Source organism: Phacochoerus africanus, chromosome 16 (genome assembly GCF_016906955.1).
Source record: "Phacochoerus africanus isolate WHEZ1 chromosome 16, ROS_Pafr_v1, whole genome shotgun sequence".
Taxonomy (NCBI): domain Eukaryota; kingdom Metazoa; phylum Chordata; class Mammalia; order Artiodactyla; family Suidae; genus Phacochoerus; species Phacochoerus africanus.
The window spans coordinates 8,961,425-9,191,990 of NC_062559.1; the positions used below are offsets into that span (position 1 = coordinate 8,961,425).

Consider the following 230,566-nt stretch of genomic DNA (forward strand, 5'->3'; position numbering starts at 1 on the left):
TAGGTTATTGCAATCAGAGATTCTATTTTTTGTTGGCTGGACTAAACCAGGTACGGTGTTTAACTCACTGGACCACATTTTAAGAGGAACAATGAAAAGAGTACACAGAAAGAAGAGACAATGCTTTGAGAGAACTCCCTTCAAATATTTGAAAGCAGTTACACAGAAGAAGAAACAGACTCATCTTGGGTTCACCTATAAGGCAAAACTCAGACCAGAATATAGACGTCATAATGAGGAGGATTTCAATTCAACTTTAGAAAAAAAATAGAGTTGAATGTACAGTCTTAGTGAGATCTCCATCACAAAAGTATTTGGATAGAGTCTAGAATTCCACAGAGGAAATCCCAAGCATCTTGCAGAGGGAAGTTTGTGCTGAATGAACGCTATGATTCTAGTCACACCTAAATAGCTTCTGTGAGTAGCCTTCTATTAAAAAATGCAGGCTGTATTATTCATAAAGATGACCATATTTGTAAAGAAAGTATTGAACTGTGTGATCATATATACAGCACTGAATATGGCTGGAGCTACAGAAGCTTCCTAGAGGCTACTTACCTGTTTCTAGGAGTTGACCATGTTAATGTGGGATCAGACCAGGTTGGGCACGTCTGGCTGATGGGTGAGACTATCCCGTATCCATGAGAATGCAGGATTCGAGATAGAAACACCAGTCGCAAGTAAATTCATCTCCAGGGAAGAGAGGGTCAGACACATCAGCAAGGCCTCTTAACAGTGTCCCAGTCATCAACTGGAGCAGTGATCTGAGTTGTGCTCCTCAGTTACATTTGTTTTCCAGTTTCCTGTGAACACATGCATGTCTTAGGGGAAAAGTGGAATTGTGAGCAAAAGCAAAAAGAACTATGCTGACTAAAACATCTGTAAGACGTTAGAATGAAAGATAATACTGCTTTGATGCCCATATGGCACACTCTAACACAAAAGGGAGGTGTTATTTCTGTTTCGGCTCAATGCAAACTGGCTTGGTTCATTGCAGGCTCCAAGAACACAGCGCCACTGTTTTGTGTAAAGGGTTTCAGCAAATCAACACTGTCTATGGCAGCACTGGGATTTGGGGAGAAATGCCCAAGAGGAGAGAATTAAGCTGCATCCAACAGCCAAGGACCTGCATTTATTTTTGCAGGCAGTGGGGGCCTCAGAAGCTAAAGAAAGAAGGGCTTCTGTATTACCATATTGAGATATGTCTTGGTGATTCTCAGCAATAAAAAGGGGAGCATTTGAGTGTAGCAACCCCTGAAAAGATGAGAGTAAGTAGGCATTTCTACAGAGTAGCTAGTTCATGATTCTGAACATGACCCTTCTGTAAACGAAACGTCTGTAATTCTCTGACACTGTCTCCCCCTGTTCATGAACTTGGGCTGGACTTCGTGACTTCCCAGGATCCCATAAAATGCTGCGGAAGTGAAGTGGTGTGACTTTGGAGGCTAGGTCATGCAATAGACCTTTCACCTTGCTTACCGGAACCCTCAGCTGCCTTGTCATAAGTCCGACTACCCAGAGGTAGCCATGCTATGAGGAACCTCATGCCACATGAAGAGGATATAGTTAGGTATTCTGGTTGACTGCCCTTGCTGCAGACCCAGCTTCAACCACCAGACATCGGGGAAAATAAGCCTGTAAATGATTCCAGTCCCCCACCATTGAGACACCTCCAGGTATTTCAGTCTTCCCAGCTGAGGTCCCAAACATCATGCAGCAGAAATAAGCCATCTTTGCTATGCCTTGTCTGAATTCTGACCAAGAGAGTAACTTTACATTTTGTAAAGGGTAAAACTACAATGTGTGAGGCTTATGATGATACAGATAGGTAGGCTGGATGGACATTATCACTTCCCTTGTTTTATAAACTGAAATAACAACGAACAAGGATTAGTGCTTACCAGGCTTGAGATTATATAACCAAGATGTGGCATGCTGACACTAAAATCCTGATCTTTGGACTCCAAAGTTTATGCTTTCTCTATATTTTCCCATCTGGATCCTCTGGGACTTTAGAACAGCCTAGGGAAATCAAATAAGATATATCCAGAATTTGAAGTTGAGGTCAGAAAATGTTGAATGAATGAAAACTAACAAGAATCAATATTAAATGGATGAGATCAACCATGCTGTGGAGAAAAAAAAATCACATAAAGTATGATCTACACAGATTGTGGCTGATAAAGAAGATGCTAATTTAAAATGGGATGAATGGGGAGAAAAAACTTAGGTGTTTTAATGTTAGGAAGACGTGTTACAATGATGTAATATTTCTAGGGGCTTTTTTTTTTTTTTTTTTTAAATAGGGCCACAGGTGCAGCATATGGAAGTTCCCAAGCTAGGGGTCAAATCCAAGTTGCAGCTGCTGGCCTACACCACAGCCTAAGCAACACAGGATACAAACCACTGGTCATGGCAACACCGAATCCTTAACCCACTGAGCGAAGTCAGGGATGGAACCCGAGTCCTCATGGATACTAGTTGGGTTCATTACCACTGAGCCACCTGGGAACTCCTGTCAAGCCACTTTTTGATTTAAATTCAGTGCCTCAAGGAGACTTCTACTTGGAAGGGAAAGTACAACAGAGCTAACAAAGGCTCCTTCGATAGTTTATATCTTGGATTTTTAAATGTAGGGGAACATTAATATTCTGTTTAATCGAATAACCTCTCACAAAACTCCTTATCTCAGCTCCTGAGCTCATCCATACACAGACATTCTGTTTCAGAAGTCAGTAGGACAGATTTCTATCTCTTGAATCATGGTGAATACAAGAGGGAAGTCACTGGTGACTTCTCCCCATGGGAAGTGCACTTAAAGCTTCTCATGACTTGATGTTGAGGTTGCTTGGTGATTAACTGCACATCATCAGGAGTTCGCAGTAACTTCCACTGTTTCTATTTCTCTCAATTTTTTTCCTCCTGCATATTTCCGTTTCCTTTCAAATAAATGCATTTTTAAAAATAAATTGGGTTTCTTTAACAAATTCCATTCTGTAATTGGACCTCTCAAAGGTAATTTAACTCTCTCCTGTCTTCAGGCATGTTTTGCATAGAGAATGCTTTGCCTTATTCTGTTCACGAACTGCAGGAAAGTACTTAAATATTTTGAATGATTTTCATGATTAAAGTCTGGATGCCTCTGAAATTTAGAAGGCTCCGAGCCTTGTGCAGGCCCTAGCACATGGAAAGTGCTCCGTTGACATCTGTTAAATGTATGAATCTGGTAAACAAAAAAAACACTAAAACAACCTTTTCCTAAACAGAAAAACAAACTTCGACTTAGACTCACTTTAACAGGCCAAATCCTTTAATGTGTCAGGTTCCTCTGCCTAAAGGATACAAGCATCATTCTGATAACTTGGCCTTTTCTGAGTATATTTCTATCAAATTCTGCTTGGCCGTTTCAACCTTGGGGTTTCAAGTCCTATTATTATGACAAAGATACATTCGCCGTAATAGAAATAATAAAAGTCGCATAGGCTTCCCGTCTTCCTCTCTCTAGGATTTCAGCTTCTCCTAAAACACGGCCCTCCTCTTCCAGTAAATCCTACAGAACAGAACAGGTTTAGGACGGAGAAGGGAATTAATCGGAGCCATGGCAACGGCGGAGCAGAGAAAACGTGGGAGCAGGAGGGTGGGCCGATGGGAACAAACCCTCCCGGGCAACGGCGCGAGGGCGCTCCTAGCACCACGTCACGTACCCCGCGTGACGTCACGACCGTGACATGCGGGTGACGCCGTTGCCGCGGCGACTTCCAGTCGTCTCCGCCCCCTGCCCCCGCCCCCTGCCTGGCGTCCTTCCCCCAATCCCCTCAGGCTCGGTTGCGCCGGGGGCCGCAGGCCGGTTCCCGAGGTGGCCCAGGCGTCCACCCGCCGCCGGCGCCGCCCGGGCCGTCCCTCCCCGCCGCCCCCCGCCCTCCGCCTCCGCCTCCCCCCGCCCTCCGCCTCCCTGCCCCCTCCCCGCCCAGCAGCGGTCGCTTGGGCCCGGCTCTCGGTTATAAGATGGCGGCGCTGAGCGGCGGCGGCGGCGGCGGCGGCGGCGCGGAGCAGGGCCAAGCTCTGTTCAACGGGGACATGGAGCCCGAGGCCGGCGCCGCGGCCTCTTCGGCTGCGGACCCTGCCATTCCCGAGGAGGTGAGTGCCGGCGCCCCCTGCACCCCTCCCGACTCGGGGCTCGCCCGGCTGGTGTTTATTTGGGGGAAAGAGGTGGCGGCGGGGGCTACGGTGCCCTCAGCCACCTTCTCCTCCGGGCTCTGCGGGGTGGGAGACGGGCATTCCCCTCCTGTCCCTCTCCGTCACGCGGCTCCTCGCTACGTAAACACACACAATGGCCCGGGGGGTTTCCCTGGCCCGCTCTTGGGGCTGGAGGGATTCGGGCAGCGGCGGTTGAGCAGGAGGCCATCAGTAGGGGGCGAGACTCCGGGCTGGTCCGAGAAGGTCACGGCTGGCTGAAGGTAGCCAGCCTCGCATCGCCTTGATGTTTTCGTTTTAGGGGTGGGGGGCGGGGGAGGCTGGTGGCGGCCTCCAGGTGCAAGATGTAGGTTAGTAGCCGGGGCCCGGCCCCTAGCCCGAGTTCATGCCGTGTGTAATTATTACCTGGTCATGGTGATGATGGGGCTCATCATTCCCTCTGCTCTCCATGACTGTCTCCCTTTTCAGGCCGCTGCTCTCCCTTCCACTTCTCTACTTGGTGGTGGTGGTGGTGGTGGTGGAGGCGGGGGAGGGGGAGGGGGGTTTCTCTTCACCTGTTTTAACCAGCGGATGGTTTTGATTTAGTCTTTACTTTTTCTACCGTAAATGCCACTGTTTCCGTTCTTTTTTCCACCCCGGTCTTGTTCCCCGGTTCCTAATGTTTGTCAGTGCTCTGTCGCCGACTGGTAACCCCCATCCCATTCCCATGTGCCACCCGGCTCCTTTGCCAGTAGTCGGACTGGCCTGCCTTCTAACCTCAGCTTCTACTTAAGACCATTTTTGCACTTCTCTTACCCTGGTCCTCTTGAGGCCTTCCACGTCTTCCCACTGCTCCCTAACATTGTTATTTATTGTTACCGTCACAAATCCTTCTGGACGCTTTGGAGCTACTTACTTTCTGAATCCTGAAGCTGTCAAGATTCCATCAGGTTTCACTTGCACTCCTGCCACTTTTTAGTCTTCCATTTGTGCATTGGCACGTCTTTGTGTCTTCCTACCTGTTTTATACTTTTGAATTCTTGCTGTTGTCCTCCTTTTTGTCCCCCCCCCCTTTTTTTTTTACTTTTTCCTCTTTAGCCCTTGCTTCTCTTAGCCTGCTTTTGCATTATTCACCTCTTATCACCTTGTCAAATTACTTGATTTACATTTTGGTTTTTATTACCGAAAATTTATTACATTTGTGTTGGTATTGTATTACATAAAATAATACCTTTTATTATACTTCACAAATAATGAGATAATACATGGTATAATAACTGTACTTTACAGTTATTGATTAGATAATGTGACTTACTCTGTTGACTTTGCTCAAAGTTCTTTCCTTCCTACTACAGTACTTATATTTTGTTTCCCAATTCTTATAATGTCTCATTCTTTTCTCTTTCCGTGCAGTTCTTTTTCCTGCTTCATCACCTTTACTGTGGAAATTCAGTGTGCTTGCCCTGTTCATTATCACTTTGTTCGCAATAATATTTGTTTTTCATCCTTTTATACCGCCTTCATTTATGGTCAAGATGTGTTCTGTACCATCATTTGATCTCACCTAAATTTCTTATGTTTTTTTTTTTTGACACCACTATCCACTTATTTTGCTGTTTGCGTATCTCAAATCAGTTTCCTCTAATATCTGCTCAGATCAGTTTCCTCTAATATCTGTTCATTTCCCCCAACTTCTTGGATTGTAAGGATAGCGCTCTTCTTTTCTTCTTTTCTAGTTTATTTTGTTTTCCTTGTCCCCAGTTGCCATTCATTCTGCCTTGTTTCCTGGCTTTTGGTACTTAACTTGCTGAAGCTTCCTCTTGTCTTCCCCACACCTCCACATTCCTTCTTATTTATAAACAGCTTTGTTCCGTTGACATGGAAATTTATTTTTAGGATACATTGTTTTTAATGGATAAATACTAGGGGGTCACATCTGCTGTCTATTTTTTCCATGAATCGGATATGCCTTTGTCTTACTGGCACAGGTGCCTCTAGGCTGGCTTTACTTTGGTGCCATGTGTGGTTTTGTTGAATGTATGTAGAAGAAGGGGTAAATTAAAGGGTATGGGTTATGAAATTGTAATTCTCTGATTATAACATTGTTTTCATTGAGAAATTTGTTTCAGAGTTATTAGAACAGTTTGCAGTGATGTAGAGAAGGCTTTTGTTGAGTACACTGTCTGCTATCTAATTTGAAAGGGCCAGATTGAGCTCTACCCCCAATAGAGTCTGATTCAGTAGGTGAGACCTAGGGCCGTCGATTTTGGTATTTGGCACACTTCCTGGGCAGTTCTCATGTGTCAATGCTTGAGAACCTCTAGGCTAGATGAATTCGAATTTAAATTGGCAATATTAGAAAGCATATTAGTATCTCTTGAAACCATAAGGATGCTCTTAACTAATTTCAGTTAGAAGTGTTTCCCACTGCTGCCTCTGTTCAGGTTTTTATGGTTAGTGATGAATAGTAGTTTTTCCTCCATGTTTTCTTATTGGAACTTATAATAAATATATTTGACAGGGGGGAGGGGAGTAAAAGATTAAAAATGAATCTGTTTTGAATATAGATAATCAATGTTATGTATGGTAAATTCCTCCAAGAAGTAATTTTAAATTTGAAGTTGGTATTTGTTAATTCAATGGAAACTGAAATATACTGTGGTCTTTTAATTGAACTGTCTTCTGCATTTGTACTTAAAGAGATATCATTGTAAAGTACGTGGAAAGAAATGAAAAAATGTGCTTGTGTAAAATGACACATTTCAGTCTAAAGAATTACCGTATTTGACAGTAAAATACAGGTTTTAAAAAGTTTCTTAGAGGGAAAGCACATCTGTTACTGAAAAATTAGAAAAGTATAAATACAAAGAGCTTTAGAAAATTATCTGTAATCTTGCCAATAAGATAAAATTACCATAAACATTTTAGTGTATATCCACATACTCTTTTTTTATGCTTGTATAATGCAATGTATGTGGTTTCGTATATTTTTAAACTCATATAGCAAAACATTGTCATATGAGATAAACCATGATTTTGGAGTTTCTGTTGTGGTGTAGCGGAAATGAATCCAAATAGGAACCATGAGGTTGCAGTTTGGATCCCTGGCCTCACTCAGTTGGCCAAGGATCTGGTGCTGCCATGAACTGTGGTGTAGGTCTCAGACACGGCTGGGATCTGGCATTGCTGTGGCTGCGGCAGAGGTCGGCAGCTGTAGCTCTGATTAGACACCTAGCCTGGGAATCTATCTCCATGTGCTGTGGATGTAGCCCTAAAAAAATAAAAAATAAAAAGTGTGATTTTAACTAATCTTTTTATATTAGGTTATTTCAAACTTTTTTATTCTTATCAAACATCTTGAGCATACATGTAGATTTAGTTTTTAAAATTATATTGGAAAGCGAACAAATTTCTTGTCCTGTATTTGTAAGTATTACTTTGGAGATGCTCAAAATAGAATATTCTGGTAAATGGCAGGAGCTTATTAAATATTTATTGAATGAATGTGCTTATGCTTTTGGCATCAAACATTACTTATGACCATTTAAACTTTCTTGATGTTACTTTTTTTGTACCACCTTATGGTATAATAAGGGATAATGTGACCATATGGTATAAAAATACATTTATTTTAAAAAAAGCTTTATGCCAGGGTGTGATATTTATTAACTATTCTTCTTATGCTGTATTTTTGTAGAAGGGAGCCTTTTAGAATTGCATTACAATTGAAATTGTATTGTTTTCAAAATCTTTTATCACCAGCCTTAGTTAAGTTGTGTAATTATAGTAATGCATTGACTAAGTAGTATTCTGGGGTGAAATATCCCTTATAGTGAGGTTCACTGTATTAAAACACATCTTTATGATTCATGCCTGGTTTAGGGTGAACTGCATCATACTTTTAAAAAGTGGTAGGCCCCACTAAGCTTTGTATTTCTGCAGTTAGGGTTTTTGCTGTTAATACTTGTCTAGATATATTTGAAGGCGGACAAAACGCACCTCTTAGGTAAAAACATAAAATAATTGTGTCTTTGGTATTTCTAGCATTCCCTTTCTGTATTCTTTCTCTCATCATTTAATGAACTCCCTCCTTTAGGCATCCACTTAGCTCTTCTTTTATTTAGAAAATTTTCTAGTATTACTCACTTATATATGCTGGCTATTGAAGGAATTGATTGTCAGTAAACAGATAAGAAAGGAACGTTGGGACTGGGTACTTGAATCCTTGAATGTAGTAAAACCTGAGAGCAAAGTTGATTTAATTTTATTTAGATAATAGGCCAGAAAAATTATATTAAGATAACAGGCTAGAGAAGTCTTGATTCCGTTTTTGGCTTTCCTCACTAGAAAGCTGATCAGGTCATAGTAATTGAAAACCGTATTCTGTGTGTGGTAGGGAAGAGAGGGAGGGAGCAGGCCACATTGCTTTTCAGGTATTTTCTAAGCCCTGAATGAGATTGAGGCAACGACGTAGTCTTCTTCCCTTTTCTTCAATCCTAAAGCTGTTTTTCTCCTTCAGAAACGCAAAAGTGGGAGTTCTCTTCATGGCTCTGGGGTTAAACAACCAGCATCCATGAGGATGCAGGTTCAATCCCTGGCCTTGCTCAGTGGGTTAAGGATCTGGTGTTGCCGTGAGCTGTGGTGTAGGTTGCAGGCACGGCTCAGATCTGGCATGGCTGTGGCTATGGTGTAGGCCGGTGGCTACAGCTCCGATTCTACCCCAGCCTGGGAACCTCCACATGCTGGGGGTGCGGCCCTAAAAAGCCAAAAAAAGAAAAAAAGAAAATGCATTCTTTCTTTGATTTCTTAATATTAATTTGGCTGCATACTTAGTGAACATTTTGTGTCATAATCATCTTTTATGAAATCCAGTATGTTACTATGTTTCTTTCTATAGAAATATAGAAATGTATTAAATATAGGAATATATTTCTATCTCAAATTGTCACTAAAATAAGCCTTTATAGTCAGTAGCTCTTACTAGATTTTATCTTCTTCAAAAGTTGCATTAAGTCCTTTAACTCATTCTCCCTGTCTAGTTCAGACCAATGCAGATTGGTTATTCTGTAAAGTCAGGAGCTTTTCTCTTTTATCAGCAGTGCTTTCATAGTCAAAATGTTACTTATACTTTATATAAGAACCAAAAATGTATAGTCTCATTTGTTCCATTCTTTCCTTAAATATTTGGTAGAGACATTGACATATTCTGGGGAGTAGGTTGCTGGGGTTTGTTTTTTGGTTTTTTGTTTGTTTGTTTGTTGGCTCTTTAGGGCCACACCTGCAGCATATGGAAGTTCCCAGGCTAGAGGTCAGAGCTACAGCTGCTGGCCTATGTCACAGCCACAGCAATGCAGAATCTGAGTTTGTGACCTACACCACAGGTCACAACAATGCTGGATCCTTAACCCATTGAGTGAGGCTAGGGATTGAACTTGCCTCCTCATGGATACTAGGCGGGTTCATTACTGCTGAGCCACAATGGGAACTCCCTGGGAGGTAGTTTTTATTTTTCAGTTTTCTTTTGTCTACCAATCTAACTTACTATCATACATAATTAGCATAATAGTCAGAAGAAACTCTTAATACAGCCTCCACCCTAACATTAAGCAATTACTTCTTTTTTCTACCCTCTGAGATTATTTTGGTTTCCATATTTTTTCTTGGGCTTAAAAATTACTATTCTTGTTCTTTCCTATATCAGGGCTATGTGTATAGAGGAAAACTGATGCTCAGTCTTCTGGAAGCTCTGTAACATCAAATGAAACATTTCTTATAATGGAGCTGCAGTTATTGACAGCACTTTGGGGACAAATGTACCGTAGGATGGTGGCTTTCAAATCACTATGGCGCTCTAGCACCATTTAAAAAAAAATTACTACTGTAAGAAATGCAGATTTTGAGTTGCTTTATTTATTTTTTGTTGCTGTACTCATGACGTATGGAAGTTCCTGGGCCAGGAATCAAATCCCAGCCACAGTTGTGACCTAAACTGCAGCTGTGGTGACACCAGATTCCTTAACTCACTGCACCGGGCTGGGGATCAAATCCATGCCTACACAGTGACCCAAGACGCTGCAATTGGATTCTTCTTCTTCTTTTTTTTTTGTCTTTTTGTCTTTTTGTTATTTCTTGGGCCGCTCCCGTGGCATATGGAGGTTCCCAGGCTAGGGGTCGAATCGGAGCTGTAGCCACCGGCCTACACCAGAGCCACAGCAACGCGGGATCCAAGCCGCGTCTGCAACCTACACCCCAGCTCACGGCAACGCCGGATCGTTAACCCACTGAGCAAGGTCAGGGACCGAACCCGCAACCTCATGGTTCCTAGTCGGATTCGTTAACCACTGCGCCACGACGGGAACTCCTGCAACTGGATTCTTAACCCACTGTGCCACAGTGGGAACTTCAGATTTTAAGTTGCTTTAATACCTACATATGCGAAGCAGTTTTCACTTGTTTTCTTTTTTTTCTATTTTTTTATATAAAAAAAATTTTTAGGAGTTCCCTTCAGGAGTTCAGCTGTTAACGAGCCCAACTAGGATACATGAGGATAAGGGCTCAATCCTTGGCTTCACTCAGTGGGTTAGGGATTTGGCATTGCCATGAGCTGTGGTGTAGGTCACAGATGTGGCTTGGATCTGGTGGTTGCTGTAGCTTTCACGTAGGCCAGCTGCTCTAGCTCTGATTTGACCCCTAGCCTGGGAACTTCCATAATGCCTTGGGTGCAGCCCTTAAAAGCAAAAAAAAAAAAAAAAAAATTTTTTTTTTAGGAGTTCCTATCGTGGCTCAGTGGTTACTGAACCCAGCTGATATCTAAGAGGACCTGGGTTTGATCCCTGGCCTTGCTTAGTGGGTTAAGGATCTGGCATTGCTATGAGCTGTGGTGTAGGTTGCAGATGCAACTTAGATTTGGTGTTGCTGTGGCTGTGGTGTAGGCTGGCAGCTACAGCTCCAATTTGACCCCTAGCCTGGGAACCTCCATATGTCCTGGGTACGGTCCTAAAAAGACCAAAAAATTTTTTTTAAAAAACGTATTATTATTGTTAACTTACAGTGTTGTATTAGTTTTAGGTGTATAGCAAAGTGAGTCAGTTACATACATATGCATTCTTTTTCAGATTCTTTCCCCATATAGGTTATTATAGAATATTGAGTAGATTCCCTGTGATACACAGTAGTTCCTTGTTACTTATCTGCTATTATATAGTAGCATGTATAAGCTAATCCAAACCTCCTAACTTATCCCTCTCCCCATGGTGTTTTGTCCATTTCTTATCCTCATCTGGCCCACAGATACTCAGATATTTAGTGAGAGAATTAGTTAATATGTACAAAACCAGAAATGTAGCCAGTCTTCTATAATAACTTTAAATGAAATATAATCTCTAAAATTTTTGAATCACTATGTTGTACACTTGAAACTACTATAATACTGTAAATCAACTATACCTCAGTTAAAATTTTGTTAAAAAGAATTAGTGAATGAAGGAGTTCCCATCATGGCGCAGTGGAACAAATCCGGCTAGGAACCATAAGGTTGCGGGTTCAATCCCTGGCCTCACTCAGTGGGTTAAGGATCCAGCATTGCTGTGAGCTGTGGTGTAGGGTGCAGATGCGGCTTGGATCCTGTCTTGTTGTGGCTGTGGTGTAGGCTGGCAGCTGTAGCTCTGATTCAGCCCTTAGCCTGCCGTGGGTGTGGCCCTAAAAAGCAAAAAAAAAAAAAAAAAAAGTAAAGGAAACCCTGTTAGATATGTTGCACTCTCATTTTCTGTACTATTCAGTTCTCTCTTTTTCCCCCAGCTGCACCTGCAGCATATGGAAGTTCCTGGCCAGGGATCGAATCTGAGCCACAGCTGTGACTTAGGCCACTAAGCCCATCTGGCAATGCCAGATCCTTAACCTACTGTGCCTGGCCAGGGATCAAACCTGTGAAGCTGTGGAGACAACTTCAGATCCTTAACCCTCTGTGCCACAGTGTAAACTCTCCTTGGTTTTCTTTTTTTAAAAAATGTTACTCATAAAATCAGTTTATTAGATTGACAACCAACTGATTTCAACAGGCGATTTGAAAAACCTTGTTTTGAGGATTTCAGGGACCTTCAGAGGTTACCTCAAGGCTCTATTTAGTCCTGCTATACCTTAACCATTTATTTTCTTCATTTATCAGCTTTACTTGTTGATCTCCTTGATTAAAAGGGCTTAGTGGCTATAAAACTTTGTATGGAAGAGAGATTTGTATTGACACAAATCTTCCTAGTGTAATGATCTCTGTAAAAAATTTCAGCAACTTATATCTAAGGTAATGGTTAGCTGACTTTTTGTGTAAAGGGTCAGGAAGTAAATATTTTAGGTATGTGGGTCACAAGGACTGAACAGACTCAGCAACGGTATTGTAGCACAAAAGCAGCTAATAGAGGAGTTCCCATCATGGCTCAGAGGTTAGCAAACCTGAGCATCCATGAGCACACGGGTTTTATCACTGGCCTCACTCAGTGGGTTAAGGATCTGGTGTTGCCATGAGCTGTCATGTAGGCTGCAGACTTGGCTTGGATTTGGAGTTGTTGTGGCCTCTCTCAGTGGGTTAAGGATCTTGCATTGCTGTGAACTATGGTATTGGTTGCAGAAGCAACTTGGAGCCCACGTTGCTGTGGCTGTGGTGTAGACCTGCAGCTGCAGCTCCAATTGGACCCTTAACCTGGAACTTCCATGTGCTGCAGGTGCAGCCCTAAAAAGCAAGAAAAAATATGTGTATGTGGGTGTGTGTGTGTATGTATATATGTGTGTATTTACCATTCTTAAATTGTGAGCTGTACAAAAAAAAAACAGGTGGTTGGCCAGATTTAAGCTCATGGACCAAAGTTTTCAGACTCCTGGTCTAGGGGAGAATTAAGTATATCATATTTGAAGTTCTGAAATTAAGGTGTGGGTTAGAGTTCTATAGAAAGCTCATAATTGCTTTTTAAAATTTATTGTGATATAATTTACACAATTGATAATGTAATATTTTAAATCTACAGTTTAATGAGTGTTTACAAATGTATACAGTCATGTAACTACTGTCACAATCAAGATAGAGAATATTTCCATCTGGAGTTCCCTGGTTACTCTTTGCATTCAGTTTCCTCCCCACCCCACCTCCAGTTCCTGGCGAACACTGGTCTGATTTCTAGCTTTGCCTTTTCCAGAAAGTCATATACATGAAATCATACAGTTTGTGGTTGTATGTATTTGGCTTCTTTCATTTAGTTTGATTTTTTTGAGATTCACCCATGTTGTTGCTTGTATCATTAAGTAGTTTCTGTTTTATTGCTTAGTAGTAGTTTATTGTATGGATAGAGCACAACTCTACACTTACCACTTGATGGGTAGTAAGATTGCTTCTAGTTTTCAACAATTATAAATCAAGTTGTCATAAAATTTGGGCTCAGGTTTTTGTGTTGGATGCTATGGTTTTAACTTCCCTTGAGAACCACCTAGAGGTTGGATTGACAGATGGTATGGTAAGTATGTATTTAACTTTATAAGGAGCTACCAGACTTCTTTTTTTTTTTTTTAAGGCAACAGTATCATTTTACATTGCCACCCACATTGAATGAGCATCCCAAACTCTATCTTTGTCGACACTTGGATTATCAATCTTGTTGGTTTTAGCCATTCTAATTTCTATGCAGTAGTAGTCATCGTGGTTTTAATTTGTATTTTCCTAATAACTGATAATGTTGAACATCTTTCTATATGCTTATTTACTGTTCATATATTTTCTTTGGCGAGGTATCCATTCAGATCTTTTTATTCAGTATTTACTTTCTTACTGTGGAGTTCTAAGAGTGCTTTATACATGTTCTGGATACAAGTTCATTGCACATGCCTCTCAGTCTATGGCTTGTCTTTTTCATTTTCCTCTTCCTTTGAAGAGTAGAAGTTTTATTTTTGATGAAATCCAGTTTCTCATTTTTTGTTTTTTATGTTTCATGCTTTTTGTGTCCTAACCCATAAATCTTTGCCTAACTTAAGGTCCTAAAATTTTCTCCCGTGCTTTTTTCTAGGGTTTTACAGTTTCAGCTTTTACATCTAGGACTGTGATCCATTTGGTTCTTTTTCATGTGGATGTCCAGTTGTTTCATTGTTTCACCACTTTTTTTTTTTTTTTTTTAGGGCTGTACTTGTGATATATGGAAGTTCCCAGAATCAGAGCCATAGCAGCCAGCCATAGCCACAGCCACAGCAACGTGGGATCTGAGCTGCATCTGCGACCTACAGCACAGCTCACAGCAGTGCCGTCCTTAACCCACTGAGCGAGGCTGGGGATCGAACCTGCATCCTCATGGATACTAGTCAGGTTTGTTACTGCTGAGCCACAACAGGAGCTCCTGTTTCACCTTTTTTGAAGAGACTAACCTTTTTCTATTGAATTAATTGCCTTGGCACTTTTATTGAAATCATTTGATTATATATGTGAGTTTTATACTGTTTTATTGTCTCTTCTTGGGCCTGTACCACACTGTCTTAACTATAGCTTTGTAGTTAAGATTTAAAATTAGGTAGACCCAGTTCATAGAAAAAAAAATTTTTTTTTTAAGGGCTACACCCTTGGCCTATGGAAGTTCCCAGGCTAGGGGTTGAATCAGAGCTGCAGCAGCAGGCCTACGCCACAGCCACAGCAATGCCAGATCCAGGCTGCATCTGCAACTTACACTGTAGCCCATGGCAATGCCAGATCTTTAACTCACTGAGTGGGGCCAGGGATAGAACCATGTCCTTGGGGATACTAGTCAGGTTTGTTATCACTAAGCCACAATGGGAACTCCCAAGGATTTTTTTGGTACTTAATATTTTTATTTTTGAATTTCTTTTGCTACTATATTTTTGAAAGGACAGGATTCATAATTTTCTTTCAGCTCTCAAAGGTGTCTTCTGCCCCTCAAAAGCTTAAGACTCACTGTAGTATATAGTTAACACACCCCTAACTTGAATTATTTGGCAGTGACGTTGTGAAAAGTGGTAGGTAAAGCAAACATGTTTCATCCAAAATGAATTTCTTTATAAGAAAGGGAGATATCCCAAAAGAGGGCACCCAAAAGTTAGCAGTGCCCCTCGTTTTTAAACCATATTTCAATCATATTAACTGTCATCAAGATATGTATGGGTGAAAGTGAATATGTTCAGATGTTTATTCACCAAAAAGTCATGGAAAATATCAATTAAGTGGTAGGAGATACTAGTTTATGGTACTAGTTGTGTTATTTTCCATCTTCATTGTGAGTTTTTCCGTTTGAAACCTTTGTCAAGTTCTGTGATGTTCCAGAGTTAGCCCCTTTATTACTCTTAGTGGCGTCATTAAATTATGTTTTTACTAAGGGTAAGCATACGGTGTTTGCTGCTCGTATTTCTCTTTTTCATTGGGACCCAATGGGACCCTTGTCTTTTTTTTTTTTTTTTTGTCTTTTTGCTACTTCTTGGGCCACCCCTGCGGCATATGGAGGTTCCCAGGCTAGGGGTCCAATCGGAGCTGCAGCCACCGGCCTACGCCAGAGCCACAGCAACGCAGGATCCGAGCTGCGCCTGCAGCCTACACCACAGCTCACGGCAACGCCGGATCGTTAACCCACTGAGCAAGGGCAGGGACCGAACCCGCAACCTCATGGTTCCTAGTCGGATTCGTTAACCACTGCGCCACGGCGGGAACTCCAGGACCCTTGTCTTAAAGTACAGTGTTGTTAACTTTTCACTGCTTGACCTGGAGGGCTTCCCTACAGTATAAAATGATATTTCTGGTCATGATTTTCACTTAAGAATTAAAAAATGAGAAGTTAGGAAATGTGTTCATAAGTTTTCTTGTAAAGGAAGAAAGACTTAAGACTTAAATATCAGCATAAGCCTTGAATACCTGACCATTACAGTGCCATGTTATAGTTGGGAGCATAGGTACTCTTCAGGCTTTTGTTCATGTTGTAAGTAGTAATATTCCAATTATATTTTGGCTACCTTGCAGATTTTGAAATGGCACTTACAGGGAGAGAGAAACATAACATTTTGGCAGGCTATTTTCAACTGTTGTGTGTGTGTTTTAAAGCATGCATCTCCTTATTGTAAAAGATGCCTTGTGTGTAAATTGAGAAATACTTTATTTATTTATGGCAACACCAGATCCAAGCCTCATCTGCGAACCACACCACAGCTCCGGGCAACACCAGATCCTTAACCCACTGGGCGAGGCCAGGGATTGAATCTGTGTCCTCATGGGTGCTAGTCAGGTTCGTTTCTGCTGAGCCACGACGGGAACTCATATTTATTTATATATGGCATTCAGTGGCTTGATGTGGGATCTCAATTCCCAGACCAGGGATTGAACCCAGGCCACAGTGGTGAAAGCATCAAGTCCTAACCCCTAGACTACCAGGGAACTCCAAGAAATACTCTACTCTTGTTTTATATTTTTTTCTTTCACTAAATATATCCTTTAAATTAATAACACCAGAAAAATCACACTTTTTATATTCAGAGCAGTATAAGTAAAATTTTAGAATGCTTTGAATTAGTCACTTACCATTGAGTATTTGAAACAGTTTAAAGTACTGCTTGGGGTTGTTCTTCCAATGACCTAGTATTTTTAAACTGTATTTGCTACAATATAGCATTTATTTTGCAAATAATTTCTGTCTTGAGTTTACAGATGTATTTTATTAAAGGAGATTACTAGCTGCAGCAATGCTGTAAATAGTTATTAGAACCTCTTTTTTTTGGCTACCCCGAGGCATATGGAGTTCCTGGGCCAGGGATCAGATCCAAGCCACAGTTGCCACCTACGCCACAGCTGGGGCATCACTGGGTCCTAAAACCAGGGATTGAACCTGTGTCTCAGTGCTCCAGAGATACCACCGATCCTGTTGGCCATAGTGGGAACTACTTTGTTTGCCTTTTTTCCTTTTTATAGCAACACCTGCCACATACGTATGGCTCCTGCCGCATACTCATACTGCCTCTGAGGCTCGGGGTCGATTTGGAGCACAGCTGAGGCCCACACCACAGCCTCAGCAATGCCAGATCTGAGCCGCATCTGTGACCTGCACCACAGCTTGTGGCAGTGCTGGATCCTTAACCCACTGAGCAAGGCCATGGATCAAACCTGCATCCTCACAGAGAAAACATTAGGGTCTTAACCCCACTGAGCTACAATGGGAGCCCCCCTCCTCTTTTTTTGTTACCTTGGGTCTTAATCCTATTTCTTCTGTTTTGAAGTTTATACTCTTCTATTTAGAAATCTCTCTGTAGCTGACAGGGAAAAAATATCCAACACTGACTAATTTAGGAGTTTTTAGTAGGTATGATTATTTTAAAAGGGTTCTTACTAGTTCTGGTAATGTCTTATGAAGGTAATTTAATTCTCATATATTATAAGAACATCCTATCTTTTCTATGAATCCCAAACAATTACTGCTTTTTTTTTACCATAAAAGGTAAAGAATTACTGTTAATTATTCATAAATAACTCAATATTCATTTTTATATATTACTGTATTTCCATGGGAATAGTGTCAGAACTTCAGATAAGGAAGACTTGATTTTGTTTAGTCCTTTTATTCCTATTCTACAACAACTGAAAGCGTTCATTTCATCTTAGTTCTTTACATCCTTGTTACTAAGATTTGAAATATTCTACCCGTATATTCTTCATGCATCTTGTCTTGTATCACCAAAGGCCGTTGTAAGGCCTTTGCCTTGAAGTGAAATGGGTAACAGCACAGAATTTGAGCAGCCAGAGTTGAGTGATGTGATCTGACTTACATCTTAACAGAAATGCTCTGGTTGCCGCGTAGAGACTAAACTGTAAAGGGAGAAGCGTAGAAGCAGGGGAGACAAGGAGGAGCTCTTGCAGTCTTCTAGGGTTTCGACTGGGTTAGTGGCTGTAGAGACATTGAAAAGTGGTCAGAGTTGGGGTGTTTTGAAATTAGAGCCAACAGGATTTGTTGATAGATTGAATATGAGGTGTGCGAGAAAGCAAGGTGTCAAGGGAGAAGGGGAAGGCACTTGAAGAATTCCGTTTTGGGTATGTTAAGTTTGAAATATCTAATGGATGTCCAAAATGTTGAATAAGCAGTTGGGTATATGAGTCTGGAGTTTGGGAATGAGTTCCAGTGGCAGAGACTGTTTACCATATCTTTGTCTTGTTTTCCTTGAGTAGACAGCTAGACATTTCTCTCTTGTAGTTAGGTGTGGCCACGTGATTAAGTTCTGGCTGATGTAATATGAGCACATGTGATGTGCGCTGCTAGTGCTGGATCTAGTGCATACCAACATCTTCCGTCCTGTTTTTCCCTTCTGGCCGGCTGGAACAGGGGGGATCTTTAAGGTAAGTTGGAAGCCATGTGTGTCAATGGTAGATTGTCCATCAGCCTGGGCTCCCGAACACTGCATGGGTAAGGATCACCTTGCCAACCCATTTAACCACCTAGTACTACTGTTAGATCAGTAAGAAATAAACTTACACTGTGTTTGAGTCCTTATATCTTTTGAATGTATTTGTTATAGCAGTCAGCCAGCATTGAATTTGAGCATTTAGGTGGTTTTCAAAGCTGTGGGACTGATGTGGTCATCGATGGGATGAGTATAGTTAGGAAAAAGAAGAGAGCCAAGGTTGGAGAAAAGAGGAGGAACCAGAGAAGGAGCAACCGGTGAGGTAGGAAATCCAGTGAAGAAAGTGTATTAACACAGAGAGTGGTCAGTTGTGTATGCTGATAAGTAAGGTAAAGACTAAGAGTTTATCACTGGAGTATTGATGATTTACACAAGATGCTTAGGGAGATATTCTGATTGAGTGATTTTTAAGAGCTTAGGAGGGAAAGTGAAGATAATGAAGACTTTCCCTATAATAAAGGGAAAAGAGAAATGGTGCCATAGGAGTTCCCACTGTGGCTTAATAGAAACGGACCCAACTAGTATCCATGAGGACTCGGGTTCAGTCCCTGCTCTCGCTCAGTGGATTAAGGATCTGGTGTTGCTGTGACCCTTGGTATAGGTTGCAGACATGGCTTGGATCTGGCATTGCTGTACTGGTGTAGGCTGACAGCTGAAGCTCCAATTTGACCCCTAGCTTAGGAACTTCCATAACTTCCATATGCTGCGGTGCAGCCCTAAAAAGCAAAAACAAAAATCCCCCCCCCCCAAAAAGAGGAAGAAATGGTGCCATAGCTAGTGAAGGAGGTAGGGCCAGGAGGTTTTTGGGTTTTTTTTTTTTTTTTTTGCTATTTTTTGGGCCGCTCCTGCAGCATATGGAGGCTCCCAGGCTAGGGGTCGAATCGGAGCTGTAGCCACAGGCCTACGCCAGAGCCACAGCAACGCGGGATCCGAGCCGTGTCTGCAACCTACACCCCAGCTCACGGCAACGCCGGATCGTTAACCCACTGAGTAAGGGCAGGGATCGAACCCGCAACCTCATGGTTCCTAGTCGGATTCGTTAACCACTGCGCCACGACAGGAACTCCAGGAACTTTTTTTAATGACGAAAAGTTAAGGGCATATAATGTTAAACCATTAGAGAGTAAGACAGCAATTTCAGGAGAGAAAGAGGATTTACTGGAGCAGTGTCTGAAGAAGCTTTGGTGTACAAGGGGAAACACTGGCTCTCACCTGGGGCCTAGACACTTTATCTTTGACAGTGTACTAAGGTAGAGGATGTGGATGCAGATGTTGGTGGGTAGGGAGATGTGATGCTGGGGGTCTGTACGTGTTCTCTTCCAGTCACTGCCTCCCCCCCCCCCCCCAGTGAAGTAAGACTCGAGGTTATCAGCCAGCAGTAAGTCTTGGGGGATATGGTGTTCTAAGGAGAAAGGCGAAAGTGTAAAAAGTATAGGGGAACACGTGAGAGTGAATGGACTAGGAACAAATAGTGAAATTGATAGGCAGTATTAAGTTTTTAACTTAATATTTTACTTGTTTTTGGCCAGAGAGCATTGTGGGCCTCCTAACTTGTCTTCAGATTAAAGCAACTTGCCAAGGCAATTTAATAATTGAAATGTCATTCTCGTATTGACTCACAAACATAGAATCATCGTGAAATAGACCATGAGTTATTACTTCTTCATGAAGTGTCTGCCACCATCTAGCTCTGAATTTAAGCTAGATTTGGAGAGGGCTGATTACTAATTTTCTTTTTAAAAATAATTTTTTCTTTATTGAAATTTTTTGAATATTGTTTTTTTATGTAGAATAAATACCATTGCAATATAATTTTTATACTGTACAGTGAAGCAACTGCTATTTTGTTATTTTCTCTTAAAAACTGTCTAAATTTGACTTGTCTTTGCTCTTGCTTTTCCTGCTACCTGTAATGCAGATTCCCTCCCCTGTCCCCATCCCCCAAGCCTTTCAGACTTAGTTCACTTACTGTAGGTAGCCTTTCTTAACCTCTTTCCAGGGTCTAATTAGATGCTTCTACTTTGTGCTTTTATAACATCCTAAAATATACCTATATCATTTTATTTACTATATTATCATTTTTTGGTTGGTATCCCTTTAGGCCTGCATAGTTCAGTCAGAATATCTGGCATGATGAAAATGTTCTTTGCTGTTCATTATGTCCACATATCGCTGCCATGTATTCAAAATGTGTATAATAAGACTAAGGAACTGGATCGTAATTAATTTAAATAGTCACATTTGGCTAATGCCTACCTTGGTCACTGTAGTTCTAGACCTTTTACAAAACGGAAATAGACTTATAAACATAGAAAACAAACTTAGGGTTATGGGGGGGGCGCGAAGGGAGGGATAATTAGGAGTTTGGGATTAACAGATACACACTACTGTACGTAAAATAGATAAACAACAAGGTCCTGCTCTATCACACAGGGAACAATATTTAGTATCTTGTAGTGACCTGTAATGGAAAAGAATCTGGAAAAGGAATATGTATGTGTGTATATAGTGAAATCACTTTGTTGTACACCTCAAACTAACACAACATTGTAAATCCACTATACTTCAATAAAATAAAAAAAGTTATGTGGGATGCATATTTATGTTCTCATTGCATAGCAGTAGTACTTACTCCTACTTAAATGACTGCAGTCTTTTTTTTTTTTGTCTTTTTGCCTTTTCTTGGGCCGCTCCCATGGCATATGGAGGTTCCCAGGCTAGGGGTCGAATTGGAGCTGGAGCCACAGCAACGCGGGATCCGAGCCGTGTCTGCAACCTACACCCCAGCTCACGGCAACGCCGGATCGTTAACCCACTGAGCAAGGGCAGGGATCGAACCCGCAACCTCATGGTTCCTAGTCGGATTCGTTAACTACTGCGCCACGACGGGAACTTCTGCATTCTTTTTTAGTACTCTTAGTCCAAATAGTTCTCACTCATCTCGAGTAAGACAGTTTTCTTCTCTAGACTTCCATTCTTGACCACAGCTTTCCAGTTTGTCTTCAGAATTATTTTGAAGCACTAAGTTCTTCAGTGCTGTAAAAGTAGGGTTTTTTGTTTTTGTTTTCCTCTTTAGAAATGAAAAACTAGATGCCGTAAGGTTACTTCAAGGGCTTTGTGAGGGGTGGGCAGTGGCAAGGAAGAAACTCAGTGGGCTTGAGCGGGGTTAGGGAGACGATTTCTGCTTCAACTAAAGTAGTTCCATTTCGTAAGTTTATATAGTGGAATTGTGTTTAAGATCTCATTTGGAGAGTAAGAGAAAAGACTTTTAAAAGGTAACATTTTTAATTGAGGAGATGAGGTGTACACATGGCAGTATGTGATTGTCAGAGTGGATGATGGAGAACAATAAATGCTGGAGGAGCTCAGACATAGAACATTACTGTAGGCTAATGAGGTTTTCTTTTTTGGTTTTTTTTTTTACTTTTTGATTTTTTGCTATTTCTTGGGCCACTCCCGTGGCATATGGAGGTTCCCAGGCTAGGGGTCCCATCGGAGCTGTAGCTGCCGGCCTACACCAGAGCCACAGCAACTTGGGATCCGAGCCGCATCTGTGACCTACACCACAGCTCATGGCAATGCCAGATCCTTAACCCACCAATCGAGGCCAGGGATGGAATCTGCAACCTCATGGTTCCCAGTCGGATTCATGGTTCCCACTGAGCCACGACAGGAACTCCAGGCTAATGAGGTCTTGATGGAGGTTAGTATTTAACCTAGGCAGGTAGAAGGAAGGAAAAAAGATGTAATAAACAGTGGGAATAGAGTTTGAAAAGAGTTTGAGGAGTTCCCGTCATGGCACAGTGGTTAACGAATCCAACTAGGAACCATGAGGTTGCGGGTTTTGATCCCTGCCCTTACTCAGTGGGTTGAGGATCCAGCATTGCCATAAGCTGTGGTGTAGGTCGCAGACATGGCTCGGATCCTGAGTTGCTGTGGCTTTGGCGTAGGCCGGTGGCTGCAGCTCCGATTCGACCCCTAGCCTGGGAACCTCCGTATGCCAAGGGAGCGGCCCAAGAAAAGGCAAAAAGACAAAAAAAAGAAAAGAAAAGAAAATGAAAAGAATTTGAGTTGGAAATAGACATGGTAGTATTGTTTAAGGAACCGAACAATCTAAGTATAATTGAGTGAATTGTATGAAATAAAATTTGACTAAATTAGATGGTATATTGTGGAAAATAGTCATAGACTGAAAAAAAAAATACTGTTACAGTGGGATGGAAGTGGAGCTTTAAAGAAAGAGCTGAGTTCATGTCACGGCCCAGCAGTAATGAACCCAACTAGTATCCATGAGAACGTGGGTTCGATCCCTGGCCTCGCTCAGTGGGTGAAGGATCAGGCCTTGCCGTGAGCTGCGGTGTAGGTCGCAGACATGGCTTGGATCCTGCATTTCTGTGGCTGCGGCATAGGTCAGCAGCTGTAGCTCCAATTCGACCCCTAGCCTGGAAACTTCCTTATGCCTCAGGTGTGCCCCTAAAAAAGCAAACAAACAAACAAAAAGAACCAAAACAGAGAGAAGGATAAAAGCCATGTTTTGGGCTGACTGAACTGCTAAGTGTTTGTAGGGTAGATCGAAGTTGGGAAGAGATTAAACAACAAAAATGTGTTTAGAGAGAGACTTGGTAGTCAGATGTTACACTAGGCCACCATTAGAGGTTGGGTGCTTTGAAAGCAGAATCTGCGACATTTTTTGCAGTGCAAAATGTTTATCAGGAAGCAGTACCTGTGAGAGGAAGAGGCAAGTTGCAGGATTGGGCAGAGGGTGAAGTTAACTGGTGATGCAGGCCTCACAATCCCTTGCTCATCAGCATGGAGCTCTAGGGCGAGAGATTGCCTGTCAGGTCCCACGTTGAGCCAAAATGGCTGGACCTTTATAATTCTTGTTTGGTCACTGGATGTGGGCTGCAGTTGAGCCGGACCTTGACAAGGGTGATAGTTGGAGGCTATCTGCTGAGGTGCTCATAACTGGGCAGCAGTTCCTTCTATGCAGGGAGAGCTCGGTGGTGCATCTCGTGGGTCTATGTGTGGGCGAGACTTCCCCAGAGGAAAGGTTTTAAATACTTAAAGATGTTTTGGTTATTACAAAGATGAGACGGCACTTATTAGCATTTACGAGCAAGGACTAGGAAAGTCAGCCATCCCACAGTGTTCAGGGGCAGAATTGCTCGAATAACCACATGACTTAAAATGAGTTGTTGGGCTTTGATATAGGGGAAAAAATGTGATCGTAATGATCTGAGCGTAGAAACTAACTTTGTTTTATGTCTGAGGCATTATTTTCATGGAGTACACTCAAAAGGTTTAGGAATTCATTTATCACATAAATTGGAGTAAAGTTTTCGATCAGAACTTTATCAAGAATTCTTTACCACTTCAGGAAATCACATAATCAGTGGCAGTGCCACTTGTACAACTTTGACAACTCAAATGTTCTTCCCCTCAGGTGTAACTACTGCAGTCACAGTGATTCTGTGTATAGATGCAAACCTCTGATGCCCTCGTTATGTTGTATATTACGTTAATTGCTTTCACATTTTAAAATATTTTGTTATAAATTAATTTCATATGATTGACAGTACAATGAGGCTACTTTGCTTTTAGAATTGTGCTTATGCTGGTTATCTCTGAATTTCAAGAGGTATTACAGAACAGTTGTTATAAAAAGGGGAAGTTGATTTGTTTTCAGTAATGGATTACTTTTATTCAGACAAACCCTTTTAATGGACAACTAAAAATCTTGGAATATTTTAAAAATCTTTTTTTTTTCTTTTTTTTGTCTTTTTGCTATTTCTTTGGGCTGCTCCCGTGGCATATAGAGGTTCCCAGGCTAGGGGTCGAATCGGAGCTGTAGTCACCGGCCTATGCCAGAGTCACAGCAACTAAAAAATCTTAAATAATGCAGAGCTGAAAGGGTGGTAGAGAGCTGTGAGACTAAATTATAGAAAAAAGCAGGGACTCCCCAAAATAAGCAGATGATGAGGTAGCTTTTGCCCTAGGGATAGTTGCAATCTGCTTGAATTTGGGCTTTGGTTTTGGTGGACTTAATGGGGGTGAAGAGGACAGAAGTCCAGGCCTAGAGTTCATCCAGAGTGAGAGTTAGAAAGGAGAACAACTCTATTTAAAGATGATACATTAAGAACAGCATTAGGTTAAGAGAACTGTCTACCCACTCCAGTATCTATGGGACTCTAGGGTTGCTTGGACAGGGCAGGAAAAGGGAAATTAATTAAACCCTTCAAGTTGTGACCGTGGTTTTAGCCTTCACACTGTTTGGCACTGTTTGTCTTGCTTGGGTGGTCCGGGGTTTATTATCATCGTTCCTGTTTCAAACTGGTAGTACTCCCAAGGTCTGGCATAAGGAAAAACAAATCATCTATAGAGAGAGTCTCTCTCATTTGGTGGGAGTTGCCCCTAGTAATTTTCAAGGACAACAGATAGTACTCTGTCACCATAACCAAGCATAGTAAAAAAGCAAGCAAAATTACATGATATATGTATCAAGTAATATAGTTAAGATTTGTGTTATTTATTTAATTGTTGCACCTGCAGCATTTGGAAATTCCCTGGCCAGGGATTGGATCGAACCACTGCTGCAGCATGTGGAAGTTCTTGGGCTAAGGAGTCCAATCTGAGCTGCAGCTGCCAGCCACAGCAAAGCCACATCCTTAACCCACTGAGCAAGGCCAGGGATTGAACCTCCATCCTCACAGACACTATGTCAGGTTTTTAACTCTCTGAGCCACAAGGGGAACTCCTGCAGTTGGATTCTTAAAACATTATGCCACAGTGGGAACTCAAGGTTTGTGTAGTTTTTAAAATTGAGGTATAATTGACCCATGACTGTGATTTTCTTTCTGTACATATACCTCAGTTTTTAAAAAAGAAAATATAGTAACATGTATGGAAATGGCACCATGAATAAGAAATAGCAGAGAGCAGAAATGAATCCACAAAATTTGTATATACAACGAATACCAGATGGAGTTAAAACAGTTACTGTTTGATATGTTGAAGGAATTAAAAAGATTTGAAGACAAACAGGAAAGAAGAGGTTATGGAAAGTTACTAAATGGATTTGAAAAAAAAAACAGAAATTTCAGAAACAAAACTATGCCAAGTACACCTAAGGGAAATATTTAACATTATACCTAGCTGAAGAAAGAATTATTAGTTACCTTGAAGGTAGGGCAGAAGAAACTTTTCCAGAATACATCACTGAGAGTCAAAGATAAGGAAAATATTGCAGAGAGGTTAAGTAATGTGGAAGATAGAATGAGATTTAACATAATTCATCAGAGTTCCAGAAAGAGAGAAAAGAGTGATTGATACAGAGGTAATATTTGAAAAGGTATTTCTGGCTGGAAAATTTCTAGATCTGATGAGAAACCAGTTAATAAATTTAAGAAGCTCAGTGAATTTCTAACAGTATAAATGAAAAGAAATCTACCAGACAAATCACATGGTGAAGCAGCATAAACCCAAATACAAAAAAATCTTGAAAGCAGTCAGAGGAAGAATTTCTTTCAGAGGAGCAACCAAGGACTGACAGCTGACCTCTCAACAGAAAATCATATATACTCACAAAATAACTACCAATTTATACTGATAAATTCTATACTCGGCCAAAATACCCCTTAAGGATGAGAGTAAAATAAACAGTTAAAGTCCATTGGCCCTTTGTAAAGAAAATTATCAATGAGTACATTAGACAGAAAGATTCCATAGAAAGGTCTGAGGTGCAAGATGGAATGAAGAGTAAAGAGAGAAATATGTGGTTGTATTTAAACATTGGTTATATAAAATATTAATAAGGCCTTAATTAAAGCATACAAGTTGGAGTTCCTGCTCTGACACAGTGGCTTAAGAATCCGACTGCAGCTGCTCAGGTGCTGCAGAGGCATGGGGTCAGTCTCAGCCTGGCACAGTGAGTTAAAAGATTTGGCGTTGTCACAGCTACAGGGTAGGTCTCAGCTGTGGCTCAGATTCAAGGATCCTTATTGATTTAATTGGAACAAAATGTGCATGGATTGATAGACTTGATAATTGCATAGATATTAATCTCCCTAGATGGATTTATTTATTTAATACAATTCCAGTAAAACATTAGTAGGGTATTTTGCAGGTTTGTTTGTTTGTTTGTTTTGGTTTTGTTGTTTTGGGGGAACTTTTAAAAGCTTGTTCTAAAATTATATGAAAAATCAAGAAAGGGCCAAAGTAGCCAAGATGTGGAATCTAAAATACAGCACAGGTCAACCTACCTACAGAACAGAAACAAACTCACAGACATGGAGCACAGACTTGTGGTTGCCAAAGGAGGGGGGAAGGAGTGGGATGGACTGGGAGTTTGGATTAGTACATGCAAACTGTTACATTTAGAAGGAATAAGCAATGAGGTCCTGTGGTATAGCACAGGGAACTATATCCAGTCACTTGTAATAGAACATGATAGAAGATAAAATGAGAGGAAGAATGTATGTATATGTATGACTCGGTCACTTTGCTGTACAGAACATTGTATTTTTTTTTTAAAAAGAATGGTATAGTAGGAGTTCCCGCCATGGCACAGTGGGTTAAGAATTCAGTTGCAGCAGCTCAGGACCCTGTGGAGGTGTGGCGTTATATCCCTGGCTTGGTGCAGTGAGTTAAAAGGATCCAGTGTTGGGAGTTCCCTTTGTGGCTCAGCTGTTAACAGACCTGACTACTATCCATGAGGACATGGGTTCGATCCCTGCTGGCCTCACTCAGTGGGTTAAGGATCCGGCATTGCCGTGAGCTGTGGTGTTAGGTTACAGGCACAGCTCAGATCCCGCGTTGCTGTGGCTATGGTATTGGCCAGCAGCTGTAGCTCTGATTCAACCCCTAGCCTGGGCACTTAATAAATAAATGAATGAATGAATGAATGGATCTGGTGTTGCTGCAGCTACAGCCTGGATTCAGTCCCTGGCCCAGGAACTTCCATGTACTGCAGGTATGGCCATAAAAAAATAATTTTAAAAAAAGCAAAACAAAGATCAGTATATACTATGTACAAAGTGTACCCCAGGTGCAGAGGAATCACAGAAGAGGAACATGTAATTCTAAACTGGGTGTGGGGATAGAGGAAAGAAAGATTTCATAGGAAAGGAGATATTTAAACTGAATTTTAAATATTTAAGATGTATGAGACCTTTATAAAGAAGAGTAGTTAAACTTTGTTTAGAGACATAAAGGAAAACCGAAATAAATGGAGTTGCATACCATATGCTGAGGATGGATTGAAAGACTGAGTGGTAAAAATGTCAGTTTTTCTCAAATTGATCAGTACTGAAACCCAAATCTCTGTAGATTTTTCTTTTTTTTAAGCTTGACAACTTGATGAACAGTTTCTGTTGAAGTAAAAAGAGGCAAGAATTGCCAAGATACTTGAAAGTACAGTAAGAAGTCTTCTTTAAACCATTTTTTGCAGTCAACAAATTTTTTTTTTATCACATCTGTAGTTGTACAATGATCATAACAATCTGATTTCACAGGATTTCCATCCCACAGCCCAAGCACATCCCCCACCCCCCAAACTGTCTCCTCTGGAGACCATAAGTTTTTCAACGTCTGTGAGTCAGCATCTGTTCTGCAAAGAAGTTCAGTCTGTCCTTTTTTCAGATGCCACATGTCAGTGAAAGCATTTGATGTTGGTGTCTCATTGTATGGCTGACTTCACTTAGCATGATAGTTTCTAGGTCCACCCATGTTGCAAAAAATGCTGTTATTTCATTCTTTTTAATGGCTGAGTAATATTCCATGTGTATATGTACCACATCTTCTTGATCCACTCCTCTGCTGATGGACATTTAGGTTGCTTCCATGTTTTGGCTGTTGTACATAGTGCTGCAATGAATACTGGAGTACATGTGTCTTTGTGAGTCGTGGTTTTCTCTGGATAGATGCCCAGGAATGGGATTGCTGGATCAAATGGTAGTTCTATGTTTAGTTTTCTGAGGAATCTCCATACTGCTTTCCACAGTGGTTGCACCAATTTACAATCCCACCAACAGTGTACTAGTGTTCCTTTTTCTCCACACCCTCTCCAGCATTTAGTGTTTGTAGACTTTTGGATGCTGGCCATTCTGGCTGGTGTAAGGTGGTACCTCATAGTGGTTTTGATTTGCATTTCGCTAATAATGAGTGATGTTGAACATCCTTTCATGTGTTTCTCTGCCATCTTTGTGTCTTCTTTGGAGAACTGTCTGTTTAGATCTTATGCCCTTTTTTTGATGTGGTTGTTTGTTTTTTTGGTATGGAGCTGCAGAAGTTGTTTATAAATTTTGGAGATGAATCCCTTGTCAGTCGATTCATTTGCAAAGATTTTCTCCCATTCTGTGGGTTGTCTTTTTGTGTTTAGGGTTTCCTTTGCTGTGCAGAAACTTTGAAGTTTGATTAGGTCCCATTTGTTTTTTGTTTTTGTTTTTGTTTTTGTTTTGTCTTTTTGCCATTTCTTGGGCCGCTCCTGCAGCATATGGAGGTTCCCAGGCTAGGGGTCTAATCAGAGCTGTAGCTGCCAGCCTACGCCAGAGCCACAGCAACGTGGGATCCGAGCCACATCTGCGACCTACACCACAGCTCACAGCAATGCCAGATCGTTAACCCACTGAGCAAGGGCAGGGATCGAACCCGCAACCTCATGGTTCCTAGTTGGATTCATTAACCACTGCGCCACGATGGGAACTCCTATTTTTGTTTTTGTTGTCAACACTCTGAAAGGTGGATCTGAGATGTTGCTGTCGTTTATGTCAGAGAGTGTTTGGCCTATGTTTTCCTCTAAGAGTTTTATAGTGTCTGGTCTTATATCTAGGTCTTTAATCCATTTTGAGTTTATTCTTGTGTATGGTGTTAGGGAGTGTTCTAATTTCATTCTTTTCCATGTGGCTGTCCAGTTTTCCCAGCACCACTTATTGAAGGGGCTATCTTTTCTCCATTGTATATTCTTGCTTCCTTTGTCATAGATGAGTTGGCTGTAGGTGTGTGGATTTAATTCTGGGCTTTCTCTCCTGTTCCACTGATCTATATGTCTGTCTTTGTGCCAGTACCATGCGATTTTGATGATTGTTGCTTTGTAGAATAGTCCGAAGTCTGGGAGCCTGATTCTTCCAGCTCCATGTTTCTTTTTCAGGATGTCTTTGGCTATTCTGGGTCTTTTGTGCTTCCAAACAAACTTTAAAATATTTTGTTCGAGTTCTGTGAAAAATGTCCTTGGTAATTTGATAGGGATTGCATTGAATCTGTAGATTGCCTTAGGTAGTATAGTCATTTTGATAATATTAACTCTTCCAATCCACAAGCATGGTATATCTTTCCATCTATTTGTGTCATCTTTGATTTCTTTCATCAGTGCCTTGTAGTTTTCAGAGTATAGGTCTTTTATCTCTTTAGGTAGGTTTACTCATAGGTATTTTATTCTTTTGGATGTGATGGTAAACAGGATTGCTTCCCTAATTTCCTTTTTTGCTCTTTCATTGTTAGTGTATAGAAATGCCATCAATTTCTGTGTATTGATTTTGTATCCTGTGACTTTGCCAAATTCGTGGATGAGCTCTAACAGTTTTCTGGTAGAGTCTTTAGGATTCTCTAGGTATAGTATCATGTCATCTGCAAATAGGGATAATTTTACTTCTTCCTTTCCAATTTGGATTCCTTTTATCTCTTTTACTTCTCTGATTGCTGTGGATAGGACTTCCAGAACTATGTTGAAGAGTAGTGGTGAGAGCAGACATCCTTGTCTTGTTCCTGATCTCAGCGGGAATTCTTTCAGCTTTTCACCATTGAGAATGATGTTTGCTGTGGGTTTGTTGTATACAGACTTTATCATGTTGAGGTAGGTTCCCATTATGCCCACTTTCTGAAGGGCTCTTATCAGAAATGGGTGTTGGATTTTGTCAAAGGCCTTTTCTTTGTCTATTGAGATGATCATATAGTTTTTAGTCTTCAGTTTGTTAATGTGGTGTATCACCCTGATTGATTTGCGGATATTAAAGAACCCTTGCATCCCTGGGATAAATCATGATGTACAATCCTTTTAATGTATTGTTGGATTCAGTTTGCTAGTATTTTGTTGAGGATTTTTGCATTGATGTTCATCAGTGAAATTGGCCTATAGTTTTCTTTTTTTTCTGGAATCTTTGTCTGGTTTTGGTACCAGGGTGATGGTGGCCTCATAGAATGAGTTTGGGAGTATCCCTTCCTCTGCAATTTTTTTGAAATAGTTTCAGAAGGAGAGGTGTTAGCTCTTCTCTAAATGTTTGATAGACTTCGCCTGTGAAGCCATCTGGTCCTGGACTTTTGTTTGTTGGAAGTTTTTTAATCACAGTTTGAATTTCAGTTCTTGGGATTGGTCTTTTCATCTTTTCTATTTCATCTTGGTTTAGTCTTGGAAGATTGTACTTTTCTAAGAATTTGTGCATTTCTTCTAGGTTTTCCATTCTGTTGGCATATAGTTGCATATAGTAGTCTCTTATGAGCCTTTGCATTTCTGTGATGTCTGTTGTTACTTCTCCTTTTTCATTTCTAATTTTATTGATATGAGTCCCCTCTCTTTTTTGCTTGATAAGTCTGGATAGGGGTTTATCAATTTTGTTGATCTTTTCAAAGAATCAGCTTTTTGTTTCATTAATCTTTTCTATGGTTTTCTTTGTTTCTATTTCATTAATTTCTGCTCTGATCTTTATGATTTCTTTCCTTCTACTAACTTTAGATCTTGTCTGTTCTTCTCTCTTGAGCTGCTTTAGATGTAAAGTTAGCTTGTTTATTTGAGCTTTTTCTTGTTTCCTGAGGTGGGCTTGTATTGCTATAAACTTTCCTCTTAAAACGGCTTTTGCTTCATCCCATAGGTTTTGGAGCGTCGTATCTATGTTGTCATTTGCTGCCAGGTATTTTTTAATTTTCTCTTTGATTTCTTCAGTGATCCATTGGTTGTTTAGTAGCATGTTGTTTAGTTTCCACTTGTTTGTGTTTTTTGCTGTTTTTTTCTTGTTGATTTCCAGTTGTATAGCATTGTGGTCAGAAAAGATGCTTGATATGATTTCAGTTTTCTTAAAGTCACTAAGGTTGGATTTGTAGCCCAGGATAGGATCAATCTTAGAGAATGTTCCATGTGCAGTTGAGAAGAATGTGTATTCTGTTGCTTTTGGATGAAATGTCCTATAAATATCTATTAAGTCCATCTGGTTTAATGCATCATTCAGGGCCTGTGTTTCCTTATTGATTTTCTGTCTGGTTGATCTGTCCATTGCTGTAAGTGGGGTGTTGAAGTCCCCCACTATGATTGTGTTATCATCGATACCTCCTTTTAAGGTTGTTAGCAGTTGCCTTATATATGGTGGTGAACCTGTGTTGGGTGTGTAGATATTTAAAATTGTTATATCATCTTCTTGGATTGATCCTTTGATCATTATGTAATGTCCTTCTTTGTCCCTTAAAATATTCTTCATTTTAAAGTCTATTGTGTCTGATATGAGTATTGCTACTCCAACTTTCTTTTTTTCTTTTCTTTTCTTTTCTTTTTTTTTTTTGTCTTTTTGCCATTTCTAGGGCCGCTCCCACAGCATATGGAGATTCCCAGGCTAGGGGTCCAATCAGAGCTGTAGCTGCCAGCCTACGCCAGAGCCACAGCAATGTGGGATCCAAGCCGTGTCTGCAACCTACACCACAGCTCATGGCAATGCCGAATCCTTAACCCACTGAGCAAGGCCAGGGATCAAACCCGCCACCTCATGGTTTCTAGTCGGATTCATTAACCACTGCGACACGACGGGAACTCCTACTCCAGCTTTCTTTTGATCTCCGTTTGCATGAAATATTTTCTTCCATCCTCTCACTTTGAATTTGTATGTGTCCCTAGAAGTGAAGTGGATCTCTCGAAGACAGCATATATATGGGTCTTGTTTTTGTATCTATTCAGCCAGTCTATGTCTTTTGGTTGGGGCGTTTAGTCCATTAACATTTAAGGTAATTATTGATATGTGTTCTTACTGCCATTTTATTAATTACTTTGGATTTGTTTTTGCTGCTCTTTTTTCTTTCCTTCTTCTCTTGTTCTTTTCTACCTATAGAAGTTCCTTTAGTATTTGTGGTAAGGCTGGTTTAGTATTGCTAAATTCTCTCAGTTTTTGCTTATCTGTGTAGGTTTTGATTTCTCCTTCAAATCTGAATGAGAGCCTTGCTGGGTAGAGTAATCTTGGTTGGAGGTTTTTTCCTTTCATCACGTTAAGTATCTCATGCCACTCCCTTCTGGCCTGCAGAGTTTCAGCTGCAAAATCTGCCAATAACCTTACTGGGGTTCTCTTGTATGTTACTTGTTTCTTTTCCCTAGCTGCTTTCAAGATTTTCTCTGTCTTTAATTTTGGTCAGTTTGATTAATATGTGTCTTGGTGTATTCCTCCTTGAGATTATTTTATATGGTACTCGTTGTTCTTCCTGGATTTGAGTGAGTGGTTCCTTTCCCATGTTAGGGAAGTTTTCGGCTATTACCTCTTGGAATGTTTTTCCTGTCCCCTTCTCTCTCTCTTCTCCTTAATGTTGTCCCAGTTCTCTGAGACTCTCTTCATTTGTTTTCAGTCTTTTTTCTCTTTTCTGTTCTGCATCCGTAATTTCCACTAATCTGTCCTCCACCTCGCTTATTCGTTCTTCTGCCTCCTGTATTCTGCAGTTAGCTGCTTCTAGTGAATTTATTTCAGTTATTGTGTTTTGCATCTCTTCTTGTTTAAGTTTTATATCTTGTATCTCTTTGCTCAGTGTTTCCTGTAAGTTATCCATCTTTGCCTCCAGTTTATTTCCAATGTCTTGCATCATCTTCAGCATCAACAGTCTAAAGTCTTTTTCCTGGAGGCTGAGAATCTCCTCATTGCTTAGCTGATTTTCTGGGTTTTTTCCTTTCTCCCTCATCTGAGTTATAGTTCTCTGTCTTTTCATTTTTATAGGTTTTTGGTGTGGTGACCTTTTGCCCCGGGGCTTCTCAGCAGCTGACTGATGGGTGGGGCCAGATTTTCCCAAAATGGCCCCCTCCAGAGAAAGGCAGCTGCTGAATATTCCCGAGAGCTTTGCTTCCAATGTCCTTCCCTCACAACAAGCCACGTTCACTCCTCTTTTCCCAGGATGTCCTCCAAGAACTGCAGTCAGGTTTGACCCCGATCCCTATGGAGACCTTGCTCTGCCCTGGGACCCAGTGCACTTGAAATTCGGTGTGCGCCTTTTGGGAATGGGGTCTCCGTTTCCCCCAGTCCCATGGCTCCTGGGCACAAGCCCCACTGGCCTTCAATGCCAGCTGCTCCAGGGGCTCTTTCTCCCAGTGCCAGGTCCCCGCACGTGAGGGTTTGATGTGGGGCCCAGAACTCTGACTCCTGTAGGTGAGTCTGTGAACCAGTTAGTTTCCAGTCTGTGGGGCTTCCCACCCAGGAGGTATGGGGTTGTTTATATCATGAAATCGCCCCTCCTACCTCTTGATGTGGCCTCCTCTTTTTCTTCTGGAGTAGGATATCTTTTTTAAGGTTTCTGGTCCATTCGGGTGAAGAGTGCTCGATCTTTAGTTGTGAATTTTGTTGTTTTTAAGAGGGAAGTTGAGCTCCAGTCCTTCTAGTCCACCATCTTAATCCCGTCTCCAACGCCAGATCCTTAAACCCACTGAGCAGAGCCAGGGATGGATCAAATCCCTCAACAAATTTGAATATTTGCTATATGTGAAGCTCTTCTGGGCCCTTGTTATTACCTTGGTGAATATGACATAAGATAGCCCCCACCCAAAGATCACATTTAGAATCCCTTCTAGTGATATCTGGGGTTTTTAATAGACCGCTTCCTAGGATTTCCCGTCATGGCTCAGCAGAAATTAATCTGACTAGCATCCATGAGGTCACAGGTTTGATCCCTGGCCTTGCTTAGAGGGTTAAGATTCTGGCATCGCTGTCAGCTGTGGTATAGGTCACAGACTCGGCTCACATCTGGTGTGGCCATGGCTGTGGCTGTAGCGTAGGCTGGCAGCCGCAGCTCCAATTCAACCCCTAGTTCGGGAACCTCCATATGCCACAGGTGCGGCCCTAAAAAAAAAAAAACAAAAAACCAAAAAAAATAAACCACTGTCTAAAATATCAAATGAGTGCCAGGACTACCAACAAACTTATTGCTCTAATTTTATTATCTAATTTTTGTATTTAAAATTTTTCCTGGTTGTATGTGTTTTGTTTATATTTTCTTTTATTAATTTCTTTTAGCAGCGGGAAGCCTAGAAGCAGACAGTTTTTTCTTTAAATAGATCTTTTAAGAATGTCATTTGAATTACAGCCTGTTGGAAAGGTGGGTGAGGGTGGGGATCTGCTTTTTGACTGATATCCAGAGCCGTTACCTGACCCTGAGAAACAGGGAGCGACTTTGAGGGCCCCATAGGCATGAGATTTGAAACCCAACCTGTGGGGTATCTGAGGAATCTACATGGGGGGAAAAAAGGAAGATGAATAACAAGATGACAGATGATACTGTATGGGTAGAGGTTGCTAGTGAATTTTATTTGCTTTTATGGGGGTAGCTGTGTGGATGCAATCTTCATGGCACAGTTGAGAAAGGATACACTTACTTAGAACAATTGCTTACTGTATTAAATAAATGAAGCTAGCCCCTCCCCCACTTCTTGCTATGCATAAAAATTAATTCCTAGTAGATTGAAGATTAAATAGAAAAAAATTTAGAAAGTTTTTTTTAAAAAGGAAGCATACTTCTGTGAGCTTAAGGCAAGGAAGGATTTATTTTTCTTTTTAGAGCTGCATCTGCAGCAAATGGAAGTTCCCAGGGTTGGGGTCAAATTGGAGCTGCAGCTGCCAGCCTATACCACACACAGCCACAGCAACGCCAGATCTGAGCCACATCTATGACCTACACCGGAGCTTGCAGCAATGCCAGATCCTTAACCCACTGAGTAAGGCCAGGGATCCAACCCACATCCTCACAGATACTAGTTGAGTTCTTAACCTGCTGAGCCACAATAGGAACTCTGAGGGAAGGATTTAAGACTGAAAAACACTATATATAAAAAATGGATAAATTTTTATTACATTAAAAGTGGAAACTTTGAGACTCCTTAAGAGGTTAAAAGACCTCTTAAGGTTAAGAGGCCACAGAATAGAAGATGTTTGCAACACAAATGTATTAGCTGCCTATTGCTGTGTAATAAATTATCCCAGAACTTAGCAGCTGAAAACAAATGTTTATCTCACTGTTTCTGTGGGTCAGCAATCTTAGAACAGCTTCACTGGGTGATTCTGATTCAGGGTCTCTCATGAGGCTGCTGTCAGGTTGTTAGCTGTGGGTCTCTAGTTATCTCAAGGCTGTAGGATCTACTTCTGTGTTCCCTCATGTGCATGTGCCAAGCCTCAGAAGATCCACTTCCAAATTCACTCATGTGGGCCTCTTCACAGGGCCACCTTATAGCGTGGCAGCTGCCTTTTCCTAGAATGAAAGATCCAGAGAATGAGAAAGACTTTCTAAGATGGAAGCTACAATCTTTTTTTTTTTTTTTAAGTATGGTTGATTTAAAATATTAATATTAGTTTCAGGTGTACAACATAGTGATTCAGAATTTTTATAGGTTATATTCCATTTAAAGTTGTTATAAAATATTGGTTATTTTCTGTGTGCTGTATAATATATCCTTATAGCTTATTTATTTTATACATAGGAGTTTTAGCCTCTTAATTCCCTACCCTTTTTTTGCCCCTCCCTCTTTCCCTCTTCCCACTGGTAACCACTAGTGAGTTCTCAAATTTCTGTGAGTTTGTTTTGTTCACTCATGTTTATTTCTTAGAGTCTACATTATAAGTGATAAATACAGTATTTTTTTCTTTTTCTTATTAAGCATAATACCCTCTAGGTCTATTTATGTTGTTGCAAATGGCAAGTTTTCTTTGTTTCTGTCTTTTTTTTTTTTGTCTTTTTGCCTTTTCTAGGTCTGCAGCACGTGGAGGTTCCCAGGCCAGGGATCTAATCGGAGCTGTAGCCACTGGCCTGTACCAGAGCCACAGCAACTCGGGATCTGAGCCGCGTCTACGACCTACGCCACAGCTCCTGGCAATGCCAGATCCTCAACCCACTGAGCAAGGCCGGGGATCAAACCCGCAACCTCATGGATCCTAGTCGGATTCATTAACCATTCAGCCACGACGGGAACTCTGTTTCTTTTTTTTTAATGGCTGAGTGTTATTTCATTGTATGTACAAACACCACATCTTTATCCATTTGTCTGTTGTTGGGCACTTAGGTTGATGGTCTTTTTGTAACTTAGAAGTAACAACCCATCTGTTCTGCCATATTCTGTTCAATAGAAGCAAGTCAATACCTTCAGGGGTGGAGGGGGAGGTTGTGCAAGGGCATGAATACCAAGAGGTGTGAGGATCATTGGGGCTGTCTGCCTACCACAGCATACAGTGAATGGACAAATGGTATGAAAAGTTTACATAAGGAACTCTGAATCACTAAGACAACACCAAGTAGAAAGGCAAAAAATCGGAGGAGACGTTTGATGATCAAAGAAATTTAAATGATCAGTTAAACATGAAAAGATCATTATCCTCATTAACAATTAGGGGAATAGAAATTAAAACCACAAGAGACTGTTTTATACAGACTAAATTGACAGCAATAAACACCTGACAGTATCAAGCATTGGTAAGGTCTGGAGCAGTAGGAGCTCTTCCACTACTAATGGGAGTGTGAATTCGAAGAGCCGCTTTGGAAAAGAATAGATTCTACAAGTAGCAACATTGCTCCTAGACAGTTGCTCTAGAGAGGGGTTGTCCTACTTGAGTGTGTATCACAGTCACCTGGAGGACTTGTGAAGCTGAATGGCTGGGCCCACAACCAGAGTTTCTGATTCAGTAGGAGTGGGTTGGAGCCTGGGAATTGTATTTCTCATGGGGTACCAGGTGATGCTGGTGCTGCTGGTCCAGAAATCATGCTTTGAGAATTAGCCTTTGTCCTAGAGTAATGTATCAACATGTGCACTAGGAAGCATATATACGGAAGAATGTTCATAGCACCCTTGTTCCTCTTAACCCCAAAATACCTACACAATTCATATGTCCATCAGTAGTGAATTGGCTAGATAAATCATATTGTATTCATGTATGGAATAAAAACATAATTCAGATAGACTAGGAAAGAAGCACAGACGGCTCCTGCATCAATAGGTATGAATCTCACAAACATAATACTGGTCAAATATTAGAAATCACAAAAGATTACATGCAACACGATTCTGTTCATAAAAAGCTCAAAAACAAGTGGAATTAACCATATTATTCAGGAAACAAATTATAGGTACTAGAAAATCAAGGGAATAATTATCACAAAAGTGAAGAGTGGCAGGGATTACGATTACTCCAGGGATGAAAGAAAGTGGGTATGATTAAGTAAGGATGGATGGAGCCTTTTCAGTTACTGGCAGTGCTCTGTTTCTTAACTTGGGTTATGGTTGTGTAAGGTTTGCTTTAATTTATAGTCATTTTCTAGATCTTACTTTAATTTCCATATCTGATTACTAGTGGGTTGAGTATGTTTTTATAAGTTTATTTGCCTTTGGATTTTTTTCTTCTTGAATTGTTGTGGACATCTTACACCCATTAATGTATTGTGCTTTTTTTTTTTAATTTATTTTTAAGCGTTCTGCTTTATATTATGGATGACATTTTTATCTGTTAAATGTCAAAAATATTTGCTTCCGATCTTTTGTTATAAAAAATTTTATTGTTAATGTTTATGTGGTCAAACTTGTCCATCTTTTCCTTTTTGGAAAATTTCTTGTCTAGGAACTTTTCTGTATTTAGGATTTAAAAGGTTATTCTCTTATTTTGTCTTTAGATAAATTTAAGTTTTAAAAAATTTTGTAGTTATTTAAACAGTCTAGTATTATGTTACGACATGAAGATATTTGGAGGAATATAATTATCCCAACACCATTTGTGTACATATGCAGGGATTTTTTTTTTTTTTCTTCTGTTTTGTAAAGCCTTCTCTAATAGATACTGGCTTCCCACGAGTCTGTTTCTGGGCTCTCTCTTAACTTTGTTGATAATAGCACTGCTACTTGATACTATAGCTTACGTTTTTGGTAATGCCAGCTTTGTTAATTTTGTGCAAACATATGCTCATTTACTCTTCCATGTGACTGTTAGAATCAGGTTGTCAAAAGTCCCACTAGGATTTTGATAGTGATTGCATCAAATATATGTATTAATATAGGAACATATATAGTAGATGTTTACAAATTGATTCTTTCAACTTTTGAACATGGTCTTTCTCTTCATTTATGTAAGTCTTTTATTTCCTTAAATGAATGTGGTTTTCTACATAATGTTCTTATACTTTGGGGGAGCAGCAGGTTAGTTTTCTTCCTGAGAATCTTTTGTACTATTGCAAATAGAATTTAGAAAAATCTTGTTGTTTGGTATGTAGGAAATCTTTTGGTTCTTTTGTACATTGATTTAACTCTTATTGCTTCTCAGATTCATCAGTGGATTGTCCTGGATTTTTCTTTTCTTTTTTTTTTTAGGGCCGTACCTGAGGCACAGGGAAGTTCCCAGGCTAGGGGTCGAATTAGAGCTAAAGCTTCTGGCCTGCACCACAGCCACAGCAATTCAGGATCCAAGCCATGTCTGTGACCTATACCACAGCTCACAGCAACGATGGATCCTTAAACCACTGAGTGAGGCCAGGAATCCAACCTGCATCCTCATGGATATTAGTTGGGTTTGTTACCACTGAGCCATGATGGGAACACCTGTTCTGGATTTTTAAGTAAAATTCATATGTACAAATAATGGCTGTTTTAGTTTTTTCCTTTTCCATGTTTATGTCTTTTTTTTTCCACCTTTGTTCTAACAGAGTTCCTAGGGTCTTCCATACTGTATTTGATAACTGCAGTGATAAAGACATCTTTATATCTCTTGTCTTTAACGGAAATGCTTCTTTATGCTTGGTGATTAAATTTCTAGTTTGTGAGAGATTGGCACGTGTACACTGAGTTATATGGAATGATTGGCCAACAGCGACCTGCTCTGTAGCACAGAGAACTCTGCCTTGTTTTCTGTGATAATCTGTGTGTGGGAAGAGAATCTGAGAATGGCTGTATGTACATGTATAACTGAATCGTTTTGTCATACAGCAGAAATGATCACTATCTTGTAAATGAACTATACCTCAATAAAACTTTTAAAAGGAAAAAATCATAAACGGGTGTTGAAATTTGCCAGGTTTTTCCCTACATCTATGAAGGTGATCACATGTTTTTTCTCCTTCATCTATTTATGTAAGTAATATAATAAGCAGTGTAATAGAATCAGACATCCTAGTTTTGAGCAACTCATGTTGCTGAATACATTTTATCACAGTGTGTATTCTTTTAATTCACTGTTGAATTCTGCTTGCTAATACAGGTTTTTATTTATGGCCTTTGCATCTGTGTTTGTAAATGAGATTAGTCCATAGCGCTCTTGTGCTGTTTCACCCACTTTTGGTATCAGGACTATATTCATGTTGTTAGAAAGAGCTGATTAGTTTTCTAGGATTTTTTTAAGATCTTGAACAGTTTTTATACAAGACCAGAGAAAATATTTATTGAAATAACTTAAAAATAAAATGGATAAGGGTTTATCATTATTTACGGTTCCCCGATTTAACTGACCTTTTCAGTTAACCAGCCATCAAACTTTTCTACAGTGAATAAAGGGGCTTTTTTTTGCTCTCACATCAGTATTATAATTGTGATGGTTTTGTTCGTAGAGTTGATTACAGATTCTCTCAGCGCTCTACTTTTCTGGTCATCAACACTCACAGCTAAATTACTAGACAAAAAACTTTCAAACTTCCTCTATTGGAATGGCCATTTACCCTCTCAGAACCTTAACTTCTTCCTTGCTGTCTTACAGGGTCGCTGTGGGGGTATTAAGTTGATCAGCAGTAGTTGAGACTCTCATTGCTTCTTGCTTATAATTGTAGCATGCTTTCAATGGAACTCTCTGTCTCTAGTGCCTCTCTGGCTTGTTAGTTAATCTAAACATTGCTGCCAGATAAACATCCTAACATAAATGTCTAATCAGACCAGAAGCTATTAATAACAGTAAGAACTACATTTTAAAAATTGCTCTATGTGTTGGCTTAGATGTAGTCTCTGCAATCAGATGTCCATTAAAAAATTATTTTTAGGAGTTACCTGCATGGTACAATGGGTTAATAATCCAACTGCAGTGGCTCGGGTTGCTCTGGAGGTACAAGTTCAATTCCTCGCCCCACACAATGGGTTTTAAGGATCCAGGCTTGCTGCAGCTATGGTGTAGTTTGCAGCTGTGGCTCAGACTCAGTCCCTGGCTGGGGTGCTTCCATATGCCATGGGTTTGTACATTAAAAAAAAAAAAATTATTTAAAAAATGTATACACACACATTCTGAGTGGTGATTATCTGCTGTGAAAGTTTAATGAGTATCAGATACAGATTGGGAGAAGGATAATAAGGAAGGGCCTCCCTCTGGGAGGAAGTGAAATCTAAAGGTCTCTTCTATCTGAAGAACCTGTGCTAGTTTGGAAAAATGCTGAGCAAAGAGTTTTCCAGGAAGAAGGAACAGTGTGTGTGAAGGCTTTGCTGCTCGAATGCCACTGTGATTGAGTTTATTGAGTAAGGGATGGAGAGAACAGTGCCTGATGAAGCAGAAGGTAGGTGGGGCAGTATCATCCAGGATCTTGTATTCTTTGCTAAGAACTTATTCTGAGTCATTGGAAGGCTTTATATCTGACCTCGATCCTAAAGAGTAGTTAGAATTTTATTAAGTATAAGGGCTAAGAGTATTCCAGTCATAGTAAACAATCATCAGTGGCATCAAGGTACAAGGTGTGTTCATGATAACTACTGCAATAGTTTGAATTAGCTACAGCATAGATGAATACGGGTTTAGGAGGAGATAAAGGTAATAAAAGGTAGGCTGAAAAATCTACACTGGAGTTTAGCTTTTATTTTAGAGACCATGGCCAAATGGTCAACAGTTAATGGTTTCAATTTCTTATATGCCCATTTACTAGATGGGCTTGGATAAGTTTATTTCAGATTTTACTTTGCTCATTTTTCGTAAGTTTTTTTGTTTTTTTGTCTGTCTGCTCTTTTTGGGGCTGCACCTGCAGCATGTAGAAGTTCCCAGTCTATGGGTCCAATAGGAGCTGTAGCCACCAGCCTACGCCAGGGCCACAGCAGCGCGGGATCTGAGCCACGTCTGCGACCTGCACCACAGGTCACGGCAACGTGGTATCCTTAACCCAGTGAGCAAGGCCTGGGATTGAACCTGCATCCTCATGGATGCCAGTCAGGCTCGTTAACTGCTGAGCCATGATGAGAACTCCTTTCATAGGGTTATTTTAATAGTTTTGAGACAATGAGACAATCATTTCTTGTGTTACCTTGTTTACTGTCATTGCTCTAGTTTAAACTATTATCCTTTCTCCATGAGCCTCTACTTACAAAGGCAAATTAATTGGTTTCCCCACTTCTTTTGCCCCACTTCCATTCATCTCACATCCATTCTCCACAGAGTGAAATCCCTAAAACACGAATCTGATCACATCATTCTCCTTGCTCAAACTTGTTAATGGCTTTCCAGTGATGCAGAGTAAGTTCTTAGCAAAGAATACAAGACCCTGAATGATTTTGCCCCTGCCTACTGTCTGCTTCATCAGGCACTATTCTCTGCATTCCTCACTCAATAAATTCAACTGCAATGGCATTCAATAATTTTTAAGAATATAAAGGGATCCTGGAGTTTCTGTAGTGTCGCGATGGTTAACGAATCCGACCAGGAACCATGAGGTTACGGGTTCAATCCCTGGCCTTGCTCAGTGGGTTAAGGATCTGGTGTTGGTGTGAGCTGTGGTGTGGGTCACAGACATGGCTCGGATCCTACTTTGCTGTGGCTCTGGTGTAGGCCAGGACTACAGCTCCTGTTAGACCCCTAGCCTGGGAACCTCCATATGCCACGGGAGTGGCTCAAGAAAAGGCAAAGAGACAAAAATATACATATATATATATAAAGGGATCCTGAAACTAGGAAGTTTGTGAACCTCTGTGATGGGGACCTGACTTAAATTGGGGGCTTTGGGAGAAGTAGAAGATACCTTATGCCTCCTTTTAAACTCTTAGTTTTTCTAAAAAGTAGAGTCTGGTTATCTCCATATCTCTAAAGCCTGTAACTGTTGTCACATTTTATTGTCAAGGTCTACTATAGATGGTGATTCTTTCGTGGATTTGTGGTTTGTTTGAAGCCTTTGTTGAAAATACTATCTTGTTTCTGATTACTAAAGGAGATGAATCTGGATTCAAATCCCTCTTGATATGAATTTGGGCAAATTACTTAACCTTGCTGAACCTTACCATTGGTCTGTAAAATAGAGTACTTATTATCTTACCTGTTATAATTATTTAATGAGTTAATGTATGTAACCTGATTAGTGATAGTGACCATTTTATTGTGTGCCTCTGTGCCTGTTTTTATTTCACCTACCCAGCACACACGCTGGGCTTTAGTTCTGCTAGTAGGCAGAAGTCTTTGAATAAATCAGTATATAATTTAAAAAATCACCATTTGAGTACATACAACAGCTTGTCAGGAGGAGAGAAAACCAAAACAATCTATCGTGTGGTTATACACCTTTAGAAAAAGGAATTGAAACAAAATGTGGGCTTAGAATAGTTTAAATAACTCCTTTACCTTGTAAGGATAGGGACAGTGCCTTGCATTTACTGAATCTTTGAACAGTATTAAATAGTTAGAGATACGTGAAAACACACTTTAGACGCCTTGAAAAATATGTCCTGTAGATTAAAGGTCAAGCCTAAGTCTCACCTGGCTGACTGGAAAAGTAAATAAGGGCTCCTCGAGGGAGAAACAGGATTGCCCTGTGAGGATGACGTTAGCTGTTACAGGGTGTGACTAAGTAGGATCTGGTAAGATAAGAGAACATAGGACATCCTGCCAAATTCAGTGGTTAAAATCCTAATTACATTAAAGGTGGACTTCTTAAGGTAGCAGGGCAGAGTGTTTGCTAAGGGGTGACCAGGAAATAGGACAATCAAATGACTGGTCTGTTTTGCTTCTCTCAGCCGAAAACTAGGAAAATTGCCCTTTCTATATAGTCTCTTTCGAAACAGATGGTTCAGTGCATTAAAAAATATATTTTTGTTCCTTATTTGAGATAAAAATTAAAGTTGGCTAAAGTAACGTGGAGGTTTGGACCTAGAGTTTACTTACATATTAAGTAGAAAGGAGTGTAGACATTCTGTTCTTGGTACAACAGCCATAAAGCTTTTTAGGATGTGTGTGTGTGTGTGTTTCTTGGTTGAAGATTTTTCTCTTTGGCCGCATCTGTGGCATACGGAAGTTCCCTAGGCAGGGATCAAATCCAGGCCATAGCTCCAGTAATGCAGGATCCTTAACCTGTTGCACCATAATGGGAACTCCTCTTGTTTGAAGATTTTTGTCAGTTCAGTGTAAATAAACTGAATCAAATAAGATTGTCACTGATTTTTACTATGTATTCGTCCACACAGAGATCTGTGTGAGCTTTGAACTTATAGTCCATTAGGTTGAGATTTTATTTTTTTGTCTTTTTGCTATTTCTTGGGCTGCTCCCAAAGCATATGGAGGTTCCCAGGCTAGGGGTCTAATCAGAGCTGTAGCCGCTGGCCTACACCACAGCCACACCAGATCTAAGCTGCGTCTGCGACCTACACCATAGCTCACGGCAACGCCAGATCCTTAACCCACTGAGCAAGGTCAGGGATCAAACCCGAAACCTCATGGTTCCTAGTCGGATTCGTTAACCACTGCGTCATGACTGGAACTCCTTGAGATGCTTTTTGTATTAAAAGCAAACGAAGGGAGTTCCCTTCATGGCACAGCAGAAATGAATCTGACTGGAAACCCTGAGGTTTGCGGGTTCGATGCCTGTATTTTGGTATAGGGCTTAAGTTTTTTTATTATTATTATTTTTTTATTTTATTTTATTTGTCTTTTGGCCATTTCTTGGGCCGCTCTCGCGGCATATGGAGGTTCCCAGGCTAGGGGTCGAATCGGAGCGGTAGCCACCAGCCTACGCCAGAGCCACAGCAACGCGGGATCTGAGCCGTGTCTGCAGCCTACACTACAGCTCACGGCAACGCCGGATCGTTAACCCACTGAGCAAGGGCAGGGATCGAACCCGCAACCTCATGGTTCCTAGTCGGATTCATTAACCACTGCGCCACGACGGGAACTCCTAGTTTTTTGTTTGATTAATGGTGCTGTGAGTAGAGTTCCATGTTGTTTTTCATGCCTCAACCATATCCATAATGCATTATCCACAAATTCCTGTGTTTTTTTTAATTCTAATCATCTGTGAGTTCAGTGAACAAATCCGTGGAGATTGTAGGGGAGAGATGATGGTAGCGTGGACTGGGGTAATCACAGGGGAAGTAGTAAGAAGTAATCTGATACAGTTGTATTTCAAACATGAAGCGAAGATAACTTTCTCTTTGGACTAATTTCCAAATGTATACTTTCCAGAGACAAACTGGGAAAAAAAAAAAAAGAAACCACTGCTCAGAACCAAATTTGTGTTCTGGAAAATCAAATCTAAAATCCACTCTTCCAGTGAGTTCCATTGGCTCTATCTTTGAAATACTTTTTTTTTTTTTTTTTTAATGGCCGCACACACAGCATATGGAAATTCCTGGGCCAGAGACTGATTCTGTTTCAAACCTGCATCTCCGCAGCAACCCAAGCCTCGGCAGTAGGATTCTTTATCTTTTTTTTTTCTCTTCTTTTTAGGGCCACACTTTTTGTGTATGAAGTTTCCAGGCTAGAGGTCAAATAGAAGCTGCAGCTTGTTGGCCTATGCTACAGCTACAGCAGTGTGGGATCTGAGCCACGTCTGGAACCCATGCTGCAGCCTGTGGCAACACTGGATTCTTCACCCACTGAATGAGGCCAGGGATTGAACCCTCATCCTCACGGGTACTAGTTGGATTCTTAATCCACTGAGCCACAATAGGAACTCCGGCAATTGGATTTTAACCCATTGTGCCATAGCAGGAGCTCCTGAAATACATCTTTAACCTGACTACTACTCACTATTTTCATTGCCCCCTCCTTAGTCCTAGCTTCTGTCATCTAGCCAGTTATTGCAATAACCTTCTAACTGGTCTTGTCCTTTTATTCTCTACTTTCCAGTGGGAGTGATCATTTAAAATGTAATTTATGTTACTCCTTTGCTTAAAAAACTATACTTAAAACTCAAACTTTTTTTTTTTTTTTTGGCTTTTCTAGGGCCGCACCCGAGGCATATGTAGGTTCCCAGGCTAGGAGTCTAACTGGAGCTGTAGCCGCCAGCCTATGCCACAGCAACTCGGGATCCGAGCCGTGTCTTCGACCTACACCACAGCTCACAGCAACGACAGATCCTTAACCCACTGAGCAAGGGCAGGTATCAAACCTGCAACCTCATGGTTCCCAGTAGGATTCTTTAACCACTGAGCCACAACGGGAACTCCTCAAACTTTTTACTATGATTTCAAGGTTTATATAATCTGCCCCCTGCCAGCCTCTGTAACTTCATCTTTTAAACCAGTGATTCTCAAAATGTGGTTTGGGGATAGCTGGAGGTCCCTAGACACCCTTCAGGGGATCCATAAGGCAAAGCTATTTTTATAGTAATACTAAGATGTTATTTACCGTTTCTCTCTCATTCCCACGAATATAAAATGGAGTTTACAGATGCTACATGATGTGTATTATTACTACAGGTTAATATAGAAACAAATAAGAGAATCCGCCTACCTTCTGTTAAATGAGTCATTAAGATAATAGCAAAAATATAAAACAGTGCCACTCTTCTCACTAAATTTTTTGTTTTGGACAGTGGACTTTTTTAAATTAAAAAGTTAATTTGTGTTAACACAATGGATTTATTATTAATATTTTAACAATTTTTCACTCTTATTTTTTAAAATGGCAAATATTATTAGATATAGCCCACATAAACAAACGCTTTTATGATCCTCAGTTTTTAGGTGGATAGGGAGTTTCTGCTGTGGAACAGCAGGATCTGGCATTGTCTCTGCAGTGGTTCAGAGTTGATCCTTAGCCCAGGGCAGTAGGTTAAGGATTGGCTTTACTGCATGGGTCACAGCTACAGCTTGGATTGGATTCCTAATCTGGGAACTTCCATATATCATGGGTGTGGCCAAAACAAATTTTTTTAAAAAAAGAATATAAAGGGATCCTCTTCACTTTCCCCTTCACCACTCTTTCTCTTCTTTTCTCGTTGAATCTGTTTAAGTGAAATCTCTTGAATATATCAAGTTGCAGTGAAATTTACCTCCATGTGTTAAATATTTTGAATGTGCTCTCTCGCTCTCGCTCGCTCGCTCTCTCTCTCTCTCTCTCTCTCTCTCTCTCCTCTCTATATATATATATATATATATATATAGCCACACTTGGAGCATATGGACGCCAGGGGTTGAACCTGTGCCACAGTTGCAGCCTGAGCCACAATAGGATCCTTAACCCTCTGTGCCACCAAGGAAGTTCCTGTTCTTTTTATTTATACTTAATAACTTGATTATGGCTATTTGAATTTATAAGGATTAATGCTGATGAGATTTTAAAAAATTATTAGCACAAGTCATTTCTGTTCTTAACGTATTGAATAGGTCGAGTCATATAGCCTTCTGCATGATCAGAGTAGGAAAATTGAATACCTCTAGCCTATGGATAGTTCTTTCATGTGTATATTTTTCACTGTTACTCGACTTAAGTCTTCTATCTGGGCTTTCCAGCCAACCTCAGAATTCATTACAAAGATTGGATTAGATGAGCATGTTTATAGCCAGACATATTTCTTCCTGGTTTTTGTACCTTCTGTAAGGGACCTGGTGTTCTCCATCCATGGATGCTGAGACCACCTTCTTCTTTTGAATACGTTACTTGGCAAAAATAATGTTGGTCAAAACAGAAAAAACTTGATCCAGTTTAGGCAAAGAAGAGAAATTTATGGGAAGTATACTAGAGTAACTCACAGAATTGAAGGTTGAGCTGGACATTTAGGACTCAGTTAAGGCAGGACATTATGTTGTCAAAACCAGTGGTATCCTACTTTTCATCTTTCTCTACTTGTTTCTAAATGTTTCTACTAGAGATAAGCTTTCCCCATAGTGGGGAGCATGGCTATAAGCAGCCCTAGATTCATGTTTCCCTTACATGACTGCAGACAAATGTATGTGGCTAAGCAACATAGAGTCACACATGTATAGTCAAGAAAGCTATGTTTCAGCAAAGTTCCTGGGAAAGAATTTAATTGTTTATGACTGGAATCATTCACCCGCAATACTCAGTTGCCCCGGCTAGTAGGATGAAGTATGTGATTGGCCTTTCTTGTATAACATGTCCTTTCTGTGGCCTGGCGGCAGTGTCTTATTATCAGAAGTCAGATGTTACAGGATTATTATGAATTGAGGAACACCCTAATTTATAAGTTCTTCTTTATAGATAGCTGTTTTACCTCCTAATTTTCCCTCTTTTATCATTGAAAGAAGAGAAGAAAACACAACATTAAATTTCAAGTCAGGGAGTTCCTGTCATGGTGCAGCAGAAACGAATCTGACTAGGAACCATGAGGTTGCGGGTTTGATCCTTGGCCTTGCTCAGTAGGTTAAGGATCCGGCATTGCTGTGAGCTGTGGTGTAGGTCGCAAATGCTGCTCAGATCCGGTGTGGCTGTGGTGGTGGCTTAGGCCAGCACCTGCAGTTCTGATTCGACCCCTAGCTTGGGAACCTCCATATGCTGTGGGTGTGGCCCTAAAAGGACAAAAGACAAATAAATTAATAAATTTCAAATCCTTCAGTTTCCTGTCCAAATGTTGGAATTAAAAACTATATCCTAGAGTTCCCACCGTAGCACAGTGGATTAAGAATCCAACTGCAGTGGCTTGGGTCACTGCAGAGGAGCGGATTCAGTCCCTGGCTTAGTGCAGTGGGGTGTTAAAGGATCCAGTGATGCTGCAGCTGTGGCGTAGGTCTCAGCGGCAGCTTGCATTCAATTCCTGGCCTGGGAACATCCATATGTGTTGGGTGCAGCCATTAAAATTTAAAAAACAGGAGTTCCCGTCGTGGCGCAGTGGTTAATGAATCCGACTAGGAACCATGAGGTTTCTGGTTCGGTCCCTGCCCTTGCTCAGTGGGTTAATGATCCGGCGTTGCCGTGAGCTGTGGTGTAGGTTGCAGATGTGGCTTGGATCCCGCATTGCTGTGGCTCTGGCGTAGGCCTGTGGCTACAGCTCCGATTCGACCCCTAGCCTGGGAACCTCCATATGCCGCAGGAGTGGCCCAAGAAATAGCAACAACAACAACAACAGACAAAAAAAAAAAAAATTAAAAAACAAAAAACCATATCCCAAATTTATTGTTCATTTCTGTATAAATCTATATAAGTCCAAACTCATCAGTGTGTTTGGACTTACGGTTTTTATTCACATTGAAGACTTTAGGGGGAAAAACCTAGTTCCCTATTTGGCTGTTGTGGAGCTGTGTGGGTCATGGAAGAAAAGGATGTTATGGGCAGCATATTCAAAGACAATTAAAATGTGGGTAGTGTTTAGTAGCTGGAATGCATTTCTTCATTTCTTCCATGGCATCAAGTAGTCATTCTATCTGAGCCAAAGTCTCAGATTGTCTTTCTCTAGTTTTCTTGTACCTCTGGATTTCTATTTTTTTATTTTATTTTATTTATTTTATTTTGTCTTTTTAGGGCCTCCTGCAGCATGTGGAGGTTCCCAGGCTAGGGGTCGAATTGGAGTTGTAGCCACCAGCCTACACCACAGCCATAGCAACACAGGATCTAAGCTACCTCCGTGAGCTACAGCACAGCTCATGGCAACGCCAGATCCTTAACCCACTGAGTGAGGCCAGGGATCAAATTTGTGTCCTCATGGATATGAGTCGGGTTCATTAACCAGTGAGCCACAGCGGGCACTCCTTGTACCTCTGGATTTCTAGAAAACTTATTCTTACCTGGTAGTCATTTGTGTTCTTTACCCATAACTAGTTTTCCTATCCTGATCATACAGAATAGAGTAGTTCTGTTCAATGTGTTATGAACAAAAATGATTTTACCTCATGTCCTATGTCTGCTGTCAGTGTCAGGCCCTCCAGAGCTTTTTTTTTTTTTTTTTTAAATGCAGCCTGGCGATTGGCATTATTAAAAATGGTGACTGCTGCTCTATCAACTTGCATCTCTGAGTGACTACAATAAACAAAGCTTCCTGCCTACCTGAAATTGACATGTAGGATAAATGAAAAATAAATATTTTTGGGTTTTTTATATTGAATATTTAACCCAGGAAAATATTTTTAACATGGAATCGATAACCTTTGTGTTTTAAGGCACAGAGACTAGTGGTTCTTAACAGAGAGTAATGTAGCCTGTCCTGACTGGTACACCTTTCCTGCAAACTGCCCTTTGATGGAACTTCTGTTATAAGCCTTTAAATAGTTAATATAACATCAGTAATTTTATTTTATTTTATTTATTTATTTTTTTTTGTCTTTTTGCTATTTCTTTGGGCCGCTCCTGCGGCATATGGAGGTTCCCAGGCTAGGGGTCCAGTCGGAGCTGTAGCCATTGGCCTACGCCAGAGCCACAGCAACGCGGGATCCGAGCCGCATCTGCAACCTACACCACAGCTCACGGCAATGCCGGATCGTTAACCCACTGAGCAAGGGCAGGGACCGAACCCGAACCTCATGGTTCCTAGTCGGATTCGTTAACCACTGCGCCACGACGGGAACTCCAGTAATTTTATTTTTAATAATGTCTTGAGCAATATGCTCAGTGCTTTATAAATATCTCACTAAATTCTTTCAATTCTCCTATGAGGAAAGAACTGTGATGAGGTAGAAACTTGGCCCTATCTCTTCTTCTCTCTGTCTACTTTCACTGCCCTGGTGATGTGATTCATTTTTGTGGTTTTAAATATCATCCTATCTCATTTTTCACTGACTCTCAGATACTTTTTTTTTTTTTTTATATCTTTTTAGGGTAGCACCCTGGGCATATGGAGGTTCCCAGCCAAGGGGTCAAATTGGAGCTGTAGCTGCCGGCCTACGCCACAGCCACGTTAGATCCAAGCCATGTCTGCAACCTACACCACAGCTCACAGCAATGCCAGATCCTTAACCCACTGAGCAAGGCCAGGCATTGAACCTTTGTCCTCATGGATGCTAGTCACAATCATTTCCACTGAGCCATGATGGGAACTCCTCAGATACTATTGATTGTAAGATGCACTCTTGTTTTATGTGCCACCAAAAAATAGTCAAACTACTTTAGTGCTTATTTTCACTTACCACTTTTATTTCTTATTTACTGATGCAGCTTGCATATAGATTGATTGATTGAAGTATAGTTGATTTACAGTGTTGTGTTAGTTTCAGGTGTCCAGCAAAGTGATATTCTTTTTCAAATTCTTTTCCATTATAGATTATTACACGACACCAAATGTAGTTCCCTGTGCTCTATTGTATGTTCTTGTGGTTTATTTGTCGTTTATTATGGTAGTGTGTATCTGTTAATCCCAAATTCCTAGTTGATCTCCCCACCCACAGTTTCCCCTTTGTTAACCGTAAGTTTTTTTCTATTTGAGTCTGTTTCTGTTTTATAAGTAAGTTCATTTGTGTCATTTTTTTCAGATTCCATATATGTGATATCATATTATATTTGTCTTTGACTGACCTATTTGAATTAGTATGATGATCTCTAGGTCCATCCATGTTGCTGCAAATGGCGTTCTTTCTTTTTTTTTTTTTTGGTCTTTTTGTCTTTTCTAGGGCTGCTCCAGCGGGCATATGGAGGTTCCCAGGCTAGGGGTCAAATCGGAGCTATAGCCACCGGCCTACGCCAGAGCCATAGCGACGTGGGATTCCAGCCGCGTCTGCAACCTACACCACAGCTCACGGCAACACCAAATCCTTAACCCACTGAGCAAGGCCAGGGATCGAACTTGCAACCTCATGGTACCTAGTCAGATTCATTAATCACTGTGCCACGATGGGAACCCCCGTTATTTCTTTTTTATGGCTGAGTAATACTCGTGTGTGTGTGTGTGTGTGTGTGTGTGTACCGAATTTTCTTTACCCATTCATCTGTGAATGGACATTTTGCTTTCTTGGCTATTGTAAATAGTGCCAGTGTTACTATTTACTATATTACTGTTGTAAATAGTGCGTGTATTTTTTTCGATTTAGAGTGTTTGTCTTTTCCGAACATATGTCCAGGAGTGGGATTGCCGGATTGTATGGTAACTATATTTTTAGTTTTTTAAGGAACCTACATACTGTTTACTGTTGCGGCTACACCAGTTTGCACTCCCAACAGCAGTGTAGGAGGGTCCCCCTTTCTCCACACCCACTCTAGCATTTATTATTTGTAGAATTTTTTTTTCTTTTTCAGCTGTGCCTGTGATGTGTAAGTTCCTGGGCCAGGGATCAAATCCAACCTGCAGCTGCAGCCTGTGCCACAGCTGCAGCAATGCTAGATCCTTAACTCACTGCTCTGGGCTGGGGATTGAACCGAGCTGCCTCAGAGATAATGCTGGATCCTTAACCTGGAACTCCTCTATTTGTAGATTTTTTGGGATGGTGGCCATTGTAACCAGAGTGAGTTGATACCTCATTGTAGTTTTGATTTGCATTTCTGTAATTAGTGTTGTTGAGCCTTTTTTCATGTGCCTATTGGCCATCTGTATGTCTTATTTAGAGAAATGTCTATTTAGGTCTTCTGCCCATTTTTTGATTGGGTTGTGTGGGTTTTTTGCTGTTGAGCTATATGAGCTGTTTGTGTATTTTGGAAATTAAGCCCTTGTTGGTCACATAGTTTGCAGATATTTTCTCCCAGGCATAGCTTTTTTAGACTTATTTGCTACATCAATATCAAATTAATGCCATTTGTTTCTATGTCTTTTCTATATACGTAGTAACTTTTGTTTCTATGTGGAATCATGTTATAATCTTTGTGAAGTTATTTTAAAGTGGCAGTTAATCTCAGTATCTGCAGTACCAACAATGCAGATAACTTAGTTGACTGACAGCAGTGTGATTAACCTTTATCTAGCTGCTCAGGCAATGCTAACTATATTATGCCCACCACATGGGCAACAGCAGTTTTAAGATGTCATCAGTTGTAAGGTGCATGCTCATTTGCAAGATGTTATAGTGTTGGGGAGGGGATATCTCTTAAGAATGAGTGAAAAACATGTTATTTCTCAACTTTTAAATTGAGATCTCCAGCCTGGACAGAATTAAATAATTCTAGGTGTGAATATCCATTTCTATTTAATGTCTCCATCTGATTGTGTAATTGATGTGTCAGGATGTAAAAATAAATTTTCTAATCCCACATATTGTGCCCTTTTCTTGCATCTCCATTGTTTCTTCTGCAGTCTTTTTGATTTGGGTTAGGTTTGACTTAGGTTAAAAACTATAATGTCTAAGATGGTTGCCTTCTATCATACCCCACATTCACTTTATCACCAAATCCTATTGACTCCACCTTTATGCTGTATCGAGAATCTGACACATCTTACCACCTCTGCCAGTGTAAAGTTGGTAAAGGCACTATTATCTTTCCTTTGGCAATCACTTCCCATCTGGTTTCTTGGAATAAACTGTTGCTCCCACTATGGTCCATTTACAATACAGCAGCAATTTTAAAAAATCTAAGTGATTATTACTTTCTTAAAAAAAAAAACAACTAATCTTTATTGAGATATAGTTCAGATATTATATGAATCACCCATTTAAAGTGTTATTCAGTGACTTTCTATAGACTTGTACAAAAACCCTCACCAACATCAATTTTAGGATATTTTCATCACTCCGAAAAAGAAATCCACACCTCTTAGCTATCATCCATCTCTCAAATCCTTTATCTTTCCCCAGTGTTAGGAAATCAGTTAACCTAGTTCCTGTCTCTGTGGGTTTCCCTATTCTGGATATTTTATGTAAATGGAATTACATAACTTTTTTTCCTGTGTGATTGGCTTCTTTCATTAGTACAGTATTTTTGAGGTTTGTTCATGTTGTAGCATATATTTTTATTGCCAAATAATGCTCCATTGAATAGATACATACTACATTCTGTTTATTCATCAGTTGATGAACAGTTGGGTTATTTCCTGTTTTTGGTTGTTAGGCATAATCCCACTAAGAATATTCATGTATAGATTTCTGTATGTTCTGTTGTATGTCACTGTTTCTCTAACACCATGTATTATCTGTTGTGTAGCAAGCTACCCCAAAGCTTAGTTCTTAAAACAACCACTTTGAGTCTGAGTAGACTAGACTATGTTTTTGTGACCACTAGTGGTTCTAGGTAGTCTGGCTAGTCTAGGATGTCCTTGAATGGCACTTAGTTCTATTAGGCTGGCCTACACTTGTTCTCCTGGCAAGGCAGAGGTGTAAGAGTAAGCAAGTTCAGTTGTGCAGGAGGGCAAAAAGTACATACTTGCATTTTAAGCCTCTGCTTAGATCATGTTTGCTAATATCCTGCTGTCCAAAGCAAGTCAGTGGGGAAGCCCAGGGTCAGAGTGGAGAAGGGGACTACAAAATTGTGGGGCAGAAAATGTGTCTACAGGGAAGCCGGTAATTGGGGTCATGAATGCAGTCACACACACCACTTTTGCTCCTACCTTAATGTCTTTGCCTTTGTCTCCCCTCTTTGATTTCTTCTATATATCCCTGCATGGCGAGTCTGCTCCCTCACTTTCTCAGGTCTCTGTTTATATATCATCTTATCCTGAGACCTTCAAGTTTGACCACTCTGCAAATTAATAGCCACTCTCCTTCCTCCTGTTCTCAGCTCTGTTTTTTTCTTTAAAACTTTTCATCATCATCTTACATATTATGTCTTCTATTTGCTTATTGCTTATCTTCCTGCAAGTAGAATGTGTCTCTGTGAGGTCCAGAACTTAGGTTTAATAGCACTATGTTCCTTGCCTAGATTCCTGGTATAGTAGATAAGCATTAAATATTTGTTGAGTGAAGGAATGAATCTCATTTTTTCATTGAACCACTTTTACTTAAATTCTAATTTCCTCAGAAGTTCTCACCTGCCTTCTGTTGCAGATTATGTAAAGTGTCAGTTCTTGTTTAGCACACCTAACCATGGAATGTTTCTTCTTCTCACTGACGCATAGGCTGTGCAAAATACGAGTAGTTCTGCCGCTTATTGGTTGTCTGACTTGGGCCAGGTTTTATTTTTCATCTCCTCTCTATTTCCTCATCTATAAATTAAGGATAACAATAGTTCCAACCTCACTGAGTTGTTGGAAGGAGTTAAGTTTAATAAAGTGTGCAAACAATGCCTGGTACAACAATTATTGCATAGTATATCCTGTCCTCCACTTGTTATTAGAATACATGGCACAGGAAAAATGGCATTGGAAGCTGGAGAGATCTTATATTGATGGAGAACTTGTGAGGTCTTTGAAAATTGTGAAAGTGGAATGCTTAGCAAACAAAATAGCCAGGTGACATTTTTTCAGTGGGTGTGTGGTAACATTGTTTCCTTAAAACATTCACAAAATATTATTTGTTATTTCAGGGTGTACAAAAAAATACCTAAAACTAGTGAGTGTCTGTTTTAACTCTGTCTTTCTTGAGTCTTCTAAGTACATTCTCGATACATCAGAGTTCATTACTTACACTGGGTGCCATGGGGCACTAGAACTTAAATCTTTCGTGGAACCCCAGTTGAAAAGAGAAGAAAGTGTCTTGACTAGGCTGGCTCCTACTTCTCTGACCTTATCTCTACCCTATTACTTTTCTGACCTTAGTTGAACCTTCTTGAAGTTTGAACCTTCTTCTGATTTCCTCAGTCTGCTCTGAGCTTACCCAGAATATGGAGTTTTTAATATTTTCATGCAGCCAGCACCTATAAATTACTGACTTCTTGCTAGCATACTTAGGTTCTAGGAATAAAAGTGGTGTGGTATACATCTCAAGTTTCCTAGCTTGCAGCCCTAAAAGGCCATTATGCCCCTGTTACTTATTTGTGTCAGTGTTTTCCATTGAGTCTTGGATTTTACCATTGTAGGATACGGTGCTTTGGAATGTTTCCCATGAATTTAGAAAGCAGAGAGTCACTTAGGATAGGAGGTTATCCTATCCTAAAATTATGACTTAGAGGTTGTATCTAAAGGCAGGAAACATGATATGTTGTTATGATGTGTAAAAGTATTTGCAGCCAAAAGTCCTGAGTCTATATATACTGCATGTGTTTCACATGATAAGGCATCTACATTTTCATTCAGTTTTATTCCTACTCCAAATACAGTTCCACATAATTCAGTTAGATGTATGTGATGAAAATTTGATCTGTTTACCAAAGACTCTTTTGAATAGTAGTTGTAATTGTTTGATTTCTAAGGGTTAAGTAAATTTAATGGACAATTTTATGGACAGTTTAAAATAGTGCATTTATGATACTATTTTCTTTTGGTTTGTTTGTTTTGGTCAGGATCCTTGAAATTTTAGGATTTACTTGCTCTTAATCAGCCAGAAGAAATGTTTTGATCCTCTTATCCCATTTCAGATAATTTTAATTTCCAAGTTTAACTCAAAGTCAGGATATTTTCTGTTTATTTATTTCATGAATACTACATCTCTGTTGTTATTTCTCACTGTCTACTGGCCAAAGTAACTGTGGATCGTGATCAACAAACTCTTAAATCCTTAGCCTTTTTCTTAACCTTAAAAAGTTCCAGACACCTGTCTGGCTAGCCCTTGATTATAGCCCTTCTTTGGCCATCTTAAGTAAAACTGTTTCTTGACAAACCAGACTTTAGGACCAAGATGTTAGTAAGGAATGACTGTAAGAATTAATAATATCCTTCACTCTCTAATCCCTCTCCCCTTTTATGGGCGGGACAGATTACCAGCTGCCCATTGTCTCTCTGCTTGCACTCAGGCAGTTGGATGTACTGCTCTAAATTTGTGCCGTGAACCTCAGCAGGGCTTCACCAGTGTCTGGCAGTGCTATAGCTTCTTCTCTTTTATTCAGATTGTACTTCCACTCATTGCAAACTTGTCACAGCTCCCACTCTCATATGTGGACTTCACCTTAAACTTGATTGAGAAATTAGATGGAGCTGTCATCATCTTTGCTCCACCATGTGTACAAACCTCTCTGCCTTGGTCTTCCTGTTCTCTGTCTTCATTTTGCTTGTTACCAGAGACCTTCCCTGACAGTCTAATTTCTTTCGTGTTTTTGTTTTTTGGTTTTTTTTGGCCCTGCCTGCACTATGTGGGAATTCCTGGGCCAGGGATCAAACATGCACCACAGCAGCAACCCAAGCTGCTGCAGTGAAAATGCCAGGTCCTTAACCCACTGCACTGCAAGAGAACGCCTCTAATTTCTTTCTTGTGACTCAGGTTCCATCTCTTCTTACTGTCTCTAGGGCTTCTTTCCTGCAGTTAGCATCTCTTTTCTACATCATCAATTTTTCTCTGTTGAATTTTCCCTTCAGCCTGCAAACATGCTCTGTTACCTTGGAGCCCTGATACATAGGCAAATGTATGTAAATATGACCAAACATGTACAGATATATAAATTTCATCCTTCCTAGTGTCTTCCATTCACTACTTCTTGTTCCTGTTCTTATCCAGTAGATTATCTTCACTGAATAGTTTTTCTCTGACTTCAGTGTCTGTTTCTTCCCAAACATTTTTTTGGACTCTGTTCTTTACCAATCCTCTAAATTGGTCTTCTTTGCCTGCACTTCTTTGCCTTGGAGATTTGCTTATTAGTGTACTGCGAACACCTAAATGTATCTTCTGCCTCATCTCTTTCCCTGAGTGCTAAAATACATAACCAGCTGCCTCCGTGATCATTTAATTAACCTTTTTGTTGGTGACATAATGCTTGATTTCTTTCCCTCATGATTCCCCCCTTCAGTAAATGGCATCACTGTTCATCCTGTTATATCAAAATTTTGGGGTCACCTTGATTCTTATTTTTCTCTCTCACCCTTCTCCCATGTCTATTAGTGAGTCTCATTTTCTCTATCTCTAAAATATATTCCAGATTAACCAGTTTTTCTCCCTCACCACTGCTTCTACCTTAGTCCTAGCAATCACCTCTTGCTTAGCCTGTAACTATAGTCTCAACTAGTCTTCTCTGCAAACATTCTTGCCCCCTCTATAATCTCTTCTCCACTAGAGTGATATTTAGAGGCGCTGTAATATATACTGCTTTGGATTTACATTACCTAGAATTAAATCCTGACTTCACTGTTTACCAGCTATGTGGCTTTGAGCAAAATATTTAACACCTCTGTGCCACAATATTCTCATCTGTAAAATGGATTGATAATTGTCAATAATAAAATACCAATCAGATCCCCCCCCACACACACACCTCGCCTTTTCAAATTTTTGAATTCTCATTGCACTTAGAATAAAATCAAAGCTACTTAATTACCATGGCCTTCATAAACTGTCCCTTTGCCTAATTGTTCTGATTTTTTTGTTACTTTAACTCTATTTTGAAACATAACTTTTACGAGGTTTTTTTTTTTTTTTGGTGGGGAAAGGAGTGTGTGTGTGTTAATTTTATTCTATGGCCACTTTCGTGGCATACGGAGGTTCCAGGCTAGGGATTGAATTCAAGCCACAGCTGTGATGAATGCTGCAGGTGCAGCAACATGGGATCCTTTAACCCACTGTGAAGGGCCAGGGATGGAATCCACAGTGACCCTAGCTGCTGCAGTTGTATTCTTTTTTGTGTGTGTGTCTTATTAGGGCCGAAGCATATGGAGTTTCTCAGGCTAGGGGTTGAATCAGAGCTGTAACCACTGACCTACACCACAGCCACAGCAACACCAGATCCGAGCTGTGTCTGTGAACCAGAGCTCACAGAAACACTGGATCCTTAACCCGCTGAGCTAGACCAGAGATTGAACCTGTCCTCATGGTTGCTAGTCAGATTCGTTTCTGCTGAGCCACGATGGAAACTCCTGTAGTCATATTCTTGACCTGACAATCAGCGGTAACTCTCTGTATTGTATATAAATATGGTACCAATTTTTTAAAAAAAATCTATTGATTTTTTTTTCCACCTGGTAAATCATTTATCTTTATGAGTAGACCTACTATGTTTTTCCAGTTTTGTGTGAGATTGGTAAAATTCCTAGAAGTGGAATTGCTTGGTCAAAAGATAGGAATGTTTTCAAGCCTATGATTACTATTGAGATAAATAGGAGACCTTATATGTCCAAACAAATTTCATTTAGTCTCATGCTTTTTTTTTTTTTTTTTTGGCTTTTCTTGCAGCATGTGGAAGTTCCTGATCCAGAGATCAAACCTGCATTGAAGCAGTGATTCAGGCTGCTGCAGTGACAGCACCAGAGCTAACCTGCTGTGCCACAAGGGAAATCCTGCCCTTATGCTGGATTGGTAGTTTGCCTGAGGATAAAATTACAGGTTCAGATCATTTTTATTCAGGACAATGAAAACATTACTTCACGTAGTTCCCATTGTGGCTCAGCAGTAACAAACCTGACTAAGTATCCTTGAGGATGCAGTTTTGATCCCTGGCCTCAGTAGGTTAAGAATCTGGCATTGCTGTGAGCTGTGGTGTAGGTCATAGATGCGGCTCAGATCCTACGTGGCTTTGGCTGTGCTGTAAGCCAGAAGCTGCAGCTTGGATTCGACTCCTAACCTGGGAACTTCCATATGCCACACCAGTGGCATATGCCTTAAAAAGGAAAAAAAAAAGGAAGAAAGAAAACATTACTTGTCTTTTCTTTTTAACAGCTTTATTGAGAAATGCTTCATATATCATAGAATGTACCCATTTAAAGGGTACACTTTGGTGGTTTTTAATATTTTCATGGGGTTGTGCAATCAGCATCACAGTCCACTGTAGAACATTTTTATCACCCCAAAAAGAACTCCCCAGACAGTAGTCATTCCCCAGCCCCACTAATCCCACATTCGTAGGCAATAAGTAATCTACTTTCTGTCTCCAGTTGTTGCTGATGAAAAATCTGATATCAGTTCTAGTTATTTGGTAGGAAATGTTTAGCATTTTCTTTTCAACTTTGAATTTCTGAAATTTATCCATGGAAACTATAGTTTATTCAGCCATGAGTCTTGTTTACTCATCTATCTTAGTCATTTCCTTAGGCCAAAATATTTTAAATCTTTTTTTAGAACTCTTATTAAATGAATTTTGAACTTCCCAGATGCATTCTTTTTTTTTTTTTTTTGGTCTTTTTGCCTTTTCTAGCGCCTTCTCTTGGCATATGGAGGTTCCTGGACTAGGGGTCGAATCAGAGCTGTAGCAGCTGGCTGACGCTATAGCCACAGCAACTGGGGATCCGAGCCACGTCTTCGACCTACACCACAGCTCATGGCAACACCGAATCCTTAACCCACTGAGCAAGGTCAGGGATCGAACCCGCAACCTCATGGTTCCTAGTTGAATTCGTTAACCACTGTGCCATGACGGGAACTCCCCCAGATCCATTCTTAATGTCTCAACTTTTTACTTTTTACTATTATCCACCTCTGTGTTTTGTTTTGTTCTGCTTTACTCTACTTTCTGGGAAGTTTCTTTAACTTTATATTACAAATCACTACCATAGTCTTTACTAGTACTCATTCTGTTATTTACCCTTTCCAGAATTTTTTTCTGAGTAATATTTTTATTTTCTCCTCCCTTAGTCTTTCTGTTTGTTCATTGTGATTTTTCTCTTTCTTCCTGTTGGATTTTCATTGTCTTGTGATTCTTTTTTTAATTTGAGATGTAATTGACAAGTATTAGTTTCTGCTATACATGATTTGCTATTCATATATATTGAGTATTTATTACTGCAATAAGTTGGTTAATACCCATCACCGCACAGAATTTTTCCCAGAGTTCCTGTTGTGGCTCAGTGGGTTAAGAATCTGACATAGTTTCTGTGAGGATGTGGGTTCAATCCCTGGCCTCACTCAGTGGGTTAAGGATCTCGAGTTGCCGCAAGTTGCAGCATAGGTTGAAGATGCAACTAGAACCTGGCATTGCTGTGGCATAGGCCGGCAGCTGCAGCTTCAGTTCGACCCCTAGCCCAGGGCATATGCTGCAGGTGCAGCCCTGAAACAAAAAGAAAAAAGAAGAGAATTATTCCTCTCTTAATATAAGATTTTTTTTTTCTTTTTTGGCTGTGCCTACAGTATGTGACCAGCAACTTGGGTGCTGCAGTGAAAACACCAAATCCCTCATCCACTGAGCACCATGGAACTCGAGAAGGAGAATTTTAAGATCTGCTCTATTAGCAATTTGCAAATATACAATACAGTATTATTAACTGCGGTCACCATGTTGTTATATGTCTTGTGATTCTTAGCTGTCTATTTGTATTTATGTATGAAGGACTGAGTTGATTATAGTAGAGAGCTTTGCAGTTACACAGAGCTAGACGTCTAAATGGGAGGTCTGACTGGGTTTTCTGGAAGTCTTTAGTGTCCATTGGCTGGTCTCTCTAAGGTCACAGGGATTGGAGTAAACAGGTTTAGGGCCACCCCAATTACAAAAGGAAGGACAGGAGTTCCCGTTGTGGCTGAGCGGTAACAAACCTGACTAGTATCCACAAAAGGAAGGACAGGTTTAGTGTGGAAGGAGCACACTTATTCATTCAATTTATTTCCTTCCTTCCTTCTTTCTTTCTTCCCTTTTCAAGCATATAGAAAAGTAGAGAGAATAATATAATGACCGCACCCAACTTTGTTGAATCATGTCTTTCATCATATTTGTTTCAGCATTTTTAAACAAATAAAAAAATTATAGACAGATAATAATCACAGAGACCAGATAGATAATCCAAGACAGAGTTTATCTTTGATTCTTTTCCCTGCCCTCTCTTTTTCAGAGGTAGCTATTATGCTGAATTTAGTGTTTATAATACCCATGCATGTTTCTGTGTTTTTGCCAATGATGTGTGTCCATAAACAATGTCATTTGCATGTTTAAAGCTACACATATCCTGGAACATGCTTCTTTCACTCAGTATTGTATTTTTGAGATATATTCATCTTGATATATTTAGCTCTAGTTCTTAATTTTGACTTACAGTATTCTATTTTACAAATAAATCAGAGTTTGCCCATTTTTCTGTTAGGGAATATTTTACTTGGTTCCAATATTTTGCTGTTATAAACATTGCTGCAATGAATATGTCTTGTAAACATGTTAATATGTAATAGCCAGATGGTCACATAATGCCCATCTTCAGCTTTACTAGACATTGCTAATTTACTCTCAGACATTTACATTATACCCACCTGTAGAATAGAAGAGCACTTATTACTGTACATGGTTGCCAGTTCTTGGTATTATTAGACTTAAGTTTTTTGCCAGTCTCATGGGTGTGAAATGGTTTCTCATTTTAATTTTCATTTTTTGGTTACTAATGAGGTAATTTATTTTATTGTGTGTATTGGATATTCTGAATTCTCTTTAGTGAACTAACTATTCATAAATCCTTTGATCTGTTTTCTTTTGGATTGATGTTTTCCAAAAAGATAACCAGTTACCCCAACATTATTTATTTATTTTGGGTTTTTTTTTTGTTGTTTTTTTCCTTTTCTAGGGCTGCTCCCATGGCATATGGAGGTTCCCAGGCTAGGGGTCTAATTGGAGCTGTAGACACCGGCCTACGCCACAGCAACGCCAGATCCGGGCTGTGTCTGCAACCTATACCACAGCTCACGGCAACACCAGATCTTTAACCCACTGAGCAAGGCCAGGGATCGAACCTGCAACCTCATGGTTCCTAGTCAGATTCGTTGACCACTGCCCCACCATGGGAACTCCCCCAACATTATTTATTATATAGTCAGTTTTGTCCCCTCTCGAAATTATAATGGCAATACAAACCATATACTGTGTATATAAACACCCTGCCTCTGTTTCTAAGCCTTCTATTCAGTCCTTTTGCTCTGTTTTTCTATTCCTTCTATACTCTTGCTTTACAAATAATTTTCCTTATTATTAAAAGTTTATCATTTTATAATGCTTCCATTAGAATTTTAGAGTTTGTCAAATTCCATGGGAAAAAAACCTCTTGGGAATTTATTTCATTGAACCTAAATAATTTGGGGAAAATTGTGATCATTATGATATTGAGTCTTCACATAAAAAAATGAAGTATTTGTCAAATGAAGAGGAGGTGCTCAAGCATACACACACACACATACACACATCATATGATGTATTTGTGAAATAAGGGTTAGTAGAGAAAAATAAGTACCAGCATATGCACAATCCCCTGGGCTCCTATATTTCTACATAGATGTATTCTTGGGATAAACATAAATAGAATTGATTCACCATGGAAAGGGCTTCTAGGTAATAACTGGACCTTTGAGATTGATGAAATGGCCTTAATAGAAAGGGCAAAGATCCTGAGCTCTGTAGCTGACCTCAGCCTTTTCTTGCTTTGACTAACTCAAACCAGCTGAGTCAGCTTCTTGATAGGCTATCAAAAGAGGTGGAGAAATTGCCTCCAGAGTCATCTGGGGCTCTCTCTCTTTTTTTCTTTCTTTTTAGCAGCATATGGATGTTCCAAGGCCAGGGTCAAATTGAAGCTGCAGTTGGAGCCTATTCCACAGCCACAGCAACACCAGATCCCAGCTGCATCTGCGACCTATACCAGTTCACAAGAACACCGTATCCTTAATTTACTGAGCAAGGCCGGGGATGGAACCTGCATCCTCATAGACACTAGTTGGGTTCTTAACCCTCTGAACCACAACTGGAACTCCTCAATCTTCTTTTATGCCTTTGCATATTGTTTTGTTTACTCCACCAAGATTCTTTATAGTTGTTGCTATTATGAAGGACTTTTTTAAACTGGCTCTGTCTCATGCATTGGGACACCATGTAGTGTTTGTATCCTTGATTTTATATCTGCCATTGTTGCTCAACTCTTACAGTAGTCTTTTAATTAATAGTTATTAGTCCTGTTAGTGTGTAGACTCACTTGTTTTTTTTCTATACATAGCATGTTTCCTACAAGTAAATTTTAATCTCTGCCATTCCAATTCTTAAACTTCTTTTTATATCTTAGTACCACTGACGATATAACCTATATCATAGCAGTCATATCAGGCACCCTTATCTTATTCCTGACCTTGTACTGGGATATTTTGCTGTAGGTTTCTTCTTTCTTTTTTTTTCTTTTTAGGGCCGCACCTGCGGCATATGAAGGTTCCTAGGCCAGGGGTCAAATCAGAGCTGTAGCTGCCAGCCTACGTTACAGCCACGCAGGATCCAAGCTGCATCTGCAACATATACCACAGTTCATGGTGATGCTGAATCCTTAACCCATTGAGTGAGGTCAGGGATCGAACCTGCATCCTTTTGAATGCTAGTCAGATTCATTTTCCTCTGAGCCATGACGAGAACTCCTTGCTTCAGGTTTCATATAGATATATTTTATTAAGTTAAAAAGATCCCTATTTCTGGAGTTTCCGTCGTGGCGCAGTGGTTAACGAATCGACTGGGAACCATGAGGTTGCGGGTTCGATCCCTGCCCTTGCTCAGTGGGTTAACGATCCAGTGTTGCTGTGAGCTGTGGTGTAGGTCGCAGATGTGGCTCGGATCCTTTGTTGCTATGACTGTGGCATAGGTTGGCAGCTACAGCTCCAATTAGACCCCTAGCCTGGGAACCTCCATATGCCGCGGGAGCGGCCCAAGAAATGACAAAAAAAAAAAAAAAGATCCCTATTTCTAACATTCTAAGATTTTTTTAAATGAGTGTTAAAGTTTTAAAAATACATTTAGATTTTGTCACTGATCTTTTAAATTAGTTGCATGATGGTAAAGAAATATGGTTTGGGAGTTCCCGTCGTGGTGCAGCGGAAATGAATCTGACTAGGAACCATGAGGTATTGCAGGTTCTATCCCTAGCTGTGCTCAGTGAGTTAAGGATCTGGCATTGCCGTGAGCTGTGGTGTAGGTTGTAGACACAGCTGTGATCCCATGTTGCTGTGGCTATGGTATAGGCTGGCAGCCGTAGCTCCGATTAGACCCCTAGCCTGGGCATCTTCATATGCCGTGGATGCAGTCCTAAAAAGACAAAAGAAAAAAAAAAAGAAAAAAAGAAATAAACTTTGTATGATAGTTTTTTGTCTTTATGAAACTTGATTTGTGGCTGCTATAGAGAAGTAAAAGGAAGAAAAACAAAACTTGATCAATTTCATAGAAGTCAAAGAAGCAAGAAAAAGCAGCATGAGCAGAAAGCACTTAATAAGATGATAGAAATAAATCAGTACAAAATATAAATAAACTAAATTCTCTGGTTAAAACACAGCCAGATATGTTTAAAACAAAACAAGCTAACTGGAAAAATCTATTTATAATTCATTTATAGGAGAAACATGACGGTTGAAAGTCAAAGGATGACAGAGGACAGCACCAGGCAAGTAGTGGTAAAATGCCCGTATAGGCAGGTTAATTAGACTTTTAAGAGAAAAAGCATTGTTGAGAAAGAGGGCCGTTACTTAACATTAAAGGATAAAACAATAAAAAATCGGGGGTAAAGTTAAACCTACAGAAAAGTTGAAATAGTAGTACCACGAACTCTTAATATAAATACTACTATGCTATGTAGATTGAGCATTTTGTTAACATTTTGCTTGATTTATACCTCTTAAGAAATTATTTTACCTGCCCGAAATCTAGGAAGATTGTCAGTTTCATAATGTTATGTCTAGTACATGTTCATTTTTTAAAGTTTTTCTGAAGTATAGTTGATTTATAATGTGATAATTTCTGCTCTACAATAAAGTGATTCAGTTATACATGTACACATATCCATTCTCTTTCAGATTCTTTTTCCACATTGATTATCACAGAATATTGGGTAGAGTTCTCTGTGCTATACAACAGGCCATGGCATGATTATTAAGAGACCAGGGGAGTTCCTTGGAGTCAGTGGTTTAAAGATCCAGTATTGTCACTGATGTGGCTCTGGTCACTGCTGTGGTGCAAGTTTGATCCCTGGCCCAGGAACTTCTGCATGCCATGGTCTGGACCAAAACATAAATTTAAAAAAAGATTGTCATAGAAATCAGGACAGTTGACCTGGAACACCCTACATTTTAGATTTGTCTGATTTTCTTAGCTTTGATTTTCAAAGAAAGGTAAATGTTTATAGTATGTCATACATTCCATATTTGATTATTTCATTGTGGTTCTTTTGCATATTTTGCATATTTTGCTTTATCCTTTATATTTCTTCTGAACTAGAAGCTAAGTATAAAGAGTTAGATTCTGTTTAAATGTTTATTACCCATGAAGTATGCTTATACTTCATGAGTGATAAATAGTATGTCATTTATCTTGCATCACCTTAAGAGGTACTTGCTAGGTTGCCCTATCGTTAATGGTTCTAAAGTACATCTCTCCTTTTAACGATGCGTGTTTCCCTTTGTCTTTAATCTGTGGGGAAGTACTTTGGCAATATGTTAGTATCCTGTTCATCAACTTTTCACCTAGTAGCTTTAACATCCTGTCTTTTCCTGAACCAGTTCTTTTGTATTAACGGGCATTCTTTTGTAAAGAAGAGCTTCTCCTATCAAATGGGGATAGCTATGATTTTTCCTAAAATGGAAGAATAAATGTATAATTTCTTTCCATTAATATTTAATTTTCTAAAGCTGTAATAGTCACCTCCAGTGGTGGCAAATGTCCCCCATCAAACACTTTTTTTTTAAGCTCAGTGAATTTTACCATATTTGTAGTTGTAAATGTACCATCATCACAACCTAATTTTATAACATTTCCATCCCAAACCCCCAGTCCATTCCCCCCTCCCCCGTCTCCTTCAGTAACCATAAGATTTTCAAAGTCTGTGAGTCTGTTTCTATTCTGCAAATAAGCTCATTGTATCCTTTTTTTAGATTCCACATATAAGTGATAGCATATGACATTTGTGTCTCACTGTCTAACTTCATTTAGCATGGTAATTTCTAGGTACGTCTATGTTGCTGCCAGTGCCATTATTTCATTCCTTTTTATGGCTGAGTAATAGTCCATTGTGTATATGTACCACATATTCCTTAGTTCACTCCTCTGTCAGTGGACATTTAGGTTGCTTCCATGTCTTGGCTATTGTATATAGTGCTGCAATGAACACTGAGGTGCATGTATCTTTTCAAGTCAGGGTTTTCTCTAGATAGATGCCCAGGAGTGGGATTGCTGGGTCATAGGGTAATTTTTATTTTTATTTTTTTAAGGAATCTCCATACTGTTTTCTGTAGTGGTTGCACCAATTTACATTGCTACCAACAGTGTAAGAGGGTTCCCTTTTCTCCACACTCTCTCCAGCATTTATTGTTTGTAGATTTTTTTATTTTGGCCATTCTGGCTGGTGTAAGGTGGTACCTTATAATAGTTTTGATTTGCATTTCTATAAATATTAGTGCTTTTGAGCATCTTTTCATGTGTTATTTGGCCACCTGTATGTCTTGGGAGAATTATCTGTTTAGATCTTCGGCTCATTTTTTGATGCGGTTTTTTGTTTTTTAGGAATTGAGCTGCAGGAGGTCTTTATATGTTTTGGAAAAGCCCTTGTCAGTAGCTTCGTTGGCACGTATTTTCTCCCATTCTGTGCATTGTCTTTCGGTTTGTTTAGGGTTTCCTTTGCCATGCAAAACCTTTTAAGTGTAATTAGGTTCCATTTGTTTATTTTTGTTTTTATTGGCATTGCTTGAAGAGGTCAATCTGAGAAGATATTGCTGCAGTTTATGTCAGAAAGTGTTCGGCCTATGTTTTCCTCTAGGAGGTTTATAGTATCTAGTCTTATATTTAGGTCCTTAATCCGTTTTGAGTTTATTTTTTTGTATGGTGTTAGGGAGTGTTCTAATTTCATTCTTTTACATGTATCTGTCCAGTTTTCCCAGCACCACTTATTGAAGGGACTCTCTCTTCTCCATTGTGTATTCTTGCCTCCTTTGTCACAGATTACTTGACTGTAGGTGCATGGGTTTAATTCTGGGTCTCTGGAGTTCCCGTCATGGCTCAGTGGTTAACAAATCCAACTAGTAACCATGAGGCTGTGGATTCAATCCCTGGCCTCACTCAGTGGCTTAAGGATCCGGCATTGCTGTGAGCTGTGGTGTAAGTAGCAGACATTGCTCGGATCGTGTGTTGCTGTCGCTGTGGCATAGGCCAGCGGCTACAGCTCCGATTAGACCCCTAGCCTGGGAACCTCCATATGCTGTGGGTGCAGCCCTAGAAAAAGACAAAAAAAATTTAAAAATTTAAAAAAGAAAATTCTGGGCTTTCTGTCCTGTTCCACTGGTCTGTATTTCTGTTTTTGTGCCAGTACCATGTTGTTTTGATGACTGTAGCTTTGTAGCATAGTCTGAAGTCAGGCACCTCCATTTTTCTTTCTCAGGATTGCTTTGACTATTCTGGGTCTTTTGTGCTTCGAAACAAACTTTTTTTTTTTTTTTTTGGCCTTTTTTGCTTTTTAGGGCCGCACCTATGGCATATGGAGGTTTCCAGGCTAGGGGTCTAATCAGAACTACAGCTGCTGGCCTACACCATAGCCACAGCAATTCGGGATCCCAGCCATGTCTGTGACCTACCCCACAGCTCATGGCAGCACCAGATCCTTAACCCATTAAGCGAGGCCAGAGATGGAACCCAAAACCTCATGGTTCCTAGTCGGATTCGTTTCTGCTGCACCACGACGGGAACTTCCCAAACAAACTTTATAAAATATTTTGTTCTAGTGAAAAATGCTTTTGGTAATTTGCTATGAATTGCATTGAATCTGTAGATTGCCTTGGGTAGTGTAGTCATCTTGGTAACATTGATTCTTCCAGTCCAAGGGCATAGTGTATCTTTCCATCTGTTTGTATCATCTTTGATTTCTTTGTTTTGTGTTTTATAGTTTCAAGAGTACAGGTCTTTTGTCTCTTTAGGTAGGTTTATTCCTAGACATTTTTGGCCTTATGGTTAAGTAGGATTGTTTCCCTAATTCCTCTTTCTGATCTTTCATTGTTGTATAGAAATGCAGTTGATTTCTATGTATTAATTTTGTATCCTGCATCTTCATTGATAAGCTCTAATAGTTTTCTGGTAGCATCTTCAGGATTTTCTAAGTATAGTATCATGTCATCTGCAAAGAGTGATAGTTTTACTTTTTCCTTTCCAATTTGGATTCCTCTTATTTCTTTCTTCTCTGATTGCCATGGTTAGGACCTTTCAAAACTATGTTGAATGGCAGTGGTGAGAGCAGACATCCTTGTCTTGTTGCTGATCTTAATGGGAATTCTTTTGGCTTTTCACCATTGAGAATGATGTTATCTGTGGGTTTGTCATATGTGACCTTTATTATGTTGAGGTAGGTTCCCTCTGTGCCCTCTTTATGGAGGGATGTTATCAGAAGTGGGTGTTGGATTTTGTCAAAAGCCTTTTCTGCATCTATTGAGAGGGTGGTATGGTTTTTATTCTTCAATTTGTTAATGTGGTGTATTGCACTGATTGATTAATATATATTTAAAAACCTTGCATCCCTGGGATAAATCCTACCTGATCATGGTATACAGTATTTTTAATGTATTGTTGGATTTGGTTTGCTAGTATTTTGTTGAGGATTTTTGCATGTATGTTCATCAGTGGCATTGGCCTGTAATTTCCTTTTTTGGGGGTATCTTTATCTGATTTTGGTGTCAGGGTGATGGGGGCCTCATAGAATGAGTCTGGGAGTGTTCCTTCCTCTGCAATTTTTTGACATAGTTTCAGAAGGATAGATGTTAGCTCTTCTCTAAATGTTTGATAGAATTTCCCTGTGAAGCCATCTGGTCCTGGACTTTTGTTTGTTGGAAGTTTTTTTTTTTTTCTTTTTTGCTATTTCTTGGGCCGCTCCTGCGGCATATGGAGGTTCCCAGGCTAGGGGTCTAATCGGCGCTGTAGCCACCGGCCTACGCCAGAGCCACAGCAACGCAGGATCCGAGCCGCATCTGCAACCTACACCACAGCTCACGGCAACGCTGGATCATTAACCCTCTGAGCAAGGCCAGGGACCGAACCCGCAACCTCATGGTTCCTAGTCGGATTCGTTAACCACTGCGCCACGACAGGAACTCCCTGTTGGAAGTCTTTTTAATCACAGTTTCAGTTCTTGTGATTGGTCCATTCATCTTTTCTATTTCTTCTTGGTTTAGTTTTTGAAGATTGTACTTTTCTAAGAATTTGTCCATTTTATTGTCATGTAGTTGCTTGTAGTAGTCACTTATGTTCCTTTGTGATGTCCATTGTAAATTCTTTTTCATTTCTAATTGTGTATTATTGTATTTTATTTTTTGTTTCGTTTGTTTGTTTTTTGATCTTTTTAGGGATGCACCCATGGCATATGGAGATTACCAGGCTATGGGTCCAGTTGGAGCTGTAGCCTCCAGCCACAGCAACTCAGGATCTGAGCCACATCTGCATCATACACCACAGTTCCCAGCAACGCCAGATCCTTAACCCAATGAGCGAGGCCAGGGGTCGAACCCTTGTCCTCATAGATGCTAGTTGGGTTTGCTAACTTCTGAGCCACGATGGGAACTCCTTCTAATTTTATTGATTTCAGTCCTCTCTCTTTTTTCTTGATGAATCTGGCTAAGGGTTTATCAGTTTTGTTGATCTTTCCAATGAACCAGCTTTTAGTTTCATTGATCTTATCTATGGGTTTCTTTGTTTCTGTTGCATTGATTTCTGCTCTGATCTGTATGATCTCTTTCCTCTACTAACTTTGGGTTTTGTCTGTTCTTCTTTCTCTAGCTACTTTAGATATAAGGTTAGGGGTTTTTTTGAGCTTTTTCTTGTCTCCTGAGGTAGGCTTGTATTGCTATAAATTTCTTAGAATTGCTTTTGCTTCATTCCATAGGTTTTGGATTGTTGTGTCTTTGTTGTCATTTGCTTCTGGGTATTTTTAAATTTCCTCTTTGATTTCTCCAGTGATCCATTGGTTGTTTAGCGGCATGTATTTTAGTCTCCATGTGTTTGTGGGGTTTTTTGCATTTTTTTCTTGTTGATTTTTGGTCTTATAGCTTTGTGGTCGGAAAAGATGCTTGATATGATTTCAATTTTCTTAAATTTACCAAGGCTTGATATGTTGGCCAGAATGTGACGTATCCTAGAGAATGTTCCTTGTGCAATTGAGAAAAATGTGTATTTTGCTGCTTTTGGATGGAATGTTCTATAAATATCTACTAAGTCCATCTGGTCTAATCTATCAGTTAAGGCCTGTGTTTCCTTGTTGATTTTCTATCTGGATGATCTGTCCATTGCTGTAAGTGGGATGTTAAAGTCCCCTGCTATTACTGTGTTATTCTCTATTTCTCCTTTTAAGGCTGTTAGCAATTTTCTTATATCTTGAGGTGACCCTGTGTTGGGTGCATATATATTTACAATTGTTATATCTTTCTTTTTTTTGTCTTTTCGGGGTCACACTTGTGGCATATGGAAGTTCCCAGATTAGGGGTTAAATCAAAGCTGCAGCTGTTGGCCTTCACCACAGCCATAGCAACTCCAGATCCGAGCCGAACCTGCAACCTACACCACAGCTCACAGCAACGCTGGGTCCTTAACCCACTGAGCAGGACCATGGATCGAACCTCTGGACACTAGTCGGGTTCATTACCACTGAGCCACAAGGGGAACTCCCTGATAACTTTTTATGGAGAGGAGCGAAGTCAGTGGCTGCAGTTTTTCTGCTGTCGCTACTGTTCAGATCCTCCCATAGCAGTTTGTCTGCATTTATATTTTAACATAGGCTTTTTTTAAAAATTCAACTTTTTTTTGGTGAGGGAGTTTTGCCATTTGTGAAGTTGCTAGAAGTGATCACTTGCTGACTAGTGTTGCCTGATTTTAGTTGCTGTGTTCTACTGGAAGAGCAAAACAGAATAGGAAATCCTCTAGTACATTTCCTGAACATTTTTTGTTATTTCTTTTTAAATCTTTTATTTCTCTTTTAGGACTGTTATAGCAGTTTTTCTTTTTTTTCCACGAAGACCTTTTTAAGACCAAAACTATATATATCTCTACTTAGGTTTACCATATCTTATTCTACTTTTTAGATTTTTTTTTCTTTTCTTTTTCCCTTCTCCATTCTTTGCGGAAATGGTTCCTTACCCTAACTGCTCATGAGCTTTATCTGTGGAGCTTGAAAAAAAAAAAAAAAAAGACTAGGTAATAATTTCCTGTGCTGGAAAGAATCACTGAACTAGGATTAATTTTTCTCTTATTCTGTTCTGAAGACAGCTTAAATCTTAGCTCCAGCACTGATTGTATTCATCTTATAACTAAGATGCACCAAGATAAGTAATGAAGGGATAAACGATGAATAAAACTTGTTTCTGATCTCAACAAAGTAGCTTATAGACATGAAAAACAATCAATTTTAGAATATCAAATTCTGACTTCAAAGCAGTTCTGCTTGGGTGGTCAGTGAACTCATCGTAGAGAAAGTTTGTCATTTTCTATGAAGAGATTGTAGAAAAACAAGGTTTGAGGGGTACTGGGAAGAGGTAGATTAGAAGTTAATTTTTCAACATGTTAAGTTTGAGATGCTTATTAGTTATCATAGTAGAGATGTTCAGTAGGTAATTTGACAAAAAAAGAGTCTAGAATTGAGAGGACCAGAGCTGTATTGAAAAATTGGGCCTTTGGAATTCCTGTTGTGGCTCAATGGGTTAAGGACCCAGCTAGTATCCATGAGGATGCAGGTTTGATCCCTGGCCTTGCTCAGTGAGTTAAGGATCCAGCATTGCTGTGAACTGTGTTAAAAGGTCAAAGATAGGGCTGGGATCTGGTGTGGCTGTGGCTGTGGCATAGGCTGGCAGCCATAGCTCATATTTGACTCCTAGCCTGGGAACTTGCAGCTGTGGACCTTAAAAAAAAATTGGGGCTTCATCAGTTCATATTTGGCATTTGAATCCACATGTTTAGATCACATCACCTGGGGAGTAAATCTAGCTAGAGAAAAGAAAACATCTAATACTTTGGGGGATATGAAAAATTAGCCAAGGAAAATAATGTAATATCTGACTATAGAAAAAATTAGAAACATCTACCATATCTTCTCAAATTTCAACATGGGTCATTTTGTTAAAGTTTGGTAGATCTGAGATGAAGCCTGAGATTCTGCTCCTCTGAAACTTCCAGAAGATTATGCAGCTGTTAGTTTGTGGACAGTGCTTTGAGTAGCAAGACTTTCTCTGACAAGAAACATAAAGTAGAAAGAAGAAAAGACTGCCACGTTTGTAGGATAATAAGGATTAATACCCAGAATAAAAGGTGTCTATAAATCAAGAAAAAAATAGAAGAGAGAAATTATATGGATAGGGAATTGTCCAAAAAGAAATTTAAATGATCAGTAGACATGAAAAATGCTCAACTTTCTGGGAAATACAAATTTGAAATAACAAGATCACCTTACTCCTTAAGATTAGGAGTAGTTTAAAAGTAGGAAAATACCCAGTGTTGGTGGGATTGTGGGGCAAAGAGTGGCCTCATACCCTGTGAAAAGGAGAATGGTTTTTCCTCTTAGAAGACCATTTGGCATATTGACTTTTTTATTGTGCATATCCTTTAATCCAGGAGTGCCTCAGTATCTAAAAGGAAAACTTGTACCTTTGCCCAGAAAGGCAGTTCAGAGCTATTCATTCAAACATTATTTGAAGTTGATAAAAGTGAAATAATATAAATGTTTTCTAGTAAGGGAATTATTCAATAAACCAAGGGTCCTGATTCTCTTTGCTCATTTATTCTCCCTTGTACATTTTTTAGTTATCTCACTTTTTTCATTATAACTTGGAGTAGTTTAAAAGTCCATCATTTCTGTTGTATGTATATGTTAAATACATTTTGGGTTACAGCTTAAAATTGCAAGTTTATATCGTTCAGTTTAGCGAGATCTCCCTTATACGGTGGTGTCATTTGCAAAGCACAGTGGTGAGGTTCTCAAACAACTCAGATAAATTGAACTCATTTTTCATTAAGAAAAAAAAAATCTGACTTCGCACTTATCTTAAAATAAACTTATAACATGTGCTTGTACTAACACCACTAAACTTCTAAATTCTCAGCTCACTGGATAAATGGATAAGGCTTGAAGCCTTGCTAAGAACTTGTTTCATTAATAAAATAAGGTCTTGCTCTTAATTTTCCCCGCTTTTTGTCAAGGGATTTTCCCTCTTCTCTTGTTTGTTAGGTGCTTTGAGATTTATACAGCTCAGAACAGTGTACCTTAGTAAGATTTAAGATGGATAAGAACTTTGCCTTTCTTTTATAAAGTGGAGAATTGCAAAGTGGTGATTATTATTATTATTATTATTATTGCCTTTTTGCTTTTTAGGGCTGCACCTGCGACATATGGAAGGTCCCAGGTTAGGGGTCATTGGAGCTACAGCTGCCAGACTGCACCACAGCCACAACAACACAGGATCTGAGCCACATCTGTAAGCTACACCACAGCTCAAAGCAACACTGGCTCCTTAACCCACTGAGTGGGGCCAGGGATCAAACCCGCATCCTCATGGATATTAGTCAGGTTTGTTACCACTGAGCCACAATGGGAACTCCTGCAAAGTGGTGATTTTAAAAGAAGCAAGGTAGAGGAGAACTAGTTCTCAAGCAGATCAATCAGGAAGAGTACAAATAGACACTGACGATCTGGAAACTGATACTCGTGAAATTGTCCATGTCTCCCTAGCCTTAGGTTACCATTGAAGTTTAAAGACCATTGAAATAAGCAGTGTCATAACAATATTATGAAATGAGTGTATCTATCTATACTTAATACAGCCATTTGAAAGGATACTTATACAGCCATTTAAAAGAAGTAAAATATACTGATATGGAAAGAATTCCTATGGCATGTTGTTCAGTGAAAAAAGCAAATGTTAAAAGTATTTACATATATATGTGTTTGTGTATTTTATATGTGTGCTTATGTTTTTTATCTGAACAAAAAGATATTGAAGAATGCATACCAAACTGTAAACAGCATTTACCTTCTGCAGGGGTCCAGGAGTGTGGGGAAGGTGAAAAGAGATTTTCATTGCTTGTTCCAGAGTACTTATGTTATTACTTGAATCTTTTCTAGTTGAGAATACATTGTATTACTAGTATAGGAAAAATTTTTAAATTAGTTTAATAATAAAAGGGGGGAAAACCACTATCCTAAACGATCTCTAGGCTCTAAATTTCAGGGAACACTGGTAGTAACTGCAATATTTTAATAGAATTATTAAAATATTTCTAATGAATGTTCTAAATGATTTTTACTTAAAATTTTCAAAAATATTTTTTAGGTATGGAATATCAAACAAATGATTAAGTTGACACAAGAACATATAGAGGCCCTATTGGACAAATTTGGTGGGGAGCATAATCCACCTTCAATCTATCTGGAGGTAAGCTTTTGAGTGTCATGTCTGTTGTAATTTTGAAAAGAAGAAATGAGCATCTGTGCTGATCAAATTGGTTATTTTAGGGAGTGGGATTAGAAATAGATACGGGAAGAATTAGCTTTGTCTTTATTGTACTTTTTAATCTTGTTTCACTTGTTAAATAATATGGATAATGTCAAAACTAAAGGAGAAGTTGTTAATAAACTTCAAAATGGTACTCTGGTAAGATAAAAATTTTTTAAAGAGAGAGAAGGCATTCTTTGTGGAGGTTAAAACTAGTTACTGTATTAGAAAATGAGGAGAATTTTGTGAAATATCTTTTTTCAGAACAAATTCCCCCCAGATAGATTTGTACTTTCTTATGGGTAAAATTTACAACATTTAAATAGCTCGAAATTGCTTAACATTACTGTTAATAGTGTCTTTTTTTTGTTTTCTGTTTTTGTTTTTTGGTCTTTTTAGGGCTGCAGCCAAGGCATATGAGCTTCCCAGGCAAGGGGTCGAATCCGAGCTGTAGCTGCTGGCCTGCGCCACAGCCACAGCAACACGGGATCTGAGCCATGTCTGCAACCTACACCACAGCTCATGGCTATGCTGGATCCTTTATCCACTTAGGGAGGCCAGGGATTGAACCCACATCCTCATGAATACTAGTCTGGTTCACTAACCACTGAGCCACGGCAGGAACTCCTGTTTAATAGTGTCTTAAAGGATTTCCTGTTGGGTCTCAGGTTAAGAACCCAGCTAGTGTCCCTGAGGATGCAGGTTCCATCTCTGGCTTTGCTCAGTGGGTTGCTACAAGCTGCAGCGTAGGTTGCAGACGCAGCTTGGATCCCACATTGCTGTGGCTGTGTCCCATGTGGCCGTGGCATAGGCTGGCAGCTGCACCTCCGATTTGACCCCTAGCCTGTGAATTTCCATATGCTACCAGTGTGGCCCTGAAAAGAAGGGGGGAAAAATGCCTTAAGGCTTTTGTATCAAGCCTTGAACATTGTAAATTTATAGATTAGTCATTGTTTTTAATCCTATTAGATAGAAGTTGCTATTTATAATCACAGATAAGCTTTCTTGGTATTAGTTTCCTTATGTAAGTCACTCAGGTTCCACAGCAAGGAAGCTGTTACGGAATCTTAGATATTAGATGGTCAGACGCCACAACCCACTCTGCTGCCACCACACACTCTCCTGCCTATCTCTGTAAAAGCTGGCTCCAGCTGTAATCACTAGACATATAGGGAGATAACCCTAAATTAGAACCGGTCAGATTACCACATGCCTTCAAATGCCAGAGATTTTTAGACATGGACTTTTAGACTCCTAAACAAAAATTCTACTTTAGTAATCTAATTATTATTAAAGGGCAAGTTAAATCTTCAGTATTTCAACAGGAAGTAAGTTTGCATTTCTAAAATAAACTTGGAAGTTTGGGAGTTCCCATCATGGCTCAGCGGTAATGAATCCGACTAGTATCCATGAGGACTTGGATTTGATCCTTGACTTCATTCAGTGGTTTAAGGATCCAGCATTGCCATGAGCTGTGGTGTAGGTCGCAGATGTGGCTTGGATCCTGTGTTGCTGTGGCTGTGGTGTAGGCCCACAGCTGCAGCTCTGATTCAATCCCCTGGCCTGGGAACTTACATATGCCATGGGTGTGTGGCCCTAAAGAGACAAAAATAAAAAATAAAAACTTGGGAGTTCCCGTCGTGGCGCAGTGGTTAACGAATCTGACTAGGAACCATGAGGTTGCGGGTTCGATCCCTGCCCTTGCTCAGTGGGTTAACGATCCGGCGTTGCCATGAGCTGTGGTGTAGCTTGCAGACGCGGCTCGGATCCCGCGTTGCTGTGGCTCTGGCGTAGGCCGGTGGCTACAGCTCCGATTGGACCCCTAGCCTGGGAACCTCCATATGCCGCGCGGGAGCGGCCCAAGAAATAGCAACAACAACAACAAAAAAGACAAAAGACAAAAATAAAATAAAATAAAATAAAAATAAAAACTTGGAAGTTTGGAAATAACCACTGATAAACTGTTTTCTTCTACTTCTGGCATATCCCAGAGCACACTGCCAGTTAATGTCAGTGCTAAGTAGAAATCATACCTCTGAATGCTAGATAGTATACTTGCTGACATCCCATACTGTCTTTTTTATTTATATTTGTGAGGAGGATGAGCAGAGGGGTCATAGGAGGCAAATAGTCTTGTTGAAAAGAGTAATTTTTTGTTTATGATAATGAGACAACTTAACCAGCAGTTCTTCTGCCAACCATTTTTGTGTCAGGAAACTTTCCCCATCATGAGATGTAATGTGTTTGCAGCAATAACCATGTTTTATATATATATATATAGCAGGGATGCACTGCCCCCTCCATATACGTATTCTTCAGGCTTTTTACTATTTGAATTACATCAAACCAGGACAGTACATAGCAAACTATAACTCACAGCTATATCATTAGCGTGTAGGTTCTTACTCTCAGGGACTGACATTACACAGTTTCTCTGTAGAAGGCAGTATGATACTGTGGTTAAGATGAGCCATGGAGGCACACAGACCCTGTGTTTGAATTCTAGCTATGCCTTAATTTCTGCAGATAGGTTACCTAAACTTCCTATATCTTACTTCATTGTTAAAATGGAAATAATATCACAGGTGGGAAGAGTGCCTGCTAAACATTTGTACTTTTCTAGACTCTCAGCATATATCAAAAAACAAAACAACCTCCCCTTCTCCACACACACACACACACACACACACACACACACACACACACACACATCTCTGCATTCAAATAGCTTATATTTTGATCAGGGTAGTTGCAGAAAATAAATATATAAATGAGTTAAAACATTGAATTTACTACCATTTGTTATACTATGAAAAGGAGCCTTGGAGTTCCCATCGTGGCTCAGCAGGTTAAGAACCCAACATAGCGTCTGTGAGGATGCAGTTTCGATCCCTGGTTTTACTCAGTGGGTTAAGGAACAGGTGTTGCCACAAGCTGTGGTGTAGGTTGCAGATGCAGTTCCGATCTGGTTTTGCCATGGCTGTGATGTAGGCTAGCAGCTGCAGCTCCAATTTGATCCCTAGCCTGTGAACTTCCCTAAGCTGTAGATATGGCGGGTCCACTGATGACCCACTGAGACCCACCATTCTCCTTTGTAGCTCTGTGAATTTTACTATTCTAGGAACCTCATATAAGTGGAATTATACAGTATTTATGCTTCTGTGACTGGCTTATTTCACTTAGCATGATGTCTTCAATGTTCATCCATATGTAGGCATGGGCCAAAATTTCTTTCCTATTTAAGGCTGAATAGTATTCCATTGTATCTGTATATATCCCATTTTATTTATCCATTTATCTATTGATGGCTACCATCAGTGGTTGGTTGTTTCCACCTTGTGGTTATTGTAAGTAATGCTGATTTTACTTCTTTGGGATATATAACCAGAAGTGAATTAATGAATCATGGTAGTTCTGATTTTAATTTTTCGAAGACTTGCCATACTCTTTGTTGTAAGTAGCTTCCTTTTGCATTCTCACTAAGAACACTTTATATCCTTACCAACACTTAATTTCTGTGTATGGGTATGTGTTTGTACGTGCATGTGTGTATGTGTGTTTAATAATAACCATTCTAATGAGTGTAAAGTGGTGCCTCATTGTGGAAATGCAAATTTCCAACTTTATTCTTCTTTTTCAAGATTGTTTTGGCTCTTTGGGATCCCTTGAATTTCCTCATGAATTTCAGGGTGGGATTTTTTTTTTTTTTATTTCTGCAAACACATTGGGATTTTGGTAGGGTTATATTGAATCTGTAGATGGCTTTGGGTAGTATTGACATCTTAAGAGTCCTTAACTCTTAAATACAAATGGACAGTTAAGAATATCCAGATATTTGAAGAAAGATTTTAACAGGAGAAATAAAGGTAGAAATGGTCAAAAGGAACTCAGTCCATAGAACAGAAGAAAACTTGAAAATAACTATAATTAACATCAGAGATAAGATGTAGTAATCTGTTCTTGTTTCATGATTGTACTAAAGAGCAAAAGTAGAGAATAAGAAAAAGCTCTTGAAATTAAAATAGTAATTTAAAATAGTGTAGCAGACAATTTAAATATGTGTGTGTATATCTGTGTGTGCATGTAAATAAACAAATGAGGAGTTCCCGTCATGGCACAGCGGAAACAAATCCAACTAGGAATCATGAGGTTTTGGGTTTGATCCCTGGCATCGCTCAGTGGGTTAAGGATCCAGCGTTGCCGTGAGCTGTGGTGTAGGTTGCAGATATGACTTGGGTCTGGCATTGCTGTGGCTGTGGTGTAGGCTGGCAGCTGTAGCTCCATTTTGACCCCTAGCCTAGGAACCTCCATATGCCGCAAGTATGGCCCTAAAAATAAAAACAAAACAAAACAAAACAAAAAACAAATGATAAAGAAAGTTAAGGAAATCTTCCAGAAAGTAGAACAAAACAAAGATGGAAAATATTAGAAGAAAGATGAGGAAAATTACAGAATAAATCTAGGAGATCTATAAAAATTATAAATTTTTTATTTGCAAAAACCAAATAACAAGTTGTCCAAACAGGGTTTTATTTTTCCTCCCATAACAAGAAATGGGGGTAAACTATTCCAAGATTAGTTCTATAGTTCAGGAGTTCAAAGTTGTCAGATGCCGGGGTGGACTGCTGTAGTCCTTTTTGGTTTTTTTGTCATGACTGCTGTAGATCTGAGAATCTTATTCTAATACAACACCTCAAATCAGGAAGCAGAGATCACAGATGCTGTCTTGTGTACTGAGTTCTTTGAGGAGGAAGATCTTTCGAAGTGCCCTGAAAGTCTTTACATCTCACCAGGCAGAATGGGGTTACATACACCCCTAGACTTTTGACTTTGCTCACAGTTCCTGCAACAGGAGGCTAAGAAGTAAAATTTTTCCAGTGATCATAGTTTGACTTCAGATTACTTTGTACACTGGCAGATAGAATTTGAGCCATAGTTATTTCATTTCATAGCATTTCAAAAAACCCATTTGATGTTTTCATAGGAACATAAGTCTTTACCTAAACCTCCATTTTTTTCTTATAGCAATCAGTGAAATCAGTTGTATCACCATCAGAAATCCTCATGATTTTCTTTTTTCTATGTACTCATTTGCTTAAAAAACTAGCTTTTAAGTTGTTCTGTATGTTCCCTTGCTGGTGTATGAATAATCATTAACATTCTCTTGATTCCCTTGATGATAACGACAGTGAAATGAGCTATCATACTCTAAAGAATTTCAGATTTGTTTTTTCAACTTCCAATTCCAATCTTTTTTTTTTTTTAACAATCATACAAAAGAAGGAAAGATGAGCTTCCCCTAAAAGTCATGTCCCATAATTTCTTTTTTCTCCCAGTTCTTCTGATTTACTCATCCAACAAATAAGTAGGTTTTTGATGAGAAAGAATGTGGGTAAGATATAATGCTAGGTGCTTTTCTAGTAGTAGATTCTTCTTTCTGGACCTGATGTATTGGATTCTAGAGATGAAAGGATAAAGTTTCTGGAATCACTTTACATATCTAGTGTTAAGATACTGACTCCTCCCGCTACCAGAGAATTTATATGTATGCTAGGGTCCCCCCGCAGACAGATAATGGCATTAAAGCACCTAACATTTATTGAGTGCTTGCTATGTACCAGGCAGTGTTCCAAGCCTATCATAAATAATTTAATCCTCTACCCTCCCTATGATTTATCATCTCATTTCCATTTGATAGATGAAGAAACTCAGATACAGAGGAGTTTGATAATAACATGATCAGAGTCAAACAGCTAGTAAATGGAGTAGCCAGTAGTAAGTTTGAAGCCAGGCATTCTGAACTCAGAGGCGGTGCTTTTTTTTTTTTTTAATGAGTCTTCTATGACTGCTTACCTTTTCCCCACATGTAGGTCTTTTTTTTTTATCAAAGCCTGTGCTCTTAATTGCTATATCATTATTATGATGCTGACAGCCTTTCTGATCTTCAGTCTGTGTAGAACCCAGGATAATGCAGAGACATTTACCAAAAGAAATACTGCAATGAAAATACTGGAAGCTAAATGCTTCCTCCTTTTTCTTTCTTTCTTTCTTTTTAGGGCTGCACCCACAGCATATGGAAGTTCCCAGGCTAAGGGTCCAATCAGAGCTGTAGCTCTCGGCCTACACCACAGCCACAGCCACACAGGACCCGAGCTGCATCTGCAACCTACACCATGGCTCATGGCAACGCCAGGTTCCCAACCAACTGAGTGAATCCAGGGATCACACATGCATCCTCATGGGTACTAGTCAGGTTTGCACCCCACTGAGCTACAATGAGAACTCCTTAGATGCTTCTTATGGAATGCAGAACAGTTCATTAAATACCAGTTGAGGGCAATTTGAAAGATTTCATTGAATCTTGTGAGTTAAGTTCCATAAAAATAAATATAATGAATATTCTAATGATAAAATTTTTTTTATTTCACTGCTTTTTCTCATTACAGTTTAATTAAGTAGGTCCTTAATTTTCTTCTCACTGAATTGAGAAGTAGGAGTTCCTGTTGTGGCTCAGCAGTAGCAAAGCCAACTAGTATCCATGAGGACACTGGTTCAATCCCTGGCCTTGCTCAGTGGGTTAAAAGATCGGGTGTTGCCATGAGCTGTGGTGTAGGTTGCAGACACGGCTCAGATCTGGTGTTTCCGTGGCTGTGGTGTAGGCCAGAGGCTACAGCTCTGATTCGACCCCTAGCCTGGGAACTTCCATATGCCATGGGTTGTGGCCCTAAAATGACAAAAAATAAATAAATAAGTTTAGAAGTAATTCGTATACTCTGAGATTCACTTTTTAAAGTGGTTTATAGTATATAAACAAAACTGTACAATCTTTACCACTCTGTAATTTCAAAACCCTTTACCCGTTAGCAGTCATTTTCTCCAGCCCCTAACAACTACTGGTCTGCTTTCTACTTTTTGTTTTGTTTTTTTGAGTGCATCACAGCATGTGGAAAATCCTAGGCCAGGGATGGAAGCCACACCATAGTTGAAGCCCAAGCCATAGCAGTGACATTACCAGATCCTTAACGTGCTGTGCCGCTAGGGAACTTCCTGCTTTCTAAATCTGTGGATTTGCCTGTTTGGACATTTTGTGTAAATAGAATCATACACAGTATGGCCTTGTGTGACAGGCTCCTTTCACTTTACATAATGTTTTTAAAATTTATGTTGTAGCATGTAGTATTCATTGTAGCATTCATTCCTTTTTCTGGCTAATATTCTATCCTGGATATATTACATTTTGTTTACGCATTTATCAATTAATGGACATTTAGTTTGTTTCCACTTTTTAGCTACAGTGAATAAAGCTACTGTGAACATTCATGTTTAAGTTTTTGTGGTAGATACATGTTTTCAGTTCTTTTGGTATTGTATTGTTTTATATGTGTATCCTTATTCCAGTATCACATGTATTGATTACTGTAGCTTTATAGTAACTTTTGAAATCAGGAAATGTGGATCCTCCAACTCTATTCTTTTCCCAAGATTATTTTGGTTATTCCAGGTACTTTGTACTTCTCTTTGAATTTTAAGATTAACTTGTCCATTTCTGCAGAAACACTGGGAATTTGATAAGGATTTGTTGAATCTGAAGATGAATTTGAGGAGTATTTTCATCTTAATAATATTAAATGTTCTTAAAATCTTTTTTTAAGTTTAAAAATAAACAAACTATACTTCAATTAAAAAAAAGAATCCAAAAAAATTAAAAAATAAAAAAGATCCATTGAAAATAAGTAAATAACATGAGCTGTCCCGTTAACTACTTTACTACTTCAGAGTCATGTCAAAAACTCAGCTGGAGTTCCCGTCATGGCTCAGCTGTTAGTGAACCTGATTAGCATCCATGAGGACTTGGGTTCGATCCCTGGCCTTGCTCAGTGGGTTAAGGATCTGGCATTGCCATGAGTCATAGTGTAGGTTGCAGACTCGGCTCGGATCCCAAGTTGTTGTGGCTGTGACAGGCCACTGGCTTCAGCTCCCATTGGACCCCTAGCCTGGGAACCTCCGTATGCCGTGGATATGGCCCTCAAAAGACAAAAGACAAAAAAAAAAAAAAAAAATTTCAGCTAAGTAATGTAGTAACAGTAATAATGATAATAAGAACTAGTACTGCTTATTACTACTGATAAAAATATTTGTTGGGTTTTTGCTGTGTGGTAGTTTCTGTAATAACTCCTTTTACTAGTATTATTTCACTTAATGCTCACAAAATTTTTTCACAGATGATTTTTTTTTTGAAAAGCCACATATAGGAGTTCCCTTCATGGCTCAGTGGTTAACAAACCCAACTAGGAACCACGAAGATGCGCATTCAATCCTTGGCCTCGTTCAGTGGGTTAAGGATCTGGCATTGCTGTGAGCTGTGGTATAGGTGGCAGATTGAGGCTCAGTTCCCACATTGCTGTGGATGTGGCGTAGGCTGGTAGCTGTAGCTCCAGTTCAGCCCTCAGCCTGGAAACTTCAACATGCCCTATGGTGCAGGCCTTAAAAGAAAAAAGAAAAGAAAAGCCACATATAAAAGAGTGTGGTAATACTCTAAGGGAAGTGAAGAGAAAATACTGATTTTGCATTTTATTAAGCAGAGCTTTGAATTAGGCTTTGAAAAATAGGTAGGTTTTTGATGAGAAAGAATGAGGTTTTATAAAAAACCTGCCTGCTGAGGGAATATCTGGTTTCTGTAACTTGTTGAATCACCAGAGGAATTTTGGTTGATGGTGTCGTGGTGCTTGAGGTGTGTGTTCATGTGGAAGGACTTGCTCACAGTTGCAGGGTAAGAAAACAGAGGAAAGGGCTAGGTTGGAAGATAGAAGAGAAAGTGCAGATAACAGTGAACCAAGAAATACCTCTCTAGAAGAGGTACCACGCCAGCAAAATTGAGAGCAAAAGAAGGGATGGGGAAAGAGGTGGAGAATTGCTTGGACAAGGAAGCTTTTATTTGATACCTTGGATCTTCAGAGAAAATTTGAAGTTAATGCTTTTTTCTGAGTGAATCAGAGTTGAGGATGAAGTTAGAAGCCAGAAAAGCATAGAAATGGTTGGAGTAAGTGTTGTGAGGAATGTTAATATGAATTAAAAATCAGTAAAAATTTTCAGACAGTGGTGTGAAGGACTAATTTTCATGAATTGATAATGGAACTAATTAGCCCAGTTATTGTTCTTCAGCAGTGTTTTGTAACCTGAGAAGAATGGAATAATTGAATGATAGGATTTACCCAAAGTTGGTATTTGACAAGCAAGTTGGTAAAATAATTAACCAGACAGTCCAAGATGTTACCATTGGCATTGTTGAAAAGGTGAGCCAGAAAGTGTAGGAAGTAAAACAGCAAAGAAATCTGAGAAGCTCTAAGGGATTGATACTGGCCATGGACCAGATTAGTGTGGTAGTGAGGTTGAAATTTAAGAAGGTGGAATCAGTGTGTGTGCACAGGGGTGTGGGAGGTTCTAAATTGAGGTCTTGTCATTATTTGGAAATCTTTTGTAAAGAACTGTTTGTATCTTTGGATCTTGGAGGTGAGTGGAAATAAGTGCCTTTATAGAGAAGAGGTTTGGAGAACTTTAAGACAGGAATGATGAAAGAGTAATCACCATGCACACTGAATGCAGCAAGGATAATGGGGTGAAATGAGCCAAGTCAGGTATAGAACAAGGTAGGCAAGTACCATGATAGATTGCAGTTATGAGCATGGAGAGAGGTGGAATAAGTGTTTTGTACTTTAAGACTAGTTATTGGTAAATGCTGTGAAATAAGAGCTTGTAATCCACAATGGAGGGAACAGTATATTTTCAAAAATTAAGGCTAACATTTTGATAAAAAAAAATAACATTCAGAAAATTTGTTTACATATGTATCTTTTCGTAAGCCTTACTTTGTTTTTTGTTTTTGTCTTTTTTCTTTTTTTTTTTTTTAGGGCCACACCCGTGGCATATGGAGGTTCCCAGGCTAGGGTCTAATTGAAGCTGTAGCCACCGGCCTGCGCCACTGCCACAGCAACGCCAGATCTGAGCTGCATCTGCCACCTACACCACAGCTCACGGCAATGCCAGATCCTTAACCCACTGAGCAAGGCCAAGGATCGAACCTGCAACCTCATGGTTCCTAGTCAGATTCATTTCCACTGCGCCATGACGGGAACTCCTTCTAAGCCTTACTTTGTGTACTAAATGTACTTGCCCAGATGATAGTAAATGGGAATATTTGATATATGCAAAGCGGAATTTTTGTCTCCCAGGCTGCATGTATAATAATTACTCTTCAAAGGGTAGGGATTGTATTGGTCTTTCTATCTTTTTTTTTTTTTCTTTCTGTAGTTTGAGCCCCAAACAGTACCAGGCACATGTATGCTCAATATGTATTTATTCAATGATTTAAGGCTCAATAAGAGGGGACCTTATTGGAAGAGATGCCCTTAAGTAATTAGCCTGTGGAGCTGAAAGTTACGTTGAAATACAGCTTAGAAAATTTTGAATTGATTTGGTTACAATGCCCTGAAATGTTTTACTGCATTGGGCAACTGTTAGATTGTAAAGGAGAAAGCATTTTGATGTAGTTTAGGCTCTTTATGTTAGTAGTTTATTTTGGTATTTTCCCTCCCCTACATCCCAGAAATCCTATGGTAAGATCAAGCTTATCAGGTGTGGTGGCTGATATCACAATGAAATTTCCCCTTTATTCTCTGCTTTTGATACTTCTCCCTTGCTTATAGAATGTAGTTCACACTTCATAGCATAGTATATACACTCTCTACAACTGGTCCCTTACCCACTTTTCCGGGCTTATTATTTGTGTTCCTGTTCTTAAATTTCACCAACATCTGTTGATCCCTTGATAGGTATTGTATGATACTCAGCTGTACTACTCCATAGTTTTCCTCAGTCTTGAAATTTCTTAACCTCCTTACTTTGTTACAGAATTTCTCCTGTACTACACAGTACTCTCTTCTCCCCACTTAACTCTATTGAAATGCTAATTTAAGCCCCCTTCTTTCCTTACTCCAGCCTTGCATCAGGAACATTCTTTGTTTAGTTCACAACACGTATGCGAATTAAAATGTATCCATTTGCTTCTTTGCATCCTAGTAATAAACTCCTTGGATGCTGGGAAATGCCATTGTTTTAATCTTTGTTTCTCCTTTATGGTCTTTCATAAATGTAGTATTGCATCTATTTGAGGTAGTAGGGAGAAATGATAATCCACCATTTCTCCCTACTACGCCACAGCCACAGCCATGCTAGATCGAGGCTGCCTCTGCAACCTGTACCACAGCTCATGGCAACGCCAGATCCTTAACCCACTGAGCTAGGCCAGGGATCGAACCCGTAACCTCATGGTTCCTAGTCGGATTTCCTAGCCCGCAACCTTGTGGCTACTAGTCGAATTCATTAACAGCTGCACCACAACGGGAACTTCTCTCTGTTCTTTAGGGAAAGAAAGGTGTAAGACAAAGAGATGCATGAAACTTTATATGTGTACAACTTTTCTGGAAACAAATTAATTTTTAGTAGACGGGGTATTTATCTTTGATGCAGTACTTTATCTCAAGTTAGATATATAGTTTGGAAGAGAAATTGTGGCTTGACCAGAAAATTGCAAATACTTGTTTTTAAAAATTAATATTCATGGCTATTGACATATACGTGTGTGTGTCTGTTTCTAGATGTAGTGTCTTACAACAAAAGATTTACCAGTTTAAAAGTAAAAGTTCTGGAGTTCCTGTTGTGGCTCAGCTGAAGTGAATCTGACCAGCATCCATGAGGATGCAGCTTCAATCCCTGGCCTCGATCATTGGGTTAAGGATCCGGCGTTGCCTTGAGTTGTGGTGTAGGTTGAAGATGCGGCTCCAACCTGGCGTTGCTGTGGCTGTGGTATAGACCAGCAGCTACAGCTCCAGTTTAACCCCTAGCCTGGGAATCTCCATAGGCAGTGGGCGCAGCCCTAAAAAAAAAGATCAAAGAAAAAAAAATAGTTCCTCTTGTGGCTCAGCAGAAATGAATCTGACTAGGAATCATGAGGTTGCTGGTTTGATCCCTGGCTTCATTTGGTGGGTTAAGGATCTGATGTTGCTTTGAGTTGTAGTGTAGGTCGCAGACACGACTCAGATCTGGCGTTGCTGTGGCTCTGGCGTTGGCCTGCAGCAACAGCTCCAATTTGACCCCTAGCCTGGGAACCTCCATATGCCACAGTTGTGGCCCTAAAAAGACAAAAGACAAAAAAACAAACAACAAAAAAATGTAAAAGTACTGATTTACAATACTGCTAACACATTTTTTGGTAACTTGTAACACAAATCCCTGTTAGCTAGATGAGAGAGAGATAATAATCAAAGACTTAAATTTCACATTTCCTTTTGTTGCTGTCAGGAAAAAGTCCAGATTCAATATACGTCTACTTTATTTTATAGGCCTATGAAGAATACACCAGCAAGCTAGATGCCCTCCAACAAAGAGAACAGCAGTTATTGGAATCCCTGGGGAATGGAACTGATTTGTCTGTTTCTAGTTCTGCATCAACGGACACCGTTACATCTTCTTCCTCTTCTAGCCTTTCAGTGATGCCTTCATCTCTTTCAGTTTTTCAAAATCCCACAGATGTATCACGGAGCAACCCTAAGTCACCACAAAAACCTATTGTTAGAGTCTTCCTGCCCAATAAACAGAGGACAGTGGTGAGTCAACTTTTAATAACATCATTGCCTTTTCTTTGTACTTTTCCTTTTCAGAAAGACTTGTTGAAAATGTAGTGTAATACTCGGTGGTCATGTAAGTGGAAACATCCATTTCAAACAACAATGGATAAGGCATAGTTATTTGGTGCCCAAGTCTGTGCTCCTTAGCTGGAACAAACTGCATTGTCATTAGTGTCAGATTTGACATTTAAAGCTGTCTGCTAGACTTGAACCACACTCAAGTCTTAAGTACTAGTTTAGAATCAGTCAGAATCTCAAGACTTCACCTTGTTTGTTGTCTAACATATGTCAGGTAAGATTCATTCTTTGCACTTGAGAAATCCCTATTGGGATTTATTATCAAATGTTGGATTTTTAGTGTGCTTGACATTTTTCCTCTTATTTACGTAACTTTTGATTTTTGGTCATTAGTCTCGTTATTGGAACACAGTACTCTGTAAGTAACATTTAGTGCAGAGAAATCTGTAGGATTATTATAGATGGTCTATAATCCTCAAGTGCAACAAGTAGTACTAGTGGACGTAAGTGAATAATTAATCACTAATATTTTTTATAATATATATGGTTGCTTTTGATACTAATAAAAGAACAGTTGAGGACTTTCCATGCGGCTCACAACATAACTACTCGGCGTTGCTTCTACAGTGGCTGTGACTCGACCCCCAGCCTGGGAACTTCCATATGCTGCAGGTGCGGCCACAAAAAAAAAAACAGTTGATTTCCAAATACGACCAAAGTCAAAGTAATTTTTAAATGTGTGGCCTCAGCATTAGTAGTAATGCTGCTTCTTCATGGAAAAACTTTGCCGACCTGTGCTGTAGTGGCCTTCAGTGAGGTTGGTTTGTCACCCTGTGCAACAAAGGGATGTGAATGTCAGTGTGTGGAAGTACAAGACTAGGCCTCAGCCAGTATCACGGAGGGAGTCGGAGCTCAGATCCTCATGTAAATCTGAGTCGCTGAAGAGCTTTACCTTCAGCAGAATGGCAAATTAGAAGAAAACCTATTCACCGGTACACATAAATTACAGTGAAATTTGTCTGACTTTGCCAGGGCTCCAAATAAAGGGTAGAGATTCCCTTATGAATTCTTAAGTGTAAACCTCTTCTTATCGTAGTGTGATGGTCATGATTATATAACCTGCATTATTGAGGAATTCTCAATCCAAGAAGTTAACATAACTGGTCCTGGAGTAGTAATAGCACTCAGGCACTGGGCAGAAACAAATGTAAAGCTTCCTTTAGCCCATATAGTCTCGTGAAATTCACATGGATAATGCCTCAATGACAAGGTCAAAATATCAAGTTATAATAGGTAAGGAAATCGTCTACCATCAGTGTTTTAGAAGACTTAAAAAACAGCAGAATTAGACTCCCAAGAAAGAAGCAAATAGAATTTCTAGGTGCCCTTAAAATTTAAGACTCATTGGATGGGGAATTCCTGTTGTGTCTCCACTGGGATCCTTGAGGTCGTGGGTTCGATCCCTGGCCTCACTCAGTGGGTTAAGGCTCTGAGTTGCCATGAGCTGTGGTATAGGTCGCAGACACAGCTTGAATCCCGTGTAGCTGTGGCTGTGGTGTAGGCTGGTAGCTACAGTTACAATTCGACCCCTAGCCTGGGAACTTCCATATGCCATGGGTGCAGCCCTAAAAAGACAAAACAAAACAAGATAAAATAAAATACTCAGTGGATGACAGTTATCATCTCTGAAGTATTATTGCTAAAAATGGTTGTGCTAAATGTTAAAACTTCTGGACCTTCCAGTTTATAAGAAGCACAGTGGTTAGAGGAAAAAGTTAAGCACTGTGACGAAGCAATTAGGCAAATTTAGAAGGCAGACCTTCTATAAAACAAACAGCCTGGACTCAAGTCATGGAGGATAAAAAAGTTATTCTACACTAAATAAGACTAAAGAGACAAAACAGCCAAATGCAGAGTTCCCGTCGTGGTGCAGTGGTTAATGAATCCGACTAGGAACCATGAGGTTGCGGGTTCGGTCCCTGCCCTTGCTCAGTGGGTTAAGGGTCCGGCGTTGCCGTGAGCTGTGGTGTAGGTTGCAGACACGGCTCGGATCCCGCGTTGCTGTGGCTCTGGTGTAGGCCAGTGGCTATAGCTCTGATTCCACCCCTAGCCCGGGAACCTCCATATGCCACGGGAGCGGCCCAAGAAATAGCAAAAAAAGACAAAAAAAAACAAAAACAAAAACAAAAAAACAGCCAAATGCAGTGTGTGGTCCTGGTTTGGGACCAGGGTGAAGAAGAGCTATGGAAGTCCTTGAGATGGGAAATGTTGATTGTTGATCGAACATGTTATTATGGAATTATTAGTTTTAAGTATGATAATAGGAATGTTATTATGTAGAATATCTTTATTCTTAGCAAATACATGCTTAAATATTTAGGGGTAGATATTCATGAGGCCTACAATCCCCTTGTCCCTTTTGTTTTTTATTTATTTATTTATTTATTTATTTATTTAGTCTTTTTAGGGCCACAACTGTGGCATGTGGAGCTTCCCAGGCTAGGGGTCAAATCAGAGCTGTAGGCCCTGGCCTACACCACAGCCACAGCAATACCAGATCCGAGCCACATCTGCAACCTACGCCACAGCTCACGGCAACACCAGATCCTTAACCCACTGAGCAAGGCCAGGGATTGAACCCACAACCTCATAGTTCCTCGTTGGATTCATTTCCGCTGAGCCAAGACGGGAACTCTCCTTTTTTGAAATAAAACCTGCATGTGGTGAAGTGTGCAGATCTCAAGTTTACAGCCCGGTGACTTTCTGTACATGTAATTGCCATAAAGATCAAGATACAGAACATTTCTAATGTTTGAGAGTGTTCTCCTGTGCTCCCTCAATTCAGTCCCCACCTTCAAGCATAACCACTATTCTGAATTCTATCTCAGTCAATCCATTTGGAATTTACGTTCAAACTGTACGATGGAAAACAAAATGTTAAAGAGAGAAAACAGATATGAAAATATAATTTTAGAACCCGAGAGAATTTGGATGTTAATTGTACCATTCCTTCTAATTTTTTATGTTTGAAATTTTTTGTAATAGAGTTGGAAAAAATCAAACAAATTAAAACAGAAAGTTAAAAAGAAATAGTTGTCACCAAGGAAGAAAACTAATGAACATATTGATGCTGATTTGAGGAAGTAGCAGAGTAACACTTTAAATAAAATATCAGTGTGTCATGTTGGTTACGGTGTATTACAGAGCAAGTATTAAAATGCTGTGTAAGAATTAAAATATTTAGGAGTTCCCATCGAGGTTCATCGGAAATGAATTTGACTAGTATCCATGAGGACGCAGGTTTGGTCCCTGGCCTCGCTCAGTGGGTTAAGGATCTGGCATTGCTGTGGCTGTGGTGTAGGTCACACATGTGGCTCAGATCTGGCGTGGCTGTGGCTGTGGCATAGTCCAGTGGCTACAGCTCCAGTTCAACTCCTAGCCTGGGAACCTCCAAATTGCCACAGTTGTGGCCCTAAAAAGACAAATAAGTAAATAAATAAATATTTATTTAAAACTCAACAGATGAGGTAAAAAGTAGATGGAATTCAGCTGAAGAGGGAGAATTAATGAACTCTAGGAAGCAGGAAAAGTTACAGAAAATATAAAAGACAAGTTAAGAGACATGAAGGGCGGAATGAACAGTTTAATTTATGCCTCAAAGCAGTTCCAGAAAGTGAGACTAGAAATAAAGGAGAAGAGCAAAATTCAATGAAATGATGGCTTATCTTTTTGAAAGACTGAATCTAAGTATTTGAGAAAAATAAGCTTTAAGTTAAATAAATTTGAATCCATACTTATTAGATAAAGGAAATTGAAAGAATATTGTTTCAGAAGCACTTAGGGAAGTTCCTTGTGGCACAGCAGGTTAAGGATCCGGCATTGTTTGCTGCAGCGGCTTGGGTCTCTGAGGCGCAGGTTTGATCCCTGGCCAGGGAACTTTCAAAACAAAATAAAAATAAAGTAAAAACCCTTAAGAAGAATTACCTTAAGAGAATAGTAATCAAATTATAGAAAAAATTACCTCATAACATCTATAGATATCAGAAGACAATAGAATAATATACTTAAAATGCTGAGCAGTACTGATAAGTTGCTTAGCTAAAGTATGAGTTTAGCCAACCAGGTACACTATGAGTTGGGAGGCACAACAAAGCCCTTTCTAGATGAGTTTACTTTTCTGAGGCTCTGCATGAGGGAACTACCAAAAAATTACTTTAGGAAGAAAACTGAACATAGAAGAAGGAATAAAAAGTAAGAATTAAACCTAAAACTATAAAATTCGTATGTGAAAACAGTTGTGACCTGGAATTTGGCAGTAGTTTCTAAAATATGACATCAAAAGCACAATCCCTATGAACATATTGATAAGTTATACTTTATCAGAATTAAAAATTTATACTCTTCAAAAGACAATATTAAGAGAATAAAACTAACCCACAGACTAATAGATAATCTTTGCAAAACATACCTGATCAAGGACACAAATACAGAATATATAGAGTTCTTAGAACTCAATAATAACAAAACAACTCAAAAAAATGGGCAAAAGATTTGAATAGATAATTTGCCAAAGAAGATATGTGAGTAGCAGATAGTCACATGGGAAGATCCTGGGTCATTAGGGAAGTGCAAAGAAAAGGCACAAGATACCACTACACACTTAATAGAACAGCTAAAATTTCATACCATCTGTTGATGAGGATGTGGAATAATGGAATTTTCTTACACTGCTAGTGGGAATGTATAATGGCACAACCACTTCTGAAAGAAATTCACAGTTTTATTTGCTGTAGTCCCTTTTAAAATCCCAACAGCTTTTTTGCAAAAATAGAGAAATCCATCCTACTATTCACTATGGAATCTCAAGGAGTCCTGAATACCCAGATAATTTTGAAAAAGAACAAAATTGAAGGTCTCACATTTACTGATTTTAAAATTTACTACAGGAGTTTCCCTTTTGGCACATAGCAGAGTTAAGGATCTGGCATTGTCACTGTGGCAGCTCAGGTGGCTCCTTTGGGGCAGGATCAATCCCTGGCCTGGGAACTTCCACGTGCTGCAGGAACAACAAACTTATTGCAAAACTACAGTAATTAAATCATTGTTATACTGATATAGACAGATACATGGACCAATTAAATAGAGTACAGGAAAAAAAGAAAAAAGAACTAAATAGAACACTTTGTCATTATTTCTCTTTTTAATTATAGCTATCTTATTGAGTATGAAGTGGTACTTTATTGTGATTTTGATATGCATTTCTCTCTTGACTGATGATATCAAGCATCTTTTCATGTGCTTGTTGGCTTTTCTATATCTTTTCTGGAGAAGGAATTTGCTTCTGTAGTTTCCTGGCTTGCACAAAATTGAACATTATCCAAATAGTTAAACAAGTTTGGTACATCCACCAAATGAAATACTGCTAGATAAAAAGGAATGCTGTATTACTACACACAACAGCATAGGTGAGTAAAAGTAGCCACACAGAAATGAATATATATTTTTTAATTGCATTTATATAAAAATTTAGAAAATGCAGACTCTTCTGTAGTGATGCAAAGCAGATTAGTATTTGACTAGGGTTAGAGCTAGGGCAGAAGGGGCATTACATAGGAACACAAGGAAATTTTCAGAAGGCAACAGGGTGTATTCATTATCTTGAATGCGATGGTTACATGGATAACATACATAAAATCAAAATGTGTCAAATTATATACTCAAATCATTGCAGTTTATTATATATTTATTCTGCCTTAGTAAATCTTTCTTTCTTTTTTAAACAGGAATGATGAGCCTTTAGTAACCAAAAGATAATTGGTAATGCTGTCTATATGAGATAGACTGAAAGGAGTGAAAAGGTATTCAGGATGAGGAGGGTCATGCTTAAACAGTGTACCAGAAAGGTATAAAAATTCTTACTGGAGTTGTCGTGGTGCAATGGAAACAAATCCAACTAGTAACCATGAGATTGTGGGTTCAATCCCTGGCCTCACTCAGTGGGTTAAGGATCCAGCATTGCTGTGAGCCATGGTGTAGTTCACAGATGCAGCTTGGATCCCACCTTGCTGTGGCTGTGGTGTAGGCAGCTGGCTTCAACTCCGATTGTACCCCTAGCCTGGGAACCTCTTTATGCCGCAGATATGGCCCTAAAAAGCCAAAAAAGGAAAATAATAATAAAGTATATCAGGCATGAGATGCCTTCATTCATGTTTACTTTTCAGTGTGTATATTATACAACAAAAAATGGTTAACCAGGAGTTCTCATTGTGGCACAGCGGAAATGAATCCGACTAGTAACCGTGAGGTTGCGGGTTCAATCCCTGGCCTTGCTTAGTGGGTTAAGGATCCAGCGTTGCTGTGACCTGTGGTGTAGGTCATAGATGTGGCTCGGATCCTATGTTGCTGTGACTGTGGCATAGGTTGGCAGCTGTAGCTCCTATTTGACCCCTAGCCTGGGAACCTTCTTATGCCACAGGTGCTTGTTGGCTTGTTGGCTTGTTGGCGGCCTTAAAAAGCCAAAAAAAAAAAAAAAAACCTTGAACCAAAAAAATACCTCACTACATTCCCCTGGAACGTGGCTTTTCTTCATCTGGCCTTCTCGAATTTGTAATTTAAAAGACATAATTTGCTTTTTCTTTTTTTTTAAACAGATTTACTGAAATATAGTTTACACGTGTACTATTTACCCATTTTAAAGTATACCATCCAGTGATTTTTAGTCTGTTCACAGAGTTATGCAACTGTCACCATAATTAATTTCAGAACATTTTCATCACTCCGGTAGTGCATGAGATACCTGTTTACCATAGCCTCATCACCCAAATATGCTGTCAAAATTTTGGATTTTTGCCAATCTGATAAATGAAAAAGATTTTGGATAGTTTGAGTTTTCTTTTCACCAAGGTTGAGCACCTTTTCATATATTTAAAAGCCATTTAGGAGTTCCCTCTGGGGAGCATTGGTTAAGAATATGACTACAGGGGTTCAGATTGCTGCAGAGACACAGGTTTAATCCCTGGCCTGGCACAGTGGGTTAAAAGATCTGATGTTGTTGCAGCTGCATCGTAGGTTGCAGCTGCAGCTCAGATTCAGTGCCTGGCCTGGAAACTTCTGTATACCATGAATTACAATAGAAGTTCTCATTGTGGTGCAGCGGAAACGAATCTGACTAGGAACCATGAGGTTGAGGGTTCAATCCCTGACCTTGTTCAGTGGGTTAAGGATCTGGCATTGTCATGAACTGCAGTACAGGTTGCAGACATAGTTCAGATCCCACATTGCTGTGGCTGTGGCATAGGCCGGCAGCTAAGCTCCAACTCAGCCCCTGCCTGGGAAACTCCATATGCTGTGGGTATGGCCCTAAAAAAAACAAATAAATAAATAAAAATTTTAAATAAATAAATAAATAAATATTTTAAAATTATTAACAACAGCAACATCAAAATGCCATTTATATTTCTGTTTCTCTGAACTGTCTTTCATGTCCTTTGCCCATTTTTCTATTGTGTTGTTGATCTTGATTTCAGTTTCAACTCTTTATATTATCAGGAAGATAATAGCCCTATTAAGTGAGTTACAGATTTTTTTTCCACTTTGCAGCTGTCTTTTGACTTTGCGTATATAGTCATCTCTCAGTATTTGCAAGGGATTGGTTCCAGAACCCCCAAGGATACCAAAATCTTTGGATGCTCAAGTCCCTTTTATTAAAATGGTGTAATAGTTGGATATAACCTACAGACCTCCTCCTGTATACCTTAAACCATCTCTAGACTACCTATATTAGGCAAAATTGAGTTTTGCTGTTTTGGGACTTTCTGGATTTTTTTTTTTTTCCCACAGCATGTGGGTGTTCTAGGCCTGGGATTGAACCTGCACCACACCAGTAACCAGAACCACAGGAGTTAACAATGCTGAACCACCAGGGAACTCCTGGAATTTTTTTTCCTGAATATTTGATCCTCAGTTGGTTGAATCCACAGATGTGGCACCCAGAGTCATGGAGAACTGACTATAGTGTGTGTGTTGCCATCTGAAAAGTTCTTAGTGGAAGTTTCCATCATGGCTCAGTGGTAATGAGCCCAACCAGTAACCATGAGGACGTATGTTCGATCCCTGGCCTTGATCAGTGGGTTAAGGATCTGGCATTGCTATGGCTGTGGTGTAGGCCTGTAGCTGCAGCTCTGATTCAACCCCTATCCTGGGAACTTACATATGCTGCAGGTGTGGCCCTAAAAAAAAAAAAAGTAAGAATAAAAAAATCAAAAATTCTTAGTTACATGTAGTTGAATATAATGCTTGCCTTTTATGGCTTCCAGACTTTACATTGTAGTTTTAGAGGCCTTCTTCACTTGAGGTTATAAAGGAGCTTACCATGTTTCTTCCAGTTCTTTTATGGTTTGTCCCCTCCTTTCAACATTTAAATCTTTGATCCTTTTGGAGTTTATCCTAGTTTACAGTGTGAAGTATGGATGAACCTTTTTTCCCCTAGATCGGTTCCAGTTATCCTAATATCATTTATTTAAAAGTTCGTCATTCCCCTATTTCAGATGCTGCATTTATATTATTATTATTATTGTTGTTGTTGTTGTTGTTGTTGCTATTTCTTGGGCCGCTCCCGCGGCATATGGAGGTTCCCAGGCTAGGGGTCCAATCGGAGCTGTAGCCACCAGCCTACGCCAGAGCCACAGCAGCGCGGGATCCGAGCCGTGTCTGCAACCTACACCACAGCTCACGGCAACGCCGGATCCTTAACCCACTGAGCAAGGGCAGGGACCGAACCCGCAACCTCATGGTTCCTAGTCGGATTTGTTAACCACTGCGCCACAATGGGAACTCCTGCATTTATGTTATTTTGATTTACTTTATGTGTTGGAATCTGCTCTGGTCTTTCTGCTTTGTTTCATTGGTCTGTCTGTTGAACAGGCAGTATCATGAAGGAGCAAATAAAAATCAGCCTGCAGAAGAGTATCAGTCCTTCTTGATAACTCTCCCTTGGTGATAAGAGCAGAAAACCAAATTTTTTCCTGCTGATGAAATATAAATACACCTTGGAATCAACCTGTTCAGAGAACTATTAAGAGAGCATAGCTGTATTAGAAGATGGCATTACAGGAGTGCATGAGGGAAATCACCAAAGAAACTAAGGGTTAGATAGCCCCAGTTCATTGATGACCTATATGCCATGAATTTTGCCTTATGAATAACTGGAAACTTTTAAGAAGACTAATGAAATATAAGATTATATTTTAGAATGGGATTCTAAATCTGAGTTCAGTGAACTCTTGAGCAATATGTAGATGGGCTTGAAATTTTATGTTTCAGAGAGTATCTAAGGCTTTCGTCAGGTTGGCAGAAGTCTTTTACACACACACACACACACACACACACATACACACACAAAGACATTAAGAATTCCTTCTTTAAAAAGAGTTCTCTGATAACATGGTTGGGGTTTAAAACAAAAGATAGGGTTGCCAGTCAAGAGGTTTTGGCATTAGAGGATGCAGAATATGAGTAGCAGAGGGAAAAGTGAACTTTTCCTTCTGTTCATTATTTCCGGAGGGTATGGCCAGTTCTCAATATTTGCAGTAGTTATGTTCTATAAATTTGCTGCAAACACTGAATAGTGATTACCATTGCTCCTAAGAGAGATACTGTTATAAATGAGCCAAAGCTGGCCTCTGTATGTTGGCCTCTAGATTGTATATTTCTTCAGCTGGCTGGGGTCCATTAGCCTAAAAGTTGCCTGGCATAGGGCATTTGTGTATAGTATGAGAGCTAGGAAAAAAAAAAAAAAAAAGCAGTATCGCCTTATTCAACCTCAGCTGGGAAAACGTTCCGTGAGCAACTCAGATTTTTCAGGGCTTTTGCATGTCTGCAGAAGCGTTGCAAATACTGATAATGAGGGGTTACAAATAAATTTTAAGGAATGGACAGATTTGCAAATACAGAGTTCATGAATAAAGAGGATCAACTACACCAATCCAGTGTCTTGAATACTTCCAGTGATGAGTCTCCTCCCTCATGATAAACTTTTCCCTTGTCGTGGGTAGTTTTAGAGATTATATTAAGTTAGAATCTGCTTCTCACTTTTTCAAATCTTGGGTCCTATTTGTCTTTCTGGATTGTTCCCTTAAATATACTATTTAAAGTCAGCTGTCTCAGGGAGTTCCCATTGTGGCTTCAGGTTACAAACCCGACTGGTATCCCTGAGGATGCTGGTTTGATCCCTAGCCTCGTGCAGTGGGTTAAGGATCTGGTGATGCTATGAGCTGTGGTGTAGGTCGCAGATACAGCTTGGATCCCACGTTGCTGTGGCTGTGGTGAAGGCCTGCAGCTGCAGTTCTGATTTGACCCCTAGCCTGGGAACCTCCATATGCCACAGGTGCAGCCCTAAAAAAAAGAATAAAGTCAGCTGTCTTATATTCACTTTTCCTGTTTTTTCTCCTCTAGTGTCAGATTCCCAATTTCTTTGGAAACTTTTGGTTTGCTAAGTACTTTCGTGATGCCAAGGACTGAAACCTTTAATTTTGTTATTGACCAACACATCTGTCTTCACCTCCTTCCCTCATAGAAACTGACCAACTTGCACTCCCACCCCCTCCTTCACTTTAGTCTGCACCGTTTGTCAGTTCTTTCTCGGTTTTATATTATACAAATTAATAACTGGACAGACGGCTCACAGGCAGAAAAGGCCAGGGCAGCCTCCTTAGGTTAGCTTCATTTTGTAGCCAGGTTTTTCTCAGTGTAGTAGGGAAGATAGCCATTAGGGGCTTCAGATTTCTGTCTTCATGGTATACTTTAACTACTTTCGAAACAGAAACTTCTCTCCACCAGCATCCATCTATCAGTTAAGAACTCTGGTACTGTTTGGGTCAGATATCTAGCCCTGGGTCAGGGATATGGGAAACTGATTAGCCAGCTTATGTCCTATGTAGCCAGAAAAGTAGTAACCCTTGATCGATTGTCTCCCCAGTACCATGTGGTGTTTAGGGGAGGACAGGTTCCCAGAGGAAATAGGGGTGCCAGGCAACTAAACAACAAATACCAATTATACACAATAAGACAAGTAATTTCTTCTGCCATGTTTAGGATCAATAAGACATCTCTTAAGGAACATTGTTATGCTTGAAGGATTACAGTGTTCAGGTTTGAACAATGTTAGATCAAAATTGATTTTGCTTTAAATATTGACACCTATTATTTCTCAGCATCGTGCACATAGGGATCTGTTGTATTTTCTGTTCTTTTATATGTCTAAGGTATTTCACAACTTTAATAAACTAAAAATTAATTTTGCTTTGATTTAAGTTGGTGAGTAATAATAGATACTTGAGCCATAATTTCTCTTTAATATTAAGTTAGCTCTGGAAATAATTCTTCAACATAATAATTCACATGACATTTTAAAGATATTATAAAGGTAAATTATTATTTTTTCAGTGATATGAAAAAAATACATAATTTATTCCCTTTACCTCATATCATATATTTATGATACCACAGGTACCTGCAAGGTGTGGCGTTACAGTCCGGGACAGTCTAAAGAAAGCGCTGATGATGAGAGGTCTAATCCCAGAGTGCTGCGCTGTTTACAGAATTCAGGATGGGTATGGTTTGTATGTGATGTGAAACTTTGTTTAAAAAAGGAAAAAAACCTCAGACATTAAATTTTGGGATTTTCTGTAAGATGTTTACCCAAAACTTCAAGCATTAAAAATTAACTTCAGAAAAAATATTAATAAAGCTTGTAGCCTCTTTGAGAAGTTAACACTAAATAATTTTGTGTGATGATAGTACTAATTACTCTGATCAAGTGACTTTATTTGGAGTTTGAGATTCTAAAGATTTTTGGACCATTTAGAATGTGACTCATTTGAGAACTCCTCCTTTCCCCTGCTTTTAATACCAACTCAGTTACACAGAAGACTTGTAAAAATTAACATTTTATATTGAACCATTTTTCAGAAAGTATCTAAAACTGTGCCAAGTCCCTATCGTCCTCCAATTTTGAATCATGTTTTTTTAAATTACAAAAAAAAAAACACAAAAAAACCCTCCTTTTTGGGGCATGTTGTCCCTTGAGTACTCTTTTCCTTTGAATGGAGAGGTAAATGGTACCTGTTTTTTAGGGGGGTTTTTTTTTGTTTGTTTGTTTTTTGGACCCTAGGAACAATCCATTTTCTGCTGTTGTAGGTCTTTTCTGGAGCTGACTTGAAGAAAAGAGTACATCTCTTTACCCTGCTGTTTGTCCAAGAGTGATACATTTGTTTGGGGTAACTTAAAAATTAATTTATTGCCATTTAAATTTCTAACGATGGAGGACCAGGGAGCCAGAACTCCCTCACCATTACTAGCCCCTCAGTAACCAATTTTCATATCTTCAGCATGAGGCATATGAAGATCTTTAGGTATGCTAACCAAGAAAGGCTATGTCTACACTTTGCAGAGAGAAGAAACCAATTGGCTGGGACACTGATATTTCCTGGCTTACAGGAGAGGAATTGCATGTAGAAGTGTTGGAGAATGTTCCACTTACAACCCACAACTTTGTATGTACCTTTATATTTTTTTGAGATGTCAAAAATGTTCAGGTTCTTGTGAATGAATTTTTATTTAGAGAATATGAAGTATGCATGAGTAATTTGGGGATTGATGTTTTACCTGTGTTGAAAATCAGTAATGTTCCCCCCCAAAAAAACAAACACGTAAAGAGCTTTATTTTAAGCAATATACTTTATTTTTAATTTTAAAAGGTAATAAATATTCATTATTGGAAGAAACTTCTTAAAATCTGAGTGGTACGAAAGCGTGTCAAGTAAAAATGTGAACATGCCCTGCCAGAAGTAAACAGTTACTGAAGATCATTGTGTAGTCTTCCCGCGTCTTTGTGTGTATACACACCTGTGTCCTTACACCTGTGAACCCAAAGTTTTTTCCTTTCTCTTTTTTTTTCTCCCTCCCCTTTCCTTCATTATTTTCCATTTCTTTCCCTTTTTTTTTTAAAACTAAATATAGAGTCTTGTTTTGTGTGATATTCTTCACACACACAGCACACACACACACACACACACACACACACACGAAACTGTGCCATCATGGGCATCATTCCACGTCAGGACACCTCACTTTATAAAGAGTGCATAATAGCCCATCAAGATAAAAATTGGATATATTTAAACCATCCCTCTATTAATAGACATTTAAATTTTTAAAAAATCTTTTCTATACTTGGTAAATAGACTTCTTTCTACATACATCTGGAAACGCTTGTATAAATGTTTCTGAAGGACAGATTAATGGCAGTGGAGTAGCTTTCCTGGAGGACTGAAGAAAGATGTTAAAGCTCTCTTTGAGCACTTCTCCCTTTATCTGGTTTTTCCATTTGCTAGAACCTAACCTAAGCTAAGTGTTACCACCATAAAGTCTGGAACAAGGGGACCTCTACCTCAGAGACAAGGATGCAGTTCCCAGAGCCTGAGAACCTGTCCTCTCAAAGGATAGGCAGGGGAGTTCCCGTCGTGGCGCAGTGGTTAACGAATCCGACTAGGAACCATGAGGTTGCGGGTTCGGTCCCTGCCCTTGCTCAGTGGGTTCACGATCCGGCGTTGCCGTGAGCTGTGGTGTAGGTTGCAGATGCGGCTCGGATCCCGTGTTGCTGTGGCCCTGGCGTAGGCCGGTGGCTACAGCTCCGATTCGACCCCTAGCCTGGGAACCTCCATATGCCGAGGGAGCGGCCCAAGAAATAGCAAAAAGACAAAAATAAAAAATAAAAATAAATAAATAAATTAAAAAAAAGGATAGGCAGGGAGTTCCATTGTGGCTCAGTGGATTAAGTGGGTTAAGCGTCTGGCGTTGCTGCAAGCTTTGGCTTACGTCGAATGTATCTCAGATCCCATGTTGCTGTGGCTGTGGTGTGGGCCAGCAGCTGCAGCTCCAATTCAACCTCTAGCCCAAGAACTTCCATGTGTCAGGGTGCAGTCCTAAAAAGACAATAATTTTAATTTTTTTTAAAAAAGGCATAGGCAGAAGCCAAGATTAGAGTAATCTGTGTCAGAAAGGCATTTCTTACTTTTCTATATATGGCATTTTTAATATAAACTACTGATTCCTGTGAACACATTTTGGTTTTTTCTCTAATTTCCAGAGATTATGTTAGCAATACAAAAAGATAGTTGCTTTGGTAAATAGTAGCCACATAAATGTTAAAGATTTTCTAGTTGCTTGTTTGGCAGTTGTCATGATGGAGCCTCCTTAGCAGAGCTCTGTTTATATGACCCGTATTGTAGGTCATTTTCTCTCTGACTCCGAGTTCTTACATGTTGCCTTTTAAGTTACACATAGAAGGAGGTTCCCATGTACACTCAGGTGTTCTAATCCTCTAACAAACTGACAGTTTGTTAAAAGTAGTTCTTAACATCTTTTAGGTGATTTTCCTGTCCCTGTGCTAAGTCAGTCAGCAAGTTTAGGTAGAGTTCTGATTTTCAGATAATTATAAACCAGTTCTTTTCTTTCATAAATTTTTACACATTTTAATCAAAGTATATTTACATTTTAATCAAATGTATATAGTTTTAAAAATAGTGCAGAGGGGCTTACAATAAAAAATAATCGGTTGCCTCATCCCTTGTTAGCCTCTAATACGCTCTCCAGAGGAGTGGGTTTTTTTTTTTTTTTTTTGTCTCTTTGGGCCCACACTTTTGGCATATGGAGCTTCCGAGGCTAGGGGTCTCACCCGAGCCACAGCTGCTGGCCAAAACCACAGCCACAGCAACGCCAGATCCGAATCACATCTGTGACCTACACCACAGCTCACGGCAATGCCAGATCCAGCACGCAACCTCATGGTTCCTAGTCGGGTTCGTTTCCACTGCACCACAGCGGGAACTCCAGGATTTGTTATCTTAAGAGAGTAAATAAGTTGATTTCTTAAAAGATTCTTACAGGTTTTTGAAAATGCTCTATGATGTTTTGCTTTGCAGGTACGGAAAACTTTTTTCACCTTAGCATTTTGTGACTTCTGTCGAAAGCTGCTTTTCCAGGGGTTCCGCTGTCAAACATGTGGTTATAAATTTCACCAGCGTTGTAGTACAGAGGTTCCACTGATGTGTGTTAATTATGATCAACTTGAGTAAGTAATCAAAAAAATTTTATTTTCTGTCTACCATTTTACATTTAACTTTTCTCAATGTGAAACTAGTATGCCTTAGAATTTGTGGGAGTTTTCTGTTCAGAAGAGTTGTTATAGGGAAGTGTAGCTAGAGGATAATATGTTGTATAGCCAGTACTTCTCTCTCAAATTGTAATTCTGGTTTGCTGTACATTTCATTTATGTTTTATATTCTCTTTTAATTAATGAAGATCCCTGGCCCATAGCTATCACTTTTAAATGGTTTTTGAGAGGCGAACAGGTGTTTCAATTAAGTTAATCATTGCTTTTGGACCACAGATTGGGGGATCTGGTTCTGTTGGCTATTTCGTAAATTAAGTTCTCTCTTTCTAAATTGGTATCTGTCTCTCTGTCTCTTCTCTCACTCCCTCTTTCTCCTTCCTCTGTCTCATCTCTCCACCTCTATCTCTCAGTAGATTGAAGGTATTTTAATCTTTTTTGTATGTTTTGCTGCTACTGTTAAGGTCTTTTTACTTTTTTTTGATCACTTGAGCAAAAGGAATTCAACTCTGTACTTCAAAGTATATCATAATGATGTAATCTAATTTTTAGCAATAGATACATTTTCTTCTGATTCCTTAACCATACAGCATGATTTTGCCCGTCTACTGTGTAGAAATTTGCAGTGTAAAACAGTGTTTTAGATTCTGAGCTTGCCTTTGAAATTACAGTATTACTTTTAAAAATAAGCCTTGGGACAAAAAGATAAATTGAATTTAACAGTCTTGCCCCCCAAACACACACAGACACACACACACACACACAATATCCTTCCTGAAAAAGGAATTTGATCTGAGATATTTTTGTTAATTCTGTAATGTATTCTGGTCTGTGAAGCTTCTGGGTTTTGCACAAGTTAGGTTTGCTTTGTTTTGTTTTTGTTTTTGCCTCACAGTTTGCTGTTTGTCTCCAAGTTCTTTGAACACCACCCAATACCACAGGAGGAGGCCTCCTTAGCAGAGACTGCCCTTACGTCTGGATCATCCCCTTCTGCACCCCCCTCCGATTCCCTTGGGTATGATTTGACTCCTGCTGTTCACTGGCATGCTTTTTGAGCTGATTTCTTTTGGAGCATTTGGTTAATCATAAATCTTTCCAACATTTGGATTGTTAAATTAAGGACTTTTTTTCAGGTGACTTACCACACCAGTCAGATAATTTATATACATTTGGTACAGATACACTGGGTTAAAGTTGACATAGGCTGTTTCAGGACCAGTCTTTAACAAATCAAGCAAGAAGTAATTTAGAATCCCTGCCTTATATCCATCTCTTTATTAGGTAATATCAGATATAGAAGTACATGATTTGCATTTAGAAAAGTAGCATTACATATGAGGTAATGGCAAACAATTTAAAGATAGTATATAATTATAATCTACAATTTATGGCATTATTTTAAATTATGTGATAAATATTACCATGTTTACAGAAGAGAGAATAATGAGAGAGAGTAGTCAACATTTAATCAAGCAAGTGGGATTTGGACCGGACCTTAAAAAATTCTAGTCTTCTGAATGAGCCCAGGAAATAAAAGCTTGGGGAGGGGGACGGGGAGGGAGGGATAGAAACTGCATAAATAAAGGAAATGGGGGTGGTAGATTTGGGAGATAGTATAGTGTAGAAGAATCATGCATAATTCGAAGTTTTTGAGCTGGGGACTAACCTGGTAAAAACGGTTTTAAAGGATCACTTCGGAGTTCCCGTCGTGGCACAGCGGAAACGAACCATGAGGTTGCGGTTTCGATCCCTGGCCTCACTCAGTGGGTCAAGGATCCGGCCTTGCTGTGACCTGTGGTGTAGATTGAAGACGTGGCTCAGATCCTGCGTGGCTGTGGCTGTGGCATAGGCCGGCAGCTGTAGCTCCAATTAGACCCCTAGCCTGGGAACCTCCACATGCCGTGAGTGCGGCTCTAAAAAAAAGAAAGAAAGGAAAAAAAAAGAATCACTTAACATTGATATACGAATAGAGTAATAGAGAAATGTCTAGGGTGAAGCGGGCCAGCTAGGATGTTGCTGGTAGTGAAGATGGTGAGGGGCAAATGAAGGCTTGAACTGGAGTGGTAGCAGCCTGGAGAAGGGGTGGGTAATTCATAAGTGTAATAGTATTATCAATCAGTTGTGGAGGATAAAGGAGAGAATTGACTTTAAAGATGATGCAGGAAGTTACCATGTGGTGCAGCGGGTTAAGGATCCGGCATTGCCGCAGCTGTGGCACAGGTCGCCACTGCGATACGGGTTCCATCCCTGTCCCAGGAAGTTCCACATGCCGAAGGCGCAACCAAAAAAAAAAAAGATAATACAAAGGCATCATAGGAGTTCCTTTAATGGCGCAGTGGAAATGCATCCTAGTAGGAACCATGAGGTTTCGAGTTTGATCCCTGGTCTCTATCAGTGGGTTAAGGATCTGGCATTGCTGTGAGCTGTGGTGTAGGTCACAAATGTGGCTCTGATCTGGTGTTACTGTGGTTGTGGTGTAGGTCAGCAGCTGTAGCTCTGATTTGACCCCTAGCCTGGGAACCTCCATGTGCCACGGGTGCAGCCTTAAAAGGAAAAAAAGGCATCATGTATTCAGGCTTTAGGGTAGGGAGAAAAAGATGATGAGCTTAGTAGATATTAGTTTGCTTTTGGAGCATTTCTTACACAGGTCTGCTTACTTTTTCTCTCTTAGATTTGAGGCAGCATCCATTATACTATCTCTGGAAGCATGTGGTTTAAAAACAAAAACAAAAACCTCCCCATATGGCATTCTGTTTTAGAATATTCCAGAGATAGTTAAGATCAGAAATATTTATTGTCACTTCTTTCCACTCTTCACAATGTAATGTACTGCCGTTACTTATACCTAGAGACTCTACATAAAAACAATAAGTTAACTCTCTTGTCAACCTTTCAAGATCTCAAAGGCTAGAAAATTTAGCAAAAGACTTTTGTAATAAGGAATAGATCTATTTATTTTAGAACACTGGAAAATGGTACCACTCTGTTCTTTTGTCAGGTTGTAAGAGTTAATCCACTCTGGTGGAGTCATTTTATTCTTGCTGTCTCTATAATGTATATTTCTTAGAAGATCAAATCAAAGTGTTGTTATTGTTTGTTCTGATTTTGAATTAAACCTCTGGCTATGACATATATGCCTAGCAAATTCTAATAGACCGTGCTGCCTTTCTAATGGCAGGTCCCAGTTCGGTGGGCAGAGTTACAGGATAGTATAACAAAATTAGCTTAGCGTCTCTTGAACCGCACCGGTGGCATATGGAGGTTCCCAGGCTAGGGGTCGAATCAGAGCTGTAGCTGCCAGCCTGCACCACAGCCACAGCAATGCTAGACCCAAGCCATGTCTGTGAACTACACCACAGCCCATGGCAACGCCTGATCTTAACCCACTCATCGAGGCCAGGGATAGAATCCGCAACCTCATGATTCATAGTTGGATTCGTTTCCACTGGGCCATGACGGGAACTCCAGGACTGTTAATTATTATCAATGTTTTGTTACATGTATATCTGCACATTTATGATATATGTCACGTATAATGGATGTAACCAAGACATATTGGAGAAGTGATACGTTGTCCAGTTTTAAATAAAGAGTTAGATGACATTCCCTTGTGGCACAGCAGGTTAAGGATCCAGCGTTGTCACTGCAGTGGCTTAGGTCTTTGCTGTGGTGCAGGTTCGATTCCTGGCCTGAGAACTTCCACATGGTGGGGGCCCAGCCAAAAAAGAAGTTAGAGGTGCCTCCTTTTCTACTTAAAAAAAAAAAATGCTATGAAATGTATAAATTTATGAAAAGCCAGTATTTTAAACATTTGTATATTGTTGAACGGAAGTAGTCAACATTTAATATTGTAGATTAAATGAGATTTTTAACATTCTAGATTAAAATGAGATCTAAACTAACTGGTAGTTTGCTGAAGGGTGTTAGAGGTAAAATTCTTTTTATTGTTAATTTGGTACTGCTTTGGAGTTCCCGTTGTGGCTCAGTGGTTAATGAATCCAACTAGGAACCATGAGGTTGTGGGTTCAATCCCTGGCCTTGCTCATTGGGTTAAGGATCCAGCGTTGCTGTGAGCTGTGGTGTAGGTTGCAGACTTGGCTCGGATCCCTCGTTGCTGTGGCTGTGGCGTAGGCCAGCAGCTACAGCTCTGATTAGACCCCTGGCCTGGGAACCTCCGTATGCCGTGGAAGCAGCCCTAGAAAAGGCAGAAAGACAAAAAAAAAAAAAAGAAAAAAGAAAATTGGTATTGCTTTAAAGAGGTTGCAGCAAGGATGGTAGAAAGCCAATTTGCTGACTGCCAGTATACTGCACAGGGTATTAATTTCCTAGGTCCACGTAGTTTCCAGCATGGAAAATCAATTTTATCAATTCTCAGAAATGATGAGCTTTACGAATGTACTAGTTTATATTAACCAAAATCAGAAAAGATTAACTCAGAGTACCAGGTAATTCATTTCAGTGAGAAATACCTGTCATGTAGATCAAACTTTGTGTGTTGAATGGACCAGTACCCACTCTGCTTTTGGAAAATGTTTATGAGAAACCAAATTATAATCCAAAGGTTGTTTTTAAAATAGGACATAGTTCAGATGTTTAGTGACATTAGAAGTATTCTCCAAAATTATAGTATATTTGCCTTCAAGGTAATAAATAAACTAACTCTGGAGACCAGTGCATACCAACTGCCAAATACAGTCTTTCTGATTTTTGTGTCATAGGCAAATACACTCTTTTTCTAATACATCCATTTTCTTTAGATTTGATAAGAAAATTTGTTGGATCCAATCCAGGTTTTTGTTTTTCCTACTTGAAGACCAGTGTCCTTTGCATACTTACTTCTGATTTGTTATGTCCTACACATAACTGTCATAGTCTTAATATAGTAAGTTTCAAGAATGACTTGCTGTCACTACACCAGATCAATTATATTAATTAGACTTCCCTATATAGTTGTAGTTAATTCTATAGTTATAGTTAATTCAGGCTTTCCCCACTGTTAAGTCCTAGCATAGAGTATGTTAAATAAGCTGCTAAATAATTTTTTTAAATGTCAGGCACTTTCCAAAACTTCTAAAAAGCTAATATTGTCATTTTTATGTTCTTTTACTTGCTCCCAAAATCCCTTGCCAAAGGCATTTATTGGCTGACTAAAGTAAAAATAAAGACTGCTTTGTCACAAAAAAACCCTCAATAGTCAGAATAAAAAAAGAGTTCCCTTCGTGGCTTAGAGGTTAACGAACCCGACTAGGATCCATGAGGATGCGGGTTCTATCCCTAGCCTCACTCAGTGGGTTAAAGATCCAGTGTTGCGGTGAGCTGTGGTGTGGGTCCCAGATGAGGCTCGGATCCCTCATTGCTGTGGCTGCGGCATAGGCCAGCAGCTGTAGCTCCAATTTGACTCCTTCTAGCCTGGGAACTTCCATATGGTGCAGGTGTGGCACTAAAAAGCCAAAAAAAAAAAAAAAAGAACAAAGACTAGTGGAACATGCTAATTTTCCTACAGGCCAGTTCCACCAGTCTTAACTCTAATTCTCATTGGGTGAAAAGCAGTTTTTTTCAAAATATGTAATATTTTATTATTTTTATTTCATTCCAAGTGGATTCACTTAATTAATATGAACAAAGTCAAAATTTCTTTCCCTACCCTTAATAGTGGCGCTTCGAAGAGGTAAAACTTATAAGCTGATATGGTTCAGATTCTATTAACATATTTTATTCAGAGGCTTTTTGTCATTATTTGACTTCTTTGGCTCTTTTAACCTTCATCTAGTCCTTTTATTCTATATTTTCTTCCCATTCCTCTCTAAACCCTCTCCCCCCTTAAAAATGTCTTTTAATAGAAAACTTATGCTTACCAAAGGGAAGAAGAGTCAGGTGAGAGATAAGTCAGGAGTTTGGGATTAGCAGATTCAAACTACAGTATACAAAAATAGATAAACAACAAGGTCCTACTATATAGTGCAGGAAACTATATTCAATAGCCTGTAGTAAACCATTATGAAAAAAGGTCTTTTTTTGGGGGGGGGGGGTTTGGCTGCTCCAAGGCATTTGGAGTTCCTCGGGGCCAGGGATTAGCTATGAGCCACGGTTGTGACCTACACTGCAGCTGCAGCAAGGCTGGAGTCTTTCTTTTTTTTTTTTTTGTCTTTGTTGTTGTTGTTGTTGTTGCTATTTCTTGGGCCGCTCCCATGGCATATGGAGGTTCCCAGGCTAGGGATCTAATCAACTGGAGCTGTAGTCTCCAGCCAGAGCCACAGAGCCACAGCAACGCAGGATCCGTGCCGCGTCTTCGACCTACACCACAGCTCACTGCAACGCCGGATCGTTAACCCACTGAGCAAGGGCAGGGACCGAACCCGCAACCTCATGGTTCCTAGTCGGATTCGTTAACCACTGCGCCACGACGGGAACTCCTGGAGTCTTTCTTTAACCTACTACACTGGACCAGGGATCAAACTTGGGTCCTGGCACTATAGAGATGCCACAGATCCCATTGCGCCGCAGCAGGGACTTCCAAAAAGAAAGGTCTTTTTATTCCCTCAGCATTCCCTCAGTCCTTGTGGCTGTCTTATTAACGACTAAATAATGCTGATTAGTTACAGAGTTTGTATAAGATGGGGTGGCATGCTAACTAATCTCCGAAGAGAGGCTGTTAGCCTTGAATCATTCCTTGGTCCTGACAGACAGAGCTCACAGAGACAGCAATGCCTCATCCGTCAGGTGATACTCACTTCTCAGCTCCCTCGGATATTCTGAGGGGCCTGACCCCTTGCAGGTGTTTACATTCTATTCTCAAAACTTTAATGTGCTCTGTGAGTGCCAGGTTCATGTGGAGAGCAGTGAAGAGCGTAGACTTTATTTGTCTGCAGTACCAAAATAGATCACTCTGCCACATTCTTTGATGGTTCCATCAAAAAGCAAGTTTTTACAAATATTTGCTTTAAGGCTTCATATATTATTCTTTGTCTGGTATCAGTTACAGGGCATGGTAAACATTTCAAATATGAGAGACTGACACTCTGAGGATCATCTTCTGAATTTGGAAATGCTCTTTTGCTACTATCGTTCAATATTTTAATTCAGTTCTTTTATAAAGCAACAGGTACATCGTTTAGGTCCTGAAATACACGTGTATTTTTAAAAAATATTTATAATTTCCTAATACTTTCCATAAAAATTTCATTTTAGTAATTTCAACTATCAAGAAATGGCAAAGGTAGAAAAAAATGACAGACATTATTCAGTCAGTCTCTACCTAGAGCATTTTTGTGTAATTTTAAAGGACAAGAGTTTCTTCAGCTGATTGACCACAGGTAATTTCTAGCCATTTGTAGATTTCTCTGGAATTTTCTGGATAAGAATCAGTGTTCTTATCATTGATACTCCTGGAGGGTCTGCTTGAGCAAAGCAGTTTTATCAGTGCTAGTTGAGAGAATATATTAGTATTTTAAACCAGTACTTTTAAAGCCATTACTGCTGGGTTTTTAATGCTTTATTTTAAAGAATTTGAGAATATAAAAACAAAAAAACCTTTATATCATCTGTTTTTCTATGTTATTGTATCTGTAAAGTTGCTCTGAATCTTACCTTCCAATTACTTGATTTTTCCAGGCCCCAAATTCTCACCAGTCCGTCTCCTTCAAAATCCATTCCAATCCCACAGCCTTTCCGACCAGCAGATGAAGATCATCGAAATCAGTTTGGACAGAGAGACCGGTCCTCATCAGCTCCAAATGTGCATATAAACACAATAGAACCCGTCAATATTGATGTGAGTATCCGGCAGTGGTAGGACTTAAAAGATTCAAGTGTATTTCTTTATTTTTCAGCTATATTTATTACTTAGATCAGAAAAAAGTGATTTTTTAAAATTTATCGCAGTTATTATGTGATAGACTCTTCATGAATTACAGATCAGAAAGGCCCTGTCATCTCTGATGACATTGAATATTTAACTGGGGCCAAATTATGGAATTATTCTCATTTTTTTCATTATGATACCATCTCTATGAAGGTCTCATCTTCCTTTATTTAATCGATAATCCACTTGGCCATTTTGTGGTAAAGAAAAATTAGAATACACTTGGAGATTCCTACTTAGATGAATTTGAGATTTTTACCTAAATTTCTAAAAGTTCAACTTTGACTGATTTATTAACGCTTAAGAACAAATCATTACTCGATGTACTTCTCATGCACAGCTGCCTTTTCCCTTCTTTGCTTTCTTGAGTATACCACTGTAGTCCATCTCTAGTCACATCTTGAGTTTTGTTATACTCTTAGGTAAAGTTTGCCGTTAAGTTTTGGTCATTCATTTGTTTTGAAATGCATCTTTTCTGGTCCTCAGAAATGGACCATACTCAGGCCTGACCCTCCCCACCCCACTCCCACCGCTGTCCCCAGAGATGGGGCTCTCTAGGCCACAGGTCAAATGGTCACTGCATAGGCGGTCCTAGGGCATAAGGTTTTGCCACCTTGTTGTCGAGTGCTTTCTCATTTCACTTCATTTCAGCTCCATTTTGCCCAAAGGTGGGGAGAAGGGTGGTACTGGCACACCCCCTTTCAAATTCTGCAGTAAAGCAGTATGATGGGAAAAAAAAAGATACATAAAGAAATTTTAAAAATATGTCTTCTCTGGTCTCATCATATATTGTAACTTCACCTCTTTATTTTAGCCTCTTTCTGGCCGGTTGCTCTTGAGTTTTTTACTTTTCTAATTTATCTTACCCAATATAAGTTAAATATGTACATTAGTATCACTTCTTCTAGACAGTAGAAACTATTCTCAATATAGTTCCCTAACATGGGAACTATGTTAGATGTTAATTGGCACCTTAGATAATAGGTCATCAAAAAATATTTGTATTAGTAAAAGAGTTAGAAGACAAAGCAGGGGAAATTTCCCATACTATAGAACAGGGGTCAATAAAGTCTTTTTTAAAGGACGACGCAGTGAATGTTACAGACTTGTGGGTCATATGGTCTCTAATGACAGCTTTTGAACTCTGCCATTGTAGTGTGAAAACAGTCATAGGTAATACATTTTAAACAAATAGCTGTGGCTTTATTCCACTAAATCTTTAATAAAGCACTTGGCCAGCCCACTGTGTTCTGCTGGTCCCCGATATAGACAAAAGAGAAGGAAGATCAGTTCAAGAGCTGTGGTTGGGGTGGGGGTCCTGATCTTGGAATTAGGTATCACTTCTCTCAGAATTTGTACTTTACAATAAAAAGTACAGGGGCTTATCTTTAATCTCTATCATAAGCAACAAAACAGAAGAGCCCCCAAGTTTGTTTGCCTTGGAAATTAATTATATTTAAAAAGAAATTTGACGCTTTCCCCCCTTGTAAGCAGGATACCGAATACTGAGGTGGTCAGGTGTGAGTGACAGGGTGGGGTTGCTTTCATTGTATGGGCATTACTTACGTGAGTCCTCCAGGGTTGAGTAGAGAAGCAAAAATTATCCTAAAGGGAAAGTATACACGAATTAACAGACTTCTTTATGTTAGTCTCCAGGCAGATACCCTCCCCCAGTTAATACCAGTTTACATTCCAGCCCCTTTCCATCAGTAGCCAACATCTCAATGAAAGCATAAGGCAGATTGATTGCAAATCTGACCCCAAAAAAACAAAGATTTTAAGGGTCTTATGAAGCCAGGGTAAACTGACTTTGGAGAACTCAAATTTATAAAGCCATTGAGAAATAAAAGATAACAGCAGAATTAAATTAGTCCAATTAACAGTAAAAGGGAAAATCTATAAGGATGACAATATAATAGGCTCTTCAAATGAAAATGACTTAAATATCAAAGGATTAATGGAGGCCTTTGAGGGAATTGATGAAGTCCTTTAAAATTTTTATTAAAATGATTTATTGCTGTCATAGAAAAGATGAGCGTGAAATTAAGAGTTTAAATTTGCTACCACAAATTTGGTATTATAACCAACAAACTTGATTCTTTCTGTGTTAATTCTAATAATTAGCATACTGTTGAAATTATAACTTAAATTTTGTTGACTGTAAAAGACAAACTTTAAAAATCTTTACTTCATTTTTTAAGATACATTCCCAAATCAAACTTTCTTCCCACCTTTTGCTATGAAATTTTTTCTCTATTTTTATTGGATTCATTTAAAGTAGACTTTTCTAGAGTTCCTGTTGTGCTTAGAGGGTTAAGGACTTGACGTCATGCGGGTTTGATCCCTGGCCTTGCTCAGTGTGTTAAGGATCCAGCATTGCGACACGCTGCAGTTTAGGTTGCAGATGCAACTCGAATCTGGTGCTATTGCTGTGGCTGTGATGTAGGCCGGCAGCTGCAGCTCCAATTTGATCCCTAGCCTGGGAACTTCCATATGCCACAGGTGCAGCCATATAAAGGAAAAAAAAAAGGTAGCCTTTGCCTAATACCAGTTTTTCTCAATGAGTAAGTTTTTCCTCTATTTGACTAGACCTTAAGACAAAGGGAAAAAAAGTAGGAGAGGGAAATTCAGGAATAAGGAGATTGTGAAATAAGAAATCCAATCTTGGAGTTCCCATCCTGGCTCAGTGGTTAACGAATCCGACTAGGATTCAGATTCGATCCCTGGCCTTGCTCAGTGGGTTAAGGATCCGGCATTGCCGTGAGCTGTGGTGTAGGTTGCAGACACGGCTTGGATCCTGCATTGCTGTGGCTGTGGCATAGGCCGGCGGCTACAGCTCCCATTAGACCCCTAGCTTGGGAACCTCCATATGCCTGGGAGCGGCCCTGGAAAAAGGCATAAAAGACAAAGGAAAAAAAAGAAATCATATCTTTTCTAGATTAGATCTGTTGTCAGTATATTCCAGCTTGTGACTTTCATGTTTACTTCCAAAACTGTCATTATTTTGGACTGTTCCCCTTTACGTTTTAGTGTGATTCCTGTTGTACTATTCTCTTAGGATTGAGCATTCGGAGTGTCATCTTGGTATCTTGCCTTTACATCTTCCCCTATAAGCAAATAGTCATAAGGTATCATCTTTCCTTTTGACATGCATCTTAGATTTGTTATTATTACCCCCATTTGGGCCTGTATTTTTTTTCATGTGAACTACTTATTACATTAATTTCTCAAATAGACTTCCTGCCATTGATTTCTCCGTCATTTCCATTCTTTATTGCTATATGTCAGAATTAATTTTTTATAGCACTACTGTCATCAGTTCCCTTCTTCTAAAACTTTTATTTACTTCCCACTTACAAAATAAAATATAAAGCTTTTAGCATTTCATTCAGTTTCAATCATTTCATTCAATTTCAATAATTATTTATCATTTATTATTCTAGTAAACCAGATTTTTGGGTTTTTTTTTTTTTTTTGGTCTTTTCTGGGGCCACTCCCGTGGCATATGGAGGTTCTCAGGCTAGGGGTCAAATCGGAGCTGTAGCCACCGGCCCACACCACAGCCACAGCAACTGGGGATCCAAGCTGCGTCTGCAACCTACACCACAGCTCTCGGCAACACCGGATCCTTAACCCACTGAGCAAGGCCAGGGATCGAACCCCCAACCTCATGGTTCCTAGTCAGATTCGTTAACCACTGAGCCACGACGGGAACTCCTCTAGTAAACTAGATTTAATATTTACTCTGGGATAGGCGCTGTGTCAGAATAGGGAATCAAGATGAATTAGCCTACTGTCTTTGCCCTCAAGGAGGTCATAATCTAATAGATGAATCATATGTACAAATAAATACACACAGATTATACAGTGGTAGTTTATAGAAGGGAATGATAAACTCTGCCTGGTTGAATCTAGTAACATTTAGCAAAGACGACACAAAGTTTAAGACGAATTGTGGAAAGTGAGCATGAATGAATGGGAGTTTATTGCGTACACTAGCTGGGGGTTTTAAGAAGGAAGAGCCTTTGTTAAGGGTATGTGCAGAGGTTTGGAAGTACCTTTATGTGGATTGTAGTTAATAGTCGATATTGTGGGAGTTTAGAGTTTAGGAGGAGGGTGGGTAATGGTAGAAGATGAAACCAAGTAGGTAGAATCCACTCTGAAAGGCATTGTGTATTACTCTGAAGTCTCTGTCATAGTAGTATGGGGTCTGGTAAGCCTTGGAAAAGGAAGTGATGGGCTCTGTATTTTAGAAAAATCTTTTGAATTAAGAGATTTGATAGGCAAGATGATACTGAAAATGGCTGCTACTATTTATGAATGCTTGCTGTGTGCTAGGTATTTTGCTAAGTACTTTACATAAATTTTCTTATTCTATCCTCATAAACACTGATGAGTTAAATACTATTATTATCCTTATTGTGCTGTTAAGAAAATTAGAGGGGTTAAGAAAGTTACCCCAGGTCACACAGGTGATAAATGATTGAAATGGGGTAAAAACCTTGCCCTTTTTTCGTATACGCAGTCACCATTCTGTGTCATAGTAGCAGAGAGAAGTGAGAGAGATGAGAGGTAGAAGATAATGCCTAGATTTCTCTGGCTTAGGTGAACAGATAGTATTTATTCCATTCATTAAGATAGGAAGTACCAAAGGAAGAACAGGGTTTGTGGAGATGAAAATGCTAACTTTTATTTTAGACATACTGACTTTAAAAAGTCTGTGAAACTGTACTGGTTTAGAAGTCCAGGAACAGTTGAAACAAGGACCTTGAGCAGAGATACAGACCTAGGGATAATTAATGTATTTGTGTCATTAGAGCCATGGATATAACTGATATTACTCAAATAATATATGTAAATTGAAGAGGATAGAAAATTCAGTCCTCTTTTGCATTAACATAGGAGGTACAGGCAGAGACTGTCATTTTCTGTCTGTGTTGTAGGCTTCCTAAGTTTAGCTTCAGATAAGTAAGAGGAAGTAGAGTTGCAGAAGCCGAAGGGAGAAAAGGGGACTTAAGAAGGCTGAAGTAGTTGATGGCAGTTGCCATTGAGACTTAAATGAAATAAGGAGTGAAAATGACTGTTGGCAATTGCAGTGTCCTTTTGGCTTCATTGAGAGCTGTTTCAGAGGGCTAGTGGAAGAGTGCAGAAGCAGGTGAAGATGTGGGATTAAAAACCAGTTTTGAGAAGCTTGGCTATAAGGGAATGATGAAAGGGCCGTAGGTTGAAGCAGAGTAATGTGAGAGACTTCAGCATATTTGTGATGTGAAGGGAAGAAGCAAGGGAAGAGAGGTTAAAAATGATAAGGAATAATTGATGTAGTAAAGGTCCTTAAACTTGGAAGCGATGTTCCTCAGAGGAATTAAAGATGAACATAACTAGCTCCATAGCTCTTTGTAGGCAGTGTGCTCTTGGGCAGATGACTTAACCTTGAGGCTCATATGTCTGCCTCTTGTAGTGATACGAAAATGCTTATTATTCTTGACACAAGATAAGAATTTAGAAATTATAGCTAGGAGTTCCCATTGTGGCTCAGCACATTAAGAACCCAACATAGACTCCCTGAGGATATGGGTTTGATCCCTAACTTTGCTCAGTGGGTTAAGAATCTGGCATTCCCCTAAGCTGCGGTATAGATCACAGATGTGGCTTAGATCCAGTGTTGCCATAGGCCTGCAGCCGCAGTTCTGATTCACCCCCTAGCCCTGGAACTTCCATATGCTGCAGGTACAGCCATAATTAAAAAAAAAAAAAAAAAAAAAGGAAGGAGGGAGGGAAGAAAGAAAATATAGCTAGCATTACTGTGGAAATGTTTGTGGACATAGAGGCAGAACAGAATGCTCTCTGATGGCTTCTGTTTACTCTGTCATGCTAAAAGGGAAGAGATGTGAGTAGGAAAAGAACCATAAGAGATTGGGAAAAAGCATGAAACAACAGTTTTGGAAAACTAGATCTTATTTAACCTAGATCAAATAGAAAAAGATTGTCAAAGAGCTTTAAAAACATATTTGAAATTGCAAAATATAAGTTTATGGTGGTATTAGAAGTAGGTTGTCTGAAAGGCTCCCTGCTTTTCTTTTCTGCATTGCTGTCTCTCTCTCAAGCTCCCACCTCTTAGATCATCTTCAAATGTTTCACCAGTGATCAAGTTCTATAATTATGTATTTATCCTTAATGAAAAGCGCTAAGAATCTTTGACCTGCTCTGTTTATTTGGCAGTTAACTAAGCAGCTCTGGCACTTAATAAATTGTTTTTAAAAAGCTCTTATCCTTATATAATTTCTATGAGTGTATATACTTCTCCACTTAGATTATAAGCTCTGAGGCATGCAAAGTCAGGAGTTCCACTGCAGCTGCTTGGGTCAGTGTGGCAGTGCAAGTTTGACCCCTGTCCCGGCACATTGGGTTAAAGGATCTGGCATTGCTGCAGCTGTGGTGTATGTCACAGGTGTAGCTCAGATTCAGTCCCTCACCTGGGAACATCTGTATGCCACAGGTGCAGCCATTAAAAGAAAAAAATAGAAAATTAGTGAGACTACTAGGATTTTATATTCATTGGTAATCACACAACCCAAAACTTAGCACTTTATTTGCAGATGTGAATATTTGTTGATTATTTTGTAAAAAGTGTTAAAGGCTTTATATAATACATTCAGCATGACAGAAATACACTTGTAGAGTTTACTCTTTGTTTTAGCCTGTAAATGAAAAGCTGCCTATTTGCAAAGAGACTTTGAGCTTATTTAGAGACATTTAGGGTCATTCAATTCCTCATATTTAAGTTATGCTGGGTAAACTAAGTTCTGTCTGTCAAGGTCCAGATTGCATCACACTGCCAGTAGACTCTTCCCCCACTGTCCTACCCCACGCTGTCTGCTGTTAATAGCTGTATTTTAATAATAAGGACAAATTTTTGTTTTTTCCCCTCTTAGTATGTCCTTACATGTTTATATTTTTATGATTGTATACATTTAATTTTATATTCTGGTTTTTTATTATACTATAAACATGTTTCATGATTCAAGCTTCATAATTGTTTTAGTAGCTGCATAATATTATTAAATTGATACATCATAATTTACTTAACCATATGTCATTATGCCTAAAATAGAGAAATAGTTATTTCTCATTTTTTAGTATGACAGATAATGCTGCACCGAACGTCTTTGTGCATATCATTTTTTCTTCTGAATTACTTCCTTAGGAAAAATTCCCAGAAGTCGAATTACAGGATCAAAGGGTATGAACATTTTATGGCTCTTAATATGGTGCCAATAGAATTTTTTAAAGAACCAATGAGTACATAGGTTTTGAATGGCCCAAAATGGATTTCGGCATTTGACCATGACTAATAATCCCTTCAGCCCAGGGTTAGGTTGGCCAGTGCTTCAGATTTTTTATTTTATCATGTTCACTAGCTGTCCATATTCTTTCTGTTTTGTGAAGTAATTTATAAGACAAGTATTATTTCAAATTAACCTTTCTATTTATGCTTAGTGGAAAATGCTATTACTTTCTTACCGTATGCTTTGATTAAATATACATTACTATTTATTTGTAGGACTTGATTAGAGACCAAGGGTTTCGTAGTGATGGAGGTAAGTAGTGATTTCAATAAAAAAAAAAAAAAGCCATAGGGAAAAATGCAATTGCTTTGCTGCTTGTCTCCTTTATATTTGCTTCTTTCATGAAACACAGACACAGAGAAAAATGTGTAGAGAAAAACCAAAAATGTTTTGCTTTTCTTTATACTTTACACTTATCTCTAATAAAATTTTAACTGATTTATAACCAGAGAAAAAGAGCAGTCATAAAGGGAGCCTTAAATGTACTACCTACGGGTTTTTAAATTATTATTATCAAGGAAAGATCCTTAATTATTTTATTCACTTTATTCCTAACCATTTCCAAAGCTGGAGGTCCTAAATTGCCTTTGAGAGCTTCTCCTAATACTTCAAGTGTGAGCTTATAATCAGTTCAAACTTGACTTTCTTAAATCATTCTTGGGGGAGAATCCCTGGGATTGCCTGCTACAACTTGTCAGTTTGTCAGCCACTTTCCTTCAGCTTTTCAGAAGGCTTTGGAATACATGTTTTATAACATGGACCCCTAATTGAAAATCCTAGTTGCCCTCTTGCTAGTCCAGTAAATAAAATAAGCAAATGAGAAATTGAATTGAAATTTCTTAGAGAATTTTCGTCACATACTCCAGAACCCAGTGAAAATTGGGGGTATAACAAAACATTACTTTAGAAAATACTTTGTAATAAGATGTTACCCCCAAATAATGTTTCTAAGAGATGATATTTGAAGCTATCTTGAGGCTTTCTTCCAGGTGGTCCTTTATGCTTACATCTTCAACTGTCTTCCTTTTAATAAGGAAGCCCTGCAGTACCTACATACCTTGTTTAGAATTGGTCTCTTCACTGCGACCTACTTTATACTCAAAATATCTAAGCACAGACTCAGAGATACTTTATATTGAATAAATATTATATAAACCATCTTTTAAAAATGATTATGTTTTATATACCTGTAATCCTACCAAAATAATAAGCCTGCATTATACACTCTGGGCTTAATATTTACTATAGCACATAATTATAAAAGTTTTTTTTTCCTGTTTGTTATTCCATGAACCCACCAATTAATGTTGCTGCCAGTTTGACTTTCATATGTCTTAATAACTGTGGCTTTCAATAATTTTGCCCAATACATCCAGCATTTAAATGTTGCCATCATGTTAGCATCACAGAGTTAATATAGTCATAAAAATTGCCTGCTTAGTACCAAAAATCAAGTAGTTATATCTTGTCCTTTTTGTGAGTCACTTTTTAAAAAATCATTGGGATTTTATGAAAGTGAGCAGATTTTTTTTTAAACATCCAGAATAATTTTGTGAAGCAGGCTTCAACTCATCTTATTTATTCCCCGTGACTTCTTTCATTTCTTCTGTGTGTCTGTCTTCCTGTGTTTGCCTGCCCCTCTCTTTCTCTTCTAACAGCCCCTTTGAACCAGCTGATGCGCTGTCTTCGGAAATACCAATCCCGGACTCCCAGTCCCCTCCTACATTCTGTCCCCAGTGAAATAGTGTTTGATTTTGAGCCTGGCCCAGTGTTCAGAGGTAGTTGGGCTCTTCTTTCTTATTTTCACCCAAAGCAAACTAAATATAAACTACAGATACTGTTTGTGCCTCACCCTCACAGTGCGTGTTTGTAAGTGTGAGAGTTTCAGTACTAAATTTCTGCTTGGCCTGGCTGGAATGCTCTGAATGTGCTTCTCACATATACTCACCACCACAAGCTTTCTGTATGCTGTCTGTCATGATTTTTAAAAGCAAGAAAATTCTGAGCTGAGATTTCCATCTTGTTTTTTGTTATATTAATTTTGGTCTTGATAATTTTGTAAACTTAGTGGGTGGCAGTAAATGTGGGGAGGGGTACTTCAAGTTGAATTTCTTTTATTTTAATCCATTTAGGAGACAATCTTGATGATGATTAACATTATCAAATTTTTTTGGTTTTTAAAAAAGTGAAGGTCGGAGTTCCTGCTGTTGCCCAATGGGATCAACAGTATCTCTGCAGCAGCAGGGACACGAGTTTAATCCTTGGCCCAGCATAGTGGGTCAAGGATCCAGCATTGCTGCTGATGTGGCGTAGGTCACAACTCTGGCTTGGATTCAGTCCTTGGCCTGGGAGCTCCATATGCCACAAGGTGGCCAAAAAAGAAAAGAAAAGTGGAAATCCCTATGTTATAAGTTTTTACTAGGCTTTTGGCTTTATTTTTCTGCAGTAGGTGTTTTTTTAAAAAAGAAAAAATGTAGGAAGCGTGTACTGTATGTCAAAGGTAGGGAGCTTTAAAGATTTGTTAGATATTTGGAGTATTGTAGCATACTTCAGAAAATTTGAGGATTGGTATTTTTTAAATCACAGTATAATTACACTCTCCTGTTTTATCTTGCCATACTTTAATTAGTGGTTTAACTTATTTTTAAAAATTTAAGTCAAATTAGACAGATGTCTTACTATGAATAATTTTGAAGAATTATATGTACTGGCTTTTGCTAGTTAGTATCTGTTACTTATTCTGAATGTAGTGGGCTATTTGGTATTTTTGCTTTCTCCACCCAACTATTCCCAGAAAATACATGGATTAGGCTAGAAGTCCTAGAGTACTGAGTAGTGTAATTAAAGCGAGTGATAAAATACAGCACTGAGTTGATCAGAATTGTAAAGCCTGGGTAAGCAGTTAAGGCTTTATGATGTTGAAAATTATCAGTGGAAGGCAGAATACGGATTGTGATCTAGTTCATAGACATTCCAGATACCATTTTCTTTTAGAAAATCACATATGGAATCATGATATACATGATGTAATAATGGTAAAATTTCTCCTTAGTTTTAATATTTAAATGTTGCCATTAATATCCTAATCCTTGTTCTTTGAAGGATGGTGACTTTTTAACTAGAGCATAGTTATCCACGTTAAAAAAAAAATTTGAAGTCTTTTTGTTCTACATATCCATATATTAGCTGACATGTCAGTCCTCCTTAGCTAAATTCAGACCCCACTAGGAGGTCTGATGCAGGTGCTTTCTATACACGAATTAGGATTTTTGCTCAGTCAGCATTTGGAAAAGTATCCACCAGAAAGGTCTGCAGCGCTGCCAACTGAGTCCATTTTCAAAGAGTACACTTCCTTGGACTCATTTAGCTGACAGAGTATTTCCATTTGTAGTTATCTTGGCTGAGAGGTTGTAACACTTACTTTGCTCCTGCTTATAAAGGCAGAGATTTTTCAGAAAGTCGTAAGAAACCTACTTGGCTTTATATATATTGTTAGGCAAGTAAAAGTAATCTTTGGTTAGCAGAATAAGCCTCCAATGAAACTGACCACTATCTCTCACTCGTAAATAGTGTAGTATGTAGTATAAATCTAAATTTTTTAGTGACTAATGTGAAAGAGCCAGACAATGTCAACATTAAAGCCCTTATTAGAATATGTTTCCATTTGGGGAATTTCCATCTTTTTTTATATTGATTGGCTGTTAAAGTAACCTAATTAAAAGTCTTTTTTATATTGGCTTTTAAGTATATTTTACTTTTTGGTTTTTTAATCAAAGAAAAAACTTGGGAGTATTTTTTAGTGTTTACCTCTTGTTTTGGAAAGATTATTTTTCTCCTAGACTCTCTGTCAGTAAACAAAGTGTACATCTGTAATCAGATGTTTTAAAGGTCATTAAATTGACCTGAAAACTAAAATAAGTTTTAGTTTTATATTTATAGCTATTCACCAAACAAGGCCCCTGTTTTGCCTATCCTTTCCAAATGATATTAGAAATACACTGCATTCTTAAAATAAGTCTAAATCTCTTGCCACCCTCTGCCCCTAATAAACCAACATCCTTGAAACCTCTTTAATAGGTATATCTTTCCTTTCACTAACTTAGGATCCACCACAGGTTTGTCTGCCACGCCCCCTGCCTCATTACCTGGCTCACTCACTAATGTGAAAGCATTACAGAAATCTCCAGGACCTCAGCGAGAGAGGAAGTCATCTTCATCCTCAGAAGACAGGAATCGAATGGTAAGAGTGTAAGACATCTTTTTTCTTCTAAGTCCTTTCTTTCTTAGAAGTCATGACCAAATATGAAATGTCACCTTTTGGATGTATGATATGTAGTGACATATGATATACATCCATATATAATAGAATTCCCATAATCAAATAAATTTAGGAGCTGATGTGGTTTTTTTTTGCTTAAAACATATTGGTACAACATTGATTTTTGCTCTCAACTCATAAGGTAAAAGGCAGTTATGGAAGAGTAAGAATAATGTTCTGTTTCTAAACTGTGGAAAGAAAGTATGCTAGTATTTTAGGAAGCATGATTAGGCATATATGTTCTAAAGAGCTGGTCTGAAATTCAAATATCTACAAAGGACATTCTTTCCTATTGAAAAATTAACTTTCTGCTGTATAATAAATTTATATTACAAACTAATCATTTTAGCAACGGTACATTAATAGTGTATGTTGGATAGGTAGGTCTTTTATTATACCCAAGTGATTGTATATGTTGATAAAAATTTTTTTGAGAGGCTGGATCAGATTAAGATATATGAGAAAATTTAGCACTGGCTGGGAGAGAGTAATTAGGTTATCACAGTTATCATAATCTGTCAACTTAAACTTTTGGTCTTTGGAGCCAAAACTAGTCGCAAATACATAGTACTCATCTTGTCCCTAATAGTCTTCCAAATGGTAAAAAGCTGTTTTATTGATTTTATTTTAATAATGTACGTTTCTGCTCATACTCAGTAATTTTTTTTAAATAAATTATTTCCATGCTAATACTGACTTAAGTCTTAAACTTATATAAGGTCTGTATTGTAAGAATCATACTTCTATTTTTCCTGCAGAATATGCAGGGTTTTTTTCTTCAGAGACCTTACTTTCTTCCTAACTTAGGTCCATTTAAGGAATAGGGGAATATACTTAGTGTGAAACATAAGGTTTTCCTTTTTTGTTTGCTTTGGCTTGACTTTTGCAATATTTTTTTTCAAGAAAACACTTGGTAGACGGGATTCAAGTGATGATTGGGAGATTCCTGATGGGCAGATCACAGTGGGACAAAGAATTGGATCCGGGTCATTTGGGACAGTCTACAAGGGAAAGTGGCATGGTATGTATGTGATACAGTGACCTTGTCACAAATTATAATAATAGGAAATTTTAATAATTTTTATTTTAAAAAAAAATCAAAGGGAGTATTCAGTGTTTGCACCATTAAGCTATTTTGATCAGACGCAAGAGTCCTCCAAAAGTTTATAACAAAATTATGGGAAGCAGAAACTGAATTCATGGCTACCAGCAATCCTATCATTGTACTGCAATAATAATTTTTAAATATGATGATCCTCCAGGTGAGCTAGTTCCCCCAGTTTTTTTTTCTTTTCTAAGACTTTCTGCCGGTAATTTTATTTGTATTATTAACCACAAGTGAATGTATAAAAAGAATACTTATCAAAGGAAGAAATGACCAGTAAACATTAAAAATGTTCAGCCTCAGTAGTCATGAAAGAATTGCAAATTCAAAAAATAGAAAACAGGACTTCCGTTGGGACTCAGCAGTTAATGACCTGACTAGCATCCACAAGAACATGGGTTCAATCCCTGGCCTTGCTCAGTGGGTTAAGGATTTGGACGTGAGCTGAGGTGTAGGTCGCAGATGTGGCTCTGATCTCACGTTGCTATGACTGTGGTGTAAGCCAGAGGCTACAGCTCCAATTTGATCCCTAGCCTGGAAACCTCCATATGCTGCGGGTGTGGCCCTAAAAAGACAAAAAAAATCATTATTTGCCTATCACATAGAGAAATATTTTTTAATTCATCATATTTAGAGTTTTGATTGTAATGCTGCTGGTGGGAAGATAAATTGCTACAAATTTTCTGGAGGGCAGTTTGGCATTATGTACCTAGAGCCAACAGTACATAGAACTTTATAATGAGGAAGTAATTGAATAGGAACAAACACATGTATGTTCAAGTATATTTATTAGAGATTTAATATTAATGAAAAATGGAAATGAACTTAATGCCCCTTAATAGAAGATTGGATAAATAGATAACCTCCATGTATAATTATATAGAAATTAACATGGTATGGTAGATCAATTTTTTTTTGTCTTTTGTTGTTGTTGTCGTTGTTGTTGCTATTTCTTGGGCCGCTCCCGCGGCATATTGAGGTTCCCAGGCTAGGGGTTGAATCGGAGCTGTAGCCACCGGCCTACGCCAGAGCCACAGCAACGCAGGATCCGAGCCGTGTCTGCAACCTACACCACAGCTCACGGCAACGCCGGATTGTCAACCCACTGAGCAAGGGCAGGGATCGAACCCACCACCTCATGGTTCCTAGTCGGATTCGTTAACCACTGCGCCACGACGGGAACTCCGTTAGATCAATATTGATATAAAAAGGTGTCCGTGCTATATTGTACAAAGCAGCCTATATGATATTCCATACTATGATGCTACATATAAATATATATAACATTTGTAAATGGCCATCAGTATTTTAGTATACATGTATTTTTTCTGTTGGTTTTTTTTTTTTTCCCTCCCCAGTTTTTCAGGGCCGCACTCGCCACATATGGAGGTTCCCAGGCTAGGGGTTGATTAGATTGGAGCTACAGCTGCCAGCCTATGCCTCAGCCACAGCAATGCGGGATCCGAGCAGAGTCTTGGACCTACACCACAGCTCATGGCAACACCAGATCTTTAACCCACTGAGCAAGGCCAGGGATCCCAAGGATCAAACATGCACCCTCATGGTTCCTAGTCAGATTCGTTTCCGCTGCGCCATGATGGGAACTCCCACAATGGTCATTTCTGAGTGACGTGATTATAGCAGATTTTAATTTTTTTCTTTATGCTTTCAAAATGTTTAATTTCTTTTCTGTCTTTTTAGGGCCTCACCTGCAGCATATGGAGGTTCCCAGGCTAGGGATCAAATTGGAGCTGTAGCTGCCAGCCTACCCCACAGCCACAGCAACACAGGATGCCAGCCTACACCACAGCTCACGGCAATGCTGAATTCTTAACCCACTGAGCGAGACCAGGGGGCGAACTTGTGTCCTCATGGATACTAGTCGGGTTCCTTAACCGCTGAGCCATGACAGGAACTCCAAAATATTTAAGTTTGTAATTTTAAGTTTGATTTTTTTTTTTTTTTACCGTGAGCCCTTTAATATCAGGAAAAATGAATCTTAGTTTAATTATATTGAAATACAGTATACATGCAAAGAACCGTATGTAAGTGTACAAGGAGCTGAAATCTCACAAAGTCAACACCTCTGTTCATTAAGTAGAATACTAGCCACCACATTCTAAAAGTCCTTTCATTCCCTCCACCCCACAAGGGTAACCCCTGAACAGAAATAATACAGTATGTACTCCTTTGTGTCTGGCCCTTTTCACACAAAATTCATCTATATTATTATATAGTTGTAGGTTATTCATTCTCTATGTAGTGTTCATTGTGTCATTATAATATTTCTTTTTCTATCTACTATGTGACAGGCATTTGAATAGTTTTCAATTTGCAGCTATTATGAATGCTGCTGCTATGAATAGTCTGCCTGTCGTTTGGTGAACATGTGTCCATGTGGGTTGGTATATACTAGGGAAGAATTGTGGGGCCAGGAGTAGATACTGCCAACAGTGTTACAAGTGACTGTACCAATTTACCAACCCTTTGGCCTTGTGTGAGAGTACTACCTGTCTCACGTAAAGGTTTTTTTTTTTATAATTTTGATAATTTCCCTAAGGAAAAGAAACAAGTAATCCATGGATTTGAAAAAAAAATGTTAACTACTCTGAAAAAGAAGATCAGGAGTTCCCATCGTGGCGCAGTGGTTAATGAATCCAACTAAGAACCATGAGGTTGCGGGTTCGGTCCCTGCCCTTTCTTAGTGGGTTAAGGATCTGGCGTTGCCGTGAGCTGTGGTGTATGTAGGTCGCAGAAGCGGCTCGGATCCCGCGTTGCTGTGGCTCTGGCGTAGGCCGGTGGCTACAGCTCCGATTCAACCCCTAGCCTGGGAACTTCCATATGCCGCGGGAGCGGCCCAAGAAATAGCAAAAAGACAAGAAAAAAAAAAAAAAGAAAAAGAAGATCATAGCTCTCTATTTCAGCCAAATTCCATGGGGCCTGTCATCTGCAGTTTTTAACATTCAGTTGTGAATGCACCTAATTTAATTTTGTTAAATAACCAGGAAAATATCATGAGTCATTAATTGGTTAAAGCTAAATTCCAGGGGGAAAATGAGATTGACTCTTTTCTTAGATTGGTATTTTTAAATACTGGTATAGGGATATTATTGTTAGTTTAGTTTTTATCTTTAGAAAATTAATGCGGTTTAGGAAGTTAAGGTATAATGTATTTGCAGTTTTATAATGGCATGGATTTAGGCTATGGTAATTAATGAAAATACCTCAGAGCTTTCTATAGTTTTAAATTTTAAAAATTGGGATGACATTTGAAATGGCAATTTCCTTTTAGGTGATGTGGCAGTGAAAATGTTGAATGTGACAGCACCCACACCTCAGCAGTTACAGGCCTTCAAAAATGAAGTAGGAGTACTCAGGTGAGCTTGTATGACTTATATTTTAAAGAGAAGTTATCTTTATCAACTTGTGTTTTCCAGTGATGGTCACTGTTAGCTTCATGGATTTACTAAAAATGGATAAAATAGAGTACATTTTATCTTTATTTCTGTTTAGTATAAACAGAGTATATTTATACTAAAATATGAGTATATTTTATCTTTAACCATATTCTTTTAGCTAGTATGCAATATTATATGGTGTAGCTGATAGAAAAAATTATTTCTTGCATAAATTAATGGAAATAGAATGTTCTGATCACGAGCAGCAATACTTCCATTTATGGAAATAATTTGTTCTATTTCAGAGAGCAGGACAGGGAAGCCAGTGGTGGAAGCTGTAGGAAAATGATTTTTTTCTCAATCTCGCTCCAATTTTTTTTTCTTTTTCTTTTTTGTTAGGGCTGCACCCGTGGCATATGGAGGTTCCCAGGCTAGGGGTCCAGTTGAAGCTACAGCTGCCGGCCTGTGCCACAGCCACAGCAACGCAGGATCCAAGCCGTGTCTGTGACCTACCCCACAGCTCACGACAATGCCAGACCCACTGAGCAAGGCCAAGGATCAAACCCGCAACTTCATGGGTTCCTAGTTGGATTCGTTTCCCCTGTGCCATGACAGGAACTCCTTCCCAAATTTTCTAATAATAGACCCACTTAAAAAAAAAAAAAAGTAGTTCCCACTGTGGCACGGTGGGATCAGTGTTGTCTTTGCAGTGGCTCAGGCAGCTGCAGGGGTGGGAGTTCAATCTCTGGCCTCGCAGAGTGGGTGAAGGATCCAGCATTACCATAGATGTGGTGTGGGTTCCAGCTGCAACTTGGATTGGATCCCTGGCCCGGAGCTTCCATATGCCATGGAGTGGCCAAAAAAAAAAGAGTAATGAAAACAGGCTACAGACTATTTGATGAGAGTCCACATTTTAAGGTATTTAAGTATCCCTAGAGGTGCCTAATATCCCTAGAGGTATATTAAAAAAGATGCTTACGAAAAGGGTAGGATTTATTTATTCTTTTTATTTATTTTTATTTGGTTTGACTTGATTTTTGTCTTTTTAGGGCTGCACCCCGGGCATATGGAAATTTCCAGGCTAGGGGTCAAATCAGAGCTATAGCTGCTGGCCTACACCACAGCCACAGCAACACAAAATCCTAGCTGTATCTGCAACCTATGCCATAACTCACAGCAATGACAGATCCTTAACCCACTGAGCGAAGCCAGGGATCAAACCTACGTCCTCACGGATACTAGTTGTGTTCATTACCACTGAGCCACAGCAGGAACTCCAAAGGGTAGGATTTAGACTGGACAAATTAAATTTTTTTTTCTTCTTACTGCTGCACCTGCAACATATGGAAGTTCGCAGGCCAGGGGTCAAATCGAATGTGCAGCCGCAAGCCTATACAACAGCCACAGTAGCACCAGATCTGCACTGCATCTGTGACCTGTGCTGCACCTTGCAGCAACAGTGGATCCTTAACCCGCTGAGCAAGGCCAGGGATCAAACCTGCATCCTCACAGAAAGAGCATTGGGTCCTTAACCTGCTGGGCCACAGTGGGAAATCCCTTTTGAAAAATATGTTTTTCTGACCACATCTTACTGATAAGTAGACTGCTTTGGCCCCCATTTTTTAAGATTTGCTAAAGTTTATCAATTACTATCACATTTCTTTTTTACAGGAAAACTCGACACGTGAATATCCTACTCTTCATGGGTTATTCAACAAAGCCACAACTGGCTATTGTTACCCAGTGGTGTGAGGGCTCCAGCTTATATCATCATCTCCACATCATTGAGACCAAATTCGAGATGATCAAACTTATAGATATTGCACGGCAGACTGCACAGGGCATGGAGTAAGTGCCATTTTGTTTAATCTCTTATAAATTACTTTTGAAGGCTTGAGGATATTTTAAAGGTTTTAGCTGTTACTTTGAATTGCATTTTCATTTACCATCCAGCTACATGTGGATACTTTTAACTAATGCCTAGCAGTATGCTATTAGAAATAAAATATAGTCTAGTATAGTACAATCTTCAAAACATATATCAAATATTTATTAATAAATGTGTAACTGCAAATTTATGTTGAGCATGCTGTCATTTAGCTAAGCAATAAAGGTTTAAAAGACATATATTGGCCAAAAAAAATAAAACCCCATTAAAAATTCATAAACAGTTATTGAAGTATATAAAATGATTGTTCGTTATCCTTTCAGACTATTTTCTCAATGTGCACATATTTTCTACTGAAAAATAATCGTCTGCATGAAATAAGATGAAATATAAAGTAAAACGAAAATTCTGATCCTTTTTAAGGATTTCAAGGTGACTTGTTCATATCCATTGAATTTTGCTGTGTAATTTAAGAGATAAAGTTACCTTATAAAATTTATCATAAGCCAATAGGAAACCGACTATGAAGAATAAGTTTTGCATGCCAAATACAAATAAATAGGTAAATCAAACGATAAAATTGGGAGCTCTCTTGCGGTACCGTAGGTTAAGGATCTGGTGTTGTCACTGCAGAGGCTTGGGTCAGTGCTGTGGTTTGGATTCAATCCCTGGTCTAGGAACTTCCACATGCCACAAGCATGGCGAAAACAACCAACCAACCAAAAAAACGTAAAATTAAATTAATTGTGAAAGCACTTAGATAAAAAAATTGAGGCGTTCCTGTCCTGGCTCAATGGTTAACGAACCTGACTAGTATCCATGGGTACATGGGTTCAATCCCTGGCCTCGATTAGCAGGTTAAGCGGGTTAAGGATCCGGCATTGCAGTGAGCTCTGGTGTAGGTTGCAGACACGGCTCAGATCTCGTGTTGCTATGGCTATGGTGTAGGCTGGTGGCTACAGCTCCAATTCGACCTCTAGTCTGGGAACTTCTATATGCCGCAGGTGTGGCCCTAAAAAGACAAAAAACAAACAAAAATTTTTAGTAAAATATAAATTTAAAAACTATGGATAGTTTAAAATATGCATGTATCTTATTTCAATATTTTATTGTATACAAATGGCTTTCACATGCTGAGGTCATTATGTCATTTGATCTTTATAATGTCATGAAGTAAATACTTTTTATTTTCTGTTTACAGTCAAGGAAACTGAGGCTTCTAGAAATGACTTGTCTAAGGCTATACATTTAATTAACAGCAACAAAACTGTTTAACTCAGAGTTTTTTACTCCCAAGCCCTTATTCTTTCTCCAAAACTACTATACTACTTTTGCATTACAAAAATTAGAATAAAAAGGTAAAAGAGTATGTATGTACTAATTAATACATAAAACTCTGACTCAAGATATTTTATAGCAAATAAGCTAGAAGCAAGACTCAAAACCAGGTCTAGCTCTCATATCTTTCCATGGTCCCACCCTCTCCGTCTCAAAACTAGGCAATATATCTATAATTTAGATTGTTTATAAGCCTGTGTTCAACCAAAATCCTTATTCCAGGAAATTATTACCTCCTTCAGAAATATTCCCACTCATCCAATAGACTTTAAAACAATTCCACTTTTCATGTAAATTAGAATCTGCTGGCGTTGCCATGAGCTTGGTGTAGGCCAAGAGCTGCAGCTCCTATTTGACTCCTAGCCTGGGAAGCTCCATGTGCTGCAAGTGCAGCCCTAAAAAGCCAAAAAAAAAAAAAAGTTAGAATCTGAATCTGTGCAAATCCAAAGGGTTACATTAAAATCTTGTGAAAAGTAAACCATGGTCCGAATAGTGAACATTGAGAGAGAAAAAAGGTTCTTTCTGTTCCCACCCCTCCAGTTTCTTGCTATTCCTTCTGCAGGCCAAGCGTGTTCTTTGCTCAGGGCCTTTGTACTTTTCTCTTTCTGGGATAAGTACTTTTGCCACAAATATTCATAGAGCTTCTCTCATGTCTCTGTTCATATGTTGCGTTTTTTTGTTTGTTTGTTTTTTTAGGGCCACACCCACGGCATGTGGAGGTTCCCAGGCCTGGGTTCTAATCGGAACTACACCTGCCAGCCTACACCACAGCCACAGCAACGTGGGATCCAAGCAGCGTCTGCGAACTACACCACAGCTCACGGCAACACCGGATCCTTAATCTACTGAGCAAGGCCAGGGATCAAATCCGTAACCTCATGGTTCCTGGTCGGACTTGTTTCTGCTGTGCGACAACAGGAACTCCCACATGTTGCCTTTTAAAGGAAGACTTTTCCAGTCACATTATATAATTAACGTTCCTACCCACTCTGTCCCTCTATACCCCATTCTTGTTTTTAACACCCAACTCCATATGACATGTTTGTTAATTACTGTCTGACATCCCCACTAGAATACAAGCCGTACATGGCAGTGCTCTTGTTTTGTTCATTGTTTTATCTCTGATGCCTAGAGCAAGGCCTGGGCTGAGATAGGTAAGAATTAAAAAATGAAAGAATGAATCCACACAACTGAATATTCTTGATAAGTTTACCTTCCAGAAGAGAGAGCAGCCAAATCCTTCTCATATCAAAACTGAGAAATGTCAAGGAAAGGAAAAATAGTCAAAGGAGTAATTAAAGAATAAGAGAGAGGAAAAGGCTTTTGCTCTACACAGAGGCGGCAGAATTGAATGGTATTAAAAATTGCTTTAGAAACAGTGATGTGGCGTGAAGTGCCAGTGTTGAAACGAGAAGTGGCAGTAGAGAAGACGACTGTCAAACTGGAATGGTTCTGTAGTCTGGGGGTAGTTAGTGAAGAGGCAGTATTTCCCATTGCTTTACAGCTCAGAATCTGTCAGTATAAAACTTTACGTCTCTTTATTTTCTCTTGAAATACTTTGCTTACATTTTTAAGTAAATCTTACTATACGATGAGTGTATCTGGCTGTGAAGGTACATCATCCTACAAGCTTATTCTATATTTTAATGGATGAAAAAGTATTAGTTATACAATTTAGGCCTTCCAACAGATTATTATTATTATTTTTAGGGCCGCACCCTTGGCATATGGAGGTTCCCAGGCTAGGGGTCTAATCAGAGCTACAGCTGCCAGCCTGTGCCAGAGCCACAGCAATGCAGGATCCGAGCTGCATCTGCGACCTACACCACAGCTCATGGCAACGCCGGATCCTTAACCCACTTGAGCAAGCCCAGGGATCGAACCCTCAACCTCATGGTTCCAAGTCGGATTCATTTCTGCTGTGCCATGATGGGACTTCCCAGATTATTATTATTTTTCTTTACCAGCTTAAAATTAACCAAAGAAGATACAGTTTCCTTTTTTTCCCTTTCAATTCTTTTTAAGAAAATATGTGCAACTGGTTAAATGCACCAGCACATTTTTAGTTTCTCCAATCTTTTTGGCAGATTGAAAATCTTATTGAAATGGTGTGTGGTTTTCACATTTAAGTGACAGATTTTTGCTCTCTTGAAATGCCACTAAAACTGTAATAATGATTTTTTTTGTAAAAGCATGATCATATAAAAATAGAGATAACGGAGAGGAAGATAAAAGTAGCAATAACATTTTAGAAGCTAGAAAGCATATGGGATAGTGATAGTGGACATGGCATACCCCCCAAAAAACCAGATTATTAGTTGGCAATGGGGAAATGAAAACGAACCTGATTTATACGACAGAATCCTCAAGTCTTAGAAACTGGCAGTGTGATGTTATCTCCAGAGGAGGAAGAGTGCATAAATGAAAAAGCCTGTCTGAAATGTTTCTCTAAATCGCTTCTCCTGCTCTGCACCTCTGGGTGGCTTACCCTTCCCTACCTGGCAGTACACTGGAAATGTATTCTCTGGAAAGGGGAGATACAAAGATCTCTGGACAGGAAACACAGGGAAATGGCAGGGACAGAGGACGTTGAGTGACCGCCTACCAAGGGATGAATGCAGAGTACCCAGCACTGTCTTTTCATTTGACTCCCCGAGTGCTAGCAGCCAAACCTTCCTCTTTGGGCAGGAGCTTGGAAGAGTCTTCTCTGAGAAATCTTACCAGCCGGAGGAAAGACCCAGGAATTCTGCCTAGATGAGAGTGCATGGGAGCTCAAAAGCAAGAAGCCCGTCTGTGTGCTCAGAGCTTTCAGACATCTTTTTAGTCTCACTTAGTCTGAGTAAAGACAAGTTATCTCCCAAATACCAGACATCAGAGGGCAGGTCTCTGATGCCGATGAGAGAGACCAAATGGGGAAAAGACAACCAGGAGTAAACACACTCAGGGCAAGGAGGAGGGATTCCCCCCTCCAAAAAAACCCAAAAAACCAAAAACCCACAATCCTATCCGTTTCCTCAAAGGTAGATTTTCTATCCATGAAGTAAGAACAGATGCTTTATAAGGAATATTCAGATGCGGAAAAAAAGTTAAAATTTACAATATACTGAAAAATTACAGTCAATTTAAACATTTGAATGTAGAATTCTTTTTCCACTGACCTCTACCATCATTTCACAAAGGAAAGAACAAGCTAGATGTAGCTGAGCAGTAAATCCATAGACCATTTTTTTTTAATTTGCTTGTTTTTATTTTATTTTTAAAATTTTTTTGGCTGTGCCCACAGCATGTGGAAGTTCCTAGGCTAGGGATCAAACCCATACCACAGCAGCAACCCAAGCCACTGCAGTGACAGTGTCAGATCCTTAACCTGCTGTGCCCAAGAGGACTCCCATAGACTCAATAGCTGCTTAATAATGTACTTCTGCAAAGGCTTCGTTTTAAATAATCTACTCCCTGAATGATTTCCAGATCCTGTTGAAAGTCATTTTTTCTGACTACTTTCCAAAACTTATTCTAAAATCACAAAGTAGGAGTTCTCTTGTGGCACAGCAGGTTAAGGATCAAGCATTGTCAAGCTGTGGTACAGCTTCAATCCCTGGCCCAGTAATTCCCACACACTACTAGGTGCGGTCAAAAAAGAAAAAAAGAAAATGAAGTCACAGGGTATAGCAGAACAAGAGCATACTAATTCATTGTATAAAGTCCTGGGGTCACGGTCATTCATAAGATAAAATGTTTAGTAATTAGGAAGGTTGAATCATTAGGACGTTCAAATGTGTCACCTTAATTGGATTACAGAATATAAGCATATGGTGGTTAGGTGACATTTTTCCTGTGTGGTTCGGTCCTCCCTCCTCAGTAAAAGATTATTTCTGATTCCTAGGTTAACTTTAAGAGAGCAGAGCTATTCTTTTTTTTTTTTTTTTTTGGGCTTTTTCGGGCCACACCAGCAGCCTACTGAGGTTCCCAGGCTAGGGGTTGAATCAGAGTTGTAGCTGCTGGCCTACACCATAGCTCACAGCAACACCAGATCCTTAACCAACTAAGGAAGGCCAGGGATCGAACCTGCATCCTCATGGATGCTAGTTGGATTTGTTTCCACTGAGCCATGATGGGAACTCCAAGAGCAGACCTATTCCAGGGGTAGATAGATATTTAAAGATTCACTGTTAGGAATCAGGGTTCGTGTAGTATCTGTATCACCTTCTCACCTGACAGTCATTGATTCTGCATAAGGACCAGGATATTTTAAGAATAATATTATTAGTAAAGAAATCTCAGGAATTGCCTGTCATATCATTTGCAGGATTTTCATTAAAGCCTAATATTTATTATATAATTTTAAATTTAGCTTTATTAGAAAATTTACTGGGAGTTCTCACTGTGGCTCAGTGGTAACAAACCTGACTAGTATCCATGAGGATACGGGTTCAATCCCCGGCCTCTCCCAGTAGGTTAAAGATCCAGCATTGCCATGAACTGTGGTGTAGGTCACAGACACAGCTTGGATCTGGTGTTGCGATGGCTGTGGTGTAGGCCAGCAGCTGCAGCTCCAACTCAGCCGCTAGACTGGGAACTTGGATATGCTACAAGCGCAGCCCTAAAAAGCAAAAAAAAAAAAAAAAAAGAAGAAGGAAGAAGAAGAGGCGTTCCCGTCGTGGCTCAGTGGTTAACAAACCCGACCAGCATCCATGAGGACTCAGGTTCGATCCCTGACCTTGCTCAGAGGGTTGAGGATGCAGTGCTGCCATGAGCTATTGTGTAGGTTGCAGACGCAGCTCGGATATCGCATTGCTATAGCTGTGGCATAGGCTGGTGACTACAGCTCCGATTGGGCCCCTAGCCTGGGAACCTCCATATACTGCAGGTGAGGCCCTAAAAGAAAGACAAAAAAAAGAGACAGAGGGACTTTAGGACTTACACTGTGGCGCAGTGGGTTAAGAATCTAACTGCAGGAGTTCCCGTCGTGGCTCATTGGTTAACGAATCCGACTAGGAACCATGAGGTGGTGGGTTCGATCCCTGGCCTTCCTCAGTGGCTTAAGGATCTGGTGTTGCCATGAGCCGTGGTGTAGGTCGCAGACTCAGCTCAGGTCTGGCGTTGCTGTGGCTGCAGCTCCAATTCAACCTCTAGCCTGGGAACTTCCATATGCCACGGGTGTGGCCTTATAAAGAAAAAAAAAAAGTTGTGGAGGTCCCTTCCTTGATCCCACTTCCCTCTCAAGCTATCACCTCAGTCCTCTTTTTTCTTTTACAGTGAAACTTCTCACAAGAGTTGTTGATATTCACTCTAATTTATTTCCTCCCCTTTTATCTTGGACCCCACTCCAATCAGGCTTTTGGCCCTGACATGTCAGTGAAATATCTCTGAATGAGATAGTTACCATGTTGCGAGTGCTAGTGGTTACATACTCAGCCCTTAATTTGTTCGACCCATCAGGTACATGATGCAGTTAATCACACTCTTCTTCATGAAACCCCTTCTTGATCCCTTATTACTAAGAATGTGGTCTGAGTAACATCTCTACCACCTGGGAGCCTTTTTAAAATGTTGAGTTTTAGGTACCACCCCAGATCTTTGAATTGAAGGCTGTATTTTAACAAGCTCCCTAAGTGATTTGTGTTGATATGACAGTTTAAGAAGCACTGCTTTAAATCATATTCTCCTGAGTTTCCTTCTACTTTACATCTGTTCTTCTCATCTAGTTTTTCAGCTCTCTAACCTCTCAATATTAGAATAATCCAAGGATTACATTCCCTCGGTGATCTCATCCAGTTTTATGACTCAAAGTGCCATTTAATTAGCATTTCAATGCCAGTCTCCAGCCAGTTCATTTGCTCTGAACTCCAGACTAGCATATCTAACTGCTCACCATCACTTGATTGTCTAAAGGACATCTCAAATTTAATATGTCTAATATTTAGGTCCTAATCTTTTCCCTCAAGCCTGCCCTTCCTACACCCTTTGCATCTCAGTAACTGGCAGCTTTCTTCTTCCAGCTGCGGATGTCTCACATTTTGTACTGAATTTGTGACCTCTTTTTTTCACACTACACAACCAGTCTATTAATGAGATCCTGTTGGTTCTATCTTTAAAATATATTTCGAATCTTACGACTTCTCATCACCTATTTTGCTATCACCTGAATTCAAACCACAGTTATCTTGGAGTTCCAGCTGTGGCGCAGTGGGTTAAGAATCCAACAGGAGTTCCCGTCGTGGTGCAGTGGTTAACAAATCCGACTAGAAACCATGAGGTTGCGGGTTTGGTCCCCGGCCTTGCTCAGTGGGTTAAGGATCCACCGTTGCTGTGAGCCGTGGTGTAGGTTGCAGACGCGGCTTGGATCCTGCGTTGCTGTGGCTCTGGCATAGGCCGGCAGCTACAGCTCCAATTCAACCCCTAGCCTGGGAACCTCCATATGCCATGGGAGCTGCCCTAGAAAAGGCAAAAAGACAAAAATAAACAAATAAATTAAAAAAAAAAAAAGAATCTGACAGCTGCAGCTCAGGTAGCTGCAGAAATGCGAGTTTGATCCCTGGTGCCGCACAGTGGGTCAGGGATCCGATGTTGCTGCACCTGTGACTGATTCAGTCCCCGGCCTGGGAACTTCCATATGCTGTGGGTGTGGGCATAAAAACAAAAACAAAAACAAAAGAGTTGTCTCTTCACTAGGTTAGTGCCTTGCTTCCACACTTATACCTACCTTTCATTTATTCTCAACACAGCAGCCAGAGTGATCCTTTTAAGACCTAGGTCAGATTCTGTGGCTCCTCTGCTTCTCCAGTGCCTTCACAATTGATGCAGAGAGGAAACCAAAGTCCTTATGATAGTCTCTTCTCAACGTGACCAGCGCCGAAACCCTTCCTCCCCCACAGCCCAATTTTTATTACCTCTCAGCTCATTTACTACTCTTCTCCCTCGTTTTCTGTTCTGAGCCAGTTTGGCTTCTCTGTCATTCGTAAATCATGGGAAGCATACACCTGCCTTAGGACTTTGTCCTTGCTAGTCTCTCTGCCTGCTGTGTTTTTATCCCACGTCTGTACGACTCTCTCCCTCCCTTCCTTTGAATCTTTACTCAAAATGTCCTTTGAAGAGAGGCCTTCCCTGGCCTAAATTACAACCCCTGCAATTTAGCATTTTCTGTCTCCCACCTCTGCAGTACTATATATTCTATTGCTACATCTTTTTTTTTTTGTCTTTTGTCTTTTGTTGTTGTTGTTGCTATTTCTTGGGCCGCTCCCGCGGCACATGGAGGTCCCCAGGCTAGGGGTGGAATCGGAGCTGTAGCCACCGGCCTACGCCAGAGCCACAGCAACGCGGGATCCGAGCCGCGTCCGCAACCCACACCATAGCCCACGGCAACGCCGGATCGTCAACCCACTGAGCAAGGGCAGGGACCGAACCCGCAACCTCATGGTTCCTAGTCGGATTCGTCAACCACTGCGCCACGACGCAAACTCCGCTACATCTTTTTTATATTCTATCTTCCATACTAACATACAAGCCCCGTGAGGATAGGGATTTTCTGCTTTATCTCCAAGACTTAGAACCATTGTTGCATAGAACATAGTGGGCTTTCAATAAATCGTGTTAAATGAAAGAGGAGTTCCCATCGTGGCTCAGTGGAAATGAATCCGACTAGTAACCATGAGGTTGCAGGTTTGACCCCAGGCCTCGCTCAGTGGGTTAAGGATCCCGCATTGCTGTGAGCTGTCGTGTAGTAGATGCGGCCTGTATCTGGCATTCCTGTGGCTGTGGTGTAGATGGCAGCTGTAGTTCCAGTTCGACCCCTAGCCTGGGAGCCTCCATATGCCTCGGGTGCAACCCTGAAAAGCTAAATCAATAAATAAATAATAAATGAAAAAAATAACCAGTGAAGGTAAACATTATGCTCTCCATTTTACAGTTTAGAACACCAGAGCTTAGAGAAATTATGTCATATACCCAAAGTCATATGGCTAGTAAGTGACATGGTTGGATTTCAGACCCAAACCTGTACACTCAAAATCTATGACCTTGGAGTTCCCGTTGTAGCTCAGTGGTAATGAACCCAACTAGTATCCATGAGGACACAGGTTCGATCCCTGACCTCCCTCATTGGGTCAAGGATCCGGTGTTGCCATGAGCTGTGGTATAGGTCCCATACATGTCTTGGATCCCATGTTGAATTGGCTGTGGTGTAGGCCGGCAGCTGTAGCTCCGATTCAGCCCCTATCCTGGGAACTTCCACATGCCCCCGGTGAGACCCTAAAAAGCAAACAAGCAAAAAACCATGCCCTTTCCACTATTCCTCTCTGGTCATGTCGCTTAGGTCCTGTGGGCTCTGGTTTTCTCATCAGCATAATTCCCATTGATCTCTGGCCCAGGATCTTTCCCATGCCACAAGCACAGCCAAAAAAGAAAAAGACAAAGGAAAAGAGGATAGCATGGTTTTTGCTCTTCCATCCATATGATATTCCATGTTTACAATGCATTTTCATTTTTTATCTTCAGGCCAGTGCTGTTCTTAAAGAACTATGATGAGAGTATTTTCAAAAGAGGGAAATTATTTGTAGAAATTCACCAGTTGACCCTAAAATGTATATGGAAATGCAGTGGTTAAGGTAGTCAAGACAGTTATGAAAAAGAACAAAATTAAAGGACTTTCAGGGCGAAATTTGTATGTTTGTTTGTTTCTTAGCTGGGACCTGCAAAAGATATACAAATGGCATATTCATGGACTAGAAAACTCAATGTTGGTTTTTTGGGGGGATTTTTTTGTCTTTTAAGGGCCACACCCATGGAGGTTCCCAGGCTAGGGGTCAAATCAGAGCTTTAGCCACAGGCCTACGTAGGTGTAAATCTTTGTAGCCTAAAGATAGGAAAGGTTTCTTAAGGCACAAAAAATAAAGACCATAAAAGAAAAAGAAAAAAAATTCATAAATTGGACTTCATCAAGATTCAGAACTTTTACTTTTCAAAAGAAACTATTGCTTTTAGGCCAGCAGCTGTAGCCAGTTTGATCCCTCACCTGGGAACTTCCATACGCCGTGGGTGTGGCCCTAAAAAAGCAAAAACAAACAAGCAAAACAGAAAGAAAAAGGCAAGATCAAGTGAAAAATCTAAGTAAAAGTAGAATTTACACTACTATGAACTGCTGAAAAGTGTATATGAACTCCATTTATTTTAAAGTGGTAAATGATTACTGCCTACCCAGGAGTAGCAGGATGACATTCTCTTTAATTTTGCTCACATTCCACATTGTGATTATGAGGGGAGTGGAGGGTATCAAAGTAGAATGGAAGCTGTATTTGGATAAAATAACACCTCATCACCACCATTATACTAGTTCAATCACCTAGTTAAATTCTCTGTTGGTGTCTGAGAAGAGATGCAGCTTGCTGTGTGAAGTCCGATGAACTTTTTTGAAATTATGTAGTTATTAGATGAAAGAGGACTGAAATGCTAATGTCTGTGTAGGCCAGTTATTTGATTTTAGAAATAGTTAAAAATAGGGGTTCCCACTGTGGCAAAGTGGGTTAAGATCCCTTCTTGTGGAGTTCCCGTTGTGGCACAGTGGTTAACGAATCCGACTAGGAACCATGAGGTTGCGGGTTCGGTCCCTGCCCTTGCTCAGTGGGTTAAGGATCCGGCGTTGCCGTGAGCTGTGGTGTAGGTTGCAGACGCGGCTCGGATCCTGCGTTGCTGTGGCTCTGGTGTAGACCGGTGGCTACAGCTCCGATTGGACCCCTAGCCTGGGAACCTCCATGTGCCGAGGGAGCGGCCCAAAGAAATAGCAAAAAGACAAAAAAAAAAAAAAAGATCCCTTCTTGTTTTTGTGGTGGTGAGGGTTCAGTCCTTGTCCCCACACAGTGGGTTAAGGATCCAGCATTGCTGCAAGTTGTGGTATATGTTGCAACTGCAGGTCAAATTCTGTCCCTTGCCCAGGAACTTCCATGTGTTGTGGGTTCAGCCAAAAAAAAAAAAAGTCAAATAAAGCAGAAACTTTGAGAAAAGTTTGAGGCTTTTATAAATAGAGTAGACTGGTATGTTGGGCAACTGATGTAGGCATGACATTTGAATTTCAGCAAGGTATTTGAATAATATCTCTCATGGTATTCTTGAGGATAAGATAGAGATACATGACATACATGAAGAATTTAACTAGGGTCATAGCTATATATTTATCATACCTGAAGCTCTTAAGCTAGAAGGAGATTTTTATGTCATTCCTCTCTTGAATATGACTAGTGTATTTACAGATAACTTAAATGAGGCCATCATTAACAGGCTGATCTTTTAAAATTTATTTTTCAGTGAAAACTAAAATTTTAATAAACTGAAATTATAGGTCATGTCTACAAAATGTGAAATCTTATCCAGGTCCAAAAAAGCGAAGTATACAAATGTCAAATGCAGGAATTTTTTTATTTTTTATTTTTTGGTCTTTTTGCCTTTTCTAGGGCTGCTCCCATGGCATATGGAGGTTCCCAGACTAGGGGTAGAATCGGAGCTGTAGCCCCCAGCCTATGCCAGAGCCACAGCAACGCAGGATCCGAGCCGAGTCTGCGACCTACACCACAGCTCATGGCAACACCGGATCCCTAACACACTGAGCAAGGCCAGGGATCAAACCGGCAACCTCACGCTTCCTAGTCGGATTCATTAACCACTAAGCCATGACGGGAACTCCAGGAAATGGTTCAATAGATGGTTTTTTTCCCACCATAAGGAAGATGAAAATGAGTGGCGGGGGGCGGGGGCACGGTCCCTTTGTTTTTTGAGATTCCACATGTGAGATAATACAGTATTTGTCTTTCTGACTTATTTCACTTAGCATAATGCCCTCAAATTCCATCCATGTTGTCTCAGACGGCAGGATTTCCTTCTTTTTTTGGCTGAATAATATTCTCATTTGTATGTGTCACATTTTCTTCATCCATTCATGGATACTTAGGTTGTTTCCGTGTCTTCGTTGTCGTGAATAATGCTGCAGTAAACATGAGGGTGCAGGTATCTCTTTGAGATCCGGATTGTAGAATTTTTGGATATATACCCAGAATTTGGATTGCTAGTACTTCATATGGTAATTCTATTTTTAATTTTTTGAGGAACTTCCATTGTGTTTTCTATAGCGGCTGCAGGTATTTATCATCAGCAGGACGCAAAGATTCCCCTTTCTCTGCTTCCCGCCAGTGCTTGTTCTTTCTGACAGATGCGAGGTGCTGTCTCCTTGTGGGTCTGACTTGCGTTTCCCTGGCGATGGCGATGTTGAATGCCTTTTCCTGTACCTCCTGGCTATCTGTGTGTCTTCGCTGGAAAAATGTCTGTTCTTAAAAATAGATTGGGGGTTTTGCCATTGAGTTCTTTGTATTTTTTAGATATCCCTTTATCAGATGTATGATTTGCACATATTTTCTCCCCATTGGTAGGTTGCCTTTTCAGTTTTTTGGTGGTTTCCTGTGCTGTGCAGAAGCTTTTGGTTTGATGTTGTCTCACTTGTTTGTTTTTGCTTTTGTTCTCTTTGCTTTTGGTGTCAAACCCAAACAAATCATCAAGACCAATTGTCAAGGAGCTTATCGGGCCTATGTTTTCTTCTAGTTTTATGATTTCAGGTCTTACATTCACAGGGAGGGTGAAGATGAGAATCTCACTCTAGTTTGTGTTAATCAGATCAAATCTAGAGCATTGTATTTACTTTGAGGGTATCATATTATGGTCCTAAAAAATGTTGAAAAACTAAATCTTGGGTAAAACCTTGAAAGAAGTAACAGAGAGAACAAATTTTGTTAGATTGTTTCCCAGCTTTAATATTAAATGATTCTGAGAGTTCCCACCGTGGCCCAGTGGAAACGAATCCGACTAGGAACCATGAGGTTTCAGGTACGATCCCTGGCCTTGCTCAGTGGGTTAAGGATCCGGCTAAGGATCCGGCGTTGGCGTGAGCTGTGGTGTAGGTCACAGATGCGGCTTGGATCCCACATTGCTGTGGCTGTGGTGTAGGCCGGCAGCTGTAGCTGCGATTGTCGAATCGCCCTAGCCTGGGAACCTCCATATGCTGCAGGAGTGGCCCTAGGAAAGGCAAAAAGAAAAAAAAAAAAAGAATACTTTTATCTTCCCGTCTTGTAACTTCATCATACCTCCTCCATGTTTTCAGATGTATCACCCATTTGTTGTTGTTAGTGGTGTTTTTTATCTCAGAGGAGACAACCAGACTTTTCTGTGCACTGAATACCCTATCTCCAGCTGGAAACCCCGAGCTTCACTCCCAACCCCATGACCATTTAGCTCCTTTTCTTTCTAATAACTGTAAGGTCTCCCCATCTTGAAGAGCCTTTTGACTGAGACTTGTTTTTCTCTGTTGCTGAAGAACTTTTTAAACAAAGAAGGCCTGTAACTGACATCACGTTTTCTTTCAGTGGAAGAGTGACAGTGTGATGGTGTACATTAACAGTGGGCCCAGAAAATCATGACAAGATAATTTCAGATTGTGATAAATGCTGTGAAGGAAATAAACAGTATCATGTGAGAGAATAGAGGAGAAAGAGTTACTTTATCTAAATAGGAATCTTAAAAAAAAATTGAGGAAAAAAAGTTTTAAAATCTTGATCTCTGGACAAGGAAATTTAATTGAAGATGAGAGAGCATAAATAATAAACTTAATTATTTGCAAATCTTTCACTTTTAACTGTCCATTACGTAATTTTGATTATAGCATTTGAATTTAAAAGTTTGATTTTAAGGCAGAATTTACTTCCTAATGGTTATTGTCAAATTGAGAAATCTCATGTATCTGTTCTCTCCAGTATTAAATGAAGAAAAATAACCTTGACTATAACCATTATATGCACCTCATTGTCTTTGAAAGAACAGATATGTACCGAATACCTACTACACGCTAGACAGTCTACTAGGCACTGGAGATAAATAGAAATAAACCAGACACAGCTCTTCCCCTCGATAAACTCAACTGAGGCCATTTTTAGGGGTAATAGATGATTTAAACCTATTGACTTTGAAATAGACTCAGTGTAGCCATTACATTAGAAATTTAGCTCCTCACTAGTTTTTTTTTTTTTTTTTTTTTTGCTCCTCACTAGTTTTAAGAAAATATTTTACAAATATATGACGCTGCTTTTAGGAAGGGGCTAAATTAGGAGTTTTGGATTAACATATATACACTACTGTCTATAAAATAGTTAGACAGCAAGGACCTACTGTATAGCTCAGGGAACTATATTAAATGTCTTGTAATAGCTTACAACAAAAAAGAATCTGAAAAAGAATCTATAGTATCTGTGTGAATATATATATATATATAATGTGTGTGCATATATGGATAGATCACTTTGCTGTATACCTGAAGCTAACACAACATTGCAAATTAACTCTATACTTCAGTTTTTTAAATGTTTAATTTAAAAAAGTATATAATACTTTGTAAATGGTTTTATCAAATAGAGAGTTTACATTCTAAAAAAAAGTAAACATAGGCAGGTAGAAAAAAATGCATGAATCAAGCTGTTACAATAAGTACTATGTATATAACTGAACGGGGGGAAGATCACTTTCAGTCAGGTTAGTCATGGAAAAGCTTCAAGAGTTAGTTAAAGAATAGGTATGATTCTGTAGAGAATAGAATGAAAGTTAATTTGCCGTGGGAGGGGGCATTGCCCATAGAGGTGGGTTTAAATACTGAGGTATATTTAAAGGACTTGGAGAAATAGTCTTGATTGGAGTGGAAGGTTTGTATTGATAAATAGTAAAAGATACAGTTGTTTAATGGAAAAGATTTTGTCTGTACCATAATGGTAGTATGTTCCTAAAATCCTCAGTTCACTTGCAGTCTATTTTAATATTTCTGTGTAAAGGGGTTATCACAACATACAGCTTGCAGTTGTATCATGATTCTAAATAAGTATTTACACCCCTGAATGTGTTCTGTGGATACTGAGGCTAGAGTCTTTATTTAGCCCTACTCAGGTTAAAATGATGTTTTGTTTTTCAGTTACTTACACGCCAAGTCAATCATCCACAGAGACCTCAAGAGTAATAGTATCCTTCCTGAATTTGTCTGCGAAGTTTGAAAACATCCTGACCTTTTCTCCTGCATTTTGTCTTCACACTCTGTAAAAACAGTTTTCCTGCTAAGTTCAGTAATACACGTAAAGGGAATTGATCAGTGGGTATGCACAAGACTGTGGTAGTACCAGGTGCTACAGCCTGCTTTTGGTTTTTGAACAGCTGAACATTACAAAAGAAATCTCTCGAGTCTTTATGATAGTAGGACTCTTTGATTACTTGTTTATGTTCTATAAACACTATAAAATGCACAGTTTTATAGTTATTTACTAGTTTCTTTCAGTGTTCTAACCTTGCACAGTGGTAGTTGAGATGTAAGTGAAGGCTCTAAGTTATGTAACTATGAGGTGAGAAAAACATTTCTTCTTATTCCATAAGCCCAGATTAAGATCCTGTTTGCCATTTGCCTTCATTCCAGTGAAGAGCCTTTACAGCTTTCCCAGAAGTGCCAGAAGGACATTTGGGCTATGCTAAGGGGAGGAGTTCCCGTCATGGCTTAATGGTTAACGAACCTGACTAGCATCCATGCGGACCTGGGTTCTATCCCTGGCCTTGCTCAGTGGGTTAAGGATCCGATGTTGCTGTGAGCTGTGGTGTAGGTCGCAGACACAGCTCGGATCCCGAGTTGCTGTGGCCGTGGCTGTGCTATAAGCTGGTGGCTACAGCTCCAATTTGACCCCTAGCCTGGGAACCTTCCTATGCCATGGGTGCGGCCCTAAAAAGACAAGAGACAAAAAAATAAATAAAATGATAAAATCTAATGCAGAGTTTCAAGGTCTCCCATAAACTTAGAAGAAAAAAAAAACTCACCTCACCCTACCACATTTCAAGCATCAAAAATCTTAAAAGCAGGTCATATAGTCCAACAGAACTAATTATTTTAAAAACATATTTATTAACTTTAAAAGGGAATATGAAGAACTATACTTTTTTGAAGACTATCATAAGATAGAATTATAGAAATTATATCTCTTACCTAAAATTTTCATAATGCTTTGCTTTGGTAGGAAAATGAGATCTGTTGTTTTCCTTTACTTACTAAACCTCAGATATTTTTCTTCATGAAGACCTCACAGTAAAAATAGGTGATTTTGGTCTAGCCACAGTGAAATCTCGATGGAGTGGGTCCCATCAATTTGAACAGTTGTCTGGATCCATTTTGTGGATGGTAAGAATTGAGGCTGTTTCTCCATTAATTAAATTTGTGGACCCTGAGATGCTGTTGAGTTACTAAAAAGTCACTGAAGATTTCAACTGTAGTATTTTCATAGTTCTTAGTATTCAGAAAAGTCGATGTTGATCTTTTTTTAATATAAATAGATTTTAACTTTTTTCTGTGTCTTAGAATATTATGAAACCAGTTTCAGTATATTCCAAACAGAAATTACATATTTTATAAACACTGTTTAAGTTTTATTCAGAATTATCTCCTTAAAATATTTTGCGTTCAAAATGTTCTGTGTACCCTGTTTCAGGGGAAAAAAAAAAAAGCATGCAATTTAAGCAGGTGTGATCTACAGCAGTTATTAAGGTTTTACTAAAAGAACTACTCCTTTTTAAAAGAGGCTGTTTCACAGTTTTATTTAAGCCTAAATTGGAAAGTTACTTCCTTTCAACTATAAAGAACCATATAATCATGGGCAGCTGGGAGAAGAAAGACAAAAAGAAAAATGAAAGGTGGATTTTTAACACTGTCAGCCTTCTGCTGCCCTGTGTAGCTCTTTCTCTTTCTTTATTCCTGTTTCTGATTTGTGGAACAGAAGAAAGAGAAGTTATAAAAAGGAACTAAAGCTTCTATGTAGTTACTTTCAGCAGGCTGTGAGGACAGTCATAGGAATCGTTTCCTAAGCCAACAGTTCTCAGAGGGATCCATAAGACCCTTTCAGAAGTCCCCAGAGTCGTCCTGTATGAGATGAGATTTTTCTTTCTATTCTTCAACACATGACAATAGATTGAATGCAGAAGCAAATATGGGACCCTAGCTGGCTGGGGTAAAACCAGTCAAAATGAATCGAAGTACCTTTCTTCTCACTAAACTTTGTTTTTGAAAATATAGTTACTTTTCATTTTTAAAAAATGGTTGATTTGTATCAACACTTAATGGTTTCATTATTTTAAAATTAATAAGTATTTTAACAGTTCCTCATTTAAGTTTTAATGTGATAAATATAATCCCCATAAACAGAAGATCCTTGAGGTGTCCTCCATGATTTTTAAGACTGAAAGAACCCTGAGACTAAGAAGTCTGAGAACCTCTGCTCTAAGCTGAATGTAGGGTGTCCCAAAACAGGGTGCAGTGGAGTTTTTTGCTTGTTTGTTTTGGTCACACCCATCCCATGTGGAAGTTCCCTGGCTAGGGATTGACTCCGAGCTGCAACTGCTGCAGTGCTGGATCCTTACCTCACTGTGCCAGGCTGGAGGTCAAGCCCATGCTTCAATGGATCCTTAACCTAATGTGCCATAGAGGAAACTAAGGTGCAGTCTTAAGCTTTAAATAACTGAATCTGCACTAAGACTTTGGGACACCCTGCTGGGAATAAAAAATCTACAAGGGGTTTCAAAGCCACACTTGCCTAAATTCCCCAAACTTATCTGTAGTGTTCCAAAGAAGGGCATTCCAAGGTAGGATTCTGAGTTAATCAGAGTAAGGCTAGGGTTAAATTTGGCTATAATTTCCTGTAATAATTGGCATTAGAGTGAGTGGGGCAGGGTAGGAGGTGGGCATTGGATTTGGAGGCAGGAGGTCTGGGCCCTTGTGCTCTGATTGACTCTTAACCTGGACCTTTCTTGACCTCCTTCAAGTTTCTCCATCTTTAATGTTGGATTAGGCTAGTTGATTTTGAATAGATTTTCTAATTCTAGGATTTCATAATTAGGGCTAGCTAGCTAGTTTTCTTTGATATATATTTAACTGTGTTAATAATTATAAACAAGAAGCTAATCAAGAATTGTAATCTGGATCTCAGGTACCTCTTTAAATCATATACCTTGTGACAAAAATAACAGTGTATCCAAAGAAGTGAGGGATGACAAATTTTAAGTGCTAAAATCACGAAACCTAAAATTATAAAGAAACAGTTGATACATGTTTTAAATGTGTGTTTGTTTTAACTAGTGTAGGAAAGTTAGGTTCAGTCAAGTCTCTAGGTTTGTCTTTTTCCAAAAATCTTAGTTTATATAGTTTTTAGACTATTATACATGAAGTTTTATTTTTTCTTTTAATTTCTTTCTTATTGACACCTGGTTGATGAATTCATCCTTTATTCCACCAAGCTGAGTTATAAGACAAGAGATTAGCCAATAGTACACTTAATTGTTGAATAAATCCTTTGGGTTGATGTTGCCTTATGGAATATCTAAAGACTAGAAGAGTTTGGTCAGAAACAAAGGGTATGCAATTCACTGATTTATTTATAGTAGTATTCTCCATCTTGTTTTATTTATATCTTGAAGGAAACTTTAGTGAAAATTTTTACAAATTACTAAATTAATTGAGGTTAAATCATGCATTTCTTATAAATAGACCACATACAACTTTTCATCAAACCATCTACCAACAATAATGAGATAAAACTAAATTTTTAAAAAGCAGTTCTGTTGCTGTTGCTGTGGCTGTGGCATAGCCCAGTGGCCTCAGTTCCAATTTGACCCCTAGCCTGGGAACCTCCATACGCTGCAAGTGCAGCACTAAAAAGACTAAATAAATGAATAAATAGGCAGTTCTGTATAGCACAGGGAACTATATCCAATCTCTTGGGATAGAACATAATGGAAGATAATATGAGAAAAAGAAAGTGTTTATATGGGTGACTGAGTCACTTTGCTGTATAGCAGAAATTGGTACAACATTGTAAACCAACTATACTTTAATAAAAAATAAATGAATAAGACAGTTCTTCAACTGTCCCTCACAGAGATTGTGTTCTGGCTTTGAAAGTTATGTCTATCCTAACCAGCCTCTCAGTATTCTTGCTGGTTCACTGCATCACAGTTGTATGTGGTTTAAAAGTAATTACCGATGAAACATATAACAAAAGCAAATGGATACAACCTTCTCCTTCACCCCTCCCCGCATCCTTTCACTCTCACCTAGATCTCCCTCTGCATCTTCCATCAGTGTCAACCTTGGGTGGACATTAAAGTCATCTGGGGAGCTCTATTTGAGTCCCATCCCAGACTCCAGTGTTACATTATTGGGCTAGAATGTAGTCTGGATGTTGAGAGGTTAAAGGCTGCACAGGTGATTCTGTTTTGCAAAACAAAAGTGAGGCTGAGTGCTGTTATTGGTTGACTTGTGAGATAGTCTGACCTGCCTCACCCTGACTAGTTACCAGGCATCTTGTCCCAGGTCTTTCAGCCATTTTTGCAGTTAGTCCTGGTTTTGGTATCAAATTAATGTTTTCACAAGTTTTTATTAATACCTTGCAGTTCCTCTAATTCCTTCCAAATCAGGCAGTACAGCAAGGTGAAAGAACTCCTTTAAGCTAATGTTTAATCAACCCTTTATTGTATTTCATGTAAACAACTAATAAGAAATCTAGTTGTAGGATATAGTGACATATGTAAAAATGTAGCAAACATGACTAGGTCTGTATCTTTGCTCAAGAACCAGCAGCCAAAAGGTTCTTTATACCATTTTCTACTAAATCTACCCACTGTGTATTATTGTTTATTGTTTATAAAGCATCCATGGCATCCTTGTACTGTTTTTGGAAGCAAGAAAGGGGTTTGAGTTTATCAGTCTTGAACTTCTACCATTATTATCTAAGGTGCCTTGAGATAAAGAGAATCATTTGTACCAATGGAAAACTTAAATTCTGAGGCAGTTGCCGTAGTAGTTACGCTACTCCCAAACATCTCATAACTACAAGTCTATAGTATTTCTTTTCTGTGTTAGGAACGGGAAGTGGGAACTCATTTTTGAGGGGGTAAAATCATGGGAAGAATTCAAATAGCAGTGATGGTATTTTGTGCAGAAAGAGGGTAGCTATTAAAATTATAAAATCTGAATAACGTATATAGAATTTCAGCTAATACTGCCTCTCTGAGAGTTTACAGAGCATTTTTTCCTGTATCTTTCATAATTGGTTTTATTTCTTTGGTCATTAATAAGAGAATTGATTATATATTAGGTTATTTAATGATAAAAAATTATTGTTCTGGGATTTATAACAGGTTTGGTTTTCAGTCTTTATTAAGATGACATGAAAAATGAACAAGAATATCTTTTTCTTTTTATTTTCTACCAGGCGCCAGAAGTAATCAGAATGCAAGACAAAAACCCGTATAGCTTTCAGTCAGACGTATATGCTTTTGGTATTGTTCTGTATGAATTGATGACTGGACAGTTACCTTATTCAAACATCAACAACAGGGACCAGGTAAATATTTACCATCTCTTAGGGTTCATTTTGCTATTTGTAGAAAGGCTCTAATTCATGATAGAAAAGAAGTATTGGATCCTGGGTAAGAATGAAGGATGAATCTCTTAATCTTTGTTACCAGTTTTAGAAACCTTTTGTATACTTTTGGTAGTGTAATAGCACGTAAGGCCTTTCCTTGAAACATCATGCTTCACTGGCACAGCGTTGTATACCAACTATATACTCTAATAAATATAAATAAATAAAAAGCTTTCAATAATGTAAAAAAATATATATATATCATGTGTCTAACTAGAGGTTCCTGAACATCTGATCTTCTGATTAGAAATTAGGGAATACAATAACGGATATACCTCTTATCTCTTGACCATGGCACAGTTAGAAGAATGAGCTCTGCTACTGCAGCATCTGGGCTTTTACTTTTTACTCTATCACTGTGCTATCTGAGCAGGTACAGAGTAGCTATGAACTTCTTTATATCAAATACTTTTAAAATTATTAAGTCTTCCTACTTTTTTAATTTTTAAAACTAGGTAAATGGAAGAACTGTTACATCATGCTTTCATTTTTCTATGATGAGAACTCAAGTAGGAGGGAATTGTTTAATCTCTCTCTTAAATTCCTTTTCTCTGTTCCTTAGCTTCCGAAGTGTCAACATAGCCTCTTGCAGCTCTTTCCCTTTTCTCTCCCAGCCGTGTTAAATTCACCTAGGCTTTTAACACTGGCCAAGAAAAAAGAATTGTCTTTACTGAAATTACCTTGTATAACTCAACCTTTTAAAAGTGTGTACGTGTCTACGTGTTTGTGTGTGTGTGTGCGCATGCGTGTTTGTGGACAAAGAGATTGCAGCAGTTACTATATGAGAAAACAACGGTAGACCATGTAAACTGTGATTAATTAATATTTATACATTATACTGTGATTTGCATGTGAATCACCTGGGTGATTTGCTAAAAAACAGAGATGATGGAGCAGACTCTGGTTCAATGGGTGGGGTCCAAGCAGCTGCATTTTTACTAAGTTTGCCAGGTGTTTCTGATACATACCAGAGTTGAGAATCACTCATATAAAGAATTTTTTAGGAGTTCCTGTTGTGGCTCAGCGGGTTAAAAACCCAGTGTAGTCTCCATGAGGATGTGGGTTTGATCCTTGGCCTCACTCAGTGGGTTAAGGATCCTGCATTGCTGCAGCATGGGTTGCAAATGTGGCTCAGATCTGGTGTTGCTGTGGCTGTGGTGTAGACTGACAGCTGCAGCTCCAGTTCATCCCCTAGCCTGGGAAATTCCATATGCCATAGGTGTGATGTAAAAAAGAAAAAAAAATAGAATCTTTTAAAATTGGGAATGTTTTATGTGTTTTAGAATAAACTCACAACCCACTGAAATGATAGTTTTTATGTATAAATGTATTACTTCATATAGTAGTGTTTTGGTCAGCAGTTGAACTCTGAATTTTTTGGTGATAGCTCTGAGTAGTTTTTTCACTAAGAATTTGTAACTGTCATAGTATATCAGAGAAGTAATCTAAGTTGTCATGTTGCCTTTTCTCTCCCAGCCGTGTTAAATTCACCTAGGCTTTTAACACTGGCCATATGTACTTTATTGAATCACCATCTGGCCCTTACCCACCAGTGGTCTTGATTCTCTACTCTGAAAAAATGTTTAATCACTGCATTTCTCTCTAAGTCAACGCAAAACTAATTTTTTAGTTGCTGCTTGATCTTTCTAACTATGTCATAGCTTTACACTGTTGAATCTTAGCTTTAAATGTTAAAAAGAAATCTGTGATCTGGCTTCTGATGATCTGCTATTTTAAGCCTCCATGAAACTTAGATTCAGGATAGACCAAAATGGTAGCTAAAAAACATAATTGCACCATGAGCTATGGTGTAGGTCACAGACATGGCTCGGATCCCACGTTGCTGTGGCTGTGGCATAGTCCAGCGGCTACAGCTCTGATTCAGCCCCTAGCCTGGGAACCTCCATGTCCCACAGGTGCGGCCCTGAAAAGACCAAAGAAAGAAAGAAAGAATATAATGGAAACATTGCTCTTACTGTACTTGTGACAGCTTCTAGGTCACTGAGATGACTAATTGGATAGAGGTGGTCCGAGCAGCAAGGTCACCTCTAGTTCCCAGCTTCAAGTGCTCTGCCTTTTACGGTCTTATTAACTCAACCATATAGCATAATACCCTGTGCCATGTTCAGTTTTCCTGTGCACATTTTTCGAGAGAAATTAAGAGGGAATTTTAGCCTAGTTTTCGTTGATTTATCATAGAGACTATAAATAATAAAAATTTATGAACCTAAGAACTGGATGAAATGCCTTTGTCAGTGAATAAGTTTATTTCAATAAAATAATATTACAGAAAGAAGTAGTACTATCTCCAAAATATGGAAAAAGCATCCCAGAGTTCTGCACTCATCCACTTCTTGGCATTTTAGGTGCTTTGTCCTCCATGGGAGTGTAATAAATGATGTGGCAAGGGCTTACTCTCCATGAGAGAAGTAAATGAGTGACCAACAGAAGGGTAAGGCCTTTACCAGTTAATTTTTTCTGGTAGTACAGGTAGAATCTTCTGGAATTTGCCAGTCTAAAACCAACTATTTGATGAAGAAAAAGAAGATAAAAGAATTACATACTCTTCCCATTATCCCCATTCTGTTTCATTTTCCTTCTAGTCTGCTTTCTCCAAGTGGCACTATCCATGAAACTGCCTCTTTTGTATCAATAACTCTTGTCATCCTCAGTGCAGTCACCCTGGGTGTTGTTCCAATCATCCCCTTGACTTGATTTTTCTTTCTCTTTCTCTTTCTCTTTCTCTCATACTTTGATCTCCATGGCTCTCAGATTGGACTTCTGTCTGAAAATCTAGGAATGTTCTTTTTTTTTTTCATGGGAGATGGGGTAACTGCTTCTTCATAATTTAGAACCATTCCCTACACTCTCAACCCCATAATCTGAGGTGGCAGGGTTTTGCCTGTAAATTCAAAACAGGGCTCTGGTAAAGCAGGGTAATGCAGTGGCAGACCTTGGACTCACAACCTGCATGACCTCATCACTGTACCTCTCTATCTTTTTGTTTTTCAGTTGTTAAAAATAAGAGATTGAGGAGTTCCCATTGTGGCTGACTGATAATGAACCTGACTAGTATCCGTGAGGACCATCCCTGGCCTCACTCTGTGGGTTAAGGATTCAGCGCTACTGTGAGCAGTGGTGTAGGTCACAGATGCAACTCAGATCCCGTGTTGTTGTGGCTGTGGCGTAAAGCCAGCAGCTACGGCGCAGATTCAACCCCTAGCCTGGGAACTTACATATGCCTCGGGCTCAGCCCTAAAAAGCAAAAAAAAAAAAAGAGAGAGAGAGGTTGGGCTAAAGAATTCCTTACAGTTACAAAAGATCAGATTCTTTTGTAAAACAAGTCTTAATTCTTAAGGACTGACCATCGCTGTGTTACTTTGCAGAATAGCATGCCTTTTCACTTCACTTACCCTAGTGCCAAGTCTTAAGAAACTGCTTTGTCATTTTGTTCCCATCTTCATCATCATGTTTTGCTCTCTAGTCACTCTATTCTTCCCTCTTTCAGTGCAGCTTCTCTGCCAAATTGGGATTAATATTAATAATGTACTCAATTAGGAGTTCCCGTTGTGGCTCAGTGGTTAACTAATCCAACTAGGAACCATGAGGTTTCGGGTTTGATCCCTGGCTTTGCTCAGTGGGTTAAGGATCTGGCGTTGCCATGAGCTATGGTATAGGTCGCAGACGCGGCTCAGATCCCAAGCTGCTGTGGCTGTGGTGTAGGCCAGCGGCTACAGCTCTGATTGCACCCCTAGCCTGGGAACTTCCACGTGCCAAGAGCGCAGCCCTAAAAAGCCAAAAAAAAAAAAAACTAGATATATTGACTGTCAACCTTCATGGCTTGCTTTTCTTGGAGCCAAAGTTTTGTGTCATCTTAGAAGAAAATAGCAGATAACATTTTTTCATGTGAATTCCAGTTTTTTGTTTTTTGGTTGTTTTTGTTTTGTCTTTTTGCCATTTCTTGGGCCGCTCCCACGGCATATGGAGGTTCCCAGGCTAGGGGTTGAATCGGAGCTGTAGCCGCCAGCCTATGCCAGAGCCACAGCAACGCGGGATCCGAGCCGCGTCTGCAGCCTACACCACAGCTCACGGCAATGCCAGATCGTTAACTCACTGAGCAAGGGCAGGGATCGAACCGCAACCTCATGGTTCCTAGTCGGATTCGTTAATCACTGTGCCACGGACGGGAACTCCCAGTTTTTTGTTTTTGTTTGTGTTTGTTTTGTCTTTTCTATGGCTGCACCCACGGCTTGTGGAGATTCCCAGGCTAGGGGTCTAATCCGAGCTGTAGCTGCCAGCCTGCCCCAGAAGCATAGTAACGTGGGATCCAGGCTGCGTCTGTGACCTACACCACAGCTCACAGCAACACCCGGATCCTTAACCCACTGAGCGAGGCCAGGGATAGAACCCGCAACCTCATGGTTCCTAGTCGGATTCGTTAACCACTGAGCCACAACGGGAGCTCCGAATTCCAGTTACTATTGCTATGTAAAAAAACCTCCTAAAACATAGTGGCTTAAATTATGAATCTGCATTTTGGGCTTCTCTCCATGAGGAGGGTTTATCTCTGTTTCACATGGTATTGGCTGTTAGATTCACTGGTTTTATTTATATACCTGACAAGTTGGTATTAGCTATCGGCTCAAAGCTCAGTCAGGACAAGGGCCAGGGACCTCAGTTCTTCTTGACATGGATCTCTCTGTGAGGGCTTCTTCCCAGGAAGCTTGGTGGCTGGTTTCCAAGTACAGGATTTCAAGAGATAGGAAATGGTAATAAGTGTCAGTGTCTTATCAACGTGCAAATTAATTTAACAAAAAAAAAATTTGATACCTACTGTATGAACAGCACTGTGGGATACAGAGGGATGCTGAAATAAATAAAACCCAGGCTGTGCTCTCAGTGGAGTTTACAGTTCTGTTAAGGCTGTGCAGGAGGTGATGCTGAGAATGAGCAGCCATGTGCCCCAGTAATACAGAGGAGTCCCAGAATTTCAAACTGAGCTATATTGATTTTGTAGTGTAAGTGCCGCTTGAATTTTCTATTCATAAAATACATCCAGGAAAGACCTTCTCTTTAAGTTTAAATAATTGCGAAGAACATAATCTCTGGTGTATTATATTGACATTTCAAAGAAAGCCATTCGATCCTTCTTTTAAATATACCAAATAAAATCTAAAAGACATACTGATTTGATACCTACTGTCATTGCTTGTTTATAAAACTTCATTAATTTCTAGAAGTTTTACATGATTCCTTTTTTGGTCTTCAAATTATTTTTATTCTACTTCCTCCACAGAATTTTTTTCCTAATGCAACATATTTTTATGCTTTAAAGCCTTTTTTTTTTCGATCACTCCAATCTCTGCAACAAAAAATATGTCTTTAAATTTATAATTAAAATTTTATTCTGGGAGTTCCCGTCGTGGCTCAGTGGTTAATGAATCCGACTAGGAACCATGAGGTTGTGGGTTCCATCCCTGGCCTTGCTCAGTGGGTGAAGGATCCAGTGTTGCCATGAGCTGTGGTGTAGGTCGCAGACGTGGTTTGGATCCCGCGTTGCTGTGGCTCTGGCATAGGCAGGTGGCTACAGCTCTGTTTGAACCCCTAGCCTGGGAATCTCCATGTGCCGTGGGTGCAGCCCTAACAGGACGAAGAGACAAAAAAAAATTTTTTTTTCTAGTGACTTTAGGCCCTGAATGTTGATTTTTTTTATTCTGAATTATACTATTAATAATTAATATGTAACTGATGAAAATAGCAATAAATTTTGATATATAGAAACACTTAAAATTTATTCAAAATGCGCATCTTAATGAATAACATGGGGCTTTTCAATTCATTTATATATTTGTGGGTAAATATGACTTCTGGTAGAATAAGCTGCAACTTAGCAGCCATCCTTTTCCTTGTTTTATTTTTAAAGAAGTGCTGAGAAATGTTCAGATAAATAAGTTGACAAAGTCAGGAGTTTTATAACTATATGCAGAGTTCAGTAGTCCCCAAGAGCACCCTCAGGTTCAGTAAGTCATTAAATCTTACAACTCACTGAAAGTTGTTAATACAGTTATGGTTTATTACAACAAAAGGATACAGGTTAAGGTCAACCAAGGGATGAAATACATAGGGCAGAAGCTGGGAGAGTTTCACCTGTGGAGGTTCCAGTTGTCCTCTTCCATTAGAATTGTGGACAGTAGTTTGTGACAATGTGCAGGAGGTATTGCCAACCAGGGAAACTCACTGGAGCCTCAAGGCTGGAGTTATCATTGGGGTTCAGTCACAAAGATGCAGTTGTCCGACACCTCTGTTGCTGACCTTAGTTTTCAGCCTCTATGGAGATCACCTTACTCAAAGTTCCTTTTACAAATCGCATTGGTAGTATAGACTGTCTGGCATGGCCTAAGGTCCCAGGTAAACAAAGACAGTCTTATTAGGCAGAACCATCCAGGCATTTAGAATTATATCCCAGGAGCCAAAGGCAAAGGCCAGCCCTCCCTTGGACTAAGATTAATTTTTTTTTTTAGGGCCTCCCTGCAGCATATGGAAGTTCCCAGGCTAGGGGTCGAATCAGAGCTGCAGCTTGCAGCAAGGCAGAGTCCTTAACTCACTGAGTGAGGTCAGGGATTGAACTTGCATTCTCATGGATACTAGTCAGGTTCTTAACCCACTATGCCACAACGGGAACTCCAAGATTAATTCTATACCCCAAACATATTACTCAGTTTTTTGAACTCGAAGCTGCTGGCCTACACCACAGCCACAGCAATGCCAGATCCGAGCTGTGTCTACGACCTACACCCCAGCTCACAGCATGCCAGATCCTTAACCCACTGAGCAAGGCCAGAGATCAGACCTGCAACCTCATGGTTCCTAGTCAGATTTGTTTCCGCTGCACCACAACAGGAACTCCTGAACTCACTTCTGAACATAACAAAAATTACATGATAACTGTCATTAAATTTTATTTTAATTAGTTGGCAATTCAGTTAGTTTTGCTAAAAGGAAAGAACTGGAAACCAACTATCTTACAAAGGTATTTGTTACGCATTTATTAGAGTGCAGTTACACACGAGCATTTGGAAGTGTCCCTTTGGTCCCCCAGCAGTTTGACACCTTGGAGCAGTGTGTGCTCTTGTTATATACCATGTAGACAAAGGATGTGCCTTCTGCCAAGTAGGAGAAGGGTGGTGCTCAGGCCAACCAACTTATAGTTAAACAAGGGTTATTACAGCACCAAACAGGAAATAACAAAGTAGGATACTAAACTTGACTTCCTAAAATTCATCAGTTCTGCCCTGGAACAGGGGATCTCTTACTGGCTCTCTCCTCCTTGGCCTCTGGCCTGTCCCTCTTAAACCTGTTCCCTTTAAGATCGAAACCCCTCTCTCCTTCCTGAGTCCCAAGACTTCTAACATCTGTCTCTGCCCACTTTTGAAAGAACCGCAAGTCAGAAAATTAGAAGAGCAAGAAATTAGAAAAATTATAAATCTCTGCACACGGGGAGACAAGCCTTTTACTTCACTAAACAGAAGGTTTTGGTTCCCAGTAGCTTGATCTTCTTGCCCCTGGAGGAGGCTCTGATTCTCGCCTTTTTTTTTTTTTTTTTTTTTTTTGACTTTTTCAGGCTGCACCCTCAGCATAGGAAGTTCCTGGGCTAGAGGTCTAATTGGAGCTACAGCTGCCGGCCCATATCACAGCCATAGCAATGCCAGATCCCAGCCGCGTCTGCGACCTGCACCACAGCACACGGCTGAGCAAGGCCAGGGATCGAACCCGGAACCTCATGGTTCCTAGTCGAATTCGTTTCTGCTGTGCCACGACGGGAACTCCGCTTCTCACATTTGTGTAAGTAATGCTGAGGTGCCTCATCAAGAGTTTAAAATTCAGATGCCAAGACTACTGCTAAAAGGTTAACTTTTTTGGTTGAGTAGAGGAGACATGATCTGATCTTTGTTTTGAAATGATTACCCATCAGTGGGAAAATGGATTGGATAAGGAGAGACTGGAAGCATGGGAAGCAATTAGGAGACACTTGCGATAGTCCAGGGGTCATAAGACTTCACCTTGCAGTATTAGTTCCCCTGTAATACACAGGAGTCAGAATACTAGTAGTGTTGTGCTTTTTAGCTTTTTATTAAAGTGTAATGTACATACAGAAAAAATATATGTCAGGAGTTCCCGTTGTGGCTCAGTGGGTTACAAACCCAGCTAGTATCCAGGAGAATGCGGGTTTGATCCCTGGCCCCACTCAGCGAGTTAAAGATCTGGCATTGCTGTGAATTGTGGTGTAGGTCACAGACATGGCTTGGATCTGGCGTTTCTGTGGCTGTGGTGTAGGCTGGCACCTGTAGCTCTAATTCGACCCCAAGCCTGGGAACCTCCATATTCCCACAGGTGAGGCCCTAAATTAAAAAAAGGTGGGGGGGGGGGAGAAAAGTACAAGAGTGTACAGCGTGTTGAATTTTAATAATTCAGTATATATATGTATTTGAAATTGTCTACAAGGTTGTATGATATGCCTTTTTTTCCCTCCCCAGATAATTTTTATGGTGGGACGAGGATATCTATCTCCAGATCTCAGTAAGGTACGGAGTAACTGTCCAAAGGCCATGAAGAGATTAATGGCAGAGTGCCTAAAAAAGAAGAGAGATGAGAGACCACTCTTTCCCCAAGTAAGAAAAAGCTTTATGTTAACTAAAAGGAGAGATGAATATTTCAATGCAGATTTTTAAGTACTTTTTAGAGCAGAGGTTTGTTTTCACAAATTTGGATTCCATGTGATCATGTGCAGACTCTGATAAGTAAACACGTGATTTTATGTAAACACTTGGATTTATAAAGGTTGAATAGTGGTACACCTAGAAACTTAGGATATAGGTACAAAATATTTAGAAAGATTTTACTTTTGTCTAGCAGTTCTCAAATTTTTTGGTCTCGAAATTCTTTTCTACACTTAAAAATTATTAAAGACCTCGGGCCAAAGAGCTTTTGTTGATGTAAGTAGTAATTACCATTTTAAAAATTAAAACTGAGTTTTAAAAATATTTTTCATAGGAGTTCCCATGTGGCTCAGCGGGTTAAATATCCGACATTGTCACTGCAGTGGCTTGAGTGGCTCCTGTGGTTCAGGTTTGATCCCTGGCCCGGGAACTTCCGCATGCCAAGGGTGTGGCCAAAAAAATTAATTAAAAAATTAGCTAAAATATTTATCTATAAATTTATTTAAGCATAATAAAACCATTACATTTTAAATAATGTTTTATGAAAAGTAATTATATTTCCCACCAAAAAAAAGTAGAGAAAAGTGACCTTGGGGAGTTCCCTGCCATAGTACGTTTGGTTAAGAATCTGAATGCGGTGGAAGTGTGGGTTCAGTCCCCAGCCTGGTGCAGTAGGTTAAAGGATCCACCACTGATGTAGCTGCAGCGTAGGTCACAGTTGTGGCTCAGATTCATTCTCTAGTCTAGCAACTTCCAGGTATTGCAGGTACAGCCATAAAACACAAATCTTTTTTTAAAGTGGCATTGTTTTACGCTTTTTGCAGATCTCTACAAAATAAAGATAGCTAGATTCTCTGCTTTGCAGTTATTATGTTGCAATGTCTTATCTCATGTAGTTCCCGAAAGCTCCATTTATGCTTATAAAATAGGGACAGGAAAAAGGGCAAATGAAATCTTAATGATAGTATGAAAAGTTTTTCCATAGACTACGCTTTGTACACTGCTGCTTTAGTTCTTCTTGATGGTAAAATAAAGAGGTTCCAAGCATCCCTTTAATAATAGGTATTTTTGAGAGGCATTTCCACCTTGGGCAAAAAGAAAAGACATCTCTTGGTACTGTCTGCCATTCTCTGATTCTTGAAAACTCTCCATTGTTTTTTGTTTTTTCATGTTATAAAGTAAAGCTCTTAAATTAATCAGTCTTTCATAAATTTGACAAAGTGGGACTAAGAACCTGAACGAGCAATTCTAGATACTGTAATGTAAATTCAGTGTTTAGCGTTGTGAGGACGTTCTTGATAGTGCTCTGTAAATGCGTCCCCGTAAGACAGTACAGTTTTCAAGTGGAAAATGCTGACTCCCATAGTTACTAAGGTACCAGAATTCCTGACTTGATCCTTTTTGAACCTTATGCCTTCGAATACCCAATCCTAGATGAGTTTTTTAGACAGAAGTCAGTGTTAAAGGAATGTGAGAATCTTTTATTCACATCTAAAGATTCTCTGTTTTTTTAAGCAAGACTAGAAATTCTTTTTTGTTTTTTTAGGGCCGCACTCGCGGCATATAAAGTTCCCAGGTTAGGGGTCGAATCAGAACTTGTAGCTGCCAGACTGCACCACAGCCACAGAAATGCCAAATCTGAGCTGCATCTGCTGTCCACACCACGGCTCATAGCAACACCAGATCCTTAACCCATTGAGCGAGGCCAGGAATCGAACCCGTGTCCTCATGGATACTAGTCAGGTTCGTTACCACTTAGCCACAATGGGAACTCCCCATTTAAAGATTTGATGATAGAATTTATGGTTTTTAACAACTGTTGCTGGGCGGGGGGCAGGGGGGGGCTTGTCCCGGGGGGGGGAAGCTGAATGGCTGGGTAGATATATTGGAATTCTACGTCACTATTTCCTTTGAGGAAGAGTTGTTATTTTTGTTTTAAACCCAGAAAACCACTGGTTTAAGACTGTGAAAGTAAACGACTGGTATTGTTGGCCAATGTCAGCAGAACTCTGCACCATAATCTCTTTTCACATCCCAGCTTCTAGGGTTTCCTATTTAATAGGGTTGCTGTACCTTAATAATGCAGGTATATATCCTTAGGCTCACTTTTCAGATGGTATTAACAGGGACAGAATGGTCATATTTTTAATATAACATATTTCATGCTTTGCATGGTATCAGAAAATGAAATACATATATGACCATTCCAGATCATTGAAGACTGCCCCTTTAAGTATTACTTTTAAATTTTCATTATAAGGTCTGTCTTTATACCATACATAAACATAAATTTCAGGTGACTATAGATTTATATGTAGGAGTTTCCTGAAACTCCTACATATAAAAAACTCTTGGTAGCTCAGAAAAATAATGTTAGTAGTGTATAATATATATAATACCACTATATAGTATATAATCATAGTAGTAATAATAATGGCTGCTAAAGTTTTATTGAGTACTTACTATATGACTGACTGGTTAAGGATTCAGTATTGTCACCACTGTTGGCTCAGGTTTGGTCCCTGGCCTTGGAACTTAAACATGCTGTGTGTGTGGCCCCCAGAAAAAAAAATTTTTAATTTATATGTAAAAAACAAAACTATAAAATAAGAAAACCATTTTTATAACCTTGAGGTAGGAAAGTCTTTCCTAAGCAAGAGACAAAAATCCAGAAGTTATAAAGGAAAAGGTTAACAGGGATCACATTTTTAAACTTCTATATAGTAAAAATAATGTTGGAAGATAAACATTGAGAAAAATGTTTACATATAATAAATTTTATATCATATAAAAATGTATATAATAAAGACTTTGTATTATTCAGAGTACTCTTCTACAAATCTCTAAGTAAAAGGGAGTCAATAGAAAATGAACAAAGAATAAAAACTGGTGATTCACAAAAGAAATATAAATGGTGAATAAATTCAGCGCAAGATGTTCAGTGACAGTTAATAAAATGCAAAGTCCCAACCGTGAAATACATTTTGACTTTGTTTCTCAGAATGACAATAATCCCGCATTGGGAACAGTGTTGGGAAATGAGGAAGAGCCTTTCTTTTAAATTTTCATCAATGTTGGCAGCCTTGTAAAGTGGTAAACTCCGTAAACTTAAAACGCATATCACTTTTGGTCTGGTAATTCCGTTCCTAAAAATCTATGCTGTATGCTACAGAAGCTGCTTCCACAAGTATTCAGATATATGTGAGACTGTTCGCTGTAGGAGAAATTAAAGACATTAAGGTTAAGATATCTCTCAGTAGGTGGCTTGGATACCAGTTAGTGGAAAAGAAAGAAATGCAGAAAAATATGGGTAGTGTAATACCACTTGAACGGTGGTGAGGGTGGGGATGGGCCCTATTTTCATATGTACATGTTTATGCATAGGAAAGGTCCAGAAGAAAGTATAGACTCTTTAACAGTGGTTACCCCTGGAAGGTAGGATTTATACTTTTCTGTATTATTTGAATTTTTATTTGTGTGTTATGCTTATAATTTTAAAAATTTTGTAACATTGCTTACTTCTTTGCCTTCTTATACTAATTATACAGACTACAGTTTTAACTTTTAAAAAAACTCTTGGTAGCTCAGAAAAATAATGTTAGTAGTGTATAATATATATAATACCACTATATAGTATATAATCATAGTAGTAATAATAATGGCTGCTAAAGTTTTATTGAGTACTTACTATATGCCAGGCATTATGCCAAGCAAGCCCTTTACATGTATGTACACCCTCAAAAGCAATAACCTATTTCTTTGTACCTTAAACATGTGCTGAATTTCTACATTTTGTGTATTGGTGTCTATTTGTAGAGTTTTCCTTGACTTTTCTTTCACTCATGGGTTGTCACCTGTCACTCCTCACTCCTGTGCCACTAGCATTCTGGGTCATCGGGGTCCTACTTTTAATTATCTGTGTGTAAGACATTTCGCATTATTACATTTCATTAAAGAATGAGTTGCTCTAATGGTTGTTTATGAAGTCATGTAATGGATTAGTTATTTATGCTCCATATTCTTCCCAAAAGGGGCTTGTGGTCTGTGAGAAATAGCTATATAATTGACTTTAAATTTTTTATTATTTACTGTTCCAAGGCTGGCAAATGATCTAAAATTATAAAATGTAAATAAAAGCTAACTGTGGAGTTCCCGTCGTGGCTCAGTGGAGGTTTCCAGTTCGATCCCTGGCCTCGCTCAGTGGGATCCGGCGTTGCTGTGAGCTGTGGTGTAGATCACAGACGAGGCTCGGATCCTGCTTTGCTGTGGCTGTGGCGTAGGCCGGCAGCTACAGCTCCGATTAGACCTCTAGCCTGGGAACCTCCATATGCCATGGGTGCAGCCCTGGAAAAAGACAAAAAGACAAAAAATAATAATAAATAAATAAAAATAAAAGCTAACTGTGGGTTACTGTTCCCATTCAGTTTATAGAGACTAAAGCTGTATTAAATAGTTTGGTAATTTTCTCTTAAAGCTTTTTAAGGAAAAGTTATCAGTTCCTTTATTATTTTTCCAGGCATTTGGGATAATTAATACTGAAAACAATATAAGATTTCATTTGCTTTCTTATAAAGTATGATGGGGATTTTAAGGATGAACACCACCTAGATTTTCATTCTTCTTTCTTTTTTCTTTTTCTTTTTTTTTTCTTTTTTTTTTTTTTTAGATTCTCGCCTCTATTGAGCTGTTGGCCCGCTCATTGCCAAAAATTCACCGCAGTGCATCAGAACCCTCCTTGAATCGGGCTGGCTTCCAAACAGAGGATTTTAGTCTATATGCTTGTGCTTCTCCAAAAACACCCATCCAGGCAGGGGGATATGGTGCGTTTCCGGTTTACTGAAACAACTTGAATGACAGAGTATAGGAGGGTAGGGACCGAGAAAAGTGAAAATACATTTGCTTATATATTTTGCTTTATGTATGTGTATGTTTTTAAAGACTGGATATACATGTATATTTTTATGGCCACACCCATGGCATATGGAAGTTCCCAGGCCAGAGATTGAATCCAAGCCACAGCTGGCACAACACTGTGCCACTCACACCTCTCCAGCGACCCGAGCTGCTGCAGTTGGATCTTTTTTTTTTTTTTTTTGTCTTTTTAGGGCTGCACCCTTGGCATATGGAAGTTCCCAGGCTAGGGGTTGAATCGGAGCTATAGCTGCTGGCCTACGCCACAGCCACAGCCACAGCCACGGCAACACCAGATCCAAGCCTCATCGGTGACCTCTTGAACACCAGAGTTCAAGGCAACACCAGATCCTTAACTCACTGAGCAGGGCCAGGGATTGAATCCATGTCCTAATGGATACTGGTCGGGTTTGTTACTGCTGAGCCACAATGGCAACTCCCTGCAGTCAGATTCTTAACCCACTGTGCCACAGCAGGAACTCCAAGACTGGATATAATTTTATCCCCAATCTAAATGCTCATACTTAGCATTAAATTTTCAACATCAAAGGGTTTTTAAAATTCTCAGACATTGTTAAAAATTCACAGTACCGGGGAGTTCCCGTCGTGGCGCAGTCGTTAATGAATCCGACTGGGAACCATGAGGTTGCGGGTTCGGTCCCTGCCCTTGCTCAGTGGGTTAAGGATCCAGCGTTGCTGTGAGCTGTGGTGTAGGTCACAGAATGTGGCTCAGATCTGGCGTTGCTGAGGCTGTGGTGCAGGTCGGCAGCTGTAGCTCTGATTAGATCCCTAGCCTGGGAACCTCCATATGCCATGGGTGAGGCCCTAAAAAGACAAGAAAAAAAAAAAAAGAAATTCGCAGTACCTCTTCTGTAGGCTTTATTTCCTGTTCCAAGTTTGTTTTGTTTACCTTGCTATTAGCTATGGCGCCTTTTGCCATTACCTGTCATGCACCCATTAGGGGCTCCCGCGAGCAGCGCTACGCCTGTATATGTTGCAGGTGGGGAGCTGACAGTCGGTTAGACCGTATTAGCTAGGACAAACAGAACAAGTCTGATTAGGAGTCACTAGAATTGAAGAAGCTTATTTTTATTCTTAATATTTTTTCTAAAATTACTTCTTATTCTTACAATTTGGAAAATATAGTTATCCTTTATTCCCCTAAAGCAGTAAATTAAATTTCTTTGTATAAATCATGGGCGCAAGTAACCAAAGATATAGCTGAGTGAGGAGTGGCATGTCTGACGTGAGTAACATGGCTTAACTTTGAGTTTTTAGCTAATATTTCTTTATGTATTAAAGATGTCTTACGTGACATATAGAAGTCAAATGCATTGCCTTCTCCTCCCCAAAAATTTCACGGAATTCTGTGAAAATTTTTAGGATTTTTTTTTTCTTTTAGTTAACTCATTACCAAGTAACTAGAATTAATGAATTTTTTATCATTATTATTACTTTAGATTGTACTTAGCTGTCATGATGCCTATTAGCAAATCACCTTATCCATGCGTCTCATAAAATATCTGTCCTCCTTATATTCTTTGCCCAGCAAGATTCTACTTATTATGAATGAATGAACACTATTTTTTATTCCACAGTATAAAGTATGTTTAGTGCTTTCTAATGCTTGCACTTTCTTGTGTAGAAAATAACTGTAATGTGGTAATCAGTGTTTTTTTTACTGTGAACCGAAATCTTACTGGGAATCAGAAGTAAAAGAAGCATCATTGCTGTCATCAAAGAAATTGCCATGTCTACTTCAGAGTCAGCCTAGGGACCAGAGCCAGCCTCTTAAACACACCTTCATTTACTTGCTTTGGATTTGTGATTCTTTTCAATATAGCTGACAATTCAAGGTTATTCAGGGATAAAGCATCTATATAAATGCTATCCTTCTTGGAAGCCAATAAGGAAGAAAATAAAGAAGTCTTTAAACTAGTAATTTATTCATTAAGTACCACAAACACATTTTTGAAATACTTTCTTCATTTGAAAAAGCTAGATTTTATCTAGGGAAACTATTCAGTGGTAAGTTTGGCAAACCTTTTGCCCCTTATTTGGGTAGCTTAAGATAAATAATCCCCTTTGTATTTTTAGAAATTAATTCATGAAAAAGAGCATTCTTGTATTTTAAAAAAACTTTTGAGAATATGAAAGGGATAAAAGAATGTAACTTCAGGAATCCCTGTCGTGGCGCAGTGGTTAACAAATCCAACTAGGAACCATGAGGTTGCAGGTTCGATCCCTGGCCTTGCTCAGTGGGTTAAGGATCCAGCATTGCCATGAGCTGTGGTATAGGCTGCAGACCTGGCTTGGATCCCTCGTTGCTGTGGTTCTGGCGTAGGCCAGTGGCTACAGCTCCGATTAGACCCCTAGGCTGGGAACCTCCATATGCCACGGGAGCAGCCCTGGAAAAGGCCAAAAAAAAAAAAAAAAAAAGAATGTAACTTCAAAAACATCAAAGTGCATGATTTCTAATCCTGTGACACTAAAGATATGATTATTTGTATCTACTAGATTGGGTTTTATTGACTCATAAATCGAATGGCGGGCGTGTAACAAAGTTTTTACAAAATTGACTGGGTGTGGAATGCTCGAAGGTTTGGGCATTTTGAGGCACAGGAATTCAAAGGATCTTTTTATTGACAGCTCTGTTACAATTCCCCAGCATACTTTCTTAACTTTAATCTTCCTTTCTTTGTTCACTCTCTTTTTTTCCCCTAACACTGCCCACACCAGCCACCACCCAGCTCCCCATATCTTCATTTGGCTCTTTCCTTCCTTTGCCAAAGGGCGTTGCTGAGCTCTTAGAACTGCTCAGAAACTCATTATACCATCTCATAGACATTTAGACATGCCTTCAAAAGAGTTGCTTAGTAATTTGCTTCTTTCCATATTGGGTCCACTGAAAATGTTATTGGAAGAACATTAAAAATAAAGCAGGTGAGATATTTCAACAACATGGTTCTGGAGAAGTAGGAAGCATTAGAATGACATATGGTAATTTCCCTTTCTGTTGTTGTTATTGCTTTGATACTGAGTTTTAGATGAATTCTCTAAATAAGAATAACAGTATTTTCCTTACCATAAGAAGCATTAATCTCTTTGACTAAAGATTGGAAACAGGACATTCATTCTTTTGCAACTACTTCTTTCCTAAAACCTGAATCCTCAGATAGTTTCATTAAGGTTGATTTCCTTCTTCAGAAGGCAACCTTTTTCATGAAACTTTTTTTTTTTTTTTTTTCGGCCACACCTGTGCCATGTGGAAGTTTCCAGGCCGGGGATCAAACCATTGCCACAGTTATGACCTGCCACCTTGTGCCACGGCTGCAACAGCACCAGATCCTCAACCCACCGCCCCCACAAGGGAACTGTTTTACATTTTGGAAGTTTTACTAGTCAGTGATGAGGAATTAAGTTTTCTTCTTGATTTTATTTTTTTTTTATTTTAAATAGTTTGGGAATCATAGCATTTAATCAAACAATTCAGGTTTATTTTTACATATTATAGTATTGTACCAGCCATTTAAATACTAAACCAGTAGTATTTAAAATTATCCTTTCTAAAAAAGTGACTATTTAACACATAGCTTAAATGGACTTCCTTTCAAATGGATCACTGTCAATTAAGGAAATGATCTATCATTTTTTTTTAATATTATGAAAAGAGTATTTCATAACTAAAACATTTTGATTATTGAGGATTTCTATAATACTTTTACTAAATATTTCGTCTCCCTTGTGATCGTTTCTCTAAGAATTTTAAGAAGTCAGGTGTGCCTGTGTTCCTCGGCCTTTTGAAATCTGCCTAAAAGTTCCCTACAAACAAAGAATAATGGGACTCTAATTTCCAATGACTGCCTCCCCCGACATCTAAAATAAGCACTTACTTGTGCACAAAGTAAGAGATTTTTCATAACGTTTTATCTTTAAGGATTCTTTACCAAATTATATGTGTAACAGCCTCTGAAATACATTTAATTCTGGAGCTAAGGGTGATTATTTAGTAGTATCTTAAGTCCTTAGCTCTCCAGTCAACAAAGCATGATGTTTGAGGTGTCTGGAATCTGAGTGTTCCCTACCGTGTTCCTAAATAAAGTCAAAGGGAAAACAGTGCTCAGGTTATTCTCAATCAGAAAGGAGGCTTTTAAAGAAGTTTCTTTCATTTTGTGGCCTCTGGTTTTTCAGTTGATAATTAAATTAATATACTGAGGGGTTTTTTTAAAGAATATTTAGATGTTTCACTTCAGAGAACTTGACACAAGCAGAGTTGTCTCTTACTGCAAATAAAATAGGGTAGAAGGTAGGTTAATGGAGATTTCCTGATGTGCAAGAAGGAATAAGTATGAAAAAAAATTTTTTTTTTCCCAAACCAGATCCATTGCCTGTTAGCACTGCCTTTTTCTTAAGTTTCTCTGACTTCAAGGACACATATGAAAGAGTTTTATTTTATTGATCCCTAAACTATGACTTCCCTTTGTCTTCTTGTTTCCCCCCTAAAGTCCGATTATGAAAAGAACTGAATTCCATTAGAAGCCATAGACTCTGGTAGAATGATCTTTTAGTGTTTGTTTTATTGCTATTTGATTTGGAGGTCATTGTTGAGACTTTGTGCTTTGGGGTGTTGTTCTGTATGGTTTTATTTTTGAGATTAGTATGTAAGTTTGTAGAGTAGAACACTTTTGAGTGAAATGCAGTGTCTAATTGTAATGAATAGGAAGTGTGAAGACTTTTTAGTTATTTTTAACATGGTATATAGGACAGGACTTAGAGTTTATCACCTTCTGATATTCTTTCACTTAATAGATGAATTCTAGCCGTTTTTAACAGAGATTTCTGTAAAGCAGATCCTGTTTTCACATTGGCTTCCTTTAAGGAGACGTAGATTGTGCCAGATAGAGCGACTCCCTGTAAGAATGTTGAAAATTGCTTTAAAGAAATGTATTAAAATACTTCTGGAAAAAGTAGCAAACTTAAAACCATAAGCAAAGGTAGTTAGGATGTTTATATATTTCTAGAGTCTCTGTTAATCTAATAGCTTCCTGTGGTTATGCTCTAAGTGTTTTACTCTCCAAGGTCTTAGTAATTTGGCTCCCCCCACCCCCTTTCCCACCAATCAGTGCCAAACTCCCCTGTCCTTTTAAGTATGAGGTAATATACCCTCCTTGATCTTTTGAGTCACAATACCTTGATTAATTGTTTGTTAAAAGGAATCCTTAGATGGAAAGATGCAGTATCACTATCTGCAGTTCAGTTAGTAGTTGTATTTGGAATGGGAAAACAAATTAATAATTACTGAAAATGATTTGGGGCCTGTTGTTTGTTACACGTTTGGAGTCAGACCTGGCTTTGCATCCCAGCTCTGCCGTTTTCTAACTGAGATTTTGGGCAAGTTACTTAACCACTTTAAAGCCCAGCTTGTATCTCTCTAAAATAAAGAGAAGTGATAGCCCCTACCTCATTGAGTGACTGTGAGGATCAGATGCAAGTGTATATAAAGTATTTAGTGAGGCATCTGGTATACTATATATAGCAGACCTTCAAATGGTCGCTCGTATTATCAGCATCAGTCTGAGGGTGCAGCCAGCCAGTCATTAGCAGTCTGTTGTTTGTTAGGACATGCCAGTGTTCTCCAGTCACCAGCTGAAATTTAATAGCAATCAGAAAGTGGATAGATTCTTCGATTAAATTAGTATATTCCTACAAGTGATTGCCTGCATCCTCATTAGAAGCTCCTATTACTGAAAAATGATGTTAAGGCTGACTAAATTCCGATAGTTGTCAGTTATTAACTAACCCCCTGAAATTACCTATGGTGTATATAATAAGAGGAGCAAATCTCTAGTTTAACGTCAGACAGAAGAGTAGGTGAAAAATAATGGCATGAAATCCCCCAATGCAGTAAGCTAAGAGTATAGTACCTCACAGCTACAATTTTTATGCCAAGAGTAATATTCATTGACATGGGCCTGTGTAAGTTTAAAAGGTGGAATGAGGGGGAGAGGTCTGGATTTTCTTCTGTCAAATGTGTGATGTGGACAGACCATTTGACCTGTGAATTTCATGTTTTCCGAAATGAGACTATTTCATGCTCCCCTAATAGTAGCATTACAATAATGAAAATGAGTTGATAATTTGGGGGAAAATATTCTACAAATTATCCGTACTATTTTACCATCAGTTTCTGAGAAGTTTTATTCATTGGAACTGTTTTCAGCTTGATTACAGCCATGGCAGTGTAAAACCCAAGTGGGGAGTTGTTTCATATGTAATTTGTCTTCTCTTTCATGGTTTCAGCCTTTTTTGCTTTTAAATTAGTGATGCTGTTTCTAGATTTGTAGTATATGGCTGGACGCCTTGTAGTGAGGTTTCAGCGAGGCTTTTCTATTTTCTTTAGCTTATTTGAGATAACTTTTTTAAAATTAGCTCTTGTCCTCCCCCTACAGGAGAATTTGCAGCCTTCAAGTAGCCACACCATCATGACAGCATCTACTCTTATTTCTTAAGTCTTGTGTTCGTACAGTTTGTTAACATCAAAACACAGTTCTGTTCCTCAACTCTTTTTAAAGATAAAAAATTTTCAGTGCATAAGCTGGTGTGGAACAGAATGGAATTTCCCATCCAACAAAAGAGGGAAGAATGTTTTAGGAGCCAGAATTCTCTGCTGCCAGTGTTTCTCCTTCAACACAGATACCACGTGCACACAAGTCTGCCCACTCCCAGGAAGAAAGGGGAGACCCTGAGATCTGACCTTTGATGGTCAGGCGTGATGGAAAGAAACTGCTGCTACAGCTTGGGAGATTTGCTCTGGAAAGTCTGCCAGTCAACTTTGCCCTTCTAACCACCAGATCAGTATGTGGCTCATCATCTGATGGGGCAGTTGCAGTCACCAAGCCTCGTTCTCTTTCCTGTGCTGGGATTTCGTTGTGGAGCTCTTACCCCTAGCCACCGCCGGTTCATTTCTGAGGGATGGAACAAAAATGCAGCATGCCCCTCCCGTGTGGTACATGTTCAGTCCTTGACAGGTTTTTATCAAAACAAAGCTATTTTATGGAAATGGAGGGCGAGAGGTGAGGAGGCAGGTTTTGGTGCCAAGGAAAAGGGAATGCTGCATCTTTTTCCTGACCTGCTCGCTCTCTGGCCTTTGTTTTCCTTGCTCACCGCAGGGTCTGCCTAGAGGGCAGGCTGGAAGTGCGGGCGCGTCGCCTTCTTTTCCCTTTGGGTCCAGCAATGAAGATAAGTGTTTGGGGATTTTTTTTTTTTTTTCCCCCTCCACGATGTAGCAAGTTCTCAGGAAAATACAGTTGATATCTTCCTTCTAAGCTCTTCCAGTCACCGAGTATTTATGTGGCTACTTTGTCCAAGGCACAAAATGCCATGGCAGTTATCTAATTAAAAACCTGCAAAACTGCTTGATAACAGTTTCAAGTGTGAGACATTTATGTAATTTAAATGTAAGGTACAAGTTTTAATTTCTGAGTTTCTTCTATTATATTTTTATTAGAAAGAAAATAATTTTCAGATTGAATTGAATTGGAATAAAAGAATACTTCCCACTAGAATTATATATCCTGAAAAATTGTATTTTTGTTATATAAACAACTTTTAAAGAAAAATCATTATCCTTTTCTCTATCTAAATGTATGGGGAGTCTTGGTATAATGACAAATATTTATCATTTTTAAATTAATGGTACTTGCTGGATCCACACTAACATCTTAACTAATATCTCATTGTTTCTTCCAACTTACTCCTCCACTACACCCTGCATCTCCTTTCTAGTCTTTTATCTAGAATATGCAACCTCAAATAAAAATGGTGGTGTCTCCATTCATTCTCCTTCTTCCTTTTTTCCCAAGCCTGGTCTTCAAAAGGTTGAGTAATTTGACAGCTGAATTCCCCGGGCAGAGAATAGAGCACTTTTAGGTGTATTGGGACTGAGAGAGGATGTGTAAAGCCTAACATCAGTTGTTTTTATAGAAGGAACTGCTGTGGTGGTAAGAACCTCATTCTTTGTAAATGGAGAACATAGCCTAGCATACCTCCCCGTGGCCTTTGCTAAGGCACGGTCTGAGTCCCAGTCGTAGCAACGAAAGTGACTCGGGATGTATTACTGGCAAATACCTCCCTTACCACGAGTCTAGATGCTTAATTAAATCAAGATTTAGGAATGTGAATCGAATCCAATGTATCTAGCTCAACCAAGTTATGTAGCCAAGGACCTGAAAGAAGTTAGACAGGACCTATAAAGTAAATCAGGAAGTTAGAAATTATTTAAAGTTTTCAAATTACAACTCGCCCTCCTATCTTTCACCCTACTAAAGCTTACTGCCATTTGCTGGTTTTTGCTACAATATCTATATTCAGAAGAAGGCAAATTGAAAATTCCATGGACCTATAAAAGATTGTCCCAGTAAAATGGAAAACATCCTGAAGTTATTAATGAGTGTGAAACAGTATGTTCTTAAGTCTTACATGAGCAGAGCAATATCTTACAGAATTCAGAAATTGCAAAAATGAAGTGATTCATACTGCTTTGAAGAGCACCTTGTGAACATAATGCTGCCTCTCTTTTAAAAGCATTGTTTATTTTTCTTTTTAAACTATGTCCCCATAGATGCTTTTGAACATGCTTGTGTTTCCTAAGATTGGAGAGAGCTGGTTTGGGAGACTACGCATGTCCTGCCGGAGGCTCTAGTGCAAGACCCCCTCGGTTTGACAGGAGCTAGTTATGGAGGAAGCTTAGCATTGATGATTTCAATACAGAATTCAAGGTGATACAATTTTTTTCCCCTTTCTTTTTAGAATAGGTTACTGTCAAAGGGGAACGAGCTTGATCTCAAATGAAGCTGTACCCAGAAGCCAGGCTCAGGGTATTCTTGAGAGAGTTTTTAAGAGCCCTTAGAAAAAATAAAATTTTAGCATTTCCCTGTTCTTCCTTTTCTCTATCAAATACTTTTTTCTCTAGTTTACAAAGGACATGGAAAAGGAATTTCCTCTGAGTTGTACATGCTGTTTTCGATGCTTAGACTACAGATAGACTTGTTGAGCTCCTAAGAAAATACAAGGAAGAACTCCTTGTTGTGCAGAGCACTTTACGAGAAATTTGTATAAATAGTATGTGGCTGCTTCACTGTCTTGTAAGGCTATACTTCTCTGTCTTTCCCGTAAGGCGGCTGCAGTGCCTTCTGTAGTGTATTTTAGATAAGGAGAGGTGAAGCCTTCTGAGAAATTTGAGAGCAACCGTAAGAGATCATTTTAAAATAGGTAGTATTCCTGGTAGACTTATCATCATTAAACTAGTCTAGGGTCTAAACTTCTGCCACTGAAATAACATTGACCAAAAAATAGTTTATCAAAGGGATTTGTGAATATAAAACCCAGTGTAGTCATTGGACTTACAGGCACCTTAAAAGAAGACTCTGTCTAGCCGTCAAATTCTGGTTCCTTAACATCCAGTCTCTGATGATGCTTGAGATCCCGTGGGACATACTGGGGCAAGCAGAGACGGTAAAATCTCATATACTTGAGTGTTTGCCTGTGTGGAGAGGAAGAGCATTATGTAGTCATAAAGACTTCGGGGCTTCAACACCATCAACCCGAAACTTTGTAAATATTTTCTAGACTGTCGGGTGCCGTCGCAGCTCTTTATCGCACGATGTTATCTTTTACTCACCAGGCAAAGTTGGAGGCGCTGCAGGCCCTCCTCGGCTCTCACCTCCCCTTCTGTCCAGTCAGCGCTCCAGCCTTGTGCAGACCTCATCTAGCTTTAGTTTGCAGGGTTCAGGTGACCTCTTCAAAAACTACCTCCTCAGACTGAGGTAATGAATAGTTATTTATTTTAAAACATGGAAAGTCAGGAGCTCTAGAACATGAAGATGATTTAAGATTTCAGCTTTTCTGTGTACTCGTATTTGAGCCCTCTCATTTTGTCCTAAAGGGCATTATACATTGAAGCAGTAATGCTGAGAAGTGTAGCTCGGAGTATCTGAATGTTGAACGTGGTGCCAGAATCTGTTTAGGGCTACGTTTCAGAATCTTAACCTCACATCGGTTGCATGAAATTAAATAGTTATGGTTACCACTTCACTAACAGTGATGTAATTTTAATTTTCAGGAGGCTTGGCAAGACAGTACATCTTCATACTGAGTTAGCCACAGCTTCTCACGTGCACAGATGCTCCTATAGAGACTGCCCAGTTAGGAGGGTAGAGTGATTATTCATTTTGCAAGATTGTCCTCTCTGTCCAAATTGGCACTGATAGTGCTCACCTATCAGCACTTTGAGACGAGCAGATTTCCAGTCATTAGGGTATTAAAAAAACAAAAACCCCATCATAGCCAGACAGGTTTCCTGTGAGTGTAAACAGCAACTAGCTCATCCATTGAAATGGTGTAGGTAAGGCTCTAGAAAAATAACCTTGACAATTTGCCAAATGATCTTACTGTGCCTTTATGATGCAATAAAAAAGCTAAAATTTTAGCAGAATCAGTGATTTGTGAAGAGAGCAGCCACCTTGATCTAACTCAGCTGTGTTAATATTTTTTAGCGTGCAATTTAGACTGCAAAGATAAATGCACTAAAGAGTTTATAGCCAAAATCACGTTTAAAAAAAAAAATGAGAAAACACACAGGTAAATTTTCAGTGATCAAAACTATTTTTTTAAAGTACATAATCCCTAGTGTAGTCAGTATATTTATCGCATAGACCAACTAGGTTGAAATCATAATTCAGCGACATTTCTAGAGAAACTTTTTCTACTCCCATAGGTTCTTCAGAGCATGGAACTTTTATATAACATGTTTGACAGACATTCTAAGAAACTGCTATAGTTTAGGCTTGAAGTACTGTATGCTGGGCAGCAGTCATGTAAAACTAGTGAGAAGGGGGAAATTAACACATAGGACAGAATTTGATTTTATCAGTCCAGAGTACTGCTGCCAACCTAGACACTGATTTTTCAGTTCAAGATGTAAACTTGTCTCCCGGGACGACACATTAAGTGGGACTGTCCTGCTAATGCTGTTCAGGGTGCTCTGGGGCCAGGCAAGGTCCCCAGAGGCTCCTCTCTGAGAAGACATTGAAAGAGCCAGTGACCTGGCTGGTAGGTGTGAACTGGACACACTCCCCAGTGTGCTTCTTGTATCTTCTTTCCTCGTCACCCCCAAGAAAGGCTTCCGCGAGTTCTCTAGACTTTTTTACTAAGGTATGTCACTAATGCCCGTAGGTTGTTGAGCCCCCGAGAAGTGCAGTAGCATCTCGGCCTGACTGGTGCGTTGGCCAGCGGAGAGGGAGGTGGCCAGTGATCGTGTTCCGTGTTGCTAGCTCTGGTAAATAGAAACTACTGGTAAGATTTTGGTCTTGTCAGTACACTAGAGAGTAAGTTTTGTTTTGTTGTTTCTAGAGAATCAGTTTTCACTGCTATTTGGGAAAACATTTCAATTCAATTTCAGTCCTGAATTTTGCCAGCTGTGGTCATTAACAGTTTCTATCAGGTATTTTTAAGGTAGATGAGCACAGAAACCGAAGTCCTAACTTCATCTTACAGAAACAGTGGTTTATTTACAACAGTTAGGGGTGGTTAGTCTCTACCTCAAAAAAGTGATTGTGCATCTTTTTATTTCAACATCCACAACTTCAGCTGTTGTTTTTAGTTTTGTTAACCTTTTGACCCCCCCTTTACCCAACTGTTTAGTTTTTTTAATTATTACTAAATTGGTTTCATTAAAATGTCTGATTTTATCTAGATATTTTGACTGATTACAGTGACATGACCAGTTGTGCATGAGGACACAACCAGTGTGTCTGTTTCTTTTGTGATGCTTTTTTTTTAAAGAATTTTATAGATCGAAGTACTCTATGAAAACAACTTTAATATGTTTATTCATGTTACTATCACAAAAGAGGGGGGGCTGTGCAAACGCTCTGCTTCTCCTGGCAGGCTGAGCACATTGTCCAGCACCACCAGTGGCTGGTTCTCATCACGGGATGTATGTAGGGAACCAAAAATCGAGCATAAAATTCACTGAAGAAATAAAACAGAGAAAAGGTTCTGTTTACAGGAGTGGAGATGGGGGTTAAGAGTAAGTTGCATAGTAAGTTGGTTCTCTTTTGAAAATTGTGTTACATTTGTGTGTTCAGCCTTTTTTAACCCACTTGTGTTTTGGTGCAGTATGTGTTACCTAGGAGGAAACTTCAGACTAGCATAAGCAACAAAGCTCAGAGACTAGGCACAAGTGTAGACAAAATGGACCAAAATGGGAGGGGGGTGGGTAAGGGAGTACGTCTAGGGGTAGGAAAAATGGATGTGAGGGTGGGAAATAAACTACAATTACCTGAAATAAAATGTAAGAGTGCAATAAGTGTGCTTTTTATTCTAAGCTGTGAACGGGTTTTTTAAAAAAATCATTCCTTCCTAATACATTTGCGTGTGTTTCGTAGCTGATTAACGCCAGCTATGGAAACATATAATGCCTTTTTATTCATGTTAATTACCAGTATAAATGGCTAACCTTTCTGTCTTATTTATCTTCATGTTATATTAGTTTACATACAGGGGTTGTGTGTTTATGCTGTAACTGTTCCCTCCTTCGTTTGAAAAAGACTCTGTTGGGTCCTCTGCGTTTCCTTCGGCCACAGGTTTGCGTCCCAGCCTGGCCTTCGTGCTGTCGCCTGATTTGCAGGATCTATGTCTCATCTGTTGGTTGTGTACTCTCACCCTTTCCTCACTTGGGTGTCTCCTAAAATTGGAACGTACACCTATGAGGAGAATGTTTGACATATGTTCCTTTGAGTTCTGTTTAGTAGTTAGGATTGCTCTTTGGTTTGGACCAAGAAAAGGAAATCACCCCCCTTTTCGCTGATTTCTTGGTTTGAGGACAGTTCTACAAGAGAGAGGAAAGTGAAATCCTTCATGTTTTATCTGTAGTGGGTTCATGGCCCCAGGTCACTCCTCTGAACCTTGGGGTGATTCACACACATCCTCTCCTCTCTTGCTGCCAAAGGTTTGGGTTTAGTTTGCTTCAGTTCCGCTCAAGCATTGAGAAGGTTCTCATGGAGTCTGGGGTATGCCCAGTAAAAAGATGGGGACCTTTTAATTGTCCACAGACCTCTGTATACCTGCTTTGCAAAAATTACAATGGAGTAATATTTTTAAAGCTTATTTTTCAATTCATAAAAGAAGAATTTATTTTCAGTCAAATGGATGACGTCTCCCTTTTGTCCCTTAATCCTCGATGTTTGCTTGTTTTTTTTGTTGTTGTGGTTGGTTTTTTTTCAATTCTTCCCCATGCCCACTTCTTGATACCTTGGGTTCTCTTTCCTGCTCAGGTCCCCTTCATTTGTACTTTGGAGTTTTTCTCATGTAAATTTGTACAATGGAAAATATTGTTCAGTTTGGATAGAAAGCATGGAGAATTAAATTTTAAAAAAGATAGCTGAAATTCAGATTGAAGAAATTTATTCTGTGTAAAGTTATTTAAAAACTCTGTATTATATAAAAGGCAAAAAAGTTCTATGTACTTGATGTGAATATGCGAATACTGCTATAATAAAGATTGACTGCATGGAGAAGCCTTTATCAAGATCATTTTTCTAGTACTGTCATTCAGTAATGCAAGTACTCAGGGTTTTGAGTTCTTTCAGGCAGTGGAGGGACTGATGTCAGTCGTGCTTGGTGGGCAGAAGCTATTAACACGAGAAATTTTTTTTGCTTTTTAGGGCCACACCCACGGCACATGGAGGTTCCCAGGCTAGGAGCTGAATCAGAGCTGCAGCTGCCAGCCTACGCCACAGCTCACAGCAACGCTGGATCCTTAATCCAATGAGTGACGCCAGGAATCAGAGGTACATCCTTATGGATGCTAGTCGGGTTCTTAACCCACTGAGCCACAACAGGAACTCCATAAATATTTTTAAAGTAAGTTGTCAAAATGAATACCTGGTACATTGTACCAGCTATACAGTGACAGTCTTTTGTCCAGCATTTTATGATGCTGTGATTTGACCGTTCCCCTCCAGTGGTTCTACTGAAGTGTTTGCTGTAGTGGAATTAAGTAGCAGTCTGTCTGGAGAAGTCCCACCTTCTGAAATTTGAGTATTATCTTTCCAACTTTTTTGACACAACTTCCAATAATACACCTTCTATAGGAACCCTCTACAAACTGTACGTGCAAATATATGTACTTGAAACTATGCACTCACTTTATACTTCATCTTTTCTAACTTTTTTTTTTTTTTTTGGTCTTTTTAGGGTTGCAACCCCTGGCATATGGAGGTTCCCAGGCTAGAGATCGAACTGGAGCTGTAGCCACTGACCTATGCCACAGCCACAGCAACACCAGATCCTTAACCCACTGCACGAGGCCAGAGATTAAACCTGTGTCCTCATGGATAAAAGATTTGTTTCCACTGAGCCATGACAGGAACTCCTTTTTTAAGGAAAGAAAAAAAAAATGCTGGCTTCCTACCCCCAACAAATTTGTGTATGTGATTTCATGGAGTTTGAGAGTATCTTCAAGACAGTGTCATATACCTGGAAACCCTGTGCCTGAGACAGAGAAGTCTTCAAGATGGCACATATTTGAGGAATCTGGTTTCTGGTCCTCATGCTCCTCCAAAGAAAGAAAATGCTGTTGAGGTAAGTGTTTTCTTTGGATTTCAGTCTTCTCATCGAAAAAATGCAATTCTGTAATACAAACATTACGGAAACTTTTAAAATTTAGCCCAGGATCATGAACCCTTTATTATGATAAAATTCCTCTGTAAGAACCTTACTATATTAGCTCTTCCGAAATTTTATCCGGGGCTGTGGTAATTGGACCTACTCTCTGGGCAATATAGTTCTCCTAGACTCATAAAATGTCAGAGCCAAGTTCTTAAACATCGTGTAACTCCATGTTAGAGATCACAGTGTCCCCTCGTCGGTTACTGAATAGGAATCCGCAGGGGTGACTTTCCCAGGCTCAGGAAGTCAGGAGTTTGGCTTCCAAGATCACTACAGTGCATTATGTATATACATACTGTACATACATCTTGTTGTGGCTGTGATGGCTGTGGGTGAATTTGAATAGAAATAGTTGTTGACAGCACGACATTGAGCTTGTAGCTAAAAATGGATGTTGCACCAGGCATATTCCACTTGACCCTGCTGTCTTCTCCATCAAGCAAGCCCACTGCTCATGTAGGTGGTAAGAGGTAAAAGCCCACTTGCTAGGAAAGGTCAGCACCAGCTCAGGCAGCTCCGTTTCCTCCACTGTCCTGCTGAAGTGCCTGATGAGGCAGGAGCAGCAGGCACCCCACAGCAGCCTCTTCTACAGAATAGCTGTCAGGGTCACACAACACAGCAGCTCCCTTGTCACATGACTTGATTAGGTAATCAGTTGTGGGGGGGGGGGGGTTTGCCAAGCCCTATGGCATTTGAAAGTTCCTAGGCCAGGACTGCAACCCAAGCTGCTGTAGTAGGAACACCAGATCCTAAACCAGCTGCACCACAAGGGAACTCCAGGAAGGTGCCTTGTTTAGTATGATACTCCCAACACCTAGGTGGTCAAAAACCTAAATTAAAAATGAATAGTTTTGCTAAAAGTACATTATCCTATCTCACTCTTCTCTCCCATTCCTCTGGCCCTAAGAACTCCTAGTTAGGAGTATGTCTTAGGAGCTCACAGGAGGTTCCCGTCATGGCTCAGCAGTAATGAACCCAACTACTATGCGTGAGGTTGGGGTTCGATCTCTGGCCTTGCTCAGTGGGTTAAGGTTCTGGCATTGCCCTGAGCAGTGGTATAGATCACAGATGGCTGTGGTGTAGGGTGGCAGCTACTGCTCTGATTTGACCCCTAGCCTGGAAACTTCCACATGCCTCCAGTTCGGCACTGAAAAAAAAAAAAATTCTACAAATAGCAACACAACACAATCCCCGACCCCGAGAGAGAGGCAAACACAATAAATGGAAGCACCGACCTCTAACCTCTGTGTACTGAGGCAAGAATACATCAGGAGAGGGATGGCAAGCGCTTCACCTGTCAATGTACCCATGACGATGACATCCACTAAGGAGGCAGGCAGTGTCGCCACAGGAGTAAGCGTGGAGTCAGACCTAATGTCGCCACTCATCAGTGTGTGACCCGAAGCAAGTTACTTCACTCCCTTGAACCTCAGTGTCCTCACTGATAAAAGGCGCTAAGGCCTGTCTCCCTCTACCACAGGGTACCCAAGAGCATGCCCTGAAAGCACTACACCAAGTTAGCACAGCAGTGGGGAGCACAGGAAAGAATCCATAAATGGTGGTTTTCATTATCAGAGACATCCATAACTCAGTTCCTCATTCTTGACCAAAACACTTTAATTTACAGCTTTAATATACAATGTGACGTCTTCGACTTCTTGACATTCTCACCTGGCTCCTGCAGGGAAACAGAAATGGAAAAGTTTAAGAACTTTTATTTTCAGGAATTCAAACCCATCATTCTTGTTCATTCTTTTATTCAAGCATTCACTGAGCATCAACCACGTGAGCAGACTGCGGAGGAGAGAGACCAAACCCCCTTTCTTTTGCAGTCAGTCCGTAAAATGTTAACAGCTGTACACAGTGATGGCAAATAATGTGAGGAGACAGGAAGAGGTTCGTGCCAGCAGACTCGCTAACACCGGGGAAGCAGGAGGCCTGGCAAGGACCGGGTCCTCTGACAGCTCCGCAACACGCCAGAGACACAAAACGGGCTGTAAAACATCCTAAATGTTTGCTCCCAAACCGCCTCTTCCCTACAAACCCAAAACTGCTGAAATTTTCATGTCAATAAGCTGCTAATTAAAATAATAATAGCAATACTAACAGCATGATTTAATAGGAATACTTAACCATCATTTAATGCTCCCTATCCTTTAAAAAATTTCCAGGGCGTTTTGAATGATGGCAATTATTATAATTAAAAATGCATAGATATTAAGGGTTTAAGTTCAGTGAATTGTGACAATTACATGCACCTACATTAACCCCAAACCCCCCACCCTACCTCTGTAGATTAGTTTCACCAGTTCTTTGACTGCATATAAATGGAATTGTTCATTATGTAGTTAAGTGACTCCTTTTGCTTAGTATAATGATTTTGAGATTTACCTAAATTACTGTGTCTTGAGGTTATTTGTAATTGCTGAATTTATTATTCAGTTGAATGAATATACTGTATATTTGCCCATTCTCTCACTGATGTACAATTAGATCTGTTTTGGAGCTATTAAGAAAAAAATTGTGGAGTTCCCGTCCTAGCACAGTGGAAATGAATCCGACAAGGAACTATGAGGTTTCGGGTTTGATCCCTGGCCTCACTCAGTGGGTTAAGGATACTGCATTGCTGTGGCTGTGCGGTAGGCCGGTGGCTGTAGTTCTGATTTGACTCATAGCCTGGGACCCCTCCATATGCCACAGGTGTGGCCCTAAAAAAAGCAAAAAAAAAATTGCTATGAAAAATTTTATACATGTTTTTTATGGCATATATTTTCATTTTTCTTGAGTAAATACCTAGGAATAAAGTCAATGAATCCTAGGATGTACATGTTTAACTTCATTAGAAACTGCCAAATAATTTTACAAAGTTGTACCTTTTTACTTTTTTTTTTTTGTCTTTTGAGGGCTGCACCCTCGGCATATGGAGGTTCCCAGGCTAGGGGTTGAATCAGGGCTGTAGCCGCTGACCGACACCACAGCTACTTCAGATCCAAGCCATGTCTGCGACCTACACCACAGCTCACGGCAATGCTGGATCTTTAACCCACTGAGTGAGGCCAAGATCGAATCTACAACCTCATGGTTCCTAGTCAGATTCATTTCTGCTGCACCATGATGGAAACACCTTTTTTCTTTTCTTTTTCCTTTTTACATTATCACTAGCAAATATTCTAGTTGCTTCATACCATCAACATTTAAGTTGCCAATCGCAAGAGTTATTTACCCTTGTGGCTCAGCAGGTTAAGAACCCAACTAGTATCCATGAGCATGCAAGTTCAATCTCTGGCCTCGGATACGGCATTGCTGCAAGCTGCAGCGTTGGTCACAGATGAGGCTCAGATCCAGTGTTGCTGTGGCTATGGCATAGTTCAGATTCAACCCCTAGCCTGGGAACTTCCCTATGCAGCATGTGCGGCCCCAAAAAGCAAAAATAAAAAAGAGTCTGTGTTTTATTTTTAGGTCTACTAGCCATGCAATAATTAATTTAAAAACATGTTAAATGTCTTCACCCTTGAGGACTTTGTGGAGAAAGGGACTCCTCCTTTTTATCCTTCTTTTGAAAGAAAAAAAAATTGACTTCCTGATCTAGAAAATGAAAAGACCACAACCTTTTCCTGGTTCAAGAGTTAAATTTCCATGCAGTTCTATATCATAACATTCCTATATGCTGGAACTTTCCATTAAAACACTGAGTGTAGAACACTGAATTTTTATAAATACAAGCTTCATATCTATCTTGTCCATCACTTTAAGCCCTGTACAGAGTTGGTGCTTAAAAAGTCTTTGATCAGGAGTTCCCGCATGGCTCAGTGGTTAACGAATCCGACTAGGAACCATGAGGTTGCTGTTTGATCCCTGCCCCTGCCAGTGGGTTAAGGATCTGGTGTTGCTGTGAGCTGTGGTGTAGGTTGCAGATGCGGCTCGGATCCCGAGTTGGCTGTGGCTCTGGCGTAGGCTTGTGGCTACAGCTCGGACTAGATCCCTAGCCTGGGAACCTCCATATGCCACAGAAGTGGCCCCAGAAAAGGCAAAAAGATGAAAATAAAGTCTTTGATCAATTAATAAGTAAATGGACCCAAAACTGTAACATAACCTAGAAAAAAAGAATCTTTCAAAATAGAAAGTGAGGAGTTCCTGTTGTGGCTCAGTTGGTTAAGAATCTGACTAGTGTCATGAGAATTCGGGCTTGATTCTGGCCTCGATCAGTAGGTTAAAGGATCTGGAATTGCTACGAGCTGTGGTGTAGGTCACAGATTCAGCTAGGATCTAGGGTTGCTGTGGCTGTGATGTAGGCCGGCAGCTGCAGCTCAGATTCGACCCCTAGCCTGGGAACTTTCATATACCACAGGTACAGCCCTAAAAAGACAAAAAAGGGGAGGGGGACATAAAAAGATAAGATGGGACTAAAAGTGGGAGTGGGGGCAGAATGACAGCAAACTGAAGATACCAAAGGCAGAAATTAGACACCACATAGTTAATTGTTCTTCCTACTCTTAGAAAATGGACTGTTTCTCCGAGGCCATCAAAGATGCAAGGTCAAAACATGTTTATTGACAGAAGTTAAATATTGCTTTTTAGAAACTTGCAGCATTGGAGTTCCCACTGTGGTGCAGTGGTTAATGAATCCGACTAGGAACCATGAGGTTGCAGGTTCCATCCCTGGCCTCGCTCAGTGGGTTAAAGATCCAGCATGCCATGAGCTGTAGTGCAGGTTGTGAACGCAGCTCGGATCCCGAGTTGCTGTGGCTCTGGCATAGGCCAGTGGCTACAGCTCCGATTTAGACCCCTAGCCTGAGAACCTCCCTATGCCACGGGATCGGCCCTAGAAAAGGCGAAAAGACAAAAGACACACAAAAAAGGAAAAAAGGAACTTGGAGCATACCCACCTGTAAAAAGTTGAGCCAACATTTTCAGTCCTCATCATCAGGAAGGATACCTAATTCTTCATCTGTCCACTGGGAAGGATCTGGATATGGAAAGTGACCCTGATGACAGCCATTAAAAAAAAAAAGTCAAGAATCTATACTTTACACACTAAAAGTCAAGAATCTAGACTTTACACAACATCCATACAATGTCTTCCCTGACAAAACACGTCACACACACTCCTGACAGCTGACCTACAAAAGTGTAATTTCCTAGAGAACAGCGTCTGGGCAAGTGTGATAAAAGCTCAGCTGACTTATCCAATGGAGACTCTGCTTCCAATGTCCTTGAAAAACAAACCAAATATTTATAAAAATGTCCACCCATGGCCCTAGACCCCAGATGATGCTACCATACCTGCTGCCTGTGATTGTTCCAGAGATGTGTATTTCCTGCATTGCTGCTACCTCCAGAATAAACAGGAATGAATTACACACTATTCCTACTTCCTGGCATTTCTAGCTCCCGATCTACAGACTTAGATGAATCTACTGTTTGACCAGCTTTAGATCAAGTGGCTATAAGAGAGGAAGGAAAGCAACTGTCTACCCTTTGGTACTGCTGTTATGTGAATGTGACTCTTCCTCCTACCAGGACTCAGAGAGTGGGGATGAGGTCCAGATGAGCCACGTTATGCTCTGATAACCAACAACCCCCAAACTTACAGTGGTTTTAACATAAAACATTTTTTGGACCTAGAGACGATTATGCTAAATGAAGGAGGTCAAACAGAGAAAGACAAATACCATATGAAGTCACTTACATGTGGAATTTAAAAGAATGATACAAATGAATGTATTTGCAAAACAGAAACAGACAAACAGATTTGAAAATAAATTTATGGTTACCAAAGGGGAAATAAGGATGGATGGAATGGGGGTTTGCAGATGGCAAAGACACACTTTTGTATATGGAATGCGTGAACAACCAGGACCTGCTGTAGAGCACAGGGAACTCTACCCAATGTTCTGCGATAACCTATATGGGGAAAAAATCTAGAAAAAAAGAGATATGTATAACTGAATCACTTGGTTGTACAGCAGAAATGATCACTACATTGTACATCAACTATACATCAATAAAATTAAATTAAAAAACCGTAAAAAAAATAAAAAATAAAAGCTCAGTGAGGCCAATGGCATGTTAGAAAGTCACCAGTAACTAACTTCTCTCCTTAGGAGAAATTAGCCTGTGGATATCCCGCCTCAGCCTGGCTGCCTTGGGCCTCTGGACAGACTAGATGATATTTCTCATTTAAAGGAATTTAAGTATGAAACTAAACCTACTGATGAACCCCTACCCTAGTTTAGAAGGTAAAAGAATTAGTTTCTATAGTGTCCCTTCCAAATACGGCCACTGAACACGTTAAGACACGGACCACCTACATCCTTGAGTGGAAGATGTCAGACAGCACGTTTCATTAAATAAAAGGATTCCTACACACACTGAAGGACAACATGGTAAAGGGCTACAGCCAGACAGAAAAACAGAAAAAAGAAACAAGCCAGGCTATTAATATATTTTCCCTCCCCTCACCCACAAAAAGGACTAGAATCATCCTCCTGCACTTACCAGCACAGCATCGGAGTCGTGCCAAAAGCGCCAGAGAATCCAGAACCACATGGTTGCACTGAAGAACTCAGCCTGGATCAGCTGGGATCGGGTCAGCTGGGGAAACTGTCTGTACCGGGGCTCGATATGCACACCTCCGCCAGCACTGCGTGACGAGACGGAAACCTTAGGCAGCTGGCTCTGTCTTCCAAGAATGAACCCAGCCAGAATCCAAACCTTTCTCATCTCCTCTGCTAAACACAGAGGGACAGAGCTCCACAATCCCTCGAAATACTCATTTCTCATAAGCTTGCTTTAAACTTGCGCAGCAGGAGTTCCCGCCGTGGCACAGTGGTTAACGAATCTGACTAGGAACCATGAGACTGCGGGTTCGATCCCGGGCCTTGCTCAGTGGGTTGAGGATCTGGCGTTGCTGTGAGCTGTGGTGTAGGTCGCAGACGCAGCTCGGATCCCGCGTTGCTGTGGCCCTGGCGTAGGCCGGTGGCTACAGCTCCGATTCGACCCCCAGCCTGGGAACCTCCATATGCCGCGGGAGCGGCCCAGGAAAATGGCAAAAAGACAAAAAAATTTAAAAAAATAAAAATAAACTTGCACAGCAGCAAAAACTGGCCTGAATTGACAGGGGGCTAATTTTGATTTTCACTGAGGGAATATTCATGTATTTTACACCAGAAATAGGAAGGTGCTGAATATGGGGTACTGGCCCCAAGGGTTTTGGTTAAGAGACTGTGAACCTATAGTAGGTCACTAGCTTATTCAGAAAAACAAATCAGCAAATTAATGTTGTCCATCTATTTCAAAGGCAAATTACGTCCTGTGCTCTATTACAATCTTTATTAAAAGATCACTTTATGGAAAAGAGAACTCAGCTGATCCTTTTTAACAAGCTAACAGCACTGGAGTTGCCACCGTGGCTCATCGGAAATGAATCTGACTAGTATCCATGAGGACACAGGTGGGCTCCCTGGCCTAGATCAGCAGGTTAAGGATCCGGTGTTGCCTCGAGCTATGGTGTAGCTTGCAGACCCAGCTCGAATCTGGCGTTGCTGAGACTATGATGTAGCTCCAATTCGACCCCTAGCCTGAGAACCTCCCTATGCTGAGGGTGCGGCCCTAAAAAGACAAAAAACAAAAACAAAGAAAAAGCTAACAGCAATGAACAAAGCAAAGAGTACTGAACAGTCCAAACAAGTTTCTCTGGTTTTTGTTTTTTCATTTAGATACTGTCAACAAGTTGTTGGATATAATAATTCATTCAGTTATATGAGTTATAATATTCATTCAGTTGTATAATTATTATAGGTTCAATCTAATTTAAATACTATAATTTGTACTTAATATTCATAGCAGCTATGCACATGCTACCACACAGAAAATGGAAAAATTTGAAGAGTTCCTATGTAAAATGTGTTCACAAATTTCATTCCACCTAAGAATCAGATTATAAAGCAATGTTCTCTTGTGCACAACACAGAAATGAATACCTGTACCAAAACTGCACTAAAATTTCTTCAAAATGTGCTATAGATTTGTGAAAACTGGTATTTCCATGGTTCTTGATACGTATTACCTAGTGCCCTTTTTATTATCCTCTCCTACTCTAAAAGATTAACAGTTGCTATTTACAGAGTGTCTGTCAGGTGCTAGGCATGGCACCAAGCATTTTATACGCGTTAGCATTTAATTTTCATCACAACCTTATGAGATGGGTCCTATGATTATTAATGTTTACAAATGAGAACACTGGAGTCTTGGTTGGTGGCAAAGCCCAAGCTCTTAAATACTGCCTGCAAACAAACATCAATAATTTTCTCATTTTATGAAATCAAAGACATAACTCTTTTTTTTTGTCTTTTTGTCTTTTTTGTTGTTGTTGTTGTTGTTGTTGTTGCTATTTCTTGGGCCGTTCCTGCGGCATATGGAGGTTCCCAGGCTAGGGGTCGAATCGGAGCTGTAGCCACCGGCCTACGCCAGAGCCACAGCAACGCGGGATCCGAGCCGCGTCTGCAACCCACACCACAGCTCACGGCAACGCCAGATTGTCAACCCATTGAGCAAGGGCAGGGACCGAACCCGCAACCTCATGGTTCCTAGTCGAATTCGTTAACCACTGCGCCACGACGAGAACTCCCATAACTCTTAATTGAATCCCCATCAGCATGATAAAACCAAAGTCACCACGCTGAAATGATAAAATTCCGTATTTATCTAAATATCTATCCAGGAGTTCCTGTCGTGGCGCAGTGGTTAACAAATCCGACTAGGAACCATGAGGTGTGGGTATGATCCCTGGCCTTGCACAGTGGGTTAAGGATCCAGCATTGCTGTGGCTGTGGTGTAGGCCGGCAGCTACAACTCTGGTTGAACCCTAGCCTAGGAGCCTCCACGTGCCAAGGGCACAGCCCTAAAAAGCCAAAAGACAAAAAAACCTATCCAATATATAACTTTTATTTGGAAGGTTCTATATATAATAGGAATTAGATACAGATGGTATACGAAGTGTGTTGTATTCTTTCTGCATACATGTATCTTTTTTACAGTGACCATGAATTACTTTTAAAAGCTTCTGTCAAACACCACTGCTTTACCACCTGAATGTATCATACTGTTTCTGAAAAGCCATCATATGCCAATTACATTTGACAGCATCTAATTCAGGATTACCTGTGCAACAGATACTCCATTATATAAACAAACTATTGGGGGTGGGAATTCAATATATTATAACAACAGGCTTCCTCTTTGGTAGGTAATCTAGTAATAAGGGTCCAATTAAATTCATTTTAATTAAGATTTGAGAATTATAGTTTAAACCCATTCTCAGGAACCCTCCACATTTCATTACTGCTAGAATGACATGTTATTTTATCTATGACTTGAAAATAAGTGGGTCATTGACTGCAAGGTAGAAATCTTTTTGAACAAAAAGATTTGAAACACTGCAATTAGAGAAAAGGAATGGATGACATACTGATTGTCATGATTAAGAAATATAAAGATTCCACATGGGAGTTCTCTGATGGCCTAGCCGGTTAAGGCTCTTGCGTTCTCACCACTGTGGCTCTGGTTGCTGCTGTGTGGTGTAGGTTCAACCCCTGGCCTGGGAATTTCCACATGCTGACTGTGTGGCAAAAAAGAAAAAACACAAAAGAAAAAAACAAACCGGAGAGAACCTGAAATAAACAGGAAGGAAGGAAGGGAGGAAGACAGAGGGAGGGAGGGAAGGAGAGAAGGAAGGAAGAGGTTCCACAAACGTCTACTGTTCTGTTCCAAACTAGGCTGTTAACTGCGCTATGGCGGACTAGACGGGCTGAACAACTGAACAAATTGAAAATGCAACACTAGATGAATTTTTTTATGTAAATATAACATTGAGCAGGCCCAAAAAGAAGGAATCTACCAAGCAAGGGCAAAACCCCAGTTAAAATACAACCTGGGAGTTCCCGTCGTGGCGCAGTGGTTAACGAATCCGACTAGGAACCATGAGGTTGCGGGTTCAGTCCCTGCCCTTGCTCAGTGGGTTAACGATCCGGCGTTGCCGTGAGCTGTGGTGTAGGTTGCAGACGCAGCTCGGATCCCGCGTTGCTGTGGCTCTGGCATAGGCTGGTGGCTACAGCTCTGATTCGACCCCTAGCCTGGGAACCTCCATATGCCGTGGGAGCAGCCCTAGAAAAGACAAAAAAAAAAAAAAAGATATCCTACTCCAGAAGAAAAAGAGGAGGCCACATCAAGAGGTAGGAGGGGCGATTTCACGATATAAACAACCCCATACCTCCTGGGTGGGAAGCCCCACAGACTGGAAACTAACTGGTTCACAGACTCACCTACAGGAGTCAGAGTTCTGGGCCCCACATCAAACCCTCACGTGCGGGGACCTGGCACTGGGAGAAAGAGCCCCTGGAGCAGCTGGCATTGAAGGCCAGTGGGGCTTGTGCCCAGGAGCCATGGGACTGGGGGAAACGGAGACCCCATTCCCAAAAGGCGCACACCGAATTTCAAGTGCACTGGGTCCCAGGGCAGAGCAAGGTCTCCATAGGGATCGGGGTCAAACCTGACTGCAGTTCTTGGAGGACATCCTGGGAAAAGAGGAGTGAACGTGGCTTGTTGTGAGGGAAGGACATTGGAAGCAAAGCTCTCGGGAATATTCAGCAGCTGCCTTTCTCTGGAGGGGGCCATTTTGGGAAAATCTGGCCCCACCCATCAGTCAGCTGCTGAGAAGCCCCGGGGCAAAAGGTCACCACACCAAAAACCTATAAAAATGAAAAGACAGAGAACTATAACTCAGATGAGGGAGAAAGGAAAAAACCCAGAAAATCAGCTAAGCAATGAGGAGATTCTCAGCCTCCAGGAAAAAGACTTTAGACTGTTGATGCTGAAGATGATGCAAGACATTGGAAATAAACTGGAGGCAAAGATGGATAACTTACAGGAAACACTGAGCAAAGAGATACAAGATATAAAACTTAAACAAGAAGAGATGCAAAACACAATAACTGAAATAAAAAATTCACTAGAAGCAGCTAACCGCAGAATACAGGAGGCAGAAGAACGAATGAGCGAGGTGGAGGACAGATTAGTGGAAATTACGGATGCAGAACAGAAAAGAGAAAAAAGACTGAAAACAAATGAAGAGAGTCTCAGAGAACTGGGACAACATTAAGGAGAAGAGAGAGAGAAGGGGACAGGAAAAACATTCCAAGAGGTAATAGCCGAAAACTTCCCTAACATGGGAAAGGAACCACTCACTCAAATCCAGGAAGAACAACGAGTACCATATAAAATAATCTCAAGGAGGAATACACCAAGACACATATTAATCAAACTGACCAAAATTAAAGACAGAGAAAATCTTGAAAGCAGCTAGGGAAAAGAAACAAGTAACATACAAGAGAACTCCAGTAAGGTTATCGGCAGATTTTGCAGCTGAAACTCTGCAGGCCAGAAGGGAGTGGCATGAGATACTTAACGTGATGAAAGGAAAAAACCTCCAACCAAGATTACTCTACCCAGCAAGGCTCTCATTCAGATTTGAAGAAGAAATCAAAACCTTCACAGATAAGCAAAAGTTGAAAGAATTCAGCAACACTAAACCAGCCTTACAACAAATACTAAAGGAACTTCTCTAGGCAGAAAAGAAAAGACAGCAACAGGAAACACAAATGACAAGGCTCACCAGTAAAGGTATATATACAGTAAAGATACAAAATCATCCATGCACAATTATACCACCAAAATCAGAAATCGTGAGAAGACGTGGGTACAAATGCAGGACACTGGAGACGAACTTGCAATTAAGAGAATAACAACTTAAAACAATCTCATATACATATAGACTCTTATATCAAAACTTCAGAATGACTGCAAACCAAAAATCTACAATTGATACACAAACAAGGAATCTCTGGAGGAGAAATATATCTCATAGTAAATAAGTGCATAATCCACCATGAAAGGGGTCATTTGACATCATTCTTGGAATGCTGAAGTCTTCTTAGATCTGATTCTGATTTCCTCTCCATCAAAGAACTTATGAAATTATAATTAAATAATGCCACTGTACAATTAAATAATACAGTTCTACAATGTTATTATTAATAACCATCTCCCTTCATGGTACAGTGCAAGGTCTATAATGTCTTGTTTATCACATCACCTAGAATGGTGTAATGCCTATATTGAAGAATCAATAAGATGTTAACAAATTGTGAGGACATATTTATAAAGTTACACTGTTTTCTAACCAATTTATGCACTTTATATTTTACTTATTTTCAGAGGGTATATTATTTTTGTTATTCCTACCAGTTATTCTTTTTATTATGCTCTATAAAATATTTAATGGTATATAAGGCTTTCTTCTTTATAAATTTTAGTTGCATAATATAACAATTTTAATATAATGCTAATTTTTAAAGAAAAATTGAAATGTAATAGATAATACTAAATAGTAAGGATGAAAGCCATACAAAATGGGATAAAGTATAGAATAGGAGTTCCCATCATGGTGCAGTGGTTGACAAGTCCGACTAGGAACCATGAGGTTGCCGGTTCGGTCCCTGCCCTTGCTCAGTGGGTTAAGGATCCAGCGTTGCTGTGAGCTGTGGTGTAGGTTGCAGACGCGGCTCGGATCCCGCGTTGCTGTGGCTCTGGCGTAGGCTGGTGGCCATAGCTCCGATTAGACCCCTAGCCTGGGAACCTCCATATGCCTCGGGAGCGGCCCAAGAAATAGCAAAAATAAATAAATAAATAAAAATTTAAAATAAAAAAAAATAAAAAATAAAAGCCTCCTTCAGCTCCAGGGACCACGTGACTCTGGACTGACCAATCAGAACCAATTCTCCTGGCCAAAGAGATTGACTCAGAAGTGGGCATGTGGCCCCATCAGAACTGATCGGATAGGAATTCCTGCTGTGGCGAAGTGGGTTAAGAATCTGAATGCAGCAACTTGGGTCCCTGCAGAGACACAGGTTTGATGCCTGGAACAGTGGGTCAAAGGATCAGGTGTTGCTGCAGCTTTGGCTTGGATTCACACCCTAGTCTGGGAATGTCCATATGTTATAAGTATGGCCATAAAAAAAAAAAAAAAAAAAAAAGTATAGAATAATTTCCTATTTGTCTCAGCATATTTTCAATTCCACTTCTCCAGAGGGAGTCACTTAATCTGTTTAAGATCCATGATATAGTAATCTGTGTGAGTGTAATTGTGTTTAAATGTATGTATTTTATTCTGTAAAAAAATAAAATTTCAACAACAAAAAAAGAATTTAAAATGATCTTGGATTGACAGAATCCTCAAGAAGCAAGACGTCAAAGAATTCTAATGGGTAAAAGTTCCAGGAGGAGCTCCCACTGTGGTACAGTGGGTTAATGATCTGGTGTTGCCACAGCTGTGGTGTAGGTTGCAGATGTGGCTCAGATTCAGTCCTTGGCTGGGGAACTTCCATATGCCGAGGGTGCAAGAGGAAAAAAAAGTTCCAGGAAAAGTTCACAATCAAAAATTACAAAGAAATAAGACTACGAGTGAGAAACAGCAAAACAAAAGACAGCAGTATCAAATATACAAGACTAAAAAAATGAATAATTATAATTTATAATACAGAAACAAACAAGTTATTTTTATTTTTTTAAATTTATTTATTTTTGCTTTTTAGGGCCCCACCCACAGCACATGGAGGTTCCCAGGCCAGGGGTCTAATCAGAGCTGCAGCTGCTAGCCTACACCACAGCCACAGCAATACCGGATTCTTAACTCACTGAGCGAGCCCAGGGATAGAACCCTCAACCTCATGGTTCCTAGTCGGATTCGTTTCTGCTTCACCACAACAGGAACTCAAAATTATTTTTAAATAGAAGTTTGAAATGAAGAGCAAGGATCGGGAAACTATAATGAACAATCAGGTTTGAAAAAGACAGAATTTCCAGAAATAAAAATGTAATCATTTTACACAAAAAGGATTAAAGCCTGGATTAGACACAGCTAAAAAAATATGAAAAGAGGATGGATGAGAAAACCTGACATATGTCTAATTCGTGTCCTATAAGGAGAAAAGAAAATGGGGAAGAAACAATATCCAAAGAAATAATGGCTGTTCCAACACAGGATTTTAAAGTATCGAATTAAAAAAAAAAATGCACCATAATTCTCTCGGAAGATAACTTTTTTTTTTTTTTGTCTTTTTGCCATTTCTTGGGCCGCTCCCGAGGCATATGGAGGTTCCCAGGCTAGGGGTCTAATCAGAGCTGTAGCCACTGGCCTACACCAGAGCTACAGCAACTTGGGATCCAAGCCGAGTCTGCAACCTACACCACAGCTCACGGCAACACCCGGATCCTTAACCCACTGAGCAAGGCCAGGGATCGAACCCGCAACCTCATGGTTCCTAGTTGGATTCGTTAACCACTGAGCCACAACGGGAACTCCAAGGTAACATTTTTTAAAACATAAACCAGATCGTATTACTTTCCTGCTTAAAAGCCTCCAAGGGCTTCCCATCATTCCTAGAATAAAATCCCTCGTCCTACAAGGCCCTCCCTAATCCGGCCCCCACTTGTCTCCATGGCCCAACCTCTACCACGCTCCCCTCACCAACTGGCATTTCTGCACGGCTGACCTCTCATCACTCCAGCATTAGTTCAAATCAAACTCTCAGGCCTGCATTCCCACATCATCCTAGGTACAATAACCCATCCACCACCCCAGACATGCTCTGGATTAATCCCCTGCTTTATTCATGCCACTGCATAGTACTGAAACATGTTCCTTTCTGCTCATTTGTGTCCTCTCTCTCCAGGATGTTATCGCCATTATCTTTCTTGTATTCTGCTCTATCCCCAGCACCAACAAAAGATACATCTAGAAGATTCTCCAGAAATACTTATTGACTTAATTATTACACACACTGTGAAATAAGGTGTGTCATGGAAGTACTTGAGACTTCAGCGAAGAGGCACACCTACTAGCCTTCCTATGTGGAGTCCAGGGCTATTGCTGGTTCTCCATCTCTCTCCTTGCTCAGGTCACACATAGCTTTTCCTTCTTCCCACTCTACACCTGTCCCAGCTCCATATGGGACAGACATATGGCTTTAAGCAAGCCACTCCTTTAATTTTCCTGGGTCTCAGGTTCCCTAATAATAACAGCTAAACAATACTTGTAATGTCCTTACTGGGCACCAGCAACTGTCTTCAAACATTTTAGAGATTTGTTATTCATTTAGTTCCCTGTAAGTCAACACTATTATCCCCATTACACGGTTGAGAAACCTGAATTATTAAAGAGATCATGAAACTTCCTAGGCTAGGGGTCAAATCCGAGCTGCAGCTGCCAACCTATGCCACAGCCACAGCCACGCCAGATCCCAGTCGTGACTGCAACCTACACCACAGCTCACCAAAACGCCGGATTTTTAACCCACTGAGCGAGTCCAGGGATCTAAACACCTGTGTCCTCATGGTTCATTTCCGCTGAGCCACAACGGGAACTCCTCCAATCGGCCTCTTTAGCTACCTCACGGGTGACTGCTTTTGCTCCTCTCTTAAATTCTCGTGTTGCAAAGGGGAACTAAACTATAGGCTGTGGGCAAAAACTCTTTGTGGGAGACCGCCTCCACTCCCCCACCTTAGAGAACTTAACTCTCCACTCCGCAACCACAGTAATTTTTCAGAATTAAAACCTGGCCACGTGACATCTGATTAAAACCTCTCAATGACCGACATCGCCTCTGTTCGAAATCCCTCAGCCAGGCATCAGGACCTTCTACCATTCCCCCACCACGTCCAAACTCTCCGGCCTCACTTGACACTTCCAACTGCAAAGCACGCCCTCGCCTTCCCAACTCCTGCTCTAGCTTCCAGAAGAGCTTTCGCTGCGTCCACATTCGACTGTCAATTTCTCGGGGGCAGGCTCCCCCCGGGGCCAGGAGGGCCCGATACAGACTTCAATCGGCCCCGCGAGCTGCGCTTCCCCGCCCCCACGTGCCCCGCTGTCCCAAGCCCCCGCTTTGCGAGCGGTCAGACTACACGTCCCAGCATGCCTCGGGGCGGAAGTCGCTGCAGACTCGGAGCTGCCACCGGCGCTAGGCGTCAAGGTGAGGGCGTCCCTAAGACTGGCGCTTTCTGTTAGAGACAAGCTAAGTCCCCACCCCCAGCGAGTACTCACTGACGGACTCCACCGCCTCCAGCTACCCCCGCGCCGCGGCCTCTGAGGAAATGGCCTCCAACGCGCGCGAAAGGCGCCAGCCCCCGCAGAGGAGACATGCCAGCTAGCGTCCGGACAACTGACCCTGGCCTCACCCCCCCTCCTTACGTCACTTCCCCTTGGCGCCCCGCCCAGTTACGTCACTGCACCTCCTCGCGCAACGCCTGGAGCGTGACGTACGGGGCGGGCGGGGAAGCTGTAGGTCCCGCCCCACATCGGTGTCGTGGTTTTTCTCCTGGCGCGAGAGCATACGCCAGGAGGCCCCCGGCTTGAGGGTCCAGAGGCGCTTCTGATAGACGAATGGTAGAGACGGCCCGGGTGAGCTGGGCTGGATGGAGCCACGCGCTTCGCCCCCGGATAGGCGCGCGGCGCCTCGGCGCTTGGCTTCTGGAACCCCTTTGTTTCGTGTCGGCTAAGAAACTCGTGACCGGGTCACAGCTCACTGTGCTGATCTGGACAGCGTTACCCCACCACCCGTTACCCCACCATCTGGACACCCGCGCCACCCGCGCCCTGTCAGCTCTTACTGAATTAACTACGCTTCCAGACGCTTTGAGGCTGCAAATCTTCTGAACCGTGTGTCCTTCCCAAAGCTAATCCTTCTAGTCTTCTCTTCTGCAAAGGCTCACAATGATTTCTTTATTATTATTTTTTGTCTTTTTGCCATTTCTTGGGCCGCTTCCGCGGCATGTGGAGGTTCCCAGCCTAGGGATCTAATCGGAGCTGTAGCCGCCGGCCTACACAGCCACAGCAGCAACGCGGGATCAGAGCCGCGTCTGCAACCTACACCACAGCTCACGGAACGCTGGATCCTTAACCCACTGAGCAAGGCCAGGGATCGAACCCGCCACCTCATGGTTCTTAGTCGGATTCCTTAACCACTGACCCACGATGGGAACTCCCACACAATTATTTCTTTAAAGGCTTCATTGCTGTATTGTTGTTATGCAGCTAGTGGTTCCCAAATGGTACTCCCACAGTTTATACAGGGCAGGTCCCCAGTTTATACAGTGCTCCTCATGCCTTTATCCTGAGCCATACGTGGATTCGTTGCTTTTGTCTCAATATTGCTTACTATTAAATTCTGGACAAACTCCAAGCTTCTCTAGACTCCCCTCCCCCACCCCCAAATTAAAACTTCTAGATTTGATTATAAACAGCCTTCCAGCCTCAAGCCTTGGAGATTGCCATTTGAAATGGATCACTTGACAAGCACTGAAGACTTCACCTTGAATGATAAGCATAAAAAGTAGGTAACTTGTGGAGAGAAATGTAGACCTGAATTTAGGGACTTGAGTGCATTGACTGTAACTGACACTCCTGTGGCAAGATATGAGCCCCTTATGTGCCCTGTAACTGAAAACCTCTTGCCCTGGAGAGACTTACATAAAGCTATGATTAGGTTATGCCCTCTGAACAGCCTATTGATTGACCCTCTGACCTTGTAGGGCTCTGGCACCACCCCCACTCTTCCCCCTTCTGCCCTCCTAACTTCTAGGTATAAAATTATAAGAAAGAATTTATTTTCTGGGTGCAAGTTGGCTTTCCAGTTGATAGGCAATAGTATAGCTTTCTCTGGGCTACCATTCCCCACTTACCCCTAAGTGACACACACAAACTATTAAAATATGGAGTCCATCCTTCCTAAGGGAGCCACTGCCCATGTTATAAAGCTGCCTGCCTTGCTCCCAGTAAAGAACAATGCTGGGATGATTCCAAGGACACACACACACACAAAAGGACATCTTAACAAACCAAAAAAAGGGAGTTCCCATTGTGGCACAGCAGAAATGAATCTGTCTAGTATCCATGACGATGTGGGTTCAATCCCTGGCATCACTTAGTGGGTTAAGGATCTGGTGTTGCCAAGAGCCATGGTGTAGTTTACAGATGTAGCTTGGATCCTGCATTGCCATGGCGGTGGTGTCGGCCAGCAGCTGCAGCTCTGATTCGACCCCTAGCCTGGGAACCTCCATATGCAGTGCTAAAAAGACCAAAAGAAAAAAGAAAAAGAAGGAAAGAATGGAGGATAGTTTTGTAGGACTTTCAGAGTAGGAAAGCTCAACTTTCCACTCGCTGTCTAGAGCGGTGGTCTCCAAAACAAGCAGGAATATCCACAAGGATGTGGGACAAAATATTATTTTTTATCAAAAAGAAGAAATTAAGGTTTACTAATATCCACTCTACAAACTGACTGCAGTCTTTGTGGGCCAGCCCCAAGTCAGATCAGCTTTGAGAATAGTCCGTGGGTAGGCCCAGTGCAGAGAGCCAGGAAGTGGCCAGCACCACTTCATTCACTGCTGGAATTCCAGTCCTGGTTAACATACTATGTATATTAACATTAACCCAAATTAACCATGGACAAATGGACAAAGGCCTGAACATTGCTCATAAAAACGAGAGTCTAAATGCTAGTATGTGAGCACACGGGAACTTAAGAAAAGTGCCAGAACTGGAGTTCCCGTTGTGGTGCAGTAGAAACAAATCCGACTAGGAACGATGAGGTTGCAGGTTCGATCCCTGGCCTCGATCAGTGAGTTAAGGATCCAGTGTCACCATGAGCTGTGGTATAGGTCACTGTCATGGCTCAGATCTGATGTTGCTGTGGCTGTGGCATAGGCCAGCAGCTGTAGCTCCATACGCCTCAGTGCAGCCCTAAAAAGCAAAAAAAAAAAAAAATGGCAGAATTGATTCTGTTCCGATCTCTAGTATGGCACATTAATCATTAATCAGGTTTTTTTTTCCCTTTTACCTTATAATAAAATTTAGCAAGAGACTGGCAAGAAAAAATTTTAAATTATCAAGCAGATAATTTGAGAGTCAGTGAAACTTGCCCTTATTGTTGGTTCTGCCTCCAGAGATTTGCTAGTGATAGTAGCACCTGTATAAGCTGATAAATAAATTATCTATGTACATGGATATATAAATACATTCAGCTTTTTGCCAATAGAGCACATAATCAGAAACATCTGGAAGCCACAGGTCTATGGGATTCTGTGACATCTTCTGACCTAAGTATCAGGAAACAACCAGCAGGACCCACCTGATCCAGGAGTATAGAGGGTTCAGAAGAGAAGTGAGAAGAACCAGAAAACAAAAGAACTAAGTTTATTCGTCCTCCTCCAGAGAATATTCTCCTTGAAACAGGCTCCCTGACACCTGGCCCAGCTCCCATGACCGAATGGATAGGACCCTACCTTCCCTCTACTTCCCACCCAAGTAGCCCAAAGCTTTCAAAACAGACGCCTGAAACCAGATCAGAGTGAAAGGCAATGGCAGGCCTTCCACACATGCCAACTCTAGGATGTTCAAGCTGCCACAGGAGAGGCTGCTGGCAGTGGCCTCTGGTTGAGCCAAGGCCTGCTGCACCCCCAGAGCCGCAGTCAGCAGGTCGCTAGGCCTTGCAGAAGGAAGGGCTTTGCTGCCTCCAGGATGTCCAGTTTAGGATCCAGTGAGCGGCCAAGCCCCTCCAAGACCATGATGGCAAAGACAATTGAGGCGAAGTTGCTCTCCAGCTTTACCTGAAATGGAAAGACAGTGGTTCTTCCTGAAGTCCACTGATATATACAGACAGCGTCCCAGGTAACCCTGTCACATCCACTCCTGGCCACGTACCTGCCCGTGTGATTTTTATCGTCTACCTAACTTTCTTTTCCCCACCATCTCAAATACTCCCACCTACTAGAAATATTAAAGAAAAATCCAGGGGGTGCAGTGTGGACAGCTCTTCATTAGGGGGTGCGTGTCTGCCTGCTCGTGTGTGTCTGCGTGTGTGTGTGTGAATGACTTAAAAACACTAAAATGAATATTTCACAGCTACACCAGAAACTATAAATCTAAACAAGGGTCATTCTTCAAAATCCACAGTAACCTTCCAGAGACCAGGTACAACCGGCTTTGCTTCAACACATCAGAGTTTCTTCCCTTTTGGAGCCAGGCTCATAGTTAATACCAGTTTCCATAGATTACCCAACTAATCCTCAAAAGTACTCCCTTTATCCCTATTCAGTAGATAAGGAAGCGAAGGTTTAGGGTGGTTAAGGGACTTGCTCAAGGCCTCTGGGGAGAAAGGGTAGAGCCAGAATCTATTTATTTATTTTATGTTGTGGGGGTTTTTTGGTCTTTTTTGCCTTTTCTAGGGCTGCTCCCGTGGCACATGGAGATCCCAGGCTAAGGGTCCAATCGGGAGCTGTAGCCACTGGCCCACACCAGAGCCACAGCAACACCAAATCCAAGCCGTGTCTGTGACCTCCACCACAGCTCACGGCAACGTTGGATCCTTAACCCACTGAGCAAGGCAAGGGATTGAACCTGCAATCCCTGTAGCCTGGGAACTTCCATATGCCACAGGTGCGGCCCTAAAAAGGCAAAAGACAAAACAACAACAACAAAACCCCAAAACAAAAAACAAAAAGTAAAGGGTATTTGTCTCAGTTAGGGTCTGAAAAGCTGTCTGAGGGGTCAGATGGGCTGATGAGGAAAAAGCAGCATGTTTGGCTCAGCCACCTCCACCAGGACGTGAGAAGACAGACGGAGGACCCTTAGTGGCACAGGCTCTGTTCAGGGTTAGGGACCTGGAGTGTCAACACTGTTGAGAATGTTTTCATGCTTAAGCTCCACAGCAAGCTATTCAGTACTCGTTGTATTCTTTCTATCTCTGTTGGGTTTCTATCAAATATTTTATTTAAAAATTAAGTGCTACCAAAATAGACATTATCCAAAGAACATATACAAATGGTCAAGGAATTCCCATCGTGGCTTAGCAGAAACAAACCTGACTAAAATCCATGAGGACACAGGTTCAATCTCTGGCCACGCTCAGTGGGTTAGGGATCTGGCGTTGCCATTGAGCTGTGGTGTAGGCCAGCAACTTTAGCTCCGATTTGACCCCTAGCCTGAGAGCTTCCATATGTCATGGGTGTAGCCCTAAAAAGACAAAAGCACGGAGTTCCTGTCGTGGCGCCCTGGCTAATGAATCCAACTAGGAACCATGAGGTTGTGGGTTCGGTCCCTGCCCTTGCTCAGTGGGTTAAGCAGGCAGCGTTGCCGTGAGCTGTGGTGTAGGCCGCAGACGCGGCTCGGATCCCACGTTGCTGTAGCTCTGGTGTGGGCCGGTGGCTACAGCTCCCGATTCGACCCCTAGCCTGGGAACCTCCATATGCCGCGGGAGCAGCCCACGAAATAGCAAAAGGACAAAAAAAAAAAGACAAAAGCAAAAAACAAAGACAAATGGCCAAAAAGCAAGCATATGAAAAGATGCTGAGCATCATTACTCATTAGAGAAACGCAATCGAAACCACCCTGGGATATCACCTCACTCCCATGAGGGTAGTCATTAAAAAAGAAAGAAAGAAAGAAAGAAAAAACCAGAAAATAACAAGTGTTGGTGAGGATGTGGAGAATTGGTACCTAGGTACACTGATGGTGGGAATGTAAAATTGGGCACGCTACAGAAAACAGTACGGAGCTTCCTCAAAAGCCAAAAAAACCCGCTGTATATAAATCAACTGCTCTTCCATTTTTTAAGAAACGCTATATGATCAAGCGATCCCCTATCCAGGTAAATATCCAAAAGAATTGAAAGCACGATCTTCAAAAGCTACTTGCACACCCATGTTCACTGCTGCATTGTTCATAAGAGCCAAAAGGTAGAAGTGACCCAAATGTCCATCAAAGGATGAACAAATAAAGAAAATACAGCATATATGTCAAATGGAATATTATTTGGTCTTCAAAAAGAAGGAAGCCCTGTCACATGCTACAACATGGAGGAGCCTCAAGGACACTGCACTGAGTGAGATAAGCCAGTCACAGAAGGACAAATACCATGTGATTCTACTTATATGGGAAATCCAGAGTCATCAAAATCATGAAAACAGAAAGTGGAATGGTGGTTGCCAGGGTCTGGGGGCAGAAAAACCTGGGGAGTTGTTCAGTAGGTAGAGAGTTTCAGTTCTGCAAGATGAGAAAGTTCTAGAGATCTAGAGATAGTAACCACGCTAGTGCCCTGTGGGGCTCCTGGGCACACAGGCTTTCTGTGTCCCATTTCTTGCTGTAGGGAGTGAGCCTCAGCATCCATGAGCTTCCCTGAGTTCCAAAGGGCAGCTGCTAATCAGGGAAGGGAGGGGACGCAGAGACCAGGGAGGGGCCGTCAAGAGACAACAGTGCAGCCTTGGGGCAGGTCCTGGTTCCTCCTCAAGGAATATACATAAAGCTTTGAGCCCTTCTGCAGAATTAAAACCCCCCAACAAATGGAAGAACTGCTTTATGAAGCATCTTCAGTCCAGGAAGGAGGACCACCAGGACCAGACCTGGGGCCACGAAACACCAGCGCTGAAAACAATGCAAGCTTGCCTCTACCCTGATCCTTATCGGTGGCTGATTTTTCCACTCTGCCAGCTATACAACCACCTGCTAATCCCTTCCAAAGGGGGCACAGTCTTGAAGGCACTAGCCTGCTGTGGCCCCCTTTGCCTGGCAAAGCAGTAAGGCTATCTTTTTCTCCTCCCCCCAAACTCGTCCCTGCATTTCTATTTGGCAGAAACTTAAGTTCTGGTAACAAGATCTGTTACACAACTATGTAAAGGTGGTTGACACTGCTAAACCACCCTTGGAGATGGGTAGGGGGAAGTTTCACTTTTTTTTAACCACAATTAAAATTTTTTTTTTCTTTTTTTTTTAAGGCCTGCACCCATGGCTTATGGATGTTCCCAGGCTAAGGACTGAGTTGGAGCCGCAGCTGCTGGTCTACACCACAGCCACAGCAATGCAAGATCCAAGCCGGATCTGTGACCTACACCCCCGCTCATGGCAACGCTGGATCCTCAACCCACACCCCCGCTCATGGCAACGCTGGATCCTCAACCCACTGACACCAGGGAACACACTCATCCTCACAGATCCTAGTCAGGCTTGCTAGCACTGAGCCACAATAGGAACTTCCTAAAGTGTTGTTTTTGTTTGTTTGGTTGGTTGGGTTTTTGTTTTTGTTTTTTTTTTTTTTGTCTTTATGCCATTTCTTGGGCCACTCTCGAGGCATGTGGAGGTTCCCAGGCTAGGGGTCTAATCAGAGCTGTAGCCGCTGGCCTACACCACAGCCACAGCCACAGCAATGCCAGATCCGAGCCATGTCTGTGACCTACACCACAGCTCAAGGCAATCCACTGATCCTTAACCCATTGAGTGAGGCCAGGGATCAAACCCGCAACCTCGAGGTTCCTAGTCAGAATCGTTTCCACTGGGCCACGATGGGAACTCCTTTTTTTCTTTTTTTCTTTTTTCTTTTTTTTGGCTTTTTGCTTTATACATTTGTGAATACACCTTCTACGGCTAAGGATCAGAGGAGGTGCTCAGACCACATAGGCTGACAATAGGCAATGTGACCAAGGAAAGGCGGGGCCACACTGTCAGGAAACAGACAGCACTCCTCATCAACTGTTTTCCAAAAACCAGATCTCAGGTTGAGAGAAGTGCCTGTCACCACCCTGAGGGATCCCCTCCCCCCACCTTCCCCAGAGTCCCCCTTCCGGCCTGAGCAGAGTGCTACTCAAGGTTGGCTTGGGACCTCACCTTATGAGTCACCAGCAACTTAAAGACATTCGAGAGGAGGCTGGAAACTTGAAGCTGGAAAAACACAATAAAGACAACTGCAAAACCTGCCAAATCCCCAGGAACCACTCCCCGCTGTGGGCTCCTCCCCCTCTCTGTTTCTCTCTCTCTCTCTCTCTCTCACACACACAAACACGCACGCACGCACGCACGCATGCACCAGTGAACAGAAAGAACTGCACACATACAAGCCCAACTCCCATCTCATGACTGAGTTCAAAGACTCCTCAAGAGGACCAGCCTTGAGGCCTCTGCCCCAGCATCCCCAGCATCCCCAGCACACACAGAAGTCACATCAGAACAAGTACGATGGCAGTGCCTTGGGGCCAGCTGCCGCTCCTCGCTGCCAGGAGGCCACCTCTTGTTCTGAACTTGCTCCTGCTAGCACGTAGACGTGGGAATAAACTTGGGGAGAAAGCCTGGTGTGTAAGAATTGTGTCTAAAATTCAAAGTGGGCTCTGGCTCAGGTCGAAATAAAGGACCTGAACATTCAGTATGGCTTTGGCTGCTCAGGAGTCTCAGTCCTCCTTCGCTCCCTCCACACTCAGCTCAGTCCACGGAAATAAAACAACAGAACACCTACAGCCTGGCAGGGTGGGGCGGGGAGGGAGGCGGGGAGTAGGCACAGGTAGTTGTAGAAGTCCCACCAAGGGACCATAGATAGAGAGGGAAGCCTAGAGAATTTGGAGTGATCACTGTAAATTGTTAACTGCTCAAGAAAGCCATCAGAACAAAGCAGGCTTGCTTGACTAGTGGAGGGTGCGAGATGCCTCAGGTCACTGGGTGGGGGATGGGGGGAGGCCTGCATTCAGGTTCAGACCAAGGGCAGGAGTTTAAGGACCGCCCTTCTGGTGATTTAAACTCAAAAGCACTGTGACAGTCCTTGTGTGACCTTATAGTATCAAATACTCTCTTATGGAGACCAAGGAAGAGCTACGACTGGAAGAAAGGAAGTCTTTTCCCACTTCCGCGCCCCTTGGATTATAAACATGTAGCCCACCTGATCCTCCAGGGCAGAGCCTCCTTGCCTGCCGACTTGCGCGTGTCTCACAAGCAGCTTATCTTAATAAACCTTTTTCTTGGAGTTCCAGTCCTGGCTCAGTGGTTAATGAAGATGACTAAGATCCATGAGGAATGTGGGTTCAATCCTTGGTCTCGCTCATGCTCAGTGGGCTAAGGATCGGCGTTGCCATGAGCTGTGGTGTAGGTTGGCAGCTGTAGCTCTGATTGGACCCCTAGCCTGGGAACTTCCATAGGCTGTGGGTGTGGCCTGAAAAGACCAAAAATAAATAAATAAAAAGTAAGTCAATAAGCCTTTTTCTTACCTATCACTTTGTCTCTCTTCTCTTTCTGTGCTAAAGCACAAAGAACCTGGACCTCAGGAAGTCCAGACACTGGTGATTCTACCTTTTTCTTTTTTTTTTTTTTTGTCTTTTTGCCATTTCTTGGGCCGCTCCCACGGCACATGGAGGTTTCCAGGCTAGGGGTCTATTTGGAGCTGCAGCCACCGGCTTCTACCAGGGTCACAGCAACATGGGATCCGAGCCGAGTCTGCAACCTACACCACAGCTCACAGCAACGCTGGATCCTTAACCCACTGAGCAAGGCCAGGGATCGAACCTGCAACCTCATGGTTCCTAGTCGGATTCGTTAACCACTGTGCCACAATGGGAACTCTGTGTGATTCTACTTTAAAAGACCCAATCTGGGTTCCGGCTGGGTTCGAGTCCCAGCACATGGGTCCAAGTCCCACCTTGGGTTCCGGCTGGGTTCGAGCCATAAGTGCGATCAGTTTCAGTCCCGGCAGCCACCTGGGACAGCCTGGTCAAGGAGCCGCTCTTGAGAGCCAAGGATTTCTGTGGGCCTCCTCACACCTCTTTATCTGCCTGAAAACTCACACCCTCTCAAGACCGCCCCATGAAGAGGTCTCCCTTAGACCTGGGGTTTGCTCCGTCCAAGGGCAAGGTCAGTAAACACCCCGCGGCCCCCACCCCTCGAGGGGCCGGCTCACCTTTTCCAGGGTGATGGTGTTCTTCCTGGCCTGGGTCACCAGCCTGGCCATCTCGGCCTTAAATCCCTCCACATCCTTGCACTCGTGGGCCCGCGCGTGGTGCAGGATGAGCTCAGCCACTTTTTGGCCCTGGAAGACGCACAAGAGAAAAACCCTGGTGGAGTCAAGAGGCTGTAAAACTAGATGCTCTGCCTCAACTTCTTCATGTCCTAGTTGTTTCTATCATCATGCTTTTGGTCACCCATCCTTTTTTCTTTTCTTTTTTGCCTTTTTTAAGGGCCATACCTGCAGCATATGGAAATTCCCAGGCTAGGGGCTGAATCAGAGCGACAGCTGCCGGTCTACAACACAGCCACAGCAACAATGGATCCAAGCTGCATCTGCAACCTGCACCACAGTTCACGGCAACGCCAGATCCTTAACTCACGGAGGGAGGCCAGGGATCCAAACCACATGCTCGTGGATACCAGTCAAGTCCCTAACCACTGAGCCACAGTGGGAACTCCAACACACATCCTTTTTTAACTTTACCCTCCGCCCCCACAACAGAACATCGATTGAGGTCTTCTGAAGCCTCTCTTGGTCAGTGGGGCCCCACCTGTGCTTAGCACAGTCAGGGGAAGGAGCTACACAGTCCTGGGCCTCCAAGGCCACACAGGCAAAGCCAGGGTCCTGCTGCTCACGCTCCATCTGCCACCAGGACCTGCTGCTGGGCTGGACAAGCCACACTCTTCTCATGGGCTGCCTTTCTGCCTGAGCAGACTTCCCTGCTCACAGCTGACCTGTCCCCTGTGTTGCAGCCTTCTAGCTCCTCCTCCACCCAAGACACCCCTAAGTAAAGCCTCCACGGCCTCGCCAACACCCACCTGGCCCCTGCGGTCACTGCTAAGGCCTTTCGCCTCCCACAGCACAGAAGCCAAGCTCTTCCTCCTTGGCTTCCTTCACCCAAATCTGTAGAGGAGCCCCTCCCATTCCCCACCTGCCGCTGCATCTCAGTTTTGTTTTGTTTTGTTTTTTTGCTTTTTAGGGCCATACCTGCAGCATATGGAAGTTCCCAGGCTAGGGGTCCGATCACAGCTGCAGCCACCAGTCTACGCCACAATCACAGCAACACCAGACCCAAGCCCCATTTCAACCTACACCATAGCTCACGGCAATGCTGGATCCCCAACCCACTGATCGAGGCCAGGGATCAAACCCACATCCTCATGGATACTACTTGGGTTCATCGCCACTGCGCCACAACAGGAACTCCCACCTCTGCTCCTCTTTCCTCTCTCTCCTCCCCTTGTCTCTCTGCGCCACCCATTTCCATCAGGATCACCCCCAACTCCCAAGGGCCCAGCAGGCCTCACCTGCCCCATTGCCACGGCCATGAACACTGCCCGGAAGTTCCTCAAGTCAGTGGCCTGCAGCTCGGCCACAATGCCAGCATCCAGCAGCACCAGGCGCAGTGGGCACTGGGCAGGTGTCACAGCCACAGCCAGAGCATCACAGACATCCACCTGCTGCAGCCGCGCCTCCTGGCTCTTGGAAAGACCATCGGCACCCTGGACCAGGATGTTCCCAGGGTGAAGGTCCGCATGGACGAAGTTGTCCACAAATATCTGGGGAGAGAGCAAGGCTATTCCAGGCTAAGTCAGCTTCACCATCCCAGCACCACCAGGCCACATGCAAAAAAGCTTCCTGGGTGACGGCAAGTTCCCAGTGATCACACAGAGACAAACGAAGGTGTGCTCTATAAACTCCCAATGCTTGGTATCATCATTTCAGAATCTGTACACAGACAGGGCAAGTAGAGGTTTTCAAGAGAAAAGTGATTTTCAAGGTAAAGAGCATTAAAAAAGATCATAGGAGAATGTGAAAATCAAAGACCAAACAGCATTTCCAGAGATGATTGTCACTCTGATTTGAGCAATTAATATTCAAATTAAAAAATAATTATCTACTGATTGTTTATAAAGATTTTCCCCAAACCTCTCAGCTCTTAAAACTCATGGTACTTCCTTCCTTTAAAAATATTTCAGGAGTTCCCATTGTGGCTCAGCAGGTTAAAAATCCAACTAGTATCCATGAGGATGTAGGTTTGATCCCTGGCCTCAATCAGCGGGTTAAGGATCTGACATTGCTGAGAGCTGCGGTGTAGATGCGGCTCAGATCCTGAGTTGCTGTGGCTGTGGTGCAGGTCAGCAGCTGCAGCTCAGATTCAACCCCTAGCATGGGAACCTCCATGTATTGCAGGTGAGGCCCTAAAGAATCTGACTGTAGCAGCTTGGGTAACTTCAGAGGAGACTCGGATTCAATTCCAGGCCCGGCACAGTGGGTTAAAAGATCCAGTGTTGCTGCAGCTGTGGTGTAGATCACAGCTGGGGTCTGGATTCAACCCTTGGCCCAGGAATTTCCATGTGCCACCGGCGCAGCCATTAAAAAATTTTTTTTCAGGAGTTCCTGTCATGGCTCAGTGAAAACAAATCTATTATCCATGAGAACGCGGGTTCGATCCCTGGCCTCCCTCAGTGGGTTAAGCATCCGGCGTTGCTGTGGCTGTGGTATAGGCCAGCGGCTATAACTCTGAATAGACCCCTAGCCTGGGAACTACCATATGCTGCGGGCACAGCCATAAACATTTTTTTTCATAAATCAGACTTCAGCTTCATTCCCTCCATCTGTCTACACAGCAAATGGTGATGCTGACAACCACGCAGACACACTTACAGGATATGGTCACCAAAGACTGCCCTGGGTCCGAACCTCCTGGCACCTTGCAGTCAGCTGAGGCCCCCAGGATTCTTGACCCCACAAGCTGAAGTCCCCCAGAACCCCCAACTCCTGGGCACTGCTTAGCGCTGCTCCTCCCCTGGCTACACCTCCTGCACCCTCCCCTCTGGCCCATGATGCCGTTACTGGGGACAAGGTCCTCTCCCCACTGAGCTTCCAGTGCACTGACAGTGGAAACCCAGCTTCCCTACAACACCCCCACTTTTCCAGGAGCCCCTTGGGTGGGGGCTGCTGACTCTTGACACCCACGCCCAGGGCTGGAGGCAAAGTCAGGGCTGACCCTCCCTCCCCCCGAGGCCGTTGCCAGTGTCTGGCTTACAGTCTCCTGTGCTGTCTGCCTGCACCCACCACCATCCTACTGGGAGCGCCCATCCTCACCTCTGCCCCACTTCTGCTATCTGCCTGGTTCCCTCCTACCCTAACTCTGCACCCTCGGACCTGGACACTCAGCCCCCTACCCACCCTAGACCTGCCGTCCACGCATCAACCGCTCTCATCTGCGCCAACCACCGCGAAGGCCTCGGACCCTCCTCGACCTCAGGCTCTTCTTTCTTTGCCGCCACACCTGAGCTGCTGACAATGCCGGCCTCCTACTGTTGCTACTGGTGATCATAATAGCTGACCTGGCTTAGGGCTCACTGTAGCCTCTTCTGAGTGTCAACTCATTCATGATAATTAGCATCAGGCCATTCTCGGGAAGGTGACAGCTAGACTGCCTTCATATCCTGGCAGAGATGAGCCACTTTCTGGATAAATCCTGGAGCTGGTGTGGGCCCCTCCAAAATGACCGTGGGGTACCTGCACTTAACCCTATGTGCCATTTCCTTAGTGTTACCCGTCTTCCCACCGAATGGCAGTTCCATGAACACTGCCATCATGTCTGTGTTGCTCACGACTACAAACCCAGCACTTAATTCAGTGCCCCGCACCTAGCAGGTGACTAGACACTTGCTGAATGAATAAATGAAATAGCATTTAACACCCAATGTCGTCTCTGGCTATTTGCCTAAAGGGTAGGTACCTCGGGCGGGGCCTGGGTCTTCCTCCCCACTCTTGCGTGGTGACAGAGGGCAGGCCACCAAGGAAGTGCTCAACAGAAAGCTGCAGAAGAATGGGCACTGGGGGACTTCCCACCGTGGCTCAGAGGCAACGAATCCGACTAGTATCCATGAGGATGAGGGTTCGATCCCTGGCCTTGCTCAGTGGGTCAGGGATCTGGCATTGCCGTGAGCTGTGGTGTAGGTCACAGACGTGGCTCAGATCTGGTGTGGTGGGGGCTGTGGTGTAGGGGTCTAATTTGACCCCTAGCCTGGGAACCTCCACGTGCCGCAGGTGCAGCCCTAAAAAGAAGAACGGGCGCTGGGCCAGCCTGGCTGTCTCTAGAGCTGCCCCTCTCAACCCAGCCACTTGCTGCTTAGCTGGGCAGTGTCCCGCCCTCACCACACACACCACCCCATCGAGCGCTGGGCTCGGCACCCGACCCGGGGCCGAGACCTCACCATCTTCAGCAGCATGTTGATCCCCAGCCGCGCGATCTTCCTCTTCACGTCCATGGGAATCCCTGCTTGCTGGTAACTGGACACAGGCACGCTCTCCTTCGAGGAAAACGCGGGAGAGAAGCGCTTTACCCTGCACAGCCCAAGACGGCCCGTCCCCTCATTCCCGTGGGACACACCGCCGCCGCCGCCTTTCCACTGACTGGGAAGTGACCCAAAGAGTTTTCCCTTCCTTAGAGATCCTATGAATCTGCCACCCTCACGGTAATGTTCACCTACGTACATTTCTCTTCTATAATACATCTCAACTAGTCCTGTCCATTTACTAGGGAAGAAATCCGCTGATTGCCACCCACAGCGAAGAGATGCTGCGATCGTAGGGTGAGCTTGCTTCTGGTCAAGAGCCAGTTCCCGTCATGGCTCAGCGGAAACGAATCTGACTAGTATCCATGAGGATGCAGGTTCGATCCCTGGCTCCACTCACTGGGTTAGGAATCCAGCGTTGCCGTGAGCTGGGGTGTAGGTCACAGGTGCGGCTCAGATCTGAAGTTGCTGTGGCTGTGGTGTAGGCCGGCGCTTGTAGCTCTGATTTTACCCCTAGCCTGGGAACCTCCGTGTGCCGCCAGTGCGGCCCTCAAATGACAAAACAAACAGAAAAAGAACCAGCTGAGAGGGACCTGGGTGAGATCTGTGAACTTCAACAGGAAAATGGAAAAGAAAAAAAAAAGGGGGGAAGAAAGGGGAGCTAGTGAATAAGCATTTCATACAGGTTCCTTTTTTTTGTTTGGGGTTTTTGTTTTTTTTTTTTTTTTTTTTTTTTTGCTTTTTAGGGCCACACCTGTGGCACATGGAAGTTCCCAGGCTAGAGGTCAAATCGGAAGTCACAGCAACTCGGGCTTCAAGCATTGTCTTCGACCTACACCACAGCTCATGGCAACGCTGGATCCCCAACCCACTGACCAAGGACAGGGATCAAACCCATATCCTCATGGATACTAGTCAGATTCGTTTCAGCTGAGCCACAGCAGGAACGTCTCATGAAGGTTAGTTATGTAATTGTCAAAGCAGCCTATTGAGATAGATCTCATTATCCCCAACTAATGAATAAAAGAACTAAAGCCCAGAGAGTTTGAGTAACTTGCTCAAGGTCACACAGCTAGTAACAGGGGGTCGTTCAGGTCACTCCTCTGGATCTCATTACCACCTCTATCAAGGAGGCTGGGCAGAACCTCCTAGGCTGCCTGCTTGCATCTCTCACCTGTGTCTTATCTTAATAAATCTATTTCTTGCATAAATAAAGTCAAATAAAATAAAATAAAGGAGGCTGGACGGCTAAGCCCATAACAGAATACTTGTGAGCGCTGTCTGTGCAGACTCTGTGTGGAGGGGGTTCTGTATTTACTGTGTCATTGACTCCTGGGACAACCGTACGCTGTTATATAGGAGGGGGCTGTCATATAGGAGGGGACGGAAGCCACCCAGCAAATACAATGGCAGAGCAGACTTTCAAATCCAGAAAGCCTGACGCCGAGGCCAGGCTCTCAGCCACTTTGCTACCCCAACTTCCACCCTCATGAGCACCCACGCCTCTTGCAGTTTTCCAGACAGTAATCCTACACTCTCTGGGTTTTGTGTTTTCAAACTCAAGCCTTCCTAGGGAGCAGAGACGGCTTGGCTGTGAGTGAAAGGTGCGGCCAGAAGAAGCTCTGTCTTACTTCGTATGTTTCCACCAAGACATCCCTGGTGACAAAGGGGCGCAGAGGGGTGGGGAATTTGACAGAGTTCACGTGCAGGAAGTTGCACTGGAAGTGTTCCAGATTCCGGGCTTCGTAACGCAGGTCGATCTACAGGAAAATGCAAAGAAGAGATGGGGCGGGGGGTGGGCTGGGCCCAGGGAGGCAACAACTGAACCCCCAAGAGCTAACAAGTCACCTGCCTCCACCACCTACTTCTCCTGCAGAAGTCCCAGGAAGCTGGGCCGGGGCCCTGTGGCTGAGCGCTGCCCCGCAAGTCCCAACCCCGGCTCAAACTCCAAGCTACAGACAGTGCACCTGCTTGGGCTCCACTGCACCTCCACTATTCTTCCTCTGCCCCCCTTTACAGCAGCCACTGGGCCCCTTCCCCGTCTCCAGGGGGTCAGCTTGGTGTCCCCTCAGGTGGCCCAGCTCCCTGCACCAGCCCTCCCTCCAGCCCTGTCCCTCTGGTGAGGTCCCCTGCCATCACGGGCGCCACTGGACGCGGCTCTCTGTAAACTCCCCAGTGGCAGGCCCACTTCCAGTCGCATCCTCAGTTACTCTCTGGACCCCCAGGGCCAATGCCATTGGCGATCTCCTGGCACCAGGGCTTGGCTTTCAGGTCCTTCTCCCCTCTCTCCCACCGTGCCTCCTCGGTCTGGTCCCCTAGCAGCATGCCCCCAGATGCTGCTCCAGACCCTGCCCAGCTACTCTCCCCTCATTCCCCTCCTGACCTTGGGAGCACCCTCATCTCCTGTCCAGACTCCTCTCCCAGCCTCCAGACTTTGATTTTTTTTTTTTTTTGGTCTTTTTAGAGCCACACCCACAGCATATGGAGGTTCCCAGGCTAGGGGTCCAATCAGAGCTATAGCTGCTAGCCTACACCAGGGCCACAGCAACATGGGATCCAAGCCACGACTGCAACCTACACACAGCTCACAGCAATGCTGGATCCTTAACCCACTGAGCGAGGCCAGGGATCGAACCCACAACTTCATGGTTACTAGTGGGATTCGTTTCCTCTGTGCCACAAGAGGAACTCCTGTTCACCAGCTTCTAACAGAGCTCTTAACAAGTGTTACATGAATTTGAAAATGAACAAACAACCCCCACAACACACACCCAGACTCTAAGGTTTCAAGCCTAGGATCATGATGGGTGTACTGAGAGCTACAGCTAGCAGGAAGAGTAGATTCTGGGGGCAAAATGGGTGAGATGTGGAGGTCTGAGCTTGAAGTGACAGGAACCCACGCCGCCTGTCAGACTTCCTGAAGGAGAATGAAGCTCAGGTGGATGGTAGAACTAAGAGTGATGAATGCCAAGAGGGGTGTCAGAACAGAAGCTATTTTTCTCTGTTTTCGTTTTTGTCTTTTTGCCTTCTCTAGGGCCGCTTCCCGCGGCATATGGAGGTTCCCAGGCTAGGGGCCGAATCAGAGCTGTAGCCACCGGCCTACACCAGAGCCACAGCAACGTGGAATCCAAGCCACATCCTCAACCTACACCACAGCTCACGGCAACGCTGGATCCTTAACCCACTGAGCAAGGCCAGGGATCGAACAGCAACCTCATGGTTCCTAGTCGGATTCGTTAACCACTGAGCCATGACGGGAACTCCCTATTTTTCTCTGTTTTAATTTTATTATCGAAAACTACACGACTCCACAGCATAAAGCAAAACTTTCTAAACATTAAGACATGGAGTTCCCATTGTGGCTCAGCAGGTTACGAGCCCAAACCCGACAAGGATCCATGAGGACACGGGTTTGATCCCTGGCCCTGCTCAGTGGGTTAAGGATCCCATGTTGCTGTGGCTGTGGTGTAGGCCGGCAGCTGCAGTTCTGATTTGACCCCTAGCCTGGGACTTCCATGTGCTGCAGGTGCAGCCCTAAAAAGCAAACAAACAAACAAACAAACAAAACTAAACACTAAAACATATCCCTGGGGCTTAACAGCCTAAATCCAAGGACATAAATGAAGGCTTGGCACACTGCTTCTGAAAGCCTGCCCATTTCTCTGCCATTCATCATGAAGCCAGCGCAAATACCTCCCTGGAGCCCCGGGAGCCTCCTGCATGTTTGCCAATTCTGGCTACTTAAACAGGTGTCCCAAGGGCCCTGGACGGGGAGGAGGTCCTTATCTACTCATGAAGCCATAGAAACAAAGCAAAACAAAGGTAGAGTGTGTGATTTTGCTCATTTTCCTCCTCCTCCTGGAGTTGGCCAATGATTGGGGTACAGATAACGCCATCTGCTCCACCAGACTCATTTCACTTTCCTCGCAGGCACTAAGGAGACCATTCCCCAAGCTCCCTCGTAGTTACACTGGGCCTGTGTGATTAAAGCTCTGATCTGGGAATTCCCGTTGTGGCTCAGGGGTAATGAACCTGACCCATGAGGATGCAGGTTCAATCCCTGGCCTCGTTCTGTGGGTCGGAGAACCCACCATTACCATGAGCTGTGGTACAGGTCACAGACGTGGCTCGGATCTGGTGTTGCTGTGGCTGTGATGTAGGCCGGCAGCGGTAGCTCCAATTCAACCCCTAGCCTGGGAACTTCTATATGCTGCAGGTGCAGCCCTAAAAAGGAAAAAAAAAAGTTATGGAGTGGAACTCTCACTCTCCCTCAGTTCACCTGCATGGAACTTTCATATAAACAAGAAATAACCTTGTTGTATTAAGTCACTGAGATCTGGATAGCCTTTGTTGTATCAGCTAGCACCACCTATCCTGACTAATACGCTACATTAGCCATGACACACTGGGGAAATACTCATCCGTTCAGCATTGACTAAGCAGCTGCTGACAGTAAAAACTGCCAGGTGCTGTTTACAACTGGGGGAAGGAGGATTCACCTGTTGGACCATGAGCTTCTCAAATTCCTCCACAATCTCAGGCAAGCTGAGCCACTTGATTCCTGGTAAAAGTGTAAGGACTCGGCTGCCCATCTTCATCAGCAGCAGGTCCATCTGTACCTGGGCGAGCAGGCCAGGGTGCAACACCTGCCAAAAAGAGGACAAGTGAGACAGAGGAGGGATCAATCAGGACGGCACATTGGCCTTGGTGCCACCCATCAAAGGAGAGTCAGCCAGCTTCTCATCAGAGCAAATGCAAGGCAGTCCCAACAGCCAAGATGCTCCTGCCTTCCGCATCCCTTGGTACCTTCCCTGGGGAGATGGGAAGGCAGCTCCTTTGCATGGTACTCAGCTTTGCTGGGAAGAAGAGGTGGGCTCTTCCTTCCAATATATCAAGCTTAGATCAGTGGCTCCCAAAACATCAGTGAGCATAGAAGTCACCATGGGTGGCTTGGCAAAAATGTGGATTCCCAGGCCTCCTCAAAGACCTACTCAATCAGACTGGCTGGGAGTGTGCCTGGGAACCTGCATTTTACTGAATGCATTTCGAGTAGTCCAAAATCTACCAAGTGCTGCTCTAGAGTCACAAAACTCCAGAGGCAGATAGAAAGAGCCCTAGTTTCATATACCAGGTCTGCAACTTCAGTATGAAACTGGACAAGCTGTTCAACCTCTCTTGCCTCCTGTTCCACCATTTAAAACATGCAGACTAGTTCCTGTTGCAGTGCAGCGAAAATGAATCCAACCAGTATCCATGAGGATGCGGGTTAGATCCCTGGCCTCACTCGGTGGGTCAGGGATCTGACATTGCCGTAAGCTGTGTTGTAGGCCACAGATGAGGCTCGGATCGCGCATTGCTGTGGCTGTGGTATAGGCTGGCAGCTGTAGCTCCTATTCACCTCCTAGCCTGGGAACCTCCATATGCCATGAGTACAGCCCTAAAAACCAAAAAAAAATAAAACAAAAAAACATGTAGGCAATAGCCCCTACCTCCACCTCAAATACTTTTAGGAACAAAGCGGAGTATAAATAAAGATAAAAAAAAAATGCCTATCTCAGGTATCTATTAAAGATTAAATAATGTCTCTGACATGACTGGCGTGTTTCCTGCTACACAGGGAACCTTCGAGATGTTTTGGACCAGGGTTTCCCAAAAGTGCTTGATCATGAAAAAGACTTGCATCATTTATAAAAAGCCAGGCCCAGTCTCTTCCCCTGGAAAGTTTGATTCACTAGGTCTGAAGAGAGGCACCCTTGGGAAGGTTTTTTCCAAGTGGGTAAGACAGCACTGGGGTATTTGCCACCAGTCTCTTGGAGGTATTTGCTACATTCCCCGGGGTGTCTGTCTGCCACTTCTTCTGGGGACATGCTGAACGGAGAAAGAAAACTGTGACGAGGAGAGATGCCAGAGCCCAGGCGGGGGTTACCGGAAATGAAGAGAAAGATCCGCTGCTGTAACTACGAGCACGGCACACCTAGCCTCGTCGGCCTCCAGTTTAGCCCCAGCCCAGAACAGGAGGTCAGCTGGATGGTGGGTCCTCCACCCGCAGAGGCAGTGAACTTCAAACCCTCTTCCAGACCAGTTGCACCTCCCCTCCCTCAAGCCAAGAAATCAGACAGCATGCAAGTCACCGGTACTCAGGTAGTAGTCAAGCTAAAAGAAATCAGTGGAGGAGTTCCCGTCCTGGCTCAGTGGTTGACGCATCTGACTAGGAACCATGAGGTTGTGGGTTCAATCCCTGGCCTTGTTCAGGGGGTTGGGGATCCGGCATTGCCATGAGCTGTGGTGTAGGTCGCAGATGCGGCTCAGATCTGGCGTTGCTGTGGCTCTGGTGTAGGCTGGTGGCTGTAGCTCCAATTAGACCCCTAGCGTGGGAACCTCCATGCACCGCGTGTGCAGCCCTAAGGAAAAAGACAAAAAAAAAAAGGAAAGAAATCAGTGGAACGCAATGCAGGGTGATGTGCAGAGGGAGCATTCCTGATCTGGGCAGCTCCGTGGAGGGGATGAGATTTCAGAGGTGGGAAAGGGCCTGGCTGCAAACATCACAACACTCACCTTCACTGCGACGGGGATGAGGTGATCTGGTTCTGGTTTGTGGACGGGCCCCGAAGCCTGAAACAAGACTGCACTGGACCCAACCAGATCAGCTTTAGGGAGGAGCAGCTTTTCTAGAAATGAGTGGTCCGCAAGACTTCCTGGAGGCCCCCAGGCCTTCCCCTGGGGTCCAAGGAGCTCTCTCAGCCTCCCGACCACCCCAGCTTCCGAAGAAGGCTGCAGGCTAGAGCCCGAGGCCAGTCTCTGGATGCTGTCGTTTTCCAGGAAGGCAGGGTTGGCACGAGCTTTGTACACTTGGGCCACACAGCCTGAACCCACGGGTTCCAGCTTCTCAAAGCACAGGACCCTCCCCCAGTCCTCTCCAAAGGCCTGCCGTAGGAAGTGTTCAGTGTGAGTCCAAGGATGAGGAGGCACCCGGACATGCAGCTTGGAGAACTGGGCGCAGAAAGCCTCTGAGAAGAGATCCCGCCGGGTGCTGGCCCACTGGCCCAGTTTGATGTACGTTGGGCCAGAGGTCTCGGTGGCTTTCAGAAGCAGGTAGAGCCAGAGACTGGAGACACTGGGAGCCAGGTAGGTGAAGGGGTAGAGTAGAAGGAGGGGGAAGAATTTCACCAGGAGGGCCCCCGCCCTGAGCCAGATCCGCAGGTGCAGAAGGAGACCGTCCAGCCGTCCCTCTGGGGGGACTGTCCCCAGGGGCCCATGTTCAGCCAGGACACTCCGGCGGGCCCTCTGCCGACACAAGCTCTCAGGGGCCCCCTCCCCAGTGTCTTCAGAGACAGAGACGAGTTTGGGCAAAGTGCCAAGCAGAAGCCAACAGAGTCTAGCCCTGCGAGAGTACCCAGCGGGTCTCAGAAGGCCGAGTTCCTTTCTGAGCTCAAAACCCCTTAGGTGCGACAAGCAGACCCTGACAGAGAAGCGCCAGGGCGTCACCATCCTCTTCCAGAAGTCCGCAGCCTAGGCTGCCTACCCTCCGCTTTAAGAAGCATCCATCGCAAGGCTGACTGAGTCCAGGGCGCCGGCTGAGTATTCCACTGACAAGTGGGGCAGCTGTGAGATGGGCGACGCTCAGACCTCAGCTTCGTCGTGCAGCTTAAGGCCGGTCCTGATCCCGGTCGTGCCCTGCAGGGCCACACCGCCCCCAGGGCCCGCAGCCCTGCCCCGCCTCCGCCTCAGGAGGGGCCCGCCCATCCGTCCCGGCTCCTCCCGGGTACCTCGCCTGGGCCAGAGGCCTGAAGGCTTGAGCCCCGGAGGGGGCCAGCCAGGCCCAGGCCGGGGACGTGACCTGCGCGAGGCGGCCGCGCGGGCGGAGACAGAGCCGGGCGGCCGCAGGGTCACCGCGCACGCGGGCGGGCGAGAGGTCGCGGGAGTGCCCGGGCACCCGCTTGGGGGCCAGAGCGCAGAGTAGAGATGGGGGAGGCGGCGGTGCCGAGAGCCTGGCTCCGGGCGAGGACGGGCGGGAAAGAGCGGGGCGTTGAGAGCTGGGGCGGCAGTGGGGGACAGTGCGGCTGGCCGAGGACCCGGGCACCGAGGACGGCGTTGGGAGGAGCTGGAGTTGAGGCTGGGGCTGCAGGGAGCCGAGGACGGGTGGGCAGTGGGGGGGTCTGGACGCCAAGGGCGTGGAAGGAGAACAGAGGGTCAGGGCGCGGCGGGCGAGGGATCGGGTCTCGGAGGGCCGGGGACCCCGACGCCGTGGGCGGGGGATCCGGGCGGCTAAGGCGAGGGATCCGGGCGCCGAGGGCGAGGGAACCCGACGGCAAGGCAGGGGTCGGGCGCGCGGGGCCGGGAATCCCGGCTCAGAGGCCGCGCGGCCTGCGTCTTCCGGGACCGCCCCTTAAAGGGGACGCGGCGCAGACTCCGGCGGAGGCTCCCCAAGCTAAAATTCACTTCCAATGCCAATGCGCCCCCGACACCCCCTCTTTGTCCCCTGTGCGCCGGGCTCTCCAGCTATCTTAGGCTTTCCCTACAAAGAGCGTGGAAACGGTGGAGGAGTTGAAAGCCCTTTCCCGTACAATGGTCCCACAGACCACGTTGGGAGGGGTGGGGGTGTTGTCCTTGAAAGGCCCAGAGTCCCAGGCTGCACCTATTTGGGGAATGTGTTTGCACCTTGGGGAGTGGCTCCGTAAAGAATGTTCGCTCATTCAACCAATACTAATTAAGCCCAGTAAGTATTTCTTTCTTTCTTTTTTGCGGGGGGGGGGGGGGGGGGGGGCGGGGGGCGGGGGGAGGCGCACCTGCAGCATATGGCAGGTCCCAGACTAGAGATCCAATTGGAGCTAACAGCCGCCGGCCTACACCACAGCCACAGCCACTTGGAATCAGAGCCCATCTGCGACCTACACCACAGCTCACAGCAATACCAGACCCTTAACCCACTGAGTAAAGCCAGGGGTCGAACCCGCATCCTTATGGATCCTAGTCGGGTTCATTTCTGCTGAGCCACAACGGGAACTCCAAGGCCAGTAAGTAGTTCTTAAACTCAGCCTAGTATTTATGGAGGCTCAATAATATGTACCCTGCAGGGACCTGGGGACACACATCCTGACGTAACAGATTCTTCACTGATAAAAGAAATGAAGAATGGGGAGAACCCATAGGAGAGTGGCTGCTTGAGAGAGGAAGGGAGGGCCATGGGGGTGGGAGGGTGTCCAGCCCCAGAAAGAATTACGCCCCCAAATGGGAATGAGTTTGGTGTGAGGTTTTTAGGGAGTTTATTTAACCTTGGATTACCAAAGGAAGGTCAGATAACTCCAAAGAGCCAGGAGGAGCAGAACAGAGCTGGGAAATCAGCCAACACTGTCAGGGATGGCCCAGTGTTCACTTCTGCTCTTGGGGGTTTATGAGGCTGCCTGCAATGGGGTACCACAGTCACTTCTACCTATACAACCCTTTATCTCCACATGGGTGCCAGGCTTCCATAAAAATCTGCCAGGGGGTGGGGGGGGGTCTGTGGGCCTCACAAATGGAAGGGCCAAAGGGACAGAAATAAGGACACTGCCCACATGTGCTGCTTGAAGTCTATCTGCCACTCACAGCCCAAGGAATGCTAGAACATGCAGGGACCTGGGCTGCCCATACAGCTAGGAATGGCTACTCCTGCACTGTTAACTAATAACCCATTCCCAGGAGTTCCCACTGTGGCACAATGGGATTGACCATTGTCTTGGGAGCACTGTGATGCAGGTTCGATGCCTGGTGGGGCACAGTGGGTTAAGGATGGGGCGTTGCCACACCTGCGGCTTACGTGGAAACTGTGCCTTGGATCTGATCCCTGGCCTGGGAACTCCATATGCTACAGGACAGCCAAAATAATAATCCATTCCTATTTCCGTAAGATGCTGCAGACCCCTTCGAAGTTCCCAAGGCAGAAGTCATACCTACCACCACCAGTTTCAAATAGGGCGGGCCATTCATTAAGCCTTGGCACCTTTCTCTCATTTATTTACTTACTCTGTCCCAAAGGTGTAGAATATTCTTGTGTGCCTCTGAGTCACCAAGGGCCTTATTGAGGACCTAATTTGAAACCAGAAGCCCTGAGTTCTAGCCCCCTCGTTAAGAGGTAACCACCTGACCTCAGGCGAGTCTCTCTGGGCCTCTGTTTCTCCTTAAGCAACTTGGGGTGAGGAGTCTAACTACAGCTACATGCATTCTCTAGACTTACATTTATGATTCTGGCAATTAGTATCTTTAACAGTAATTAAGAACAAAATGCTGGGAGTTACCGTCGTGGCGCAGTGGTTAACGAATCCGACTAGGAACCATGAGGTTGCGGGTTCGGTCCCTGACCTTGCTCCGTGGGTTAACGATCCGGCGTTGCCGTGAACTGTGGTGTAGGTTGCAGACGCGGCTCGGATCCCGCGTTGCTGTGGCTCTGGCGTAGGCCGGTGGCTACAGCTCCGATTCAACCCCTAGCCTGGGAACCTCCATATGCCGCGGGAGCGGCCCAAGAAATAGCAACAACAACAGCAACAACAACAACAACAAAAAAAGAACAAAATGCTGGGGAGTTCCCATTGTGGCACAGCAGAAACAAATGAACCATGAGGTTGAGGGTTCAATCCCTGGCCTCAATCAGTGAGTAAAGGATCCAGCGGTGCCATGAGCTGTGGTGTAGGTCACAGACTCTGTTCAGAGCTGGTATGGCTGGGGCGTAGGCCGGCGGCTATAGCTCCAAGCCGACCCCTAGAGTGGGAACTTAACATATGCTGCAGGTGTGGCCCCAAAAAGACAAAAAAATTGTGAGGGAAGTCTGAGCTGCCAAGAAGTTGGGATTCTTCTAGAGTTGAGTATAAAACTTCCACCCTGCTCTAGGGCTCCTTCCTTCCTTTTTGAGGTTCTAAGCAGAGGCTCTGCCCTGTTGCAGGCCCACAGGACTTCCTACTTACACAACCCCAAAGGCTCCTAGGCTTGAGGAAGTGAGGGTTCCGTCTGTTTGTGGAACTTTATCTCAGTAACCGAGTGCATGGTGGCGATTCCAGAGCATCACCCGTAGCCAATGTAATGGAAAATTCTAACACTTTTTTCAACATGACTCTTTTCAACATGAACTTCAGGACTATATTAGAAAGCAGAGAGCCAGAGGTTTGCTTTATTTGGTTTTATTTATTTTCATTTTTGGCCGCCCCATGGCCTATGGAGTTCCTGGGCCAGCGATCAGGTCCAAGCAGCAGTCACAACCTAAGCCACAGCTGTGGCAACGCCGGATCTTTAAACCACTGTGCCAGGTGGGGATCGAACTTGCGTCCCAGAACTCCCAAGACACCACCGATCCCATTAAGCCACAGCAGAAACTCCCCAGAGGTTTGCTTTAGAAAGGTAGCAGAAGACTGCATGCACCCAGACATCTACGGCGGGGACAGAGATTCCCCTTCAGGGGGCCCCCCAACTTTCCCAGGTCCTACCAAAAGCGGAGAGCAATGGAAAGCCACTTACTGCCATTGTCCAATATTCATCACTTCAGACGAAGACTGGGACCTGTAAACCACCATCAGAAAGAACCCGACCATTTTTTCCATAACTTGTTGGCTTCCAAGCCCACCTATGCAAGGAATGATCACACCCCCGCCATCTCCTCCCCCACAGCACAACCCAAAGCAGATGCTGACTGCCTCTCAGGACCGCAACGGCATCCATCAGGCAAGATGGCAGCTGGAAGGTTCAGGGAGGAGGGAGGAGGTGGACACAGAGAGAAGCAGCACGTTGAATGGAAGAGGAGGAAGATTCCCACCAAGAGACGGGGAGGGAGGTCACGGTGGAGCCAGGCAGCACAGAGAAGTCCAAACACAGAAAGAAGAGCACCCATGACTGGGACGCCCCAAGGAGGAAGATGATCTAGCAGAGAGAAACAGTATCCAGGCCAAGAACGCACACAGGAGTGGGACTTGTGGGATGAAGCCATCCTTGGAAGCCGTCACTGATGCTGGAGATGTGGGTCCTGGATATTAAATGATGAGGATCCACTGGAAAGGCTGGATTAAATGGTATTGGAGCATTTTAATGGCCACACTTCAAAGAAAAGAAAAATTAGATTCCCCACCTCAGACTCTGTTCAAATATAAAACCAAGTTGGTTTAAAAATATAATCACTGGAGTTCCCATTGTGGCTCAGCCAGTTATGAACCTGACTAGTAGCCATGAGGATGAGGGTTCCATCCCTGGCCCTGCTCAGTGGGTTTTGGATCTGGCATTGCAGTGAGCTATGGTGTAGGTCACAGACATGGCTCAGATGTGGCTGTGGCGTAGGCTGGCAGCTACAGCTCCAATTCAACCCCTAGCCTGGGAACATATGCTGCAGGTGCAGCCCTAAAAAGGAAAAAAAAAAAAAAAGATATGCATTGTGCATGTGCATAGAACACCTCCAGAGATCATAAAACCTTTCAATAAATAATTTTTAAAGGCAAGAAACATATTGGGAAAAATATTTGCACTGCTCTGTATTAGTATCTCTTGTGTCTGTTATCAAATACTGCCTCTCACCTCCAGGCAGCTCCTTTGCTCTCTGTGACAATTGGACCCTGCAGCCTCCAGTCCTTTGCCACCTGGCTTGTTGGTCTCTGCCACTAGAGGGCGCTGTAGGAACAGCATAAACTGGAGCAGGAAGGCCTTGCTTCCTTTTCCCAGGTTTACCAGTTTTCTGTGGCATCACGTTGGTGCCTTTGTGTATGTGATTGAGCTGCAGCCCATGCCCTCTGAGGTAGTTCTTTTTCTTTCTTTTTTTTTTTTTCTGTCTTGTTGTATTTTCTAGGGCCGCACCCGCGGCACATGGAGGTTCCCAGGCTAGGGGTCAAATCGGAGCTGTAACCGCCAGCCTATGCCAGAGCCACAGCAACTCAGGAACTGGGCCACATCTGCAACCTACACCACAACCCAAGGCAATGCCAGATCCTTAACCCACTGAGCAAGGCCAGAGATCGAACCCGCAACCTCATGGTTCCTAGTCGGATTCGTTTCCGCTGAGCCACTCCTGAGGTAGTTCTTTGTCCCTGGGGGGCTGTGTGACCGGGAGCATCTATGTTCTTTCGGCCCAGGGTCTGAAGCTCAGTCATGGGAGTCCTCCTCCCACGTTTCTCATTCCCTCCTATGTTCACCCTCCATCAAAGGTCAAGGGTAGGCAAAATCCAGCCCTCCGTCTGTTTCTGTACTGCACTCCATCAAAGAAGAGTCTTCACCTTTGAACAACAAAAAAGCAAAATGTTATCCCAAAACAATGGATCCCATCCTTCTCCTTAAGTAACTTTCTTACAAAGCTTGTAAAAAAACAAAGTAATAATAAGGGCAGCCTTTAAAGATCACAGATGTTGGAGTTCCCACTGTGGCTCAGCAGTAACAAACGTGACTAGTATCCATGAGGATGCAGGTTTGACCCCTGGCCTTGCTCAGTGGGTTGAGTATCTGGCTCTTGGTGTGACTCTGGCATAGGCCAGCACAGCTCCAACCTCTAGCCTGGGAACTTCCATATGCCGCAATGGAGGCGATAAAAAGAAAAAGAAAAAAAAAAATCACAGACATTAATTATCAGTCAAGCCGTCTCTCACGTGGGTATCTGTAACCTCTTTCATGATTAGCAACAGGAGGTATGTATTTAAAATGATGAATGAGGAGTTCCCGTCGTGGCACAGTGGTTAACGAATCCAACTAGGAACCATGAGGTTGCGGGTTCGGTCCCCGCCCTTGCTCAGTGGGTTAACGATCCGGCGTTGCCATGAGCTGTGGTGTAGGTTGCAGATGCGGCTCGGATCCCGCGTTGCTGTGGCTCTGGCGTAGGCCGGTGGCTGCAGCTCCGATTCGACCCCTAGCCTGGGAACCTCCATATGCCGCGGGAGCGGCCCAAGAAATAGCAAAAAGACAAAAAAAAAAAAAAGAAAGAATAATGAATGAAATGAGAGACTCAATATACGGGCAGACACTGACCAGGCCATTTATGACAAGAGAACCCTGACCCACAGCCTCTGTAGCAACGGGCCCAGAATAGTCAGGACGTGGTCCAGGAACGCATCTTCTCTAATTTTCGCTCCCACTACCAACTGCAGACCCATCAGAGAAAGCCACATATCCTTTGCAAACCAATCACATGAGACGTCCCTGCTCCAGCCTCCCCGTGCTAACACCCTCCAATTCAGGACACTTGAAGACTTAGGGTTTTTTTTCTCTCTAAACCTTTCTCACTAGCATTTGATTCTCCAGTTGTACTTGAGTCTTTGCCAAGTGCAAGTGATGGTAGCTGACTCCCTTGCTGTAGAAAGCTCTGAACCAACAGCTTCTGTTTGTTCTCATTTGGGTGCTCTTCGTTTACATAGGATCTTCACAGAGGTAAGGCCCCCTAAGCAAGTTTCCAGTTCTTGCAAGTGCTCCTGCTGGTATTATCTCCAGTATCACTAGGTGGCACCAATCACTTCTGAAGTGCACCCAAAGCTTTTTCAGGGTTTCCAAACAAGGTGGGAAGGAATGTGAGGGGAAAAGAGATGCAAAGACCCACTTGGCTATGCTAATTTTTTCACTTGAACAAATGATTGTGATTTTAGCATCTTCATTACCAGGCAGACGTGATGCAGACAAGTATTTGTTCGAGATCCCGGGGAAGGGCTTGGGGATGGATGGCAAATCAGCTGGCTCTGGGGTTTTCAACCTTTGCACTTCTGACATTTGGGGCCGGATAATCCTTCGTTGTGTGTGTGTGGGGGGGGGGGCAGAGGGAGCTGTTTAGTGGCATCTCTGGCCTCTATTCACGCAATGCTAGAAATACCCCTCTTTCCTAATTGAGACAAGAACATGTCTTCAAGCATTGCCAGCTGTCCCCTGGGGGAGCAAAGTTGTCCCTAGCTGAGGACCCCTGGGCTAAGCTGCTTGTGGAGGGCGCTTTTTTGCTGAGACCTTTTCAGCATCCTAGCACCCCCTTCTCCCCATCACAGACTTTGACTTTCATCAGAAAGAACCACAGGCCAGGGACAGCCTGGCACATGCCTGCCGCAGCCTCTGCTTCGTCCTGCCTCCGGTAGGGACTTAAGCCCCTTCCACCAAAAACACCTGGGGTGCCTGTAAAACTATATTCCTGGGCCCCATCCCAACCCCCCTGCGTTAGGATCCCTTTGGGGTAAAAGTACAATCTGCTTTTTTTCCTCTACAAGTCCGAGGGGATTATAAGGGAAATAAAACGTTCCAGAAGCCCTGCCTTGGAGTTCCTGTTGTGGCTCAGTGGGAAACGAACCTAACTATTATCCATGAGGACACAGGTTCCAGCCATGGCCTCACTCAAGGGGTTCAGGATCCAGCACTGCTGTGGCTGTGGCTGGCAGCTATAGCTCTGATTCAACCCCTAGCCTGGGAACTTCCAAGTGCCTCGGGTGTGGCCCTTAAAAAAAAAAAAAAGGAAGCTCTGACCCACCCTCCCACCCTACCTCTCAGTCCTGCTCAGGCCACCTGGCCTGCATTGGCTCCTCAGGGAGTTGAGCCCTGGCATGAAAACGCTGGCTCTGATTGACAGAACACTGTAAGGGAAGAAAATTAAAATCATTTTAAAAAAAAAAATGCTCGGAGTTCCCGTCGTGGCGCAGCAGAAACAAATCTGACTAGGAACCGTGAGGTTGCGGGTTCCATCCCTGGCCTCGCTCAGTGAGTTAAGGATCCGGCCCCTCCTGCCTCCTTCTCTTTTCTTCACAATTTTTTTTTTTCTTTTTAGGGCCACACCTGCTTCACTGGTAAAAAAAGGCTGCTCTTAGAACCTACCCCCTAGGTGATCTTGACACTGTAACCGAGCTAGTGCCCTGTGGGGCTCCTGGGCACACAGGCTGTCTCTGTCCTCATTTCTCGTCTTTAGGGAATAAGCCTCAGGCTTCATGACCTTCCGTGAGTCCCAAAGGGCACTTGCTAATGGAGGGGGAGGGGAGGCCAGGTGCAGAGGCCAGGGAGGGGCCGTCGGGAGACAACAGTGCAGCCTTGGGGCAGGTCCTGGTTCCTCCTTAAGGAATATACATAACATCTTTGGGCCTTAATGCAGAACTAAAACCCCCATCAAACAGAAGAACTGCTTGATGAAGCATCTTCATTTGAGGAAGGAGGACCACCGGGACCAGTCCTGGGGCCACTAAACACCAGCTTTGAAAGACAATATAACCTTGCCTCTACCCTGATCCTTCTCTGGGGCCCGATTTTCCACCCCCCCAACTATACAACCACCTGCTAATCCCTTCCAAAGGGGGCACAGTCTTGAAGGCACTAGCCTGCTGTGGCCCCCTTTGCCTGGCAAAGCAATAAAGCTATCTTTTTCTCCTTCACCCAAAACTCTGTCTCCACGTTCTATTTGGCAACGGAGGACAGAGAATGAGTTTCAGCAACAACACTACCTGGCACACACTCAGTCACACAGGAAAAGCAGTATGAGAGTGAGCACAGGCTGTTGCTTTGTGCTTTTTCTGCCTACCTGAGAAGGGGGGCGCTAGGAGGGACCTGAGGCCCATCTGGCCCCATCTCCCTAGGAACCTGAAACTCACACAAAAGAGCTGCTTTGCCCAAGGTCACACTGGTACCTGGGGCCAGAAGTCACCTGGCTTGCCTTTCACCAATATTTTGATTTTGATTTTGTTACAGGAATCCGGGTTCTTGTTCATGGAGCCAAAGATTGAACTTGGGGGACACCCTCACACAGGCATCGAGCAAAAGACTTTATTACAGGAAAGCAAAAAGCTTCCAGCACAGACTCTGGGAGCGGGGGAAGAGTCCCTTCTTTCAATTGTTCTAAGGAGGTTTTTCTTTTTTTTTTTTTGGCTTTGTGTCTTTTTAGAGCCATACCCGCAGCATATGGTTGGTTCCCAGGCTATGGGTCCAACAGGAGCTGTAGCTGCTGGCCAAAGCCACAGCCACAGCAACACAGGATCTGAGCCAAGTCTGCGACCTACACCACAGCTCACGCAATACTGGATCCTTAACCCACTGAGCGAGGCCAGGGATTGAATCTGCAACCTCATGGTTCCTGGTCAGATTCATTTCTGCTGCGCCATGACGGGAACGCCAAGGTTTTTATTTCTTAAGGACAGGCGGGAGGTTTAGACATCATTCCCTTTTCCCATTGGTCCTGTACAGTCACCTGTATCAGGCCTTAGCCAATGGGGGTCTTAGAGATGGAGATGCCCCGTAAGTTTTACGGCTACTTTGTTCTTTCCCCCAGGCTGAGAGTTGCCACTCTTTACATTACTTTGCTGACACTCAAAGGTATAGGTCAGGGGTTAATGCCTACCTTGACGTAAAACAAATGTTCGTTCCATATTTAATTTTCCAACAAGCAAGGCATGTTTGCCTAGATTTGTTTTTACAAATCTTAAACCATGGACATTAACCTGGGACTATATCAAAGCCCATTTTTCTTCTCTTTTCTTTCTTCCTTTTTTTTTTTTTAGGGCCTCAACCATGGCATATGGAGAGTCTCAGGCTAGCCATCGAATCCGAGCTATAGCTGCTGGCCACAGCCACAGCAATGCCGGAATCCGAGTCACGTCTGCAACCTACACCACAGCTCACGGCAATGCCGGATCCTTAACCCACTGAGAGAGGCCAAGGATCGAGCCTGCATCCTCATGAATGTCAGATTCACTTCTGCTGAGCCATGATGGGAACTCCCAAAGCCCATGTTTCTACATTAACGACCTGAATTATTATTCTCCCTCAATTTGATCTGGGAAATATAAAAATGAATCAGATAGGAGTTCCCGTTGTGACACAGCAGAAACAGCCAACTAGGAACTATGAAGTTTCGGGTTCGATCCCTGGCCTCGCTCAGTGGGTTAAGGATCTGGTCTTGCCCTGAGCTGTGGTGTAGGTCACAGACGAGGCTCGGATCTGGTGTTGCTGTGGCTGTGGTATAGGTTGGCAGCTGCAGCTCAGATTCGATCCCTGGCCTGGGAACCTCCATATGCCGTGGTTGTGGCTCTAGAAAACACAAAAAAAAGAAGAATCAGATGATAGCACCTTCCAGAAACATGTCCCCCCCTGCAAGGCGTGGTCTCTGAGGCAGCACAGTGACGGAGCCATTTGGTGGCCTAAAGACAGAGCTTAGGGCCTGGGTGGGTGTTAGTGGGGTGGGTGGGGGGACAAGCTGGCAGGCTTTAAGCACCCAGCTGTGGCACAGAGATGCAGATGTTGTGTGATGAGAACGTGTGAAGGAGATGCTTCTCCCCCTCCCCTGCTCCTGAGTCTGAGGAGTGCACCTAGCTGTTGAGGAAACAGAGGCGGAGGGGCTGAGCGGTAGCATGTGGCAGCTTTGCATCCTCAGCACAGTCCAGAGCTGGTCACACTGCCCTACTGTTCTGGAATCACAGGGCACAGGAAGAGTGAGACCTGCTTAAACACTGAAATTCATGCCTCTAAAAGGGTACCTTAGTCACCATCCTCGTCCTTTCCGGGAAATTCAAATGCATCCTCCAAAAACAGAGAAGGCTACGAGGGTAGAGGGACTGGGCATGGCAGGTGTAATACCTGAGACTTTGCCTGAAGCTGCAGCCCATCCATGACTTCGTCCTCTGCTTTGTGTCAGAAACACTAACCCTCGTAAAGCTACGAAGGGTTTAATTCTTTGTGGAAAAAAAATAGGACCTTTCAAAGTAAGCTAGGGGCATAGGAGTGAAACAGAGGTGCTGGAGGTCCTGCGGTGGCGCATCAGTAATGAACCTGACGAGTATCCATGAGGACGGACGTGGGTTCGATCCCTGGCCTCGCTCAGTGGGTTAAGGATCTGGTGTTGCTGTGAGCTGTGGTGTAGGTCACAGATGTGGCTCAGATTCTATGTTGCTGTGGCTGTGGTGTAGGCTGGTGGCTACAGCTCTGATTAGACCCCTAGCCTGGGAACTTCCATATGACGCAGGTGTAGAAAAGACAAAAAAAAAAAAAAGAAAGAGAGAGACTGAGGGAACCTTGCTGCCAGCCCAGATGGCTTCTTAGGCTCCAGTGGAGGGACAATGAGGATTTTCACCAAGGGCGTGTCAAGGTGAGGCCATGGACTCTCCCCACCCCCAAAAGAGGCTCCTTCCTCGCCACCCCTCACCCAAATATCACAGCTCTGAACACTGATAGATGATTCACCTCCCCATGCCAGCTTTCTAGATAAAAACAATAAATTTTGTTTGCTTTTCTTAGGGCCACACATGTGGCATATGGAAGCTCCCAGGCTAGGGGTTGAATCGGAGCTGCAGCTGCCGGCCTACACCACAGCCACAGCAACGCCAGATCTGATCTGTGTCTGTGACCTACACCATAGCTCACGGCGATGCTGGATCCTTAACCCACTGAGCAAGGCCAGGGTTCTAACCCACATCCTCAAGGATACTAATCGGGTTCTTAATCACTGAGCCATAATGGAAACTCCAATTTGCTGCAGGTGTGGCCCTAAAAAGCAAAAAGAAAAAAGAAAGAAGGAAAAAAGCAAAAGCACCACACCTTTCCCTACCAAGGCCAGGTGCTGCCCCCTCCTCTAGACCTCCTTTTCCCATGTGGGGAGAAGCTGAGGACAGGGGAGGCCAGGAAGAAGAGAGGACCACTGAGAAAGGCTCTTTCAGGCTCTAGGGCATAGCTCCCCACCTTGGAGGACTACCCTGCCCTTTGGAGTGAAGAACCAGAGCTGGGGAGGGAGCAGGGAGAGCATCAGCTGGGAGAGCTCCAGGGAGCCCACAGAGGCTGGACCACAAAGGAAAGGAGGACCCTGCCATGGTTACACAATCATCCAGGGGTGGGAGCAGCCAGCCCTGAGGATCAGTGGGGTTGGGGGCTGTAACAGGCAGGCAGGGATGGAAACTTGCAAAGCACAGGCTCCAGCATTGCTCATCAGAGTCTGACCTGATGAGTCAAGGCAAGGATATTTATCTAAAACAAGTTAGTATCCAGAACTGAAAGATGAAGGAGCTGACCAAATAGTTTTCTAAGAGATGCCATTAGGGGCTCCTGAGCCACCTCTCCGCCCACTTGAGATGTGACTGGCAGCTGGAAGGCAGAAACGTTGAAGGCGTCCAGGCTGTGTTGGACATTGGGTTGGGGGAAGCAGCTAAGGGGGCTCTCAGCCCAATTGTTCTCCTCCTGCCCTTTTCTCTACTCTCAGTTTGCCTTATGACACATCAGGTTCTCAGGAATAATTTAATCCTCAAGAAGCCAAGTCTCTGATCTTTTCTTAGAAAGTGAAAACTTCTTGAATGATGCATTAGCAAGCAAAACTATTATTATTATTTGCTTTTTAGGGCTACATCTGTGGCATACGGAAGTTCCCAGGCTAGGGGTCCAATCAGAGCTACAGCTGCCAGCCAACACCACAGCCACAGCAACGTGGGATCCAAGTCGCATCTGGGACCTATACCACAGCTCACAGCAACACCAGATCCTTAACCCACTGAGCAAGGTCAAGGATCAAACCTGAATCCTCATGGATACCGGTCAGATTTATTACTGCTGCATCACCACGGGAACTCATTTATTTATTTATTTACTTATTTTTCATTTTAGGGCCACACCTGTGGCATATGGAAATTCCTGGAACTAGGGGTCGAACTGGAGCTTGTGCAGCAACACAAGATCCAAGCCACATTTTCCACCTACGCTGCAGCTTGGGGCAATGCTGGATCCTTAACCCACTGAGCCGAGGCCAGGGATCGAACCCACATCCTCATGGATGCTCTTAGGTGAAACAGCCATAAAGGTGTCACCATGAGCTATAGATCCACTCCAGTACTTACTTGCCACCACCTCAGAACCTTATCAGATGTTTTCTGTGTCTTAAACTTGGGCCAGCTAAAAATTAAAACTCCCACCTGGACCAGACCCCAACCACCATCCCATGACTACGTGACTCAACACAGGACACCTGCCCTATAAAACTTAACTCTCCCTAAATGGGGGGGGGGGGGCACCTGATTTCTTTTCTCAGTGTTCCTGGCTTTCTCACTGGTCAACAAAACTTGTTTGGGACCTCACTACTCCAGCTGACTGTCTTTTCTTCTCTCCTATACGCTAACAGATACTAGTAGGGTTCTTTTTTCTTTTGTTGTGTCTTTTTGTCTTTTTTAGGGCTGCACCCACGGCCTAGGGAGGTTCCCAGGCTAGGGGTCCAATCGGAGCTGTAGCCACCAGCCTGCACCACAGCTCACAGCTCACGGCAGCACAGGATCCTTAACCCATTGAGCGAGGCCAGGGATGGAACCAGCAACCTCATGGTTCCTAGTCGGATTTGTTTCCGCTGCACCACGTTGGGAACTCCCTAGTTGGTTTCTTAAGCTGCTGAGCCACAACAGGAGCTCCCCAAACAAGAATTTAAATGCTTACACCTGTAAACAACCCCCCCCCCCCGCTAAAAAAACAACCTGCTAACATCTTGCAAATTTGTATTCTAGACATTTGCTGTGCTTAGTTGAAGCAGATTTAGCATGAAGGAGTTAGGGAGCTATAAGGAGCCCTAGAAAAGATTCAGGTCTTGTGGAAGGAGCAAACATCTCGGTGAAGGAGGCAGAGCTCTTCCTCGGTAACTCCGATGTCTGAATAAGCCCCTCAGACCTTAGGCCCTCAGTCTGCAGGAACTGCCTAGGCAGTAATTCACGTTCCCCAGGTTCTGAAGCCCTTTATCTTCCCTTTCCCGGCTCTCCTGCACACAGCTTTTGTGCATTCGTAGGCTAGGCCTCTCTCTCCCTTTTCCCCCTGGTCTAGGCTTTAGGCCCATCTTTCCAGGGGCCCCTGGGCTAAAGACCAGAATGACTTCCCTGGGGCTATGGAGATGTTCCTGGAGCCCTCCCTCCACACTCGCACGTCGCCACCGCCACGTCCATCTCCCTTTCACCCGGGAGCTCCTCTGCTCGAAACCCTTCAGTGGCCTCCCATTGCCCTGGGCATCAACTGCCCACAGCATTTTCACGTGCGCTTATCTGGCAGCCCTTGGGACTGCGTTTCTTGATCATTTGTCCTATGCAAGTAGGGGCAGCAGGCACCATAAAGTCACGTCTCTGGGAAGCTTTTCCTGACCACCTCCACCCCCATGCCAGGTTTGGGAGTTTTGTGCCCTGCGCTGAGGGCCCCCTGGGGCTTTCAGGGCCTTCAGTGTCCGGGTGTCGGCGCCCCAGACAGCCGGCAGCGAGCTGCAAGGGTCAAGGGTGGTGGCCGATGCGTTCGTTGCCTAGGGTGTCCCAGCCCCCAGCCCTGCA

At 41.6% G+C, this 230,566-nt stretch overlaps 3 protein-coding genes across 8 annotated transcripts; 1 reads left to right on the top strand and 2 right to left on the bottom strand.

Annotated features, from left to right (window-relative positions):
• The first annotated feature begins 3,800 nt into the window (after positions 1-3,800).
• On the top strand, positions 3,801-170,158 carry BRAF (B-Raf proto-oncogene, serine/threonine kinase). Of its 6 annotated transcripts, XM_047763810.1 has the most exons (21): positions 3,808-4,137; positions 75,017-75,118; positions 87,577-87,840; positions 99,385-99,488; positions 100,328-100,430; positions 102,861-103,009; positions 103,944-104,063; positions 110,660-110,819; positions 118,471-118,507; positions 119,914-120,033; positions 122,359-122,495; positions 123,477-123,594; positions 126,971-127,055; positions 128,748-128,924; positions 144,290-144,336; positions 145,413-145,531; positions 149,613-149,744; positions 158,360-158,494; positions 161,927-161,977; positions 163,209-163,362; positions 169,903-170,158. In XM_047763810.1, exons 1-21 carry the CDS (start codon positions 4,006-4,008, stop codon positions 169,923-169,925), a joined length of 2,469 nt encoding a protein of 822 aa, XP_047619766.1. In that variant the 5' UTR covers positions 3,808-4,005; the 3' UTR covers positions 169,926-170,158. The 6 variants fall into 6 exon arrangements, 5 of the variants coding, with proteins under 5 accessions (XP_047619769.1, XP_047619766.1, XP_047619768.1 ...); XM_047763813.1 differs by lacking the exon at positions 119,914-120,033 and having other exon boundaries at positions 3,801-4,137; XM_047763812.1 differs by lacking the exon at positions 161,927-161,977.
• Positions 170,159-179,779: 9,621 nt separating this feature from the next.
• NDUFB2 (NADH:ubiquinone oxidoreductase subunit B2) lies at positions 179,780-194,498 on the bottom strand. The gene is made up of 4 exons (XM_047763534.1): positions 194,340-194,498; positions 184,682-184,826; positions 183,070-183,168; positions 179,780-179,861 (listed from the first exon to the last, which is right to left on the bottom strand). The coding sequence occupies exons 1-3, from the start codon at positions 194,435-194,437 to the stop codon at positions 183,094-183,096; spliced, it is 318 nt and encodes a 105-aa protein (XP_047619490.1). The 5' UTR covers positions 194,438-194,498; the 3' UTR covers positions 179,780-179,861; positions 183,070-183,093.
• A 2,971-nt stretch (positions 194,499-197,469) lies between these two features.
• On the bottom strand, positions 197,470-216,676 carry ADCK2 (aarF domain containing kinase 2). Its single transcript, XM_047763396.1, has 8 exons — positions 214,911-216,676; positions 212,855-213,001; positions 209,987-210,115; positions 208,275-208,370; positions 205,353-205,604; positions 203,998-204,126; positions 201,948-202,001; positions 197,470-197,899 (listed from the first exon to the last, which is right to left on the bottom strand). The coding sequence occupies exons 1-8, from the start codon at positions 215,841-215,843 to the stop codon at positions 197,762-197,764; spliced, it is 1,878 nt and encodes a 625-aa protein (XP_047619352.1). The 5' UTR covers positions 215,844-216,676; the 3' UTR covers positions 197,470-197,761.
• Between the last annotated feature and the right edge of the window lie 13,890 nt (positions 216,677-230,566).

What these genes read in the sequence shown, in the direction of transcription:
- BRAF (XM_047763810.1), top strand. Translation starts at nt 4,006, where the DNA reads ATGGCGGCGCTGAGCGGCGGCGGCGGCGGCGGCGGCGGCGCGGAGCAG. An exon ending in AGGGTTTCGTAGTGATGGAG is followed by an intron (nt 118,508 to 119,913) that starts GTAAGTAGTGAT and finishes CTCTTCTAACAG; the next exon opens with CCCCTTTGAACCAGCTGATG. An exon ending in CTGGATCCATTTTGTGGATG is followed by an intron (nt 145,532 to 149,612) that starts GTAAGAATTGAG and finishes ATTTTCTACCAG; the next exon opens with GCGCCAGAAGTAATCAGAAT.
- NDUFB2 (XM_047763534.1), bottom strand. Translation starts at nt 194,437, where the DNA reads ATGTCTCCTCTGCGGGGGCTGGCGCCTTTCGCGCGCGTTGGAGGCCAT. An exon ending in GGAGGCGGTGGAGTCCGTCA is followed by an intron (nt 184,827 to 194,339) that starts GTGAGTACTCGC and finishes CTCGTCACGCAG; the next exon opens with TGCTGGCGGAGGTGTGCATA. An exon ending in ACGACTCCGATGCTGTGCTG is followed by an intron (nt 183,169 to 184,681) that starts GTAAGTGCAGGA and finishes GGCTGTCATCAG; the next exon opens with GGTCACTTTCCATATCCAGA.
- ADCK2 (XM_047763396.1), bottom strand. Translation starts at nt 215,843, where the DNA reads ATGGTGACGCCCTGGCGCTTCTCTGTCAGGGTCTGCTTGTCGCACCTA. An exon ending in TCAACATGCTGCTGAAGATG is followed by an intron (nt 205,605 to 208,274) that starts GTGAGGTCTCGG and finishes CTCTCTCCCCAG; the next exon opens with ATATTTGTGGACAACTTCGT. An exon ending in TGGCCGTGGCAATGGGGCAG is followed by an intron (nt 204,127 to 205,352) that starts GTGAGGCCTGCT and finishes TGCGTCTTCCAG; the next exon opens with GGCCAAAAAGTGGCTGAGCT.